This window comes from Phocoena phocoena, chromosome 12, assembly GCF_963924675.1.
Source record: "Phocoena phocoena chromosome 12, mPhoPho1.1, whole genome shotgun sequence".
NCBI lineage: Eukaryota > Metazoa > Chordata > Mammalia > Artiodactyla > Phocoenidae > Phocoena > Phocoena phocoena.
Genome location: NC_089230.1, coordinates 31,124,001 through 31,412,358, shown reverse-complemented (window position 1 = coordinate 31,412,358; position 288,358 = coordinate 31,124,001). Strand labels below are relative to the sequence as shown.

At 39.7% G+C, this 288,358-nt stretch overlaps 1 protein-coding gene and 2 pseudogenes across 5 annotated transcripts; 1 reads left to right on the top strand and 2 right to left on the bottom strand.

Annotated features, from left to right (window-relative positions):
- Nucleotides 1-84,114: 84,114 nt before the first annotated feature.
- On the bottom strand, nt 84,115-84,371 carry LOC136131846 (small ribosomal subunit protein eS27-like; annotated as a pseudogene).
- Nucleotides 84,372-101,656: 17,285 nt separating this feature from the next.
- AKAP7 (A-kinase anchoring protein 7) lies at nt 101,657-241,055 on the top strand. 5 transcript variants are annotated; one of them, XM_065888878.1, is made up of 8 exons: nt 101,657-101,660; nt 104,084-104,160; nt 110,861-110,992; nt 119,431-119,570; nt 127,711-127,847; nt 140,160-140,320; nt 166,106-166,218; nt 184,249-184,552. In XM_065888878.1, exons 2-8 carry the CDS (start codon nt 104,142-104,144, stop codon nt 184,429-184,431), a joined length of 885 nt encoding a protein of 294 aa, XP_065744950.1. In that variant the 5' UTR covers nt 101,657-101,660; nt 104,084-104,141; the 3' UTR covers nt 184,432-184,552. The 5 variants fall into 5 exon arrangements, with proteins under 5 accessions (XP_065744950.1, XP_065744951.1, XP_065744952.1 ...); XM_065888879.1 differs by lacking the exons at nt 101,657-101,660; nt 104,084-104,160 and adding exons at nt 104,427-104,442; nt 240,850-241,055 and having other exon boundaries at nt 110,864-110,992; nt 184,249-184,396; XM_065888880.1 differs by lacking the exons at nt 101,657-101,660; nt 104,084-104,160 and adding exons at nt 104,427-104,442; nt 239,972-240,168 and having other exon boundaries at nt 110,864-110,992; nt 184,249-184,396.
- On the bottom strand, nt 143,753-144,716 carry LOC136132297 (ubiquitin-like domain-containing CTD phosphatase 1 pseudogene; annotated as a pseudogene).
- Nucleotides 241,056-288,358: the final 47,303 nt, after the last annotated feature.

Below are 288,358 nucleotides of genomic sequence, written 5' to 3'. Positions count from 1 at the left end.
TAAATAAATTCTCTGGGGCAATGCTTTCTAATTTATCCTAGAGGATAATACTTCACAAATTTTCACCAGTAAAATAGGCAGCAAGGGATAGTTAAAAGTATACTGGGCTAGGTGGAACCAGTTCTAATTCCAGCTCTGAAAGTCATGGGAATTAAGAGCAAGTCATTTAACTTCATTTTACTAAATTTTCTCATCTATAAAATAAAGACAGGGAGGATTCATTACCTCTTAAAGTACCTCATAGTTCTACATTCTAAAAAAACTACTTGGCATGGCAAAACCAAACATATAGTATGAGCCCTACTTTGTGAAATGTATACAAATATGCATTTACTGAAGTATTTAAACCACTGAATGTACGGTTATAAATAATAAAAACAATATAATATTAAGTGATCATGTCTGAAAGTAGGAATGAGGCTGGCTTTTGTTATTTGTTTCTCTGTATTCCAAGTTTTATTCAACAAACACATACATTTATCATGAAAAAGATTCAATCCCTTGAATCCAAGCTTGACATTTGGAATCAGAGCTCTTCAGCCTCTACGAAATACACTGGAAATCAGAGTTCTCTTGGAAACATGACAGGTCCGTCTTGGATTAGGGGGAAAGTAGAGGGGGAAAGCCCCTCAACTTTGTTTTTCCACAACTACTTTTCTCATCTAGTCTGAATCCCCTCCTCTGTCCCCACCCTTCCCCATAAAAATCTCTTGGGAGTGACTGAACGCGAGTAACCTAAAACTGGAATTTCTGGAAGTGCGTGGTTTTCCCAAAGCACTGTATTTTCATCTCCCTACTTCCACACACACACCCAGAACTGGATTTCATACTTATTTTGCAACAAAACCTCACAGCAGTACTTAAACATCCTTTAAAAAAAAAGGCATGGGCAGCCTATATTGGAAAAAAAAAAAAAGAATGATTTGGCACCTGTGGAGGTGATGTCATTACCAGCCATGGCTCTGAACTGTCTCTGGAATGCAGCTTAGGCCACCCAATGCTATTTAACATAAAACACAGTCCTTCCTGGCCCAAGAAACCTCACAGTCACACTTGACTGTACTCTGCTTAGGAATCCAGCATTTACAACTTTTTAGCTTTAAACATTTCGTAGAGCACAGCAGATACAATCAGCACCATCCTTGAAGGTCAAACTTGAGCAGCTCTAAACAGTTATAACATCCAGCAGGCCTGAGAAGGACTGATTCTGCACGCCTGTCTATAGGCAATCCCTGACTCGTGATAGGCCAGATTTCGAGTCATTGCCTTGGGGGAAAAAAAAAAACCATACATGCACACCAACCCAAGATGAAGTGAGGACTTGGTTGGGGACAGAGTGAGCACACTGGGGGAATGAGATGAGGATGACAAAAGTGAAGCTGGAGATGAGAGCCTCAATCCTTATTCTGTAAAATGAAGCTAAGAAAATCTAATTCCTGCCTATCTGTACAGATAAGATAAAATAATATAGAATGACGGTTTCTGACATAAAGTAAACTCTAAGTAAATGTTAGCTATTATTATTTTTCCCCCAGTCATTAAAGGGAATATTAACTCCCCAAGCCTGCTTAAGAAGGTCCAATTAATCTATAACACACCTGAAAGTACTTGAAAACTTAACTGCAAATTTTAACACATCTAAGGAAAACACACATAAGGAGTTTCAACTAAAACACATTTGCTCCCCAGAAGAATGAGTGGGGGATGACCCTTTCTGCCATCCTTCATTCATACTAGACAGCCCGATGAAGAATCCTGATCCCACCACTGCTCCAGCCAGGGGCCCACCCAGAGATCGGGTACCTGACCAGGGGTTGGCATGGCAACTCTTGGAAACTGGGCATAAAGATCCGCGGGAAACTGGGCCTCTGCCCAAACCACCTAACTCCCCACTCCACAGTGCCCTGATCCCTTTTTTAAGAGCCACGGAACTGCGGCCACCTGCTTCCCACTGCCAACGCCTGACCAACATGGTCCAATACGAAGGGAAACGAAACTCTCCACCTCCCGAGTTCAGTCTAGAAAGCCACACAAGGCCTTACAATTTACTGTCAAGATTTTACTACTCACAGCAATGGGAGATGGACCAGGAACATCCAGATGTGTTTGTCTGCTTCACGTTTCTAAAGGCAAAGCCAGGATCACACTGGGATGCTAAGGCTAATCTGTTTTTTAAAAAATCATGACAGCAGAAGGAGAAAGAAGCCAGAACTTATATCTCACAATTCCCACGACTGTCTGCTTGATCTTTTACTGAGTTTTGTCCCCTCACAACCCTCTAAAAATTAATTTTCAATTTTCTACGGCTGATTACGTGTTATGTGGTCACCGTAACTCTAAGTTGCAGAAAGCTCTCTCCCTATGACCCAGAGCACATCAAAAGCCCCCTCTCCTCACCCCGCAGCTTTTACAGAATTACAGGATCTTGGCGATGACCCACACGCCGACATTTTTCCAATCTATTTCCCTCAGTCTGACAGGGAAGCTCCACAGACCCAGTGTTGAGCCAGAAGGTCAACCGATACCTGGGTCATACTTTTCTCTACCACCCGACCACATGTAGTCTCTACTAGTGGAGAGGGGGGCTGAATCCCAAACCTAGAATGCATTCCAAATCGAAATCGTTTTTATTACCCATACTCCTACCTACTCCTTTCTCTAAGGCACAGAGCAGAAGAGCAGAGGGTGTGTGTGTGTGTGTGTGTGTGCATGCGTGTGTGCACATGCATGCACGTTGGTTCCTACTTTAAAAGTGAACCCCATGATCCTGCCCTCCGCACCCTCAGTTACCCATTCCCACGCTTCCCAAACACTAGCTTTCAATTTTTTTGTGACCCAGAGTAAAACATTTACATCCCAACCCAGTTCACAAATACACAGTAAACACACCCAGTTTTAATGGAAACAGTTTTCAAATGGTCGCTCTGATCAGGCCTAAAGCCTAAGCCTAGGCAGTCTGTGCCAAATCCAGCCCCAGCCCCTCTCCGCAGTGAGCCTTCGCCCTGCCAGCGGGCTGCCTCAGCGGAAAAAGGGGCATCTCTTTCCTTCCACTCCCCTTTCTCTTTCTTCTCCCAAGGGGAAGATTCATGCAGTGGCAGAGCTCCACTCCAGCCAGGGGGGGTGGATCCAAGGTACGATAACTGCTGATGGAAAACTTTTCCCAAAGGGGAAGCCTTCTTTTTTCACTTCAGGTAAAATTCTGTGTAGGCTAGATAAGGTCCCAACTCTCATGTTGTTTATTCATTTTCTAAATGCCAGTCATGACCTTCTAAAATGATTTCTTGGAAAATCCTGCCCCAGACCTATATATGATTCTACCATTATCTCATTTTCGTTCGTCCCAACCTCTGATCCCCTTCCGCCCTGCTTCTTGAACCACCACCCCCAACTACTTTGGCCCTGAGCAGCCTGTGCCTCCACCACCTTCCCGCTGCCCTGTCTTCACTACCTTCCTTCCGCAGCTTGGATTCCACGGGCCACCACTAGACCCTCAGCTCCCAGCCCTGCTGTCCTCCAGCACGTCTGTGTGCTCTGTGGCTCCACCTAACTCTGGCCCTACTTCAGCCTTGCACCCGTGCCGCCAAACAAAAAACATGTGATGATGGTAACTTTTCTCCATTCAAATTCATGGCCACGAACTTTAACAGGACTCTTAGAGATCTCCAGATATATCCTACGAGAGTTTCCTAGTCAACCCACACCGCCACTCACCTGGACATAGATTTCACTTACACATAAAGCAAAAAAAATGACAGACAAAAAATATATGACACTGGATATTGGATCTTCCTATGATCTCAGCCACAATCTTACTACAGCTGTCCTCCAATAAGGAAAACCAGAGAGTGTTCAACAAAGTCAATGTTATAAGAAAAAAGTTACTAGCCATTCTTTTTCTTAAAAAATCTGCCCAGTACAAGGCTGACTTCCAATATTAACAAGTTCAAGGGCATTTAACCATTAGAGAAGAAAAGAAAAAGTCTTGGTTTTCTCTTATTTTACAAAAATGTTTGGTAATATTCTCTCCTCAATTCTCTTACCAAAGTAGTCCATGTACAACTCTGCCCTGCCTCTCTAATCACTGTCAGGCATAACAGTTCATTGTCCAAATATAATTTGTTCAGCCATGCAAACACCTGCGCGATCAGGCATGTTCAATTTGCAAGGGACAAGTCCAACGGCGTGGCCACAGTGATAAGCACTGGTGCCTGGCTAGTGGGCCTTTTGCTGAAAGAAACAGCTTTTCCCATAATTATCTCTATTTTGAATCAAAATGTCTAATAAATGTTTTTATGTAATTCAACAGAAAAACAAAACAGGTGCATTACAGAGTTGGCGTTTATTCTAACCCAGGCCACTAACAGTGGCACTCAGGCACATAATAACCCCAAAGTAAAATAAAGCTGTGTCTCTTGAAATTCAAGGACCAGGAGGAGTGAAAGCTAAGGAAGCAAATTTGCCCAAGGAGGCAATAAAAGGTCAAGACCAGATCTCAATGTGCTGTAAGAGAGCTGCCACAGGGAAATCACTGCAGGGTTTCCAGAGTTATTTCTATCACTTTAAAACTCAGTTCTTGCGACTTCCCTGGTGGCACAGTGGTTAAGAATCTGCCTGCCAATGCAGGGGACACAGGTTCAATCCCTGCTCCGGGAAGATCCCATGTGCCGCGGAGCAACTAAGCCCGTGTGCCACAACTACTGAGCCTGCACTCTAGAGCCCACGAGCTACAACTACTGAACCCGTGTGCCATAACTACTGAAACCCACGCACCTAGAGCCCATGATCCACGCCAAGAGAAGCCACTGCAATGAGGAAGCCCGCGCACTGTAACGAAGAGTAGCGCTTGCTCACTGCAACTAGAGAAAGCCCGCACACAGCAATGAAGACCCAACGCAGACCAATATCTATCTATCTACCTACCTACCTACCTACCTACCTATCTCAGTTCTTGCTGGGAGCCATACACGACCTGACTACTCAGTTGCGAAATCTAGACTGAAATCACATATGCCAGAAAATAGGCAGATTTGAGAACATGCAAAGGCTATATGCCCTTCAGAGCAAGAAGGTAATTTAGCTTAGAGCAACCTCAGGTCAAAGACATGAACACACTTAGACCTGCAGATATGGCCGAGGCCACAGGCTAGCCTTCCGGCCTCAGTCACCCAGGCTGCTAACGTTTTAAAAAAAAAAAAAAAAAAGTGCACAGCACAAGCAACACCAATAAGTCGTGTTAACATAACAATTCCCACCCTTCACTTACTTAAGCTCCTCTCGCGGCCTGAGTTTCCAAAGCTCTACCAACTGTCTTCTGTTACTGAGTTTTAAGATTCTTAAGGTGTTTCTTCCTCCTCCCTCCCCCCCTCCTCCATTCATCCACTCCATGTGTAGGGAATGGCCACTATATACCGAGCACTGTGCTGGGACACATAACCTAGTAAGGGCCGCAGGAGAGGAAGCCAATGATTACAATTCACTCTGAGAAATACCTACTTAAAGCAACCTGCAAAAAAGCAGACGAGCAGAGAACGATGGTAAAATCCATCTCTGAAGGATGAAGATGCAAAGAAAGGAGGTACAGCATCCCAAGTACTTGCAAAGACATCAAGATACCGGTACAGGTTGCTCCTTGCAACTTGTTACATTTAATCAAAATCACAAAGGTTAGGCCCAAGAATTCACAAGACAAAATGCAAAAGTCAGTCAATTTCCCTACCAATATGGCAGCTATACGATAGCTACTGGACCTAGAGATTTCTTCTTTTTCAGATTATCTGAAAATTCCATTCATCCATTCGTTTTCAGTTTACAAAAGCTAGTCAACAGTTGGCACTGTAGGTATGTGTGGGCCTATGAAGATCACTCACAACTGTATCCTCTGAACTCAATATAACGGTGACAGGCACACTACGACCTTCATCCCAGTCAAAACTTTGGTGGGTATTCCTTCCATTCTTTTGCTTTTCTCCCACCCCAAGCTAAGGTATTTCATGTACCATTCTTAATAGGTAGTCAACTAATCCTGGCTAAGATAATGGCAGATAATAGTTGAAAGTGTGACCTCGTCTAGGTCAGCATAGAGGATGAAGGTAAGGAGCAGCTAGAAGACAGAATCCAGCACAAGGTCAACTTGTGTCATTTGGCTTAGGGCTAGGTAAGCAGACAGATGGATAGTCTCTTCCACCACCTCTAGAAAAGAGAATAAAAACTTGCCAAATCAAGAGTTGTTTTTTTATTTAAAAATAATCTCACAGGACTTCCCTGGGTGCACAGTGGTTATTTAAGAAGCCACCTGCCAATGCAGGGAATGCGGGTTCGAGCCGTGGTCCGGGAAGATCCCACATGCCGTGGAGCAACTAAGCCCAGGCGCCACAGCTACTGAGCCTGCATTCTAGACCCCGTGAGCCACAACTACTGAAACTCGTGCTCTGCAACAAGAGAAGCTACCGCAATGAGAAGCCCGTGCACAGCAAAGAAGACCCAACACCGCCAAAAATAAATTAATTAAATAAATTTAAAAAAATAAATCTCACAGAAACAGTTTCTAATAAGATTTGGCCTGTGCCCTTATGTTAGCTAGATCAGGGTATTTCAATCTCTGCACTCTTGACATTGTGGCCAGATAATCTTTGTTGTCTGGAGAGCTGTCCTGTGCATTGTAGGATGTTTAGCAGCATTCCTGGCCTCTACAGAGATGCTAGTAGTGCATCCTCAAGTCATGGCAATCAAAAATGTCTCCAGGGCTTCCCTGGTAGCACAGCGGTTGGGAGTCCGCCTGCCAATGCAGGGGGACATGGGTTCAGGCTGGGTCCGGGAGGATCCCACATGCCGCAGAGCGGGTGGGCCCGTGAGCCATGGCCGCTGGGCCTGCGCGTCCGGAGCCTGTGCTCCGCAATGGGAGAGGCCACAACAGTGAGAGGCCAGCGTACCACACAAAAAAAAATATGTCTCCAGACATTGCCAAATGTTCCCTGCAGGACAAAAATCACCTACCCATCCCCATCCCGGTTGAGAACCACCGTGCTAGATTATGAGCACCAGCCTATTTACTAAATAAAGAACACACTGATGTTGATGAACAGGGCAAAATATTAAAAAAAAAAAAAGGGTGATGCCTTAATCAGCTATTGTCTGCAGTTTAACGAAGAGCCAATAGGTATCCCCAACAGAAGAGGGAGGTCAAAATTAAGGCTAAAAAAGTAAAGTCTGGAGCATTTAGGCAACAATAAGTATACAGATGCTCAAGTCTGGTGAAAGCTGCAACTGAAAAAGAGCTTAGTGAAAACATTAAAACTAAATCAAACCAAGTCTATCTTTATTCCACATATCCAAGCCCATTCTACCAAAAAAAAATCTTTAACAGATTTTAATTCTCCAAAATGAGTATCTGAAATAGTAACTATTCTGATACAATTAGTAACACACAGACCAGACTCCAAATCCTGGCCCCTTTCAACCATTTTCTAGTTACCTGACACTTACCCTAAGCTTTTTCCCTCTCCAGAGAAGTAAACGACATGGCCAATATAAGGACATGAGCACGGTGCCCGGCACACTGTCAGTACCGTTAAGTGGTAATTGCCAGTAGTTTCACATGTTTCATAAACATACTTCTAATACAAAATGGAACACGCCGCCCAAGTGAACTAAGAAAACACACGCCTAATAAGTTAACTTTAAAAATCCATTCCTGTAAAAAAATCCATTCCTGTAAAAACAACACACGCCTTAGATGCCAAGATTTACCTGCTTTTTTTTTTTTGCGGTACGTGGGCCTCTCACTGCCGCGGCCTCTCCCGTCACGGAGCACAGGCTCCGGACGCGCAGGCCCAGCGGCCATGGCCCCACGGGCCCAGCCGCTCCGCGGCACGTGGGATATTCCCGGACCGTGGCACGAACCCGCGCCCCCTGCATCGGCAGGCGGACTCCCAACCACTGCGCCACCAGGGAAGCCCTACCTGCACTTTTTAAGGCAGGAGAAAAACAGATTACCATCCAAGCCCATGGTTACAGTAAAAGCAGAGTATAAATGCTGCCCTTTTTTAAGTACTACGCTATGCACCACTCCAAATATACTTCCCCAGGTTTTTATCCAAGTCAACCAAAACACCACTTTAAGCAGTTGAGTTTTAAAATTCACTATATAAAATTTCTATAAAGCCCAACAATCAAGTAGGAAAGAAGAGCATTTTCTCACACATACCCAGAACCAGTTTGCAGTTGCTGTTTTCGCCTCACAGAAGTTGTTTTCCAGCCACAAGCTACTACAAATTGTTCAGACCTTTTGGCAGCAACACAGGAAACTGCCCTTTTCACCCGTTCTCCCACAAAAATGTAGTCAATTTCTAGGCAGGCCCATCTCTCAAGGCTACTTGCTTTAACGGAGCCAAATACACACCGTTTTCCATTTAGCAATATGAAATGGCCCCAAATATCTTGCATTTTTGTGAAGAAAGCTGAGAGTCACCAGAAGACCTGTGGGCAAAGCTCTGTATTAAGTCAGCTCATGAACTGCTAACCCCACACTTTACGCCGCATTTGAAATTTACAGGGCATTGGGCATCACAGCTGTTTCTGTTTTATCCAAATCGTCCGGGATGCAATCGGCAACATGTGAAGCCATTTCCTGAGCTTAATTGGCCTTGGCTTCTCACTATTCTCAACTTGTCATGTTTAAAATAAGTAGTCAAAGTAGGTACGTCTGCCTTTTCATTAAAAAAAAAAAAAAACCTCATATCTTCTCTTTGAATCTAGGATTTTTCTACAGTCTTAAGGATCACATAAAGCCACAAAGATGAAGTTTGTCTCAGCTTAATATTCAGGCATACAAAATCAATCTATATTTTTCTCCTTCAATTATTTCAGCGGAGGTGAGGGCAGGAGGTGGTAAATTACTCAACAGCTGTAACATATTTAACTTCTAAAAATAAAGGCAAAATTGCCTTTTGAATGCAAAATAAAAGAAGCTTTGAAAACCAGGAATTCTTTTGTATCCGGTTTGGCTTAAAATTTCACAGATCATTTATAAATAAACAAATCCAAAATAAACAAACAAACAAACTGACCCAAATGGCAAAAAGGCATCTGCAGTTACTCACAAAATAAAGCTGGACACTACTCTGCTCTGGGAGAGTCAAAGGCCAAAATGCAGTCTGGTGAACCGAGCTCATAATTCACAAACTGAAAAAGAAAATCAGCCCAGTATTTTCCAGGGAACATTTCCTGTCTCCCCAGAATGACTTAAAACCTCAAACAAGTTCCAATCATGACACAAAGGTAACTTCTCCAAAAGGGTACAATGTCAGAAACTGTCCAGAAACCACACAGACAAAAATGATAAGCAAAGGAAACTCAATTCAATTACACACACCCATTGCTTTGATTTAATAAAAGACAACCATATTTTTCAGAGTCCAATATTAACAGTAATTTAAAATATGTTCAAGTTCAGAACTCCTTTTCAAAGGTACACTAAATTTTTCCAGCAAAAAAACCCTACAGACTATACTGGGAAGAAAACTAGAAGGCAAACCAAGGAATCCAAACTGAAAATTCAAAGGCAAAATCTTACATGTCTAGTAGGTAAAGAGACCTGGCTTGCCTGAAGCTAATAAGTACAGGAGGCACACCCTGTAGGTTATCTTTCCAATTTAAATAGATAAATTGCAGGTATAAAACAAGCACTAATTGAGAACATGCTTTCATTCACTGCTTGCCTTAACCAGTAATAAACGAGACCATCTTTCATCTCCTTGCACAAAACAATATCAAAGAGATTTTTGCACTACTGTTTATCAGCTGAACAGCATCTTCAAAGTACATCTAATTGTTAATGTTTCTGAGGAAGTGTCTATTGAAGGAGTAGGAAGAAATGGCCTCCTTCTTAGAGATTTCTTTACCCTAGAGGGTCTGAGGTAATCAACACCAGCATGAAACAGGCTGTAAGACAATCACCAAAGAAAGAAAAAAGAATCATTCCTTGAGTTAACTGCCTACATCTTCACAAGACTTACTTTCGAATAAGTAAACAACAACAGAAGAACAGCTGCTCCAGGGTTATCCAGAGGCCTGGCATAAGAAGTCAAAGCACTCAAGTTCACTGTTCAAACACATGGGTTTTCTGGCCCATGTCAGAAAAGTTCAGCCTGCGAACCGTTTAATTCAGATTTGAGCTAAACGGGCAATTAAAGAATCTCTTTACTACTGTTACATTTTTAAATTTCTCCCACCACTAGAAAACTCATCCTAAAATATAATTGGACTCTTTTAAACAGCAAAAGAGATGAAAAATGTAGAATCAGTCACTAATTTCTGTCAGTTCTCATCCTGCTTTCACCTATATTCAATTAGTATTTATTGTGCAGTTACTACATTAAAAGGCACAGCTAACACTGAGAGGGGTAAAGACTGCATAAGACAGAGGTGTATTTACTACCAAATAGGTGATGTCTGCTTTTTTTTTGCAGTATGCGGGCCTCTCACTGTTATGGCCTCTCCCGTTGCTGAGCACAGGCTCTGGACGCGCAGGCTCAGTGGTCATGGCTCACGGGCCCAGCCGCATGTGGGATCTTCCCGGACCAGGGCACGAAACCGTGTCGCCTGCATTAGCAGGCGGACTCTCAACCACTGCGCCACCAGGGAAGCCCTGCATCTGTATTTACACATAGTAAGTTGAGGGTGTTTTGCTTGTTTTTGTTTTCTTAAGTATCTCTGTGTGGTTTACTTTCTATATGGCAAGAGCACTGAAGACCCTTCATGCGTCTAAATAAAAAACTCTATACACATTTGGTTTCAATAAAGCCAGCAGTCTCTTGAAGATAGGTTCCAGCCATGAATTGTCCACATTTGTGTGCTGGAAAGGGTGAAAAGGGCAGTTTTCTGTGTTGCTGCCAATGGGCTGAACAATTGGCAGTAGCTTGTGTTACAGAAGAAGACCTTCAAGCTGGCTTGCTATACTTGTGCAAAATAACATGCTTTTTCTCCATTTACTCTTATTTTGTTACACCTTTTCCAGTAAAACCCTTCCCTGGCATTTTATACTCATGGTTTTAAATGATCTTGCCTAGGAAAAGAGTGTTTGAAAATAACGCTTAACAGGTTAACTGAAAACCAATTTCAGCACACACCTAACATTTGAGCATTAAAAGTCTTTCTAGTCTTCTCCATCCATAATATTAATACAGTACTAACTTTGTCCAGGTATTCACTTCTGGGAAGTTCTTCCTGAATGCATCCGGCAAACATTTGGTAAGCACTCAATAAGGAAACACACACGTACACCACCAGGCTGTTTACGCACTGTGGAGAATACCAAAATGAATGAGAAAAGCTCACAGCCCTTAAGAAACTAATCTAGTAATGCAGAGAAAGAGAAAGGGCAGAACTCTGAGGCTGGAGGCGGGGCAGGTGTCAGAGAATCTGTTTTCTGTAAATTTACTGGATGGTTCTTGTGCATACTAAGGTTTAAGAACTAAGGTTTAATGTTTAAGAACTAAGATTTAAGGTTTGAGAACTGTATTCACCGCTGCCCCCAAAAGGCAATAAATTAGTAAGTCATTATTCACTTAAAAAAGGAAAAGAAAAAGACTCAACACTAGATCACTCCAATTAGACAGTCACTATAGCTGTATTTAAAATATCACTTCTTATGCTGCATAAATTAAGTACACCTAGACATTAAATTGTGTATTGGAAAAATATAAAACTATGATAAAAAGAACTAAACTAAAACTCAGGTTAAGTCCAACTAATGCCACTTAATTTGAATAAGAATTAAAATCCTGCCTATTATCTCAGAAAGCAATTAGAATAATTAAGTGAAAATATACATGAAAATGTTTTGCAAAGTACTTTAAAAGCTTAGCTTATTATTGGTCAAGGAGCAGCTCTGTTTATAATATCCACAGTAAAGAAGACCCTGTCAGGAATAAAAGAGGCAATGAACTAACACTGGTTGGATTTTAAAAATCTATTTTTGGCTTCCAGAACCTTTACTGATGAGTAAAAAAAATCTGCCCAGGTTTGCATCTCTCAGTAGCCAGGTGGTGACATTATCTGACATAGCTTCAATACTGCTTTCATACTTAACATAAATATTATCACATTCATAGCCTGCATTTTTAGTTCAAGACTGTTTTTCAGATTTATCTGTGCTCATCTATGTAACTTCATGTAGTTCATATATTTAAGTCACAACATGTCAATGACCACTTCTTCCATGTCTCCGTGCAAAGGTACAGGAATCTCTAGGGTTCCTACCTAGTGGAATGCGGGCTACTGTGATATGGTCAATTTTACTCGATATTGCCAAAATGTTCTCCCAGGATGGTTGTCCCAATTTATATTCTCACCAACAGTGAATGATAATAACAATTTCTCTACATGTTCCCCACCACTTGATATTTTTAGACTTATGGTTATGGTTAAGTCTCCGTTTTAACTTGGATTTCCTAGCTATTAGTGCTTACTGGCCATTTGGTTTCCAGTTCTGTGAATTACCTCCAGTCATCCTCAATTTTTCGATTAGGTTGTCTTTCTTATTAATTTATGGGAATTGTTCACATAAGCTAGCTTTTAATCCTTATAGGATACAGGCTAGAACAGACCATTTTTCTCATATTACTACAAGTATGGGAGTAAGTGATTCATGGCTGACATGCCTAGCCAAGAACGTCACCAAGGAACTGGCCTTTTTTTTTTTTTTTTTTTTGGTACGCGGGCCTCTCACTGCTGCGGCCTCTCCCGTTGCGGAGCCCAGGCTCCGGACACGCAGGCTCAGCGGCCATGGCTCACGGGCCCAGCTGCTCTGCGTCACGCGGGACCCTCCCGGACCGGGGCACAAACCCATGTCTCCTGCAACAGCAGGCGGACTCTCAACCACTGCGCCACCAGGGAAGCCCGGAACTGGCCTTTTATCCTCCTGCTCTGCCAATCTTTAACCAGTAACTTCAGCTTCTTCATTGTAAGACAGCTGCTGCAGCTCTAGACATTATATCCATATTCCAGGCAGAAGGAGGGGAAAAAAGGAAAGAGAAAAACCAGACCCCATATTCAGGAAGCAAAGCTTTCTCAGAAATTCTTAGCTTACATCTCATTGCTCACAGCTGATGACTTTTGAAGGACCTCAAAGAAGACAGCCATTTTTATTTTATTTTTTATTTATTTATTTATTTTGCGGTACGCGGGCCTCCCACTGCCGCGGCCCCTCCCGTTACGGAGCACAGGCTCCGGACCCGCAGGCTCAGCGGCCATGGCTCACGGGCCCAGCCGCTCCGGGGCATGAACCCGCGTCCCCTGGATTGGCAGGCAGACTCTCAACCACTGCGCCACCAGGGAAGCCCAAGACAGCCATTTTTAAATGGGCATAAAATTAGTATAGTAAAGAAAGACGAAAAAGCAAGGTAGGCTACTAGTAATGTCTTTCAAACATGCTTTACAAACATATTCGTAGCCCTGTCGTTCCACTGCAGTACATTTTCATGTATGGAAGTTTATTTTAATAGAGTAAAATTCCTCAATCTTTTCCTTTATCATTTGGGCTTTCTGCTTCCTACTCCCAAACAATGCTTACATTTTCTTCTAAGAATTTTAAAGATTGGCCTTCCGCCTTTAAGCCTATCTATAATGAATTTGGGGATATGAAGTAAGGAATTAAATTTCATCTTTTTCTTGTATAAACAAATAAGTGGACATACCAGCCCTGTTGCTTTCACCTTTCCATACTGATTTAGACCACCTCTATAATATAACAAATTTCCTTATATTAGTTTATATGAAGTTTCTAGCTTATAGCAGGTTCACTGGTCTAATTATCCTTGCCCAACAGTTTTTTGGTTTGTTTTGTTTTTTTATAAATTTATTTATTTATTTTTGGCTGTGTTGGGTCTTGGTTGCTGCGCATTGGCTTTTTCCAGTTGCAGCAAGCAGGGGCCACTCTTCGTTTTGGTGTGCAGGCCTCTCATTGCAGTGGCCTCAATCATTGTGGAGCACAGGCTCTAGGCGTGCGGGCCCCAGCAGCTGTGGCACGCGGGCTCAGTAGTTGTGGCTTGCGGGCTCTAGAGTGCAGGCTCAGTAGCTGTGGCGCACGGGCCAGCTGCTCCGCGGCATGTGGGATCCTCTCGGACCAGGGCTGGAACCCGTGTCCCCTGCACTAGCAGGCAGATTCTCAACCACTGCGCCACCAGGGAAGTCCCACCCCAACAGTTTTAATAGCTTTGATATGTGTGGTAGGGCAAGTCTTCCCAACTTGTTCTTCAAAATTACTTTGACCATTCTTGAACACTTGCTCATTTCCACATGACTTTTTTTGGGGTTTTTTTTTTTGTTTTTGTTTTTGTTTTTGCGGTACGCGGGCCTCTCACTGTTGTGGCCTCTCCCGTTGCGGAGCACAGGCTCCGGACGCACAGGCTCAGCGGCCATGGCTCACGGGCCCAGCCTCTCCGCGGCATGTGGGATCTTCCCGGACCGGGGCACAAACCCTTGTCCCCTGCATTGGCAGGTGGACTCTCAACCACTGCGCCACCAGGGAAGCCCCACATGAATTTTAAGATCAACTGTTCCATAAAAACCCTGCGTGGATTTTGAGTGGACTTTCACTGAAATTATTGATGTATTCAGGGAAAACTGGTATGCGTATAATAACAAGCATTCCCATCTATGGACAATGAACAGCTCTCCATTTACTCAGCAGCCATTGTTTTACATCCTTCAATGTTCCATAATTTATCCATAAAGGTTTTACACATCTTGTTAGATTTGTTCATAGATACTCTGCATTATTAGAACTAGAAATAAGATCTTTACATAGCATTTTTAAGTTTGGCAATCCATGATTCAACTGAGTTTTGCACACAAATATTATATAAACCATGAGAAATAATGATTCTTCCTTTCCAATACTTATGCTCATTTCTTTCTTATATTGTATTGACAAGTTTCAAGAACATAAATAAAAGTAATTTTTTACTTTCAACTTAAGAATATTATTATATTGTTAAGTATAAACTTAAATATTATTTTGAAAAATATTATTTAGCATATTAGAAAATTATACTGCATTCCAAATTTAGTTAGTATTTTCAAGAATGTTGGCATTTCATAAAATGCCTTATCTAGCAAAACAATTATGTTTCCCTTTCAGTTAGCAATATGATAAAATCTATTAAAGGAATATGAAATGGCATATTATTCTTACATTTTTGAATTCTAATTGGTTGTAACAGACTTTCTTCCTTTTTTTTTACTGGGTCCTTACATATATTTATGAGTGACATTAGCCTATAGTTTTCTTTCTTTTTTTTTTCCCCATTATTCTGGTCAGTATTTGTTATCAGAGTTATGTTGGTCTTAATATTTTAAGAACAATGCTTTGATATAGTTCTAGAACAGGGAGTTTTCTGTTCCATGGTAATATGAAAACACTTCCCTATAGTTAGGCCCAGCAATTCATATTTTTCAATCTTTTCTATGATTATTATTTTCAAAATTTTCTATATCTTCTGGAGGAAAAATTTATATTTTTCTAGGATTATTTCTATTTTGTTGGTTATTTTTAAAATTATTACCAGAAGTATATCTTCAAAATATCTTCTATTAGGTCTAAGGATGTAAAATTTTTTTCTCATTTTTTTTCCAGCTATGATAGCTAAATGTTTATCCTTTATTGGGCAACTTCCCATCTCTCCCCCACTCACAGAATTAGCTCTTAGGTACCAACTTCATTTTTTTTCCTCTTCTGACTTTTGTTCTTGTCATTAATTCCCTCTTCCTTATTTATCAGGACTTATTCTTGGTTCTCTTTCTATTGTCTTAAATGTAATGCTTAGTTCATTTCAGTTTGTTTTTTTTTTTCATTTAATATGACAGTAATTTAAAGCCATGAAAGTCTGGTTTCAGCTTTTGTGGCCTAGGTTTTGCTATGTAGTGTTTTCCTTGTTACTATGTTCTAAGTAATTTATAATTCTAGTTTTTATATTCTTCTTGACCCAAAGTGGTTTCCTCTTCCTCTATTGCTTACACGTATTCCAAGATGTTACAAACACTGGATTTATCCACAGTTGAATGAAATGACAACAAAAAGACCAGCGAATTGATTTTCCATGCATCTCTCTCCATATTTGGTGAGAGATGACAATCAACAATTTAGGCTCACTCTCTATATGGCGTCAACTAGCCCATCGCTGATGATTATAATCAAAAGTTGTTCAGTTTACTGATAGGATTTCCCATGAGCCCCTCGCCCTTCCGCTCTCACTGTGCTGCTCACACTCTTGAAACAATTCTTGAGCTCACCTTGACCCCACCCTCTCTCACCCACTTAATGTGGTTTAGTGAAGTTCACCCAGAAGAATACCATGTCATTAGTGAAGCTCACCTGGAGGAATAACATTTCAGCAAGCACCATCTCAAGACTGGAGGATTCCTATGTTATATGCTGGTGGTTCAAACTATCTGTTAGAAGCTATAGCAAGCAAGAGTAAATGAAAAACACTAAAAATCCTACATAGGCTCAAAGAACTGCATTCCAATACGCTCCTGAGCAAAACCCTGGTGAAAATCACCAAACTAATACAAAACAAAACAAACAAGCAAACAAATCAGGAAATATGGAAGGTATACACCCAAATACATAGCAACTTTTTTTTCTAAAAAAATAACAAACCAACCAACCAACCAACCCTAAGGAAAGAGGGAATCCCCTTTAAAAATGGTAATAATAAGAGCATCAGCTAATACTTCCCTAACACTTCCCATGTACCAGGCATTCTGCTGAGAGATTTTGCATATGTTAACTGATCTAACCCTTACTAAGACCCTATGAAGTCAGTTCCATTCTTGTTCCCCTTTCATAGATGATGAAACTAAAGCACACAGCTGGCTAAGTGACAAACCCAGGCATTCTGTTTCCAGTAGTGATCCTAACTACTACACTATACACCACATGCTCAATACCAGCGCCCATGGATAACTCTATCAGCTCTATAGTCAAACCTTCATGAAGTCTCTCATCCAAGGGAACAATCCCTTAATTGCTTTATTTTAAATAACAAATTACTAACATGCTTGAGTTCAAAACCTGGCTCAACCAATCAGCTGCTATACAAATGATTTACTCTCCTCAGTTTCCTCATCCGCAAAATGAATTTTTTTAACTTTTTTTTAAATAAATTTATTTATTTTATTTATTTATTTTTGGCTGTGTTGGGTCTTCGTTGCTGTGTGCGGGCTTTCTCTAATTGCAGCGAGCGGGGGCTATTCTTTGTTGCGGTGCACGGGCTTCTCATTGCGGTGGCTTCTCTCGTTGTGGAGCGTGGGGTCTAGGCGCGCAGGCTTCAGTAGTTGCGGCACGTGGGCTCAGTAGTTGTGGCTCACGGGCTTTAGAGCACAGGCTCAGTAATTGTGGCGCAAGGGCTTAGCTGCTCCGCGGCATGTGGGATCTTCCCGGACCAGGGATCGAACCCGTGTCCCCTGCATTGGCAGGAGGATTCTCAACCACTGTGCCACAGGGAAGCCCTGCAAAGTGAATATTGATAGCACCTATCTCATAAATTGAGTGTGGGCTTTAAATGACTTAAAACATTCTATTTATATTACAGAACCTGGTACACGGCAAGCAATCTGTGTCAGAACCATTATAAGAATAGTGTAATCACCATTAATCCATTGTTTCTAGGGGTATTTCCTTCCAATTATAAAAAGTCATCATATATAAGCCTTTTAAAAATCTTTTAAAAATCAAATTCTATAAGACACTGTGGATATTACATATATTAAGTAATCAAATATGTCCCTGGATAAAATTCTTGTGTTATCATCGTACCAGATTCAACTCTAGAGCATGATGTCCATGAAAACAGGAATTTGTGTCTGTTTTGTAAATCATTCTATTTCCATCACTTACAACACTGCTTGGCACCAATATGTGTTTGTAGAATAAATGAGTAAAAAAGTGCTTAATCTCAAGCAATTTAGAAGGAAATGAAGATGTCATGTCCTGGAAAACTATGTTAGATAAAAACTTTTCCACAAAAAGTTTCATGAAATGAAAGAATGGCAAAAGCAATCTTTCCATATTGATGAATGATATACTGCTATTTTAATATACATGTAATTACTAAGTAGTAAATCAAACGCTTAAAAGATTTTATTATTTCATCTATCCTAAAAGTTAATACACCCACGATAACCTAAAAATCATCTGAAGGATGTAAACAGCTTTCCTATGTATTTCTTTTCCTGTTGTCCTTCATCTTCCCTCCAAAATTCCACCTAATCCTCAGGGAGCCAAAGATTTCAGTGGATACAAATGCAAACTTCCCTTTCTTGAAAAGAACTCTATGTCCACAGGATTATTTAACTTTCTTTTCATATCAAATAAATCTTTTTAAAAACAAAATATTAGAGAAATCTTCCAGCTTATAAGTGGCAGGCGGCCATTATTATTTCACTCATTCAGGATCTATTTATTGAACACTCCCTGTGACTCAGGCACTGGGCTAAACTCTAAGAAAGGTAGAAGGTACGACACAACCCATGTTCTCCAAGCACTCCCCGTCACTGATGGAGACAGACATAAAGGCATAATTATAAAGCAATAGGAAAGGTATACAACGGGCAGGATCACAGAGGAAGGAGAAGCCATCTGATGCGGGGGCGAGGGCAGTGCAAGAAAACTTCACTAGGATGAACACCCTTTTAACTGAACTTTGAAGGTCAGGAGAAGTTTAACAGGTGATGACAAGGGAACACAGGCAGAGGGAGTAACAGATACAAAAGCCCAAGTCATGGAACAACACGGCATGTCCATGAGGAGAATGAGTAATTTGTATTTTGGTATCACTATAACATAGGGCTTACGGTTGAGATTTTTGGGAAATGAGGGAGCAGAGCTGCCGGGAAGAAGGGGTGCTCACCAAAAAGGGTCTTATATCCAGGCCGAGGAAGAGGCTAAGGCACTATTAAGTCTCCCCTGCTCAAGAGGTTCCCATTTCTGTCCTAGAATCACATGTGACACATGGCGAATAAGCAGGACCACTAGCCAAAGCATTCATGTCAACTACGAGCACATGACAACTTATTTATGCTCTAACAATCAAGTTCCCAGACTAGACTGAGAGGTCTCTGACGTCTTATTACAGTTTATACCGCAAACATCTACTGCCGCAATTCCTTTACTTAACAGATGTCAAGAGCCTGCAATCACTAGAAATTATAATTAGCACTGGACACTCATGGATCTTATACTATCTCATCCCAGCTAATCACAGGAGCTCTCTGAGGAAGTGATATTTCAGGCGATACCAGAGAATGAGAAAAGGTCAGCCTACAGGATTTTCAATTCCTATCCTCTACTTACATCCTCAGGTAACGTTTAACAACAAATAACCTCCTCCTTAATACACTTCTACTTGTACTGAAAGTCATCCTTCTCTGAATTCTCCGGTTTCTTGGTCCACTTCCTCTATATTCCTCATTCTCTGAGCATCATTCCAAAACTCAGTACAGCTCATTTCCTTCTCCACTGGAGGCCTCATTCTACTCTGCTTATTTCAAGTTTGTTTTGTTTTGTTTTTAAGGCCATTTGCTTTTTTGATTGCTTTCATATACATTACCTAATTGAGAGGTAATACAATGTAGTGGTTAAGAGTGTAAGTTCAGTATCAAACACGCCTACAAGTCCCAGATCTACCCTTGGTAAAAATGTGATCGTGGTTGCCTCTCTATGCCTGTTTCCCCTCCCCTATAAGAGGGATAAGTATATCCAATTCCTACTTGTTTTGAAGATTAAATAAGACACTGCACATAGTAATCAGCATTACACCACAGTTAGCTATTTTATTATTAATCATTCAAGCCAACATCCTAAGGAACTTAAGGAGCTTTGAAACAGATGTGTCCAAGATCAGACAGCCATTATTTCTAATGGAGACAGCCCAAATGTACATTTCTGGCCTTAATCACCAAAGTCACAGTATCAAACTACTGGCCCATATTCATCTCCACTTGGATGATCTATGGTGGCTTTGTCAAAAATCAATCATCAGGCTTCCCTGGTGGTGCAGTGGTTAAGAATCCACCTGCCAATACAGGGGACAAGAGTTCGAGCCCTGGTCCCAGAAGATCCCACATGCCGTGGAACAACTAAGCCCGTGCGCCACAACTACTAAGTCTGCGCTCTAGAGCCCATGAGCCACAGCTACTGAGCCCACATGCCACAACTACTGAAGCCCATGTGCCTAGAGCCCATGCTCCACAAGAGAAGCCACTGCACGCCACTACTAAAGAAAGCCCGCGCACAGCAACGAAGACCCAACACGGCCAAAAATAAACAAGTAAATAAATAAATTTTTTTAGAAATCAATCATTTTCCCACAAAGTCAACTTCCTCTTAGGCTTTCACTTCCGAGTTGCTTCTAACTCCATCTTCTCCTTCACTCAAGTTTGTCATCACTAGCACCTGTCACCTGTTGTTTGCAAAGGTTGGTAGACTCATCCCTTTGTCTTCATTCCCACAGCAAACCCCCTCTCCTCCAAGCCCCCTAAAGTATGGAAATACTGTACAAGCAGAAAGGCAGCTCAGAGCCAGAATATCATGTGGGTAGAAGCTGACCCCGAGCTGACTTCCTGGTTGACTTCCCTGCCAGCAGCCCTGTCCTGTTTCATACTGTATGCAGTTCATGGGGGCCAAAGGAAACCTAAATATAAGATTATCCCGGGCTTCCCTGGTGGCCCTTGGGCTTCCCTGGTGGCGCAGTGGTTGAGAGTCCGCCTGCCGATTCAGGGGACACGGGTTCGTGCCCCAGTCCGGGAGGATCCCACATGCCGTGGAGCAGCTGGGCCCGTGAGCCATGGCCGCTGAGCCTGTGCGTCCGGAGCCTGTGCTCCGCAACGGGAGAGGCCACAGCAGTGAGAGGCCCGCGTACCGCAAAAAAAAAAAAAAAAAGATTATCCCTTAATAGCACAGAAAAATCAGAAAATGAATCAAAGCAAAAGCTGTGCAAAATCACCTAAAAGATACCAAACAACCCCCAGGTCACTAAGATTTACAGCACTATGACTGAAGGTATTTAAATGACTTAAGAAAAGTTTGTCAACCTTAAGAGTGGCCAGCAATGAGAAGACAGAGAAAAGAAATTCAAAGAGAGTATGTGGTCAGACAGACCCACATACTTAGTCCCTTCTAGCAAGAACAGCTTTATTGTGAGGATGGATGAGGGCAGGGACTGGATCCATTTTGTTGATGGTGTATGAACAAGACACAGCACCTAGCCCTGGAACAGGCATGTAACAGATACAGAAAATATTAATGAATTACTCATAAGCCCTCTCTTATCATTATAACCAACCTTCCAGTTCTGATTCCACACTCACCACTCCCTACCTGGCAGTGTGCCACGTGAGCAACAAGCAGAACTCGCACTAGACAGGATGATGCGAATTTATTCCTCTTGCCCATTATTTCCCACTATAATAAACTGGTATTCTAATAATCGAGAACCTTCTATCTCTTATAAAATTTCACTGTTTGTTTGTAGTTGTTGGGTTTTGGGTTCTTGCTTTTCTTGCTTGGCAAGAGGAGGAAGGGCCTGATTCCTGTTTCCCAAGCCCCATTATTAACAAGATACTGACGGACGAGATCAAATTTGTCTCTCTAAGGTAAAGGCTCAAACTCTGAGCTAAAGTGAACTGAACACTGAACAACATAAACGTCATGCCATGAGGGAAGCCACTGGGCATCAATAAACCTGTCTCTCCTGGCATTCAACACCAGTGCAGGTCTTTCACACCAACCACCCCTGCCAAGTCTTATTTGTCTTTTCTAAATGTCATTTTCAGCTGGCCACAACTTAGCAGCTACAGCAGATCCCTACTGTCTCCTCTGGTTGCATGGAAGGCCTCTCCCCGTCCTCCGGCCATAGCCCAGACCCTCTGCGTTCATCCCAGTCTCGGCACAGATTGTACCCCTTTCACCTCCATTCTTCTGCTCCCCCATTTTCTAATCTGATGTACAAACTCTTCCCAAACCTCTTCCTGTATTATCAATTCCTTTAGGTACCTCAATAACACATAATCTGGTCTTTAAATCACTGTCTTATTTTATCTAATTAGCTCATTTTTGATGCTCATTACATAAGCTCAAGTACAAGAATTCTTACCGCTTTTATATCCATTATTCCAAGCATGTATGGGACAAAATACATAGGAAAAATACATGTTTTCCTAATGAATTAAAATACTTGATAATAACCAAATTTTAAAAAGTTAAATTTCTTGTCTATATCAGAGTTGGGTTTGACATTTTTTTCTTCCCTCTGCAAGCCAGAACCATTAGATGTAATTGAATTCTTTAAATCTAAAATACACTTGGTCTTAACAGTAAGGGCTACCATTCAGACTCCTATCTAAGTGTGTATCACTCACATTCAAGTACGTATTTTAATACAACAAAAGTTGACAATAAGGCAAATCAGCTTCCTTTCCACAGGGCCAGGCTATAACCATGATAGCTCCCTCTGGAACACGGCAGACTGCGTCTCGGTGGGCTGCTGTTGACTAGAAGTCAAACAATTATTACCCATTACCTCACAAACTTGCAGAGATGCAAATGTTTGCCAAAAAGATACAGGCCAATGGTGAATGCAGCCAATGATTAATAGTGGCTCCACAAGCCAAACGTTACAGCAGTAGAACTGGCATCACTCTGAAAAGATTTTACGGACGTTATTACATCGGCAAAAATGAAATACTGTGGTGTGCCATAAGTTCTTGTTCCAATGTTTATCTCAAGATAACACCTTCTAAAGGACAGCAGATTGTTCATATTTTTTAAATAAATGAAGTATAATCTCTGGGGACCATTAATCCTTATTAAGTTTCCATGCCCTATAGTGAGTGACCAACCATTTCTCCACCACATCAGGAAAACATGTAATGCAACCGTGATGATTTCTCATAATAACAGTTTACAAAAACTGTTGTACATACAATTTCCTGGGTAAATGTGCATTTAAAATCAGCATTGCATTTAGATAGTCCCCAAACTGGGAAAACTTCAACTTATTAAGCCCCCCAACAAAAAAAACATTCATTCAACAAAAATGTACTGAGTTCCTAAACTAGGAATTAGAGATTTAATGATGATGAACCTGAGTTCCTTAAAATTTAAAGAATTACCTAAAAAGTATGTTTCTAAGAGTCTCAAAATATTTCAAGGTAAATTCAACTTTCTGCTCAATTTTAAACAGTTTATTCAAAACTGTCAGGATTTGAAATATTTCCTAGAAAGGCAAAGTAAAACTTCTAAATCATAATTTATGTCATAAGTGCCTAAGCTAAATACAAACATCCACCATGTTGTATATTTATTTGTTGGCTGCCAAGATCATTTCAAAAGATCGGACAAAAAACTGCTAAGAATAAACAGAAAGCCAGCATTCCAACATGTTGTTATAAATTAGGTATTTGAGTTTAAAAGCTCTTATTCACAAAGTAGATTTGTCCTTCATTACTACTATGAACAGAGATGATATTAAATAACCAATTCACATAACCAGTCACTCTAGAGCAACATCAGAATTATTGACACCTTCCCAGAATTAATACCTGTTTTAAAAGAGAAGACAAAGCAATTATTAGGTCCCTTAGAAAAGTCTAAGCCTAACAAGTCCTTCATGGCATGGGCACAAAGCACTTTTCTGTTCTGTGTACAGAACTCATTTTCCCCTTCTGAGACTACCTAGTCCTGTGCTATTTGTCACTAATGGATTGGGTCATCCCTCAGTGTGACGATTTTGCTCTCTAGGGAATAAAGCAATGAAGTAAAAATGTCCCACTGTCTGATACTCAGGACATACTAGACTACACAAGAAGTTGACTCTTAACTGGTTTATGATTTTAAAAGGGAAAATGTTAACTGTAAATGATTATGGAACCATTAAAATCTGATCCAGTACATTGAACATTAAAACACTATATTGTCTAAAGTACACGTCCCTTACCAAAGTAGCCCTCGGACAACTGAATTTTCAATGTCTCCGTAATCGGAAAAAAAGAAAAGATCATGCCGTCTCTAACTCATACACCAAATTAACTAAGTCACATACTAAATTATACCAATTTCATGGAAAGGCCTTCAGGGTACATTACCTACTACAGATAAATACATACTTACATATATACTTTTCTTTTCATTATTGCTCTCCAATCGTGCTTGAGTAATCGGATGACTCAAATGTTATAAATAATAATTATTGAACGCAATGTTTCTCACTCTGAAATAATCTGAACTTGTCAGGTCCTTATTCCTCACGTCCCCACTTCTCCATACATCTGATAAAAGTCCGCATTTGTGAACGCCCAAATTACTGAGGGGACACCATAATGACTGCTCAACTCAAATGAAGAGGGCTGCAAAGTAGAAAGGGATCTACTTGTAAGGTAGAGCAATTCTCCCTACGAGTTTTGATGATCAGTGGCTTTTATCATAGAGCAAACGTTTCAACCTTCCAGTCTTCCAATCAGTATAACTCAGTGATAACACTCAAGAGAGAATACTAAAGGGAAAAAGAAAATCTAAAACATTCCATATTTACATGGGAATTTTCCTCCCTAGAAGCTCTCCTTTCCAAAATTCTGGTAAGGAAATACAAGACTTTATCTCCTGATGACTTACCTTCCCCTTTAGAGGGCTACACTTGGGAAAAGCATCAAGTGAATGCTGAGTGCTATCGTTTAGGACTGAAAAAGCTTAAAAGTTTAGTGTTTACCAAAACCTGAAAATATCACCTCACTCCATTCCTCACTTGAGCATTTGTGAAAGCATTTTTAGTAAGTTCTACCAGTCAAAATTCTAAAGAATCACCTGGGTAAATAAGTACATTCATCACTGTTCTTTCAAAAGTTAAATTTACATTCTATAATTTCATTCTATGCAAATATTTTTTAAACATGCAGAAAGGATTACATCTATTCACAGTTCTATTTTTAAATTGCAAAGTTAATTCCAAAAATTAAAAGGATATGTCCCTCCATGGAATCCTGACTATGATTCATATGCCAAAGAATGACTTAGATTTTATACATTTACTTTGGAAACTCTGAGATGCCTGTCAAATTACAAAGCAAGTGCATAAACATTCCAGTGACATTTAACTGCTACCAAACTGCTGAAAGTTGATTTTTAATCATCCACAGCTGCTGGTGGCCATACTACCTCAAACTCTGAACCAAGATTTGATTGTTCTGAGCCCTTTATCCAACATTGAAATCCTCAGGGGAGGATTTTTGCTTTGTTTTGTTTTTCCCACACAGCATCCTCAACCCAATGAGCTTAACACGTGGATTGCAGCCATCCACAAACACATGTAGACTCACAGTCACCCGCACACACACACAACTATAACAACACAGCTAGTTACACAACTATTCAGAAACCCTGTTTCCAGTTCTTCAACTACCTTAACAAAAGGTCAGGGGTCCACTAAGAAGAGTATGGACTCAATTATTAGCGGCTCCATTCTGGGACCTATGCTATGTGCTTTCAGCAACCCTATGAGAAACCAGAGGCTCAGAGAAGTGACAAGCTCCAGAGCAAAGCCAGCAAGAGGCAGAGGCAGATTCCGGTGCTGACTGATGGCACGGCCGGACCCCTTCCCTAACTGCCAGGCAGCACAGCCATTCACGCGACGGCAGCTCTCAGCCCCCCTCCCTGCTGCCTGAACCTCCTGCTCTCACCCCTGCCTCTCCTACCCGTTTGTGAAGTATTTAAAACCAACTGTTGGAACAGATGCTCCATAAACTGCCGCAACTATCAGTAACATGGGGAAACCCCGAACGAACTTTCTGGCCAAACCAATACACCAGCAGGCTTCTACTGAAACTATTTCTCCCTTGACTAAATTGTCAGCACTTAGTTGCATAACAGGCTGTTATATCTTCAGAAAGCAGAATGTTAGTGACAAGTTATTTTTACATAAGCTTTCCTTTGTACGGTAATAAGGTCAGAGTAAAATATGCAACCTTCCCCGCATATTTTAGATCCGCAGTAGTCATTTCTAAATAGGCAGTTTCTCAAGCACTTACCTCAGTGGTCAATAATTTCCTTAATCTGAACCATGTATATAATGACTCCACCAGACTCATCTTGTAAAAATGCACTTGCAGTCAAATCTAATTACATGTATATAGCAACAGCTGCTAATAAATTAAATGACATCCTTCACCTAGAGGCACCAAAGGCTCTAACTGATTCAAAAGTTTATAGAGTGACAGAGAATACTGAAATGTAGCACAGTGCTAAATACCTTCTAGACGCCTCCAAAAAAAAGGCAAAATGATTGAATTGTTGGTTTAAGTACTTAAAGAGCAGATTTATCTAAATGCCCACTTAAACTAATGGGTGGAAAAGTAAGCAAACAAGTAAGAATGAGAAAATGTACAAAGATTAAACAAAGAAGGCATAACCAAGTAAGCCACTTAACTAATAACAATGAACTAAAATAAAATAAAATAAAATAATGCCATAGAAAGGGCTGACTACGTAACCAAAATGGCTCCAAAATACAGGCAGCAAATTCAACGGGTTGTGCTAATAAGGAGGTTGAAAGAAAACAACGTTAAACTCAAAGCATTAGAATCATCTGATTTAATTCACTGGAAATTTTACTAGCTACAAATTAAATCCAACTCTTGGCCAATATTACAGTTCAAAACTTCCAGATTTCTTCATTCGATTCTTCCATGATATGAATTACAACAAAAAAAGAAAATAATTTATAAACATACTAAAAATTCAGTAGAATTATAAATATTTATAACCAAAAGAATAAGTAAATAATCCAACCCATGAGTTATTAATTACATTCACTCTAAAATGAACCATGGAAATTATGGATGTGTTTTCCAGAATTGTGACTATGAAGTTCTAACAATACATCTTCTACCTCAACCTTTCTCCAATTCTAAAGGCAGCATTTAATAAAATATACCAAAGAGAATTAGAAAAAAATTTCTATTTTAATATTCACGTTAGTAGAAGACACATTTCCCTCTTTAAATGCCATGAAATGATTTCTTGAGGAAAATGAGGGTGTAACCACAAATGACAAAGTCGTTGACTCCGAGGGAATAATGCGTAAAGGAGAAGAGGAAACAGGCATCTGTTTAAACTATACAGAAAATCTCAAAACGGCTTTGATTCTCCAAAAGATGTCCCTAAAAACACATCTGAAAAGACAACCACTCAAAGAAATGCTGACCAGATAAACCCTTGACCAAATTTATGTAACAGTTTCCTATACATGATCATATTAGGAACCACAGAAAAGGTACAGCCTGGAGACAGCACAGTGAAGTCTTGCTTAAAGAGAGTTAGCACAAGAAGTTTAGAAACCTGTGGAACAGTACAAGCGCTTTATCCTTCCCTCATTTTCTTTTACCCATAAAATACGCTAACATTCATCTCCTTTCAGCTCCTGAGAATGTCAGAGGAATAAAGGAAATAATTTTGGATCCTCTAAAGAAAGTTGCTTATCTACCTTCCTTTTTTGTCTCACAATTCAAAAAGCGGCTTACACAGGTTACAATAACTCAATGGGCCAAAAGTAAAAAATCATCGATGGCAGTATCCACTTTACAATGTACATTCAGATTCATACTTTAATCGCCAAGAACCAGTAGTGAGGCAGCGCAACCCTCAACTCAGCACATTACATGTCCTCTTGCCAGATTAACTGGCCCAAGGCAAGGACTCAGGTCCTGAACTTTAAAATCCAAGTTCCATTTACTTAATATCACTTAATATCCCAAGGTACAGAGAATTTGTATTGGTGAGAAGCTGTATGAAAGAGGACATCTTATCTACTAGCCGAGCCAAAATAATAACAGTAAGGTAACAACCTAACATATATACCCACATTGAGGTAAGTATACTTACCTCATTATGGTACCTTCCTTACTCATACTACATTTAAAAATCAAAGGCTAACAACAACAACAAAACAATTCAAAAACAGGCATAGGCATTGAAAAGACATTTCTCCAAAGAAGAAATTCGTGTGCCAGTAAGTACATGAAAAGATGCTTGACATCATTAAATCATTAGGGAAATGCAAGTTAAAACTACATTGAGATACCACTTTATTTATACCCATTAGAATGGCTATTATAAATTTTTTAATGGAAAAAACAAGTGCAGGCAAGGATGTAGAGAAACTGGACCCTTTGAGAACTGCTGGTGGGCATGTAAAACAGTATAGCCGCTGTGGAAAACATTTTGACAGTTCCTCAAAAATTTAAGAATTACCACATGACCAAGCAATTCCAGTCTGAAGTACATACCAAAACCAACTGAAAGCAGGGACTCAAATATCTGTATACCAATATTCAAAGCACTATTATTCACAATAGCTAAAAGGTAGAAACAACACTAATGTCCATGAATAAATAGATAAGCAAAATATGGCATAATTTATAGAATGGAACATTATTCAGCCTCAAAAAGAAATGAAATTCTGTCACATGCTATGACATGGATGAATTCTGAAAACATTATGCTAAGTGAAATAAGCCAGACACAAAAGGACAAATACTATATGATTCCACATATATGAAATACCCAGAATAGGCAAATTCAGGGACAAAGTAGAATAAAAGTTTCCTGGGGCTGCTGGGAGAAAGAGGAGGAGTTACTGTTTAATGGATATGGAGGCTATGTTTGGGAGATTAGAGAGTTCTGGAAATAGTAGTGATGTTGCACAACACTGTAAATACACTCAATGCTACTGAATTGTACACTAAAAAGTGGTCAAAATGGTAAATTTATGTACATTTTTATGTATTTTTATGTGTATTTTATCACAATAAAAATTAAACTCAGGGGCTAAATTTATAGTCAGCAACCATTACTTGAAGACATAAGCACAGAAAGGACTTATGACCATTAAAACATCCCCTATTGAATATAGAACCATAAAGCCAGCATTCCGGCTTCTGAATACAAGACTAATACTGTTGCAAATTGATACTACAGTTGTGTTTTCCCAAATAAAATATTACTTATGGTTTCATACCTACCAGAAACTGTGAATTTGATATCTGAGACCAACCAACATGGGGTGGGGGGAGGGCTGGCAATATACTCCAACTCATTAAAAATGAGAAGTGAAGGGGCTTCCCTGGTGGCTCAGTGGTTGAGAGTCTGCCTGCCGATGCAGGGGACACGGGTTCGTGCCCTGGTCCGGGAAGATCCCACATGTCGCAGAGCGGCTGGGCCCGTGAGCCATGGCCGCTGAGCCTGCGCGTCCGGAGCCTGTGCTCCGCAACGGGAGAGGCCACAACAGTGAGAGGCCCGCGTACCGCAAAAAAAAAAAAAAAATGGGAAGTGAAGAAAATGAAGCTCAGAGTTACTTTTCCAAAACCATACAACTTGTTAATGACAAAGACTAGAACAACTCAGGTCTCCAGTCTCCTAAACTAGTGCTCTTTCTACACGCAGTTTAGCTTGACCATTTATTTTACTTATTCTCCCTCTCAAGATATGCATAAACATTCATTTTACAAAAGGTTATTCAAATGTCCTGGGAATTATACTTCAAAGATCACCCTATAACCCTTAAGTCTACCTCCCTTAACTGGACGGGGTCGTTCCCGTACTCCTGATCGCTACAAAATTAAGCTGGCACATTATTCTGTGGGGCATTATTTCAAAAGAACAAAGAAGACTAATAACCTCAAACCCTAGAAAAATGGGAAACCAATATGCCTAAAAGCTTAAGGGTGTCACTTTGCTAACAGGAAGAAGGAACAAAAGATTCTTCACACCTAACTGCCTGACTACAAAAGGACAATCATTCGCGTTACCCACATCCATAATCAAAATGTACCTGCACAGCTTAAGGATCCACAAGTTCAGAAGCACTCAGTTAAGAAGACAAAATTCAAGAATTTATTTGAGAAAAGTGTCCAAGACCTCTCTTGGTTAAAAAGACCAATCATATATGGAAAGGTATTTGCTAATACTCTGGTTGAGAGAGAAATTCAGGACTCCTTCAAGAAGGCAACACCCAATAAAACAAACAAAGCCAGAAAAGACAATGTGCCACTGAGATGCTTTTGCAAACTCTCACAGGTAGATAAAGGTATAATATCTCATTACAACCACTAAACACGGAAAGTTATAGAACTCTCCTGCCCTCGTCATTCCATGGAAACTTCAGTCAACCCCATACCTACAACCCCTTCCTAGATCTAATGCCTAAATTTGAGAAAAGCTTCACAGGTCACCTGCTTCCTTCCTTCCCCACTGCACACTAATACCTTGACCCTCGAAGTGTGGTCACCGAGTTATGATCCTTCCAACTGAAATCAACAAGTATTTACTGAACTCTTCTATGATAGATGTTACAGGAAACACAAAGACCTGTTCCTTGTTATCAAGAGATTTATAGTCCAGTGGAAAATAAAAGATGTTTCCCAGTAAAAGACTACAAACAGCACAGATGAGCTTTCCTTTGGGATAAGACCGACCTGAGTTCAAACCTAAGCATTGATCTTTTCAGACTTTACCTCTTTATACTTCAGCTTCTTTATTTCTATAATGTGAATAACAATACCTACCCTGTCATGTGGTTGTGAGGTAAAAATGAAATAAGCAATGAGTTAACTAGTTGACTAGTGTTCGCAGTTCTTCAACTATTAAGCACTAGTAAATAAGCCGTCAAAGGTCAGTAACGTCATTGTTAATTATTATGAAGACAGAAGCACAAATGCTGGCACGAGACAATAAATAGCACCGAAGATTGGAGGCCAGAATAGACTCTCTGAGGTAATCAGAGAAAGTCTGAGAGAAATGCTAGAATGAGTTGCATCTTAAAAGAAAAAGGTTGTGTGAAAAGTGAACAAAGAGACCTGAGTGATACCTGGGTCTGAGGCTGATTTGTTGTGTGGCCTGGGCAATAGGGGTAATTTAACATTTCAGAGTCTCAGTTTCTTCATCTGTAAATTAAAAAGTCTGAATTAAATGACTGCTAAAATATTCTTTTTTTTTTGCGGTACGTGGGCCTCTCACCATTGTGGCCTCTCCCGTTGCGGAGCACAGGCTCCGGACACGCAGGCTCAGTGGCCATGGCTCACAGGCCCAGCCACTCCGCAGCATGTGCAATCTTCCCGGACCGGGACACGAACCTGTGTCCCCTGCATCAGCAGGTGGACTCTCAACCACTGCGCCACCAGGGAAGCCCCCTGCTAAAATATTCTTGAGCTAACATTCTATGATTTGGTGTAGGAACCAATGGGCAAAGTGAAAGAAAGTTAAGTCTAGGCACAGTTTATGGAATTTTCTTAACAAAACTCAGAAAGACATATGACTGTACAAAAGACAGGGAAGAATCCTCTGGCTAGAGCATAGGAACCAAAGGAGGGCAGTGGGGTGAATAAACTTCTCATTTCAACTTTCCTTACAGCAAAAGGGAGCTACTAGAGGTGACTGAGCAGGAGAGTGGCATAAGAACAGCATCTTAAGAACAGGAAAAGGACATGACAAAATAACAGCAAAGAAGACAGAATAACCTGGGAAATGGAGATTAAGGGGGTGAAAATCATTTAGAAGACTGAGTAGATAGAATTCAATGATTCTGGGGTGGAGAGATGGAAAATGGCAGCCATGAAGAAGATTTACAAATCCCTGAGTTCTTCCTCAAGTCTTTAATTAGAAGTACTGGATTAATTAATTAAAATAAAGTAAAACAAAACAAAACTTTTATTTCTTCCAACTCTACAAGTCTATGATTCTAAGATTCAAATACAATCGATCTCTATTGGAGCCCAGGGTATTTTTTCTAAAGGTCCCTAGATGACATTAATGTGTAACCAAGGTTGTCTAGAAGAAGGGGAAAAAGACACAGAACAGTTTAGCAGTTAATTAATAGAAGGACATCTCTGAGTCAGCCCAAAGTGATGAGGACAGGATTCTAGGGCATGAAGGGTAGAAGCTTACTTATCCACAGGATGAAAGGAGGCTAGCTTTTCCACTGAAGGGCAGGAAAGAGGAAAGGATGGGTGAGTCAGTGTTGGGTAGAAAAGCAGTTGTTATCAGCTGATCATCTGCATCTTCTCCATAAAAGAATCTGTTTCAAATTCTAACTATAAGTCAATTCACATTACTATTGTCACTTCAGAGGTTTCTGAACCATAAAAAGATTATCAAAACCAATAAGTATATTCACTTATTCCAAAACAAGCAAAATATTTAATAGTCTATTAAAACTTTAACCTCACTTACTGGTCTTCATTCAATCCACAAACATCTATATAATGCTTTCCTCTATGTTGATCACTGGGAATACACAAGTAATACAGGGTTGCTGCCCTGGAAAAATTTATATAGTGGAAAAAACTGACCTGTTTAGGATTTTGAAATCCAACCTGGTAACTTCCACTAGATTTCTTGCGAGACACAGAAAATAGAGATATTATTAACTGTACTTGTGGAAATTAGAAAAGACTTCACAGAAAATCTGACATACGAGCTGTACCTTGGATGAAATGACTCACTTTCACAGGGACCAGGGTTTAAAAGAACTGGTGCTTAAGAATATAAATGCCTGTCATTTTTTAAAACTGAAAAAAAAAATCAGGCTCAACTATTAATTATCACGATTTCCTTTTTTCAAAAATGTTATTCATCTTTATACTTTGAAGTGCCAAAACATTTAAGGATCATATTCATGGAAAACAATCTTCAATAATTTCCAGCAGACATTTCAGAGAAGAGTAATGAGTTTATCTGTCATTATATTCTTTAAAAATACTTCTTATAGGGACTTCCCTGGTGGCGCAGTGGTTAAGAATCCACCTGCCAATGCAGGAGACATGGGTTCGAGCCCTGGTCTAGGAAGATCCCACATGCCGTGGAGCAACTAAGCCCGTGTGCCACAACTACTGAGCCTGTGCTCTAGAGCCTGTGAGCCACAACTACTGAGCCCGTGCACCACAACTACTGAAGCCCACACATCTAGAGCCTGTGCTCTGCAACAAGAGAAGCCACTGCAATGAGAAGCCTGCACACCACAATGAAGAGTAGCCCCCGCTTGCCGCAACTAGAGGAAACCCACGTGCAGCAACAAAGACCCAATGCAGCCAAAAATAAATAAATAAATTTATTTTATAATAAATAAATAAAAATACTTCTTATGTAAAAACAAAACATATACAAATATAGACACAAAACATCAATAAAAATGTATGTTAGGCTATAGCTAGCTATAGCTTAAATATGCTCAGGAATAGAAGGTGTGTGGAGGGCAGATCTTTTGCTATTTTCTTTTTATTTCTAAATTTACCTGACTTCAATTTGTTTTTACTTAAGCAATTTTATCATATATATTCCCTATATCTCAAATCCTGCTACAATGATGGAGAAAATAACTACCTCTCTAAATACATACACTGGTATTTCTCATGCAAGAGACACGAAGTCTCTATGGTCTTAAATAGACAATCCAGTACAGACTTCAATTGCACTAATTCACAATTCATTAATATTACGAATGGGAAGAAATGAATCAAATTCTTCCAGTTGCTGTCCCCATCTGGAAAATTCACAGAACGAGCTTTATTTACTAGATACAACAATATTCACAGTATCTGCAGTTAAAGAAACTTGACACATTTTTAAAGGGTTGGCTTTCATTAAAAAAGTTAATGGGGCTTCCCTGGTGGTGCAGTGGTTTAGAGTCCGCCTGTCGATGCAGGGGACATGGGTTCGTGCCTCGGTCCGGGAAGATCCCACATGCCGTGGAGCGGCTGGGCCCGTGAGCCATGGCCGCTGAGCCTGCGCGTCCGGAGCCTGTGCTCCGCAACGGGAGAGGCCACAACAGTGAGAGGCCCGCGTACCGAAAAAAAAAAAAAAAAAAAAAAAAAGTTAATGATCTTTTCATACATATAAAAATGATCACAGAGGGTTACTTTACAAACCAACCACGCCTAACACTGAAAAGAAATACTTCTATAACTAAAATACAGTATAGTCTTTTATTTACTCAAAAACTTAACTCACTGATGAATAAATACAGAATTCCATAATAATTCTATTCTTGGAGAAGAAATCATTTTTCAAGGCAAAACATTTTGTTTTTATTAGTATGGTATGTAGCTGTATTGTTTGTACTTCTGCCCAACATTCAGTAAGTGTTCAAAGCATTCAAAAACACTGACCATTCATATCTAATTCGTAACCAAAAAGTCATCATAGTGACTCTTGGGGACATAAGGATAAAACTGAGCCACACTTACTCTGGAAAGGAAAACCTACTAAATGGAAAAGAACTATTGCTTATGGGATGACCATTATCCACATTAAACTACACTGGGAAAAGTCAAATTTCAAAACCAACACGTTTTTTTAAATGTCACATGGTAACTTCCAGAGGTTTGGAAACGTAAGCATTGTGATGTTACCCCACTACAAAAGAGGTCTGCACAAATTCAGTTATACAGTTAAACTCCTGATGAAACCTCATCTGTTTACTCAAATCAGAGGAAATAAAGCTGTCTGCAGGAAACGAGGCAGCAGCTTATTGATCGAGCATTAAAGGTTGACCTTTATGTGGAATGTTTAGCCACATTTTATTGGAATAAAAGGCAAAGGTTAGGATGCAAACCCCTTCTTATTTCCTCTGAGGATGGACTCTATAACTGTGAAAACATGCTGAAACCCTCACATTTCCCAATTTACAGTCCTTTAATCCAATCCTGGCCCAGGAAGCTGACTATCAGAAGAAGAAAGTAATAAAGACGTTGTTTAAGGCAAAACCTGACAACATTCAAACTCTTGAAATATTTTGTTCCAATAATAACAAAATAATAAAACAATTTTATATGTGGTAAAAGATAACAAAATATAAAATGAGAAGAGGCCTTAAGAGGTCATCTAACTTCACCCTGTTTCTCCTTGACAAATTAGTATCAGATTTTACTCTGCTCTTTGGCACTTTTCTACAATATGGATGCTTTTTGTGCTATGGCTGAGAGAGATTTGACCCTATTCTCCAAAGAAAATTTTACTGCCTTTAAACAAACATATTCCTTACTTTCAAAACCTGATAGGGTCATGTCAAAAGGACTTAAGAGCCAACTTGAAGGGTTTGCCCCTGGCCAAAGTTGGGACAATTTAAACATCAAAAAGAATGACTGTACTTGATTGAAATGCACTTAATATATAAAAATCTGCAAGCCAATCAAACAAACTTGAGACAACTATTATATATTAATGGCTTATTCTGAAATTTGGTAAAGGGAAAAATTAAGTTTGTAATTGTTCAATTGTTTAATCCTGTACTTGAAATTAAAAACTATTTCATGGTAATCAAATAGCCCACATTGACGAGAAAAAGCTATTTTGCACAGAAAGTTGCAAGCTTATAAAGTTGAAGGAATGAAAAAACTCTTAGGGTACAGAGTTCCAGTTTTGTGAGATGAAAAAGGCTCTGGAGATTAGTTGTGCAACAATGTCAATGTATTAATACTACTTAACTATATACACTTAAAAATGATTAAGATAGTATATTTTTGCTATGTACTTTACCGTAATTTTTTTAAAATCCCATTTTATCACCGTTTTGCCACTCCCAATGAGATAACTGACTCAGGTAAGGAGCATCAATAGATACGAACATTATTGGGTGAAAGACTGATAAAGAACTAAATATCTGTATGGTGCTCAAGTCTCACTCCCCCAAGATTACTTGCCCATCTCAAAAGGGAAACTATAACTTTAAATGAGGAGTTCAGTCATCATCTTAATCAATCTTAGTTTCACTAATAGTGGGATAGCTATATTATGTGGATCCTGATACAATAAGAAGTATACAACTTGGCTATTAAGTACTCTTACCAAAAATGTTTATTCTGAATCTAATCATACTTTTAGATTTAAATTCTACTTTGCAAAAAATTAAGAGGATAGAACACTGAGTTAAATACCACCACATGGAAACAACCAGACAAACCCAGAAAAATAAAGATTCTACCAGACTTTAGGCAGCCATCTTGAATCTCTCCAACAGGTCACTGTCATAAGAAGACAGTGAAAAGAGAAAGGAGGAGGACTATTTTAGGTCACAAGAGACTTAAGTGACATAACCATATATGTGCTCCTTCATAGGGTCCTGGTTGATAAATGAGCTATAAAGGAAGTCATGGGGATGACTGGAGAGATTTTCATATAAACTCAATACCAGATAATATTAGAGAACTACTGGCAATTGACTGTTATATATAATGGTAGTGTTCTGGTTAATAAGAAAATATTTGTGTTTTTTACAAATATATAATGAAGAAATTGGGGCAAAATGTCATGAGTTCCATAATTTAAGTAAGTCAGAGAAAAAAATATGGTTAGAAGCTAACCATACATTGCGTCTCTTGAAGCTGTGCAATAAGAAATAAACACCAACAACTGTGAAGGATTCTCCAAACCACTACCACCACCACCAAAAACCAACTTTGAATCTTATTAAGACTCAGATCTACCTACCAATTAAAAGGAAATTCAGACAAGAGAAACATATTAAACACTATCACAGAAATGCAATCAACAAACTCCAGAAGGCAGGAAATTCTAAGGAAACAACAGTTTCTTCAACAAGTAAACTGAAAAAGAGGAGAAAGAAACTACATATTAAGACATCTAATAAGAGACATATCAACCAAATGTAATGTACAACCTATTTGGGTCCTAACTTAAACAAACCAACTATACAAACATTTATGAAACAAACAAATGGAAAAATATGAACAGTCACTGAATATTTGATATTAAGGAAATATTAAATTTTTTAGATGTAACAATGGAATTGTGTTTATTTTGTTTTTTTAATGCTTACCAGACATACAAAAAAGTATTTACGGATGAAGTGATATAATGTCTGGGACCTGCTTTAAAACAATTCAGCATAAAACAGGGTGGGAACAGAGGGATTTGTGGGTACATAAATGAGACAAAGTTGACCATATGTTGATAATTACCTAGAAGATGGGCACATGAGAATTCATTATTCTACTCTCTCCATCTCTCTTCATTTACGTACGCTTCCATTATATAAAGTTTTTAAAACAGAAGGCAGAGAATGAAGCCTAATCACAGCCTATCTTCACTGAATAATGGAATAATACTCACTGAATAATATAATCTTCTTCACCTACCACCTAATATAATAAACATGGACCAAAATAAAATAAAATAAAACCTAGCAAAAGATTTACCAACACTGACAAAACAAAGAAAAAAAGATGTAAGGGCTATGCCACAAGCCTCACAAATGAAACAAATGATAAGATTCTGGTGAATAGCGGTGTGACCCCATACCCAATTTTAGAAAATATACTATACATGAGAGGGAAAAAACTAGAAAAAACTATGTGGTGGGGATATGGATATTCACTAGACTTCTCTATTTATTTGTACATTTGAAATTTTCCATAATAAAAAGTAAGAAGACGATTATAAATATCCTTCAAAAGGATCACCACAGAACACAATTATTTGATTCCCCACATATACTCCTTTCTGACTTGCCATCTTCCCATTTTTACTCTTTTACTTCCAACTGCCAAGGAAGAAGGGCATGGGGGGAGTAGTCGCTGTCAATACTTGCTTACTGGGTGGGAAATTTAACTAGCAAAACTGCAATGTTTCCATATTGTGCTAGAAAAATCAAGACTGACTTTACTGTAAAATGTCTCGCTCTAAACTGAAAACCTGGTTTGTGGTCTGAGGAAATTACTAAGGCATCTGCCTTCTCCCTTTCTTTTTTGGAAATGAAGCTAGACAAGAAACTCTTGTAATTTGTATTTGGATGTGGTGTTTGCAGAGGATTATTATCTTCCCAAACTTCTAAGTGGTTCCATCTGTTTTTATGGGGAATTTGGCTTAGGATGACTTCAGAAAATGAAGAATAAGTAAGCAATCCAATCGTCTTTACAATTAGCTTTGCTGTACTCCATGAGTGGTCTTAAGAAAGAACAGAACCGATAACATATTCATGCCAAAAAAAATATTTTAAAATTTGAACCTGAAGCTGATAAAAGCCTATGTATGTAACTGCCAATTTATGGGACAGAGTAACAAGTTAAAGTAAACCACAGGGATAGAATCGGAAAAATGAAAAATTGTGTGAATGACAGAGGACAAACAATCCAGTTTCTTCAAAAAACTAGATTACAAGGAAATATAAAAGAGACAAAACCTATAGATTAAAAAGAATCACTAATCGCAATATGTGGATCCTAATTTGGATCCTAATTCTAGCAAAAAACTACGAAAGAAAACAAAAACAAATGGAAATTTGAACACTGAATATTTGATATTAAAGATTTGCTGTTAACCTCTTAGGTGTAATAATGGTATTGTGGGTTTTTTTCAGAAGTCTTATTTTTTAGAGATACATACAGAAATATGTGCAAAGAGAACAGAAATATAGATCAAACGAGGCTGGCCATGCGTTGGTAACTGTTAAAGCTGGGTGATAAGAATGCATGAGGGGTAGGGGTGTCATTATACTATTCAGTTTACTTTGGTATATATTTAAAACTTCTCAAATGAAGCTCTTTTGTTTAAAAATATGGAATAAAGTTAGCTAATAAAATTAAAAATTTTATCAAAATGAGAATCATAAAATCTTAGGCTCGTAAGACACCTTGGTGGTCACAAAGTCCCATCCCCCACCCAATGAATCTTTCTCCCACCTTCCAAGAGGTGACTATCAGCCTCTGCCCTGGGTCTTTCAAACCGTGGAAAAGTCACTCCGTCCCGTGGTAGCCCATTCCATTCTCTGCCTGCTCCAACCGTTAAAAAGTTCTTCTCGGGCTTCCCTGGTGGCGCAGTGGTTGACAGTCCGCCTGCCGATGCAGGGGACACGGGTTCGTGCCCCGGTCCGGGAAGATCCCACATGCCGCGGAGAGGCTAGGCCCGTAAGCCATGGTCGCTGAGCCTGCGCGTCCGGAGCCTGTGCTCCGCAATGGGAGAGGCCACAGCAGTGAGAGGCCCGCGTACCGCAAAAAAAAATAATAATAATATAGGGGAAAATGTGTTCAATAGACTTGACAATAGAGCCATCTATTACCTGGAAAAGACAATTCCACTGGAGTTATGAGACCAGAAGTCAATAAAAGGAATTAAAAGGCATCTACTACTTTTTAATAAAACTTCACATTGAAAAGAAGGGCCAAGACTACCCTGTTTCAGAACTCTTTCAAAGACCTTATAATTAAATAGACTTTACTTTTATTTCCAACAACTTTCATCTTATTTCAACCCATTTTGTAGCTAACAAGACAATCTGTACAAGCCTTATTTGGTTTCCCTACAAACGTCCATGAAATCTGTAAATCTGATCAGCAGTCCTTGTCTGTCATCATAAAAATTGCTGGCAAAAATATTTTGGATAGAAGATGAGAAAGGTTAAAATTTCAGTAACAAATACCACCACAGATTCCCTCCACTACACAGTTTTTTCCCAATGCTGCCATAAAGACACCATGAAAACGTTATCAAATGTTTTGCCAAAGTTCTTTGTCTATGTTTTTCCTATAAGGAAAGGCAATTACCTTCTCCACAAACAGAGACAAATAAATGAGCCACAGACGACATCTTAAATGGATTTGGACTTATGTCAGGGCAACTGAACCACTTAAGAGAAAAACAGACACAAGAGGCAACATCACTCGCTCAATGTCACGCTTAGTAATTGGTGAACTGGGACTGAAACTTGGGGCTAAAACAATTTTCTTTCTACCCTCCACTCCTTTGAGGAAAAAAAAAGCAGGGGAGAGTATCAGGTATCTGGTTTGTTAAAATTCCAGTCACTGTAGACCGAGGACAAACTCCCACTAAAGTCTACACATTTTAGGACAGCCCAACGATGACCAATGTTCCAACAATATACCTGGTACTTCAAGGTACTCAACTGAAGATTCAGTGGTACTCTGAAGTACTGGCTTCAGAAGCTCCTTTGTGACCTGTCAACAATACAGATGGGCTCAATGTTCCTTGGAGGGTGGGCGGGAGGAAGACACTTCAGTGGTTACCGCTTTACTTTCCACTTGCTTCCACTTTTCCCCTCTTCTCCTTCACAACTAAAGCCAGTAAAGGAACATGAGTAGAATCTCATTAACACAGCTTTCAAGTTTCTCAATGAAAAATACCCACCCAGTGATCAAATTATACCCTCATACAATAGTGTAGCATTGGCTCTGGTTCAAAATGGTTCCTCTAGGGAGGGAAATGCAAGTACAAACAGGGTACGAAGAGGAATTTACATATTCTCAGGTATAATATAGGAAAGTAGTTATGCCTATAGGCTCAAATGGCCTGGGTTCAAATCCTTGCTTTGCCATTAACTACTTGAGTGACCTTGAGCAATTTACTTAATCTTGTGGTGCCTGTTTTCTTATGAGGCAAACCTAGAATAACAGTACCTACTACCCAGGGTTACTGTGAGGATTAAATGAAAATATATGTAAAAGTGCCTATAGAATAGTGTCTGACACATATTAAGTATTCAGGAAATGTTTTCTATTGTTATCAATATTTTCTAATTCAATATGTGATGTCTTTACAAAAAATATATTAAACTACGTTTTTATTAAAAATCAAATTAAAATATAAAGTAAACTATCTCTAACATAAAAAGCATGCCTGTTAATCAGGAAAAGCATTTCAACTATTAAGTGTCAGCTTTGTCTATTATGCCAACGTTCTAGTATGATTTCTCAATAGTATATGGCAAATTATTTTTTAAGTTATTCTTTTTAACTATTTTATTTATTTATTTTTGGCTGTGTTGGGTCTTCATTGCTGCATGCAGGCTTTCTTTAGTTGTGGTGAGCTGGGGCTACTCTTTGTTGCAGTGTGCGGGCTTCTCATTGCAGTGGCTTCTCTTGTTGCAGAGCACGGGCTCTAGGCGCATGGGCTTCAGTAGTTGTGGCTCATGGGCTTAGTTGCTCCGCAGCATGTGGGATCTTACCAGACCAGGGCTCGAACCCGTGTCCCCTGCATTGGCAGGTGGATTCTTTTAACCACTGCGCCACCAGGAAAGTTCAATGACGAATGTTTAAAGCATATACTTTCCCCTCTGTACAGCCACACAGAACTATACACATGGCAGGTTGCTGTGATTTCATAACTGCATAGTTCCATTAAATTTCAGTCAGCTAAAAAAAAAAAATGTTTCACTTGGTCTGGTTCCAACATATTGCCACTAAACTATGCTAAGCAAAAGAATGAAAGAGACAGAGAAGGAGAGAAGAAGTGAGAGACGGAAAGAAAAAAGAAAAATCTAAAAACATTAAAATCACTGGATCACTTTGCTGTACACCTAAAACACAACATTGTAATTCAGCTATATTGCAAGTAAATAAATAAATAAAATGTAAAAATAAAAAAAAGAACATTAAAATCTAGTATTAACATAAGCAGGAGCCATGGAAAAACAATTTATAGAACATCAACATTACCTTGAGAATATACTAGAATTTGAAAGTCAGTTCAGATTTGGTTTAGAAATTGGGTCTTTGAGAACTGGCTAAAGCATTTCCTTTATGTCCACAGTGCTGCATTTAGATGAAACTGCTTTCACGGATTAAAACTTAGATGAAATTGCTCGCACTGATCAAAACAATATTCAGATATTTATCCCAAAAACACAACTGAATATGCCATAAATGAACTAATTTCTGTAATTCTACAAAATCAGTAATGAACATGGACTTTATTTTGGTGATCACATGCCAATGCGGGGGGAGAATCTTACCTACTTACAAATGAAATTATATGAAATGAAATTATCTGGAATTTGCTTCAAAATCATGGGGGTGGGGTGTATCAATAAGATTGGCCGTGTCCTAGTAATTGGCAAAGCTGAGTGAGGCTACAGGAGGTCCATTACTCTACTTCTGAATATTTTTAATTGTTTCCATAATAAAAAGTTTAAGAAAGAAAAATACTTTTCTATAGCTGACAATGATACAGTCTTTCTACAAAAAAACACTTCAGTAGATAATCAGATACAGTAAAAACATGGCTTAAAAAACCTAACAAGAACAACAAAAAAGGTCCTTTAAAAAAGAGCCATAATGGGGAGGGGAGAAAAAAAAAAAAGAGCCATATTACCCTTCATTGCTACATGTGTGCTGCACAGAGCAAGTAACACACAGATCACAGATCTATAGAATGCTCTAGATTCCACCCTCGAGTCTTTCCATTTAAGCTGGTAGCACTGAGGATGAAAGTGAACGGGCCTCAATTAGGAGAAAAGCTGGAGCCACATATGCACTACACATGCTGCCCACAGTGACAGCCCTTCACTGAAGAACTGCACGAGTGAAGAATATCTTCCCTGCACCTTTATTTTTTGTTTGGGGTGGTGAGAGATCTCGGAAGGAAGAATGTATTCACGTTCCCTTATGTGCGTAATTTAAAACAGACAATCTTAGCATTAAGGAAATTAAGACGCAGTCTTTATTGATGTTGATTTTAATGGCCAAGATCCAAAAACAGTTCTTGTTACAATCTCGTGGATAAACTCTTGATTCCTTTGTCAGTGGACAGACCCCACTCATTACTTGTCACTCTAATCTTTCCCATATACAATTTGTATTCATTTTATTAAGAAAACAGAAGTTTGCCTTTTTCTCCGTAAGAGAAGTGAATTAAAGAAAACTTTTCAAGAAAAATGTTCATTTAGCAGCTTTTCTCCCAGAGTCTGCAATTAAACAGAGAGTACTGGGGAAAAGTAAAACATTATCATATAAAAATGGGCTCCAAAATGAAGGCTAAATATGCACCATTGTCTAGCATATGACCACAGTGCCACATTTGCTTTTCAAATACTTGTGAAAGCATTTGGCACCGTTTTCCAATAATCCCACAGGACTTTTCCACTTCCTTGTTTTTTCAATAGTATTTGAAAATGTTGGCACATTTATTGAACTATTTTTGGAAGACCTAACTCTGTCTACCTTCAGGGTTCAAGATACAAATATATAAAAGCTACAGGACAGCCCTCCCAGCTATAAAACTTGGCAGGCTTCCTAAGTTCTCCAAGAAAACTTCAATTGGCAAGTCCATTAACATCAAAAGAGGACACAGTAAAGGGAACAACTCTGGACACAGGGAGACCCTGGCCGTGCCTGAAGCTCCATTACTAAATTGCTCAATGGCTTTGAGTAAGTTTAACCCCTTCCTAACTCACTTTGCTTACCTGTCAGAATTCTGGTACAAAATTGGTTTACGAATCGAATGGTAAGATGTTCTGAGGACTTATTTTGAAAAGAATACCAAAAAATAAACTTTAAAAATAAAAAGTGTTAATTTCTAAAAAAGAAAACTTAGAAGTCTATGCCACAGTCAGCATATACAGTTTTCTGTTGTTATCTATTAGGAGAAATCTTATTTTAAACCTGCCCAAAGTTTCTCAGACTTTAGTAATCAGACCTACTTTATAATTTTGCCAAATCCAAACAGCTACTGTATTATTATTTATGTAATACTTATCCTTAAATCAAGTCACTTTAAAATACCTACTTTGGACTTCCCTGGTGGCGCAGTGGTTGAGAGTCCGCCTGCCGATGCAGGGGACACGGGTTCGTGCCCCCGTCCGGGAGGATCCCACATGCCGTGGAGCGGCTGGGCCCGTGAGCCACGCCGCTGAGCCTGCGCGTCCGGAGCCTGTGCTCCACAACGGGAGAGGCCACAGCAGTGAGAGGGCCCGCGTACCGCAAAAAACAAACAAACAAACAAAAAAACTTACCTACTTTAGCCTTATACTAAGTAATATCAATGTAATCATAGTTTTGAAGTACTTGGATATTTTTCTGATGCACACGTATTTAACCATTAAAAGAAAAAGATTCATCTGTGCACCACCTCAAATCATTTTAACATACCACCACATTTTGGGGAGATACTACTGTACTGATCTATTTGTCTATAACATCTTCTACATTAATGAATAGAGTATTTGAATTAATAAATCCCTAAAACCCACTCGGCAACTTAACTGACACTAACCACATGCCCTCAGGAGCCCTGGGACCTTCCTAGAGCTTCTCAGACCTCACAGCCACTGCCTCAATTCAGACCCTCCGTTTTTGTTTCACTTTCCCCGAAACTCATACACAAAAATTGCTAATGTGTGTATCTTTACATTAGTGTAAAATCCCACTCTCTATTTATGCTCTAGTAATGAAAATTTTCACCCTTAAAGTATTAGCAGAATCCACATGAGTTCAAAGGTTCCTCTAATAACCAAAGAATATTCAAATAGTCAAAGAATATTCAAATTTATGTATGCCAATCATAAGTCAGTCTAAAGACAGACAAACTAAGATACTCAGTAAACTCTAAAATAAGGTTGCCATTTCTGATACACATTCACCAAATTTGTTTTTATTGTGTATTTTTAAGTCTAGTTCAAGTACATAAAATTTGTAAGTGTGTATACTGAACTAATCCTTGAACTATCACAAGAAAAAAATATAATACATCTTCTGAGCTCTTCCTAAGAAGCACTTTCTTATTCAGTCACATATCAGTCAACCACTCCCATCCACCCTAGATGTTAACTCAACCGCCTGACTTTTCTGTCTCTCTATATATACTGCTAAAGTTTGACTCAGCACTTGGCATGAGAAAAAGGACAATTTTATTATGGCTGCAGTTTTCACCAAATGTGAGTACCACAATAATCTTGGAAATTTATTTTTATCAGTTTAAAACCCTAAATCCAGTGGGTTGAACATGAGTTAATATCTGCTCACTCCCAAAACCACACTAAAATGACAGAAAGAAAATTAAAGAAAAAAAGGTACTAACTCACAAAAAAAAAAAAAAAAAAAGGGAGGGGACAGGCCAGCAGATGAGATATATCAACAGAATTTTAGAAGATGGAGAACAGATGTATAAAGTAACTGACTTAGCAGAGCAGAGGAAGCCTAAACTTGCATTGCTATCTTGGTGGGGACCTACCAAAAACAATGTGATAGTTGGAGAAGGTTTGAGAGCCTTAGGAATTGGAAGTTCCAGAAACCTCTGAGGGTTGAGATGGGAGAGCAAGTTGAAGACAGGGACCTGTTGGAAATAAGGACACTTAACGTTTAAACCACACCCACAGCCTCAACTTAACGTTTAAACCACACCCACAGCCTCAACAAAACTTGGCAGCCAGAAGACAGGAAGTTCACTCTATAGCACTTGAAAAAGAAAGGCTCTGTGCTCAGAGGGCAAAGGTGAGGTTCTATACAGAAAACAGGGAGGTCCAGTCACTCAGTCAACAAATACTTACCAAGTGCCTACTCTGCACCAGGCACTGTTCTAGGTACTGGAAATACTGAACAAAATACACAAAAAGATTTGCCTTCATGCAGCTTACATTCCAGCGAGGGGAGAGTCAATAAACAAAAAGTAAAATATAAGGGTATCAGATTTCAGCAATACACAGTGCAGAAGTAAGAAGAGACAAGGAAGGGATTTAGGGCACCCTGGGGTAGGGGTGGGAGCAGGGTTGTACTTTCAAATAAATGATCAAGGAAGCAAAGCTCTGAAGGAGTTAAGGGAGTAAGCTATGTAGGTATCTGAGGGAACAGCATTCCAGACAGAGAGAAAGCAAGCGCAGGGGTACATCAAGATGGGCAGGACAGGAGAAACTATATACATGAAACAAGAAAAGGACATTATCAAAAAGAAAATTCATTAGCCTAGTAGTAGCTTCCAAAATAGGAAAGCAAAAAAGTTCAGTAGAGAGATTAGAAGAAAACTAATTGAAGAAATTTCCCGAAAAGAGGGAACAAAAGGACAAAGGGATGACATCAGAGAGAAAAAAGTAACAAATCTTAAGTCATGGCAGGAAATTCAACATCCAAATTAATAGAAGTTCCAGAAAGAACAGAGAACATAGAGGGAGTCATTATCATAGTGGAATATTTCTGAAAGACAAGAGTTTCCAAGCTAAAAGGGCCCACTGAGTGCTCAGCACATGAGTGAAAGACTCCCATACCATGGCACACCATCATGAAATTCAAAACAACAAGTTCAAAGGTAAAATCCTGAAAACCTCTAAAGAAAACAAACTAGCTACATACACAGAATCAGAAATGGGAATCGAGTCAGTCTTCTCAACAAAACAGTGGGATGTGAAAATACAGTGGAGCAATGCCTTCAAAATTCGGTGGGACAGTAACCATTAACATAGAATTCTATACCCAGCCAAACTATAAATGCAATCAAACTGAGAGTACAAAGAGGCATTTTAAGAGTGGAAAAAGTCGCTTTCAGACATGCAAGGTCTCAAGAAATTCGCCTTCCATTTGCACTTTCTTGGGAAACTACTGGAGGATGCACTCATGTAAAGTAAGAGACAAGAAAGAGACACGAAGTCCAGGCACCCGGGAGCCCAGGAAGAGAGGAAAAGGGCAATTTCCAGAATACAGCTGCACAGCAGTTCTAGGAATAACCAGTCCAGGAAGGATGTCATTAATAAAAAAAAAGAAAATGGTTTGCCATATAGTTTTCAACAAAGTTTAGAGCTAAATTAAGGGTAGGTACTAAGAAAACTATACAAATGAGGAAAAAAATAGGCAATTAACTTCAGGATAAAACAAAAAGTTGTAAAAGAAAGTGTATGCAATCAAAGCGCTATACACAGCTCAGCTGTTGCCTATATGTGCTGTGGAAGGAGAGAAGAACGTGCATCTGTGCACAGGAAAAGGGAGTCTGTAAAGGAGGCTAACCCCAACCAAGGTAGAAAGTCAACAGCTAATATTGTCTAGAATAGAAAAAGCAAAAAAGCAAGAATATCGTGGTTTTTAGCAAAACACACGGATAATAAAACTAAAAGAACTGAAAGCGGTTGCCTCTGAGGAGCAGAAATCTGTCATGAAGGGACATGAAAGGCAGGGGTCTGCCGCTTTTCCTTATAATCCCTACACTATTACCTGACTTTCTAAATCATATACTAGCACCCTGGGGAATGCTATCTGCACTGCAAATGAAGTAGCAAAAAGTATAAAACTGCTTGAAAGATAAAAACTGAAAAGGAAGGGCACACATTTTATTTTGACGTGTTTTATACCCTGGGACATTTTTGTTACATTGAAACATCAGCCTGGAAACACTACACTAATGTGAAAAACAAGATGAAGGGTACTCTTCACTCCAGCTTGATTCAAGAATCACAGAACTAACAGTAGTACTCTGCTTCACAATCACGCCTTTACAAAAGAAACTAGGAGGCAGAAACCATTTAGGAAAGCAAGCTTATCTTTTGTTAAGTTAGATACTGTAGATGCCAATAAATTCCTAAAATCTTCAAGTTCTACAGAGTAACAGCATCAAACAATTAAAAGCAATAATCCACCCTCCCCTGCAGAAGAAACAGAAGTTTTAGCAGCACACAAGCTGGGTGCCCTTGAGCAAATTATTCTGGTTTTAAGCCTCAGTTTTTCATCTGTAAAATGAGCGTACCAGCTACTTCAAGGTGTTGCTGTAAGAAGGATTGGGGATATTAACATATAATATATAAAGCACCAACTACAGTAGCTGACTTATCATCTGTGCTCCAAAAGTTATTTTTCTTCCTTTTTCACCTGTTTATTATCAATGCTTCTGGCCTTATCAGATTACATACAATGGAACCTAGAACAAAGCTGAGCCACTAGCGTAAAATCCACTTGTCCAGCACAGGTTAAAAAGAAGACAAAGAAGCTAATGGGACAGCACCTGAAGCCAGGATGAAGCCTGGCTTCATGGATGGAAAGCAAGCAAGAAGTGTCAAATAGAAGCCTAAACCATGGAGGAATGTTACAAAAGGAAAAAAAAAAAAAGAAAAAGAAAAACAGAAAGAAGATAAATTGAATTAGACCAATTTTCTAGCTCCAACTACTAATACAGAGGACAGAAGAACAGGTTAACTACACTAGAGGATTGAAATCAGCAAAATTCAGACTGTGAGAAACCAAACAGAACAACTAATCAAGTTTCTTCAACATACAAACTACTGCAAGGAAAAATAAGAGGTGAAGGGGAAACTAGAGCATATCAGTCTTTAAAGAAACACCAACCAAACAACCTAAACGGGAAAAGAATTTGAAAAAGAACAGTTACATGGGGCTTCCCTGGTGGCGCAGTGGTTGAGAGTCCACCTGCCGATGCCGGGGACACGGGTTCGTGCCCCGGTCCGGGAGGATCCCACATGCCGTGGAGCGGCTGGGCCCATGAGCCATGGCCTCTGAGCCTGCGCGTCCGGAGCCTGTGCTCCTAAACGGGAGAGGCCACAGCAGTGAGAGGCCCGCGTACCACAAAAAAAAAAAAGAAAAGAAAAAGAATAGTTACATATATATGTATAACTGAATCACTTTGCTGTACACCTGAAACTAACACAACATTGTTAACCAACTATACTCCAATATTAAATAAAAAGTCAAAAAAAAAAAGATACACCAACCAATTATAACAGGCAAATCTTAACTGGATCTGGATTCAAACAAACTTTTTCAAAAATTGATACTTGAGGTAATTGGAGATTTGAATATCAACAACTGAATATTTGATGATATTAAGGAATTTTTAGTGTGATGGTGGTATTCCAATCATGTTTACAAAAGAGTTACCTTCTAGAGATACATACTAAAATATTAAATGACGAAATGAAAAAAAAGTCCTCTAAAACATCCAAATAACATACAAATAAGGTACAGCTATGGGCTGCAGTAGTGTAACACTAGGCTTCAGAGAACCAGACAAGCTGCTTTGAGAAGGAGTCACAAAGTCTGGGAGGAAACTAGAAAGAGCATTCTTTCCACGTGTGACCGAGGGCCTACTGCCTGCTGGGCTCCAGAAACCATGACTGACAGTGACCCAGAGGTCAGCCTTCACAAAGGGAGAGGTGGGAAATGACTGCTGGCCCTAGAGGTAGAAAAGCCCCACTGCCAGGAACACCATACTGAAGGTCATATAGATTGAGTCCTTTTTGCATCTTCCAAATTGGATTTAGTAAAAGAGATGCAAACTGGATAGTCTAGAGGAGCCATGTATCTAATACAAATGAATGAAAAGGTCCAGCAGTAAGCCAAAAGGCAATGGGTGGGACTTCGGCAAAGTAGGAAGATGACCTGTGTGAGATAGGGCAGGAACTCCTCAGCACTGCAACAAAGGAGCGTGGGCCCAGTGTGGCCAAGGTCCTCCAATTTTCCCAGAGAAACCTAAAAGAAAGATATTTCTGTGAAACCTCCTGATTTCTTAATGTTGTCAACTAATTTAAAATTAAAACACTCTGTTAGGGGAAAAATATGTCCGCAGATCTATTTCAGGTACGAAAAGATGTGCTGGATGTGAAAAGGTCACATTTTAATGTCACATGCAGAGACTTAAACACTATCAATAAAAATTCCACTAACAGCCTTCTGGCAGCAAGTTCACTGAAGCTGTAGAGAGAGGAAGTTATAATATAGCATATGCATACAAGTTTTACACTCCGAATCAGCTACCTCAGGCAACATAACAAAAAAGACTACCACCTCTCTGTGATGCTGAAATTAGATCCAGACAGTTTTGCCATCTATATGCTTTTCTGAGTACTGCCAAAAGCAGTGGATAGTTAAAAAAATTCTAGAGATACCATACTGAAATTGTTAAAAAGTGGTTTTAACTTGTGATCACCATAGGAAATTACAGTTTCATATCAAAGACTCTACTTCCACACAGATAATTATTCCTGACCACTGCAAAAAAAACTGCTTACCACATTTTCACAAGCAACCCACTAAGCCTTTCTTAACCTAACAATTTTCACAGAAGCCAGGCACTGAGTGAAGCATTTTATAAGCACTAGCTCATTTAATCCTCATCTAACTTTCTGAGGTAGGTTATGATTGTTCACCCCCATAGTGAAGATAAGGAAACTGAGGCCTTGAGAAATAATTTACCCAAGGTTCCACTGGCATAAGTAGCATTCTAACCAGCACCACTATGTGGACCTGTTACTGATTCCCTTCTAATTAATATTTCCATCCAAGAAATTTGTGAGGAAATAAAGACACATTAAGTTCAAGGGAAGAAAATACGAAGCCAATATTATATCAGAATTCAGTTTAGGGCTTCCCTGGTGGTGCAGTGGTTCAGAGTCCACCTGCCGATGCAGGGGACACGGGTTCGTGCCCCGGTCTGGGAAGATCCCACATGCAGCGGAGCGGCTGGGCCCATGGGCCATGGCCGCTGAGCCTGCGCGTCCGGAGCCTGCGCTCCGCAACGGGAGAGGCCACAGCAGTGAGAGGCCCATGTACCACAAAAAAAAAAAAAAAAGAATTCAGTTTAACCTTGACAACTGCCTAAAATCGGACAACCAAAAGAATTGAAAGGAAATAAGCACAACAGTGGGGGCATGAAAGTGCAATGGGGTAACATGAAAAAAATAAAAAACAGAAAGTCTCGTAAGACTTCGATCCTCTAATCTCAAAAACTAAGAATAGAACTACATCAGCAGTTTTCAACGTTTTCTGTTTTTCAAAATTGCTCCCCCAAATCTCTCTCTCTCTCTCTCTCTCTCTCTCTCACACAGCCCACTTTACTTAACAGTCTCAGTCAGTTCATGAGCCCTTGAGGCCACCCTGGGCAACACCTTTCCCACTAACCCCATACTTCCCACCTCAAGGTCAAAAATCTAAACTAAATGATTTTCACCCTCCCTTCTGGTACCCTAGGTGGATGAATCAAGGGTGAAAAACGAGTAGACTATTTAGAAAAAAGAAAAGACCAAAGAATTATGGCAAAGTTTAAACTACATATTCATTTAGTATCTTCAGGATACTGGGATGTGTACGTATATTGATAGAATATAGGAAACTCAAAAATATGATTAAATTCAGCACTGCTGTTATGATGGTGGTAGGTCCAGCTGCAAATCTCATCAGGAGGTCTGGAAACCTGAATTCAGGGCTTGGAAAAAATGATTAGAGACTCGGTAACCAGACTTATGTGAAAAGTTTTTAAAATCACGATTTTCGTGGAAAAAGGCAATTAGAGGGTAACATAAGTCTTTTAAGTATTTGAAAATTCTTTCATGGAGATAGATAAATAGGCCATAAAAAGAGAAAAGCAAGAGGAAACTAGCTTCCTGGTAAAAGCATGAATGATTTAAAGACAATGAACTTCCTACCTGACCCAGACAACAAGGTCCTACAGATGAACAAGTGACAAAATCACTTTAGAACTCTTTCCATGCCCTCTGGTTCTTAACCTGGAAAGAAGTGAAACCATCCCCATGATGTTCAATTTAGTCACGTATGTGAAGTGTCAGCTTGGCTACCTAAAGCAAACCTTACTTATGATAGTTCTCAGAGCAAATGAAAAGATAATTCTTATTCCTCAAATAAATTCCATATTACCATAAAGATTATTTGTGAGGCAATCTATAATGAATTTAGACCTTTATGGTTCTAATACACTAAAGTAAAAAAAAAAATGTAAAGAAGTATGTGTGATATGAAAATATATTTCTACTTTAAAAGTAACTAAGAATAGGAAATTAGTCCAAATTCAATCTTTGAAAAAAAGCAGAAGCAGTATGAATGCACCCATAAGCCACCTGAGGTCTACCCTATACTAAAGGGAAAGCGACATCACTTTAAAAAATGAGAAAACCACTAAAATGCTCATTAAAATCAATGTTATCCCCAAAACTAGATATTTAGGGAATTATAGATTATCTACCCTTCTAGACATGAAAAACATGCATCTAATAAACCCATATATATCAAGCCAACCACAAAACAAGGGGAAACAATAGTCAAGAGTAAAATAAGCAAATCACCTACATGAAATATAACCTACATGACATTTCTACATGAAACAGTACCAGGTTCTACAAAGTTAACTCCAACTTTCAAAGAATCCTAATTAAAAGCGCCTCCACTACATCATATAAAGTTTCAACAAATTGATTCATCAACTTTATTAAGTACACATAATGTTATGTGTACTTCACATAACTCTACATATGTATTCCCTCTCTCATACAAAAGTCACGTACTTTATAGAAAAAAAAACATTATCACTATCTCAGTTATTTCTATCTGATATTAAAAATGATTTCTGGGACTTCCCTGGTGGTGCAGTGGTTAAGAATCTACCTGCCAATGCAGGGGACACGGGTTTGAGCTCTGGTCCAGGAAGATCCCACATGCCATGGAGCATCTAAGCCCATGCGCCACAACTACTGAGCCCACGTGCCACAACTACTGAAGCCCGCGCGCCTAGAGCCCGTGCTCCACAACGAGAGAAGCCACCGCAATGAGAAGCCCGCGCACCACAATGAAGAGTAGCCCCTGCTCGCCGCAACTAGAGGAAGCTCGTGCGCAGCAACAAAGACCCAACGCAGCCAAAAATAAAATAAATAACTTTATTTTTTTTTAATGATTTCTTTCTTTCTTTTTGGCTTACCTGTAACATCTAAATAACTGTAGTATTTACACTTGGAGGCCATTCCCCTCCAGTTAATCATAGCAGGCATTAACTCCATTTTAGATTTTAGTTTGGGGCACTGCTCAGCCAGAGTAATGATAGAAATCTTATGACTATTAGGTTGCTGGTTTGTGCCAAAAAATGGCATTCCCAAAGAATGCTCTGTCTGGAATCTGTGGGGGAATCATATACAAATCTTCTATTAACTCAGACCTTCCAAAGAGGCTGGAAATGTTTGTGTGTTGGGGGGAGGGCGAAAGGGCTGAGAGTGGATTTGCTGACTCCTAAAGGTCCAGCCCTGAGATTCCAAGATTCTATAAAAGGGCAGTAAATTAGTGTTTGGCTAGTATTTGCTGACTACTGAAGCCAGCATAAACATTTACTTGAGGCTTTTAAATGTGTAAGGGTACCCAGTGGTTAGGTACAGTAATTCTGAATCTGAAAAAAACAAACAAGGCTACTGGAAATATTTCTAAATAAAGGTGGGGTAGGGAGGTATTTCCCCCATATTTCCTTTGTTTTCCCCAAGTAAACAATACAGACTTTTAGAAATGCAAAATTTGATTCTCAGCAGTATTGATCCCTATAAACTATTTTATTGCCTTATAAAAATACTAGCAATTCATACTTTTCCAAAAAGTCTACACACAGCCTTTAAACAGGCTACTTCAGTTCAAAAAACAAAGAAAAAGGCCCATACTTCCCTGTGGAAACAGAAACAAAAGCAAATCTTCAAAAATATTTAGCTTTCTGCTATATAAAATATAAACCCCACATTCCTAAATAAAGTGGCAAAGATAGAACCTTTGTAGTTCTCTAGTCAGTTATATGAGAGTGGTTATTCAGGGCAAAACCCGACCTTAAACATAACTATACAATATTACTAAATTACAGAGTAATTTTACCAATAAATATTCTGGTTAAAGACTGCTTTGTCATCTTTGCAAGTATTTTTAGTTGAAAGCAAGTGGTTGGGAAGTCCACGTGCACACGGTTCAGATTTTTTTAAATCTATTTTTAAGATCTGGTGACTGGATAGGTTTTCTAAACTCAATCCTTTCAAACTGGTAATTTGAAAAGGGTAAACCACAAGACGGTTAGTTAAGAAGCAAAGGACCTAACAAGCTCACCAACTCAGATCAGCACAAAACTAACTCAGAAACCTCCAAATCTAATGATGAGCCCAAACGGTCACTAAAGCCTATACATACACAAACTGTACTAAAAGCTACCTCTCTAAATACAGCAAGGGCTATCTGAATTCTCTTGTTTTATATTTCCATAGTTATTTTGGGGTGAGCCCTCTTCAGATTTGTCCCCTAAATCTGCAAATCTGCTTCTTTCTACTTGGAATTAAGTTTCAGATTTTAATATACATAACCAGCTGTATATTTACCAGTTTAATATACGGACCCAGCTGAGAATATTCTACGACAATTTAGATTTTTTACTGAAGTTAGTAATAATTTTACTGAAATTCGTTAAATGATTTTTTTTATCACTTTTAACCGTTTTAGGCAATCCCCATTCAATTTAGGTATCAAGAATCTGAAGTTGGGGGCTCAACTCATCCACATATTTTCTCTGGAAGGTCTAACTACTTTGACTAGAGATAAAAGATTAAAGCACTGTTATGACTAGGTCTTTCTTAAAGAGGGATGTTTCAAAAGGAAAGAAACTGTCCCCTCCCGTTAATCTAAATGAGCAGCCTCTTGTTCTCAGCAGTCCTTCTGCACACAAGACCACTACTGACTTCAGTGGGAATTCTGCCCAAGAAGTGAGGAAGACAGGATAAGATTAAATTAGCCCTAAATCCACGCCATTGTTCCAAGCCATTACCACTTGTACAGTTCTCTAATAACCTCTATAAAGTAGATATCTGAGGTTTGATGGTGATTCTCAAATTGAATTTTAGGACTGATCCCTGGAACTCTGACAGGTGACACAGCCTAACTCTTTAAAAGTTGTGTCAGCCTGATGGATGTATTGAGTTGGCACTTATCACAATCCAAGATTGCATTGCAATGCAGCCCCATCAGTGGCTGCAACAGCAATCCAGTGATTTCTCACAGCAAAGAGCCCTCCAAACAGAAACCGAATAGGATTAAGTGCTATTCGTTTCCCAGTAAAACCTGTTCAAAGACTGGGAATTCTAAATCCCAGCTCCCGTGGCCAAGAAATTGACTCAGTTTCCCCTCTAGTCCTAAATCCAGTGGGAAATGTGATAGGACATGGGCCAAAATTCTAATTCTCAATACAGTACTACAAATAGAGGATACAGAAATAATAGGTTCCGGTGAGAAGAAAAAAACAATGGAAAAAATTAAAAGGTCTCTGAATAAAACGGAAGAATAAAGGAAAAACTGTTAAGATTCATTTTTTTAAAAAAGGTTAAATAACACTAACAAGACATCTAGCATACACGTGCCATTTCAGATGCGAGAAGTTCAAAAAACTGAGGAAAAGATGTGATTCAGAAAAGAGAAAATATATCCACAGGTCCTCTAGGTTCTACCTTCCCTCGCACCCCACCAGGGCTCTTAAAAACGGGCAGCGGTGGTGGTAATAAGGAATGCAATTTAAGGCGTCCTAGGTCAATAGGGAGGGCTCCACAGAGACACCCCCCAAAAAAAAAATAATAGACTCTAGACGAGAGCTCTTCTCACTTCACCAAAAAACCCTGACCTCAAGGGAGATGAGCGATCTCGGGAAGCACGATGACCGACGGCTTCCAGTAGACATCCCGGCTGCCGCAGGCAGCGTCTGAGGCTGGGGATTTAGACTCCGATTCCAACCCTGCTCTTTCTGTTCTGTTCTCCTGGTCCTTCCCCTGCAGCTCAACTAACAACCCTCCCAACTCTCTGCCCTCAAATCTAGAGAAGAAAAATAAGCCATGGGTGGTGAGATGGTCTGAGTGCCGGGACTGCACGGATCAGAGAGCAAAACGTGCGCTTCTCTCCGAATCGGCCAGGTCGCACCCGTCCTGCGGGACAGAGCGAGCGGCGGCGGGGGACGCGCACCGTGCTTGGGGCTGACGCAGCCCACGCCCGGCTCCACGCAGCGCCCACGCGCGCGGCCGGCCGAGGGACGCGCGGCGTCCTCGCCTGCGTTTCCTCTCCCAAAATCATCCGCCAGAAAGGCGACGCCGCCGCCGCGTACCTCAAGCCCCCGCGCTCATCTCCAAGAGTCGAAGGAGGACGGCCGCTCCGAACTGGGACAGGCTCGCGCGCCGCGGCCCGCGCCCAGGATGGAGCCGGATCCCTCCTGCAGCCGCTCCGCGGGGCCCGGGACGCGTGACCCTGAGCCCACCACACCCCCGCGGGGCCGGCGCAGTCCTCACCAGGCCCCCATCTCTCCCGGCGCCGACGAGACGCGGCCCCGACTCCCGAGAAGGGAGAAGTGGGGGACCACAGTGGAGCGGGGAAGCAGGGATCCGGCCTGGAGCAACAACAGGACCCGGTCCCCGGGGCGGGAACGAGTAGGAGAGAAGACAGGGAGTCGCAGAAAACCCCAAAGCCGGCAGCCCTCCCCCTCCTGGTGGAACCGTCCCGCCACCGCTTCCTGCCCAGGATCAGCTTCCCAGCTGCAGTCTCAGGAAAAATCCGAGACGCCCCTGCAGCTCCGCAGGGACCAGACGCTCTGCCCGGGATACCCCGCCCCGGGCCCGCCATTCCGCAGCTCCGCACACCTCCTTACCCGGACGCCGCACTCAGGAGCTCGCTCGCCAAAGGGACCCGTCCAGCTTCAGCGCCAGCCGCCGGCCGCAACACCCGCCCCCTCCCTCCCGTAGGTTTCAAATTGAAATTCCCTGGCTGAGGCCGTCAGAGGACTCCGCGCACCAGCCCCGCCCCCTCGCGGCGGAAGCCCCTCCCGCGCCCCCGCCGGACGCGCACCGGGTGCGGAAACCCCCGCGGGCTGCGACACGCCCCCTGTGCCCAGGCCACGCCCCCGCGCCAGCCCGGGCGACCCTTCCCTGGGGGTTCGCCGCGCGCCCGGGCCGGGTACCCTGCGCTGGAAGGACGCGTCTCGCCCTCGGAGCTGGCCTGGATAATGAGTGCTGATGCCTGTGTGCAAGCCTTTGTTACCCGCGAATCCCGATCTTAAATGCCCTTTTATCAACTTTCAAAAGTTATTTCTTCAAAGTGAATCCATTGACTAAACCTTTACCCCAGGCTAGGCCCTGTTGATACAGAAATAAGGAAAACTAGATTCGCCTCAGTCTAGAGTGGAAGAAGTGCTTTCACAGAGAGGGCAGTGGCAGGGAACCGTTTATTCTTCCTGTGGGAGGGACAGGAGGGATTGGGGAAGCCCACTGGAGGAGGGGCGTTTATGCTGAACCCAAAGTGTGGGTAGGATCTCCAGGCGGGGGCCTGGGAGGATTGCAGAGCAGGATGTGGCTGAAGGCTGGAAACCTAGGTTCAGGCCGATTGTGGAAAGACACACATACACACACAAACGATACCTCCCCGTTCTTTTGTATAATTAGATCGCCTTCTTTCAGATTCTACTTATTTATTCTTTTCTGAACCTTGGCATGTCAAACGGGCTGTCCAGGTCATTGCCTCTAGCATCTGGCACACATGTACCTCTTGTCCTTCGCCCCCTCGCACCTCGACGGAGGTCTTTAGAGACTGCACCTCGGCCAAAGTCTTCTTTTCTTTCCTAAACAGAGCTTTTTCTAAAATTAACAATGTCAAATCAAACCTCAGTTACAATGCCTTCCGTGCGTATGATATTTTCAGTTAACAAAGCACATTAATGTATTTTATCATTTGATCCTCACAGCAACTTTATGAAATAGGCAGGGCAAGTATTATCTTCACTACATCAAAGAGAAAAGTAAGAGTCAGGAAGATAAGTTACTTGCTAAGGTCCTGCCAGGGAATAATAAAAATAATAAAAGCTAACATTTACTATGTCCTTTATGTGCCAGGCGTTGTTCCCAGTCCCACACATGAGTTAACTTACTTAATAATGTATGTTAACTACTATAGAGGGGAAGCCTGATTAGAAAGCAGTTCTGGTAAAGAAGACCTGGGAATATTATAAGACAATTCTATTACAAAGTTAAAGGCAGATTTACAATGAAATTAGTCCTTGAAACTACACAGTCCTTGAAACTATATGCATAATTTTATTACTTTTTTTAAAGAATCCCTAAAGTTATATAAGGTTTAGGGCCTACAGAACCTTGATCTACCTGTGATGAAACCCCTTTAAAATGTTAATGCAGGGCTTCCCTGGTGGCGCAGTGGTTGAGAGTCCGCCTGCCAGTGCAGGGGACACGGGTTCGCGCCCCGGTCTGGGAAGATCCCACATGCCGCGGAGCGGCTGGGCCCGTGAGCCATGGCCACTGAGCCTGCGCGTCCGGAGCCTGTGCTCCGCAACGGGAGAGGCCACAACAGTGAGAGGCCCGCGTACCGCTAAAATAAATAAATAAATAAATTAATTAAAAAAAAAAAAAACCTTTAAAAAATAAAAAAAATGTTAATGCAATATAATAACATAAATGTAGGCATAATTTATAAAACATAATGTCCTTATCATAGGAAATTATATCCCTACTATATCCTCTGCTGAAGTCTGCAAATCACTTCTGTACACCACCTTTTAGGAGGAATATTGACAAGCTAAATTATACCCGTAGATGGGTGACCTTGATAATGTGGGAGCCAGCAAGACTTAGCCTAAAGAGATAGATGATTATAAGTGATGGAAACATTGTTATCAAATATCTAAAGGCTATCATATGGAAGAATTATACTCTGTGTTGGACACAGCCTTACTTGGCCCCAACATTTCAATGGAACGGAGCAGATTCAGTGAAGACCTAGCAGGAACTGAAGGTAGGAAAATCAAATACTAGGACCTATAAGGAAGTGAAGAAAACAGATGGAACATGGTACCATACAGATGTCAGTAAACAACAGGTGGTAGTCCAGGCAAGCAAGTCTTAACAGGGCAAGAAGAGGGGACTGGACAGACAGCAGGACAAAGTCCTGAACAGGTGACATCCAGAGACGTAGGCAGGCTGGAACACGGGCTGCCGGGACAAGGCCAGAACATTAATCCCTAGGAAAAAAAACTGATAAGAGCAAGTCTGGGTCTTCCCATTAGACAGACTGGACTAACAGGCAAGACTGACACTGAGAACAAGACAGGAATAGATACCAGACCTGAGATTCACCACATCCAAGGTTAGCATCACAGCCTTAATCCTGGGCACCATCTGCAAGCAAAGCCAGCCTGGCAATTTGGATTGTAAATTCACCCAGGACTTCCTAGTGCTGTTACTTACCAACTCACTCACACAGGCATGCTCCTAAGGAATCTTTATCTCACTATACCGGTGATTCATTCTTTTATCTTTGTGACTTCCGGGTGCCAAGGCCAACCAGGTGGAAGTATCTGGGTGGCTCTAGATTGAGAACCTGCTCACAGGTTCTTGCCTGAGAACAGGCAAGAAGACCTGGCAATGCCCTCGCATGCTGTCTGATGGAGGCAATCTCAATCTTCCCTGTGAATGCACGCATCCCAGTTCCACTGTCAGAAGCAACAAAGACACCATGCTAATACCAAGAGGAGCCACTCCATCACCTGGCCACTCACTGGAGCAGTTTCAGTTACCTGTGGCTGCATAACTCCAAAATTTAACGACAACAATTTTATTGCTTCCGATTCTGTGGGGCAGGCATTCAAGCAGGGCTCCGCAGGATGGCTCGTCTCTGTTCCATGTGGTGTCAGCTTGGGAGGCTCAACCGTGAATGAAGGATCCAACGTGGGCTCACTCCCGTGTGCTGCTTGTCACCTGGGGAGCCTGATTTCTCCTCTACATGGACTCTCATCTTCCAGGGCCTCTCTCTTTCCATGCGGCGTCTTAGCTGGATAACCCAGACTTCTTTACATGGCCTCTGGCCTCTGAGAAGGTATAAAGAAAAGCTGCAAGGCCTTTCAGGCCTAGGCCCACAAGTCCTACAGCATCACATATGCCCCATTCTGTTGGTCAAAGCAAGTCAGAGAACCAGCCCCAATTCAAGGAGAGGGATCATAGACTTCACCTCTTGATAGGAGGAGTGGAATGTGTGTGCAGTGATAGGAAGAATTGTTGGCAGCCATCTTGGTAAACAATTTACCCCAGAAGCTGGGTTTTTCTAGTCTAGTATTTGAGTCTGCCCTCAAGCAACCCTTCTCCTTTCCACCTACAGTAAAATCTTCCACTGGTTTTTCCTCGAAAGTATCACAAGGCCCCTTTTCCATCTGAGTCACATTGAGTGATGATAATCTCCTTTTGAAAGGCCACTCCCAACTATTGCTAATGATGCACGTAAGCATCTCAAGCCTGCCGAACTGAAGTAGTCCTTCAATCATAGTTGGAGCTGTGCCCCACACACCCCTGCTTCCTCCGGCTCAGTGACACAGAGAGAGGCCTGGATATGCTGAAACTGGAACAGAATCTCCTTTTTCTCTTTAATCAGAGTATAGTTGGCTTACAATGTTGTGCTAATGTCTGCTGTACAGCAAGGTGACTCAGTTATAAACGTATATACATTCTTTTTTTAATATTCTTTTCCATTATGGTTTATGCCAGGAGATTGGATATAGTTCCCTGTGCTCTACAGTAGGACCTTGTTGTTTATCCATTCTAAATGTAATAGTTTGCATCTACTCACCCCAAACTCCCAGTCCATCCCTCTCCCTCTCCCCCTCCCCCTTGGCAACCACACGTCTGTTCTCTCCGTCTGTGAGTCTTCCAGTTGCTTGCTATGGGATCTCACGGTCAATTGGTCCCTAGCACTGAAAGCAGATATAGAACAGGCCCAGTAAAAATCCCCCCCAAAAGTTACATTTGGAAAGGGTGAAACAAAGATGTATTATTTCAGTTTAACAATCTGAGTGTCATCATGTACCAGGACTCATGCCATGCTCTGAACATTCAGAAGTGAATAATACATCATCCCTGCTATGGTGGAGTTCACAGTCTGGTAGACAACAAATCTGGCAAAGGGGGTCAGGAATTCTGGTTCTTATCTCTGCCCTCAAATTGTCCTCACCACCTGATACAGACTACACTTAGTCTCTGCCTCTTTAGTTAGAGGTTATATGAACTTGGAGAATAAAACAATGTTTTGTTGTTGTTGTTTTTATAATTTTATTTATTTATTTGTTTGTTTGTTTTCGGCTGCGTCCGTTCGTTTCGGCTGCGTCCGTTCGTTGCTGCGTGCGGGCTCTCTCTAGTTGCAGCGAGCGGGGGCTACTCTTCGTTGCCATGTGAGGGCTCCTCATTGCGGTGGCTTCTCTTGTTGCGGAGCACGGGCTCTAGGCACGCGGGCTTCAGTAGTTGCAGCTCGTGGGCTCAGTAGTTGTGGTGCATAGGCTTAGTTGCTCCCCGGCATGTGGGATCTTCCCAGACCAGGGCTCGAACCCATGTCCCCTGCATTGGCAGGCAGATTCTTAACCACTGCGCCACCAGCAAAGCCCAAAACAGTGTTTTTTGCTGTCAATATACAAACATCATTGAGCCTCATTTTATACCAGTTACATTCGGACAGTAACACAGAGCAAGTTTATGAAAGTTTATATTTTACTTTGATTCTCAGTGATAAATAAAGAAAGGTTATAGAGCCTTCGTGTGTGCCTGATCTTCAGGACAGAAGGGCTTAGAGAGGTCTAAAGAGAAGGCTCCAGGCCCATTCACAGACATAAACCTAGAGTCTAAGGGAGAGAGGAGACCGTGGAAAGAGGCTTAGGGGCCTGGATCCTCATTTTGCCGGGAGCAGGCCGATGTCCTAGGATGGGAAATGACTGAGACAGAACACCAAGCTTTGATGAAAATGGATTGCCATGTGACCTCCCCTCACAGGACTGGGGGCAGCAGACCCGCAGTCACTAAGCTCTTTCCCAAACGGTGAATGGAGGGAGGGCTTGGTCAGGTGAAAGGAAACACTGCACTTCCAGTGCACACTTAATTAGATGTGGGGATTAGGGAGGCAAAATGACCTTGAAGCAGCATCACTGGACTTCACTGGACAGGCAAAACTGCCCCCCCAATACAGCAGCACGCTTCTGAAGTTCATGGCAGCGAGAGCTAAATTCTCGCTGCCATGAGGGGCACGCAGTGGGCATGCAGTGAGGGGCACCACGTGTGGAGCATAATTTCTAAGTGGCCTCAGCAAGTACTGGTGAAACCCATCAACAGCTACAACAGCAGCAGCAGAAGAGACTGTTGAATAAAAGCACCAGAAGAAAAATTAGAAGAGCAATCCCCTGGATTAGAAGGGTTTTGCTGGCGATAGTTACATAGCCCAGACCTGATTGGCTAGTTTATAAAATAGCCACTGGAAATAGTAAAGACAGTGGGATTGGAACTGGAATGTTGCAGTTTCTAACCAAATTCCTCCATTTGGAAAACTGACCATCTTAGGGAGTGGTCCTTAGTTTATGCAAAACAGATGTGAGGTAGGAGGTTGGTATGAGCAAACCTTCAGTTTGGTTTTGTGTGGTTTCCCCCGAGCTACACATCTGTGTTCTACTTATTGGAAAACACTTAGAAGGATCAGGATTTTAAGGTTATGTATATGCTAGTGTGTCCTATGACCCCACTTCCAGAGGAATATCCTCCTGGAGAGTATAGTTTCAAACCGGTAAATTCCCAGTAAAGGAAATATTGGTTACTATCTCTGCCCTCAACGTGTCCTCACTACTTGACACACACTACACTTAGAGTATACATGAACTACAAGGGTAAAACAATTTTTTGATATCAATATACAAACACCATTGAGTTCCATTTTATACCATTTAAATTCAATCTGAAACTGACTACTGTTTCAAAAATCCAACTATAATCTGAACACCTAAAATCTAAGGACAGAGAAAGATTATAGTAGGATTGAAAGAGGTAAACCAGGCAAATACTAACTAAAAGAAAGCTAATGTTGCTCTAATAATAATAGATAAAATAGATTTTAAGGTGAAAAGCACTACTAGAGATAAGATGGATCAATACTATGGAAAAATAATTTAATTCACCAGGAAGGTATAAAAATGTTAAACTTGTAACATAGCTTCTAACATAGTTTGTAACATGCATCTTATAACATAGCTTCAAAATATATAAAGCAAATATAAATGGAATTCCCGGTAAAAGTTAATGAACTACTGTCATAAAGGGAGAGTATGACAGCTCTATCGATATTTGACAGACCAAGCAGACAGAACTCAGTAAGATTATATGGTTTTGAAAATACAATGAACAATCTTGACATAATGAACATACGTAGAAATTTGCAGAAATTTCAACAAATGCAGAACATGCATTCTTCTCAAGCATACAAAGACCACTTATGAAAATTACATATCAGGCCATAAAATGAATCTCAGATTTCAAATTCAAACTCAAGTCTCAAGTTTCATACAACTGATATCATGTACCATATGTCATAATTCACAGCAATTAGGTAAGAAAAGAATAGTAATTAACTTTTAAAACTCCATATATTTGGGGGAAGGTACTTCTTAATAATTCATGGGGAAAGGAGTAAACATAATAGAAAGTATGAATGCTTAAAATAATTACAAAATCATGAGAACAAGCATGGAATTCAGCTAAAATGGTGCTCAGAAAGAATTCATGGCCTTAAATATATGTACTGAAAAAGAGGAAGGCTGAAAATTAATAAACATCCAACTTACAGAATTAATTTTTTAAAAAAGAAAATATTCCATATGAAAGTAATACATATAAAATTGGAAATTAATGATCTAAGAAATATTCAGAAGAAAGAATCATTGCAGTCAAAATTTGGTTCTATGAAAATATTTATAAAATAAGTCACCTCTGGCAAGACCAATCTAGAAAAAAGTGAGATGACACAAGTGAACAATTATAACAGTAAGAAAAGGAAAGCAGATAAAGGAATTTAAAAGATAACAGAAAAATACTATTAACTTTAAGACAAATTTAAAAGTTCAGGGGAAATGGAAAAATTCTTAGAAAAATTGTGAATTGCTAAACCCAACTCAAAAAGAAAAAGAAAAGGAAATTTCCATGGGCACCACTGAAATTGAATCAGAAGTTTTAAAACTCCAAAAAAGAAAAAAAATTATAATAAAATAATAATAAATAAAACTCACAAAAAGGAAGCACTAGAGTAAAGTGGTTTACAGATAAGAGCTACCAAATATTCAAGGAACAAGAGATTACAAATTGTCTTTGCTCTGCTGTTACAGTACTGGGTGTAAGGACTACAGATACCATGGCTTTTTTTGTTGTTGTTTGTTTTGTTTGTTTGTTTTGCGCTACGCGGGCCTCTCACCGCTGTGGCCTCTTCCGTTGCGGAGCACAGGCTCCGGACGCGCAGGCTCAGCGGCCATGGCTCACGGGCACAGCCGCTCCACGGCATGTGGGATCTTCCCGGACCGGGGCACGAACCCGTGTCCCCTGCATCGGCAGGCGAACTCTCCACTGCGCCACCAGGGAAGCCCGATACCATGGCTTTTTAGTTAATAGTTTGCTAGATTACAAGGAGCCACATTTGATACTGATGGAGAAGACTGCACATTTACCAGAGATCCTGTACATTGTGCTGGATTCCATGACAGGACGAGAATTTGCGTTGTTTCCCTTGTAGAGGGAAGGTGTATGTTCTTTGTGTGGAAAGAAGGATAAAACAGGTATTTGCTGACAGAAGAATAGATGATGGCAGAGACGAGGCTATGTGACAAGGCATATTTTCTTTTCCTCTGGGGCACAAAACTGTCCACATCTCCGAGCCTCCTTTGCAGTTAAGTGTGGCCATGTGAGTGGGTTCTGGCCAATGGAAGGTGGGTAGAGTTGACGTAAACTGTCTTCAGGCATAGTTCCTATTAAAAAATCTCCCGCATGACCCTTCACACTGTTTATCTCTCTTCCTTTATTTGCTAGATGCAGAGGACCCAGAGGAGAAGTTCAAGGCCTTAGGAGATGATAGATCCTCTAGAATGTAAAGAGCCTAGGTCCCTGAATGTCTGGAGCAGAGTCCCTCCTTATCCCCATGCAAAACCCATACTGGATTATGAGCAAGAAATAAGTGAGGAATAAACTTTTATTATGTTGCACCACTGAGATTTTTGAGGTGAGTTTTTTTCTTAATAATAGCAGTTAGCCTATTTTGAAATTATAGCAATGCTAGACTAATTCTTCCAGAAAACAAGAAGTAACATGCTCCAAGTCATTGTATAATACCAAAACTCAAGGAGACTAGTACAATAGGGAAGATCTTGAAGTAAATCTCAAAAACAGGCAGAACAGTTCAAGTCCTAATTGAAGAGACTAGTAATGTAAAGAAAAGAATGATAAATTCTGATTAAGGGTATCACGGAAATTAGAGTGGATGGGTAGCTTTTAAGAGAAAACACATGAGCAAAGGCATTAAGGCTTTAAAGAGGAGCTTGGGTTAGGATTCACTGAAGGTTTTCATAAGAGTGTTAGATTTTTAAGTGTTTTATCCATTTATTATTTTAAATATAACTTTCCCGGAAAGGCTTAGCTAAGCAAAAACCTCAAAGCATTGATAATTCAATTCACTTAAATTTAAACTCAGTAAATTGAGCAAATATTTTCATTGTGATGTACCATGTGCTAAGTAGACAGGCAAGCCACCTTCCAAAGAAGAGTAGCACTTGGCTTATAACTGTTTAACCCATTGATCAATGACACCTACATAAGTAGTGGCTTAATGAAATTATTGCATATAAAAAACAATGCACTTTTCATATGAGAGCCTCATGTGCCCTTTGTAAGACAATAATATTCACCCTAATGGGTTACACAAGTCAAGTATTTAATATTCTAAAATGTCTGCTCCCGTAAGAAAAATTGAGATGAACTAAAAATGTATGACTAAGTAAAATCCTCCAAAGGTGGATGGACATGAGACTTTGAGATAAGTAAGATCTTACTATTCATCTGAGCTCAGTGATGTCAATCAAAGCTGTCTTGCCGAGTTAAACTGGGCATTCCACTGACTGGAGTAGGAACACATGGGGAGAATTCCAGACACATGGAGGTTTTTCAGAGAACTAAAATTTAAGATGTGAGAATAGCCTGAGTGGGACACCTATCAGCTAAATTAACCACAAGCCTTGATAAATCTTATCAACCTGGTCAAGCAGCTTCCCTTGCTTCTGCACTGATACCTGTTCAGATCTCCAGAAACTCTGACCTCAGAAAACAGCTTGCCCAGTTGATTTCAGTTATAGCTTTAATATTAAAAAAAAAAAAAGTGTTTTGGTATGTCTTGGAAAAGGCTAACAGAGAAGGATAGACTTTCAAAGATAAGAGTAGTCTCTAAACTTTATGCCACAAAGAAAACTAACAAGGTTGTCCAGAAGTTAACCCTGGGGGGCAAGGGCAGGAGACAAAATCTACAGTGAAACAAATAAAACTTCCCCAAGGGAAAGAGTCATCTATAATATGCATGCAAATAAGACAGAGTAAAAGAAACCTATTAATCTGTGTCACTGTGACAGCTAGATTTTTAGGTTATGATGTATGTAACTTGTCCCTTACCAATGGACATGTATGTACTTAAAATTTTTTGCTTCTGTAAGCAATACCTACAATAAAACTAATATTCTTGTACATATGTCTATGAGTACATGTATGAGCTTTTTTGGTAAATATCCTTTATCAAATTAAAAATACTTTCTAATCTTAAATTGCCAAGACTTTACATTTTCTTTTTCTTTTTTAAAATCATGAACAGGTATTGAATCTAATCAAATGATTTTTTTTCTGAATCTGTTTATATGATCATAAATAATTTCTTTTCTTTATCTGATTATGACGTGAATTACATTAATTGATTTTCAAATGTTAAACCAATCTTTTTCTTTTTTTCCTTTCTTTCTTTATTTCTTTCTTCCTTTCTTACTGCATTGGGTCTTCGTTGCTGCGCGTGGGCTTTCTCTAGTTGTGGCGAGCAGGGGCTACTCTTTGTTGTGGTGCGCGGGCTTCTCATTGCGGTGGCTTCTCTTGTGGAGCACGGGCTCTAGGAGCACGGGCTTCAGTAGTTGTGGCACATGGGCTCAGTAGTTGTGGTTTGCGGGCTCTAGAGTGCAAGCTCAGTAGTTGTGGTGCACAGGCTTAGTTGCTTCACGGCATGTGGGATCTTCCCTGACCGGAGATCAAACCCGTGTCCCCTGCATTGGCAGGAGGATTCTTAACCACTGGGCCACCAGAGAAGTCCCTGTTAAGCCAATTTTGCATTCCTATAATAAAACATAATTGTGAAGTAGTATCCTTTGTATATACTACCATATTCAATTGGCTAGTATTGTAGCTAGGATTTTTAAATTTTCATTCATGAGAGAGATTGGACTGTAATATTTCCTTTTAAATATAATATCCTTTTCAGGCTTTGATATCAAGATTATGTTGACCTTATAAAACAAACTGGAAAGTTTACACTCATTTTTTACTTTCTGAAAGAGGCTGTGTAAGATTGGAGTTATTGGGACTTCCCTGGTGATCCGGTGGCTAAGACTCCGTGCTCCCAGTGCAGGAGGCCCAGGTTCGATCCCTGGTCACAGAACTAGATCCCGCATGCTGCAACTAAGACCCCGCGCAGCCAAATACGTAAATACTAAAAAAAAAAAGATTGGAGTTATTTTTTCCTTAAGTGTATAAATAATTCACTGATAAAGCTGTATGGGCTTAGAGTTTTCTTTGTGGAAAGGATTAATTATGGGTTCACATTTGCATTAAATAAAGTTTTGGTAAGTAACATTTTTCAAGGAATTTTAAATTTTCACCTGAATTTTCAAATTTACTGATTAATTGTTCATAATGTTTTTTTACCCTTTTCATGTAAGAAGGTAGTGATGTCCTTTACTTCATTCCTGGTCTAGGTCACTGTGCTTTCTCTCTTTTTTTCCCTTGATTCATCTTGCTAGAGGCTTATCAGTTTTATTAGTTATTTTAAGGAAAAACTTTTGATTTTATTTATTTTTTTCCAATTATTCAAGTGTTTTCTATCTAATTAGTACTTGAGATTATATTCATTATTTCTTCCGTTTGCTGTTATTTTTCTGAAATCTTGAAAAACTTACTTAGATAATTGATTTTTGGTACTTCTTTTCTAATACGACTATAAAATTCTCTTGAATTTTGCTGTCACATTTTTACTTTTATTCATTTAAAAATACTCTTTTGGGCTGCCCTGGTGGCGCAGTGGTTGAGAGTACCATGCTCCACAGCGGGAGAGGCCACAACAGTGAGAGGCCCGCGTACCACAAAAAAATAAAAAATTAAAAAATTAAAAATAAAAATACTCTTTTAATTCAAAATCCAGGGTTTTTAAAATAATATTTGATATCAAGATTTATTGTAAGGCTATAGGATGTGTGAAAACCCTAGAAGGATAGACAAATAGACCATTGAACACAGTAAAATGTCCCAAAACAGTCCCACATATATGGTCACTTATTCATGAGAAAGACGCCACTGCAGGGAAATGGAGAAAGGACGGCTCTGTCAATAAATGATATCAAGGACTTCCCTGGTGGCGCAGTGGTTAAGAATCCACCTACCAATGCAGGGGACACGGGTTCAAGCCCTGGTCCAGGAAGATCCCACATCCTGCGGAGCAACTAAGCCCGCGTGCCACAACTGTTGAGCCTGCGCTCTAGAGCCCACGAGCCACAACTACTGAGCCCATGTGCCACAACTACTGAAGCTTGTGTGCCTAGAGCCCATGCTCCACAACAAAGAGAAGCCACTGCAATGAGAAGCCCAGGCACCGCATCGAAGAGTAGCCCCCGCTCGCCACAACTAGAGAAAGCCCGTGCACAGCAACAAAGACCCAATGCAGCCAAAAATAAATAAATAAATTTATTAAATAAATAAATTAATTAAATTAAATAAATGATATCGAGTCCTTCAAATAACCACATAGGAAAAGAAATGAATCTTGACCCAAACTACCCTCCATACATAAAAACCAGTTGTAGCAGGATGGCAGACATGTGTAAATGGTAAAAACAATAAAGCTTCTATCTACAAGATAATATAAAATAATGTCTTCATCATATTGGAATAGGCAACAATGTCTCACAACTAGCACACACACCCACACGCACATGCACACACACAACACTAACCATAAAGAAGCAGATTGATCAACTACACTTCACTAATATTAAGAATTTGGGGGGACTTCCCTGGTGGTCCAGTGGTTAAGACTCCACGCTCCCCCTGCAGTGGGCACAGGTTTGATCCCTGGTTCAGGAACTGAGATCCCACCTGTGTGCTGCGCGGCCAAAAAAAAGAAATTAAGAACGTTTGCTCATCAGAAGACAACATGATGACAGCGAAAGGCAAGCTGCAAAGTGGGAGTGTTGGAATTCATATATCTCACAAAGTATCCTTATCTAGAATATAAAAAGAACACCTACAAATCAATAAAATAAGCCAGAAAACTCAGTGAAAGTGGACAAAAGGCATGGGAACTTCATAAAAGCAGGGTACTCAAACAGTCAACAAATATATGAAAAGGTGCTCAACGTTATTAGTCACATGGGGAACAATCCGCCTGCCAATGCAGGGGACGCGGGTTTGAGCCCTGGCCCGGGAAGGTCCCATGTGCCGCGGAGCAACTAAGCCCGTGCACCACAGCTACTGAGCCTGAGCTCTAGAGCCCGCAAGCCACAGCTACTGAGCCCACGTGCCACAACTACTGAAGCCTGCTCACCCAGAGCCTGCCCGTGCTCTGCAACAAGAGAAGCCACTGCAATGAGAAGCCCGCGCACCGCAACGAAGAGTAGCCCCCGCTCGCCGCAACTAGAGAAAGGCCGCGCACAGCAACGAAGTTCCAACACAGCCAAAAATAAAGTAAATAAATAAAATAAAAATTTTTTGAAAATAAAAATAAATAAATCACAGTGTTATGCCACTATATACCCATCAGAGTGGCTAAAATTAAAAAATGATAATACCGAAAGTTAAGGATGGTGAGAGTACAAATTGGTAAAACCATTTCGGAAAACTATTTGGCAGTATATAGTAAAGCTGGACATATGCATATATTATGCCTTCAAAATTTTACTCCAAGAAATATATTCTAAAGAAATATGGACATAAATATACCAAGATATGTATGCAGCTGTGCATAGCAGCGTTGTCTTGTAACAGCCCAAATAACAGAATATCCACAAACAATACAATTATGGTATATTCATATAATCAGTTATTATATAACAATTAAAACAAATGAATTATAGCAAATACAAGCAAACATGGATGTACCTCAAAAGTATAACGCTGAATGAAAAAAGCCAGACACAAAAGAATATATACAGTGCAATTCTATTTATGTAACGTTCAAAAACAAGCAATAAGTCTATGGTGATAGAAATTAAGGATGATTTAATTTTGCTGGTGGAGTAACGACAGAGAAGGGGTTCTGGGGTATACTGGCAAAGACTTATTTCCTGATCCAGATAGGGGTTACACAGGTGTGTTAACCTTGCAAAAATTCATTGAATGATAAACTTATGATTGGTGCACTTTTCTGTATGAATGTTACACTTCAATTTTAAAAGTTTAATTTTTTTTTTTTTTTTTGTCTGCACCGTGCGGCATTCAGGATCTTAGTTCCCCGACCAGGGATTCAACCCGTGTCCACTGCACTGGAAGAGTGGAGTCTTAACCACTGGACAGCCAGGGAAGTCCCTAAAAGTTTAATTTTTAAAAATTCTGAGAAAAATATGTGTATCTATATGGTCTCTAAGTGGTGGTGTCTCTCTGCTTTTATCGTAGGCCTCCACAGCAGAAAGAATCAAACAACTCCTCACTCTGTGAATGTATTTCAAATTGTCTTAAAAATATTAAAACCAGGGGATGGGGGGGAGGGATAAATTGGGGGATTGGACTGACATATACACACTACCATATATATAACATAGATAACTAATGAGAACCTGCTATATAGCATAGGGAACTCTACTCAATATTCTGTAATGGCCTATATGGGAAAAGAATCTAAAAAAAAAAAAAGTGGATATATGTGTATGTACAACTGATTCACTTTGTTGTACACCCAAAACTAACACAACATTATAAATCGACTATACTACTCCAAAAAAAATTTTTTAATATATTAAAACCAGTTTTAAAATAGCATAGATACTACCCTTAACATTTGGTTTAATAGGATTGATTTGTCTCCTTAACACCAACCTGTTACTGCTAAGTAATTACCAGCTTTTATTTTTATTTCTTAAAAAATTTTTTAAAGAAACATGGGGACTTCCCTGGTGGTGCAGTGGTTAAGAATCCGCCTGCCAATGCAGGGGACACAGGTTTGATCCCTGGTCCAGGAAGATCCCACATGCCGTGGAGCAACTAAGCCCGTGCGCCACAACTACTGAAGCTCACATGCCTAGAGCCCGTGCTCCACAACAAGAGAAGCTACCGCAATGAGGAGTTGCCCCTGCTTGCCGCAACTAGAGAAAGCCTGTGCGCAGCAACAAAGACCCAAGGCAGCTAAAATAAATAAATAAATAAAAATAAAGTAGCATGATTGTCAAAATTAAATATGCTTTTGTCCCTCAAAATTATAGATAATTTTAGGCCTCTTATTTAAATAAATATACTTAACATTTAATTCTCAACATCAGCTTTGCTTTGTATTCAGGAATATCAATTACTGACTTTAAGATAAATACATGGTAGAAATGTATTTCTACCTATATGACCTTGATTCCCAAGGTATGTATTCATTTTTTTGAACAACATAACAATGTGAATTAGATATGATTGATCTTGTTAGGAAATTAGGACAATATCATAATTATGTTTGTGTACATGTGCTCATCTGAAGAAATACATCCCTCATCACATATAGGTTCCAAAGCGAGAAGTAGTTTTTTTTTAATCACAGAATACAGGACACATAGCTTGTGGGAGAACTTACCTAGGCAAGGGAAGCCTTGCCTTACTATAATCTCCTTGTTATCCATCCAAAAAAAAACACACTAAAAACAAAAAAGGATTAGAAGACAAATCGAGACAAAAAATAATAGGCTAAAGAAAGTAAACGGTTTATTTTTTTCCAGTTTGGCAGCATGGTCCCTTTGTCGGATCACAGAACAATTTTAGTAAAGAGAATTCCCAGGGGAAGGGATGTGAAAGAAGACCCAGAAAACAATGTAATAAAAGCAACTGAAAACCACTTCTAAATAAGTATTTCACCAATTGTTTGGGATAGAATGGGGTTAATTCTAAGCAGGTGGACTTTTCCACTACAATAATATTTACAGTATGTGCCTCCTTTAAAGTTCTTTAAGCTACACTCTAAAAGCCAGTTTACTATAAGGAGTTTAGAGCTATCTTGTAAATCCTTCTGTAAAAAAACTGTGGTTTTCGTACTCACACCAATACAGATGGAAAGGATGGTGATGATCAGTAGAGAGAAAGCAAGCTGTGTGACAGAGCTCCATCCAGAAGCGTGATAATAGTGCAAGTTCACCTCACACACGAAATGACAATGGCTACAGGTGACATCTCTGCTGTGTTATCACATTTAAATTTCAAGTCTTCCTTTTTGTTGTTATTTTCTGTAGCCTTAAAGTATTATCTGTCTTATACAGATTGCCAACAAACACATGAAAGGATGTTCAACATCACTAATCATTAGAGAAATGCAAGTCAAAACTACAATGAGGTATCATCTCACACCAGTCAGAATGGCCATCATCAAAAAATCTACTAACAATAAATGCTGGAGAGGGTGTGGAGAAAAGGGAACCCTCTTGCACTGTTGGTGGGAATGTAAATTGATACAGCCACTATGGAGAACAGTATGGAGTTTCCTTAAGAAACTAAAAATAGAACTACCATACGACCCAGCAATCCCACTACTGGGCATATACCCTGAGAAAACCATAATTCAAAACGAATCATGTACCACAGTGTTCATTGCAGCTCTATTTACAATAGCCAGGAAATGGAAGCAACCTAAGTGTCCATCAACAGATGAATGGATAAAGCAGATGTGGCACATATATACAATGGTATATTACTCAGCCATAAAAAAGAAACGAAATTGAGTTATCTGTAGTGAGGTGGATGAACCTAGAGACTGTCATACACAGTGAATAAGTCAGAAAGAGAAAAACAAATACCTTATGCTAACACATATATATGGATTCTAAAAAAAAAAGGTTCTGAAGAACCAGGGGCAGGACAGGAATAAAGACGCAGACGTAGAGAATGGACTTAAGCACACAGGGAAGAAGAAGAGTAAGCTGGGATGAAGTGAGAGAGTGGCATGGACATATATACGCTACCAAATGTAAAATAGATAGCTAGTGAGAAGCAGCCGCATAGCACAGGGAGATCAGCTCCGTGCTTTGTGTCCACCTAGAGGGATGGGATAGGGAGTGTGGGAGGGAGACGCAAGAGGGAGGAGATATGGGGATATGTGTATACGTATAGCTGATTCACTTTGTTATACAGCAGAAACTAACACACCATTGTAAAGCAATTATACTCCACAAAGATGTTAAAAAAAAACCACACTGTAACAGAAAAAAATATATTAGCTGTCTTTATTTATTTATTTTTGGCTGTGTTGAGTCTTCCTTGCTGTGCACAGGCTTTCTCTAGTCGCATCGAGCGGGGGCTACTCTTCGTTGCGGTGCACGGGCTTCTCACTGCAGTGGCTTCTCTTGTTGCGGAGCATGGGCTCTAGGTGTGCAGGCTTCAGTAGTTGTGGCACATGGGCTCAGTAGTTGTGGCACATGGGCTTAGTTGCTCTGCAGCATGTGGGATCTTCCCAGACCAGGGCTCGAACCCGTGTCCCCTGCACTGGCAGGCAGACTCTTGACCACTGGGCCACCAGGGAAGTCCCAAAATATTGTCTATCTTTAAAACAAATATATCAAATTTTTAAAAATTTCTCTCTCACTGTCAGTCACAAACCTTTTTCTGTTTTTGCTTTTAAAATCAGATCCCTTTCTGTAACTTTCAGACTCCTTGAGATTTGGGGTGTAACCATAGTAGTTGAGCATCTCATTAATATTTCTCCACCCTTTTTCCCAAATGACTCTTCACCTTTCACTGACTCTTTAGGGGGAGTATTCATGTTTCCAACCTACAAATCTAGACTTTTTAATCCCCACTGTACAAATTGTCATTTGCTTTGACATTATCTCGAGTAAACTGTTTAACTCTGTTACAGAGTAGTCTGTGGGTTGACAGGCACTGTACTTGACCCTTTGTACCACAGAAAGTATCCTTTGATGTCAATAAGACTTTTCAACATATCAAGTTTGCTGGCCAATTGGTAAACATTTAAAGAAAGAGATATGAACATGGGAAGTCATTTTGTCATTATTTCTATTTCATTTTCTTTATAATCTTACAGAAATGTCTATAATCCTGTATTTATTATGAGACTATAACCACGTAAACAACTTTGGAGTTATGATTCCAAAAAGCTTTTCGACATCATGAGGTCTAACAGGGCAGAGAAGCCTTGCTTTATTATAAGTCTTATTTAATCAGCGAAGAACTTTGATAATTTACAAAGTTTCTAAACAAAGTTATCTAAACATCTGGAAGCTATTAAAGAACTGAGGAAGTTATGCCACAGCTACATTTAGGAAGGTATTTTTACTGCAAATTCCTTATAAAGTAAGTCTATCACAAACAAAACTAAATTACCATTACCATTTGACCCAAATTTCTCATATTAATTAGGCCTAGACATTTAAAAATATTGTGATTGAAATATAAAATTACCCTTTGGGAGAGCAATGACAGTGCTTATCTTATTATAGGTGTATAAATGCTGATTTTAATAATAATGTTAACATACTATTTACATACATTTTGCTGTGTATTAAACATATTGAAATATTATGGACTTAGAATTCAGACAGTTAGCTTTAAGTTCCAGCTCTACCACATGTTAGTTGCGTGAATTTAGGCAAGATTCGTCAACTCAGGAGCCCTGATGTTTTTCTCTGTATAGAACAGACATCTTTTTTTAATTGAAGTGTAATTGATTTACAATGTTGTGTTAGTTTAAGGTGTACAGCAAAGTGTTCAGTTATACATATATATCTGTATATATATATATTCTTTTTCAGATTCTTTTCCCTTATAGGTTACTACAAAATACTGAGTAGAGTTCCCTGGGCTATACAATAGGTCCTTGTTATTTTTCTATTTTACATACAGTACTGTGTATATGTGAATCCCAAACTCCTAATTTATCCCTCTCCCCTCCTCTACACTTTGGTAACCATAAGTTTGTTTTCTATGTCTGTGAATCTGTTTTGTATATACGTTCATTTGTATTTTTTTTTTTTTTTAGATTCCACATATAAGTGATATCTTACGACGCTTGCCTTTCTCTGGCTTACTTCACTTAGTATGATAATCTCTAGGTCCATCCATATTGCTGCAAAGGGCATTATTTCATTCTTTTTAAAATGCAAAATGATTAAGTAACGTAATGCCTGGAAGAGCCTAGCACAGCCCCTCACACTGAGTTCATGCTCAGTAAATGTTTCCTGCCTTTTTTTCCCGTCTCTTCCATCTTGCTTCCTCCTCTTTCACCACTGTTGCTAGTATGTTACACTGGCTTTCCACTTTAGGGCCTAAGGGGATGTTGCATAAAAGTTTTTTAAAACTTCCACATACTTCATGCTTTTCCACTGTTATCAACAGTTTAAAACACTAGAACTCCTCGGGAGGATTACGTGTTTATTTCAGGGACAGGAGTGTAAGGGGAAAGCTGTGAGTATGTATTTTGTTGGCAGTGAGTCACAAATAAAAGAAGAAAACTCGAATCTATTGAGCCCTATTCTGAGCCATATAATACATTATATTTTATAATATTTGCTCATTTTTATCCTCATACTAATCAGGTCTGCCTGCCTCTAAAGCTCATGATTTTTTGCTCAAAAATGCTGCCACCTGATTTTATAGATGTGCCTGAGGGACAAATAATCTCGTACAGTGTTAATAGAAAATGCATGTTGAGTTTTAAACCACTGACTTGCCAACAGATGTAGAGGGTCAGGACAGATCTGGGTGGGGGGCTACTTAAAATCAAAAACAAAGGGAATTCCCTGGCAGTCCAGTGGTTAGGACTCTGAGCTCTCACTGCCGAGGGCCTGGGTTCAATCGCTGGTCGGGGAACTAAGATCCCACGAGCCACACAGCATGCGCCCCCCCCCCCCCAAAAAAAAGAACACAACAGGGGACTACACAAGGCATATAAATAAATCAAGAGCAGTGTTACCTGAGAAACTGTTTGCTGATTCCCTGAACTATAGAAAAGAGACGAAAACAATAGCTGAGAATCACAGTAAGGCCTGAGGCCGGGACGTACCAAAACACAGGGCAAACTGGATCAGCTTAGGCTGAGCTGTACATGGAGACTGTCTTGAAAAGAGGTCAAAAATATATCAAAGAACAGGGTGTGGGGTGGATCAAGCCTGGTGACTCATGATTTAAACCCTCAGAATACAGTGGAAGCTCCCCAGATTGGGGACAGCTCCTTAAAGACCATCGATCAGGGACTTGGCTCGCGGCATAGTGGATAAGACTCCGTGCTCCCAATGCAGGGGGCTCGGGTTCGATCCCTGGTCAGGGAACTAGATCCCACATGCATGCTGCAACTGAAGAGTTCACATGCCACAACTAAGGAGTCGGCAAGCCACAACTAAGGAGCCTGCCTGCTGCAACTAAGACCCAGTACAACCAAATAAATAAATAAATAATTAAAAAAAAAAGACCATTGATCAGGCTGGACAAATTAAGCTAAAAGGAAGACACTCTCCTACTTAACAGTCAGCTCCCAGCCAGGTCCATTTTCTGCAAGGAGTGTTTCTGCTCTTGGAAGCTATGCCTATCAGCTGGTCAAACTTTATTATATATTGTTTGACGAATGATGATATGAAACATAGAAGGAAGAGATTTTATAATTCAGTGTGTATAGGTTTCTTTCTCTTGCATATACCTTTACAATGACACCTCCTACTTAACAAAAAATTTTAGGGTAGATAGCTGTTAAACTAAAATATTGTTCTTATGTTTATCTAAAAAGTGTGTTACTAAATAGTGATGATTAGAATTATAGATTCTGATCAGATGGATCTGAGTTTAAACCTTGGTTCTTTCCCTTACAAACTGTGCGACTTTAAGCAAATTACCTAACCTCTCTAAACTTCATTTCCTCATCTGTAAATATGGGCATTATTGATAGTATCTATTTCAATTGGAGAGGAGCAAACTGAGATGTCAGTATCTTCTAGAACAACGGTCCTCAACCTTTTTGGCACCAGGGACTAGTTTTGTGGAAGACAGTTTTTCCATGGATGTGGCGGAGGGGAGGTTCAGGCGGTAATGCGAGCGGTGGGGAGCAGCAGATGAAGCTTCCCTCGCTCCCCCGCTGCTCACCTCCTAACAGGCCACAGACTGGTACTGGTCCTTGGCCCAGGAATTGCAGACCCTTGTCATAGAACACTTCAATCAGACTGAATCATCACAACTCGTCCCTTTTTTGCTCACCCCTTATTGGATCCATAAGCATTGGTTTATCGACATTATCTTCACAATATTTCCACTAGATTTCCTTTCATCACCACTGCTCTTGTCTTGGTCTAAACTCCATCATCTTTCACTTGGATTATTGCACTAACCTCCTAACTGGTTTCGATATTTCTGCTCTTGCCCCCTTCAGACTTTTCTCAACATTGTACCCATGATCAGCCTTTTCAAATAAAAGTCAGCTCATGTCAACTATCTGCCCAAACCCCCTCCCTCCTGATAGTTTTCCATGTTACTCAGAGAAGAACCAAAGCCCTCACCATGTTCTCCAGGGACTCACAGGACTTGGTCAACTTCTCTGTCCCCATCCCCTGATGCCCTCCCATTTTCTTATTCCACTCCAGCCTCACTGGTCCTTCCACTCATCCTGGAACACATCTTCACAACTACCTCACACAGATACTTTGCATTTGTTGAACTCTCTGCCTGGAATGTTCTTCCCTCAGATATAGGCACGACTTGCTTTTTCTCTCCATTCAGATCTTTATTCAGATGCTACCTCCTCAGAGACATCTTCTCTCATTACTTTATGTAACACTGTGCAATCTCTCTCTCTCTCTCTCTGCTCTGCTTTGTTATTATTTTCTCTTGGCTTTTATCACCATCTAACACCTTATATGTTTTACTTGTTTATTTTTTACCTGATCCTACCAGGATATGAGTTCCACAAGAGCAACGATTCTTATCTAGTTTATACCTAGCCTGTAAGACAGTGCCTGTCATATAGTAGCCACTCGGTAAATAAACATATAAATACACGTTGAACCAACAAATGAATGATTGGGTCATGTGGCTACAACGTGGCTCAACCATGTATCTATACTTATACCAATAGGATACAGCTCCTTGGATGACACTGCTACCAAGTGAAAACTCATTCTGATGTTCAACTCTGACCAAGAGGAAAATACCCCCCCACCCCTCGCCAAATGTAGCCCCAGCTACTGGGGTGAAGATTCTCCAAGGTCCAAAGGAAGCAGGGAAGGAAAGGGAAGCTTCTAAAAGTCCTTACTCAAGTTAGAAGAGAGGAGGAAACACAGGGTGCAAACCCTCCCCTTTATACGCACAAACAGTGGAGCCACTAGGTAGGGAAGGGTAGTAAATTGAGGAAGGGGAGACCCCTGATTTAGACCAACCAAGCATTTTGGAGTCAGGAAATTCCTTTGGGAATAAAGACAGAATGTCACTCACAAAAGCCTCTTAGCTCTGAGACAAGTTACCTTGATGTGGGAGAGAGATGCGGAAGGGAATTTCATCACAGGAAGGCAGGATTCCAAGACATTCTATAAAAGTCTTATAAACCTGAATGTTTTAGACTATTTCTGTTTCTTCTCCCAATTCACTCATTCAACTCTAAACTCTCAACTGCAGGAGGAGTTTGGTAAACAGCTTGAAGAAGTTCTTTCCAGTGCCCTGTTTACCTGCGTTTCATAGCCGCCTACTGCTGATCTGTAACCGAAGAGTTGTTTGCAAAAGACAATGTTGAAATTATGAGTTAGTTTTTTTCTCATTACATTCATTATAATTTCTGGGAATATGTTACCATGAGAAAAGATTTCATGTGGGAGAGAGGCAGAGAAGTAAGAGAGAGAGAGAGAGATGGAGGTGTGAGAAAGAGATTAATCAAGTTAATAACAAGCAAAGAAAAAGAGGCGTTATCCGAATTTGAAAGGAGTAAAATTTGCATAAATTGTCATGGAAGAAAAAGGGAGTTGGTGACAGTTAATGTACAGGAAGGACATTTGCTCTAGAATTATATTACTACAAGCAGTTTTTTTTTCTGTGGTACGCGAGCCTCTCACTGTTGTGGCCTCTCCCGTTGCGGAGCACATGTTCCGGACGCGCAGACTCAGCGGCCATGGTTCACGGGCCCAGCCGCTCCGCGGCATGTGGGATCTTCCCAAACCGGGGCACGAACCCGTGTCCCCTGCATCGTCAGGCGGACTCTCAACCACTGCGCCACCAGGGAAGCCCCAAGCACTTCTTAATGTCACTAAAAGAACTATATATGCGATTTTCCTTGGTCTGAACAAATCCTTTTATATACTGCTCTTTATGGCAGGCTACATAGCATGAGTCAGAAATTCCAAAAGCAGGATAATCTTCATCCATCATAGCACCTGCTCCAACATTATGCTAATCATTGGTTGATAGCCTTTAAGGCTGATACTTAAAGATACTTCCTACTGTTGTATCTAAAAATGGATAGTTACGATACCAGATTAAGTTGATGAGATTGTCATTACTTTTATTTTCAAACATTAATTTTGATTTCAAATTTTTCAGAAAAATAAATTCTAAACAGAGAGAACATTATTTTTTTAAATGGCTTGAACATACATACTGATATTTAAAAAATTGAAAAATGTCATGCAAAGATATCACTTTCTAGTGACTTCCGGCTGTTGATAACATTCTAAGAACCCTTGTTAAATGTGATTTCTCTTTCACTGTTGCCGATTCATCTTTTTACTATTAGTGGTATGGTAGCCCTCATAACTATGGAGCAGCTTCAATCTTCATTCAGAAGCACCACACAAAGAGGAGGTTTCATTTTGTCTTCTTGCATTGTGATAAATATACAAAATATAAAATTTACCATTTAAATCATTTTTAAGTGACCAATTCAGTGGCATTAAGTATATTTACTATGTTGTGCAACCATCACCACAATCCATTTCCAGAACTTTTCCATCGTCCCTAACAGAAACTGTACTCATTAAATACCAACTAGCCATTCCCCATGACCACCAATTCCTAGCAACTTAATCTATTTTGTCTCTATGAATTTGCCTATTCTAGGAATCTCATATAAGTGGAATCATACAATATTTGTCCTTTTGTATCTGGCTTATTTCACTTAGCGTAATGTTTTCAAGGTTCATTCATGTTGTAGCATGTAACAGAATTTCATTCTTTTTTACGGCTCAATAATATTCCATTGTGTGTATAAACCACAGTTTGTTAATCCATTCATCTGTTGATGGACCTTTGGGTTGTTTCCACCCTTTGACCGTTGTGAAAAATGCTGCTGTGCACATTGGTGTACATTGCTTTGTTTTTAAATATGATAGTGTTTATTTTCTCTAGAGATTCAAAGAGTTTTTAAAAAATATTTATTTATTTATTTTGGCTGTGCCAGGTCTTAGCTGCAGCAGTCAGGATCTTCGCTGTGGCATGTTTAGCTACGGCATGCGGATTCAGTTATGGCATGTATGTGGGATCTAGCTCTCCGACCAGGGATCGAACCCAGGCCCCCTGCATTGGGAGCTCGGAGTCTTACCCACTGGACCACCAGGGAAGTCCCTCAAAGAGCTTTCTAAATTAACTGTTGCTTGGCCTCTTGTTAAATATAGCCCCACATTAAACCTTAAAATTCACAGCAGGTAGTGGACAATTTTGTATAGGCCAGTGTAGGATGGTTGCACTGCAGCCTGCACCTCTGAGGCGGCACATTACAATTTAAAAATACTGAAGCTTCAATCCTTGAACCAGAGCAACCAAATTAGAAGCTGGAGATGAGCTAAGGCATTGGTATTTTTCACCCTTCTCCCCCATGATTCTGTTGTGCAGACAGGGCTGAGAACACCTAATCTAGGGTAATCTGATATCAGTCATCAGAGCGGCAAGTCTAAGCTAAGCTCCCACTGGAGCCCTCAGAGAACTAAGAGGACACCATATTTTATAGCCCATGTTCTCTATAATTAACCACAATAATATCACTCAGCTCCTACAAGAAATTAATTCATTTCACTAATTATGGCTACCAACTAAGGCTTGGATCAGAGCATTAAAGAACGAGTGGTGGGGCTTCCCTGGTGGCGCAGTGGTTGAGAGTCCGCCTGCCGATGCAGGGGACACACGTTCGTGCCCCGGTTTGGGAAGATCCCACATGCCGCGGAGCGGCTGGTCCCATGAGCCATGGCTGCTGAGCCTGCGCGTCCGGAGCCTGTGCTCCGCAATGGGAGAGGCCACAACAGTGAGAGGCCCGCGTACCGCAAAAAAAAAAAAAAAAGAACGAGTGGTGGATTTCCTTGGTGGAGCAGTGGTTAAGAATCTGCCTACCAGTGCCTGGAACACAGGTTCAACCCCTGGTCCGGGAAGATCTCACATGCTGCGGAGCAACTAAGCCTGTGCACCACAACTACTGAGCCTGTGCTCTAGAGCCCGTGAGCCACAACTACTGAGCCCGCGTGCCACAACTACTGAAGCCCAGGCTCCTAGAGCCTGTGTTCCGCAACAAGAGAAGCCACCGCAGTGAGAAGCCTGCGCACCACAATGAAGAGTAGCCCCGGCTCCACGCAACTAGAGAAAGCCTGTGCGCAGAAGTGAAGACCCAACACAGCCAAAAATTAATTAATTAACTAACTAATTTTTTAAAAAAGGAATGAGTGGTGGCCTCTGAAGCCAGGATAACTGTGCCAGTAAAAATAAGACAGTGAAAAAAAAAAAAAAAGACAGTGATTCCCCAAGGGAAGAAAGGTGAATGTCTTATCCTGTGTTATGGACTGAATGTTTGTGTCCTTCCCAAATTCGTATATTGAATCTCCAACCCCTAATGTGATGGTTTTTGGAGATGGGGTCTTTGGGAGGTAACTAGGTTTAAATGAGGTCAACAGAGTCAGGCCTGGGCCAATGGGATTAGTGCCCGTACAAAAGAGGCACCAGAGAGCTTACGCTCCCTCTCTGCACACACACCGAGGAAAGGCCACGTGAGGACATAGCAAGAAGACGACTATCTACAAGCCAGGAAGAGAGTTCTCAGTAGGAACCAACCCTCCCAGACTTTGATCTGGGACTTCCAGCTTCTAGACCTATGACAAAATTAATTTCTGTTGTTTAAACCACCTAGTCGATGGTATTTTGTTATGATAACCCAAGCAGACCCTGTGGGTATCTTACACACCCTTCAAAGCAGAGCCTGAGTAAAAAAGAAGAGAAAGCCAATAAAAGATGCTGTCTTGCCAGGACCTTTCAAAGAGCCTCAGAATTGTCCATTAAGGGAAGGAAGACGAGCCTAGGACCTACTGGCTCCTGTCCCACACCAGCCAAGGGCTGTCCCCCGAAGCATAAAACTCTCACACTTCCAGTCTGCATTTCCTTGAATGCCAGATAGGTCTTTGTAGACATTTCACCCTATGCTATCAGGGAAGCCCCAAGGTAAAAATGGGAGTTAAAGTAACTGAGGGGACTTCCCTGGTGGTCCAGTGGTAAAGAAACAGCCTTCCAATGCAGGGGACACGGGTTCGATCCCTGGTCGGGGGGAGGGGGGGATTAAGATCCCACGTGCCGTGGGGCAACTAAGCCCACACGCCACAACTACTGAGCTCGTGCGCCTCAACTAGAGAGCCCACATGTCGCAAATTACAGAGCCCACTTGCCCTGGACCCTGAGTGCCACAACTAGAGAAGAGAAAACCTGCATGCCACAACTAGAGAGAAGCCCGCGAAGAGCCTGCACACCACAACGAAGATCCCGCATGCCGCAACGAAGATCCCGCATGCCACAATGAAGACCCAACGCAGCCAAATAAATAAATAAACATTTTTTAAAAAAAGAGCAACTGAGGCAAGGTGCTAACTGCAGGTGCTAACTGCATGAAGCTGTTTGCTACAGCAGTGGAGTAAAAAATGTGCAAAAACACTTGAGGCAGGGAACAAGGGATGTTCAGTGCAGGGAATTTCTGGAGACTCTATTCAGGCCTGTGGATTCCAGTGCCCACTCCAAACTCCAGTCACAGCCTTCACTTGAAGGTCCTCCCTCCATTCCAAAGCTTGGATGACTAGTGTCTGATTTTAGTAAGAGAGCTGATAGATTTTCTCACCATACACCATTTATCTACCTTCTATCATACTATCTACAAGTGTATTTCCATAATTTTGGAAATACTGGTGTAATGGTTAAGTTTGTGTCAACTTGCCTGGGCCTTGGGGTGCCAAGATCTATAGTTAAGCATTATTTCTGGGTGTCTCTGTGAGTGTGTTTCTGGAGCAGATTCCCCTCCGGAAAGGGTACCAATTCCGACGTGGTAGTGGAATGATAGCTACCTACCTAAGTAGGTAGCTATCATTCAGGAGCTCCTATACCACCTTGATGTCCTTGATGTCCTAAATTCAACTCGATTCTGACACTGTCTACTCAGAGATAGCATCCGATCCCAGCGGTTAACGGTTCAGTCTTGCAAGCTGCCCCTCCCCCTCTGGATGCCAATCACAAACCCAGATTATCACCTATGCTGCTGACCAACTGACCATAGATTGGAGGTTCCCACAACCTCTTCCTCAGGTTTGATTAATTTGTTAGAGCAGATCACAGAACTCAGAGAGACATTTTACTTACTAGATTACCAACTTGTTACAAAGGATATTAAAGGATGTGAACCAACAGCCAAATGAAGAGATTCAGAAGGCAAGGGAAATGAGGGAAATGGGGCTGAGCTTCTCTGCCCTCTCCAGGCACACCACTCTCCCTGCATCTCCAGCCTGGTGTTCACCAACCAGGAAGCTCTCTGAACCCTCTTCTTTGGGGGTTTTTATGGAGGCTTCATTACATCGACATGATTAATTAAATCATTGGCCATTGGTGACTAAAGTCAAATCTCCAGGCTCTCTCCTCTCCCAGGAGACCAGGGGGTGGGACTGAAAGTTCCAAACCTCTAATCACATGGTTGACTCCCCTGGCTACCAGCCTTACCTTCCCCACCATGTTTAGTGGATTTCCAAAAGTCACATCACTAACATAAACTCAATTGTGGTTCTGAATAACAGGACACCCATTTCACCTTCATGGCTCTGAAGCAACTTCAGGAACTGAGGACAACAGATCAAATATTAAACAAAAGATCCTTCCTTTTCTCTTATCACTCAGGAAATTCCAAGGGTTTTGGGAGCTCTGCGCCAGAAATGGGGACAAAGCTGCCCCCCTCTTCCACACACACACACACAATTTTTAAATCCAAAATGTGTTCATTGGAATGGTTTCCCACCCACCTTAGCTCAGGGTGCTTTCAGGGCTGCTCCTGTCTACAGGAGCATTTTTCCGTAAACCTTTGCTTTTTTTTCCTGTAGGCTGGCAGAGGACAGTGGAGCAGGCAACACACAAAACCACCATTTGCGCATGGCTGAAGATGGTGGTGATTTTATAGCATCCTGGTCATTCCACACCCATGAAGTAGGAACTGGGGCTCTGTACCAGGTACTTCTTCTTGTGCTTCCTGTTCTCCTCTTCTGGAGAGGAATGAAGGAGGTCCTTTGCAAGAGGCATGCTCTTGTGGGGGAGGTCATCACCACTGGAAACTATATTTCTTATTATAAATCACAATATCACACCTCCCCTAAGTAGGTAGCTATCATTCAGTCCTATTAAGAGCCTGAATAGAATGAAAAGGTGAAGGAAGAAAGAATATACTTTCCCTGCCTTACTGCTTGAGCTGGAACATTGGTCTTTTTCTGCTCTAGGACTGGGACTTCCACCACTGGCACTTCTGGATCTTAGGTTTTCAGACTCAGACTGGAACTATACCACTGGCTCTCCTGGGTCTCCAGTTTGCTGACTTCAGGGCATGGGACTTCTCAGCCTCCATAATTGCACGTACCAATTTCTTATTAAAAACTCATATATATACACACACACACACATATATATATATATATATATTTCCATTGGTTCTGTTTCTCCAGAAACCCCTGATTAATACACAGGTCAGTTATTTAAAAAACAACAACAACCACAACAAAAAATAGAATCCAAGTATAGAGAGTCGTATGGGAAGAAATTCAACTTCCAGACAACATAAGGCTAAGAACTATGAGGAATCTGAAGGGATCGTGTCTTTATTTTTCATTTTTTTGTATGCAGTCATTCAGATCCTTCCCCTACGGATTGCTGAAATTACTCATCTAAGGAGAGGTAGGTCTACTCCATCGAGATATGGAACCCACATAATACTGTCTCATCTTTCCAACTCTTGGTATGAAAATATTTTAAATATTTAACGTTGAGTTTTATACTTATTTTAATATTATATTACCCGCATCCTTCATGTCCATCTGCAACTGTATTTTCTTTCATAGATAGTAATCGCATTGATCAGGGATTGACAATTTATGGTCCATAGCCTGTTTTGCATGGTGTGCAAGCTAAGAAGGGTTTTTACATTTCAAATGGTTTTTAACAAATAAAAAGAATAGTATTTTGTGGCACATGAAAATTATCTGAAATTCAAGTTTCAGTGTCCATAAATAAAATTTTATTGGAACACAGCCACATTCATTCATTTATGTATTATCCATGGCCGCTTTTGCACTGTGATGGAGAGTTAAGTAGTTGCAACAAAAACCATAAAGGCCCTGCAGAGCCTAAAATATTTAGTCCAGCGGTTTACAGAAGAAGTCTGCTGACCCGTCCTAGATGGCAAAAGGATGCTTGTTTAGTTTCTTTTGTATATTATCTAACCTTTCTAAATAAGGTTATGTGCCACTAGCATTGGTTTTGACTAGGCCACTCAAAATCTATTATGTAGGAAAGGATTTAATAAGTTGTTTAATAGTCTTCACAAATCTAGCACATAGGGTGTATATAATAAATTAGTAACTCTGATGAATCTGGAAGCATGCAGCCTTAGCAAGAAGCTAAAGAAAGGCATACTTATTCCTGCTGCATGTTTGCACACAGCTTGATGACGGATAATTCAAAAAGCACATCCACATCTGAGATTACAACTCTTTCCCAACAGATTTATAGGATGTTAAAGTCGGGGAAACAAACACCCTGTTACTAGAGACAGTATCATAGAATAATAGAACTGTTACCCAAAAACAGTGTCTTTGCTGGTGTTGAGCCAGAGGATACAACCAAGCCAAAGAGTGGGAGAAGGAAGGATTTATTACTTGCAGCAATCAAGGAAAACACCTGGGATCTTTCTTAAAGCAGTGTCTCCCCAAACAGGAAAACTGAAGAAGCTTTAAGCTAAGAGTGCATGCATATTCATGAAGGGGCCTGAGCAGAGGAGAATTCAGCATAGAATTGGGGCAAAGGTCAACAGAGTCCAAGCCTTAGTAGATTGAAGTCTGGAAGGTCAACATCTTCATTCCATCCCCCACCTGGGTGGGGACTTTAGTTCCTGCAGAAGTCTAAGACTGTATCAAATTGTTATGCATATGCCTTGAGGAGGAACTAGGACTCTTATTGCTGAACTGTTTCTTAACTGCTTTTCCTTTGCGTTTGAATGCCCTTACTTCCCTTAAGATCACTGATTACTGAGACCTATTCAAGGGAAAGCACTGTAGCCAGGCTTAGATCACAAAATGACTTAGAGCAAAGATGGCTTCTCTTATGTCAAGAAAGCCATTCCTGGTTTTCTTTCACTGGGGACCTCCTAAGCTATCTGCTTACAGAATGGAGGAGGGAAACATTTCATACAGCTTCTGAATTTAAGCAGGACTGTATTTGAATCATTTCCAAAAGATGTTTGATCTGTAATAATCATAATAATAATCCATAGACACTTTACAACTTCCTGTGGTTAGGTATTTCAGAACGTCACAAATAAACTGTTATAAAGTACTTCCTTTTCTTCAGTTTTATTCTTCATGTAGCAATATAAACATATTATTTTGCCATAAAGTTTTATAGTTGTGTCTCCCATCTTCCTAGTCATCTTATTCTCAGTTTGGGTGCAGTGCTTGGTATATTTTTTTGTGTTTAAAAGTTATCACCACCGCTATGTAACCATCCCCAATGCTCATAATGATTGGAATTAATAAATTGTCTGCTAAGAATAATGGACTTGGAGTCTAAAAATCAAGATGTGTTCCAGCTTAAGATGGTTCCTATAATATAGTGGGTGTTTGGTGAATATTTGTTCTCTTCAGTCTTCTTCTCTGTGAAGCTGGGTGATTTACTGACTCTGAGCCTCAGTTTCCTTAACTATGAAATGTGAGAAGAAAACACTTTCTGGGATGATACGGATATTGAAGACTCTAACCCTATGAAACATTATATAATTATAAATTATTATGGGGAAATGAGAATTCAAAAATATAAGAAAAATGTCTACAAATGGCACTACAAATTAAAAGATCAGAGAGTCAACATTTGCCATTGTCTTTTCTCCACCCACATCTAGATTTTGAAGTGAGTGTGTTTACTCGACAAACAGAGAACTCTGGGTCTACACTGTAGACCAGCCTCTCTTCATTCAGGTCAATATGGCATTTCAGCAGTGACGCCCAGCGAATTGCAAATGAGGGTCCTGACTTGTGCTGAAATTTGCATTGGAGTTGTTTCAGAACAGGCAAACAAACAAACAAAGTTTTAAATGTGCATCATTAGAAGTAATAACAAATTGTCAATCAAATATGGGAAATAACTTTGTCCAATCATGTAAAGAACACACAGATTTTTGTAAACAGTTTTTAAATTTAATTTTATTATTATTTTTTTATCAGAGATTGAAAGCAGCACAGCTCTGGCTATTTTATACTATAATGTGAAGACTGGGGGAAAAGTCCACTTAAATAGTTATTATTTCAAGTCTCAGGAAAAAGTATTTGGCTTTAACGCTTATAAATACGTTTTAGTATTTACTTTTAGAAGTAAACTTAAAACTTTGTTTTATTGCTATTTATCTTTATTTAAGGGTGATATTTTGGCTGGTCAGTAAGGTCTCTGTCCCAATTTTTCAGTTTGGTGTCGTAAGGTTAAAGCAGTCATAGATGATGCATAAATGAATGGGAACCGGCTAGGATCCCATTAAACTTTGTTTACAAAACAAAAAATGGTCAGCCTACAAGCTCTAGTTTTCTCTGACTCTTATTCTTTGCTAATAAGTAAAGACCGGAAACAGCTTACTTTTACCCAGCAGTACACAAGAGTCCTGTCCCAAGGCTATATCAGATCTCCAGCTCTCTGTCATAATCTAGTCCACAGGGAATTTGATAGTCTTGTCACACCACAGGACTTCACACTGGTCCACTGTATATTAGTGATGTAATGATGATTGGAACAAGTGAGAAGAATTCACAGGAACCTTTACATTTCTTAAGACCTCTGCTAGAGGGTGGGAGATAAACTCCTAAGAAATCAGGGCGTGCTAACTTGGTAAAGTGCCTAGGAGTCCAGTGGTTCCAGGCGTGTCCAGTTACCCAAGGGAAAGATTAGATTTCTGCAACTTGCATATGCAGCCACAAAGAAACAATCTCTAATGCATACTACATTTAGTCTCAGAACATTATCTGACTACCCTTAGGGTAATGAGTCACATCTTATTTGTTGGTACTTAGCACCATTTCCAATCCCTTTGATTCTCTCCCTTTCATTCATTGCAGGGACTGGATGAATGAGAACTACATTTTCCAAGTAGTTCCTTGCCAGAAGGCTTACAAATACAGTTTAGATTCAGGAGAGATAGAAGCCATTCTCTTTCGTGGCAGTGGCCGTGGACGTGTGAATTTAAGATGGGACTTTTTGCAGCAACTTCCATATTTCCTGTCCAGCCTGTCACCCCAGGGCGGCAGGGCAACGAGGATTATTGATTTTGGTCCCTTTCATCTTCCTGACTTCCGTATGAAAGCAAGAAGTTTCAGATTCAGTTTTAGTGAATCTGAAAGCTGGTGGTATCTCCTCTGACTTTCACCCCTTAAATCCTTTCAAAAGTTTATAAATACCTATTTCTTGGTATTAAATGCCTTTAGCTTTAAATATTTAAATTGCTTTCTATTTTCTTGACTGAGCCTTGACTGTGTACAGAAACAGGATCTAATTCATTTTTGCATTTTCTATAATTCTCAACAAATATTTGTTGATGGAGTGCAGCAGGATGACTGACGAGATCTTTTGTATATATAACCACATTCCAATCATTTTATTTGTCCTGAAGCCCTTTCTGGCATTGTTATATTTCTCATAATGGTACAGATCATTATTGTTTGCGTCTAAAGCTCAAGCTAACAAGTCTTCCCAAGGGATTAGTACAGAGTATTATCACTCACTGCCATCTGGCTGTCTGATATAAAGAAATAAACAAGATCTTAGTTGAGATAAACAGTCCTTGCTGGTTTAACATGTACAATTTGATCCTATGTTCTAGGGGCACTTGGGTACCATCTCTTAGTAAATAACCTCAAGAGCATAGGTAATGTAAAATAATTAGAAAATGGTGTTTTAAATATTTATTATCTTTTTTTCAAATAAAATCTTATTGAGATATAACTCATGTACCATACAATTCATCCATTTAAAGGATAAAATTCAATGATTTTTAGTATATTTATAGAGTTGTGCAGCCATCACCACAATCTAATTTTAGAATATTTTCAACATTCCAAAAAGAAACCCTATTACCATTAGCAGTCATCAAGCCTTCCCCTGCCTCCCAGCTATAGGCAGCCACAAATCTACTTTCTGTTTCTATGGATATGCCTATTCTGAACATTCCTAATTTCTCCACATGCTCACTAGTATCTGTTATTGTTTGTATTTTGATTATAGACATCCTAGTGGGTAAGTACCTCATTGGGGTTTTGATTTGCATTTCCTCAATGATTAATGATGTTGAAGATCTTTTCATGTGCTTATTGGCCATTTGTATATCTACTTTGGTGAAGTGTCTATTCAAATCATTTATCTTTTAATTGGTTTTTTGTTTTTATTATTATCGAGTTACAAGAGTTTTAAAAAACATATTCTGGATACAAGTCCCTAACCAGATTTATGATTTGCAAATATTTTGTCCCATTGTGTGGGTTGCATTTTCACTTTCTTAGAAGTGTCCTTTGAAGCATTAAACTTTTAAATTTTGATGCAGTCTGATTTATCTACTTTCTTTCGTCATTTTTACTTTTCGTGTCATATTTAAGAAATCATTGCCTAAGGCACAAAGATTGATCCTTATATTTTTTTCCTAAGAGTTTTATACTTACCATCTTTTAAGATTTATCTAACTATAATTTTTATAATTTAATTTTTTTCTTTTATTTATTTATTTTAACATCTTTATTGGAGTATAATTGCTTTACAATGGTGTGTTAGTTTCTGCTTTATAACAAAGTGAATCAGTTATACATATACATATGTCCCCATATGTCTTCCCTCTTGCACCTCCCTCCCTCCCACCCTCCCTATCCCACCCCTCTATGTGGTCACAAAGCACTGAACTGATCTCCCTGTGCTATGCGGCTGCTTCCCACTAGCTATCTATTTTATGTTTGGTAGTGTATATATGTCCATGCCACTCTCTCACTTTGTCCCAGCTTACCCTTTCCACTCCCCATATCCTCAAGTCCATTCTCTAGTAGGTCTGCATCTTTATTCCAGTCTTGCCCCTAGGTTCTTCATGACCACTTTCTTTTTTTTTTTCTTTAGATTCCATATATATGTGTTAGCATTTGGTATTTGTTCTTCTCTTTCTGACTTCACTCTGAATGACAGTCTCTAGGTCCATCCACCTCACTACAAATAACTCAGTTTTGTTCCTTTTCATGGCTGAGTAATATTCCATTGCATATATGTGCCACATCTTCTTTATCCATTCATCTGTTGATGGACACTTAGTTTGCTTCCATGTCCTGGCTATTGTAAATAGAGCTGCAATGAACATTTTTTTTTTTTTTTTTTTTTTGTGGTACGCGGGCCTCTCACTGTTGTGGCCTCTCCCGTTGTGGAGCACAGGCTCCGGACGCGCAGGCTCAGCGGCCATGGCTCATGGGCCCAGCCGCTCCGCGGCATGTGGGATCTTCCCGGACCGGGACACGAACCTGTGTCCCCTGCATCGGCAGGCGGACTCTCAACCACCGCGCCACCAGGGAAGCCCTGCAATGAACATTTTGGTACATGACTCTTTTTGAATTATGGTTTTCTCAGGGTATATGCCCAGTAGTGGGATTGCTGGGTCATATGGTAGTTCTACTTTTAGTTTTTTAAGGAACATCCATACTGTTCTCCATAGTGGCTGTATCAATTTACATTCCCACCAACAGTGCAAGAGGGTTCCCTTTTCTCCACACCCACTCCAGCATTTATTGTTTGTAGATTTTCTGATGATGGCCATTCTGACAGGTGTGAGGTGATACCTCATTGTAGTTTTGATTTGCATTTCTCTAATGATTAATGATGTTGAGCATTCTTTCATGTGTTTGTTGGCAATCTGTATATCCTCTTTGGAGAAATGTCTATTTAGGTCTTCTGCCCATTTTTGGACTGGGTTGTTTGTTTTTTTGATATTGAGCTGCATGTGCTGCTTGTAAATTTTGGAGATTAATCCTTTGTCACTTGCTTCATTTGCAAATATTTTCTCCCATTCTGAGAGTTGTCTTTTCGTCTTGTTTATGGTTTCCTTTGCTGTGCAAAAGCTTTTAAGTTTCATTAGGTCCCATTTGTTTATTTTTATTTCCATTTCTCTAGGAGGTGGGTCAAAAAGGATCTTGCTGTGATTTATGTCAAAGATATAATTTAATTTTTAATAGTAGCTGGTCTTAATCACCAGCTTTCAAAATTCCTGAAGTTCAACAATTAGCTATTGCAATTGTAATTTGGTATGAGTCAGCTCCAGCACACCATTGGTACTAGGAATATACCTTGCTGAGTGGTCCTAGAAAAAAGACAAATTAAAACTCTGATGTCGAGACTAATAGGAGAAAGATGCTGCTGGTCATTCACCCATGAAGGCAGGGGTGCCCAGGGGAATCTAACCCTGCTCTGAAAACAGATCTTCCTAACGGCAACTAGAAAAATAATCTAAGGCTAATCCCATGAGAAGTCTTAGGTGTGGTTCCAGAAACACCAAAAAGAATAGGATTCCTTTGGACTAACTGGGAAAACAAGTTGGGGTGGTGGTGGTGGCAGCATTAGATTGACCTATATTTTATAAAATTCCTCAAGAGATTAGGGCACAGGGAAGTAGGTTCTAACCTCAGAGAAGAAGCACTGACTGGTAGCAAATAGATGTGGCAGTGAGCCCAAGTCATTAGATGGAGCTCAGAGCCAGTTTGTCACTGGACAGATCACCAGCCTTTGCAGAGTATGAAAGCAAAGTCAAATGATACTAACTATTCTGGATTACACCTACTTACTGGCAAGGAATATGAAAAATTGGAGGAGATACCAAGGATACCAGATATCAGAGCCAGCAAGTAAAAAGGACTGAAGGACATATGGTTCTGATAGAATATCATTTGAGATACTCTGGATGACTCCCCCTCACAACATCATCTCCTTAATCCCTTGCTGCCAAAAACAACTAGAAATACTGGATAAACTACCTAGAAATATTTTTTAATGTTTCATGGAGCTGGCAAGACAGTAATGAATCTACAGAAACAAAAAAAAAAAAAAAAAGAAGAAAAAGGAAAAGGAAATACTTCTAAAAGGTAAGTGATCTGTAAAGCTGATTTTCACACTAAGGGTCAACCTAAGGGACCCTGTATTTACATTTTGATAATTACATGGAGTGTAGAGGATAGCAGATAAAGCCAAGGATCTATGGGAGATCACTGCATAGATCTGAGATTCTAATGAACAATGCTATTATTATAAGAATGAGCAAGAAATAAATCCACCTTAAAGAAGAAGACACTGAAAATTAACCTGTCTCAACCTTTGCCCTGGGAGAATGGAAAAAAAAATTCCCTGAGAATTCATAAACTTAAGCAAGCCCTTACATGAGTTTGAAGCCAATTTCAAGCTACTTATGTGTATGGTTGCCAGATTTAGCAAATAAAAATAGAGGATGCCCAGTAAATTTCAGATAAAGAACAATTTTTTAGTGTATGTTCCAAATATTGCACTAAAAAGTGTTTGTTGTTTATCTGAAATCTAAATTTAACTAGGTGTCCTGTATTTTATTTGGCAACCCTACCTATGTGGTATGAAACATCAAAGAGCAAATTTAAACTGTTCCTGGTTAATAGTGCCCCCTGGTGACACAGAAACAAACCTGTATCTTTTTGGAGGAATGTAACTTCAAACCAGGTTTCTAAGAATTTCCTCAGATTAAAATCCAACATAAGCTCACAATAAAAACTCACAAAATATATAAGAAGAAAAAGGAAGTATAAGTATGAATCAGGAAGAAAATCCAGGAAGTATAGTCAAATCCACAAAGACTTCAGAAATTCGAATTATCACATTTAGAATACAAAATAATGTGATTAACATGTTTAAAAACTTAAAAGGAGAGACCTGGAAACATGAGCAACAGACTTAAAAAAAAATACAAGGAGACCTGAAAAAGAAACAAATAGAGGCCTATGAATGAATGAAAAATATAATGCCTGAAATTCAAAACTCAGTGGTTGGGTAAATAACCTATTAGACAAAGTTGTAGGAAGGATTAGTGAACTGGAGAAAACATTTGAAGAACTTATCCAAAATGAAGCTCAGAAAGACTAGGAGATGGAGAATAATATAGAGAGGTTAAAACGAATTGAAGACAAAGAGGATTTCTAACACAATTTAATTAGAATTCTAGAAGAAGGAAAGAGATTATGAGGATGAGGCAATGATACAAGAAACAATGGTTGTATATTTTCCTGAATTGTTGAGAGATACCAATTCTCAGATTCAGGAAGCCCCATGTTTCCCAGCGGGTAAGGAAAATAAATTCATGTCTAGATCCAGAAAAGTAAAACTACAGTGCTCCAAAGACAAAGAGATGGTTTTTAAAAATTGTTGGAGAGAAGAGAGACTATTAGGCAATAATAATAGCACATAATTGAGGAGTCTGAAGCTCTAAGTCCTTCCATATTGGTAAACAAAGCTGCTGGTAAATTCCTTGCTTCTGTCAAGATTAGCTCAAGGTCTTGGGGTCAATTACTTTGAGATTCAACCATGGGAATTACGGAAGTCAAATCTCTATAGTGGAAACGAGGCAAAGACTGAAAAAAAGTGTAGCCACTCAAAGGTTTTGGTGAGGAAATTGCTGCATCATCAACTCAAAAATATTGTTTAGGGACTTCCCTGGTGGCCCAGTGGTTGAGAATCCATCTTACAATGCAGGGGACGCCGGTTCCAACCCTGGTCGGGGAACTAAGATCCCACGTGCCATGGGGCAGCTGAGCCTGCACACGGCAACTACTGAGCCCACACACCACAGCTAGAGAGTCCGCGCACTGCAACTAATGAGCCCATGCTCTCTGGAGCCCATGTGCCATAACTAGAGAGAAGCTGGCATGCCACAAATAAAGGGTGGCCTGCACACTGCAACTAAGACTTGATGCAGCCAATAAATAAATAAATAAAAATTTAAAAATATATATTGTTTAAAATCACCTGGAAATTGCCTAGATTTTCCACTTCACTTTTATAGCATGGATGAGATAAGGCTTTGGTGTGTAAGTGTAGATCAATCAATTTTGATTTGTTTCAGAAAAAAAAGAAAATCAAGTCTGTCTTAAGTATTAAGCAAAGTGCTAGGCTCCCTTAAGGTGCTAACTATCCAATAAGAGGATTACCTATCATGGAAGGTAGAATATTTTAACTACTGCAAAAGAGAATAAAGCTCAGGGGATTTTTAGAGTAGAGAATATTCCCATTTGGTTGGAAAGATCAGATGAAGGAGACATATGAGATGGAGATTTAAGGAAGAACTGCAATTTTTTCTACAGGTAATGAAGAAGATATTTTAGATGAAGTTTACATCATACACTAGAATATAGTTTTTGGAGGTCTTCAAGGATGCTTAGGAAATAGCTAATTTATTAGTTTGCCTGATGTATTTGAAAGGTGTTAAAAAATAATAACAACCTCCCTCCCCCAATAAAGAAGTGTGTAGAGATGAGCCATGGCAGACCTTGAATGCAGAGCTGAAGAACTCATACTTAATTGGGTAGGCAATCCTGATTGTATGGGAGGCTTGCTTCCAAAGCTCATCACAGATAGCAATCTGGCTTTCAGAGTCTATGCTCTTAATCACTCCTATGCTGCCTATGGACAATGATGCCTATTTATAAGATCCAGTGGATTTTTGGCAAATATTAGGTACTTGATAAATATTTGACCTTTGGAAAAATTTTAGCATTGCTGATGATTTAAGAAGTGCAACTGTAGAGAATTAGGAAGTACCAAATAAATAATAAGCCCAATGTAGTGAGGGCTTTTGGGGAGCAGATGTCTTTTACACTACCTTTTTGTTTTTTTTAACCTGTAGAGCAATCTGATATACTACTAAACAAAAGTCGGAAAAGCAAAAAAGTTTCTCTTAACTTGGTAAATTTACTTTTTTTTTTGTTTTGTTTTGTTTTGTTTTGTGGTACGCGGGCCTCTCACTGTTGGGGCCTCTCCCCTTGTGGAGCACAGGCTCCAAGACGCACAGGCTCAGCGGCCATGGCTCACGGGCCCAGCCGCTCCGCGGCATGCGGGATCTTCCCGGACCGGGGCACGAACCCGTGTCCCCTGCATCGGCCGGCGGACTCTCAACCACTGCGCCACCAGGGAAGCCCGTAAATTTACTTTTGATATATGCGTCAAGAAAATAATACAAAAGAAAGGAAAAAAAATCCAAGGATATTTGTAAGTGCCTTCTACTGGAAAGCCAACTTTGTCAAAATGACCAAGTTTTAGTGACTGGTTAAACAGATGACGGTATCATACAGTAAAACATTACGATATAGTGCAAATTATGCTATAGATAAAAATACCCATTTGAAATAGCTATTAGAAAAATATTAAATAAAAGTGGTGTAAACTATTATACATTATTTGTCTACATGTACAAATTATGTCTATAAACTGTACTATGTTACTACAAAGTGATAAAGGTTGAAAGAGTCAGATCTTGGGCAGTTGATACATTATAGAGAGGGGATCTTTCCAGTTTTGTTGATTATCATTATTTTGGCTTTCTTTCATTACACAGATATGTGTCAATAGACAATGAAAGATATTCTTTGAATTGAAACCACATACTGTCTAGGCAAAAAGCTGTTAGGTAGTGAATGTATTCAAATAGGTGACTATCGGTAAGAGAATCCTTTACTGTACAAGGGAGAATAGACTCAAGTTTCCTCGAACTCTGATTCTATTTCCTTCTGGGACTTTTAAACTCTATTTTTTTTTTCTCTTTCTTATATCACCTCCTTCTTAATTATTCAAAGAAAACCTCGTAATATAATTGTCAATTATACTCTGATTGGCATGCAAATGAGATTAGTCTTGCCAGTGAAGTCTTGTGTAATGATTTAAATATCAATTACACAGGTAAAAAACGAGGAACACTTATGCCAAGTAAGCCATGAGATGACTAAATTTAGAAAGATGTGAAATCTACCAAGCCAGATATTAATATCCTATTAATATAATCCATGTTAATATCTCCCTGAAAATAACTAAAGTGAAAAATAACAAATGTAAACATAAACTGCATTAATACTTTCTAGCATGTGAAGAGGAAGATGAAACCAACAAATAATAATATACAGCCTTGATGACCCCAGAAAGTGGAATTTAACATACCTCTTAACACTTTCCTTTTAGTATTCAGGAGATCTGACTAGAGAGTGACAACAACAAATCATTAATGCAGAATGCTCTACTGCAAAGTATAATGAAGGTTTACATGATGTGTATGATATAAAAAATAGCCAAGAAAACATAGAGTTTCAAGGTAAGAAATCCTATAAACTATCAAATGAGAAACTAATCCCCAGCACTAATCAAATTCAGGAAGCATAATTAGAGCTGTTAAGTCTAATCTCCCAATTTGGCATGTGTCCAAAATGTGGTCAGGTGCACTTACTACTTTAGGGTAGAAAAACCGACATGATCTGTTTTTATAAAAACTAAACCAAATGATGATTTAGGAACGTCATTCTCTCTGAGTAATGATACAAACTAGCATATTCGTTACAATATGTAAATGTTCCCTTTTCACCTGACTGAAGAAGAATCATATTCTTGATGAATATGTTCTTACAGCGATTCTGTCTTATTCTTAGCCAGAAAGGAAGAAATGTGGTAAGCATGTAATAATCTAGGCAGCTGATGAAATTTTTTTTTTTTTTTTTAATTTCGATTGTTATCACAAAGATGGTGAAAGTGTTCCATCCATAGTCCCTTAACTCCATACACTCTCCCTGGGTGACCTCATCCAAACCCACAGTTTCAAGGACGATTTGCACATCTATAAAACTTCCAAATCGCAAGATTCTCCCTGCAGTACCGCCTTCTCCTTCCAGCAAATGTCTTCACCTATTTTCATTAGGGAAACTGACACCTTTAGAAAGCTGCTCCCTTAACCACAGTCCCATCTGATCAGAATACTTACCAAGATCCATCTAGCCCAGCTTACTTCCCACCCATCTCTCCTATCTAAGATCAATGCTTCATCTTGCTCTGACTTTATACTCCCAACATTCCTCAATTTTCCTGCTTTATTGTATCTCTGTCTTTCTGTGGGCATTTAAACGGAACCCAGCTGAATGTCACTCCTGCTCCTCAAGATCCAGTGAAACTGCCTCAAACTCTGATGGCATGTGAAAGTTCAAGTTCAAATTCTTAGGTGCTTACAACTATAGGACCCTTCCAGCCTCCAAGCCCAGCAATTCTTGTGTGCCCTATGTTCCTCAGCTTTCTTTTTGGTTTCTACAACAAACTCACTCACACTTAAGATCAGTGGATTGAATTATTGACTTTACTGAAGACCTCTGAGAGATGGAGGACAGGGTCCATCATCCAGCACACATTTTCTGCCATCTTGCTCACGCACCCACCCCTCTCTCCATCCTCTCACTCTTCATCCTTTTCATTCCTGGTTGCTCTGGGAGCACCGGTTTCACCCCACTTCTACCTCTTTGTGCCAGCCAACCAATTTTCTCTTTCTCCACATTGTTGATTGCAAAGTTTCACCAACTATTGTCTTGCAATCTCTTAAATCTATCACTTTTGATTTTATTTCTAGCACACCACCTTAGCTTGGGTTTTTGACGCTCCCATGTGGATTACTGGAGTACCACAGTGAACTGACTAGATGTGCGGTTTTGACTCAGCCCTCTCCAATAAATCCTGCACAGACCTCAAAGATGTGTCTTTCTAGAGCCATCCTTCACCAAGTCAGTCCCAAGGGAAGTTCTTTAACAAATCCTAATTCTTATGTAATAGAGTCCCAATTGCTTAGTCTGGCATTTAAGACCTCCTATAATCTGGTCCTAAACTAATTTTCTGGCCTTATCTCCCAGTCCTCTGCCACCTGAACCAGTCAAACTGGGAGAACGGCTCTCCTTTGCATCTACTTGTACTGTCTCGCCTCCCAAGTCTTCAGTGTGTGACCCACCCCACCGGTTCTCACTCTAGCTCTCTTAATCCACCCATTTTCAGAGCTGGTCTCAAATACTACCTCTTCTTTCAAGCCTTTCCTGGTTCTCTAAGCCCAGAGAAATCTTTGGACACATGATCTAATTTCTCTCCATCTGTATGAGGATCAGAATTGTATCCGTTTCACCAGAGACTGAGAGGTTTCCCGGGACATGGGACCTGCAGTGCTAAAAATGAACAGCCCTGGGCAAACTGGGACAACTGGTCACTCTCCCTGTAATATGTGTGGCAGCTGTAATATATGTGGCAAGGGTCCTGGGGCAGGAAAGGAAGGCCATGTTTTTTGTGCATGCCTACTGTGGAAATTTAGATGTCAAGGCTGGCCACAGAAAACTCCAGGGAGAGTAAAGGAAGGTGGTGAGGACACTTTTTGGAGCTAAGGATAGGCCAACTGGGGCTGAGACCTTCAGATAAATACATAGCTAAAGGGATCCCACTTTTGCATTTTCCCTCATTTTAGCTCTCTTTTTTTGCTTAAGAAATTAAGAAAAAGAAGGGAGGATAAAAAGATACATTCCAAGTAAAGGAATTTTAATAAGGATGTAGAAGGCTCTATAAATAGTCCTGTGAAAGGAAAATATTTTTAACTGTTACAGCAAAGAAATATAATCATTAAGGAAACTTAATACATAAGACTATATACAAATTTTCAAATTCTGCATGCCAAAAACTACTGCACACAACTTAAAATGCAAATAACAAATTAGGGAAACTGTTTTCAATATATAAGACAAAGGTTTTAAAATCATTAATATTGATAAATAGGGAATTCCCTGGTGGTCCACTAGTTAGGACTCAGCACTTTCACTGCTAGGGCCTGGGATCGATCCCTGGTTGGGGAATTAAGATGATGCAAGCTGTGCGGTGCGGCAAAAATAAAAGAATCGTTAATAAATAGACAGATTTTATGAAGCAGTAGAAACAGATAAACAACCTAGAAGAAAAATAAGCAGAAGTTTTTTATAGAGACATGCAAATGGCTCTTAAACACATTCAGCAATATTCAGATTCATTAACAATTAAAGAAATTCAAGGTAAAATAACAAGCATTTTTATCTTTCAAATGAAAAATGAGGAAAGAACTTAGAATTTCATAAACTGCTTATAAGCATGTAAATTGGTAGATAATTTGGCAATATATTTCAAAAGCCTTACAATGATTCATAATCTTTTACCTATCAAGCTTCTTTTGGGAATTTGTTTTAAGGAAATGATAAAAAATATATACAAAGATTTATAGAATACAGTTTTATCATAGAGATATTTTTAATAATGAAAAAACTGAGATGTATTTAAATGAGACTGAACGATAATCAATAGGCAATTGATCAAATACACTGTGATACATTTATGTAAAGATTTAATATGCAGTCATTGAAAAAATAATTTTTAATGACATGAGAAATTTGTCACAATATGTTGCAAGGAAAAAAGCAGGCTAAAAGCCATATGCAAGATGATTCTATTTTTATAAAAATATACTATAATGGTGTGTGTATGCATATGTATATCTAGAGAGATAGACTTCTGGTTGATGTATTATAGATCATTTTAATGTTATTCCATGAGTTTTTCTGAATTTAAAAATTGAATAAAACAGTACAATTTATGTACATAAATTTGAAATGTGAAGTCAGAAATATTTAAAATAACTTAAAATGTTCACCCTGATATTTAATATTATCAGGCTCTTTAACTGTGTCTGGCTACTGAAATAAATCTATTATGAAATAGGTGTAGTGATTTCTTTTTTTTTTTAATGTAATAAACATGGCCTCCCTTTGCCCCTTTATTATTATTTTTTAATGTAATAAAAATGATTTCTTAAACAAATACTATACTCAAACATTAATTGAAAAGCATGCACATTTTATTGTTAAACACATGTCCCTCTTCCAACAAAATGAAATGTCATCCTGAGTCACCTTGGGTCACCAAAGGTCTCAGTTGACTTTCTACTGGTATTTGACCATGTCCTGTAGAACTGCATGACTTCATCCTCCTGTTACTGAATGCAAATTCCTGTGCCTGATGTACAGTGAGGCCAAACAAACCAAAATGTCAGAGTTTGGAGCAGAGAAAGGTTTATTGCAGGGTCAATGTCAGCGTTTGGAGCAGAGAAAGGTTTATTGCAGGGTCAAGCAAGGAGAATGGTGGCTCGTGCCCAAAAAACCGTGAAGCCCCTGATGGTTTGTTTTGCAGAAGTTTTTATAGGCAAAATTTGGGGTGAGGGCTACAGGGTGTGTGACTTTCTTCTGATTGGTTGGTGGTGAGGTAACAGGGCAGTGCTCCAGGAATCTTGCCCTCAGTCTGAAGTTACCACCCTCCACCAGGGGGAATCTTCTGTAGAAGAACTCAAAGATACTGTTATGTAGATTCCTTGAGAGGAACCAGGACCCTGCCCCAAGGCTGCATGATGGTTTCTTGACTGTTCCTCCCTTTTTTCTGAATTCCCTCCTTCCTTGATTAGCAACTGTTTGAATCTGCCTTTGGAACTCAGGGAGGGTCAAGGAGGCTGAATGAAGCCTATTTCCTACAAACAGGAAACGGGGGACACGGAAAGGATTTGTACCAGGAGGGTCCCACAGGGTCCTGTTCCATTTCACTACTTGATGAACATTTACAGCTGTAGTTGATGGGGAGGACCGAAGAAACTCCTAGGACCAGAATGAAAACAACAACTATTTTGGTTATGGGGACAGGACCACACCACAAAAGAGAATTAGGGAACTAAAGAGAGAACTCACCACACAGAAGGAGCCTGGCAGAACAAATATGCCAATTCAGCAGCAGGCCCTGGAGGTCGGAGGTCAGAGGTGGGTGGAGGAGTAGGAAAAGTGTGGTAGCTTGAACTGGAACCCTTCCAATCCAGTTATTTTGGCAGTGTACACTGTCATCTGGGGAGAAAAAGGGCTGTATGTGTGAACTGTTTAAAGATAAACAGAGGCATATTACAAATTTTAAGAGTTTTTTGAGCAAAAACTCAATTCAAAACTGGCAACATCCAATCTAGCAGATAGAAAGGAGTTCCAAGGAGAGGTACAAAATGAAAGATTTTTATAGGCAGAAGGGAGTGGGAACAAGGAAGTTATACTAGGCAAAAGATTGGGTCCGTTATTGCAAGGTTACTTCCCTTTAGGGGATGGCAGAGGTCTATCAGGCAGATTACCTAACTAGTGCTGATCAGACGATTCCTAATTGACTGGTTTTAGATTCCATTTCTGGGAGAATAGAAACTATAAGTCTCTGGTGACGTGGGGCTTAGCATAAGCGACTCCATTTTGGGCCTGTTGTTTCGTTTTTAACAAAAGGAACATGCTATCTCCATGAATTCTATATCTCTCAGAGGTCCAAATAATTTTCCTGGCATCAGTCACTGTGCCCTATCCACTAAGCAGTGTAATAACATGTGGTGGAGGAATTGTTCTATTTATTTGCAAGAGACTGTCACCCTGAGGACTGAGAAGATCCATCATGACCAAGTGAACCACCAATCAGCTGATGTCTGGTGTGGACAGAGGACTTTCTGGAAAGGAAACTGGACCAGTGAGACAAGGACTGGGCATGGTGGCAGCCTGGAAGATTCATTAGTGATGTCAGGCACAGTATAGAACCCTAGATGTATTTTGGAGGGATTTCACTAGGGGCTGGAGTTCTGGCTGGAACAAATAGGTCAATTTAGCTATCCAGATTTAGGTATTAGTGTTAATATCAACTGATTTTTAGCCTCAAGCTGGTGAAGCTTTAGGACATTAAGATTACCCATGACATTGTTTCTTTTTTTGAAATTTATTTGGGTGTGTTGCTTTCTTTTTTTAACAAATACCAGTACAGGTCTGATGGCTATAAAACTTTTATTCATTCATTCAACAACTGTTCATTGAACAAGCTATATGCACTTGGGAAAACAAACACTTTTAAAAGAGTCTGTGCCTTCACGGGTATTCCCTAGCGGTCCAGTGGTTAGGACCCTGTACCTGCACTGCCTTTACAAGTGGAAATTTACGTCACCTTCACAAAGTAAAACTGATGCCCCGCTATTAGGCAGTAAGGGGAGGGCAGAGAGTTCTTCAGTATCTGCCGTTTCTCAGTTGCCTCCAAAAATTATCTTAATGCTAAAGTGGCATATTTTGATCCCCTTCAATGTTGACTGTGGATTCCTTTTTTTTCTTTTAGTGTATTACCTATTGCAATCTACTCATGTTTCTTTCTCTGCTATTAGGTGACCGGCTCCTTAAGGAAAAAACTTGTCTGGTTCACCTGCACACCCTCAGGACAGCGTAGATTTTAGAGGAATCTGTTGTCCCTCTCCAATCAGCCCATAATTGCTATGGGTGTGCAAACCAGATACCCAACTTGCTAGAATTATTTTAGGGTAACAAGCTTTATGACTTCTTGTGTATGGTTTTGATGTCAACTATTGTGGTTGAGTGAGTTCCTTGTTTCCATCTCCATTCTAGGATGTATTCAAGATAAGTGTTACCTGGGACTTCCCTGGTGGCGCAGTGGTTAAGAATCTGCCTGCCTAACGCAGGGGACAAGAGTTCAATCCCTGGACCGGGAAGATCCCACATGCCGCGGAGCAACTAGGCCTGTGGTTGCCGCGCCACAACTACTGAGCCTGTGCGCTAGAGCCCGCAAGCCACAACTACTGAAGCCCACGTGCCACAACTACTGAAGCCCGCGCGCCTAGAGCCCGTGCTCAACAAGAGAAGCCACCGCAGTGAGAAGCCCGCGCACTGCAATGAAGAGTAGCCCCCGCTCACCGCAACTAGAGAAAGCCCGCGCAGCAACGAAGACCCAACACAACCAAAAAAAAAAAAAAAAGTTAAGTGTTATCATTTGCAAAATAGGGTACATTAATTTGTTGAGCGATGTACCTCATTTTCTTACTGCATGGTTTCTTTGCACTTAAAAGAAAACTACAGTACAATTCTGACCCAAACTCAAGTTTTTTTATTAATTAATTTTATTAATTAACTAAATTGTTTTTACTCATATTAGTGCTTTACCCTACAAACACCAGTAGCTGCTTTCCATTTAATTTCTAGGCGTGAAACCATTGTTAAAACTTTGAGATATCGCCACAATTTGGGTTTTTTTTTCTTTAAAGCAAAGTAAATTAATTATACAGATGGACAAGGTCTCGTTCCTATACATCTCGCTCTTCCCAAACATTTTTTAATCACAACTCTGTTTTGAAAGCCCTTTTTAAAACTAAACACATGGCTCCTGAAGAGACCCAGGATCGGGGAACGCTTTCAGCCCAGGCCCAATCTCACCCCTCCAAACTTGGATGCTAAAGGCCGCGCCACTGGAAATTGCTGAGCGCCGCCAAAGGCTGCAGGGGGCCCCGGCCGGGAGCGGGGGCGGAGCGTCGCAGCGCAGGGAGGAGCCCCCGGCCCCCCCCCGCGCCGAGCCCGCGTCTCTCGCCGGAATCCGGTACCGCAGCCGCAGCGGGTCGGCCCCTTCCGCTCGTTCCGGGCTCCCGGCATGGGCATGCAGCTTCTGCGGGGATTGCGGCTCTGGGGCCTCGGCGCCTCCGCAGGCCTGGTCGCCGCGGCCCGAGCCCCCACCGCCCCCCGCTCCCCGCCCCGCCTCCGCGCCTCGCCCGCCGACCCCCGGCCCCGCCCCGGCTTCCGCCTCCGCACCCACCTCCCGGCTGGCCCCAGGTTGCAGCGCCAGGCCGCAGCCGCCTGCAGAGACCTGCCGCCAGCCAACGCCAGCGCTATGGAACGCGCCGGAGCCGGTGAGCCCGGGTAGCCGAGCGGACCGGGTGGGGTGACCGGAGCCCGGGGGCGTGGGCCCCGCTCGGCGCTCGGCCTCGGGGAGGGCCCGGCCTCGCCGCCCCCCTGCGCCCCCAGCGCTTGGAGCGCGACCCCACGCCTGCCCACCTCGGGGGCTCCTCTCCCCGCTCAGCGCGGGACTCTGTAGCCGCTGGGAGCCCAGTGCAACCGGGGTGTGATCAGTGCTGCTTGTAAGCAAGCGTTTTCGTTAGTGCACGCAGTGCTGGTGCGACCGGAGGCCGGGGGTGTGAATCCACGCTAAGTTTCACTTTGCTTTCCCGAAGGTCTTATGACCTTTTAGAAAGTTCATGCCTTCACACGCCCTCCGACGGTGTTATTGTGTGGTCGGCAAACTTAGAAAAAGCTCAGTTTTTATACTTTATCACAAACAATCAAAGACCTGAACCACTACACTTGGGGTTTCCTTCTAGGATTTTATTCTAGGTGTAGAAATGACCTCTTTAAACTGGCGCTAGATCTAAAGTAGGGCTCAGAATTGATTTCCAGTTCAGGTCGGCATTTTCTGTGGACTGAACTTTGTGGGTAGAGCGAGTTAGGGGTTGGACTTTTAGTGAAAGGGACCAACAAGCCAATTAGAGAAAAGGTGCTCTTCTGTGAGATTTTTGTAATATAAACGCATAAAAAGATATGAAAAGCATGAAAATCTTAAAATGTTATGCAATAGCCGTTAACTAGTGTAAATATGTTTACAGTTGTTGAGGGAATTAAATGATGAAGACCTTGTAGGTGGATGCTGAGGGCGGGAGTTTGCTTTTTTTTTTTTTTTTTTTGCGGTACGCGGGCCTCTCACCGCTGGGGCCTTTCCAGCTGCGGAGCACAGGCCCCGGACGCGCAGGCCCAGCGGCCATGGCTCACGGGCCCAGCCGCTCCGAGGCACGCGGGACCCTCCCGGACCGGGGCACGAACCCGCGTCTCCTGCATTGGCAGGCGGACTCTCAACCACTGCGCCACCAGGGAATCCCTAAGGGCGGGGGTTTTTGAGATGCATTTATAAAGGGGGACCTGTAGGGGATTGTCAGTGTCAAAGAGAAAGGATTCACACCCCAGCACCTTTAGTGTCTGGCCTTGCAACTGAGGATGCTGACGGCGTACTTTAAGATGTTTGTGGAGTTTACTGTCTTACATTCCTTTTCAGATATTAACTTTAATCCATTACTCTCTAGTAATTTGGGTTATACTTTAGTTTCTTTTTTAATGATGTGGAAACCAAAGCATGGAGGTCGGGTGACTTGTTGACAGCTCTCAACATTTCTCCAGCTGTAAGATGTTTCTATTTTTAGTAGCCAGGCCAGGACTGACAGGGATGATGGGATTGACCCTTTCTACTCGTTCTTGGGGAATATACCTACTATATACCCAGTAGAGTGAATAAAAGAGAATCTTGCTCAGTAAAGTTGTACTTGGTTATCCAAATAGGAAACTTACATTGTGACAAAGGGCAGACTATCCTTTTTCTCTTCTATTGGTCTCTTTGATGAAGGCATTTGCTGAAGTGCACATATATTTGAATATTAGTGTACACTTCATGTATGGTTTTATAATATATTTTAAATGTGTGCATTGTTTTCTTATAAAAGTAATATTCTGTTTAAAACATTTGAATAGCAGAAATATATTGAGTGCAGCTATGTCAGCCTTTTCATATATAATTGTAAACGTAGCGCAAGTGCGTAAGTAGTCTTATATCTGCTTTTCAAAAGGTCAGTACAGGTATCCCCTGCTTTTTCAAAAGTTCACATTATGTCACTTTGCTTTTACATTTATGAAAGACCTGCATTAGCATCTGTTTTCACTAATCAGAAGAAATCCTAAAAGGATTTTTCAACCAAAGATAATTGCTTCTTCACTTGACATCATTTTGGCTTACAAAAGTTTTCGTAGGAAGGCTCTGCTTTCAGATAGCAGGGAATCCTGCATTTGTTCCCAACTTTTTTCAGCTGTTGTAGTCTTCCTAGCCATTATTCTTAGTTGTCATTATAGTGAGTATCCTTTGTTTAACCATTTCCCTATTATTAGGCATTTAAGTTGTTAAACTTTTTCTTTTTTGTTTAAACAGAGCTGAGGTGAATCTGTTTTAGCAAGTATGATAGACTCCCAGATATCTATCTTGTATCAGTTGGGGTAAGAAGAAAATTCTCAGGGCTCCTGATTGCTTTCTGAAAGGATTGCCTCAGTTTACAGTGCTATAAACTGCGTATGTGAACTTTCCAGCAGTGCATGTTGCTGGAAAGGGTGGGTTTTGGCCATTGAGTAACTGGATTCAAATTCTAGCCCCAAGACCTACTAGCTGTAACCTGAGGCAGGTTACTTAATCGGCTAGGGTGTAAAATGAGTATAATAAGAGTACTCCCTGATAGCATGGTTAAATGAGTTACTGTCTGTAAAGTGCTTCCAACTGTGCCTGGCATAGAAACGTGCTCAAATGTTAGCTGTTGTTGTTACTACTAGTAGTAGTTAACCAGTTTCACCTGTCTTTATAGTATTAATGCACTTAGCAGTGTTACTTTTATTTGGATTTGTACAAAAGATAGAATTTTATTTTAACTATAGTTAGACCAGATTTTAAGTACTTAAAATGGTGAATTTATACTTTAAATGCTTTACTTAAAGGTTGGTTATTTTAAGGCAGTTTTCCCAAAGCAAAATATTTGTACTTCTGTAAAAGAAAGTGTAGTTATGATGGCTGTGTTTAATTCAGGTCTGCCAGCCTTTGCCCAAACACTAGAGCTTAGAGAACTGGAGGAAGGCTTCCAGATATGAGCCCTGCTGAGAAACATTGTTCTATAGAATGGCCAGCAGTTCTTTCAAGAGTTACTTGAAAGTGGTATTCTCTTTTTTCTGAGTTAATAATTCATATCTACAAAAAGGTTTTCAACTATTCTGTAATTTAATAGAACAAAATTTGTATTTCAAGTTCTAGACGCTTGTTGATTTTGACATACCATTGCACTCAAGAGTTTATTTATTTTAAAAATTAAAAATCTTTTAAAAAAGATTTTATTGGCATATAGTTGATTTACAATGTTGTGTTAGTTTCAGGTGTGCAACAAAATGATTCAGTTATACATATATTCATTCTTTTTCAGATTCTTCACCCTTATAGGTTTTTACAGAATATTGAGTAGAGTTCCTTGTGCTATACAGTAGGCCCTTGTTGCTTATCTATTTTATATATAGTAGTCTGTGTATGTTAATCCCAAGCTTCAAGAGTTTACATGTACTTTATTTAACAAGATGGGAAATGATGTTGAGCAAGTCATGTTATACTTCAATTTTTATTTTTATGTCAAATAGAATATCATTTACCCTGTGAAAATGAATCTGTGATGTGCTAAGGATGCCATTAAACACCAGGAATTATTTTTAGGAGCACTGAGATAGCTGTGTGGCCATGGAGCTTGAGTAATTATTAACCACTCCCAAATGGGTACTTACCTTTGTTGTTCCATACAAGTGTATTGAGCACCTCCTGTGAGTTGGACACTGTGCTAGGCATTGAGGAATCAAAGGAGGATAAGACATAGCACTTAAGGAACTTAGAGTAGGGTGACCATACAGACAGATACGGGTGTAATTTGAAAAGTTCCCGTTTCACTTTTCAAAGGAGCCCTGGTTTGGGCCGTAAATTATCTTGGTCATGTTAACTTAGAGTCTAATGGAGAAGACATGTAAGTGGACATCTATAACATAATGTATTCATGCTGTGATTGTATGTGGAAGGAGATTGGATTACCTCACTCAGCCCTGAGCTGGTCATCAGGAAAGATTTCCCTGCCAGTAGACGATTAATCAGAGTTTTTACTTTTAAGTTGATTGTTCTCAACTGTTAACATAATTTCTTAGTCTGGCACGGAATCAAGGTATGGAATAAGTGAAAGGGGAGCAGTGGTTTTCAAACTTCATTGCACGTTAGTCACCCTGCGAGGCTTTATAGAAGTACAGGAGGCTGGCCTCATTTCCAGAGATTCTGATTTAGGTGGCCTGGGGTGAGACCCAGATGTTGATCATTTAAAAAAGCTCTTCAGGTGATTCTAATGTACGACCAAGCTTTAGAATTTTTCAACTAGGACAACCTTGTCATCTAATAGATGAGATAACTACTAGGGCCTAGAGAATTCACACGACTTGCCCAGGATCACAGGTGAGTGGCAGGTCCAATACTAGAATATCTGTCTCCTGATTTTTTAAAAAAATACTTACTTATTTATTTGGCTGTGCTGGGTCTTACTTGCGGCGCAGGAGATCTTCGTTGCTGCGTGCGGGATCTTTAGTTGAGGCATGCAGGATCTTTAGTTGTGGCATATGGGATCTACCTCCCTGACCAGGGATTGAACCTGGGCCCCCTGCATTGGGAGCACAGAGTCTTAACCAGTAGACCACCAGGGAAGTCCCTGTCTCCTGATTTCTAGTCCCAAACCCTTTCTTTTATAGTAGCCAGCTTGCCTAGCATGTTACCCAAACACCACTATTATCACCATTGTCACTGCTCGATTGTCCTTTTGGTATAGCCAGAGTGATCCACATAGCACTTGTTCTCTAATTGTTGTTGATTAATTGGTTAAGATAAGGTAAACATTTAATTGTTTCAACAACATTTTTCATTTAAAAAATGACTAAATTTAATTCATCATGGTATTCTTCGTCTTGCCTTCAAAACGTGAGCATAGAATTCAGCCTTCCTTCCCCATTCCACATATTGCCAAGAATCCAGTATATTTCCAAGTGGCACTTTGGAGCTAGTATTGAGATGTCACTGTTAAATGGGCCAATTTAATATCACTAATTTCTCCCCTCAGCTTTATTGAGGTACAATTGGCAAATAAGACTGTATATATTTAAAGTGTACAGCGTGATGATTTGATATAAGTACACATTGTGAGATGATTGCCACAATCAAGGTAATTAACACATCCACACTTCACTTTTTTTTTTTTGTTGGTGAAAATGCTTAAGATCTCTCTTAGCAAATTTCAAGTATACAGTACAGTATTATTAACTCTAGTCACCATGCTGTACATTAGGTCCTTAGAATTTATTACTAAGTTCTTAGATTAAGAGTAAAATAGAAAAACAAAAGTTGGGTTTATTTCATTTTGTCCAGGTTTTCATTCAGCTTTGTGCACTTGTAACTGCACAAATACTCTTTGTTGCTAGCTTTTAAGTGTAAGCAACATGGTCAGTGATGATATTTTCTGCATAGCTGCATGTGCCCCAAAATATAAAGATATGTGTTGATCTATTAAAAGTTTTGTTTAAATATAAGCTGCATTTGTATTTTTCAATGCAAGTGTAAACATAGAAAGGAAACATTTACTTGTTCTCACATGTTTCAAATAGTAGTGAGTTTGATTAGATTTAGAGTAAACTAACATTTGTTGAACACCTGCATTCCAGGCACTCATACTCAATAAGGTTTGAACTGTAATATAAATAAATAGCATTATTAAGAATGTACTATTAATTTTTTTGGTTTTGGTATTGAACATGATTAGCTGATATACAAAAAGCAACAACAAAAAGGTTTCATTGTCATTTTTTGCTTTTATCTAGAAAATAGGGGTGTGTGTGTGTAAGTAATATTAGAGATTACCCAAATTGCAATAAAAATTTAGGTTTTTTTGGTTTATGTTAGCTATGACCTATCAGGACATTTATTATCTTGTATATTGAAGCCATATTCTTAATGTGAGTGTGTTTTTTTAAGGCCTGATATATGAAAGTAGAGGATTACAGCAGAATGAAATAAATGACTTCTTTAATATTGTTAGTGGTAAATTAATCTTCACTCAATATATATAGTAGAAATTATATAAGTATCCCAGGATTTTGTTCAGTTCTAGTTCAAACAACATTTGTGTCTGTCAATAAAAGCATGGAGAATAATGGTACTGGGGAGACCACCTACTAATAAATTTAGCAATTGACTCTATCAATTTGAACAGACACCCTCTTTCCCTTAACCTCCTCCCAACGAATATGATTGTTCCACCCATAAAAACAAAACAAAACAAAACAAGGACCAAATGTGAAATGTGGCTCCAATATTAATATGTATCCATGGGAGAGCTGTCGGGAAACTGTAAGATCTTTCTGCTTTTTAACCATTGAATTTCTAGAAAAGTGTATTTGGGGCTATGTATTTTTAATGTTTGAATTTCCAATGTTAATATAATAATGGAGAGAAAAAAATTTAAAAGTCTTTATGAAGAAAAAAGTAAAAGTCAGAGCTTGTACAGATGAGAACAGATAAGTGATATTGTTAAAAAATAAACATGAAAAAGACTGCCAAAACCTTGTTGGCTTGTTTTCAAAAGGTATGTGAAAAACTGTAGTTTTAGAATTAAGAAAATGCAGCTATAAAGGATCTTGAGGCTTGTTGATTAACTCAACTTCATTTAACCCTGAGTTGAGTACTGTGCTTCAGAAAATTATTAAAGCTGTTTAACATAAAAATGCATTTATAAGAGTGGAGAATATGGTATAAATATTTAGATAAATAGCGGTACAATATATTTGAATACCAGTTTTAGCATTTCTTAACAGATGTTAATTTATATTGAGTTCAGTTAGTTGAGTTATTTTAGCTTGGGATATGAGTTAAAATAAATAAAATAATATAGTTTTCTTTTTGTGATGTTAAAGGAGGATTAAATTCCAATGAGTGTGAAAATGTGGCAAGAAAAAGGGAAATGTCCGAAGAATCCGAAGCCAACACAGTGGATTCTCTGGTAGATTTGCCATTTGCTACTATCGATATTATAGATGATTGTGGAAGTAAGTACTTTATTAAATAAATATGTGTTTAGAAGCAATGAATAGTAAATTTAGTGATACGTACATTTTTTTCTTAATAATTACTTCACCTTAAGTACTTGTCATGTTTTTGAGTTTGGGTTGTTAATTAATAATTGTCTGTTGGTAGTCTATTGATAAAACTATCACAGATAATATTAAGGCATGTCTCACAGAATTTGGGGCCAGATCATTCTGGAGTTTATAAGCTACTTCAGAAAACAATGGGCCACAACATTCCATGGTTTATAACCACCTCAGTTATTCTAGACCTACTGCTAATTCAGCAGTACCCATTCATCTAACAGATGTTTACTGGCCAAAATGATATGTATTGGAATATAAATAAATACATAAAAATATAAGTAAAGGTAAGTAAAATAAATAAATATATATATGAAATAAAATATACAAATGTATGTAAAAAGAAAATCTTGCAGAAATGTTGAGGAAGCAGTACAACCTGAACCACACCTTTGGCTCTATAGGTTGAATGTTTTCTGGGAGAGAATCCAGCATTAGTGAGTTGCTGACCTGGACCTGGATGGGTCTGTTCTCTTTACAAGCGGAAGGGTCGTTGGTCAATTGGTTAGAAACCCAGTAAACCATCCAGAGGTTTGAGGTTGCTGTGAATCCTGCCTCTGAAGGTTGAGTGGGAGCGTGCATTGGAGAGTCTTTCATTCTACTGCTGATAGGAATAACTTAGTATGCTTCCCACAGAGTGTAGAAATTTGTGGAGAGCTTTAGTTTAATTGACTCTACTCTCTTACGATAATCACAGCCCTTAACTATGAAGCCACACTTAAATCAAGGTTCAAAACAGAGTAGTTCAGTGATTTTTTTTTTTTTTTTTTTGGTCGCATGTCTTTCCTAAATGTAGCATTCAGTTCTCCTCATTGAAATTACTGTAATCCTTATTTTAGCTCACAGAATTTTAGGTCTAACCTTATAATTATTGAAGATTTTAGAGATATGGGAAATTATCATTTTATTCCTTACTCATTAGCTAATACTATTAAGTAGTATATTAAAAAATACTTTGAATCTTAAGTATTTTAAAGTATCAATTGAAACCTCCCTTTACCTGGAAAAAAATTTTGTAACAGAAAAATGTGTATCAAATAAAGATTGAATCTCCGTACTTGGTATAGTAAGTGATTGTCCTGAGTCAGTTTTTAAAAAAGGGTAAATTATATCCTGTACCTTTCTGTAATGTATTGGGGAAGCCTGTAATGCATATTTCAAATTTTATTGTGAAAGGACTTAAGGCAAATATTTGTCCCAAATAATAAAAAATAATTGGTATCTGGCAAAGGGTATAAAAGATAAAACTCAGTAAACAAATGTATGGAAAATTATTCAACTTCATAAGTATCAAAGGATACACGTCAAAATACAATTGTAACTTATCAGATTGGCAATATCTCTTAAAAATAATACTCAGTGATTTTAATGTTATATCTACATGGCTTCTGACAATGTACTGTTATAGTCCTTTTAGAATGGAGTTTGTTGGGATCTTGAGCAATGTTCATACATGGGGTAGAGTCACTCATGGAATTCCTACTATAAGGACATAGTCTTTTTTTTTTTTTTTAAGGACATAGTCTTGTGGGAAGAAGTTTTATTTATAAATATGTGTGTCACAGTGTTTTTATATAGTAAAAATATTGGGGGAAAACCCAAATGTCCATTAGAGTGTGGTTGAATAAGCTATACTAGTGCCTTTAGACTACATAGTATGGAATTATATATTATGAAAATATTTCTGAAAACTATGTAATAGTGAACATTTCCTATATAAAATGCAAAATGAAAAAGTAGGGGGAAAATATATGTGCTGTTTGTTTACAATTGTGTAACTACTTTAGGTGATTTGTCACCAAAATTCACAGTGGTTGTGTTAAGATGGGAGGTTTCTGAGCAATTTCTTTTTTCCTTTTTCTAACCTTCAAATTTTATAAATGCTCTTGATTCTTTTTTTTTTTGTAAATTTATTTTTATTTATTCATTTTTGGCTGCATTGGGTCTTCGCTGCTGCACGTGGGCTTTCTCTAGTTGTGGCAAATGGGGGCTGCTCTTGGTTGTGGTGCGCGGGCTTCTCATTGCGGTGGCTTCTCTTGTTGCGGAGCACGGGCTCTAGGCGCACGGGCTTCAGTAGTTGTGGCACTTGGGCTCAGTAGTTGTGGCTCGCAGGCTCTAGAGCGCAGGCTCAGTAGTTGTGGCGCACAGGCTTAGTTGCTCTGCAGCGTGTGAGATCTTCCTGGACCAGGGCTCGAACCCGTGTCCCCTGCATTGGCAGGCGGTTCTTAACCACTGTGTCACCAGGGAAGTCCCTGAATGCTCTTGATTCTTTTCATGAAAAAATATGATTAAAGTTTTTAGTTGTGGTTAGAAACTTGCTTTTAAAGATGTAAGCTTCATCAATTCAGTAAACAGAGAACTAGAGAAACTGTTTTTTTTTTTTGATACTATCCACTAAGATATCACTAATAGTGTTAAAGTTAGGTGGTTAAAAGTGAGGGCTGTGGAGTCAGACTGTCAAGGGACAAAATTTGCTCCTATACTTTCCAATTGTGTACTTTGAACAAGTGTCTGGGCTTACTTTCATTATCTCTAAAATTGGTTTAATAATGGTAGTTAATCTCATAAGGTTGTTGGGAAGATTCAATTCATTAATGCTGTCCTTACAGCAGTGTGTGGCATGAACTTGCCTCCGTAAATTTTTATTAATTTAATCTTACCAAAATTTTTTGCCCAAGTATATTTGTTGAATTAAATATTAAAAAATTTGCCCTTTGAGAGCAGTATTTTATAATAATATCATTGAGTGCTTCTAGCACATCAGTAAATGCTTTATTATTTCTTTACTTAATCTTACCAAATTTTTAAATTTAATTTAATCTTACCAAAATTAATTTAATCTTACCAAAACTTTTTGCCCAAGTATATTTGTTGAATTAAATATTTAAAAATTTGCCCTTTGAGAGCAGTATTTTATAATAATATCATTGAGTGCTTCTAGCACATCAGTAAATGCTTTATTATTTCTTTACTTAATCCTTACAATGAATGAGAGGGGTCTTATTTTTTTAGAAAGTTTTAGTAATTTGCCAAAGATTATTCAGAGTAATTCTATGAAATATAGAAGGTAATATTCTAAGCTGTTTACTTAAGAAGTTTTAAGAATGGTTACTTCAAAGATTTTGACTGCTTAAGTAACAAGAAAAAAGGAAAAGAACATAAAAGCAAAATCGAATTCATTCTCAGCCTTTTGGCTAAGAACAAGTATGAAAACAATCAACCAACGATAACAGATGGACTACCTCATTACATTAATTTCTCCCACAATTCATTCCCTTGTAGTTTTTCGAGGGAATTAAACAAACTTTAGGAAAATTAGTTAATTTACATAAAATGACATATGTGGTGCTTTAGGTAAAAAAAGCCAACTCATGGATGAGAGAGTTACAGCCTTTGTCAACAAGACCAGATTCATTAGAGCACATTAAAAATGGCTACTGAAATCATTATGAAAATTAACAAATGTAATAAATTTATGGGATGTGTTTACAGGCTCTACTACAACTGATACTTTTTTTTTTTTTTGCTAAACAATAAAGTTACTCTAAATAATCCAGTGAAAGATCCAGGGCATATTGCCAAAAGCTTTCTACGTTTTGCTTCTATGGTCATTGATCTTTAATGTTTTTATTGTAAACTTGATATTACTTGAATACTTTGCTCATTGTATTTTCATATGCACTAAATAAAAAGTATAACAGTAAATTGTATTTTAGAACTTAGATTATGATTTAAAAGCTAGAAATAAAATGAAGTTCAGTAAGGAAAAGAGGGATTTTATACTCTGAGCGTACAAATAAACCTGCAAATGAAAACCATACAAATAAACCTGCAAATGAAAGGCAAAGAAGGTATGCAAACAAGTGTCTAGCAAGTTGACCATAAATCATCAGGACTCACTGAAATAGAAAGACAGACAAACTACTTATAATGGTATATTAAACTGTACTGTAACAGTAAATACTCACAGAATTCTTTCCCCCTTTTTTGCCCAGCTCACATCAGATAATTTTAAAACTTTACCCTGTCTGTGATGCCTAACAAAAGAGAAATGTAGATAATCCAGTTCAGAGGGAAGTTTAATAGTTATTGATAAGAGAAAGCTAAGGGAATTTAGAAAAACCCTGTACTTCTTTATTTTTACCAAGAGGTTGCATTCTGAATTGGGGCCTTTACTCTGTGTCATTCTCACGATACCAGAATTATTAGACCTATTTCACATTATAACTATTACCTTCAGAGATTATGATTTTCCTTCTCTGGATATCTGCAAAATAGACTTATGAAACATTTGAAATGGCAAAAATGAGTAGCTACAGACAGGAGGACACTTTAGTTTTAAACATGTAAGGTGTAAAACAAAATACTGAACACTCCAGTGGTCTTTTAAATACTGTTTTATTAAGTCTATTCCTCTTCTTAGTACTGTTATATTGAATAAAATACAGCAAAAATATGTCTTATGTTCAGAGTAAGAAATAGATTTTACATTGCCACCCAATATACATATATATGTAAAAAACTGAAATTTCATTAAGTAATACATGTATCGTAAGCAGTGTACTGTTTACCGTTCTGTCCTTTTGCTTTGCTTTCCTTTTCTTTCATTCCAATCCAGTCCATTCTAGTTATTAAAAAGTGCTGTTTTTAAATCTTTAAGGTGATTTCATAACCCACTAGTGGATTGATACTTGCAGTTTGAAAAAAGAAAAACTAGACTATAGGCTTAGGATTCTGTTTCTACTATGTTAATTTTGAGATAAACTAAAGGTTATAAAATCAGCTGGATTATTAGCTTGGACACCATTCTTTGTTTAATTTCACCATAAAATGTCCTAATTAGTACAGGTAGTAACAGTTGGTACCTTTATTCCAAATCACAGAAAACTAGAACCAGAAGAGACCCCTAGTTACTAGATTATGCAGCTGTTGTTCCTCCCATGCCCTTGGGTTTGTTAAAAAAAAATTTGATTATAGAAACTTTTAAGCATATTCAAAAGTAGAATAGTATAATGAGCCTCATGTATTCATTACCTCTTCTTCACTGGATTATTTTGAGGTAAATCGCAGAGAGGTCATTTTTTTCTGTAAATAATGCACATCCTTAAAAGATGAGGAATCTTATTAAGCATATAATAGTAAGCATACTTGAAATATCCTTACTACATGAGAAAAATAATGGTAATTCCTAATGTCATCAAATACCCTGTCATATTCACATTTCTCTGATTGTATTGTAATTATTTATTTATTTATCTTTGGCTGCGTTGGGTCTGCGTTGCTGCGCGCGGTCTAGTTGCAGCGAGTGGGGGCTACTCTTCGCTTTGGTGTTCGGGCTCCTCACTGCGGTGGCTTCTCTTGTTGCCAAGCAAGGCTTTAGGTGTGCGGGCTCAGTGGTTGTGGCACGCAGGCTCGGTAGTTGTGGCCCACGGGCATAGTTGCTCCATGGCATGTGGCATCTTCCCAGACTAGGGCTTGAACCCATGTCCCCTGCATTGGCAGGCGGATTCTTAACCACTGCACCACCAGGGAAGTCCCTGTATTGTAATTTTTAAAAAGTTGGTTTGGTTTAGGAACCAAAGCCTATGCATTATATTTGATACATCTCTTCAGTCTCTTTTCTAGGAGATCTCTAGATCTCCCCCTCCTTCTGTTTTCATTTGTGTGTGTGTGTGTGTGTGTGCATGCATGCGTGCACGTTTATCATTGAAGGAATCAAGTTGTGTAGAAGTTTACTGTTATGGTCATTTGATGTTCAAAATGTCCCATCTTTGGCCTGTGGGGGAACTTTCAAACTGGCTCTGGAGACCTTCTGACATGATCCCAGGAGTCTTTGAATTTCTAGCCTTCTCTTGTACATTTTATCCCCCAAACCTAGAATTAGCTATATCTCCATGGATTGGCCAGATTTTTAAGTTCTCAGATAAAGAAATGAAGTAAATTGATAGAAAGATGCTTGTTGGAAGACTAGTCTTTGGGTCAGTGCCCTTTCACTATCTCGTGCTGCCTCTGCTGCATTGCTGGTTGTCTTCCCAGCAGCCATTTCCACTCCCCCTTTTCCTTTTGTAGATTACTTTTACGCAAAGGCATAGGCTGATAACTGTCAGATACCCCTGCAGTGGAAGCACGGAGTCTTAACCACTGGACCACCAGGGAAAGTCCCTAAGTCAATGTTTAAATGTTCCTATGAGGTAGCTATTATTATTATCCTCACATTAGAGAGGAGGAAACTTAGGTCAGGAGAATTTATGTGACTTATCTAAGGTCACACAGCTAGTGTGTGGAGCCAGGATTCCAGCCCAGATTATGTTAAAAATGGTTTCCTTTTACAGAGTGCCAGTTTACTAACAGCAGATGGAGGTGGGCTAGGAATGTATTTTAGAAGTGGATTTAAAATATGTGGTACTTCATTAGCATATTTTGTGGCTTTTGTTTAAAATTAGTACATTTAATTCATGTTACTACAATCAATGGTAGGACTATTTCTTATATATCTTAAATTACAAGCAGCTCAGTGTATTGATTTGATTTTCCATATGAAAAAAGCTGCATGGGAAATAAAACCCAGTGGCATCTTATGAAGCAATTCAGATAATGCTCGTAATACAGAGAATGCTACGAACTTTTTAAAAGTTCTGACAAGCTCACAGGTACAAAAGAAGCTAATAATTTATATTTCAAATATGTGTTCTCTGTGAAGATATATCATTTTAACCATGTTAATCATGCATATTGTTGAGGAATGTAGTAGAGAAATGGTTGCACAAACAGACTGGGTAATTTTGCCTTAACTCATTATGATACAGTCAGACTACCCAGATCACCTTGCTCTTAATTTACCTGTCTTAAGTCTTTTTCTAGGGCTCACAGATATGTTAATCCTAGAAAGAAAGCATGTCTATTCCCACAAACTCTTAATTTTTAAATTTGAAACGTTTTCTACTATTTTTCTTAGAAGTTAGCATTAAAGTATTATTTGCAGCATTCATTTAAAATTTGTTTACTATTAATATTTCAAAGAACAACAGAATAAGGACAATTCCTTCCGCTCTTTGGTTTTGTGTGCAGTAGTAACTACTTATCTAGAACTGCGAGAGGGAAGCAGTTTGCTCCAGTAGAAAGTACACTAGAAGGAGACCTTTAAAAGGTCTAGACACCAGGCTTGACTCTGTGACATTGAGCTGCTTTAAAAAGGTTTTCTTCTCTTCTCTTTCATCGTATGTAAAGTAAGTTCAGTTAGATGCACATGGGCCTTGTGCTCTTAGTCACTGGTCTGTTAGAGTTGATCCCAAAGATGAAACCAACTTCATAGGACTGAATGTAAGGCAAGGTGCTTCCTCCCTCTCTCCCTCTTTCCAAAATCATACCTCAGAATATACAATTATATCTGAATTTTTCAAAGTCTCTATGAGGTACTGTATTTTGAACGGTAAGCTACTGTTCAAGAAGGCACACCTGAAAAATAAATTAATGGTAGTTTTGCACGAGTAGGGAAGCCCCCGATAGAATTTGTAAAAGAGACAATGGCATTTCACGCTGATTTGGAAATTACTTCTGGGGGTATAGCTTCATAATAAGAGTCGTTGGGTGCTGGAAATGTCTTTTGAAGATGACCTTAAAAAGCATGCTAAGTGTTTCTCAAGTTATCTATGGTCAAGGACCATTTTTTTTTCTTTAATTTCTTACATGTTGCTGACTGATACTTTTGTAAAATATAATAAAACATGAATTATTAGCAAAAAGGTGTTAAAGAAAAAGATCTATAAAATAGAAGCCAAAATTTGACAGACAAAATTACTTTGCCTAATTGCTCTGAAAGTTTATAAAGCATTCTCTCAGTTTCTGGAACAAATGGTTTGTAGTGTGACACTGGCCATGAACCAAACTTTGAATGGCACTGCTGCAAATGCTTTTGTTGTAAAAGTTACAAATATACATATACAGGATGGATGAAAAAGTGATTTTTCCTAGCATGAAAATTGTGGCAAGGGGAAGAGAATGGTTGTTAGTTATGCTTTAGATCAGAGGTTAGTGAACCCATGGCCCATGGGCCACATCCATCTGCTTTGTAAATAAATTTTTATTAGAAAACAGTTGTACCCATTCATCTGTGTTTTGTCTATAGCAGACTTGGGTAGTTTTGACTAAGACCGTATGATCTGCAAAGCCTAAAATATTTATTATGAGGTCTTTTGCAGAAGAGTTTGCCAATTCCTATTTTAGATTTGAAAATGACAGTTAAGAATGATTGCTACTTGTATAGTGCTTATTTTTTTTCTGATTATATTATCTTTGTTTAAATGCATTAGACATGTTGTTTGACTTTTTTTCTCTAGTCACTGATGTACCTCAGATAAATTTGGAGAGAAGTAAAGAAAAGGAATGGAACAATAAAGATAAAATAAAGAAGAGGAAAAAAAAGCAAAAAGATGATCAACCCAACTATTTCCTATCCGTTCCGATCACCAACAAAGAGGTGCTATTTTTTTAAAAAATTATTTTTACTAAGTTTATTCTAAATTATATTTAAGGTACACTAAATGCTCATAAGCCCATTTGCTCTCAGCTTTTAAGAGTCTTTGGTGGCATTTTTAGCTGGGCCACACAGGGAATATAGAATATGTATAAACAGTAATTTTAAAAAACACTATTTAGGGCTTCCCTGGTGGCACAATGGTTGAGAGTCCGTGTGCCGATGCAGGGGACACGGGTTCGTGCCCCGGTCCGGGAAGATCCCACATGCCACGGAGCGGCTGGACCCGTGAGCCATGGCTGCTTGAGCCTGCGTGTCCGGAGCCTGTGCTCCGCAACGGGAGAGGCCACAACAGTGAGAGGCCCGCGTACCGCAAAAAAAACCAAACAAATACTATTTAAACAATCATATTTAAACAATAATTTTGCAAAAGCCACTTGAAAAAGTGTTGCCAGGTAGCATGTTAAGCTCCTTTCTAAGTGTTTGTTCATTATAGTGGAGGAATCTTTCAGAAGCAGAGAGCTGGTAAAAAAAGATTCTGAAATCTCTGTGGGGAAAGTAAACTGGGATTTCCTGCTGCTTAGTCCAGTTCATGGTAATGATTATTGCAACGTAGTTTCTTTAAAAATTACTCATTGTTGTACCAACTTAATAGTGCATGACAAACTCGGTAGAAATCTATTAAAAGTCTGAAAAATTAATGTGGCATCAGTAATAGGAAATGGGACCAGCCAACTGGCCCACACTAAGAAACCCTTATATGTGATTGAGAGAGAAAGCTGCAGTATCTAAGACCTCTAGAGCAGTGAGTTAGGAATTAAAAATGCCTTAGGAAAGAACACCTCATTCGGATGACTGACTGTTTTTATATCTTGGCCCAATTTCATGTATCTTAAGAGCTAGATCTGAATTTCTGTTTGATTGTGGGCTCTGATCTCTTAACTGGGCATGTTTTCAGGTTGCTTTTTCCTTTATTTAACTAGAATGTTTCTACACAATGCTAGTGAATTTTTAAAGATCAAAGCAAATGAAATTGAAATCAAAGAAACAAATATCAAAGAAAAAAATAAATTCTTTTAGGACACTCTAGGAAGTATCTAGTCTGTGAGATACAGTTTAGTTGGGGAGAAAAACACATAAAAAGAGAAATGGTATTACCTAGCAATACAGGATTTTAGAATTTGATACAGTAAAGAATCAGACTTCGGCTTTACTGGTACGTAGTGGCAGGTTAACAGTAAAATAAATAGCCCTTAAAGGTGTTTAGCTGATGCAAAGTTTAATGCAATCAGAAATTATGTATTAAAATACTTGTGAGTTATTTGGACAGGTTTTCTCTGAGATTTAGGATCATGTGTACCTATGGGAATGAGAAGAGAGCAGGAAGCCAGAGGTGGTCCTATTTAAGCAAGCAGTCAGACGGAGGCCAGGTCCTGAGGAAACTGCCTGTGAAACAGGCCGTGTGATGTCCCCTAGGGCACATGATTTCTGATTGGAAGAGACGCCAGGTTCCTTCTTCTGATTTCTTGCTTAGAGATTGTTTCACTCCAGCATCTGTGAGTGTAGAAGTTGGGTGAGCCCTTCTCTAAGTTGCTTTGCTGAGGTCCTTCCTTTCCTCTTGCTCCCTGCCTGCCTCTGTTCTTGGCCCTGCTGGTCAGAGCAGCAGCTCTGCAACCCCTCTGAGCCTGCCCCAGCCGCTTCCAGCCCTGTGCCGGCTTCCCGCCTCCTCCAGTGAAGACTGGTGGGGTGATGTGCTGGGATAGGGCTGGCAGGGAAGGGGACCAAGGGGAAAGAGGGTGGAGAGATTCTTTTCTTCTGCTACTTATTTCAGGATTCAGGCTGCAAAGATGAGAGGAGGGGATGAGAGAACTGTTTGCAACCCTTAGTTTTCACCCCACAAGCTGCTTTGTTTCACCCTGTAGCCTTTGTTTCTGCTTCTCAACTTCTTGGAGGTTCTGTAGAAAGTGAGGAGAGTACAGGCTTTGGAACCTGACAGACCTTGTTTGGATACCAGCTGGATTACAAACTGCACTGTGGATGTAGGTCAGGTTACTTAATTGCTGTAGTTTCCGTGTCTTCAGTTGTAAAATGGAGGTGATAATGATTATTTTCTAAATCCAAATCTGGACACATCACCTACATGCTTATCACTTCAGTATTTTCCCATTGTTGTTAGGATGAAGACAAAGGCTTTACCATATTCTAGAAGGTTCTACATGGCTTGGCCTTTTCCACCTCAGCCCTCGTTCCTTCTGCTTGAGCCCCTCTGGCTTTGCTTGAACTTGCCAGTTTCCCTCTGCCCTCTGGAAAGCCTTCTCTGGCTGGGAGTTTACTTTCCTCTCCTTTTGATTTTGTTAATGCCAAAATCTCAGCTCAAACCTCTCCCACCCGTGACCGCCCTGACTAGGTAAACCCCCTCCCCCCACCAAAAAAACCAAAAAAACCCCAGCAAAACACAACACTTTCATGGCTTTCCTTTTGTCATTTGTCATCCTTGAAATTTGACACTTGTTAATCTTCCTCACAAAGTTTTTCAGGTCGTTCCCAGTACCTAGAACGGAGTTTGGCAAGAGTAGGTGCACACACACAAAATATTGTCATTTCGGGGTGGAAGGTGTGTTTCTGGCATACCAAATTCCAACCAGAACCTTTATAAATAATAAATACAGTGTTACAAATGCTGGTTTTATAATATAGGTTCAATGGCACTTTGTTTTCCAGGGGGTAGGGTGACTTGTAATAGTGGGGCACACAAGCTTCAAGTAACCTGGAAACCAAAGAATTTAATATTTCCCTCTCAAGAGACTTATTTGTGGGTAACAGAAAGCTTAATGCAAATATGGGGAGGAGGGCTAGGAATAGGACAAGATTAGGAGATACTTTTTTTTTTTTGCGATATGCAGGCCTCTCACTGCTGTGGCCTCTCCCATTGCGGAGCACAGGCTTTTCGGACGTGCAGGCTCAGCGGCCATGGCTCACGGGCCCAGCCGCTGTGCTGCATGTGGGATCTTCCCCGACCGACCGGGGCACGAACCTGTGTCTCCTGCATCGGCAGGCGGACTCTCAACCACTGCGCCACCAGGGAAGCCCAGGAGATACTTTTTATATGAGCACCTTTTTTGTTTGTTTGTTTGAAAGTATCTAATGTTAATTTTCTGTTGAAACTACTTACGGGCTTTTGTGCGAAGGCCTGGGAAAAGGAGCAGCATTTATAACATTATTTCAATGGGAGACTGTATTCCAAGTTCCGATTAAGTGACCTGCAAACAAGCTTTTGGAAGCCAGCACATTGACAATGAGCTGCTCTACTTTTGGCCTCTACTTGTTGGCACCTAGTTTTAAAGAAAAAAGTATTCAGACTTATAAGAGTCTTTGATTTTTAAATACGTTATTAGACATTTGGAATGCTTTAGTTTTGGAAAATCATGATTTTCATATTTTTAAGAAATAGAATTGGAAAATGAATTAGAATGACTGCATAAAAATATCCTAATTGCATGCATGTGAAAGTATGTGTTTCTCCACTACCTGCAATTACACATTAGTTTAAAAATAAAAAGATGAGAAATTTAATGGCATTCTAATAAATCCTAAATATTTCTTAACGGGCTAGAATTGCTTAATTATTAGTTCTGGGTGGATTTGCCCATATGTTGGTTTTATATGCTTTCTTACGAGAGGTAATAATTTAAGGTAAGTCAACACTGAAAAATGCAAGGGAACAATCAGAAGCTGATTGAAATTAGGAGTGTATTAATTTTTTTGGTAAGATAATTGTTTTATACTAATGGAAAAATATGATGCTCTTTAGGGGTTTTAAAAGGCATTTGCTACATTTAATTCTGTATTTCATCATTTTGTAATGTGAAAATTATTGGCCTTATGAAAAGATGAAAAATGATTTGTGCATTCTGTTCCTTTCTGGGAAATGTAGTTGTGAAAATACTTGATATCATCATGTATGTTAAAATACAGAAAATTCTCCTATTTTAGGATGTTTTTAAAATTTTTACTTATTGCTGTATCATTAAATTTTCAAGTTTTTTCCTTTGTGTAAACAAGCAAGAAAAATGACTTATATGCAGTTTTGAAGAAAAGTTAGGTAGCAGATTGTTGGGATAATTCTGTTAAATCTTAATGAGGCAGCAAATTTAGGAATAATTTATGTTAACAGCTTAGAAAAAATCCAGAAATAATGTCAAAAGATGAGGTCAAGGACATTCTCCTTCTGTGTGCTAGACTATAACTACTCTCCCTCATGAACTAACTTGAAGGCTTTTTCTTTGGGCTCATGTATGCTTTGAATCAACTAGAAAGCTTAAAAGATAGAAAAATGAGATTTCTTATTGTGTCATTTTTAGGCATGTGGAACATGGCTTAGTGGTGAGGTTTAGCAGATTCGTGTCCGTTTTTATTCTCTAAATACAAAGAAACTACTCAATGAATGAAATATTTAAGATTTTAATACGCTTTTATTTTTTAAAGTTTCTTTTGATATTCTACTTAAATATGGCTCTACAATATTAGGTATAAAAAATGTGCATTGTGCAATACTGCCAGTGGCTGGGGATTATGATGACAGATACGCATTAAAGGCTTTGTAGAATTTTAAACAGGGACTGTAAAAATTAGTTTCCTTTGGCCTTTAATGACATTGGTACTTAAAAAAAAAATTATTTATTTATATTTATTTTTGGCTGCGTTGGGTCTTTGTTGCTGTGCAGGGGCTTCTCTCTAGTTGCGGCGAGCGAGGGCTACTCGTTGTGGTGCGCGGGCTTCTATTGGGTGGCTTCTCTTGTTGCAGAGCACGGGCTCTAGGCACGTGGGCTTCAGTAGTTGTGGCAGACGGGCTTAGTTGTTCTGCGGCATGTGGGATCTTCCCCATGGCTTGAACCCATGTCTTTTGCATTGGCAGGCAGATTCTTAACCACTGTGCCACCAGGGAAGCCTGACACTGGTACCTTTTAAAATGGCATACAGAGAAGACTCTGAAGTAGTTTCATTTTTTCTTTTTATCTTTTAAGAATATAATTAGTAATAAAATGCATTAAAAAATTTTTAAAAGATGATATCAAGGAATATGTAAATTGATCTGAAGCATCAAAGCATAGTTAGAAATACATTACTTGATTAGATTATCTTTAGAATTTTCATAGATTAAGGTTATTTTGCATTATAAGTACTGTGTGACTTCAGAGAAATAGTCTTCAAAGTGTTTTACAAATTTTAATTTGCAATTTTACAAGCTACTGGATAATTCAAAGATATGAATGGTCTAAAACTATTTTTCACTAAATAGTAGGACATTGCACTAAAATGCGGAATATACAAATGGATGGAAATTTTTGAGCATTGTCCTGAATTTACATATAATTAGTATTTGAGCTTAGAATGAAGACTCAGTTTTTTTTTTTTTTTTTTTTTTTTTGGTACACGGGCCTCTCCCTTTTGTGGCCTCTCCCATTGCAGAGCACAGGCTCCGGACGCGCAGGCTCAGCGGCCATGACTCACGGGCCCAGCCGCTCCGCGGCATGTGGGATCTTCCCGGACCGGGGCACGAACCCGTGTCCCCTGCATCGGCAGGCGGACTCTCAACCACTGCGCCACCAGGGAAGCCCAAGACTCAGTTTTTATGAAAATGCAGATACTCTACCACTAAGTGCAAGTGGCAAACCCCAGGTGTGACAATGAAAATGTCTCCAGGCATTGACAAATGTCCCCTGGGGTAGAGAACCACTGATTTTAATAATAGTGGCAGTGTTGCAGACCTTATATTAGGCAAATGGTGCAGAGCTTGCAAAGTGCTTTCCTGTAGCTTGTCTGTGTGACCTTTAACACATCCCTGTGAGTTTGGCAGTGCTTTACAATTGAAGAAACCAAGACTCACTGAGACTAGGTGACCTCTATGGGGTTCCACCCGCGGCAGACCTGGGCTTAAAATCCAGGATTTCTGATACAAGTCCAGTACCTTTAATTTGCATCACTCTGTGTTGAAAAGTTATCATCCTAAACCACTTTTTCACGATCAGTTAAGCCAGAATTACCATTTGTACCAGCTAAGATTTGAAGATGTAGTTATACTGTTTTGAGGTCTGATATTCTTGAACTCGCGTGATTTACTCGGCACTGGCCAGGCCGTTCCCACGTGAACCTGGACCATCTTGAGCTGCTCCATCATTCCTGAAAGCTGATCTCAGCACTTCACTGCACCTGGAAAAATCTCTCAAAAATTCATGTGTAAAATCCTCGCAGAGTAGTGTAGACTTATACTAAAGGCTTTTATGAGAGGGCCTGTGTGCTCTATTACACAGGATCCAGTAAGACTTCCTCAGAATCTCCTTTAAATGCCCTTTTTCCCCTTGATGTTTCATGTCTTGAGTCACTACCCACATGTCTGCCCCTCTCCTTGTCTCCTCTTGCACAAACACATTACTTGTACCTCTTCCTGCACAGCTCTCTGGCCGCTTCTCCTCACTCCTGGATCTTTTCCTCCAGGTATTTCCCTCATCTTTTCTCATGTATTGTAATTTATCCTTTTCTCAAATTCCTTTGCTATTTTGGGTATATGATCTTGAAAAGATTTTTTTAATCTTTTGTGTTTCAATTTATTTTAATGGAGACAGTACCAACATCTTACCTCACAGGATCGGCGGGAGGCTTCAGGGAACTAATATATGTAAAATGCTCACTCTAGTGCCTAGAACCTAGTGACCACACAAGAAAGGGTAGTTACCATTGTGGTCTCAATGTTGTGTTTATTTTTATTACAGGGCACTGTGGCGAGATGGCTGGGTGGAAGAAATAGATGTTGCCCTCGGGGAGTTTACAATTTAGTTTTATCAATATAGAAGTAGAGGAAACGCTGACTCTGTAAGATCTTTGTGTACTGTTGCTTTAGGAGCATTTTAATTATTAGGCTGTCAGTATTCTTTTGTTGGGTGTCGTGGAAGTGACATCTTCCCTTGGGAAATCTTGTGTTAGGTGTTACTGCATAACTTCCTACCAGGAAAACACTGTTTCCCATTTTACTGTCCTCCAGGTTGCAAGGAATAGAGAAACGCTGAGGTTATTTTGGGTGATGTGGATTTATTGTAAAGATACGTGAGAAGTCAGATCCCAGGATAGTATCTCATGATTTGCCCAATTGCATTCTGCAGATAATGGGAACGTTGTTCAGGATGAAACAGCTTCTATCAGAACAGCCTGCTGTGCTCACGATTCAGTTGTTTCTTATCTCTGCTGTCTTTTTAGGGCTCTGCTTCTGTTGCCAGCCCCCTCTCTCTTCCTTTTCTCACTAATTCTGCTGCCTCTGGGCTTCTACGTGCGCTCTTTTCTCTGGGGATTGCTTGGTTTGCTAGTCCATATTCAAACTATTTTCCAGTGTACTCACATTTAGAAGTTGACTAGAGTTGTCTCCAACTGGAAATGGAGGAGGGAAAAGCCACCATTCCTCTTCTTTGTTCTCATTAGGTTGAGAGGGGAAGGCTGATGAGGGACCAGGGATTTTGCTTAGGTGTGGAATGTACAGTTTTTCTAACATACGCATTTAGACTTGTTTGCAGCTCTCTCTCCATGGTGATGCCCCTCCTCACATGTCTGGGGAAATGACAGTTGTCATTCCTGTTGAAATTATTGCTGTCCTAAAAAATCTTAAAGGCCATGAAGAATGGGTTCTCAGACACATTCACTTGGGGACAAATAAATATTACTGCCAACAGAAATGGAATGTTGTCTGCCAGTTTGACCTTTCTGTGGCAAGAATAAAACTTTTATTTTTAGGAAAGATCATAATTATAGTGAGTCATACTGTATATTCCAAGGATACATTTCTGAAAAGATACATGGCCATTGAGAATTTTTCCACTCAACCAGTGGCGCAGTCTGTAAAAGAAGGGTGTTGGGCTTGATGCTCTTAAAATGGACAAGCATTGTGTGATTTTTTTTTTTTAACTTAAACGTCCTATTAAACTTTCCAAGTCATTTCTCCAGGATATTTGAGAATAGTTAGACAATTAAGCATTGTTTGGCAGAAGGATCTTGACATCATTCTCATTTCATATGTTGCTTATTTTTCTTCTCGATTTCAGTGTTACCATAAGGAAATTTTGCTTACCTAATCTCTGTTTTGTCTGTGTGTGATTAGATTACAAAGGAAATTAAGATCCTGCAAAATGCAATAATACAACAAGATCAGCGACTGGCCAAAGCAATGAACAGTGATGGTTCCTTTCATATTACCCTGCTAGTGATGCAGTTATTAAATGAAGATGAAATAAACATGTGAGTAATACATCTTTCTGGAATATTGTTTTCCAAGTTATTACTGTAATGTGAGTAATCATAGCAGAACCAAAAGAGGCATTGAAATTCTAAAGAAGTATTCTTTTATAATTTGTTCCAGTTAATAAGCCAGTGTACAGAATTAGCCATATAAATATTCTTCCTGATCTACACTTTTTTGGGCTATGCTGCTGCATGGTGTGCAAGATCCTAGTTCCCTGACCAGGGATCGAACCCGTGCCCCCTGCATGGAAGAGCAGAGCCCTAACCACTGGACCACCAGGGAATTCCCCTTAATCTATACTTTTAAACTGTTGTTGTTATCAGATGCATTGGTTATGCCGTTATTTTATCTATGTTAATTATGTAAGCACTCTGGAGTCTGACCATTTAGGTTAGGATTCCAGGTAAAGATTCTGGAACCGTGGCCAAACCACATCTTAACAGCTGCCCAATTTTGGGCAAATCATTTACTTTTTAAATAAATGGAGAAAATAATAGTACTAATGCATGTAAGAACTCTTAGTATAGGGCCTGGCACATAGCAGGCACTTGATATTATTAGCTATTCGAGCTGTCATTTACTAGAGTAACAGACAATTTCAGTTTTACTTCCTTCATTCCTAGAGTACCTGTACACCCTGAACCTCCAAACCCAGAGCTGTCCCATAAAAGTTGAGTATTAGTCATTGATTGCTGCTTTCCAGCCTGGAGTGGAGAAACCTTACTCTTCCTCAAATTCTCTGGGATACTTTGTCTGTCGGTATGAGCACCCCTTGCCCTGTTAGCCCCTGTTTAGCCCTCTGGATTAAGCTCAAGCATAAGCTCTTTGGAAAGCCAAAACCAGAATTAACAGGTTACAGGTTACTTCTGTTTTCTCCCCTGACATAGTCTCCTGAGGGAATGAAGAGCAAGGCTTGGATTGGGAAGGGGGCGACAAAAAAGAAAAATAGAAGGGAGAAAACAATAAATTAGTAACTCAAAATATACAGTCAAATTATGATTCGGGTCGTGATGTCTTTTTAAATAGTTGAAACTGCATGTCTTTAAGGATCAGTCTTCTGATCTCTCAACATGATCTACCCAAGAGCAGGTCTGGAGCACGCTGCAGTGACAGAGAGGACCAGAAGATTTTACTTAACTCATTTTCACTGTTCACTTTGCCAATCAGAAGAAAAAAGAAATACTCTGATGCTCCTAAAAGAAAAGAAGCCAGAGAAGATGTGACACACGATGAAAGCCTGAGAGAAAATGAGTGGTCCCCTGTGTGTTAGAATGGTGGACTAGTCAGGATTCCCCAGAGAAACAGAACCAATAGGATGGATATCCATTTGGATATCTAGATATATGGATATATCTGTATCTACAGCTGTAGCTATATATAGAGAGATTTCTTTTAAGGAATTAGCTCACATGACCGTGGGGGCTAAAGTCCACACTCTGCAAGGCAGCCTGGCAAGCGGCAGACCCAGGCGAGGGTTGACAGTATAGGCTCGTGCCCAAAGGCGGCCTGGAGGAAGAATTCCTTCTTCCTTGGGGGACCTCAGTCTTTTCTCGTAAGGCCTGCAACTGACTGGATGAAGCCCATCCACATTCTGGGGGATGATCTGCTTTACTCAGTCTACTGATTTAAATGTTCATCACATCTTAAAGAATTCCTTCACAACAACATCTAGACTGGCGTTTGACCAAACACCAGGTATCATGGCCTCAGTTGACGAACAAAATTAACCAACACAAATGGCAGGAGCAGGAGCAAGTACTGAGCTGGTCTCACGGATGGCAAGTAAGAGATGCTGAACCAATGATTAATTCAGAAGCACTGCATGTGGTCAGTGAAACCACAGCCAGCTGGGAGGAGGGTTGTCATCCAGGATGGGAAGGGAATCTAGAGGCCTTCTGGTGCTGGGCGGAGTGAGCAAATCAGAGGAAGAGGCACGAAGCCAGACACATCCTGGCTCCCCTTTTGGGGTTGACTGTTCCAGCCAGTGTTGGAGCAGAGAACTGGGAGTGATAGAGACACTCACCTTGGTTTGGGGTTCTCAGGGTGTAGCTGGGAAAAGCTCAACTCTTTAGAGAAGTTCCTGTTCAGTAATGCTGAAAGAACGTGCTACCGAGTCGAGGGAGATTTCTAACACCTGCACCTGAGGTAGTTCCTTCAATTCCCCGTTGCCTATCAAGGTATATAGATGGATCCAGAAATTTCTTTGTGCCCTGGTGGGTAGACTTGGAAGGTCAGAGAGAATTGGTGGATCAGAAGGCACAGGATGGGGGACAGCGACACTGCTGAACATCCGTGTTTCTTCTTTTTTTTTTTTTTTTTTTTTTTTTTGCGTTACACGGGCCTCTCACTGTTGTGGCCTCTCCCGTTGCAGAGCACAGGCTCCGGACGCGCAGGCTCAGCAGCCATGGCTCACGGGCCCAGCTGCTCCACGGCATGTGGGATCTTCCTGGACCAGGGCAAGAACCCGTGTCCCCTGCATCGGCAGGCAGACTCTCAACCACTGCGCCACCAGGGAAGCCCTATCCGTGTTTCTTGATCAGAGACCCCAGCAGGGATCTTGTGCTTCAGCAGCACATGTCAGTGCAATACTCAGAAAGAACAGGTGGGCTTTCACGGACACGAGTGTAGGGCACCCAGGGATATGACCAGACCAGTCGCCCTGAAATAGGAATCTCTTAGGACCCAAACAACAAGCAGATCAAAGAGCTTTTTCAGTCCTCTTATAAGAGTATGCTGGATTCCCTGGGAAGGGAAAAACAGTCCTGAAAGGACGTTTGAATTAACTGAATAATTGTACCCCAAAGAGACCTTTTTAAACCAGAGAAGACTGTTACCATTGATTGATAAGTTTAGGGTTTATCTCTCTTATTGGAAATGGGTCTTGGCTATGGCATGTATATATATTTCAGTCTCTGCTCCTCAGCCACGATTCCCCAAACAAATGTTATTTTATTTTATTTCCTTAACAAGTGTTCTGAGTCGGGCAGCACAGAAATGTCACCTTTTTTATACATTGGAGGAAACTGGCAGTCCTAGGAATTAAGCGAATGCGGGTCAGTAGACAAGCCAGAACTAATCAATTTTCTATTATTATTCCATAGAGTGTGATTGTGAAAGATGCAGAGGTAGAGGGAGAGGAGTGGGATGGGGACAGGAGGGAGAAGATGAGCACGAATGCATGAAGGGCGGGAGAGATTAGTCTGCTGGAAGTACAAAAGGCCTCCTGTGTCTCAGTAGCCTCTACTGATGGACACGTAACTGACTAGAAATGCTGTTAAGTGGTGTGCAGTCGGGTTGGGGTGAGGGGGTGGGTATGTTCTCAATGTATTATAATGTTTACATTTCTCAGTGGAGGTGGGACTCCCTTCTCTAGGAGACTTTTTTTTTAACGTCTCTTTTGGAGTATAATTGCTTTACAATGTTGTGTGTGTTTCTGCTGTATAACAAAGTGAATCAGCTATATGTATACATATATCCCCATATCCCCTCCCTCATGCACCTCCCTCCCACACTCCCTATCCCACCCCTCTAGGTGGTCACAAAGCACTGAGCTGATCTCCCTGTGCGATGCAGCTGCTTCCGACTGGCTATCTATTTTACATTTGGTAGTGTATATATGTCCATGCTACTCTGTCACTTTGTCCCAGCTTCCCCTTCCCCTTCCCCGTGTCCTCAAGTTCATTCTGTATGTCTGCGTCTTTATTCCTGTCCTGCCCCTAGGTTCATCAGAACCATTTTTTTTTTAGGTTCCACATATATGTGTTAGCGTACGGTATTTGTTTTGCTCTTTCTGACTTCACTCTGTATGACAGTCTCTAGGTCCATCCACCTCACTACAAATAACTCAATTTCATTTCTTTTTATGGCTGAGTAATATTCCATTGCATATGTGTGCCACATGTTCTTTATCCATTCATCTGTTGATGGGCACGTAGATTGCTTCCATGTCCTGGCTATTGTAAATAGTGCTGCAGTGAACATTGTGGTACATGCTTCTTTTTGAATTATGGTTTTCTCAGGGTATATGCCAGTAGTGGGATTGCTGGGTTATATGGTAGCTCTATTTTTAGTTTTTTAAGGAACCTCCATACTGTTCTCTATAGTGGCTGTATCAATTTACATTCCCACCAACAGTGCAAGAGGGTTCCCTTTTCTCCACACCCTCTCCAGCATTTATTGTTAGTAGATTTTTTGATGATGGCCATTCTGACCGGTGTGAGGTGATACCTCATTGTGGTTTTGATTTGCATTTCACTAATGATTAATGATGTTGAACATCCTTTCATGTGTTTGTTGGCAATCTGTATATCTTCTTTGGAGAAATGTCTGTTTAGGTCTTCTGCCCATTTTTGGATTGGGTTGTTTGATTTTTTGATATTGAGCTGCATGAACTGCTTGCATATTTTGGAGATTAATCCTTTGTCAGTTGCTTTGTTTGCAAATATTTTCTCCCATTCTGAGGGTTGTCTTTTCATCTTGTTTATGGTTTCCTTTGCTGCACAAAAGCTTTTGTTTCATTAGGTCCCATTTGTTTATTTTTTTTTTTTATTTCCATTACTCTAGGAGGTGGGTCAGAAGGGATCTTGCTGTGATGTATGTCATAGAGTGTTCTGCCTATGTTTTCCTTTAAGAGTTTGGTAGTGTCTGGCCTTACATTTATGTCTTTAATCCATTTTGAGTTTATTTTTGTGTATTGTGTTAGGAAGTGTTCTAATTTCATTCTTTGACCTGTAGCTGTCCAGTTTTCCCAGCACTTATTGAAGAGGCTGTCTTTTCTCCATTGTATATTCTTGCCTCCTCAAAGATAAGGTGACCATATGTACATGGGTTTATCTCTGGGCTTTCTGTCCTGTTCCATTGATCTATAATTCTGTTTCTGTGCCAGTACCATACTGTCTTGATTAGTGTAGCTTTGTAGTATGGTCTGAAGTCACAGAGCCTAATTCCTCCAGCTCCATTTTATTGGCATATAGTTGCTTGTAGTAATCTCTCATGATCCTTTGTAGTTTTGCAGTGTCAGTTGTTACTTCTCCTTTTTCATTTCCTATTCTGTGATTTGAGTCTTCTCCCTTTTTCCTTGATGAGTCTGGCTGATGGTTTATCAATTTTGTTTATCCTCTCAAAGAACCAGCATTTAGTTTTATTTATTTTGCTATTGTTTCCTTCATTTCTTTTTCGTTTATAGCTGATCGGATCTTTGTGATTTCTTTCCTTCTGCTAACTTTGGGTTTCTTTTTTTGTTGTTGTTCTTCTTTCTGTAATTGTTTTAGGTGTAAGGTTAGGTTGTTTATTTGAGATTTTTCTTGTTCTTGAGGTAGGATTGTATTGCTATAAACTTCCCTCTTAGAACTGCTTTTGCTGCATCCCATAGGTTTTGGATCATTGTGTTTTCACTGTCATGTGTTTATAGGAATTTTTTGATTTCTTCTGTGATCTCTTGGTTATTTAGTAGTGTATTATTTAGCCTCCATGTGTTTGTGTTTTTTACAGACTTTTTCCTGTAATTGATATCTAGTCTCAGCCTCGTGGTCGGAAAAGGTACTTGATAACGATTTCAGTTTTCTTAAATTTACCAAGGCTTGATTTGTGACCCAAGATATGATCTATGCTGGAGAAGGTTCCATGAGCACTTAAGAATAAAGTGTATTCTGTTGTTTTGGGATGGAATGTCCTATAAATATCATTTAAGTCCATCTTGTTTAATGTGCCATTTAAAGCTTTTGTTTCCTTATTTATTTTTCATTTTGGATGATCTGTCGGTGAAGGTGGGGTGTTAAAGTCCCCTACTTTTATTTTGTTACTGTCAATTTCCCCTTTTATGGCTATTAGCATTTGCCTTATGTATTTAGGTGCTCCTGTGTTGGGTGCATAAATATTTACAGTTGTTGTATCTTCTTCTTGGATTGATTCCTTGATCATTATGTAGTGTCCTTCTCTGTCTCTTGTAATAGTGTTTATTTTAAAGTCTGTTTTGTCTGATATGCGAATTGCTACTCCAGCTTTCTTTTGATTTCCACTGGCATGGAATATCTTTTTCCATCCCCTCATTTTCACTCTGTGTCCCTAGGTCTGAAGTGGGTCTCTTGGGGACAGCATATATACAGGTCTTGTTTTTGTATCCATTCAGCCAATCTGTGTCTTTTGGTTGGAACATTTAATCCATTTACATTTAAGGTAGTTATCGGTATGTATGTTTCTATTACCATTTTCTAATTGTTTTGGGTTTGTTTTTGTAGGTCTTTCCTTCTCTTGTGTTTCGTGCCTAGAGAAGTTCCTTTACCATTTGTTGTAAAGCTGGTTTGGTGGTGCTGAATTCTCTTAGCTTTTGCTTGTCTGTAAAGCTTTTGCTTTCTCCATTGAATCTCAATGAGATCCTTGCTGAGTAGAGTAATCTTGGTTGTAGGTTTTTCCCTTTCGTCACTTTAAATATGTCCTGCCACTCCCTTCTGGCTTGCAGTGTTTCTGCTGAAAGATCAGCTGTTAAACTTATGGGGATTCCCTTGTATGTTATTTGTTGCTTTTCCCTTGCTGCTTTTAAATTTTTTTTTTTTTTTTTTTTTTTTTTTTGCGGTACGCGGGCCTCTCACTGTTGTGGCCTCTCTCGTTGTGGGGCATAGGCTCTGGATGCGCAGGTTCAGCGGCCATGGCTCACGGGTCCAGCCGCTCCGCGGCATGTGGGATCTTCCCGGACCGGGGCACGAACTCATGTCCCCTGCATCAGCAGGCAGACTCTCAACCACTGCGCCACCAGGGAAGCCCTTAATATTTCTTCTTTGTATTTAATTTTTGATAGTTTGATTATGTGTCTTGGCATGTTTCTCCTTGGATTTATGCTGTATGAGACTCTCTGTGCTTCCTGGACTTGATTGACTATTTCCTTTCCCATGTTAGGGAAGTTTGCAACTGTAATCTCTTCATATATTTTCTCAGACCCTTTCTTTTTGTCTTCTTCTTCTGAGACCCCTATAATTCAAATGTTGGTGCATTTAATATTGTCCCCGAGGTGTCTGAGATTGTCCTCAATTCTTTTCATTCATTTTTCTTTATTCTGCTCTGCAGTAGTTATTTCCACTATTTTATCTTCCAGGTCACTTATCCGTTCTTCTGCCTCAGTTATTCTGCTATTGATTCCTTTTAGAGAACTTTTAATTTCATTTATTGTGTTTTTCATCATTGTTTGTTTGCTCTTTAGTTTTCTAGATCCTTGTTAAATGTTTCCTGTATTTTCTCCATTCTATTTCCAAGATTTTGGATCATCTTTACTATCGTTATTCTGAATTCTTTTTCATGTAGACTGCCTATTTCCTCTTCATTTGTTTGGTCTGGTGGGTTTTTACCTTGTTCCTTCACCTGCTGCATATTTTTCTGTCTTCCCATTTTGCTTAACTTACTGTGTTTGGGGTCTCCTTTTCGCAGGCTGCAGGTTCGTAGTTCCTGTTGTTTTTGGTGTCTGCCCCCAGTGGGTGAGGCTTGTTTAGTGGCTTGTGTAGGCTTCCTGTTGGAGGGGACTGGTGCCTGTGTTATAGTGGGTGGGGCTGGATATTGTCTTTCTGGTGGGCATGGCCACATCTGGTGGTGTGTTTGGGGGTATCTGTAAAGTTAATATGATTGTAGCCAGCCTCTCTGCTAATGGGTGGGGTTGGGTTCCTGTCTTGCCGGTTGTTTGGCCTGGGGTGTCCGGCACTGGAGTTTGCCGGCTGTTGGGTGGAGCTGGGTCTTAGTGTTGAGATGGAGATCTCTGGGAGAGCTCTTGCTGAGTGATATTACGTGGAGCCGGGAGGTCTCTGGTGGACCAACGTCCTGAACTCAGCTCTTCCACCTCGGAGGCTTGGGCCTGACACCAGCCCGGAGTACCAAGACCCTGTCAGCCACATGGCTCAGAAGAAAAGTGAGAAAGAAAGAGAGAGAGAGAGATAGAGGGAGGGAGGGAGGGAGGGAGGGAGGAAGGATGGAAGGAAGGAAGGGAGGAAAGAAAGAAAGGTTATTAAAAAAATAATAATAGTAAAAAGAAAAAGAGAGCAACCAATCCAGTAAAGAAATCCACCAATGATAACAAGCGCTAAACACTAAGATAAACATAAAAATCAGAAACAAAACTGTCGCAGACAGCACACGCCATGTCTACAGTTGCTCCCAATATCCAACTCCTCAGTTTTGGGATGACTCATTGTCTATTCAGGTATTCCACAGATAGAGGATACATCAAGTTGATTGTGGAGATTTAATCCACTGCTCCTGAGGCTGCTGGGAGAGCTTTCCCTTTCTCTTCTTTGTTTGCACAGTTTCTGGGGTTCAGCTTTGGATTTGGACCCGCCTCTGCATGTAGGTAGCCCTCAGGTATCTGTTCCCACCCATACAGCATGGGGTTAAAGCAGTGGCTGATTGGGGCTCTAGCTCATTCAGGCCAGGGGGAGGGAGGGGTACAGTATTTATAATTGGAATGCGGGGCGAGCCTCTGGCAGTAGAGGCCATCGTGACGTTGCACCAGCCTGAGGCGCGCCATTTGTTCTCCCGGGGAAGTTGTCCCTGGTCTCCGGGACCCTGGCAGTGGTGGACTGCACAGGCTCCCAGTGGGGAGTGTGGAGAGTGACCTGTGCTTGCACACAGGATTTTTGGTGGCTGCAGCAGCAGCATTAACGTTTCATGCCCGTCTCTGGGGTCCGGCTTGTGCTTGTCTCTGGACCTCGTTTAGGTGGTGCTCTGCCTTCTGTGGGCAGATGGGGAAGGAATCCCCTCTCCTCACGCAGCCCGAAACAATGTTCTCTTGCCTCTTTGGCAGCGCCAGACTCCCTCCCGGCTAGCTGTGGCGCACTAGCCCCCCCTTCAGGCTGTGTTCATGCAGCCAAGCCCAGTCCTCTCCCTGGGATCCGACCTCCGAAGCCCGAGCCTCAGCTCGCAGCCCCGCCCGCTCCGGCGGGTGATCAGACAAGACTCTCGGGTTGGTGAGTGCTGGTCGGCACCAATCCTCTGTGCGGGAATCTCTCCGCTTTGCCCTCTGCACCCCTGTGGCTGCGCTCTCTTCTGTGGCTCTGAAGTTTCCCCCCTCTGCCACTCACAGTCTCCGCCCGTGAAGGGGCTTCCTAGTGTGTGGAAAGTTTTCCTCCTTCACGGCTCCCTCCCAGAGGTGCAGGTCCTGTCCCTATTCTTTTGTCTCTGTTTTTTCTTTTTTCTTTTGCCCTACCCAGGTACATGGGGAGTTTCTTGCCTTCTGGGAAGTCTGAGGTCTTCTGTCAGAGTTCAGTAGGTGTTCTGTAGGAGTTGTTCCACATGTAGATGTATTTTTGATGTATTTGTGGGGAGGAAGGTGATCTCCACGTCTTACTCCTCTGCCATCTTGAAAGTTCCTCTAGGAGACTTTTAGAAATATTTTGGGGGGTATTTTTGGTTGTCACAATTACTGAGGAGTGCCGTGGGCATTTATGGGCAGGTCTCAGTGTTACTAAATCACCTGCAGTACATGGGACAGTCCTGAACTAGGAAGCATTGTGTTGCCCTTAATTGTGGCATCACTTGTTAAAGAGTTACAGTACAGAGCGCAGTGACAGTCTGAGTCATTCAGCGCCATGTTTTATAATGTCTGTTTGCAAATTTCAGTTTTGTGTAAAAAATTAAATATTTAGCAAGTCTACTTTGTGTTTGAAGGATTAAAGTGACATTCTTATGCTACTTTATGATACTGGGAGTCACAGTTCTACTGGAAAATGATGACCAGATATTTGCAATTTAGCAATTATTCTTGACTAAGTTGTAACGAAAGATCTAAGTAATAGTTGAAGTTTGCTGTATAGACAAGATAGTATTTTACAGTTCGACCAACATTAATTTCCAACCATGTGTTAGGTACTGAGCTAAGTGCTTTGGCAAAAATAAAGATGAACCATGAATGGATCTTGTACTCATGGATTATACCAGGTAGTTGACTAGGTCATACGGACCCAAGTAACTGTAATAGATAAATGTAAAAAGTGGTATGTTTCAGTTGGTGTAAAGTATTAATGGAATTGCAAAGGAGAGAAGATTTGCTTCTGGTTTGGGGAACCAGGGAAGTGTTTGTGGCAGAAGTATCGACTTTTAGGTGATGATGAGATTCAAGGTGTGGCTTCATTTTGGGTAGCTGTATAGTGAGAGTGAAACTGATTGGATTTCCTGGTAAGACATTGTTTATATGAAGGATTTTCTAAGTCCCTAATTTTTAAATTTTACCTTTCATCCTATACAGTATAATATGCTAGAGACACATATTGTTGGTTTCTTCTTCTGTATTCTTACTTTACTAAGTCTAGTATCATATTTTAGGTGTATTGATTAATGGATTGGATATGGAGTGTGCAAAAACTTTAATTTTTTTTACATATATATTTTTTAATTATTTTTTTTGCCGTAATCGGGCCTCTCACTGTTGTGGCCTCTCCCATTGCGGAACACAGGCTCCAGATGCGCAGGCTCAGCGGCCATGGCTCACAGGCCCAGCCGCTCCGCGGCATGTGGGATCTTCCCGAACGGGGCACGAACCCATGTCCCCTGCATCTGCAGGCGGACTCTTAACCACTGTGCCACCAGGGAAGCCCAGAAACATTTATTTTTTAATAATGAATTTCTTCAGGTAGGTATCACCCTTTGTGTCCTCACAGTGCAGAAGAAAGAATAGAAATATGTTAGCCCAGATGCTGATTTGCAAAGACGCTGCCCTACTTTAGTTTTAAGTACAACCTTTGGGTCTGAACTCTAGTTTCAGAATTGTTTCCTACGTGCCTGTACTCTATTCATTTTACCATAAAGAAGTCTTTCCATAAACCGTTATTGAAAAGATATTCTATTTAAAAGAATTTGAAAGTTAGTGATATTTATCAATAGACAGTATGACTCCTTTCACTCTGTGACCAGTGACATCTCATTAGGACAAATTTATTGATTTATGATACTGAAGAACTGAAAAACTGGACTGAATTTAGATCGTCTATATTTCTTTAAAGAAAAATGGGGTATAGAATTCACTGTCTCTGAAAAATCCTGACCTTTAGGGTGGCCTACTTTCATATAGATTTACATTTAAAATGAGTGTATTGAATTCCCCTCATTTACGGTAGATGAGCCGGAAGTGGCTGATCTGTTTTCACATGCTTTTGACTCAGTGTGTGGTGAAGAACAGTATTATAGCAGAAGTGTGTCTTTTTGGATGAACATAAATACAGGTAGGCAAGATTGGATTTTGGATGTGGATTTAGAGGTACAACGAGAAATGCTGACATTTCTAAAGCTGTTTTTAAGTATTATGTATTGTTTTGACAGAGAAACAAGACTCAGTATGGGAGCTATGGATGAAAATCAGTTAAAAATTTTATAATACGAATACTAATTTAGAAATATGAACGATCTAGAAAAATTCCTAAATTTCTTTTCACATATTTGACATAATTACTACTGGTGAACAAATTGCTGATCAAGATAATTTAAATTAATGGTGGTTCACCAGAAGGGTGTTTTAAACCCCTCTCCATAATGTAATGATGTCCTTATTTCTTTTTTGAGTATTTGCTGCCCTCTAGTGAGATTTTATTTTTTTTCTCATAATAAAGTACCTATACCAAACTCCTCTTACTATGGAAATAATTGATCTTAATTTTCAAAATATTCCAAACTGTATAATGTCTAATTCACTAATATAGTAAACATTTATTTTTAGAAAGAAAAATAATGCATTTGAAACACAGAATAGCCCTTAGAGGCTATTTAGCCCATAGAGGCTAAACAGATACAACAAACTTACGTAGCTGTAGTTGGTAAATGTAAATTGCACTTTGGTTGAACCCAAGTATAATAAATTATCTTATTGTGGAGACGATTATATTTTAAAGAGATAACGTATTTTAAATTTTAGTAGAGTACCTCACAAATAGTAAATACTATATAAGTATTAGTACTTTTAACAAGAATCTAGAACTTTCACATAATCTAATATAATGTTTTGGAGGTATTAGGTTTTTCTGCAATATACTGTCAGTAATATTCTTTTTTAGTTGTCCATGCAGTATTTCCTTGGTTAAAAACCTTTTGGTGAACTATATCTTCTTTTGTGTCTTTAATATAAAATAAATTATAATTAGGTAAAGATTAATTCACTTCTACAGATTTTGTTAAAAATTAATATTAGTTTTATTTTGATCATATGGATTAGATTTTGAAGGTATTTTGAGCATTAAAGTAATTAGTACAAGTATAAAAATTAATTTATCTTTCTAAAACTGTTTCTCATTTGGTTTTATATATTTTATTAATATGTTACTGAAAAATATATTATTTCTTACCAGTGGTATTGATGCTCTTTTGGAATTAAAACCATTTGTGGAAGAAATCCTCCAAGGAAAAACTTTGACTTTGCCCTTTGAAGGGGTTGACACTTTTGGAAATCAGGTTGGATTTGTGAAGCTGGCAGAAGGAGATCACATAAAGCCACTTTTGGAGATAGCAGGTAAAACAAACAGTGATATACTTACATGAAATCTCATCTGTTGAAGAAGCAATTTTTTTCTCCCGAGTCTTATAATAGAGATTTGACATCTTTTAATTTTGGGGAGCCAGTGTAACCTCACTTTATAAGTGAGCTGCTTCAGCATTTGTTTGTATAGGGAAGTAGCCAAATAAAGGGTGGGAAGAGTTATCTTGATTCTTTGACCTGAGGAATATGTTGATTCTGGAAGATGATGGACTGGATCAAGTATTTGTTAGGACTGTCCTAATCATAAGTGTGAAGGATCCAACGCTTATCATGACATTTGACATGTAGTTGGCATTTAGTAAGTATTGAATGAATTAATAAGAATCACCAGTTGCCTATTTGGAGGCTTGTGGGCATTGTCAGTTCCATTCCGGAGAATCAGTAGGTGAATCAGCAGCATTTTTCTCTGTGCTACCTTTTTACCTTCCTGTTTAGGTACTGCTCTATGAGCAGAAAGTCCACTGGTGGTGGCAGACGGTCTCACATCCATTGGAGAGCACATTGCTTTGTGCAGCACAGTTGAAAATGTCAGGGAAATAGAAGCAGAAAATCATACAACCGGGATGAGTGCTTTTTAAAGATGATCCAGGGATCATAGTTTGGGTGTTAGTAAAACAACTGTTAATGAAACAATTTTTATTTTCATTTCCTCTCATCTTGTGCCAGATCGTTTCATGTCATCTCATTTCAGGTTCAATAATCCTTGATTCATAACACAGTCTCATCATTGCTCCGTGCTGGGTTTATTTTTATCTATCTGTTTATCTGTCTTAAAATAATATCATAATCATCTGGGAATCCACCACCCAAAACAAAAGCTAGGACCTTGGTAGTAAACTAACCATATTGTCCTTTTCATTAATCTATCCTTTGGCCTTCCTTCATTTTAAGCTAACCATCATCCTGAGGTCAGGGTTTATTTCCTTGTATTCTTCCCAAGTATATGTATTTTTTTTTTTTTTTTTTTTTTAGTATATGTATTTTTAATTGGTTTTAATCTTATAAAAAGGATATCATATTGTATGAGATCTTTTGAGACATACTTTTTAAAAAACTTAATATATTGTCTTTATGCAGTTTTTAGTTGCCCATTCAAAAATGCACCTCTTTAGGGGTGAGGGAGGCATGAGGATCAGATTTCATTTCATTGTTGGTTAAGTTTTTCTTTTGTGGAGCAAAGTATGTATAAACAACAAACAAGCAAGCAATTAAACAATAGTCATGAGTCAAGTAGGATTTAAAATCATTAGTTGGCCTAGGAGAAGGCAACTCTAACAGTTTTGATGGCAAAGCATTTGGGAACCCATGCCTTCAGTTAACAGACTTAATCTGTTCATCCTGAAATGCTCTGGAGAAAATGCTAGATTCAGGTCTTTCCTTTTGTAATATAAATATGTCTGAGCTCAAGAAACATTTCTAATTAGGCATTCATTCATTGTTCTTTTAAATAATTCAATGGGTGCTTGCAACATTGAGAATTCCATCCATTCTTAGCAATATTCTCACAAAGGCAGTTCCCAGTATTGATGAAAGAGCCATTGTGTGGTGAGGAATGTGAAATCTCACCAGCTTTAGCATGACTCTGAGCTCAAGGGTGTTGGTTTGTCATTTTAGAAAAGGCCACTGCCCCTGTAATTCCTTTCTGGATGCCAGAGACTGTTTCTTAAAAATATATATTCTTTTCTAAATGTTTAAACAAAACATTACAAGAAATGGAAAATAGAATGGCACTCTGTCTACTCATATAATCACTTGCTTTTAATTTTGTGTGTATATTGTTTTGGATTATGTTTTTTAGTTTTTAATTTTTTTTAGCTGCGTCCTGCAGCATGTGGGATCTTAGTTCCCCACCAGGGATCGAACCCGTGCCCCCTGCAGTGGAAGCACGGAGTCCTAACCACTGGACCGCCAGGGAATTCCCTGGATTATAGTTTTTATGCAGTTTTATAAGAAATCTAAATATTTGAATATGTATATGGAAAATTTCAGTGAAGTTTAGTTGAGCCTCAATTTGTGTAGGGTTCAGATAGTCCAGATGTGCAATACATGGAATTTTTGTTAATATTTTACTTCATTAGATTTATTTTTAAAAGAATGCCTCAGGATTAGTATTGCTTTAGTCCAACAGGATCAGTAAAATAATGTCATTTGTTTTTGTGTCATATTTTATAAACTTTTTAAATATATTACAACTTTCAGAAGAATATATTCCATTGACCAGGGTAATACATTTCTTAGATCATTGTTATAAACTATGTATATGTGTATGCTTATACAAGAATATTAAACTCTTATTTGTTCAACATAAAGGAGGCAGAGCTAGTTGACTTAATCGAAAGAAGGAAATTTTTTTTTTAAGGAAAGGAATTTATTGTTTACATCACTGAAATAGTCCCCGTAAGAACAATACGTACCGTATTTATTTGAAAGAATCAGATTCCTTTCAGATAGAAAACTGTATAAAGCAATACTGTCAACACAAAACAGTGGTCATATTACATATCTACAGGCATAAGCATTGCAAATAAATTTTTCTTTTTAATCTTATGGCTAGATATTTTCACTGCAACACAGTGTTTGCACTTAGAGAAGACAGAGCTGGAACAGGACAAAAACTTTTTGTTCATGCTTTTTAGGGCTGAACCAGTGATACGTCCCATTTCAAAATGTACTGCCTTTAACTGCTTTTAGGACAGTGGTTTTAGGCAGGAGTGCTTCTACTTGGCTAGCACAAAGAAACACACTCTTGTTCCTTAGTTTCATTCCTCATTCTCATGTTTCCTGTTTGTCACACTATGACATATCTATCAGAGCAGACATTTTCCAGTTTTGCTTAAAGAACACTGACACACATACACACCAAACTGAGACAGCTCAGAATTTAGAGATGTTAAGTAGTGAAGTAATAAGAGAAATTGTGTTTATGACAAAGGAATAAGAAAAACTCTCAGTGGTTTTAAGCATACCAAACTAGGTTTCTTACTAAAAACTTTTCTTATTTTGGTTTTAAAAATAGTATTTTCAGATTGGGTTTGGGCTTAGATAAAAACACAGTGAGACAAAAACACAAGACATACTTGTTTCCAAGGTCACAAAATGACATTGTTAAGTATACGTTTTTGTCCACTTTTTGTGTGTGTGTGTGTGTGTGTGTGTGTGTGTGTGTGTGGAAAAAAACTCAGTACTCTATGCTGGAGAAAATGTTTTTCAGGAGTTACAGTATATTCATACAGGGGGAAAAAGGTTTTCTTTTTTTTTTTTTGCATATCGCTGTGATCTTCAAAAAATATAAAATTAAATTTACAGAAAACTGGAAGACCAAGTATAAGCAGTCTGGTATTTACTGCAATGTCCAGCACTATCATAATGATCTTTAGCATAAAAGCGAAAAGAAATTCATGGATCTCAGGCATCTTCAGTAACTGCCAGTATAGCTTGTAACTGCTGTCCTTGCTTCTTTGAGAGATGCCTTTCCCAGTATTTGTGATTTAGGTCCAAAAAGTCATCTAACTTTGCTATTTCCTTGAGGTACTGGGTTAATTTTAAAAGTTCTTTGTCTTTATCGCGATTTAGGTGTGCTTTCATAAAAGTTCTTAGCTTTAGTCCATTCTGTAGGTTCATTAGAAAATTTCTTCCTATGTCATCAAACATGATGGGTTTTTTTGCTGTAAAACTCTGAAAACTTTCCCCATATAACACCAAGAGGCTTTACATCTATTAATCCTCTCCTGTTACCATAGCAGCACTGTCCAACATGAAGATAATCTTGTAATTTGCATTTGTACTCACTCCCAGCTCTTTCATTTTAGCTTCAATCCACTTCAGATCAGATAACAATGTCATAATCCTCATACGCAGATGTTAGGAATTCATGAAGATATGGCCACATTAATTCTATCCCAGTATCTGCACAAGAGACTATGGTCAAATAATATATAATCAACACCTAGTACCAAAGGTTTTTTCCCTTCCCTGGGAGGATTGAAAATTTCCACTTTGTACTCTTTTACGCTGTGGGAAATTTTCAGTAGGTTTTCCTCCCTATTTTCTGCTTCAACTACTTTATCTTCAATATCAGAGTCGTTAACAACATCATCATTGTCAGGAGGTGGACCTGAGGCATCTTCCAAGCTCTCCTCATGAGTTCCCATCATCATGATTTTAGTATTTGGTTTCAGTTTGAGAGCTCCAAGCTTAACATAATTTTCTGCAGGTTTGCCTTTAACTTTGAGTCAAAGTAACTTCTGACATTTTGGTAACACTCCCGTAAGGGTCTTGAGAAATTGAGATCTAGCACAGTATCATCTTCTGAAAGTGTGGTCACTGAATATTCCTGTCTACCCCATTTTACAATGATAGGAGGAGCCATCCTTGAAACATACGATGAGGCAGCTTGCATTCAGAAAAAGATACCTGGAGCGCGGCGGAACCGGCAGCAGCCCAGGAAAAATTTTTAAAGAACATAACTTTAATTATTAAAGTGTTGATAAAGAAGTTAAGTTTAAGTATATGTTATGAAGTGAAACTAACTTGAAAAATAGTTGAAAATTATAGTTCATGAATAGTCTGATTTACCTAATTTTCATAGAGTTTTTCAATTTTCAAGTTAAAAGAAACAAATTCTTAAAATATTTCACAGTTGTTACAAAAAAAGGACTGAATTTTAGATACTAATATTTGAACTCATTGAAAATTTACAGGGTAAAGAGTAATTTAGAATTAATGTGTAATATTGAAGAAAATTATTACGCATTTTGAACTAATAGTCTGAATTGATGAGTTAGTAACTGTTATTTTTGGTAGATGCCTGTGGACTGAAGAGACCACGCCCATCTTTTTTTTCTTTAATAATTTTTATTGGGATATAGTTGATTTACAACGTTGTGTTAGTTTTAGGTGTACAGCAAAATGAACCTGATATACATATATCCACTCTTTTTTAGGTTCGTTTCCCGTATAGGCCATTACAGAGTATTGAGTAGAGTTCCCTGTGCTATACAGTAGGTATTAGTTACCTGTTTTATATATAGTAGTGTGTATGTGTGAATCCAGTTTATCCCTCCCCCACCCCGTAACTATAAGTTTATTTTCTACATCTGTAACTCTGTTTGTTTTGTAGATAAGTTCATTTGCAGCCTTTGTAAAGATTAGTTATCTATTTTATATATAGTAGTGTGTATATGTCAATCCCAATCTCCCAATTTATCCCTCCCCACCTCTTTCCCACTTGGTAACAATAAGTTTGTTTTCTAAATCTGTGACTCCATTTCTGTTTTGTAAGTAAGTTCATTTGTACCATTTTTTTAGATTCCACATATAAGTGATATCGTATGGTATTTGTCTTTCTTTGTCTGACTTCACTCAGTATGACAATCTCTAGGTCCATGCATGTTGCTGTAAATGGAATTATTTCACCCTTTTTTATGACTGAATAATATTCCATTGTATAAATGTACCACATCTTCTTTTTTTTTTCTTGCGGTACATGGGCCTCTCACTGTTGTGGCCTCTCCTGTTGTGGAGCACAGGCTCTGGATGCACAGGCTCAGCGGCCGTGGCTCATGGGCCCAGCCGCTTCGTGGCATGTGGTATCTTCCTGGACTGGAGAACGAACCTGTGTCCCCTACATCGGCAGGCAGACTCTCAACCACTGTGCCACCAGGGAAGCCCCCACATCTTCTTTATTCCTTCCTCTGTCAGTGGACATTTAGGTTGCTTCCGTTTCCTGGCTATTATATGGAAACACAAAAGACCACGAATAGCCAAAGCAATCTTGAGAAGGGAAAAAGGAGCTGGAGGAATCAGGCTCCCTGACTTCAGACTGTGCTACAAAGCTACAGTAATCAAGACAGTATGGTACTGGCACAAAAACAGAAATATAGATCAATGGAACAGGATTGAAAGCCCAGAGCTAAACCCACACACATATGGTCACCTTATCTTTGATAAAGGAGGCAAGAATATACAATGGAGAAAAGACAGTCTCTTCAATAAGTGCTGCTGGGAAAACTGGATAGCTACATATAAAAGAATGAAATTAGAACACTCCCTAACACCATACACAAAAATAAACTCGAAATGGATTAGAGACCTAAATGTAAGACTGGACACTATGAAACTCTTAGAGGAAAACATAGGAAGAACACTCTCTGACATAAATCACAGCAAGATCTTTTTCGATCCACCTCCTAGTGTAATGAAAATAGAAACAAAAAGAGACCACGCCCATTTTTGCGCACTGTGTTCATGTAGGTTTATGGTGGTAGCCACTTGAGGGAGCTGGTATACAGCAGCCAAGACTGTGTCTCAGCCTACTACCTTGACCTTGAGTGATCCTGTTTTTCCAGAATAAAAATCACCTTCTGCTTTCCAAGCAGTACACAACAGCTCATAGAGCTAAGAAGGTATTGAAAATTAGGCATTTACATGTCATTTCTCCACATTTCACAGTGATGAAATTGCACTGGAAGCTTTTTGCATAGAAATGAATGTGATTTCATTCATTTTTTTTGTGTGAAATGTAATTTTGTTAAGAAGTGTATTAGATTGAGAGGTTGCTAAAAATTTAGCCTGCTGGGATTATAATAGTCCTTGCAAATCTTTTTTTTTGAAATGAGAATAATGTGCTTGTTTAGCATGATAAAAGATTCCAAGTGCATTTATCTCATAAAAGGAAAAATGAAAGGTTTTCAGGGTGTTCATTTGAACATTACTCTTTCTCTTATTATGACCGTCATGTTCCCCAAAAGATGGAGAGTATATGCCCTGTGTTTCTGCTCCTTGTGGGGATTCTGTTCAGTTGCTGGTATCTTCGGGCCTTTTTCTAAACTGTTCTGCTTTTGCACTTCTAACCACCACAGTCAGATGGGCATCCCAGCAGCCTGCTGACCCTTCCCCGTAATGGCTGGACTAAGCTGTCTTCAGAGACATCAGCACACCTTAGCCACACATCATTTAGAACTAAGCAAAGACAAGCTTTTCTCCCCAGCCAGAATGTCTGAATCACAGCCCCACTCCCTAGAGGGCCCTCAGAGCCTCTTGTCGCACACCCTGCCTCTGTGCAGGCCCTCAGGCACAAATCCTCATACTTCTCCCCTCTCACCTCTCTTTTTACCTTTTCCATTGTCCCGTATAGGGACAAATTGTTTTTCCTTCTACCCTCCTAGATTCTCCCCCAGGGACCCTGTAGACTTAGACTGACAACAGATTAACAAGGGAAAAGCAAAGGTTTAGTAATGTGTCCAGTACACATCACATGGGTGAAACCTCAATGAAGAGTAACTCACGGGGGTGGCTAGAATGTGGGCTCATATAGCATCTTAACAGAAGAATAATAAATTTGTAGAGAAGTGACAAGACAAAGGAAAAGGGTTTTAAGCTTTCAGGGCGGGCAGACTGGGGGGGGCCTCTAATGGAGTAAGGTTTGTGTGTATAGGTCCGCCTTGGCCATACAAATTCCCCAGGAGAGGGGGCTTTTGGCAGTCCTCGTTTTTCACAAGTGTCTGCTTTTGGTCAGACAAGGGAAGCTCTGGGAAAGTTTCTTTTTGCATCTATTGATTCTCTTTGTCTCTAGCTCAAAATATGTCTTATGCCCAAGTGGCACATTTTGGGGTGGCATATTCCCTATATCTTTTATTTTACTTGATTTTCAATCAAACACTTAAATGGATTTACTTTATGCTGGATATTATTCTAATCATCTTACAAATGTTAACCCTTTCAGTCTTAACAACTATGTGAGACAGGGATGATTGTCATCACCCCCGTTTTACAGTTGGGAATCTGAGGCACAAAGAGGCTAAATAATTTGTTAGTAAGTGGTAAAGCCAGGACGCAAATCCAGGCAGTCTGGCTCCATATTCTTTGTTCCTTTTTTTTTTTTAACATCTTTGTTGGAGTATAATTGCTTTAAAATGGTGTGCTAGTTTCTGCTGTATAAAAAAGTGAAAAAAAAAAAAAAAAAAAAAAAAGTGAATCAGCTATACATATACATATATCCCCATATCTCCACCCTCTTGCGTCTCCCTCCCACCCTCCCTATCCCACCCCTCTAGGTGGTCACAAAGCACCGAGCTGATCTCCCTGTGCTATGAGGCTGCTTCCCACTAGCTATCTATTTTACATTTGGTAGTGTATATATGTCCATGCCACTCTGTCACTTCGTCCCAGCTTACCCTTCTCCCCTTCCCGTGTCCTCAGGTCCATTCCCTATGTCTGTGTCTTTTTTCCTGTCCTGCCCCTAAGTTCTTCAGAACCCTTTTTTTTTTTTAGATTCCATATATATGTGTTAGCATACGGTATTTGTTTTTCTCTTTCTGACTTAATTCACTCTGTATGAGAGACTTGAGGTCCATCCACCTCACTACAAATAACTCAGTTTCGTTCCTTCTTATGGCTGAGCAATATTCCATTGTATATGTGTGCCACATCTTCTTTATCCATTCATCTGTCAGTGGAAACTTAGGTTGCTTCCATGTCCTGGCTGTTGTAAATAGAGCTGCAATGAACATTGTGGTAAAAGACTCTTTGAATTATGGTTTTCTCAGGGTATATGCCCAGTAGTGGGATTGCTGGGTCCTCTGGTAGTTCTATTTTTAGTGTTTTAAGGAAACTCCATACCGTTCTCCATAGTGACTGTATCAATTTACATTCCCACTAACAGCACAACAGGGTTCCCTTTTCTTCACACCCTCTCCAGCATTTATTGTTTGTAAATTTTTTGATGATGGCCATTCTGACCGGTGTGAGGTGACACCTCATTGTAGTTTTTTTAAAAAAATTAATTAATTAATTAATTTTTGGCTGCATTGGGTCTTTATTGCTGCACACGGGCTTTTTCTAGTTGCAGTGAGCGGGGGCTACTCTTTGCTGCGGTGTGTGGGCTTCGCATTGTGGCGGCTTCTCTTACTGCGGAACACGGGCTCCAGGCGTGGCGCGCGGGCTTCGGTAGTTGTGGCATGCGGGCTCAGTAGCTGTGGCTCACGGGCTCTAGAGCGCAGACTCAGTAACTGTGGCTCACGGGCTTAGTTGCTCCACGGCATGTGGGATCTTCCTGGACCAGGGCTTGAACCCACGACCCCTGCATTGGCAGGTGGATTCTTAACCACTGTGCCACCAGGAAATTCCTCATTGTAGTTTTGATTTGTATTTCTCTAATGATTAGTGACATTGAGCATCCTTTCATGTGTTTGTTGGCAATCTGTAAATCTTCTTTGGAGAAATGTCTATTTAGATCTTCTCCCCATTTTTGGATTGGGTTCTTTGTGTTTTTGATATTGAGCTGCATGAGCTGCCTGTATATTTTGGAGATTAATCCTCTGTCAGCTGCTTCACTTGCAAATATTTTTTCCCATTCTGAGGGTTGTCTTTTTATCTTGTTTATGGTTTCCTTTGCTGTGCAAAAGCTTTTAAGTTTCATTAGGTCCCATTTGTTTATTTTTGTTTTTATTTCCATTTCTCTAGGAGGTGGGTCTAAAAGGATCTTGCTGTGATTTATGTCATAGAGTGTTCTGCCTGTGTTTTCCATTACGAGTTTTATAGTGGGCTTCCCTGGTGGCGCAGTGGTTGAGAGTCTGCCTGCTGATGCAGGGGACACGGGTTCGTGCCCCGGTCCGGGAAGATACTACATGCTGCGGAGCAGCTGGGCCCATGAGCCACGGCTGCTGAGCCTGTGCATCCGGAGCCTGTGCTCCACAATGAGAGAGGCCACAACAGTGAGAGGCCTGCGTACTGCAAAAAAACAAAAACAAAAAACAACAGAAAAGAGTTTTATAGTGTCTGGCCTTGCAGTTAGGTCTTTAATCCATGTTGAGTTTATTTTTGTGTATGGTGTTAGGGAGTGTTCTAATTTCATTCTTTTATATGTAGCTGTCCAGTTTTCCCAGCACCACTTATTGAAGAGGCTGTTTTCTCCATTGTATATTCTTGCCTCCTTTAAAAACAGTAAGGTGACCGTATGTTTGTTGGTTTATCTCTGGTCTTTCTATCCTGTTGCATTGATCTATATTTCTGTTTTTGTGCCAGTACCATACTGTCTTGATTACTGTAGCTTCGTAGTATAGTCTGAAGTCAGGGAGCCTGATTCCTCCAGCTCTGTTTTTCTTTCTCAAGATTGCTTTGGCTATTTGTGGTCCTTTGTGTTTCCATACAAGTTGTGAAATGTTTTTTTCTCGTTCTGTAAAAAATGCCACTGGTAGTTTGATAGGAATTGCATTGAATCTGTAGATTGCTTTGGGTAGTATATTCATTTTCACAGTGTTGATTCTTCCAGTCCAAGAACATGGTATATCTCTCCATCTGTTTGTATCATCTTTAATTTCTTTCATCAGTGTCTTACAGTTTTCTGCATACAGGTCTTTTGTCTCCTTAGGTAGGTTTATTCCTAGGTATTTTATTCTTTTTATTGCAGAGGTAAATGGGAGTGTTTCCTTAATTTCTCTTTCAGATTTTTCATCATTAGTGTATGCAAGAGATTTCTGTGCATTAATTTTATATCCCGCTACTTTACCAAATTCATTGATTAGCTCTAGTAGTTTTCTGGTAGTATCTTTGGGATTCTCTATGTATAGTATCATGTCATCTGCAAACAGTGACAGTTTTACTTCTTTTCTGATTTGGATTCCTTTTATTTCTTTTTGTTCTCTGATTGCTGTGGCTAAAACTTCCAAAACTATGTTGAATAATAGTGGTGAGAGTGGGCAGCCTTGGCTTGTTCCTGATCTTAGTGGAAGTGGTTTCAGTTTTTCACCATTGAGAACGTTGTTGGCTGTGGGTTTGTCATATATGGCCTTTATTATGTTGAGGTAAGTTCCCTCTATGCCTACTTTCTGGAAAGTGTTTATCATAAATAGGTGTTGAATTTTGTCGAAAGCTTTTTCTGCATCTATTGAGTTTATCGTATGGTTTTTCTCCTTCAATTTGTTAATATGGTTTATCACATTTATTGATTTGCATATACTGAAGAATCCTTGCATTCCTGGGATAAACCCCACTTGATCATGGTGTATGATCCTTTTAATGAGCTGTGGATTCTGTTTGCTAGTATTTTGTTGAGGATTTTTGCATCTATGTTCATCATAGTTTTCTTTTTTTGAGGCATCTTTGTCCATTTTTGGTATCAGGGTGATGGTGGCCTTGCAGAGTGAGTTTGGGAGTGTTCCTCCCTCTGCTGTGTTTTGGAAGAGTTTGAGAAGGATAGGTGTTAGCTCTTCTCTAAATGTTTGATAGAATTCGCCTGTGAAGCCTGGGTCCTGGGCTTTTGTTTGTTGGAAGATTTTTAATCACAGTTTCAACTTCAGTGCTTGTGATTGGCCTGTTTATATTTTCTATTTCTTCCTGGTTCAGTCTTGGGAGGTTGTGCTTTACTAAGAATTTGTCCATTTCTTCCAGGTTGTCCGTTTTCTTGGCATAGAGTTGCTTGTTGTAATCTCTCATGATCCTTTGCATTTCTGCAGTGTCAGTTGTTACTTCTCTTTTTTCATTTCTAGTTCTATTGATTTGAGTCTTCTCCCTTTTTTTCTTGATGAGTCTGGCTAAAGGTTTATCAATTTTGTTTATCTTCTCAAAGAGCCAGCTTTTAGTTTTATTGATCTTTGCTATTGTTTCCTTCATTTCTTTTTTTAATTTAACTTATTTATTTTTGGCTGCATGGGGTCTTCATTGCTGTGTGCAGGATTTCTCTAGTTGCGGTAAGTGGGGTCCACTCCTTCTTGCGGTGCATGGGCTTCTCATGGCAATGGCTTCTCTTGTTGTGGAGCACCGGCTCTAGGCACGTGGGCTCTAGTAGTTGTGGCTCCCGGGCTCAGTAGTTGTTGCTCACAGGCTCGGTAATTATGGCACATGGGCTTAGTTGCTCTGCGGCATGTGGGATCTTCCTGGATCAGGGCTCGAACCCGTGTCCCTTGCATTGGCATGTGGATTCTTAACCACTGCACCGCCAGGGAAGTCCCCCCTTCATTTCTTTTTCATTTATTTCTGATCTGATCTGTATGATTTCTTTCCTTCTGCTAACTTTGGGGTTTTTTTGTTCTTCTTTCTCTAATTGCTTTAGATGTAAGGTTAGGTTGTTTATTTGAGATGTTACTTGTTTCTTGAGGTAGGATTGTATTGCTGTACAGTTCCTTCTTAGAACTGCTTTTGCTGTATCCCATAGGTTTTGGGTCATCGTGTTTTCATTGTCATTTGTTTCTAGGTATTTTTTGAATTCCTCTTTGATTTCTTCAGTGATCTGTTGGTTGTTTAGTACTGTAGATTTTAGCCTCCATGTGTTTGTATTTTTTACAGATTTTTTTCCTGTAATTGATGTCTAGTCTCATAGCCTTGTGGTCAGAAAAGGTACTTGATATGATTTCAGTTTTCTTAAATTAACCAAGGCTTGATTTGTCACCCAAGATATTATCTGTCCTGGAGAAGGTTCCATGAGCACTTGAGAAGAAAGTATATTCTGTTGCTTTTGGATGGAATGTCCTATAAATATCAGTTAAGTCCATCTTGTTTAATATGTCATTTAAAGCTTGTGTTTCCTTATTTATTTTCATTTTGGATGATCTGTCCATTGGTGAAAGTGGGGTCTTAAAGTCCCCTACTATGATTGTGTTACTGTCCATTTCCCCCTTTATGGCTGTTAGCAGTTGCCTTAAGTATTGAGGTGCTCCTGTTTTGGGTGCATAAATATTTACAATTGTTATATCTTTTTCTTGGATTGATCCCTTGATCATTATGTAGTGTCCTTCTTTGTCTCTTGTGATAGTGTTTATTTTAAAGTCTGTTTTGTCACTCCAGCTTTCTTTTGATTTCCATTGGCATGGAATATCTTTTTCCATACCCTCACTTTCAGTCTGTATGTGGCCCTAGGTTTGACGTCGGCCTCCTGTAGACAGCATATATATGGGTCTTGTTTTAGTATCCATTCAACCAGTCTATGTCTTTTGGTTGGAGCATTTAATCCATTTACATTTAAGGTAGTTATTGATATGTGTGTTCCTATTACCATTTTCTTAATTGTTTTGGGTTTGTTATTGTAGGTCTTTTCCTTCTCTTGTGTTTCCTGCCTAGAGAAGTTCCTTTAGGAGTTGTTGTAAAGTTGATTTGGTGGCGCTGAATTCTCTTAGCTTTTGCTTATCTGTAAAGGTTTTAATTTCTCCATTGAATCTGAATGAGATCCTTGCTGAGCAGAGTAATCTTGGTTGTAGGTTTTTCCCTTTCATCACTTTAAATTTGTCCTGCCAGTCCCTTCTGGCTTGCAGAGTTGCTGCTGAAAGATCAGCTGTTAACCTTATGGGGATTCCCTTGTACGTTATTTGTTGCTTTTCCTTTGCTGCTTTTAATATTTTTTCTTTGTATTTAATTTTTGATAGTTTGATTAATATGTGTCTTGGCATGTTTCTCCTTGAATTTATCCTGTATGGGACTCTCTGTGCTTCCTGGACTTGATTGACTATTTCCTTTCCCGTATTAGGGAAGTTTTCAACTACAGTCTCTTTAAATATTTTCTCAGTTCCTTTTTTTTCTCTTCTTCTGGGACCCCTATTATTTGAATGTTGGTGCGTTTAATGTTGTCCCCGAGGTCTCTGAAACTGTCGTCAATTCTTTTCATTTTTTTTTTCATTATTCTGCTGTGCAGTGGTTATTTCCAGTATTTTATCCTCCAGGTCACTTATCCATTCTTCTGCCTCAGTTATTCTGCTATTGATTCCTTCTAGAGAGTTTTAAATTTCATTTATTGTGTTGTTCATCATTGTTTGTTTGCTCTTCTTCTAGGTCCTTGTTAACGTTTCGTGTATTTCCTCCATTCTGTTTTTAAGATTTTGGATCATCTTTGCTATCATTACTCTGAATTCTTTTTCAGGTAGACTATTTCCTCTTCATTTGTTTGGTCTGGTGAGATTTACCTTGCTCCTTCATCTGCTGTGTATTTCTCTGTCTTCTCATTTTGCTTAGCTTACTGTGTTTGGTGTCTCCTTTCTGCAGGTTGCAGGTTCGTAGTTCCCTTTGTTTTTGGTGTCTGTCCCCAGTGGGTAAGTTTGTTTCAGTGGGTTGTGTAGGCTTCCTCTTGGAGGGGACTGGTGCCTGTGTTCTGGTGGATGAGGCTGGATCTTGTCTTTCTGGAGGGCAGGACCACGTCTGGTGTTGTGTTTTGGGGTGTCTGTGAACTTATTATGATTTTAGGCAGCCTCTCTGCTAATGGGTGGGGTTGTGTTCCTGTCTTGCTAGCTGTTTGGCATAGAATGTCCAGCACTGTAGCTTGCTGGTCGTTGAGTGGAGCTGGGTCTTAGCATTGAGATGGAGATCTCTGGGAGAGCTTTCGCTGTTTGATATTACATGGGGCCAGGAGGTCTCTGGTGGACCAATGTCCTGAACTCTTCTCTCCCACCTCAGAGACTCAGGCCTAACCCTCTGCTGGAGTACCAAGACTCTGTCAGCCACCCAGAAAAGCTAGAAGATGCTGAGGTTGTATAGAATATTCCTTGCAGCTCCTTTTTTTTGGAAACCTTTTGATCTGCACTCTACTTCTCCCTCCTTCTCTACTGTCTTCTCACAAATAACCTGGACTTTCCACCAGGGATGTTGAAGAGAAGACACATGGATCTACGTAGATCTCAGCGTATGATTTTCTTACTTTGCTTGGCAGAGAAATTTCATCTCTTCACTTCAGGGAAGCACTTTACGGCTTCTCTTTGGCGTATCTGAATTGCCAGTGTCACTCCTCTGGCACTTTGAGGCCATTATTAAGTAAAATTAGGGTCACTTGAACATAAGCACTGCAGTATCGTGAGGTGTGAAGTGACAAACCTGTGTTCTTTTTTTAACGGTATTATTTATTGTGACGTATGTGTGATATACAGTCTACATAAAGAAGAATATTTGATACAGAATAAATGCCCAGTTAAGAAATGTTAGCTACCATTATCATTGTCATGAAACAGTCTCCGAAAGCATTACTTTTACTGGTTGTGTAATATTTGCTTGCATTATAATTTATTTTACTATTCCCCTCTTGTTAGATTTTTTAAAATTGAGCTATAATTGATTTATAACATTATATTTGTTTCTGGGGTTCAACATAATGATTTGATATTTGTATGTACTGCAAAATGATCACCACAATAAATCTAGTTAACATCCGTCAGCACACATAGTTATAAAATTTTTTTTCTTGTGATGAGAATGTTCAAGATTTACTCTTTTAACAGCCTTCAAATATGCAAGACAGTATTATTAAGTATGGGCAGCATGGTGTACATTACATCCCCAGGACTTATTTTTTTAATAAGTGGCAGTTTGCATCTTTTGACCTCCTTCACCCATCTTGCCACTCCCACCAGATCCTGTGTTCATAATCACTATGCTGGTCTGTTACACTGTAAATGAACAACAGGACTCCTAACCAGTGTCTGGGAGCACCCCCTGTACCTTCCAGCCTAAGCTGAAGCCCGGCTCCAGTCCGAGATCATAGCTTCCTTGGTGCACCAAATGCCTCACACCACGGGACCCAGAAACGTCACCCACTTTCTCTTAGTTGTTTCTTGCTTTGTCCCTGTTTTGCCCTCACACAAAAGCCTTTTTTTTATTGGTGGTTCGTGGTGTCAGGTTTTGTTACCCTCTACCTCTCCTTTCTGCTGTTGTCTGAATATTTCCTCTTGGGCATTGAGGGCTTTGTTCGCTCTCTTGCTGCAGCCCTGTGAGCACAGCCGTCCAACCATCCTGGCTCACAGTGAGCTGTGGGGTCCGTCAGAGCTGATTGCCGGCCTGCTCCCTGACCCACAACGCAGCCTGTGACCAGCTGAGTGACTTTAAGCAATCTATCTAATTCCTTACTTAATTTCCTTATTTGTAAAACAAATGTAATAGAAACTATTCTCAAAACAAAATGAGATAATATACATGAAGTGCTTTGGTATAGTGTTTGGCACATGTACAGTGTTAGATGATAGCTATTATCATTAGTAATAATAATAATAATAATAATAACAATTACCCCCCCCCCCACTACTACCATTACAACTGTTCCTTTTCTTGAAATCCCTTGACTTCTTTGACAGTAGCCTCGTATACTCTGCTCCAGCAGTTTGTAAGCATAGTGAAATCTTTGACTCTTCATCTGCCAGAATGACTCTGAGTATAGCTGGGTATAGCTGTCTATCACAACTTTCCAGACTCCTTGCTATGGCCCACGGTATCCTTGTGTTCTGGTGTCCTGCTGAGGTCTCCTGTCTTAACCTGCTTCTCTCTTCTCCCTCAGTATGCTCCAGTTACACTTCTTCTTTTCAGGTATGGGAAGGAATTGAATAAATACAAAAAATAAAAAGTTAAAAATAGATAAAATTGTATTACTTAGGATTATAAATGTATTGTCTCTTTATTATTCATTTTGATGTTCTTTTATACAGCTAAGTCTCCTTGTGTTTAAAATATACATTAAGAAATTGTTCTTCAGACAATTTGCTTCTTTATAAATATGAGGTGAATTATATTATTTAGGGAGCATTCGTAGATGACTTTTGAAGGATATCTGATGTATTTGCTATGTGCTTTTCTATTTAGCGCTTGAAAGAATGTCTTTGGTACTAGGAGGAATTGAACAATTTATTAACATATTCATAAGTTTCTCTTCCAGAACATGAGTTAACATAGATGAAAAATGACATGTGGTTTTTACACTAGCAAGAATTTTTCTGATCTCAAGAATGATATTTCTATAACCATTACCCAGTATTCTGGCTGAGCAATAGATTATACTTATAGATTATATTAGGAATATAGAGTCAGTCCTAAGAAATAACTTTCCCAAATGAAGGTGACATTTGTTCCCCATATTTCTATGTACCTAGAGAATATACTCTGCTGGAACAACACAGTAATAAAAATGAAATGTGCTTTGTGACAAATTATTTAAACCGGTATTGTGGATAGATATCCATCATCAAAGAGTTCAGGCCCAGTGAATAATGAGAACTGTTGGATCAAAATTTGATGTAACTGAAGCCAGTAAATCAGAAAATGTTGTTTCTTTAGAATCAATTTATAATAATACTGATATAGCAAATTAAATAATATGTAAAAACAAATGTAGATAGTAATGAACATTACAAATACCTACTATTTTGATTTCTGTTAACAAAGCTCCTTTCCTTATATCTCTTGTATTTTCTGATAATTCTAAACTTTGTCTTTCTCCTTCTTGTGCTAAAATCTGTCCCATGAGACTATAAACTCCATAAAAGCAGGGACTGTTTGCTGTCTTCAGGACATATTGTACCTGGCACATAGGAGAACTGCTCAGTAAATAACTTAACAAATGAATTTTACCTTTGACACTTTCTAGCCATTTCTATTTTGGGGGTTGGTATGAACACGTTGCTAAGTTGCCATCCGAAGCTCTTCTATGTGATAATTCTTCAAATACTTGAACACTTAGAAGATAAGTCCTAATCTCTTTAGTCAAATTTTAGGGATTTAGTAAGTTAGTCCATTATGGTATATGTTAAACCATCAGACGTTGCCAATATTTGACTGTTTTTGAGCAATAAAAATGACAGTTTTATAATATTCAGCTTAATGTTTTGATATTAGATGTGTTTAAAACAGGTGAGAACATGCCGAAATAAAGAAGTTTAAAGCTGGGCTATGATAGGGTAGTTGAGAAAAGATATACCTGTTTGTGCTTATATGAACTAAAAGGTGATAAGTTCATTGTAACAGTACAGGCAGACTTCATTTTATTGCTCTTTGCTTTATTGTGTTTGACAGATAACTGCTTTTTTTTTTTTTTTTTTTAACAAATTGAAGGTAACCCTATATAGAGCAAGTCTATCAGTGACATTTTTCTAACAACATTTGCTCATTTAGTGTTTCTATGTCACATTTTGGTAATTCTTGCAATATTTCAAACTTTTCTGTGATTATTATATTTTTTATGGCGATCTGTGGTCAGTGATCTTCGGGGTGCCATGAACCGTGCACATATAAGACGGCCAACTTAATAAATGTGTGTCTTCCGACTGCTCCACTGACTGTCCGTTTCCCCATCTCTCGCCCACTCTTTGGACCTCTCTATTCCTTGAGACACAATAATACTGAAATTAGGCCAGTTAGTAACCCTACAACGGCCTCTAAGTGTTCAAGTGAAAGGAAGAGTTCATCAATGCATCAAACTTCACTGGTGTCTTATTTTAAGGCACTGCCGCAGCCTTCCCAGCCCTCAGCAGCCATCACCCTGATCAGTCAGTCGCCGTTGACATTGAGGCAAGACCCTCCACCAGCCAAAAAAATTAGTATTCACTGAAGGCTCAGATGATGGTTAGAATTTTTGAGCAATAAAGTACATTGTTTTTTAGGTGTAATGCTATTGCACATTGAATAGACTACAGTATAGTGTAAATATGACTTTTTATGTCCCCCCCCAAATTTGTGTGACTTGCTTTATTGTGATATTCTGCTTTATTGTGGTGGTCTGGAACTGAACCCTCAGAATCTCTGAGGCATGACTGTAATTGGTACGAATACAGTCTTCTTTAAACATGCATATGCTGGATTGTTGTCTTTTTGTTTAGGTTGCCTAGTATCTAAACTCTTCCGCACTCTCTCTCATGTCAGATATGTGCTTTCACAGACTTTTCTTTTTGGTGTTACGTGATCTTGCTTTGGCCCAGACTTTGAGTCAGAAGCTAGCAACCTGAGCAAAAAAGGACTGTGCAGAATCCATTGTGGGGATAGGTTGTGTCATCAGTGTCTAAAGCAGGTGACAGTTCTTGCCCTTTGTGTGTGCGCATGGCTTCAGTAGTGCCGGCTGGGAGAGGTGGTGGCATCCCCAGACCTGTTATCCACTGTTGGATCCAATGTTGGGCATCTTGGCTTCCTAGCCTTCCAGGCTGCGACTCTAGTCCTCTCAGTGTTATTATAGAAATTCCTTTCCTGCCTAACTCAACCAAAGTGCTCATCTGTTGCTTACAACTAAGAACTAGCGTTTTTTTGGTATTTTAATGGTCTACTGCTTAACCTTTTTTATTACCATAGAAGAGAGAGGAAAAATCATGGTGGCAGTGACTCACAGTGAATGGCTTTAGGACATGCCCCAAATTTACAAACCGATCAAAACATCACATTTAGCACATACTAGCACTTGGTAGATATTACAGAAGTAAAATAACAAAGGGAGATTTTTGAAAATGTGGTGGGATAATATTTTGAGATACCAAGTTTTTATCTGTGTGTCTCTTGTATTCCTACTTTAATGCCTAGCCCCCCATCCAAGCAGTGGCACCTCGTGCTCAGAAGAGAGAGAATACTGCAGAAAAAATAGAGAAAGGGCTTTGGGGTTTCAACAACAAAGGATAATGGTGTTTTTCCTGCCCTGATGCTAGGGAAGATTCCCTAGTTTGGGTGAAGGAGAGAGTCAGAGGCTAAGCTAGAGTGTGAATTCTTTTTTTTTTTTTGGCGGTACGCAGGCCTTTCACTGATGTGGCCTCTCCCGTTGTGGAGCACAGGCTCCAGATGCGCAGGCTCAGCGGCCATGGCTCATGGGCCTAGCCGCTCCGTGGCGTGTGGGATCTTCCCGGACCGGGGCACGAACCCGTGTCCCCTGCATCGGTAGGCAGAGTCTCAACCACTGCGCCACCAGGGAAGCCCTAGAGTGTGAATTCTTGCCGCTCCATCATCCCCTGAATGAAGCAACAGAAACACCCTAAGTCTGAGAGCAAGAGTGACCTGTGTTCTGTTTCTGAGACGTGTCCATAGAGGTAGCAAAGACAGAGTGGCAGTGGAAGTGAAGAGAGGATGGTCTTGTGTGATGGATGGCTGTACAGTATTCTCACCAGTTCCACCTTTGCCCTAGGGAGCTCTGCTTTTTCTGTGTGCTCAAGAGTAGTGGAAGGGGGCTTCCCTGGTGGCGCAGTGGTTAAGAACCTGCCTGCTAATGCAGAGGACACGGGTCCAAGCCCTGGTCTGGGAAGATCCCACATGCTGCAGAGCAACTAAACCCGTGTGCCACAACTACTGAGCCTGCGCGCTAGAGCCCGTGAGCCACAACTACTGAGCCCGTGTGCCGCAACTACTGAAGCCTGCACACCTAGAGCCTGTGCTCTGCAACAAGAGAAGCCACCGCAATGAGAAGCCCACACACCACAACGAAGAGTAGCCCCCGCTTGCCGCAACTAGAGAGAGCCCGCACGCAGCAAGGAAGACCAAACACAGCCAATAAATAATAAATTAAAAAAAAAAAAAAAAGGAGTAGTGGAAGGGTGGTAAGGGGCCTCAGCTCCATTGAGTTTATGAGTTTGTGAGCAATAGAATGAAATCTTGTGTACCTGCGAGGGCACAGAAATTACAGAGAGTCATTGTATAGGGGAACAAGGGAGGATGCAACTTCAAAAGCCAAGTCTGGTACATGTCTCAGGAGATGCCAGATGGTGACCCAAGACCCCAGTGCCCCCCCTCCCCCATCTTAAACACAGTGACATTCCATTTAGCTGTCTTTCCTTCAACTAATACATTTCCAGGGAAAGAGAAGAACACTTTCAATCTCCTGAGACTCAGTTGCTCTCACCAGGAAGACATGTATATTTCAGTTGAAATATAGATGAGTAAAGAAAGTTACTATCATACATAAATTTCCCTTGCTTAAAACCCCCAGAATTTCCCACCAACCTTAGAATACAATCCAAAGCTTTTGCCGTGCCTCGTAAGGGCCCCTGCCCACTTCTCTAAACCCCCTTCCTACCTCTTCCCCGATCCCCCGCTCATCCTGTTCCGGTTATCCTACCCTTTTTACTGCTTTTGGACCTACTAACCACTTTTCACCATGGAAGCTGTTCCTTCTGCCATGAGCACCCTCGCTCCAGATACACACGTGATTCTCTTCTAGACCTCATCCAGGTGGCTTCTCAAATGTCTCATCTTTGGAACAGGATTCCCAGACCACCTTCTCTGAAATAACAACCCCTTTTCTTCCACATCACTTTGTATGCCCCTACTGCTTTATTTTTCTTTGTGTCACTTGTTGATACCCCGCATTGTGTATTTATTTGTTTGTGGCACCCAGTATAGTTGGATGCTCCCTGAGGACTGGGGATTTATTTTGTCCATTGTGTCCCCGGCACCCAGAACATTACCTGGCGTATCTTTTATTTTTAAGGACACATTTCCTTGAAACATTAGGTAATCTTTCACTAGGCTCATGGTTTTAATTGTTAGAAAAATTAGGACATACTTAACATTGATGAGAATTAGCTGAACTTAAAAGGGACAGTTTCGGGCTTCCCTGGTGGCGCAGTGGTTGAGAGTCCGCCTGCCGAGGCAGGGGACACGGGTTCGTGCCCCAGTCCGGGAAGATCCCACATGCCGCGGAACGGCTGGACCCGTGAGCCATGGCCGCTGAGCCTGCGCGTCTGGAGCCTGTGCTCCACAACAGGAGAGGCCACAACAGTGAGAGGCCCGTGTACCAAAAAAAAAAAAAAAAAAAAAGGGACAGTTTCTCACTGAATCTTTATTTATTTATTTATTTTTATATCTTTATTGGAGTATAATTGCTTCACAGTGTTGTGTTAGTTTCTGTTGTACAACAAAGTGAATCAGCTATAAGTATACATTTATATATACATCCCCACATCGCCTCCCTCTTGAGCCTCCCTCCCACCCTCCCTATCCCACCCCTCTAGGTGGTCACAAAGCAGCGAGCCGATCTCCTTGTGCTATGCGGCAGCTTCCCACTAGCTATCTATTTTACATTTGGTAGTGTACATATGTCCATGTCACTGTCTCACTTTGTCCCAGCTTACCGTTCCCCATTTGTGTTCTCAAGTCCCTTCTCCACGTCTGCGTCTTTATTCCTGCCCTGCCACTAGGTTCATCAGTGCCGTTTTTTTAGATTCCATATATGTGCGTTAGCATACTGTATTTGTTTTTCTCTTTCTGACTTACTTCACTCTGTATGACAGACTCTAGGTCCATCCACCTCATTACAAATAACTCAGTTTCATTCCTTTTTATGGCTGAGTAATATTCCATTGTATATATGTGCCACCTCTTCTTTATTCATCTTTTGATGGCCATTTAGGTTGCTTCCATGTCCTGGCAATTGTAAATAGTGCTGCAGTGAACATTGTGGTACATGTCTCTTTTTGAATTATGGTTTTCTCAGGGTATATCCCCAGTAGTGGGATTGCTGGGTCATATGGTAGTTCTATTTTTAGTTTATTAAGGAACCTCCATACCGTTCTCCATAGTGGCTGTATCAATTTACATTCCCACCAACAGTGCAAGAGGGTTCCCTTTTCTCCACACTCTCTCCAGCATTTATTGTTTGTAGATTTTTTGATTATGGCCATTCTGACCAGTGTGAGGTGATACCTCATGATGGTTTTGATTTGTATTTCTCTAATGATTCGTCACTGAACATTTAGATTGAATGTAGGGACTTCCCTGGTGGTCCAGCTGTTAGAACTCTGCGCTCCCAATGCAGGGGGCCTGGGTTCGATCCCACATGCTGCAACTAAAGATCCTGAATGCCACAACTAAGACCCAGCACAGCCAAATAAATAAATAAATAAATTTAAAAAATAGATTGAATATAGTCTTATTTGAGATTCAAAGATGTATTCTGTGTCCTATATTTTACCAGTTTCTATTTTTTTTTTTTTTTGACATTATTGGTGGGATTATTGCTACTGAAGGGACCCTGTATAAGTTTTTTGATCATTGCTTTTCAAACTTTCTTTTTGGTAAGGATTGGGATCCTTTAAAAAAAATGAAATGGTACTCAGAAGTTCAGTGTGTAAAACAGGGGAACTTCTCGGACTGAAACCAATGTGTGTGGGCATGGTGGAAGGCGGCAGAACCCCCTGCCTTCCTCTTCCTCATTGAATTGTTGAGGCAGCTTCTGTGCCCTTCCTTACTCCCAGGGCTCAAGCTGGGGTTTCAGCCAGCTTGAAGATGACAAGGGTAGAAGTTAGGGCACGTGGATCACAGTTCCTTCTTAACTGCTAACAAGGAGTGTGACCTTGAACATCTTATGTTTCAGTTTTCTTATCTTTACAATTGACTTATATATTAGCCCTGATTTTAAGGGGAAAAGACCAAATGAAAAGTTGTTTACCAAAGGTCTTTGAAAGGGATGGATTCTTCACATGTGTGGCAAAGGACTCTCTCCTCTTTGTGCATTCTGCTATGATGCTTGTGCCCTCGTAGCAATGTTATATTGCCAACGTATTGTCAGTTCGTTACTGTGCTTCTTATTTTTAAACCTTTTATTCAAAAGTAATACGTGCTCATTGTAATCCTTCAAACAATATAAATATGTATAAAGAAAACATTACTGTTCTCTTCTGCCTCTATTCAATCTCAACCTCCATTCTAAGGTATTCTATACTATTTTGCTATGCTAATAAAAACATAAATATCTAGCATTTATTTTCTTTCTTTCTCTCTCTTTTAAACCATGAAATTATGTTATGGATATAGTAACCATGCAACTTGCCTGTTTTTGCTTAATAGATATCATGGATGTCTTTTCAGGCCAATATATGTAGCTCTAATTCATTCTTTTCATTATGATAGTTCTTAGTATGGCCCTATGGTAATTTAACAACCATTTCTTTATTGATGAAGGTTATTTCCAGTTTGTGATAATTCAAACAATGCTAAGTATCTTCTATATAGAATCTTATGTATTGGTACTTTTATTTATTTTTGTGTATTTTCTTAATATTGGAATTACTGGTTCAAAATGCTTGTATAGCTTAAATTTCAATAGTTAACTGCCCAGATTATTTTCCATTGTGGTTGTGGTATAGCTCTCATTCCCTAACAGCCATTAGTTCTTCAAGTATCTTCTCTTATCTCTTTCTCTCTTGCCTCTTTTTCAGGGACTCCACTTATACATGTATTTGGCAACCTAAGTTGCCTCACAGCTTACTGATGTTCTGTTCCTTTTTTTTTTTTTCTTATTTCTTTTTCTTCTCTGTTTTATTTTGGGTGGTTTTTATTGTTACGTCTTCAAGTTCACTAATTTTTTGTTCTGCAGTGTCTAATCTGTTCTTAATTCCATCCAGTTTATTTTTCTCAGACCTTACAGTTTTAATCTCTATAAATTTAATTTGGGTCTTTTTTTTTATAGTTTGCATGTCTGAACTTAACTTTCTGAACAGAAAGAATACAGTTATAATAACTACTTTGAAGCCCTTATCTGCTAATTCTAACATCTCTGTTAGTTCTGGGTCACTTTTGATGAATTAAGTTATCTTCTCATTGTGGCTCATATTTTCCTGTTTATATGCCTGGTCTTTTTTTTTTTTTTTTTTTTTTTCCCGTACGCGGGCCTCTCACTCTTGTGGCCTCTCCTGTGGCGGAGCACAGGCTGTGGACGCGCAGGCTCAGCGGCCATGGCTCACGGGCCCAGCCGCTCTGCGGCATGTGGGATCTTCCCGGACTGGGGCACGAACCCGCGTCCCCTGCATCGGCAGGTGTACTCTCAACCACTGCCCCACCAGGGAAGCCCCCTGGTCATTTTTGATTAGATATCAGGCATTATAAATTTTACCTTGTTGGGTGTTGGATAATTTGTTGTACTCTAATTATTCTTGGGCTTGGTTCTGGGACATAATTAAATTACTTGGAAATAGGTTTTTCCTTTGGCGTTTTGCTTCTAAGTTTTGTTAGGTGGGACTAGAGCAGTACCAGGCCAGAGCTAATTTTTCCTCTCCACTGAGGCAAGACCCTTAGATTACTCTGCCCAGTGTCCCATGAATCTTGAGGTTTTCCAGTCTGGCTGATGGGAAAAGAATTCCTAACCCTGGGTGACAGCTGGGCATGTTCTCTCTAATCCTTTGGAGTGTGTTTTCCAGCCTCTGGTAGTTTGCTCACACACATGTGCTGGTCAGTGGCTTAGCTGAATCCACTAGGGGGACCCTTTGCGGATCTCTGCAGTTTTCTCTCTGCAGGACTCACCTCTCTGGCACTCTGTCCCATGAGCTCCAGATGCCTTGGTCTTTTCTACTCTCTGCTCTCTTTTCTGAACCTAGTGTGATGACTGGGCTCCATCTGGGTTTCTCTTCCTTGAGCAGAGACCTAGACACCCAGGGACGTAAGCTGGACAATTGTAGGGCTTACCTTGTCTGTTTCTCATCTCTGAGGGATCACCGACCTTCACTGCCTGGTGTACAGTGTCTTGCAAACCATTGTTTCGTATACTTCGTCCTTTTTTTTGGTTGTTTTAGATGGGAGGGTAAATCCGATCCCTGTTATTCTATCTTGGTTAGAAGCAGAAGTTTTAGATATGAGGGTTTACAGATAAGCTAGTCCTTTTTTATACATATGGACTCCACTGGGATATTGTGTGAAATCTGCATCATATCAGCCAAGAGCTATTTTATTTATTAAATGTTTCCTTGTCAAATTGTGGCTTTTGTGTGCTTTACCGAAAGTTTGACATCACTGCAGGTTTAACTGTCATAATGTGTTTGTTATCATACATGTTGTGTTTTTTCCTCTCTTAAAAAAATCTCAAACCGGTTTATAATCATCCTTATAAGATAATTTGTTATCTTTTGGAATGCCATTTTTATGATTAAAGACTGCCATGTGTTATAGTTGCATTTTTAAAAAATTTTAATTTTATTGGAGAATAGTTGGTTTACAATGTTGTGTTAGTTTCAGGTGTACAGCAAAGTGATTCAGTTATACATATACATATATCCACTCTTTTTTAGATTCTTGTCTCATATGGTTATCATATGGTAACATTTTTGTGCTTTTTATTTTCTTCAGATGCTGCAAAAAGGACATTTCAAGAAAAAGGTATCTTGGCAGGAGAAAGCAGACCTTTTAAGCCTCATTTGACCTTCATGAAATTGTCCAAAGCACCATGGCTCCGGAAGAAGGTCAGTGGACATTTTTCCTATAAGCCCTGCTTTGTTAGCCACACCAGCCCTGAGCATGGTTGGGGCATGAGGGACATTTGTAGTGCTTTTCGGCACCCCTGCCACTATTGCTCCTGGAATTCCAAGTCAGTCTGGTTCCAGTTCCCAAGGATGCTGAGTTGTCTCAAGAGCCTCCATGGAGGCCATGGCAGCTGTCCCCTCCTTTGCCACCGTGGCTGTTAGCTTCACACTCTGACCATCACTTACCGTTGCTTCATCGGTTGCCACATCTGCTTCGTCCCTGGAAAAGCCTTGGGGGCGGTGCTGGAGTTGTATTTCGCTGCGTTCCTTGCTTCTGGTTGTTGGCAGCCTGCTGTGCTCAGAGCTTTCTCCACTGGCCTGCATACACTGATGCTGCTTCCTGAGGCTGGGTTCTCCAAGGTGGGACAGGCTCCGCCCTGCCCCCCTTTTACATAGCTCTTTCAAGGTTTCCAAAAAGCCACCTTGCTCTTTCATCAGTTGTCTCCATCGAGGGTGTGGAACAAGTGTTCCAGGGACTGGGTAAGAGGGTAACAGAAGGGCGCCCCACTCCCCAGCTCAGTACTTAAAAGTACTTCTCCCTGAGAATGGTCAGCAGTGCCACAGCCAGGGGACATGTCTTTTGACTTCCCCTATCTCAGGGTGACTTTCTGCCCTCCTAGGCCACTGCCTCCTCTCTCAGAGGTTGGAGTGACTTTGGACTTTTCTCTGGAGTCACGAGCAGTTCGCTTGGAATCCTAAGGGCACCCTTCCTTTTTTTTTCCCATTTCAGCCTAGGGAGGTTCTCATGCAAATTAAGACATCTGCTGACCTGCTCTGAGGTACCAGAGTTTTGGAGATGGGCATGCAGATTAGTAATCGTTCCTGCTCTCCATGACTCTTGGCTGCAGTTAAGACTGATTTGCAGCTCTATAAATGAAGGTCATGTTTATTAGTAAGTAGATCTTTTTTCTGAATTCAACAGTTTGTATTTGATGTCTCTGTGCTCAGAAAGTCTTTTTGGTCCTGCAAAAACATGTGTTTGGGTGGTTGACCATCCTGTGGTTATGAGTTTTCTACAGACTACTGTAAAAAATCCCCCCCCCCCACCAATATCTTGCATGTTTTTTTTTTTTAACAGCTATGCCCAAATTAAATAATAACTATATTAGGTACCATTCCAGAATATTTAGGTAAAATCATTTGTGTAAATCATAGATTTGGGAATCAGGAACGATAACAACTGACAAAACCTGTAGACTGACAGTTTGCTTTTTTTACTCATTATCTTCCTTGTTTTGCTTTCAAATGGATTGTCCTCTTCCCAATGGTATCAAACTTAATCACAGAATGACAAATCAGTGGTGAAGGTAATACCCACATTTCAAAATGTTTCTGTCTTGATAATATTAACTTTGAAATGAGAGCACCCAAGGACGTTTATCAAAGGGATGTTTAAATTAACTCTAGAATTTGTATTTCAACGTTTCAGACTGCATGCATTTTAAATGATTTCTTGGCAGTTGATTTCACAGAATCTGCTCCTTTACTTTATAGAAAAGGGATCTGAGACTTAGAAGTTAAGTGACTGAAATGAGATCACATCGTCCTCAGTTGCAGAGCCCCGTCCAGAATCCCTCTTACCTCATTCTCAGTCTCATCTTCTTCCCTCCCACTTGCCAAGTCCTGTCCATCCAGTTTCATTTCTCTATGTGGGGAGCTCCTTGGTCCGAATCCTACTAATTCAACAACTGTTTATCAAGTGCCTACTATGTGTCAGACACTGGGTGCTGGGCATAGAGTGATGATCAAAATAGAAACAGTCCCTGCTTGAAGACTCTATAAAATCTAAATCAGGTTGCGTTTTGTTTTGATTAGAATGTTAATCTTTGGAAAATAAACTAAGATCTTACGGTCTTTCAGAAAGCCAAATAAGAATATTTGCCTTTAATTTGTGGAATCAGTCTGTTCCTATTTACTATTATGATGGTTAGTGTTTCTGAATGCTTAAGAAAATACGTCTTAAACTTTGGCATTCATGAGTCACCTGGTGTACTTGTTGAAGCTGCAGATTTCCATTCTCTAAGTTCAGATCTGGAATTGGACCTAAGACCTTGGCTTTCATTCAGTAAGTGTGACAGGGCTTCTGATCCAGATGGTCTGAAGAGTAGTATACTTTGAGATGTACAGGCTTAAAATAGCCAGTATTTTCTCTTTTTTTGTTTTTCATCTTTTTCGGAGTATAATTGCTTTATAATGTTGTGTTAGTTTCTGATGTACAACAAAGTGAATCAGCTATATGTATACATATATCCCCATATCCCCTCCCTCTTTAGCCTCCCTCCCTCCCACCCTCCCTAGGTCGTCACAAAGCATCGAGCTGATCTCCCTATGCTATGCAGAGCCAGTATTTTCTTTATGCAGCAAATCAGTGGGTCCACTGCAGAAGTTAAAAACCAATATGAAAAGGTGGCATACACATCAGTAGATTTTTATTATGCTTTGTGGTTTGGAATGTAGATTATCTTAAAATATGTGACTCTTTAGTTTAACCTGTTTTTTACATTTCCAGCTGTCTGTTTTCCTCTCTCAGCACTAATTCTCTTCTAGGTTTTCATTCTGGGTCTACTCATTTACAAGGGTGAGACAGACCATTGATAAAGTCAATAGTGGAATGTATTACCAGCATTCAGTTTACTTAAGATTGATAATGAAATAAAAGAGGAGGGAGAGAGAGAGGGGTGTGGAATACTTTTTTTCACTCATATTAGGAAGTTTGTCTCATTTCAAGTACTTGTTATTTTAAAAGTTATTTTAATTACAGAAGTGCTAGATTAATATATGCTCACTGTAAAAAATCCAAATATTGATACATACAAACCTACAGATCGAAAGATACATTTTTTCCCTCATCACCAATCTCCCACTCCCTTCCTCCCAATATAATTTCTCTCTCTTAGGTACCACTACTAGTATATCCTCCTGACCTTTTCCTATACACTACCAACATATATAGAAACTCTTCTTCAAATTTCTCGATATGGAACTTCCTCTGCTACAGCATGGTATTCTGGTTCCCAAGCTAGAGAACTAAGTTCTCTAACATAAGACTTTTGGATAATTATATATTTTTCTAACACCAGGAGGCATTTAGTCAATGTGTTAATTTTACATCTTCTTAGTTTCATAGAATTCTAGTGGAATATATCACGTAAGAGAGTATTAAAAGTAGTTTATTTATTTTTTTGGCTGTGCCATGTGGCTTACGGGATCTTAGTTCCTTGACCAGGGATTCAACCCACGCCCTCAGCTGTGAAAGCATGGAGTCCTAACCACTGGACCACCAGGGAATTCCCTTAAAAGTAGTTTTGTGTATCGTAAAGCTATTTTGATTATCACTGTGTTTTCAAAGTTGTAGTTTTTTAAATCAAATGAATGAAGCCTCAGAAAATCTTATTAAATTGTTTTGTCTCTGAAAGAGTAGCTAAAATTTATTTATTTGTGTAATTTCTTTAGAGTATATTTGTTTCACATGGTTAGACTGCTACTTGTTTAGGTCAGTGCTTTTTTACAGTGCATTCTTTTGGATTTATTTTTCACATTGAGTGACGTATTTCTGTGATTTGAACAGTGCAGAAACTGGTTGGTTAGAAGTGTGTGCTAACACTTGGTGGCAGAAGAAGACCAGTTTCAAATCAAACATGCATCTTAATGCAGATCCAGATTCCTCAAGAAATAAGTGCAGTCTTTTCATGGATAGATCAGTTGTTTTTAAGCATGAATTCTTTTCTGGGTTTCTTAGATATCTTTCCTGAGTTATGACTCTTTCAAATTACTAATGTAACACTTAAAATCAAAGCTGTAGGTTATTAATTGGCACTTCCTTATAGAAGCTTTTCACAGAGTCAGTGAGAGAACTTTAGAATGAAAGAAATGATCTTTGAAATTGTTCGCTCCCATTGTCACTTAGACTGGTTTGTTTTGAGTGCAGAATTCGATATGCACATAGCAAGGGCAGGGGGGTGGTTATTGGACCATATGATGATGAGGTTAGGAGAATTAGGGGTGAAGATATATATGGCAGGCATCAGTGGGAGTGGAAATGGGTAGTGGAAAAGAAGAGTGTGTGCTTGAAAATTCTGTTCTGACGGTACAACTAAAAGGAAAACCCAGTCCCTGAGTTATTTGGTGATTGGATATACAGGACCAAGACTGTATTTAAAAATTGACCAAATTCCAACTTTCTTCTACATCCTTCCCCAGCTAGGACTCTCTGCTGTCATCTTTCCTTACATACAACCAATTATTATTTATTCGTTTATCTATCAGGTCGCACGTTTTCTCGGGATTTTGATAACTGGCCTGGTGTAATTTGGCTGCCACGCCTGTTCCTGGGTCTGCATGATAATGGGCCTTTATAAACCATTTGAAAACTCAGGAGTACTGACTATTCCTTCTCAAAGGAGTCTCTGTAATACATTGGAAGGAGCTTGAGTTTTCCTGTTTTATCTCTGTTGGTTAGCCCTGGACAAAATCTCATTACCTTTCTTGACTTCTGTACTCATAGTGAAAGGAGGAGCTTGGTCTTAATGACTTGACCCCTGGGCTCTTCTGACATGTCTTATGAGGTAAGCATTATGACTAAATAGGCTAATTTGGCTTGACGTGGAGAACTTTTTTTTTTTTTTTTTTTCGGTACGTGGGCCTCTCACTGCTGTGGCCTCTCCCGCCACAGAGCACAGGCTCCGGACGGCAGGCCCAGCGGCCATGGCTCACGGGCCCAGCCACTCCACGGCATGCGGGATCCTCCCGGACCGGGGCACGAACCCGTGTCCCCGAGAATTTTTTTTAGATTGTAGATTAGCTTTCTTGTATGCATGGAATGAAAATGACAAACAGGGGAAAGGTCTTTAAGTAGTGGTAGGAGTATGGTGGCAATCTTGCTACCTCTCCTCCTGGAAAACCTACAGAACAGTAAAGACAATTGGGAACATATCACAGACTACATTTTTAGTGAAACCGGGAGATAGAGAAATCTATAAATGCCACATCACGTGCAGGTGTGGCCAGCAAGCAGCTGGGACCAGCAGGACTTGCGCAAGAAGCTGCTTCCGGGTGGGGAAGGCTGTGCAGGGAGGAGCAGGCCTGTTGGTGAGGGAGCTCAGAAATCACCCACAGATTTTCACTCCCAGTGGGTGAGCGCTCCACTGTAAGGAGGCACGGAAAACGTCAAAAGGGGACCAGGGGGGTTGAGTCTTGGCAGGTACCACCTTCAGAAAGGGAGGGGAGTGTCTTCAGGGCGGGTATTAGAGAGGCTGAGCAGGTTACTTTCACAGGGACCCTTATTGTGAAGAATAGCCCATCGCTGTAGCAGAAGAGGCCCTGCCAGACTGCACTGCCACTGTCTTCTCTCCTTCCCTGAAAGAAGGCACTCTAGGTGCCCTTAGTATCAGCGAACCTTTATTATTCCAGACAAAAGCTGGCCTTAGAAATACGCTTGGTACAATATAAAGCAGATTGTTTCAGTAACCTATTCCCGAATCTCCCAATGCCAAATGACTTAATCACAATTTTTAGTTGTTTTTGAGTCTCTTTTCATACTATCAGGTGCACTTAGATTTAAGGCCATAGTATGGAATTCTCTTTGGATTTTTCTTAGTTAAAAATCACACATTTTGTTTTAATGTGTTTTTTTTTTAAACTAAAAATTCAATGAAATCTGCTGTGAGATGGAATTGTAATTTCTTCCGAGATTCTAGGTGCTATTAGTCAACTGTGTCATCTGTTGTGTGTCCGAGCACTATCTATAGCAACTGACTTGTTTTTTTTTTTTTTTTTTTTTGCGGTACGCGGGCCTCTCACTGTTGTGGCCTCTCCCGTTGCGGAGCGCAGGCTCCGATCGCGCAGGCTCAGCGGCCATGGTTTACGGGCCCAGCCGCTCCGCGGCATGTGGGATCTTCCCGGACCGGGGCACGAACCCGTGTCCTCTGCATCGGCGGGCGGACTCTCAACCACTGCGGCACCAGGGAAGCCCTTCAGTTTTGTTTTGAATGCATTTTTCAACTTCATGCTGTTCTGTTGTCTGTTTCCATATATTGAAAAAAACTAAGTATGCTTATAATTGTTTAAAAATTGGAATGATATCTACAAAGGTAGACTAAATGTTCATTTGTAACCTTTCAGTAATTTATACGTGTTTGAATAGTGAAAAATATAGAAAATAATAAGCAGAAAGTGAAATTAGTTTTAAGGAAGAATTCTGGGAATTGATTAATGTCAGCATACCAAAATGGCTCCCGATTGACCCTTATTCTGTTAGAGATTTTGAAAAATTTGAAAACCCTAGAAGAAATGACACAGTCAACCTAATAGTAAGTCTGTGCAAAGTGGAATGGAGATTTGAAGTAAGTATCTTCATTGACATTTCCTGAAAATGTTCTCTCAGAACATTTCTCAGGATTTTATGTGAGGTAACGATTCTGTGATCAAATGCGTGCTAGCAGTGATGGGTTAAATAAAGTTAATCTGGGTCTTTATTTCAGGACTTCTTAGGATCTCCGAAATGTGAATGTTTAGTATGAATCTTAAGAGCTTACAGCAACAAAGGTTTAGTTTTTGCCTCTGGACACGGGTCATCTGTGGCTCTGGTCTTTGTTGTCTTTATTCAGGGTTTCGGCCAAGCAGCTTCCGTTTAGGACTTTGCTGGTTTTTGGCAGAAGGAAAAGAGTTGGTGATTCACAAACTGAAAGCTTCTACTAAGTGACACACGTCATTCCTGTTCACATCTTATTGGCCAAAGCAGGTCATGTGGTCCCTTCTGAGTTCAGCAGAGCAGGAGGTGTAACCCGTGTGCAGAAAAGGACCCACCAGAAGGGCAGTGAATATTTTGAACAGTTATACATTCTACTTCAGCATCGTTTTCCAGACGTAGTTGATCAGCGTGGCCTTTTTTCATCCATCGTGTTGTAGCACTGGTGTTCGGCAGCACATGGTTTAGGAAATGCTGATTGTGATAACTCAGGCTTAAATGTTACTTTTGCTTCAAACATACAGATTCTGTGGACATTTTTACTTATTTCTAGCACTTGTATCCACAGGCAAAATTCTGATTTAAGTGTAATTTAAGAAACAGTTTTAGAGCTTGCATTAAAAGATGCAATAATGAAGTATTCAGGGTAATTAGAATTGCATGGGTTTGCCTTAACTGTATTCAAATATGAATGTTCTCTCTGTCTCAACCATTACCATTAGTGATGGCAACATTTTTTTCTCAAGTCATTTTTAGACATTTTGAGATCTCTCTAGATTTCATTTTTCTAGTCAAGGACAGAATGGAGCATAATGATCTTGTACGAGACTGGCAAGCCCCGTAGTGGGTTGATTATGGATAAAGGCAAAAGGGAACATATGATCAAGAAAATGTAAACTTTATTCCAAAATGGTGTTGCTGTAAAATTAGCTTGTTTAATAGGTAACAGCTAATTTCCAACCCACGTGAATAGTCACATAGAAGCAAACCAGCTAAAATTATTTGAATGGCAATGAGATTTTCTCTACCACTGCAAAGAGTGCCCAAGCTCGCTGGCCAGTCACCTCTTGTTAGCTATAATTAACTGCAAAATAAAAGAAGGTAAAGCTGTATTTTTCTTGCGAGCCCCATTTAGATTTGAGGGGAGGGTAAGGTTGCAATCCAAAACTATAACTAGTTTACATTGGAATTATATTTCCATTCCTAAGTATGAGCTGATTTATTTTGACCATTCAGTCGAATCTTATTCTCCTGAGGAGAGGTACCTTAAAAATAGAATATACTAAATTGCTCAATTCTTCTAATTGATTATTCCTGTAAATTAAAGAAAAAAATGTTATTGGTCTCTTTGCCAGGGCAAAACTTCACATTAACTGCAGTTAAGACCTAACAAATCTAGCTCGTATTGCCTGAGGGATTAGCCACCCTTGACTAGAGGAACTCCAGCTTGGTTCCTGCAGTAAGTGTTCTTTCTCTATAACCTACCTGATAGCAACATTTTTAATTGTTAGTAAACATTGTGACACCATTTTGGAGACCCGTCTTTAAGGCCTTCTAAGTACAACTGTGTCTTTACACTGCCCTCAAGCTGATGGCCAGAGTGTGAAAGTACTTTTCTTCCTTCCTTGGCTACGGCCTTCCCCACAGCTGACTTTGACTACAACAATTTGTTACATAACATTATTTAGACCAGAACATTTCTTTCAGAGTGGTTTCACATTTGTCTTCAGCACTACTGTGGGATCTTTTTTTTCTTTTCTAATTAATTGATTTATTTATTTTTGACTGAGTTGGGTCTTCGTTGCTGCGTGCGGGCCCTCTCTAGTTGCGGCGAGCAGGGGGCTACTCTTCGTTGTGGTGTGCGGGCTTCTCATTGCAGTGGCCTCTCCCATTGCGGAGCACAGGCTCCAGGCGTGCGGGCCTCAGTAGATGTGGCACCTGGGCTCAGTAGTTGTGGCACATGGGCTCAGCAGTTCTGGCTCACGGGCTCAGCAGTTGTGGCACGCAGGCTCCAGAGCGCAGGCTCAGTAGTTGTGGCGCACGGGCTTAGTCGCTCCGTGGCATGCGGGATCTTCCCGGACCAGGGCTCGAACCCGTGTCCCCTGCATTGGCAGGTGGATTCCCAACCACTGCGCCACCAGGGAAGCCCACTACTGTGGGATCTTAATCAGCCATTACCTGGGAGAATGTTCTGTGACTTCCTCTAGTGGCCCTACACCTTTAGCAGCGTCCTCTTCCTATTCGTACCCATTCTGTTTTTCATGACTTGGTCCCTTTGGGTTCCATCTTGCTCCTCACCCTCCCTGGCCTGTCCCGATAATCAGTAAACAGAGGACTTAGTGCTCTTGAACTTCCAGTGCAAATATTTCTAGAACTTAATTCAAAGGAATCAAGTGGGGGCAGTAATCACCTGGGAATTAGCTGAATGGATAGGGAAATCATGTCAAAAATACCTCCCAACAGATTGTAGCTTTTTACCACATGTATCCCTACTGGCATGTGCCTAAATTGTACAAAGTAGGGATGAGGTAGACGTGCAGGGGATGGTGTCAGGTTTGGCTGGTCTAGCTTTCCTGGGTGATGAATGTACTGGGTAGAGTAGAAGAGCAAATGGAGTATGCCAGTGTATATGATCTTTGGCATACTATCATCCTAAGATTCCTTGCTTCTTGTTAACTCTTCTATTTTTATTTATTTTTTGCCTACTAAACCCGCTGCTTATTTTATTAGTCTGGAAGTGCTTCTGAAAGTTTGAAGAGATTCTTAATTTTTAAAATCTCTAAAAATTACTGGCTGGTGTGTTATCTTTTTTTTTCTTTTACTGTACTTTTTGGGAAGCAGTATGTAATTAAATACTCATATATTATGCTATGAGTCTGGTAGAGAAACTATGTAATCCTTTTAATTTTGTATTTCAAGAGTACACCGAAGGGTGATTTCACAATTGAATGTTAGATTAAGTTTGAAATGTGGTCAAAAGAAAGATTCCTATTGAATATTATATATAAAATTATTTTACATAGCAATCTGTGTCACATTGAAAAAGAAAATCTATGAATACATTTCTTGCTCTACCTGGAGAGAAATATTCATTTTGAAATTGGATTAAGGGCTACACGTGATTCCCAGGATATATGTTTAAAGACTGTTCTGTATCCAATTATTGTGGGTTTTTTCCCGCTAAATCTCCTTTTATCTAATATGATATCCAGGGAACGTTTCCAACCAAGTAAGTGGAAAGGCTTGTATTGGTGAGCACCTTTCTTGCTTGCCCTATTTCCTACCCTATAGCACACTCAGCGTGAACCTTGGTGTCATTATTTCTTTCCCATTCCTTAGCTTAGTTCTTGTTGGGATGCCTTTCTGTTAGGAAGGAGCTTTGTCCTAAGTGGTGTGCAGGGAATATGCCCAGGCAATTGAAAGAGGATGAGTTAGGGGAAGTAAGATGTCCTCTGAGAATGAAGGGAGGGAGGAAGGAAGAATGTTGATGGGAGGGGAGTCAAGGAAATTGATTAATTCATAAGAAAGTGGGAAAAGAAGAAAGTACTAGATGCATAGGAGCCGAATGAGCTACAAAAACGCTCTAGGTGTTTCTTGCTTAACGTTAAGTGCTGTACTTAGTGATGTCTATGGATACATTTAAAATATTTTGTCAATGTACAGTCCCTGCTACACTGTCTAGGTACTCAGTTCTCATTTAGCTTGAATCTGAGGCTATAGTTTGGTCTGAAATTCTGTCTGTGGATAATCCAGCCAGTTGACAGGAATGGTTCCATGCTTCTGACCTCTAGGCTATAAAAGCAGAACGGATTCAACCACAATATATGTTGCGGTATATAGGCCAATGTTATAGGCCGAGTTGAAATTGTTCGTTAGGATTTTTCTATGAACTGATCTCTGAGTGTGCTTCTGCAGAACGCTTCACTGTCCTCTTCCGTTGTTGAGATCCTGAGAGTTTTTTGCATCAGTGGCTTGCTGGCATTACTTAATGTGGAGAGAACTGTTGATTAGAAGGGAAAGCTGTTGCAACGAAGGAGGGAAACAGATTAAGTTATGTGTATAGCTCGTATTTGGGGAGGTGGGGGATATTTCATGTTTTATCTTTAGTTGGTAGAAATAAATGGTTAAGCGGGTGAATTCAGGAGAACATGTCCTTATTTGCTCCAAAAAGCAAAATATTAAGAAAACAGAGGTGGTGGGAGGAGCAGGCTGTAGTTTGTTTACACCTGAGTGACCACAGGCTGTGCCGAGCCAAGAACTCAGCTGGAGTTTGATCAAGGGGAGCTGAGGGTCCAGCTGAGATTGGGCTATCAAGGAAGCATCCTTGGATGCCTGAGTTACGAGGCTCTTTGTTTCACTGGAATGAGAAAAGCCACACACAAATATCATAAACAGTTATATGTCCAAACAGCATCTGATTTCTTACGCTATACTTGGAGAAAGCTTGAGGAGGAATTGCGGTTTGCTAAGTAGACAAAGAATGAGCTTATATGGGAACAGTCTGTGTTGTAAATAAATGTGCTTGTTGCAGAGTCTGTGGCCTTGAGAACTTCCTGGTTGCCATCAACCTGTTCTTTCCCAGTTAACATGTCGTTAGTCAGTATAAATGAGCTCCATGTTTGTGGACCAAATTCATGTTTCTTCCTCTGTTCTGTTTGAGGCCAGCACCTCATGGAAGGAAACTCCAGGCCCAGGAAACAACACAGCATATTCTCTTGGTGCATTTTGTGAAGCGGCTTCTGCTACCAGGAGTTGTCTTATCACCTGCCCTCTGTGACAGCTTTCCTTGTCACTTGATAACCCCAAGAAGCATCCAGCTCTTCTCAGTGTTAGGACAGGGAGAAGGGGGTGTCAACAATAGATTAAAAACTTAGCTCTAGCAGCTTTGTTTCTACTTATTATTTGCTGAAAGGTGCAATATTGTAAATGTTAGATGCAGTGCTAGGGTAAAGAGTTTCTACTTTTTCTTTCTCTGAAGCCTCAAGATTAAACAAAACAGCAGCGCTAAAAGCAAGTATATAAATAGAGGGATTAAGAGGATGACCTCTTTCAAAAGCCTTATGAGGCTTTTGAAAAGCCTCATGAAATGAGATGCATAGATGCTCCAGCGTAAGGTAAAATGAAGAATTGAGGAATACTGGATACTCAAATAAACAGTTGGTTTAAAAAATGCAGATAATCTCTGCCAGTATTTTAGTTGATTATTTGCATATTTGCAGTATAAGAAGAGTTCTTTTTATAGGCTGGATTATTTGGGTGATTTTTACTATGTGGAAGTAGCATCTATGAATTCTTTCTCATCTCCCTTTATGAAATTCATTTACTATGGACATATAATTATCACTTTATTAATACTAATGCACATATTAAATGCAGGTATTTTAGATGCTCGAGATTCTCAAAGTAATTTTCACATTGGTTTTAGAAATATGATAGTATATATGATTATATCTTAAGAATGATTAATATCCTTAGAATTTTAGTATTTTAAATAGTGAAAGAGCTTGAATATTATCATTCTGTTCTTTTCCATTTATCTGTGTTCTCCACTTATCCTGAATCTGAATCCAAGCTCTACTTCTTACTAGCTTTGTGTCCTTTGATAAGTGACCTGATTTCTCTGTGACTGTTTCCTTGTCTGGGGATAATAATGGTACTAATCTTACAGGGTTATTGCAATTATTAAACAAGTTAATAAGTTCTTAGAGCAGTGCTTGAACATAGTAAATACTATGTAAGTATTTTCTATTATTGTTAAACTGATGGTAGGAAGCATCATTTTTTTCAGATTGGTACAAAACAATGAGCAAAGTACAACTGTTTTTTCTGTTTTCCATCACTTGTTACTTTTTCATCTCTGAAGTTACTGACAGGCACGAGGGAGGGTGTCGGGGCCCCAGGCAGGTAGGAAATGGGTATTGCTGGACAGAGGGTCGAGGCAGAGCCCAGGCCCACAGGCTGGCCGAGAGCTGCAGGAGGAGATGGGAAGGCTTCAAGGCAGTTCTCACTCGGGGGTGCTGGGCATTGGCTCTCAAACCACCATGCTGTTCTAGAGAACATTAGCTGTGTGGTAAAAACTCCTAGTCTCTTTCCATCCCTGTCAAGAACAGGCTTGGGTAGAATTGAGCCTGAATGGGAAGTGTCTCCATTTTCCCCACTGAGAGGGGCTGAGGGAGGACTGCAGCCAACAAGGAGGTCATCAAGTGTCTGTATCAGGAGAAAGATGGAAATAAAACAGTACAAGTAAGAGTGAAAAATGTAGTTTTGCTGAGAGATGGAGTCATTAAGAATCGTAGAGTAAGATTTGCTTCAGGGAAGCCCCTTGTCAATATATAATCTTTTTATAACTTTGAATCACCAGTATGTAACTTTTCACTAGGATGACTATTCATCATTAAGGATAATTTTAGTCTTTTAACCAATATCGTATCACTAAAGATATGTACCTGTTTTCCACTTATTAAAATTAGTGTGAAAGATTACCCTTCCTCTTTAATCAGCTGATGCCCCAAATGGCAGGCCAATTTGCTTTGGCTCTTAGTTTGCATCCTGAATTTTGGTTTCATGCCATTATCACAGGAAACATACTTTTCTTTCATAGCTGTTGGGTGACAGGAATAAACTATTGGAAAACAACAGAGCTCCAGGAATATCAAGTTTAACCTCAGAAGGACACAATTTTTTCGATTGATATGCAGGCTGTTTATTTTTTCATCATGGAAGTTGCGATTATTATAATAAGATAACAAGTGGGCTTCCCTGGTGGCGCAGTGGTTGAGAGTCCGCCTGCCGATGCAGAGGACACGGGTTCGTGCCCCGGTCCGGGAAGATCCCACATGCCACGGAGCGGCTGGGCCCGTGAGCCATGGCTGCTGAGCATGTGCGTCCGGAGCCTGTGCTCCGCAACGGGAGAGGCCACAGCAGTGAGAGGCCCGCGTACCGAAAAAAAAAAAAAAAAAAAAAAAGATAAGTAACAATATGAAATTATCTTCTATTACAAAAAAAGTTAACCTTCTTAACAAAACTCTCATTCTATTGTTTTTCTGATCTCAATAACTTTGTTGTAGAAACTAAAGATGAATAATAAGTATTTCATCTTTCAGAACCTTAACTGAATGATTTTCACACATTAATGTGATTTTTCATATTTTGTGGCTCTGTTTCCTTCCTATATTGAAAATAGAGTTGGATGCATAGTAATATAAGATTGAGCCCTCTTTGGTGCCTATTAAATTATATACATCATTTAACTAAATATAAATGATATGGTGAGTGCTTCGCGAGTAAATAATTTCCATTACCAGATGCAGCCATGAGACGATTCTAAAACTACACATCACACTCTCAGTGGCATTTTTCCTGTATTGCCTCTTTGCATGCCAAGTTACAATCAAGAATGAAGTTCCTCAGGATTTCATGGTCCATTGTATCAGAAGTTACCAAGTGGCTTTGAACAGCACTGATAATTCTCCCTAAACAATACTTGAAACTAGGCCAAAGGGAAGTAAAACTTCAGTCATTTCTGATGATTAATTAGGATAGTCTTGAAAAGTTTTTCTGTTTGATGTTTCTTGCCACTAATTTATTGTTTCAAAGTGTGCTGTTCTGTCTTTAACTTCCTATTTTTTTCTTCAATGTTATGATGCATAATTGATATGTCAGTTATATTGGGTACAATTATCAATATGAAGCCTTAAAAAATATACCCTGTTTCTGTTAGGTCCAAGGCAAACGTAATTTTCAAACATAGTACTAGACAATCACAAGGCGTATTCAGAATTCCAGAAATGCAACACCCTTAGCGTGGTTTTGTTGAAGATACCCTACATATTGTTGGAAATAATCCCAACTCTCTCAGCCTTTACAGGTCAAATTTTCCTGGCTTTAACCATTTTTCTGTGGTTTTTCTTTGAGCTTTCCTAACATATTATACCTCCATCTTTCTTTAAATGACAAGGTACCTTGGAAAGGGTCTGGGCTGTGAAAAAGGGAAGCAAAGAGAAATTTGTGGTCCAAAGCTTGAAAACCAGCCTTGTAAGCTTTAAAATATAACCTTGCCAGGATGATGTCTCTGGGACTAGTTTCGCAACCCAGTGGATCCATTCAGAAAATAGGAGGCTGCCTAGTCTTACTCTAAAGACATGCGATTTTGATGTACTTGTTTATTTTCTTTGAATGATAGTCATTTCTTTATTATGAAGGAAGAACACCACCTGCTGCAGCTGGATGGCGAGACTAATTCACATAGATTTTACTAGAAAAGAGATATATTGCCATGGGACAAAAGAGCCTAAAAAAAATCCTGCAAAATTTATTGTCAAACAAAAAATTCCCCAGAGAACAAAGATCGTGCTAATATTATATATCAGACAAAGCAGATTCTTATAGAATCTTAAAGATCTTCTAGATCTTTATTATTGAAGATGTTTTCTGATCAGGGCATATAACTTCAGTGCCTTCTAAGGCCTCATGCCTCTTTGAACCACAGCTCTCTCTATAAATTATGAGTTAAAGAATTAATTCCATTTCACTCTTTGGTAAAAAATAACTCCTTAAGATTCATGTCGGAAGTCATCTATGGAGAATTCTTGCAAAATAGTTGGTGCTTACTTTTTGCTAAAATTAAATTAATTAGCCTAACAGATTAGAGTAGCTCTTATGTTTCCCTTATTTCTTATTTTTTAAACAATGACATCTTATAGAACTGAAATGGAGATTATAGTGGCTAGACAATGCTGGCAATGGTATCTTGAAAACTGAAGGTCCTGATTTTTCTGCTGACTTATCACTGATCTTCTGTCTGGTCAAAGGGAATGACACCCTTACTCCACCCCACCCCCACTCAATAAACACACACAAATGAAAAAGCATTTGAAAGAGAAATAAGAATGGTCAGTTTCCATTTACTCGGAACCTTTTCCCCCTGAAATCTTACCTATTATTTTCACTAATGGTAATTATATATATCAATATATTACAGCATTTACCATATTTCACTGTTTTAAGCGCTTCTATAAATTTACTTGTTTAGTGCATGTAACACTTACAGGTAGGTAGTATTGTTAATCTCATTTTACAGATGAGGAAACTGAGGTCACATGGCTGAAAAGCGGCTGAGCCAGGACTTGAACTCATGCACTGACTGACCCTCAGTATTAGGCTCTGCTGTCTCTCAAGGCATTCAACCCACCAAATCAAAAGGAATCCATTCAGTTTCATTCTTGTTGAACTCTGAATGAACAGCATTTGATATTGTCAACTATCCTCTTCTTGAAACTTTATCCTCCTTTGCATTTGTGACAATTATTTATCAAGCACTGCTCCATGTCAAGCACTGTTCTAGGCACTGGGGATATTTCAGAGAATAACAGTCAGATGAAAATCCTTGTGTGGAGCTCACATTCTAATGGAGAGAGACAGCTAATGACAGACAATGAAAATAAACATAAATTACAGAGTATGTTAGAAGACGGTAAGTGCTATTAAAAATATACATAAGTGTGTATAAAGGGAGAAGGATAGAGAGGATTTGGGAGTACCTCCTGGGTGGGGGGAGTACAAATTAAATGGCATGGTTAAGTGAGGCCCTATTAAGAAAGTAATATTTGAGCAAGGAGTTAAAGGAGATGGGGATGGGCAATGAGGAGGATATCTGGGGGAAGAGCATTCCAGGAAGAGGGAACAGGCAGCACAGGGGCTGTGAGGTGGATATGCCTGGCATGTTCACGGAAGAGCAAGGAGGTCGGGGAGGCTGGAGGGGGTCAAAGGGGAGAGTGGTGGGCATGAGGCCCAGGAAGTAGGGGGAGAGCAGAACAGGAGCCTGCAGGCCGGTCTGGTAATTTGACTCCTCCTTTGAGAGAAATGGAGACCTTTTGGAGAATTTTGACCAGAGGATGACCTGATCTGGATGTATGTTTTTATAAAATCACTCTGGCTTTAGAAGAGGCAACGGTGGGAAAACAGGAGGCTGTTGGGATAATCCAGGTGAAAGACAAAAACAGAGGTGGCTCAGACAAAGGTAGCAGGAGAGTGGTGAGAGTTGGGTGTGTTTTGAAGGTAGAGCCAACAGGATTTGATTGGAAGTAGCATTGAGGGAAAGAGGAGAATCAAGGATGACCCCAAGGCTTCCAGTCTGATCAACTCGAACTGAGGTGGGAAAGAAAGTCTGTGAGTGAAGGGGTTAGGAAAGATGGGGAGCTCAGTTCGGACATAGAACAAAAACATGTATCAACAAAACATGTTAAATATAATATTAAAAGTTAAGACCAACCTAAATGTTCAACAATAAAGAATTGAATGAATAAATTATATCTCCATACAATGGAGTACTATGGAGATGTAAAAATATTTTGCACATCAATATATTATTTATTGATAGGACATTAACTGGAAAAAAGCACTGGTGTCAGTTAGTACTCATGGTATAACTCGTGCATAGGAAAAATAAAATACATAGTAAAATTTTAGTAGTAGTAATTTGGAGTGATTTAATATTTTTGTTTTTATATCTCTTTAAAATTTTTTTGTAACTTTTGTGAGTAAAAAGGGAGAGTTATTCTAATTGCACTTGAGTATAAATATAATTTGATAATAATACACATGCATAAAAAGGATACTTGAAGGATATGCACCACAGGGTTAATGTATTTTATATAAATAACAGGGTCATGAGTGATTTTTCTTTTCTTTTTTTCTAGATTCTTTATATTTTCTAAGTTTTAACAAATAACAGGTATTTCCAGGGCAATGTAAAAATACATATAAATTTAAAGAAAAAGTTTGCGCACGGTCAGCCGGTAAACTTGCCCCGTAAAGTACTGTATCTTCATCTTATGGACCGTTTTTGGACTTTGAGATGGGTATAAGACCATGTATAGTAAGGGGAGGGGAAGACATTCTTTCCCATATTTGGGGGAACTACCAAGTTACCAAGGGCATCCCGCTGTAATTTTTCAACAACCAGCCCTATTCCTGCTGTGAAAGTACACTGAGAATCAGGAGGGGCGGGTAAAGAAGAACTTGGAAGATCCATTGACCGCTCTACTCTAATTCAAATAACCTTTGTCTTTCAGATGATTTTTTACATAAGTTTAAAAATTGCATCCATTTATTAAAACATTTTACACACTGTAAAGTGTTAAGATCCATATTACTTTAAAAAATTCACCCATTGCTCCATTGTTGTTGGAGATGATTACTCTTCCCATGGTATATCAAATTTCAACTTGATATACTTTATTATTTCTGAAGCTTAAAGTATAAAGATTTGAATGCTTCCACGTTCAAACTCAATGCTCTTTAATGACTTTTAAAAAAAAAATACAACTCATTCTAGGCAGAGGGACTTTAAAAACAACTTTACAACAATTTTGTGGTATCCATTTTAAGATGCCAGTAGGCAGTCAAAATGTAATATCAGGTTCTAAGAAAGTGGTATAGATGTGAACTGGTTGCGTGCTTAGGTGAAATGATTGATTGATGTGATTTTGCTTTGTTATTTCAAGGGAGTGAAAAAAATAGACCCCAAATTCTATGAAAAATTTATCAGTCACAGATTTGGAGAAGAAATGGTACATCGCATAGATCTTTGCTCCATGCTGAAGAAAAAGCAAAGTAATGGTTATTATCATTGTGAGTCTTCAATTGTGATTGGTGAGTGCCATTTAAAAATTACTCATTATCTTTGATTTTGATTTCTTTAGCATAATTTTGTTTTGGCAAATGTTTATGTTGTATGTTTTTCTCAACGACGTATTTTCCTAAATATTATGTTTTGACAGTAATACATTAACCATTTTGTGGAACATATTTAGTATTCATGTTTATTAATCAAGATTTTAGTACCTATGGTTTTTATACTTTTGTGCTTTAAACACAATCATCATGAAGTCTTCAAATGTTGATTCATAATTCATTTCAGTTTAATTTTATTTCGTGAATATGAAGAAAGCATTTTCTTCAGTGAAGGCCTACGTGACCACAGCATTCTATACCAGGCATTTTTGTGTTCACTGCTTCTAATTAGGAAGAGAATGTGCCAGGTCAGAAAGTTTCACTCTGGGAAGGGAAAGCATAGGTGGCCTGCAAAGATTGAAAACTTGTCCTTTAATTTCTTCCCTAAGAAAAACATGTTTTAAGGGGAAACAAAGATTCATACATAAGTGCTCTGTCATCATATCAGGGAGATGGCATGTGATGAGACAGGTTCATACACAATTATGTTTCCGAGTGCAAAGTGTGTACACCAAATGAAGAATCTGAAAAACCAGAACAGGGGTATTTCTCATTGTTTGCAATGTGAATGTCTTTTAAAGGAGCCTGATCTGTCGTGATTAAAATATACAATTTCAAACTGGGCAGTCTTCTTACAAAATTGTGAACTTCAAGACAACCTGATTTGTATACTTTTGAAGTAACATGAAAATACTCAGAGAAGATAAATACCAGTATCTAAATATTTCAAGGTCTTCCACCAAGGTATTTCTCTCCACGTCAGCTTGAAGAAAACCTATGGAAATATACATCCTGAAAGAATCTTTATACTGAAGTTTAAAGTATTTTAAAAATGTTCAAGAGACACAATTTTGTTTCTAAATTCTCACTAGAGATCTTCAGAGAAGTCATTATTTTACCTTCCAAAGATCTTAGCTATCTTAAACAGAAGATAATATGTCATTTGAATTTTATGTTCTGGAACATTTCAGGTGTGCTTTAAGGAAGATTTTTGTGTTTTCAGAATCTCTGTAAGAGAGCTGCCTTCCATCAAAGTTTTGATGAAGACCAAACATTGCTGTTTAGGTTCATTGTAAAAGGCAAATTTAAATGCTTCTTGCGTAATATAGATTTTGGCTGGCTTTCCATATCTTCTCTGTAATTACTTCAGACCAACCTTGAAGGAGAACTCAGTGCTTCATTGCCTTTCCCACTCCCATTTTTTAAAAAAAGAGCAGTATGTAGATTTTACTGAAGGTATTGTGGGGCTGCATTATATAGCTCACAGCATGGATCTCCTATATTGCCATTACACAGCTCTGTTCAGGTCATCCCAGATTACTGTGTTCCATTCACTGAGTTTTCTTTTATTGCTCTTTACCAGCTTGGTTTCTAAAATTCCCCTTATTATGACAATTTCTCTAGATTTTTCTCTCAGGCTTCTTTCTCTCTCACGCTTTTCTACTTCAGAGCAATTTAGTTTCTTTCAAACTTCACCCATCTTATATCCCCATATCAATCATTTAACATTATTTAAAAAATGGTTTTTGCCTGTTACACATACTCTATATTCTCCTGCCTTTATGAACATTAAAGCAATATCTGCATCTAAAATGATAATTATTATTTAATAATTAGTCAATTTTAATACACACTAGAGTCTTGTATTTGCTATGGATAATTACTGATTTTCTTGATCTTACCTGAGTTTTGCAACAGAGAATACTGGGCAGGACTCTATCTTTGTGAGTTTCATTTCTTGTTCAGATTTTTTTTTTTGTATTATCTTTTTTAAAAAAAATTTTTATTGGAGTATAGTTGATTTGCAGTGTTGTGCTAGTTTCAGTTGTACAGCAAAGTGAATCAGTTATACATGTACATATATCCACTCTTTTTTAGATTCTTTTCCCATATAGGCCATTACAGAGTACTGAGTAGAGTTCCCTGTGCTATACAGCAGGTTCTTATTAGTTATCTATTTTATATATAGTAATGTGTATATGTCAATCCCAATGTCCCAATTTATCCCTCCCCTCCCTTACCCCCTGGTAACCATAAGTTTGTTTTCTATATCTGTAACTATTTCTGTTTGTAGATAAGTTCATTTGTACCCTTTTTTTAGATTCCACATATAAATGATATCATATGATATTTGTCTTTCTCTGTCTGACTTACTTCACTAAGTATGACAAACTCTAGGTCTATCCATGTAGCTGCAAGTGACATTATTTTGTCCTTTTTTATGGCTGAGTAACATTCCATTGTATATATGTACCACATCTTCTTTTTCCATTCATCTGTTGATGGACATTTAGGTTGCTTCCATGTCCTGGCTATTGTAAATAGTGCTGCAATGAACATTGGGGTGCATGTATCCTTTCGAATTATGGTTTTCTCCAGATATATGTCTAGGAGTGGGATTGCTGGATCATATGGTAGCTCTATTTTTAGTTTTTTAAGGAACCTCCATACTGTTCTCCAAAGTGGCTGTACCAGTTTACATTCCCACCAACAGTGCATGAGCATTCCCTTTCTTTACACCCTCTCCAGAATTTACTGTTTGTAGATTTTTTGACGATGGCTATTCTGACCGGTGTGAGGTGATACCTCATTATAGTTTTGATTTGCATTTCTCTAATAATTAGTGATGTTGAGCATCTTTCCACGTGCTTTTTAGCTATCTGTATGCCTTCTTTGGAGAAATGTCTATTTAGATCTTCCGCCCTCTTGTTCAGATTTAACTGGCTTCCATTGATATGACTTCTCTTTAATTTGATACTAACTCAAATTTAATGTCTCTTTCCTGAACTTTGAATCAGTATTGTATGCATTAAAGAGTGAGACAGATTTCAGATCTTAAGATATTTTGTATTCAGAATTCTAGAGTGGAAGTTAGGCTTCAGGGACTCTGGGAACCTTCTGAAATTGTTTATAAAACTTTGTATGTAGGTGCATATGTGGATTTTTCTGGGGAGAGAATTTGTTAGATTTACATATTTCCTATCTCTTAATTTGTTAATGGTGCATTCTTGGAGAGCACTGGATTCCAAATCACTGATTTTCTTTTCAGCTGTCTCAATTATATCATTTAGGACATTAAAAAGAAAACAGGGGCTTCCCTGGCGGCGCAGTGGTTGAGAGTCCGCCTGCTGATGCAGGGGACACGGGTTCGTTCCCCGGTCTGGGAAGATCCCACGTGCCGCGGAGCGGCTGGGCCCGTGAGCCATGGCCAGTGAGCCTGTGCGTCCGGAGCCTGTGCTCCGCAACGGGAGAGGCCACAACAGTGAGAGGCCCACGTACCGCAAAAAAACAAAAAACAAAAAAAAAACTAATGACTATGCTTCATTTCCAAGATCTCCAGTTGATTCTTTTTCATCCTTTCCTGTTCTGATCTTTGCTTTATAGATGCTATTCCTTCATTTATTTCTTTGATGGTGTCAATATAATTAATTTTGAAAATCTGATTCCTTGGGTGTGAATTCTACTATTTGTTGGGTCTTTTGTGGCACTTGATTTCCTCTGGTGCTTTTAGAGTTTTTTTTGAGAGCTCATTTAATTGTGCATGTTTCCCCCTCATAACCTCATGTGTGGTTTTGCAGATGTCTCGGTCCTAGTCCCACAGGGTACACTACTTTGTATGAGGTTAGGAACTGGCAACAGCAACCATCTTTGTCCATAAGGAGTTGGAGTGCATTCTTGTGTCTCTTACCAACTTGTGAGGTTTTCTTAAGAGTAAAGATAATTAGCCCTTTGCCATATTGACTTCAAATATTTTTCCAGGTTTTACTTTGCATTTAGTTTTGGTCACAAGGTGTTTTGCATATTAAATGTTTTTAATTTTTGTAAAACTATAGATAAAAAAATTGTGTGATTTCTTTAATTATTATGATAGAGTCATCTCCAAACCAAAGATTTGATACATTTTCGTTTATATTTTCTTCTGATTTTTTTGTTATTATTTTTGTATTTGAGCTTTTCATCTATCTGTTGGGATCATTAATTAAGTAGTCAGACATAGAGGATTAACATAGAAATCCAGTTACTAAAAGTGGTTGTGAAATAGTTTTAGGAAATTCTTTTAGAATGTTTTTTTTTACACCCCACCAACCTTACTTTGTGTTCCAAAGATCACAAATGAGCAGCCTTTCATGTTGTACTCAACTAACACAGAGTTTTTAAATTTGTTTTTATAATTTTAATTACTTGCCAGTCTGGGGGTGATTTTTTTTTTTTTTTTTTAATTTATTTTGTTTATTTATTTTTGGTTGCCTTGGGTCTTCGTTGCTGTGCACGGGCTTTTCTCTAGTTGCAGTGAGTGGGGGGGGCGCTACTCTTCACTGCAGTGTGCAGGCTTCTCACTGCGGTGGCTTCTCTTGTAGTGGAGCATGGGCTCTAGGCGCGCGGGCTTCAGTAGTTGTGGCTCGCGGGCTCTAGAGCGCAGGCTCAGTAGTTGTGGCGCACAGGCCCAGTTGCTCTGTGGCATGTGGGATCTTCCCGGACCAGGGCTCAAACCCACGTCCCCTGCATTGGCAGGCGGATTCTTAACCACTGCGCCACCAGGGAAGCCCTGGGGGTGATTTTATGTAAAAAATCTGGGTTTCTGATGCCTTTGAATAATCCAGAAATGTGGCCACACGTGCTCTACGTTCTTGCATGCAGTGATTTCCTGGGTGGGGTAGTAGGCACACCTTGAAAGTAGCTGCCTTTCATCATCCCCTGACTCTTGTTCTTCTACAGTTTGCCTAACTCACTTGCATTGGTTCCTGAAGGCATCTGAGTTTGGATCCCCCGGCAGCTGCGGCTGTTCCCTGGGTCTACTTTTCATTTCCATGCTGAGCATTTTCCTCTCCAGCTTGTGCCATCATGCATCTTTATATGGAGTGTTAGGGGAGTTTGGTAGGATATGGAGGCAACAGTCACAGGTTCAGATGCAAGAGAAAGGTACTACATTTTAATTCTCTCATAATAAGAAATGTGGTTGATATTATGCTTACCTAATATTGACATATAACTCCTTCAAACCTAACTGCATTAATCAGCTAAAATTCAAAAAAAAAAAAAGAGTGAAAAACCAGTTTTTCCTGGTGAATCCAGGAATGAACTATAGCTCACATATCCTAGGGTGGTGAAAGCTCTTCTCTGTGAGCTACTTACTGGAGTTGGGTGAATTAAATTTTCTCTTGCAGCTCTGTTCCATTTATATTTCCTTAGGGAAGGTAATTGACTAAATGACACCCTTTGTAAGATTGATGAGCAGTTTAGTGCTTGCAAAGACTAGTTTACTTTCAGCTGTCAGACACCTCTTAGAGGAGGCAGTGGGGAATTTGGAAAGGTCTAGAAGATATATATATATATTTATATATATATATATATTTTTTGCTGGCCAATGTACTTCTTTATAGCTTCTGCAAGCAGAGGTACAAACATGATTTTCTGACAACCCCAGCTGTTTTTTGGTTTAATAATAATTATTCACCATTAATTTAATGAATGTTATTGAAAGTGTACAGTGTGTGCACTTCTCTCAGGTATAATGAGATACAGAGAAGTATAAGACATAGCCCTTAAGAGTGATATAGCGTTGGGGGCGGGGAGGGAGATGCAAGAGGGAAGAGATATGGGAACATATGTATATGTATAACTGATTCACTTTGTTGTGAAGCAGAAACTGGCACACCATTGTAAAGCAATTATACTCCAATAAAGATGAAAAAAAAAGTGATACAGTGTCACTGGGGAGCTAAGACTATATCTGAGAAATGAAGAGGGAGGAGGAGTAGAGAAATAGGGCTTCATCCCTGACAATAATGGGCTTTGATAGGACACAGTGGAAGAAGCTTATAACTTTAGCTTCTAGGAAAGTGGGGATGGGGCGCGGCAGAGCTTGGATAAATAGGATGAGGTGGATAGTAGAGAAAGGACACTGTCCAGGAACAATAGGTACAGTTTACAGGAGGGAGAGAAGCAATAGATTGGGAGGCAGGGTGGGGGTAATATTAGTGATAATATTAAGTGACAGGAATAATAGTAATATTAGAGATAGGAGGCACCATGACTGAGTCTACAGTCTAGTTAGCTGAGGAAGCTACAGAGGGGAGGTTTGTGTGTTTGAGGAGTTAGTGAGGGAGGTGGGAAAGGAGATGGGCAAAGTTGAATATACTAAGTCAGTGAGTAAGTGATAAAGGAAACTGAGTAGATAGATGTGAGATAAAAAGAGGGTGAAGTTTAATACTCAAGAATGACTTAGGATTGGATCCTAAAGATAAGACCTTCAATTAGTTCTAACTAGAACAGAGGCAGTGAGAGGGTTAGGGTTGGGCTGACCATCAACTGAAATAGAAACAAACAGGCCTATGCAGATATGGTGATAGAAGAGGACAGGGGTCATAGGCAGTAAGTTAGCATCGTCAGAGCTGTAGTCAGCAGTCTGTAGCCAATGTCAGATAGGTCAGACCAACAAGACACCAGACTCAGACTTTATGGGCTGAAATAACTATGGAGAATTCCAAGTGAGTTGAGTCAATGACTTTATTCTATCCAGGTGTCCCCGTTTTTTTAGAATCACTCTTCTTAGACCTGGACAGCTTAGACCAGTCCTGTCAGTCTTAAAAGCCTTGTCATGGTCCATCCAGTGATTCCCGGTGGTCCTGTGTAGGTAGTGGTTCAGCCAAAAGGAAAGTACTTTCTGGGGTTACTTCTAAGGAGACCCTGAGATTTGACTGTGGTGTTCTAACCTTCAATGCTTCTTTACCATTAGGGGTCAGGGCAGAGCTCCAAAAGCTCTGAATCTTGCCCAGTTTGGTATGTAAGCATGGGGGTCTTCTTTATGGAAGATAATGATGTCAATGTAATTGACCCATTGGTTGATAGGGTAGGAAGGGGTGCAGGGAAAAGGAAGTCAACAGTTTTTCTTCCTTGGGTGAAAGGCGTAGCTAGTACAAATATCTTTCAGCTTTCTAGAATCCATAAATCTGAGCCTTTGTCGTATCAGTGGTAAGTAATAAATTTCTAAAATGTTTAATTTGAAAATGTTTATGTTGCTAAAATGTCATACATTCACTTAAAAGTTTACTTAGTAGGTAGGGGTATTGGCATTAGATATGTGCTTAAATGTCTGTTTTTTCTGACGTGAATCATTTACTTTTTTTTGTTTTACATCTTTATTGGAGTATAATTGCTTTACAATGTTGTGTTTGTATCTGCTGTATAACAAAGTGAATCAGCTATACATATATCCCCATATCTCCTCCCTCTTGCATCTCTTCCCAGCCTCCCTATCCCACCCCTCTAGGTGGTCACAAAGCACCGAGCTGATCTCCCTGTGCTATGCATCTGTTTCCCACTAGCTATCTCTTTTACATTTGGTAGTGTATATATGTCAATGCTACTCTCTCACTTCGTCCCAGTTTCCCCTCCCCCGACCCTGCGTCCTCAAGTCCATTCTCTACGTCTGCATCTTTATTCCTGTCCTGTCACTAGGTTCATCAGAACCATTTTTTTTAAAGATTCCATATATATGCGTTAGCATACGGTATTTGTTTTTCTCTTTCTGCCTTACTTCACTCTGTATGACCAGTAAAAATGTGCTTCATTGTGCTTATCTTATGAGTGATTTAATAGTCTAAGGCTACACTTTTGTTGGGCTTTAAACTCTTACGGCTTTAATCACTATTTCTCAAAGTTTGGTCCACGGATCCCTGGCAGTCCCTGAGATACTTCTAGGGTCTGTGAGGGCAAAACTATTTTTATAATAATACTAAGATATTGTTTGCTTTTTCCTCTGGGTTATCATTTGCACTGATGATGCAAAAGCAGTGGTGGGTAAAACTGTGGGTTACCAGTGTGAATCAAGGCAGTTGCAAAAAAAAAAAGCCAGTTTCACCTAAGAATGGTCTTGCTGAGTAGTAAGAATTATTAATTGTATTTAATCTCAACCTTTGAGAAGGTGTCTTTTTAGTATTTGTGTGACAAAAATGGGAGGTGTTCATAAAGCGCCTCTGCATGTTGAAGCGGGAGGTTAGCTCAGGGAAGAGCACTGTGTGGTTGTTTAAGTTGCGAGCTAAAATAGCTACTTTCCTTCGTGGAACACCATTTTTTCTTGAAAATTGACCCATGGACATTTTTCATTTTCACACTTGGGTGTTCGGCAGACATCTTGAAAATAAATAAACTTGTCACATCAAGGACAACTGGCATGATTTACTGCTAATGATAAAACTCAAGCTTTCAGGCAATAATAAGAACTTCAGAAAACTGTAATCTATTACCATGAGTTGACAGATTCTTAAATTTAAAGACTTTCCCCCACTTTTTAAAAAAATTTTATTTATTTATTTTTGGCTGCGTTGGGTCTTTGTTGCTGTGCGCGGGCTTTCTCCAGTTGCGGCGAGCGGGGTTACTCTTCGTTGCGGTGCATGGGCTTCTCATTGCGGTGACTTCTTTTGTTGTGGAGCACGGGCTCTAGGCACGTGGGCTTCAGTAGCTGTGGCATGTGGGCTCAGTCGTTGTGGCTCGCGGGTTCTAGAGCACAGGCTCAGTAGTTGTGGCACGTGGGCTTAGTTGCTCCGCAGCATGTGGGATCTTCCCAGACCAGGGCTCAAACCTGTGTCCCCTGCATTGGCAGGCGGATTCTTAACCACTGCGCCACCAGGGAAGCCCCCCACCCCCACCCCCACATTTTTTTAATGGAAAATTTTATTCACAAAAGTAGAGAACACAGAGTAGAATAAGGAACTCCATTTTTCCAGTTTATCTATCACACTATCTGTCTTTACTTTATTGAGGTATAACTTATCCACGAGACTTGTACCTGTTTGAAGTGTATAACTTGATGAGTTTTTAACATATGTATGCACTTGTGAAACCGTTATCATCATCAAGATACTGAAAATTTCCTTCACCCCCAAACATTTACTTGCTCCCCTTGGTAATCCATAAAGACTTACCTAATGAGGTGGTGTGATATTAATGAATTTTTTGATGTTATATAATGAAAAAGTCAAATATGGAGAATCTGCATAACTCAGTGAATCAGTATTTTTAAAATGACTGATGTGTGTTGTTACAAAGACATGCATGGATAAAAGGCCCATTAAAAGGTCAATATAGACCACAAGATTTGACTGTAAAGAGTATGAAAAGTTCATTGTTATGCTTTTAAGATTCCACATTGCAACTAAACTTTAAGAAACTACAACTTGTCAAGTTTTGATGTAATATCAAAGAAGAATATCTGCAGTTATCTGAAAAGGCTATTATTCTCTTCCTTCTTCTAAACATACTTCTATGTGAGGCTGGATTTTTCTTATACTTCAGATGAAACAACATATTACAACAGATTGAATGCAGAATCAGATATGAGGATAAAACTGTCTGATTAAGCCAGATATTAAAGAAAATTATGAGAATGAAAAATAATGCCATTCATTTTACTAGAAAAATTTAAAAAATATAGGTATTTTCACAAAACATTATTATATAGTAGATTTATTACTGATATTTTGAAAGGAATGAATAAATAAAATTTTAAAAATTCTGTTTTAATTTCTAATGTAGTAAATATTGACAACATAATCCAAATAAACAAAAGCTCTTGGTAGGGAGAGATTGTAGATAAGTTTTAAGAGTGTTAAGGGGTCCTGAGGCCAAAACATTTAAGAACTTCTGATTTAGTTCATGTGTCCAAGAAAACTATGAAAAAATTTAAAACTCAGACAACATTCCAAACTTAATTTTGATCAATATTTCCTACTCTTCCTTTGAACAAATTAATTTTGATGGCTACTCAGTTATCTCTCTATAAAATATAAACTAGGTTGATTCCTCTCTCCTTAATTTTTTTGTTCATCCCTTTTAAGTTTCCATTTAAGTATTCTGTGGTAAGAATGTGACAAGTAGAAAAATACCCAAGACTGATAATAGCATATCTATATGAAACGATGCATTAAAAAATCATTATTATGTGAAATTTATATTCTATAGTATAGGAATGCCTCTTTTGTGGTAGGCAGGACCAAAACATTTTGTCTTGTTTTCTTTTGCACAGGCTGACAGGGAGATGATTAAGAAAATTTCATCTCTAGTTAGACTGAGTAAGATGAATTTACCTCAAGCATGTTAGAAGAGGGAAAAGTGAAAAAACAATTTATCACCTAAGGGAACTGTACATTTTTTTTTTTTTTACTTGAAAACTTAATTATCAAGTAATTTAATAAGAGCTGAGTGCAAGGTATTTAATTATTTACTCTATGACACACAAATTGAATGGCCATGTAATTTATTACCCAGATGGATACTTGTAAGTGTACTATGCTGGGTTTAAAAGAAAACCAAGAGTATCCTGCTTTAAATGGGACTCACATCATCCTACCTAGAAAGCATAGCGTTCTTGAAAAGTGGAACCTTTGACGTGGTAAAATATTATATTTCAAATGCCAGTCTTGTTCCTTTTTGTAATCTGATTGTCCTCTTCTTACAATGTTTCCTTGATGAAACCTGTCTTCTAAAAAGAAAGTGAAGTTTCATTATTTATGCCCCTAATAAAATTGAAAAGCAACTGATAGTTGGAACTCTCAGCTTGTTTCTTTCCATCTGCTTGAGTTAGAGGAAGTTGCAGGGTAAGTAACTGAGCAAATTAATCGTAAGATGGCTCACTGTATTTTAACTGGTATATCAGCTATTATCTGATGCTAACACAGAGTGACAGCTGTGGCTCAGGCTATTTTGAAAATCCAACCGTCTGTTGGGCTGGTTTCAAACCTTATGATTTATATTAGAGGCCTTGAGAACCTTACCTATTAAAGGGGTAGTGCTATGTGGTAAATTTAACTATGTGACAAATTAAGCATCACTGCTAGAATGATGCAATGATAATTTGTGTTATTTTATGATTTATGTGTACAGCCTCTGATTTTAAGTGTATTTTAGAAAACGTGAAAGAAAGTATTGAATTCCAAATAGAAAGAAAAATAAATGAATGAAATGATTGGAGGGCAGATTCTGCAGTCAAAAGAAGCCATTAAGATTTAGGGAATTAGTCTTAGGAGAGCCTGCCTAAGTTGCCAAAAGTTATGGCTGACTGGCCCATCACATTGCCTAATTGCCTCTGAACGTGTTTTTTCACCAAACTAATTAATGCTTATTAATGTTTTAAAAGTACTTAACACAGTGCCTGACATATAAAGTTATAAAAATGTTAGTTATTAAGATTAATGGCACTACTAGTTATACTAGAATACTTATTGCAACAGTATTCTTACTTTCCTAACATCAGAACACCCAGTCAGATTTTTATAAATTTGCCTCATTCCTAATGCTGTCCTTAAATTGGCATGGATTAATTGGTGCATTTCAAAAATAAAAATGCACATATACACAAATATGATATATCTATCAAGTGCCTTTTGTGTATTTATGTAATATTTTATATTGCATGCACATATTTATATATAATTTATGTATAAAAATACAATGGTGAAGATGGAAAACTGACTTTTTTGGGGAGCTATGGGAAAAACACAATAAAGTGTTACCTATGTTTTGTATAAAATACCTAAAGCACTAACTGTAGCTAACAGGAAGAACAACATTTTGTCTATTCAAGAATTGTGGCTCTATTTGATCTTCTATTGACTAGGGTATTCAGGGGAATATTCTGTTTTGATTCTGGCTATGAGTACAGGAAACTACATTTGATTATCATGTTTTATATTTCATACCAGGGAACCATAGCTGCCAAATATATTTTCATTGCTAACAGCTCTGATCAAAGCAAAAGCTTTTACTTAAGAAGTCAATCTTAGCCTAATATGGCTTAGAGAAAGGGAGTTCACAGTCTTGCTCCAACTATGCATTTTTAGCAAGAATTTAGTTGATAAGTGCAGCATACATTTATCTATATATGATAGATTTTTAAAAAAATCTGGGCTTCCCTGGTGCCACAGTGGTTGAGAGTCCACCTGCCAATGCAGGGGACATGGGTTCGTGCCCCGGTCGGGGAAGATGCCACATGCCGCGGAGTGGCTGGGCCCGTGAGCCATGGCCGCCGAGCCTGCGCGTCCGGAGCCTGTGCTCCGCAACGGGAGAGGCCACAACAGGGAGAGGCCCGCGTACCTCAAAAATAAATAAAAATTACTATGCCACCCTTTATCGATTCACTTTTTAGGGCTTTTATCATTTTTTGCTATACAAAATTATTTATAGACCTTTTCAAGAACTTTTCTAAGTTTAATTGACTAAACAGTAGATACCACATTTTTATTAAAAGTTAAATATAAAACTCTTCTGAGTTTTGCCTCTTCTGAGTCCATTCTTTTCCTGCCCTGATTGCTGATTGGCAGAGCTGTCCCTTCCCTGTGAGGCGGTGGGCTTTAGAGCACGTGGGCTCCACTTTTGCCCTGATTGGTTCCATTCTTCTTGCCAGTGATTAGTTGAGGAAGTGGCACGTGACCCAGTTCTGATAAGTGAGGGGAAGTCTGCTTGGGACCTCAGAGAACAGTTTTCTTGATGATGCATAATTTATTGGGAAGAGAACGTCATTTTTTAGCTGGAAATTGTTGAGTATACATGCGATCCCTGGACTTAGCAGCTTCTTAACGACAGGGACACTAGGTGACTTCAAGCCCATGTGCTGAGTATGGGAGACTAGAAGGTGAATCTTGATGATCTTAAGCCACAGAAATAACCAACCCAAATGTCATAGGAGGTAATGACATTTTGAAAAATTTGTAACCTCTTGAATCAGGAGTTTTTTGTTACTTGCAGCTGAATGCATCCTAACAGATACACATTTTGGATGTAAATTGCAAAATGTATTAACAGAAAATAGACTCAGTGTTTTGGGTTTTTAAGCACAGTTCTGATAGTTACTAAAACTTGTTAGATGAATCCATAAACAGAGTGAATACTGACATAGTGTATCCGATGAGTGTCAGCCTAGACCATGGTGGATCATAACAGATCCTGAGACCTGCTGAAACCAATCTTGATTTAACTGCATTTCATCTAGTGTAAGAGAATTTTCTTTTCATTATCTTGGGGATTCCCTTTCATTCTTCTGTATCACTTTAAATGTTATTAGAGGAAAAAAAACTTTAATAATTATATACTGAGTTATTAGAGCACCTTTTATTTGAAGTCTTCAAATGCTTTACATAGCAGGAAATGTGACTGTTGTCTTGCCCAAGACAAACAGTGAACCACTTTCAGAACTACACATATTGAGGATATTCTACATAAAGAATTAGGACCTGTGAAAACCCCCCAATAAGCTGGGAACTGTAGAACCCAATTTTGTGTTGTTTACATTGTTAAACTACAAATAGAATTTACTTATTGGGTCCTTTTTGGCTTTTTGAAATACATGTTTTCTTCCTATGAAGGATGTTTCTTTCTCTCTGAAAGGTTCAGGGCATTAAAGGATTAAAGACACTTGAATAAGAAAGCAGCCATATCGGATAATACAAATACTGGCCAGCAGATTAAGTGTATTCTCTGCTTTTCTTTCTTTCTTTCTTTAAGTAGATTTTAACATGCAAACATTTCACTTGTCCATGAGTAAGTAACTCATGTCAGTTTTTGTGAATTCATGGTTAATGCCTGTAAAGAAGGACAGACCGTAAAAAAGCAGGCCTGAACAGTATCTGTCCAGTGTAGATGACTGTCACTGGCCTTTGTCCTCCGGTACTGCACTGCCTTCCTAAAACTGTCAAATGGAATTTACCACAATGCAAATGCTGGGCTTCCTTCTGCTCCTTTCACGCGTGCCTGCAAATGTGGGCCCCCCACCTTCCTTTGACCCAGCCTTTCTCTCTCACCTCCTCTGGCAGCACCCCTCGACTCAAGAGTTAACTTCACCCCAAGAGCTGACGTGCTTATCACATTAGCACATACTCAGTGTGCACCTGGAATCAAATTGAATTGATAAAATGGTATAATACAAATTCAGGGTGTCCAGGTACACACTGTAACTTCTCAGCCCTTCTCCCAGCCCTGCTGCTGTCTGTTCTCTGAGCAGGGAAATAGATTCTCTGCCCTAATTGATTTCTCACCATTAAGGAAAGGGCTTCAACTACGTACATTGTTTAAGGTTTGGCCACATACATAGAAAAGAACTGACTGAATAATAAGCAGGGTGGAGGCATTTGAAGCTTGGCACTAAGCTGGCATGTAGAGATTGGGAAGGACATTATGGATTGGTAAGGAAGGACTTCCTTTGTACCTCTGGTTATCTGCTTGTTTCCTCTCCTTTCCTAAATGCACATGGTATGTTATGTTTTTCTCCTCGTGTTTCATATATAGGAAAAAACACATTGTCTTTGCAATTACATACTGAAATTGTATAGCATATGGCAGTTTCAAATACAGATAACTATAACTTACAGTTTTTGAGAAAAACGGCTAAAGCACTGCAGAGAGAAGTTAAAAAGTCTTTGTTGAAAATATGACTAAAGTAGGAATAATGTTAAAAAATAATTCTTGGCTCCCAAATTTCTGGTTGGTCAAGATTCTTTTAGCTGGTAATTAAAAAGGACCTTACTGGTGAGATTTACAGATTATCCTTAAAGTTTTTCAGTTATAATTTTTCAGTCTCTTTCCTTTGCAGACAGACACTCATAAGAACAGCTTTCAAATATCAATATTTAATGATGTAGTTTCAGAACCTTGCCCTTTGGGTACAAAATGGCTAGGTAGATGTAGCATGACTCAGAATGGAGTAGCATCTATGTGATAGGTATATGCTTACTGTGGATTGATTATTGAGAATTAAAATTTGGTTTTACAGGAACATAGAGAAACAATACAATATTGAGTAAGTCCATCTAAACTTCTTCAAGCCCAGAGTAACTGCTTGGTTTTTGGTACTCTGATGCCAACATAAAAAAATTGGGATATATTCCAGAAATCCCAATTTTCATGAATTGTGTTTCCATAAATTGTCAAGCATTTCTTTTTTTAAAATTTATTTATTTCATTCATTTATTTTTGGCTGCGTTGGGTCTTTGTTGCTGCGTGTGGGCTTTTCTCTAGTTGCGGCGAGCAGGGGCTACTCTTCGTTGTGGTGTGCGGGCTTCTCATTGCGGTGGCTTCTCTTGTAGTGGAGCACAGGCTCTAGGCACGCTGGCTTCAGTAGTTGTGGCACGTGGGCTCAGTAGTTGTGGCTTGCGGGCTCTAGAGTACAGGCTCAGTAGTTGTGGCTCACGGGCTTAGTTGCTCCGTGGCATGTGGGATCTTCCCAGACCAGGGCTTGAACCCGTGTCCCCTGCATTGGCAGGCGGATTCTTAACCACTGCGCCACCAGGGAAGCCCCAAGCATTTCTTGAAGTTATGTAACTTTTCACTGAAACTGTGACATTTCTTGGTGTAACAGTTTCTGTAAGAGTGCTACCTGCTTTATAAGGAAATCTTTCTGAAGTGTGCCTTCTGTGCTTAAAGGCATGTCTCCTAAGGCTTGGTTCCAGAATTTGGAGGGGTAAAGCGTTTTCCCCCTCTTCTTAAACTTCATGATTTGATGTCCTCTTTCTCTCCGCTCTTTTGAATATAGGAACATTTACTTTTTCTTTTCTTTCTTATTTGCTTCTGTAAGTTGTCAAACTCAGATTTCCTTTCTTAATGAACGAGAGATCTCAGAAGAATTGGTAATCTGTACAGTTTTACAGAGTCAGACTTTTATAGCAAGGTTGGCCAGAAATCCAAATATACATGTTTTCAGTTATAGATAGAAAATAAAGCCAAACAATGACAAAGAGAATAGAGTCTTTGGTCATAGTTAAGAATTATATTTTCCCATTGGAGATAGTAATCAGAGCTGATATTTCAGAGTACATGAAGAAGAGGCAGCTGCTGCCCCCTCATACTTTTTAGTTTTATTCCTGCCATTTCAACCATTATGATAAAAATTCAAACAGCTATAGCAGATATGGGCAACTGTTTTAACCATGATTTGTTTGTAGCAAGGCCTGTGAGAAAAGAAAACATGAAAAGGTTATGGTTTTAAATTTATGAACATGATATCAGATATTTTTTCTCATTGATGTTAACCTTACTTCTTTTTCTAATCTGCTAGTTATGGTAGATGTCTATATATTACTGAAAGGAGTCTGTTAACCCCCTAATAAAACCCTACTAATATTTTCTAGGATTACTTGTGAATGGTCCAAGTTGCTCTTTTTCCTGGAAGGTGAATGCTTCCCAGGGTTGTTCCGGTGCCCGTGTTCTCCCTTGAGTAATTTCCCCAAGGCATAGCAGCAGCAGGGCCAGGCTCCAGCTCCAATAAAGGACCTGTCTTTAGGTCTTTGTTTTAAAATAGGATTTTAAATACTCTAGCACCATTAATAAAAGGATCTGGTGACAAAACATGAGAAACCAAGGCATTTACAACATATTACCATAGAGCTTGATTAAATAACTATTGTTCTGGACATTATTCTGAAATTGGAAGAGGTTTCATAAAGTATATACCTGATACCACACACAAATTGTGTTTAATAATACGGAACTCAGCAATGAGATGCTCAGGGCTTATGCAGCCAGACAGATTGAATTCAAATCCCATTATTGTCACAGTTCTCTGAGAGATTTTGGCCAAGTTACTTCCCTGAGGTTAAGTTTTTCACCTGTGCAATGGGGATAGTAATTGTACCTACCTCAGAGCTGTGGTAGGGATTAAATGAATGATTAAATGTAAAGCCCTTAGCAAGTGCCTGGTATATAGTAGGTGTCCAGGAAATGTTAGCGATTATTTTTAATTTTAACTTACCACTTGATTGTTTTGTGAGATAGGGATGGGAGAGGAGGGGCTTACATCTAAACTATTCAAGTTAGTTACATACTGACATACTGTTGTATTTCCAAATAATTGGGTAAAAGATGGCTACTTTCTAGGTCCTTCTGAATGATAGCTACTCAGATTTGCGGGGGGAGGGCGCATGGAATGGCAGGGAAACGGATCTATTTTTTTCACCAGAATTCCATATATATAGCTTGTTTCCTAAATGAAAACATACAGACACATGAATTTCTTAGTTATTTTTGAGTTGAAAATTTGTGTATATGAAAACTTATGAAATCTGTAGAAGGAAAATCACATTTAATTATATGTTGAAGGAATCATCTTTATTGAAAAAATCCAAAACTATGCAGTGTGAAAACCATTCTTGGAAATCCTGAGCTAGGAGTAGTCATAAGCCTACAGGGTGAAATTACAGCCTTTCAGAACTGAGAAAAACCTTAGTGACCTTGAACTCAGACTCCATCCCCTCTTTGAGGTTAAACGGTGTGCTAATTATTTGCACAATTAAAAGCAGTTTTAAAACTCCTGTCTTCAATTTCTCAGTTGTTTTCTAATCTTTTATTATGGTTAACTCACTTTTAACGCTTATGAAAAAAAAAAAGCCTCTAACATAGCCACGCCACCTGCCCACTCCACCTTGGATTGCAGGATATCCTGAGATACACACTGTTACTTAGCTAATGGTACAATTTATATCTTTCATTCTTAATTGTATGTTTTCAGTAGTAGTGCCAACAGGGTCTAATTAATAAAGTGAAGTTGGTAGGGTTCATCACAGAATGTTATCCCCTGGATGCTGCACTGGAGTGAGGGGTCTTCTTGTTTGGAGTTTCCATGGATAAGCAGTAAATCAAGATGGCAGCTAGGGGGGCCAGAAATTTGTAGAGGAGGAGGTGAGATTGCTAGCTGGTGCTGGAAAGACTGAGGTGCATATAGATACACTGCTTCCACAGTCTGTTCTCTTCTTCTTTCCCTCCTCCCAAACACGACCTACTTTGCAACGACAAATTAAAACTTTATATTGGGGCTTCCCTGGTGGCGCAGTGGTTGAGAGTCCGCCTGCCGATGCAGGGGACACGGGTTCATGCCCCGGTCCAGAAGGATCCCACATGCCATGGAGTGGCTGGGCCCCTGAGCCATGGCCGCTGAGCCTGCGTGTCCAGAGCCTGTGCTCTGCAACGGGAGAGGCCACAGCAGTGAGAGGCCCGCCTACCAGCAAAAAAAACAAACTTTATATTGAACTTACCAGATTTACAGATGAAGAAATCAAAACTCAGACAAAGAGGTCAGTGTTTCAGAACTGTTAATACCTGCTGTCAGGTATTAGGGTTAGGGTTAGGGTTATATCTGAGATTCAAACCTCTGGCTTTTTATTTCTAAAGGTTCTATCACTACACCAATGCCGGGATTGGGGGATGCCAGGAGTTGCTCATTTTCCTCAATGAAGAGTGTTCACTGCAAATATTTCTTGCTTTGACACAAAAAGTAATGCTTAGGATTTTAAAAATTGACAGGTTTTATTCTTCCAGACTGCACACTCTTTTTGTTCAGATGAATAGGGAGGTAGACACACTGCCTCCAGAATTGCGGGCAGTTTTCATTATCATCCACTGCCCTCTCCTTTCACTGCCTGGTGAATGGGTGTGAGTGCTTAGCTGGGAAGTCGAGGAGTAAAGTTAAGAATTTGGGTGGTAACCTTGATGCTGTGAGCAGTCTTTCCTTCTCATGGTGTCATACAATAAGGCTCTTCCCTAGATAAGATAACAGATTTGGAACGATTACATGAAATCTTACATCATGAAGTTCAAAATATATCATCATGTCTGGAAATCAATTGCTTTGTTGTCCCTAAATCTGCCTAACCACCTTGTGTTTTCATTAAGAAAGATGCTATTATCGCTGATCTTTTTCTCAGCGATGCTTCTAGATTTGGGGCATTTTCTGGGCTACTGACATACTTGATGCTCTAATTTTAAAATTCATAGTATTGGTTTAATGCTTTAATAGAGGAAGAAAGCAGTGTTTCAGAAAGCAGGTATTTAACTGTAAAAGATAAGATGTAAAGTGCAGACGACAACTGATGTTCTTTTACCCCCCTACACCCCACCCCCACCCCCCAACCGCCCCCGCATTTCTACCCTTATTGCAGCTTGAAGTTCGTGGTACTTCATTCAAGTTGTGTTTTCTGTGTTCTGCAAAGTCAGGTTCCCTATTCCTAAAACAAAGAAAGAAAAATCTCCTGGGGATGAAAGAAAGCTCTTCCTCTTTAAATGCAGACAGAAAATCTGGGTTTTTTTTTCCCCTTTGAATTTCCTTGTGCAATTACCGCATTTGTCTGCAGGAGAAAGGACCGGTTGTGGTTTGTTCTCGATTACCTTTCTTAAAGACACATCCGCAGAGCCACGCAGCGCACGTGGCACTCACCTCAGGGCGAGAGAGCTCCCAGTTTTGCGAGAATTAGGCGAGCGGAGGGCCACTTCTTTCCCCGAGAGCCAGTCCCAGAGCAGTTGCGTGGGTCTGGAGCCCGGGGAGGCGGAGCCTTTTTGCTCCCGGCGGCGAGTGCCCCCTCCTCTGCCTGCCTCCCTGCCTGCCTGCCTGCCGGCTGGCCGGGTATTCTGTGCAGCCACTCGTCGTGCTCCTGTGCTGCTCCGCGGACCGTGGGATAAACCGCAGTCGCTCTTTGGGGAGCCCTGGGAGAACACCAGGAAGGAGAGAGAGCGCTAGTGCCATGGGCCAGCTCTGCTGCTTTCCTTTCTCAAGAGATGAGGAAAAAATCAGTAAGTGTGATTTGTTCTGTGCCACATCCTAAGTGGCTGGCTATTTTATGTGGCTGTCTTCTAGGGATAGTTTTGGTTTTTTCTTATGGGAAACATAGCAGACTAATGAGCTGTGATTTTTCTTGTGCATTTACTGAAAGGATTGGTAGATGTGTAGTTAATTAACTGTCGAAGTACAGCAACTCAATGAATAGAGCTATGTTAAAGATACAGAATACCGAAGTCATTTTTCATTTTCTTCTGTTGGTATTTTACAGCTCGTTTTTATCACACTATCTAGAGTCAGAATTTAGTTTTGAGTTTCTTTATATCACTGCATACAATTTGATAAATTGTACATGCCAGACTTCATTTTTCTTATCTGAAATTGGGATGTTTTCAGAGCAATGCTCAATAATAACATATAGAGAAGTAAAGCTGGCTCGAAAATGACATATATATACATTTGCAGATATTTTCATGTGTCCTCTGCTTTGTTCTCCATGGAGGGAATTCGGGTGTAACTGTAAGATCCCTCCAAACAAGTGATGCCACTTTAATTTCTGCAAAACTTCACTGAATATTTTTAAACTAATGTCAGGCAGGTTCCACATCTGCTTATGGCTGAAAACAGAACTTAAATTGATGACCTTGCACTGAAATTTCTTACTCACTGGCTTATGTGTGTGCACTTACATTTCAACTTTGTTAAAAACAGTACTGGCATTGTAGTTAGTTTGCTGAATAGAATTTGCCTTAATGGCAGTTGCCCCCAAATATTGAATTTTTACTTCTTTTTCAGTAAAATGTTTACAGACATACTAATGAAAATTTGCAGCCACATTTATGTCATATCAGTGCTTTATTTAAATAAATTTAAATAGGTCGACAGAATCTCTTGATATCTGATTCAGATACTCAAAGATACACATCTGGCTTGTATTTCCTGCTGCTCATTCCTCAGGAAGTTAGCCAGGGACAGGCTTAAAAATAATTAATACATATCTTATACATATTCACTTGGGAAAATAAGCCAGGTTTTTTTTTTTTTACAAGAAATCTTCTGAGAATGCTGTGGAATAAATGTTGCGAGGCTTTGGAGCGTTTGCTTATTAACAAGAGCCCATAGCTGTGCTCTAAATTTTACTTGTGAAAATGATACTGTACAGTAGGCGATGGTCCTGCGCTTAAAACCTGAGGTGACTTCACAACAGAATTGTTCATTTTCTAACAATGAGCATTGGTATTCATTTGGCAGCGTGAAACTTTTCAGATATTTGTCAGAATGATCCATTTGTAGTTTCTGAGGGTTTTGGTTGATTGATTCCTTGAGGAAGATCTCGATCTGAAAAACCTTGGTCTGGACAGATGTAGGGAGAGTGGATTCTTTCCTTACCTTTTTCCACTTCCTATTCCACTGCTCCAGGTTTTCTTGGAGTTCCTGCTTTCCTTGTGTTCTCTTTCTCTTTGTCCCCTGTCTGTAACTGAAGAAATCAAGTTTCACCTCAATGAGGAATTTGCTCTTTTCTGTCTTTCTCATCTGGGATCCTTGGAGTGCAAAGTCTTCTGTTTTACATACAGCCCTTCTCAGTATTGATCGACAGGAAGTGCTCTTGGGGGTTTACCTTCTCAAGTTACAAAATTTTAAAAAGAAAATGAAGATAAGACACTGTGTCTGAAGCGAAGTTCAAATCTGAAAGTGCAAATTATGGTTAGAATCAATGCATTTGTGCCCCGTTTCCTCTTCTTCACCCCTACTGGCCCCACATCTTCCCCGTTCTCTCCTCATTATTCTTTCATCTGTCTTTGATTTTGTTGTTACTTCACTGTTTTTCTCCTCCTAATCTGCCCCATGCTCTGTTCACATACCATATCAGCTGTTTTCTGGTGCTGTGTTTAATTTCTCTGCTGCAGGATGGTCTAAAGAGAAGGTTCTCCTCCAGGCACTGCTATGCTGCTGGTAATACATGTCTACCAGTACTTACAAAGGGAACTTGAAAAAAAAGGCAGAGAATTCCTTAGCCAGCATGCTTCAAGAAACATGTAAATTAGCACTAACTGTAAATATCCGGTTCATAAGCTGTGTTGATTGCATGTAAAAGAACCCAGAGTAGACACTTGGGAGGGCCCGATCTTGCTAGTGGATTGTACAGTAACCTTCTGGGTCTTACGCATCTTCGTGACCCCACCTCGCAGCCTTGTTAGCCTGCTCTGGGCCATATGCTCAGTGAGGACCTCCTAGCCGCAGAGCACAAAAGTGCTTATGCCCACACCCTTCTAATTCTGCTGTAAACGGTGATGGCCGTAGAATGTATCTTCTGAGAGCAGCTCAAGTGGAGAATTAAACAAGTTTTTGGTGAAAGTTGAAATTTATGGTTGTCATTCTCAAAACACAGGTGAGTTGGGAAGCCCATCCTCTATAGCCCTGCAGAGATACAGAAAGGAGGTACCCAGCTGGCCAAGTGGTAAGAGTCAAGTGGTCCCTCTCCCCTCCTGCTGTTGTTTTATCCTGCTTTTGTCCTTGGTGGTGGTGGTAGATAGAAAGTATTCTCGTTTCACTGATTTATTAGTGCTACCATTTTAATCTATTAAGAGCAAACAAAGTGATTTTTAAAAAATCAACTAGCTGTGTAAGGGCTATGTTTGTGTGGGAAGTTAACTGTATGCACAGCCGGAAATCTTGGTAATGGGGTGAATAGTCCAATACAGTAGGACTCGTCATGGTTTAGTTTTCAGTTAATGCAGCACAAAGCAGCTAGACCCTTTTTGTTTAAACCCCAGCAGTTGAACATTTTCTCAAACTGTATACTTTTTGGCCACAAAAGGTAGAATAGACTGACAATAAATGCATATTTCTTGGTAGATTAAGTACTTTCTGTTGCTACACAGGACCATATTTAACCTGAAACATTCCCGTAGATATTGTAGGATTAACAGATGTTGTAGATAGTCTCCAATATAGTTTTTGCTGAATTCTTCTATAGCGCTCGTGTCCTTTGAATTACCGCATGTCTCATAGTGAGCTTCCTGAAGGGAATGTTCATGAATAAGAATGTTGTTGCACAGGCTTACTGGCCCCTGCAGTTTATCAGACTCACTAAATAAACCTGAAAAGGAAACTTAATCACTAAAGAGGTATCCCTATAACTAATTTAGAAGACATTTTACTTGCTCCTTTCCTAGTGCAAATTTTCTTTCTTTCTTTTTTTTTTTTGTGGTACGCGGGCCTCTCATTGTTGCAGCCTCTCCCGTTGCGGAGCGCAGGCTCCGGATGCGCGGGCTCAGCGGCCATGGCTCACGGGCCCAGCCGCTCCACGGCATGTGGGATCTTCGCGGACCAGGGCACGAACCCGTGTCCCCTGCATCGGCAGGTGGACTCCCAACCACTGCGCCACCAGGGAAGCCCCAGATTTTCCCATTTTGAAGTACATTTGTTTTATGTAGAATGAAACAGGTGAACGTCCAGAGATGAACCAAGCCTCCTCCCATGGTAGTTTGTCAAAGGGATATGTCATAGGGGAGAATGGGACAGCTAATGAATGGATGCACTGACAACTCAGTTACTTTCTAGCCCTGATCTTCTGTGATGCTGAAAATGAAAGAGTATTAGTATGTATTTTAACAAGAAACATATCTTAATTTTATAAGTATGTGTTTAAACAATACACAGACATTTTACTTTTATATATGAAATATGTTTCAATAGTCTTTTTATTTTTTATTTAAAAAAATATTTATTGGAGTATAGTTGATTTACAGTGTTGTGTTAGTTTCAGGTGTACAGCAAAGTGACTCAGTTATGCATATACATATACCCACTCTTTTCTCTTTTTTTTAGACTTTTTTCCATATAAGCCATTACAGAGTATTAAGTAGAGTTCCCTGTGCTATTCAGCAGGTTCTTATTCATTATCTATTTTATATATAGTGGTGCGTATATGACAATCTCAATCTCCCGATTTATCCCCCCACCCCTCCTGTAACCATAAGTTTGTTTTCTACATCCATGACTCTACTTCTGTTTTGTAAATAAGTTCAGTTGTATCCTTTTTTTTAAAGATTCCACATAGAAGTGATATCATATGATATTTGTCAGTCTGACTTATTTCACTCAGTATGACAATCTCTAGGTCCATCTATGTAGCTGCAAATGGCATTGTTTCGTTCTTTTTTATGGCTGAGTAATATTCCATTGTATATATGTACCACATCTTCTTTATCCATTTCTCTGTTGATGGACATTTAGGTTGCTTCCATGTCTTAGCTATTGTAAGTAGTGCTGCAGTGAACATTGGGGTGCATGTATCTTTTTGAATTATGGTTTTCTCTGGGTATATGCCCAGTAGTGGGATTACTGGGTCATATGGCAGTTCTACTTTTAGTTTCTTAAGGAACCTCCATACTGTTCTCCATAGTAGCTGTACCAATTTACTTTCCCACCAACAGTGCAAGAGGGTTCCCTTTTCTCCACACCCTCTCCAGCATTTGTTGTTTGTAGATTTTCTGATGATGCCCATTCTAACTGGTGTGAGGTGATACCTCATTGTAGTTTTGATTTGCATTTCTCTAATAATTAGTGATGTTGAGCATCTTTTCATGTGCTTCTTGGCCATCTGTATGTCTTCTTTGGAGAAATGTCTGTTTAGATTTTGCACCCATTTTTGATTGGGTTATTTGTGTTTTTGATACTGAGCTGCATGAGCTCTTTGTATATTTTGGAGATTAATCCCTTATCGGTTGCTTCATTTGCAAATATTTTCTCCCATTCTGAAGGTTGTCTTTTTGTTTTGTTTATGGTTTCCTTTGCTGTGCAAAACTTTTAAGTTTATTTAGATCCCATTTGTTTATTTTTGTTTTCATTACTCTAGGAGGTTCAGTATAGTCTTTTTGTGTGGGATGAGTTAAATGGATCATTTGTAGTATTTCATAAATATGAGTCAAATCTCAAGGTCGTTTGTTTCTGATGATTTGGAATTTGATGATATAACATTAATATATAAATTGAGGTAAGCAGTTTGTTAACTTCATGCCTGATGAATGCTTTCATTTTTTGAACTGGTGGTTATTGTTCAGTTATACTCAGAGAAGCATTTAGATTTTCCAGTTTTCCAGAAGGCTTCCTATAAATCCTATAGCCATATACTGTGCTCTTCTCACTTGCACTTAGATACACTGACTTTAGTGTTATGTTTCATACATGTGCTCTGTTTCATCTCATAGATTTCAGGCAGGACCCAGGTCGTATACCTCTCTTCATAGCATCAGATCCCAGCAGGTTCTCCCTTAGACACTGCAGCATGGGCCCCAGGAAATGTGTGATAGGGAACCCCACATCAGTGGACAACAACATTCATTTTCCTTCCTTAGAAATGTGTTTCTGCAGGGGATACAGCATGACTCCAGTCTCTTGCTGCCTATTGAATACAGATGGCCCACCCCTTGGCATGCAGCTTTTACTATAGAAGGAGTACAGGACTAGGAGAAAGGAGACTTGGGTGATAAACCCAGCTCTTTTCCTAACATCCAGTCTGACACTGGGCAAGTTGCTAATATCTCTGGGCCTCAATTCCTCATATTTAAGAAGTGGGGGTTGAACTACCATGATCTTGAAAGTTTCTTCATTGTCCCTTAGAGCTAAGAGTCTAGGAAATAAATATTATAGATGCAGTTCTTCTTCTTCCTGGTCTTTCTCTCCACCTCATCCTCATTCTCTTCTTTTTAATTTATAGAATGCTTACTGTGTGCTAGGTACTCTGCCAGGGCCACTTGGAAAACTGCTTATGAAGTGAAACTATTAGAAAAAAATGCCTCCCATCTGTCCCATTTAAGAGGGGAAGTGGCTGAAAACTAGTAGTTTGAGGGACTTCTCAGTTATGGTCCTCCAGGGGTGCTGTGGGGCCAAGAGCTGGTAGGAGGCTGGGACGCCAGGCAGCCCATTATCTGCTACCTCCTTTCTGAAGCGGTGAAGCACAGCAAAGCCAGTGGTGCTCCGTGTAACCTGAGACTACGTTGTGCCTATGGTTTCTGTGGGTAACATTGTGGGAGCAACAGGAATGTGCAATATCAAACATTTAACCCTAGTCACTAAAAATTAGATTTTTCCTTTATTAAGTAATGTATACCCAAGAGGTTTATGTTTCAAAAATTAAGTATTGGAACATTAGAGCAAATGCTAATAGTTACTACGTCTGGTTCCCTTTGTTAATTCATAGGCTATATGGTAACTGAATATTTTGTTGCTGATTCTATGATCAAATGCTGAGTAATTTTCATTGGGAGTACAAAGGTTGTGGAATTTTTCCCAGCCCCTAGTGCAGTCCTTGGCTGTTGTGAGCTCTGCCTAGATGCCTGTCAAACAATGTGATGCTACCTGTCCCTGTATCTTCTTTCTTGGGGGCCATGTGAAAAAAGGACTGGGGAATCTGATGTACATAAAGGTTTCGGTAAATAGAAGAAAGCCTCGAATGTTACCCCTTCCTGGGACATATGCATTTAACAAGACTGAATTATTCCAAGTGATCTTGGGAAGTATTTGTAGTAAAATAATAAATTAAGCTTCCATATTGACTTAGCCCAAAATAACCTCTAATGAAGGAATTTCAGGCAACTAGTAAACTCTTTCAGGGCATCTGATAAGTCGCTTCCTATAGATAGTTGCCTTCTGTTTAACTAAGTTGACCCTGCCTAATATGTAGATCTTTGAGCTTTCATCCACCAACTTCTGATGCCCACAGTAGAGAAACTCAAAAGAGCCCCTGAACTCTCAGTGCTGAAAGCAGAGGATTTTGGAGGCAAATGGACTCGGTTTGCATCCTTGGCTCTAGTATTTATTATTCTAAGTAACTTCTCAAAGCCTCTGTACCCTCATTTTAAATGTCTACTTATCATAAGCAAATGTCTATAAAATGCCTGACACAGTGATTGGCTAATAATAGACCCAGTAAATATAATTTCTCTGTAATGAATGAGAATGTACTGTACAACCAAAGTCACCTTAGAAGGCAACCTGGCAAACTATGGTTTTATTTCCATCATTCCCAGGAGGGGAAAAAAGGGACTTAGAATTTCAGACCTTGAATTGTTTAGCAGCCTTACAACATTTATCTTTGTAGCTTCCCTCCTCTTCTCCTTGGGGTTCTGTCCATCATGATGCCATGCTTCCCTGCCCTGGGAGAGACATGTGGTCCATGTGGAGTTAACCATAGCCTTCCCTAAGATTTGATGGAGGATCTGTCTTCCTTTCGGGTTGTGAGTGGAAAGGATGTAAGCGTAAGATTGCTAGCTGGTAGGGAGTGAGGGGGAGTCTTCCTGAGAATGAAGCACAGAAGGAGGCCAGAGGAGAGAGAAAGAGATAGTCCTGTTGATATTGTTTGAGCCTCTGAGTTCAGCTTTGACTGAGGCCTTATCTTATGAAGCAATAAATCCTCCTTTTCTTTGTTTAACTTGCTTGGGTTAAATTTTTGTCACCTGCAACCAAAAGTCTTCAGATATATTCTAGAAGACCCTCAGTGTGTCTAAGGGTACATCCATTCTGGAGCAAATATTTCTAAACCTAGTGAAGAGGTAAAAAGTCTTTGATTTCTTCTCAACTTTCATGTTTCATTTTAGGCAATGAAATTTAGCCTTAAGTGAGAGCTGTTATGAAGAGTAATTCACTTCACTTCAACTAATAAATATTGTTGAGCATGTCACATTTGGAAAGCCCTGAGCCAAGTGTTAGGAAGATACAGTGATGATACATGGTCCCTATTGTTGGAGGATTTCTTTTTAATTTACATGAATTTTTAAAAAGAGATGTTTTGGGTCCCAGTATTTATCATGCTCTGAAGGGAGAAAGCCGGGATGAAAGATCTTGATGCTCTCAGTCTAACAAGCAGAGCCACACCCCTTCATTCCAGGAAAGTTACAGAGCTGAGTCAGCCAAGTCCAGTGAAAGTGAGTTAATTACCACTCAGAGTGGAAGTTACCTCAAGCTCCTATCACAGGCAGCGGTTACAGCCTGAAGCAGGCAAACACAGTTTCTACAACAAACATTTTAGCCAATAAAGTTTCCCTTAACAAACATTTATAATGTCAAAGGTACAAGTTAACAGAACTTAGAACTATTAACACCAACCTTTCTGTTGTACAGTAACGTTCTTTGCCCTTAACAAATAGTCGTAGGCAAAAACTGAACTATATGATGAAAATATAAAGAATGAGTATAGTTTTAACTATATAATGAAAATATAAAGAGTAAGTATAGTCTATGCTAACTAGGATATAAGTGATGTTAATTTTACTAAAGGCTGAGTCAAAGATATTTGAGGCTTATAATTTTCTGTTTTTACACACACACACCCCAAAAACTTAGGTCTTTAGTCAAGGTCATTTGTAAACCTCAGATATATATACAGAAAAATTATAGTGCCGGGAGAAAGTGATGTAAAAACAGGTTGCTTGGAGTACATGGAGAGAACTCACCCAGTTGGTAAGAATCTGATGGAAAAGGGTGATTCACTTTTTTTTTTTTAACATGTCTCTGCTCCCCCATCCCCCCAACTTTGTGGTTAGATAGTTGGTGTTGGCATTTGCCATGTGAATTACACCAAGTTTCAGTTTGATACCTCACATCTGACTGTTAGAGCAAAAATAAAATTCACACTTTCTAAGCATTTAAAATATCCAGCTAAAGTTAGCTGTGAAACTCAGCTTTTTGAGTTTTGATTGATGTTTATGATAACTAATAAACTGGCAAGCAGTTGATCTGTTAATCTAAAACTTTCTATCTAGGTCTATAGCAGTCAGACCTTATTTAGAATTCTGGCAATCAGGAGTATGTCCTGAGGAGGGAGGCCAGGATGGTGAAGAGGCTGGAAACCACATCGTAAGGAGAAGGCTGAAGGACTGCAGCGGCTTAGCTAGGATGATAAATTAATTGTCTTAAAATATTTGTAGGATTCTTTAATGTGGAAGGGAAAGAAATTATGCTCTATGGCTCCAGGGTGGTAGAATTAGGACAGTGAGCGTTCATTTTAACACATTTCTTTTGGTGATTTTAGGAGCCAAATGGTAAAGATATATTTATCCAGTAGTATTCTAATTATGTTTGCATAACTCCCGTTTTAAATAATGAAAATACTGAAATGGAGCCCCAAAAGAGAAAGAAGTTATCACAGTCAGATTTTACCTTAATACTTCTTAATACATTGCCTGAAAGAAGATATTTTAAGGTAGCGTTTTCAACTGTTGTAAGCCATCAAACTCTTTCTTTAAGTGGAAAAGCAAAATTTTTATGAAAAAAATGTATGCCTCATTATTATTTCATATTTTATAATGACTGTTAATGCCTATTTTAAATGAGTACCTTTAGGATCAACAAACTTTGTTTAAAATAGAAATGTAACATACAACTTTGGGTTCGGGTCTAGGTACACTGTTGTATCACCTAAGCAGCACATAAAATGTTGATTACTGAACTCTGTAGTAACAGTAGGCAGTTGGTATCAATAAGTCCTAGAGATAACAGGCTAAGGTATATTGCCTGTTGTATGATTGTCTTTGTGAATGAAAATTTTATGAAAACATTTTGTCCAAATTTATATCTATTTTAAATTAATTTCCATAATATGGGTATAGTAAATTTAAGATAAAAATTCATTGTGATGCTATTGTATACCCACTACTGTATAATATACACTATGGTTTACTTAATCTTCAATGTAAAGTTAGGTATACAGATTTTTAGATTTTATAAGACCTAAAAAGTATATGTAAAACTGTATGGAATTTGAATATTAAATTAAAAGATAGTAAACAAATTATTTTTTAAAATCTTTTTTTTTTTTTAATCTCACATTTGTTTATTTATTTTTTGGGCTGTCTTGGGTCTTCGTTTCTGTGTGAGGGCTTTCTCTAGTTGTTGCAAGCGGGGGCCACTCTTCATCGCGGTGCGCGGGCCTCTCACTATCGCGGTTTCTAGTTGCGGAGCACAGGCTCCAGACGCGCAGGCTCAGTAGTTGTGGCTCATGGGCCTAGTTGCTCCATGGCATGTGGGATCTTCCCAGACCACGGCTCGAATCCGTGTCCCCTGCATTAGCAGGCAGGTTCTCAACCACTGCGCCACCAGGGAAGCCCAACAAATTGTTTTGTAGGGAAGCAAGTTCATGAAGTATGCAATTTTTAGCAATATTTTTTAAAAAATTAGCCTCATAACTGCTCTTAACTTTGTACCCTTTGCCTTTGTCATTTATATCTTAGTCCTCTGTAAATGCAGCATTGTGAGGGGAAAAATACAGAAATAGTTTGTGTCAGTTAGGATCCAGTCAAGAAAGTCGGAGTGACACCAGTTATTTTAACAGAGAGAATTTAACACAGGGAATTCATTAAGTTTTGGAGAAACTTTTTTTAAATTACATGCTACAGTAATTCAAATTAATTGTTGATGTTTCTAGGGAAACCCCTCACCCAGATCAGTTTAACACACGAGGCTTTGCTTGCTGTTGGTGGCTGTGGCTTCCGGCATCCTCTGTGTCCTCACCTTCTCAGGTTTTACTCAGTGGTAGGGATATAACTTCCAGCAGCTCTGGGGAGTATTTTTACTGTTCAACGTTCAAGTAGAATGAGTTCTTCTCTTCTAATTCCCATATGTAAAATCTGAGGGAAGGTACAGGTTGTAAACTACACAACCCTGGAGGGCACTATACATATCAGAGACATTGTAATTTATATATTATGGCATAAAGTACTTTTGTATACGAACAAAAGTATATTATGAAAAGTTTCCAAGAGATAGAAATGAAGTATCTTGAGGAAGAGGCACTTAAAAAAAATTATACATGTATCATGTGAACCAGTGTAGCTCTGGCAGATCAGCAGCCCCACTGGAGCCATACAGAATATGAGATGGGCAGTTACCTGAAGGGGAGAAGTGAAGTGGTTGTTTTTACCAGAAAGGCTGGAGGGTACGTGAGGAAGGGGTTTGGGGCAGTGGATGTGGCCTGGAGCCCTGTGGGAGTGTCAGCAATGGAGCAGTCACTCTGATCCTAAAGGAACCATGATTTGCTCTTCCTACTTTTTTTTTTTTTTTTTTAAATTATTTATTTATTTAAGCTGCACCGGGTCTTAGTTGCGGCATGTGGGATCTTTAGTTGCAGCATGTAGGATCTAGTTCCCGAGCAGGGAACGAACCCAGGCCCCCTGCATTGGGAGCGTGGAGTCTCACCCACTGGACCACCAGGGAAGTCCCTGCTCTTTCTACTCTTGACAAGAGGAACCACCATGTTTCCCTTTTCACTCCGAATATCAGGAAGCTCAACTGCATTTCATGGCTCTCATGACCTGCACTTCTGTGATCCATATTTCCCTCTGTTCTTTACTTGTTACTGTAAATTATGTTTTTTCTTCATCCTGATTTTTACTTTTCATTTGTAGTGTACCTTTTACTGTATTTTTTTTCTTGCCATTAATTATCTCAAGTCTTGTGAGTATTTGACGACGAATGGATGGAAAGAAGCACTGTGACTGAAAGTATGTAATGGCTCTACTAGAAAGACAAGAGCAAACCTGAGGCTACGAAGGTTTGTGACATTTACCACATGTGCATAACACACGTTCTAAAGTTGATATGTTCCTGGGAGGTTGCATATATACTAAACTTGATATGATTGTTTTTATCTATTGTGATTTTCAAGTACAGAAAAATCACTATTTTCAATGCTTCACCTTTCAGTTTGGTGCATCTAGAAACCTAAAACCATCTGTATCTCACTGTTTTGAGTACTGTCTGTTCATATGTCTGCTTGGAGGCCTTTTACAAGATTAATTAGCAGTAGCTCTTCTCTTTACCTAAGAAGGAACATCATTTAGTTGCAGAAGAATGTAAATGTAAACTGTATAGAACAATGCATACATTTCTTGTTTGCAGTTATTCCAATTGTATAATGTGAATAGGTTGCCCATATCATGTTTGCTTACAGAGCCCTATAGCAGGGACCTCATAAACAAATAGCCTTGTAGCCTTATAAATTAAAAGAGGGTCATAGTATCCCTTTCATTTAAATCAAAACAGTAGTAATAGTAGCTAATTTTGTTGAATATTTACTGTAAGGGGAGCTAAGTGCTTTGTGTTATTATCTTACTTAATTTTCACAACAGCCCTTTAGTATAGCACTACTGTTATCCCTGGTTTACAAATAAAAAAAGTGACCCTTAGAAGTGGTTAAGCACATTTCATAGAGATACAGGGCTAGTGAATGGGGGAGCTAGGATTCTAGTCCAGGTATTCTGACTCTATAACTAAACAGGAAGCATTATAAATATTTTCTCGTTGGAAGTCTCATTTTAGAGCTAAAAATATCATAGAACATAAAAATAATTTCCAGTTGCTAGACATAAAGAAGCATGGTGGTATAATGGCAGAAGTGTGTTTTGAGTCTCAACTGGGCCATTCTTCAGTTGTGTAGACGCGGGCAAGTCTCATGGCATTTCTAACTGTTGGTTGTCTCGTAGGTAAAATAGCAATAATAATAGTAAGCTTTTGATTTAAATGTGTAAAGAAAAAAAGGCACATAATAGGCAGTTAATCGTAGGTTTATTATTATTAAAAGGATCCATAAATATAACTATTACAACTAAAGTTATGTGCTACGTGTCATGGAAACATAAGTATTACAGAGTCTTGGGACTTGATATGCAGGACTTAACTGGGTCTTAGAAGAAGTTGGTGATGAAGGAACGTGGCTATTCAGCCTCTAAGGCTCCTGGGAAGAGTCTCTAAGCAACGGTGATGGGGGCAGCTCTGGTTTCATCCTCAGAGAGGAACAGTGGACACCGTGGAGATCATCTCTCATCTCCTTCTAACCATCTTTTTGGTGCCCTGCTTTCCCCAGGGACATCAATCTTGCCTTCAGGGGACCTGGAGAGGAAGCCCAGTGCAGTAGTGATTGTCGTTTGTCCACCCCGTACCACATGTGTGTGTTTCTACCCGATTCCTGAAATTCCTTTGACTGGGAGCAATTCTTCCCTATTTAGACATCAAGAGCTTAAGAAGCAAACACCCACTGCTGGAAGAAATGAATTTACACTTACAGACCACCAGCAGTTAATTACTCAACAAGTTCAAATGCTCGTTCAATCTCCTCTAGGAGGAATTCACATATTCAGAGAACTTGAATGAACAGGGGATACCACCAAAGAGAACTTAAAACATCATTTGAGTTTTGTCTGAATGCTTTGTGGAAGCCTCTAGTAAGTTGATAGTCTTAGGTCGAGAAAAGGAAAGTATATCCTAAACAATTACTTTTCTCAGTCATTCTTCCTGAGGGGAAAGCAATAAATTTAGGAGTTCACCAAGCTTCATTTTTTTTTTTTTTAATATAACGGGACCGTGTGTACTGAACACAGTGGACAGCACAGGCAAAGGGCCGTGGGGGCTCAGGCGACGGGGTGTTTATGAGGACTGTAGTGGCCAGGGTGGTGGAGCAGCGCCTCTCCCCTCTCTGCGGACTCACACCATCCCCCTCAGAGCCTCTCAAAAGTTCTGTGGGGACAGCAGAGCAGATGACTTGCCGCATTTTACAGTTGGGGAAACAGTTCCAGTGCTCGGAACTCAGTGCTTGAACGCGTGCTCGGTTTCTTTATGCGTTTTTATTACATGCCCGGAAGAATAGCCAAGGATGACTGTAAATGATCAGGTTTCTCCTGATTTTATTTTAACTCTTAATCATCTCATCTTCAAGTTTTCTTTAGCACAGAACACTCTTTATTTGACCCACCATCATTGCTGATGTGATACCCATTTCACGGGGTCCACAGTTTTCTCAGTACTCACAAGCCAAATACATTGGCCAAATCGTCCTGTGCACCTGGATTTTCATGGCCAGACTTAAAAAATTAGGTCTTGGAAGCCATGAAAGGAAATGAAGAGAGGCAGTTTAACCTACTTTATGTGTTCGCTAGTTGAAAAACTAGATGGTAAATTTTATAGCATAAAACGTACTCTGCACGCTCATCCCCAAAGCGTTTGCCCTTGGACTGGGCAGCTAGCTGCGTTAAAGTGAGCTACGTTTTGAATACTTTAAAAAAAATGGGATTTCTTTCAGCCGTTGTGTGATATTTCAGGTATTTGTGATGTTCTTGATCACATTGTAGTTATGCTTAGATTTCGTCCCTGTCACTAAGTTTGATGACTGGAAGCATTAGCAGGGTTGTGAAAATCTAATTTTCTTTAACATTATACCTCATGAGTCGAAATAAGCAATTGCTTGAAGACAAGCCTTAGTAATTTGTGTATATCTCAGAATCTAGAAGTGTAATTTGATGATACTAGATGCTCTAGAAACAAGACATGTACAAACTCCACAGCGTGTCCTACAGGAGCCTTCGTGGTCTCTCCTGTGTACATTCCCAGCCTCATCATTCTCCCTCCCTGCCACCTCCTCAGTCACCTTATACTAGACCGAGTTCTGCAGTTTCCCAGACAGGCCAGCCTGGTCTTCCTTCCCTGTCATGCCTGAGAAACACCCATTTCACAAGATCCAGCTCAAGCATCACCTCCAGCATGAAACTTTCTTTTGATATTTTCTCCTCAATAGAACTGATCACTCTTTTCTTTATGGATCCACCCTGTATTGTACGTCTTTCCTTCAGAGCATTCATGAGCCCTTATTTATGAACACACACTTGTACCTCTACTCAGTTGCAGGTTCCCTGAAGGCAGGGCCCATTTCTGTATTCACAGCAACAATGCTTATCACAAATAGAGGGTGCTCAGGGACTGTGTGGATGGAAAGATGGAAGGAAGGAAGGAAGGAGGAGAGCAAGGAAGAAGGAAGACGGAAGGAAGGAAGGGATTGTACTACATTAATCAACATCCATTATTTAGTCTAAAATTTTCAAAAAAAATAAAAATTTCAATCTGCTAGCGAAAGCTTCTGAATCTTTCTCTTTTCCAGCCAACCAATCATTAAATGATGTGGTGTTTCTCACACGTATACCTTCATTTCCCCGGGATGAGGGTGCACCAGGGAGCTGTGAAGTATCTGCTGGGGTGTGGGTGCCCTGGATGAATTCATCTTCCTGATTTCGAGTGGGAGCTATGGATTCCCATCACTTTTGTGTGGTATTGTTAGGCAATTTATGTAGCCTTTTGTATCGCATTGTTCTTACTTGTAGTATGGAAGGATAATACTTATTTTACCTCGTAAGATTTCTTTGAGGACCGAGTGAGAGAATGTTTCTGAAAGCACTTTGGAAAGTATGAAGTGTTACCTAAGCAGATGGAGGGATGCATTCCTGCTGTTGCTGTGTAGTGACCTGGTACTGTGGGGTGTTTCTCAGCCTTTGGAACCCTCTGATCAGGGTGTGTCCTTATTGCTTATAAAAGAGGTAAAGTGATATCTACAATTATGATTTATTTCACCAGTTAGATTAATGGCAGCATTTATGCTCTACGTTGGTGAACATTGCCTTCAAAACAGGAGAGTGACCTTTATTTCTGCTTGAATCAACTCCCAACCTGGAACGTCAGCCTAGAAACCAAAGTATATATTATGAGAAGGTGTGTTCGTCAAACAAGTGAAAATTAATTCTAGTTAGTCGTACTTTTAAGTTTTATGTAAAACTCTCTTAAATAGAAGATAATAAATTACATGACCTTAATAATTTTAAGATTCAAGGCTCATTTTAAGGCTCATTTCCTAACCTCCTTGTTTTTCTGCCAGGCAAGAGCATGATTATTTGAAAATCTATGCTTTTGACATGTTTGAAACTTATGTATTTCTTCTTTGTCATAAGAATAATTTTCCAATGATAGCTGTACTTCTGTTGATACTTCTTCGCACCAGGACTTGTGTTTGGAACATCTGCTGCTTTCATCACTGCTCAAATTGCACTCCTCAATCATCTTTGCATAAAATGACATAGAGTGGTCCTGAGCAGTCAGGGATATTGAGAACTCCTTATATTCCTACCTGAACAAATACAGGAGTCAAAATTTAGGGAGGAAACAACCACAGTTTCCATTGAATAGAGAGCAATTTATGCTATAGAAGAGCAGATGGACAACTACAAACAATACAAGGCAAAACAAGTGAGCAAAACAAACCACAGTGAGCACAGTGCCCCTTGGAAATAGATTTCAGCAACAGAGCGACGGCAATCACTTGTCAGTCAAGTGCTGGGTACCAATTTAGTTTGCAGTCTTTGAGCAGATTGGAGCAAGTGATACGTGTCTGATACGCTGAGGAGGAGAATTAAAATGATTTGGCTTTATTCATGCTCAGAAACTACCCCAGTCTCTTTCACTGGAAATTACTTTCAAATTTTGATGTTGAGCACAAGAGAAAAAATATGATTCAGAAGGAAAGCCCCTGAGAATCTGAGGCCTGCAGCTGGGAGAGATTGCAGATATCACAGTTGAGATGTGTATCTTAGAACAGAGAGAGGAGCTGAGAAAGTCATCCTTATTACTAGCTACCATGCTAATTGCAAAGAGTGATAGGGTGCCAGTCCATTCAGCGAGTCCACATGTTGAATAAACCTCTCCGTAGCTCCTCATCACGGGGAAGAAATTGTTCTCATTAGTATTTTTTTAATTGAGGTATAATTTACATAAAGGAAAATTCACTCTTTTTGTGTGTGTACAGTTCTATGAGTTTCAGCCAACACACAGAGTCATATAACCACCACCACAGTCAAAATTGGGAACAGTTCATCATCCTTCATATGCTCTCATGCCCCTTTATGACTCCTGTTCTCATCCTCAGCCCCTGGTAACCACTGGTCTGTTTCAGTACTGATGGTTTTGCCTTTCCCAGAATGTCAGAAAGATGAGATCCTGCAGTGTGCAGCCTTTGGACTCTGGCTGCTTTGACTTAGCATAACACACCTTAGATTCGTCTGTGTTGTTGCACGTATCAGTATTCATTCCTCTGTACTGCTGAGTACCATTCCATTGGGTGGGTCTACCACAGCTTATTGAGCCATTCACCAGTTGAAGGTATTTCAGTTGTTTCTAGTTTGGGGCATTTATGAATAAAGCAGCTACAAACATTCATGTGTGGGTTTTCGTGTGAGCATGTGCTTTCATTTCACTTGTTTTCAATTCTAGCTAGGAATGAGATTGCAGGGTTGCATGGTAAGAATATAGCCAACTTTCATAAGAAAAACTTTGGTAGAGATGTCCAAACTTTTTACAAACCAGCTATGCCATTTTTGCATCCCACCAGCAACGGGAGTTCCACTTGCTTCACATCCTCACCAGCACTTGATACTGTTTATCTTTTAAATTTTAATTTTAGTGGATGAGTAGTAGTATCTCATTGTGACTTAATTTGCATTTCCCTGATGGATAATAATATTGAGTATCTTTTCACATGTTTATTGGCCATCTGTATATCATTTGTGAAGTAATGCTTCAATTCTTTTTGGCTGTTTTTTATTTTATTTTATTTTGTCTCACTAAATTGTTGGAGTTATTTTTGAATTCTGGATACACTTTCTTTATATGTATTATGTATATATTTTTGCAAATATTTTCTCCCAGACTGTAGTTTGCTTTTTTTGCCTTAACAGTATCTTAAGAGCAAAAGTTTTACATTTTGATGAAGTCAGTTTATCCTTTTTAGGGAATATATTGTGCTTTTCATGTCCTATTTAAGAATCTTTGCTTAATCCAAGGTTACTGAGAAGTTCTATATTTTCTTCTTAAAGACTTTATAATTTTAGCTCTTATAACAGGTCTGTGATCCACTTTGAGTTCATTTTTATATATGGTATGAGATAAGGGTTGAGGTTCTTTTTTATACATACCATTGTCCTAAGCACCATTTCTTGAAAAGATTATTCTCTCTGTTGAATTGTCTTGGTACCTGTGTTGAAAATCAGTTGGCCATATGTTTGTAAGTCTGTTTCTGGATTTTGTTTTGTTTCATTGATCTATGTCTGTCTTTATACGTATACCACACCGTCTCTATTTCTGTGGCTTTATATGAGTCTTAAAAATAAGGTAGTATAAGTTTTCCAACTTTGTTCTTTTTTAAAAAATTGTTTCAGCTGTCTTAATTCCTTCACATGTTCATATGCCTTTTAGAATTAACTTGACAATTTCTATGAAAAGGCCTGGTGAGTTTTGTTTTTGTTTTTGTTTTTTTTTTTTTGCGGTACGTGGGCCTCTCACTGTTGTGGCCTCTCCCGTTGCGGAGCACAGGTTCCGGACGCGCAAGCTCAGCGGCCATGGCTCACGGGCCCAGCCGCTCCGCGGCACGTGGGATCTTCCCGGACCGGGGCACGAACCCGTGTCCCCTGCATCGGCAGGCGGACTCTCAACCACTGCGCCACCAGGGAAGCCCCCTGGTGAGTTTTGGATTGCAAAACTCTGTAGTTTTGCGTTTATAGAGCAATTGATGGAGAATTGACGTCTGAACAATATTGAGTCTCTCGATCAATGAGTGTAGCTTATTATCTCTATTCAGGTCTTATTTAATTTCTTTTAGGAAATTTTGCAGTTATTAGTGTTTAGGTGTTGCATACATTTTGTTGAATTGTACCTAACTGTTTCACATGTTATGCTGTTAAAATGATTATCTTTGAAAGATATCTTTCTGTTATTGATTTCTTATTTGACTCCATTGTGCTTCAGTCAATGCACTGGATGAATGTAATAATTTAAACTTTACCGAGACTTGTTTTATGGCTCAGAATATGATCTCTTTTTGTAAAGGTTTTCTGTACACTAAAAAGAATGTGTGTGTTTCTGTTGCTGGGTGGAGCGTTCTATAATTATCAGTTAGGTGGTTTTGGTTACTAGTGTTCACATCTTACGTGTTCTTATTGAATTTTTCTCTCCTTATTCTGTCAACTGTAAAAGTGGCCTTGAAATCTCAAACTGTAATTGCGGATTATCTGTTATACTTTCAGTTTTATTGGTTTTTGCTTCAGGTACTTTGAAGCTCTTATTATTACGTGCATACACATTTAAGATTTTTATATCTTTCCTCTTGATGAACTGACTCACGTATAATAGTAAAATATCCCTCTTTATGGCGGGTAATATTTTTTTCCCTGAAACCTGGTTTGTCTGGTATTGATTCTCTAGTTTTCTTTTGATTAGTGTTAGCATGATACATCCTCTTCCATCCTTTTACCTTTAACCTTTCTGTGTCTTTATATTTGAAGGATTTTTTTGTTGACATCACTGTTGATTCATGTTTTTTATCCAAATTAACAATCTCTGACTTTTTATTGGAGTATTTAGAGCATCTTATGTTTTATATGATGATAAATATGGGTGAGTTTTTTTCTTTATTTATTTTTTAAACAGCAGGTTCTTATTAGTTATCTATTTTATACATATTAGTGTATATATGTCAGTCCTAATTTCCCAATTCATCCCACCACCATCAACACCCCCTCACCCCCCCAGTTTCCACCTTTGGTGTCCATACGTTTGTTCTCTAAATCTGTGTCTCTGTTTCTGCCTTGCAAAATGGTTCGTCTGTACCATTTTTCTGGATTCCACGTATGTGCATTAACATACGATATTTGTTTTTCTCTTTCTGACTTGCTTCACTCTGTATGACAGTCTCTAGGTCTGTCCACGTCTCTACAAATGACCCAATTTTGTTCCTTTCTATGGCTGAGTAATATTCCATTGTACATATGTACCACAACTTCTTTATCCATTCGTCTGTCGATGGGCATTTAGGTTGCTTCCGTGACCTGGCTATTGTAAATAGTGCTGCAATGAACATTGGGGTGCATGTGTCTTTTTGAACTATGGTTTTCTCTGGGTATATACCCAGTAATGGGATTGCTGGGTCATATGGTAATTCTATTTTTAGTTTTTTAAGGAACCTCCATACTGTTCTCTATAGTAGCTGTATCAATTTACATTCCCACCAACAGTGCAAGAGGGTTCCCTTTCCTCCACACTCCTTCCAGCATTTATTGTTTGTAGATTTTCTGATGATGCCCATTCTAATCGGTGTGAGGTGATACCTCATTGTAGTTTTGATTTACATTTCTCTAATAATTAGTGATGTTGAGCATCCTTTCATGTGCTTCTTGGCCATCTGTATGTCTTCTTTGGAGAAATGTCTATTTAGGTCTGATGCCCATTTTTAAATTGGGTTGTTTGTTTTTTTAATATTGAGCTGCATGAGCTGTTTATATATTTTGGAGATTAATCCTTTGTCTGTTGATTCATTTGCAAATATTTTCTCCCATTCTGAGGGCTGTCTTTCCATCTTGTTTATGGTTTTATTTGCTGTGTAAAAGCTTTTAAGTTTCATTAGGTCTGATTTGTTTATTTTTGTTTTTATTTCCATTACTCTAGGAGGTGGGTCAAAAAAGATCGTGCTGTGATTTATGTCAGAGTGTCCTTCCTATGTTTTCCTCTAAGAGTTTTATAGTGTCCAGTCTTACGTTTAGGCCTCTAATCCATTTTGAGATTATTTTCGTGTATGGTGTTAGGGAGTGTCCTAATATCATTCTTTTACATGTAGCTGTCCAGTTTTGCTAGCACCACTTATTGAAGAGACTGTCTTTTCTCCATTGTATATCCTTGCCTCCTTTGTCATAGATTAGTTGACCGTAGGTGTGTGCGTTTATCTCTGGGCTTTCTATCCTGTTCCATTGATCTGTATTTCTGTTTTTGTGCCAGTACCATATTGTCTTGATTACTGTAGCTTTGTAGTATAGTGTGAAATCAGGGAGTCTGATTCCTCCAGCTCCGTTTTTTTCCCTCAAGACTGCTTTGGCTATTTGGGGTCTTTTGTTTCTCCATACAAATTTTAAGATTTTTTCTTCTAGTTCTGTAAAGAGTGCCATTGGTAATTTGATAGGGATTGCACTGAATCTGTAGATTGCTTTGGGTAGTATGGTCATTTTCACAATATTGATTCTTCTAATCCAAGGACATAGTATATCTCTCCATCTGTTTGTATTATCTTTAATTTCTTTCATCAGTGTCTTATAGTTTTCTGAGTACAGGTCTTTTACCTCCTTAGCTAGGTTTATTCCTAGTTATTTTATTCATTTTGTTGCAGTGGTGAATGGGATTGTTTCCTTAATTTCTCTTTCTGATCTTTCATTGTTAGTGTATAGGAATGCAAGAGATTTCTGTGCATTAATTTTGTACCCTGCAGCGTTACCAAATTCATTGATTAGCTCTAGTAGTTTTCTGGTAGCATCTTTAGGATTCTCTATGTATAGTATCATGTCATCTGCAAACAGTGACAGTTTTACTTCTTTTCCAATTTGTATTCCTTTTATTTTATTTTCTTCTCTGATTGCCATGGCTAGGACTTCCAAAACTATGTTGAATGGTAGTGGCGAGAGTGGACATCCTTGTCTTGTTCCTGATCTTAGAGGAAATGCTTTCAGTTTTTCACCATTGTGAATGATGTTTGCTGTGGGTTTGTCATATATGGCCTTTAGGATGTTGATGTAGGTTCCCTCTATGCCCACTTTCTGGAGAATTTTTATCATAAATGGGTGTCGAATTTTGTCAGAAGCTTTTTCTGCATCTATTGAGATGATCATTCGGTTTTTATTCTTCAGTTTGTTAATGTGTATCACATTGATTGATTTGCGTATGTTGAAGAATCCTTGCATTCCTGGGATAAATCCCACTTCATCATAGTGTATGATCCTTTTAATGTGTTGTTGGATTCTGTTTGCTAGTATTTTGTTGAGGATTTTTGCATCTATGTTCATCACTGATGTTGGTCTGTAATTTTCGTGTTTTGTAGTGTCTTTGTCTGGTTTTGCTATCACGGTGATAGTGGCCTCATAGAATGAGTTTGGGAGTGTTCCTTTGCAATTTTTTGGAAGAGTTTGAGAAGGATTGGTGTTAGTTCTTCTCTAAATGTGTGATAGAATTCACCTGTGAAACCATCAAGTCCTGGACTTTTGTTTGTTGGAACATTTTTAGTCACAGTTTCAATTTCATTACTTGTAATTGGTCTATTCATATTTTCTGTTTCTTCCTGGTTCAGTCTTGGAAGGTTATATCTTTTTAAGAATTTGTCCATTTCTTCCAGATTGTCCATTTGATTGGATAGAGTTACTTGTAGTAGTCTCTTAGGATGCTTTGTATTTCTGTGGTGTCTGTTGTAACTTCTCCTTTTTTTAAAAAATTTTATTGATTTGATTCCTTGCCCTCTTTTTCTTGATGAGTCTGGCTAAAGGTTTCTCAATTTTGTTGACCTTCTCAAAGAACCAGCTTTTAGTTTTATTGCTCTTTGCTATTGTTTTCTTTGTTTCTATTTCATTTATTTCTGCTCTGATCTTTATGATTTCTTTCCTTCTACTAACTTTGGGTTTTGCTTTTTCTCCTTTCTCTGGTTCCTTTCTCTGGTTCTCTGGTGTAAGGTTAGGTTGTTTATTTGAGATTTTTCTTGTTTCTTGAGGTAGGATTGTATTGCTATAAAATTCCCTCTTAGAACTGCTTTTGCTGCATCCCACAGGTTTTGGATCATTGTGTTTTCATTGTCATTTGTTTCTAGGTTTTTTTTTTTTCTTGCGGTATGCGGGCCTCTCACTGTTGTGGCCTGTCCTGTTGCGGAGCACAGGCTCTGGACGCGCAGGCTCAGCAGCCATGGCTCACGGGCCCAGCCGCTCTGCGGCATGTGGGATCCTCCCGGACCAGGGCACGAACCTGTGTCCCCTGCATTGGCAGGCGGACTCTCAACCACTGCGCCACCAGGGAAGCCCCTCTAGGTATTTTTTGATTTCCTCTTTGATTTCTTCAGTGGTTTCTTGGTTATTTAGTAACTTATGGTTTAGCTTCCATATGTTTGTGTTTTTTACATTTTTTTCCCTGTAATTTATTTCTAATCTCATAGCCCTGTGGTTGGAAAAGATGCTTGATATGGTTTCAGTTTTCTTAAATTTACTGAAGCTTGATTTGTGACCTAAGATGTGATCTGTCCTGGAGAATGTTCCATGTGCATTTGAGAAGAAAGTGTAATCTGCTGTTTTTGGATGTAATGTCCTATAAATATCAATTTAATCTGTCTGGTCTGTTGTTTCATTTAAAGCTTGTGTTTCCTTAGTAATTTTCTGTCTGGATGATCTGTCCATTGGTGTATGTGAGATGTTAAAGTCCCCCACTATTATTGTGTTACTGTTGATTTCCTCTTTTATAGATGTTAGCATTTGCCTTGTGTATTGAGGTGCTCCTATGTGGGCTGCGTATATATTTATAATTGTTATATCTTCCTCTTAGATTGATCCCTTTATCATTATGTAGTGTCCTTCCTTGTCTCTTGTAATGTTATTTTAAAGTCTGTTTTATCTGATCTGAGTATTGCCACTCCAGCTTTCTTTTGATTTCCATTTGAATGGAATATCTTTTTCCATCCCCTCACTTTCAGTCTGTATGTGTGCCTAGGTGTGAAGTGGGTCTCTTGTAGACAGCATATATATGGGTCTTTTTTTTGTGTCCATTCAGCAAGCCTGTGTCTTTTGGTTGGAGCATTTAATCCATTCACATTTAAGGTAATTGTCTATATGTATGCTCCTATTACCATTTTCTTAATTGTTTTGGGTTTGTTTTTTTAGGTCCTTTTCTTCTCTTGTGTTTCCCACTTAGAGAAGTACCTTTAGCATTTGTTGTAGAGCTGGTTTGGTGGTGCTGAATTCTCTTAGCTTTTGCTTGTCCGTAAAGCTTTTGATTTCTCCACTGAATCTGAATGAGATCCTTGCAGGGTAGAGTAACCTTGGCTGTAGGTTCTTTCCTTTCATCACTTTAAATATATTGTGCCACTCCCTTGTGGCTCGTGGAGTTTCTGCTGAGAAATCAGCTCTTGACCTTATGGGAGTTCCCTTGTATGTTATTTGTCATTTTTCCCTTTAATAATTTTTCTTTGTCTTTAATTTTTGCCAATTTGATTACTGTGTGTCTTGGCATGTTTCTCCTTGGGTTTATCCTGTATGGGACTCTGTGCTTCCTGAACTTGGCTGGCTGTTTCCTTTCCTGTGTTAGGGAAGTTTTCAACTATCATCTCTTCAAATATTTTCTTGGGTCCTTTCTCTTTCTCTTCTCCTTCTGGGACTCCTATAATGTGAATGTTAGTGTGTTTAATGTTGTCCCAGAGGTCTCTTAGGCTGTCTTCATTTCTTTTCGTTCTTTTTTCTTTATTCTGTTCTGTGGCAGTGAATTCTACCATTCTGTTTTCCAGGTGACTTATCCATTCTTCTGCCTCAGTTATTCTGCTATTCCTTCTAGTGTATTTTTCATTTCAGTTATTGTATTGTTCATCTCTGTTGGTTTGTTCTTCAATTCTTCTAGGTGTTTGTTCTTTAATTCTTCTGTATCTTTGTTAAACATTTTCTGCATCTTCTTTCTTTTTCTTTTTTTTTTTTGTGGCCTCTCCCGTTGCGGAGCACAGGCTCCGGACGCGCAGGCTCAGCGGCCATGGCTCACAGGCCCAGCCGCTCCGCAGCATGTGGGATCTTCCTGGACCGGGGCACGAACCCACGTCCCCTGCATTGGCAGGCGGACTCTCAACCACTGCGCCACCAGGGAAGCCCATTTTTTTGCATCTTCTTGATCTTTGCCTCCATTCTTTTTCCAAGGTCCTGGATTGTCTTCACTATCATTATTCTGAATTCTTTTCCTGGAAGGTTGCCTGTCAACACTTCATGTAGTTGTTTTCTGGGGGTTTTATCTTGTTCCTTCATCTGGTACATAGTCCTCGGCCTTTTCCTTTTGTCTATCTTTCTGTGAATGTGGTTTTCATTCCACAGGCTGCAGGATTGTAGTTCTTCTTGCTTCTGCTGTCTGCCCTCTGGTGGATGAGGCTGTCTAAGAGGCTTGTGCAAGCTTCCTGATGGGAGGGACTGGTGGTGGGTAGAGCTGGGCGTTGCTCTGGTGGGCAGAGCTCAGTAAAATTTTAATCTGCTTACCTGCTGAGGGGTGGTGTTGAGTTCCCTCCCTGTTCATTTTTTGGCCTGAGGTGACCCAGCACTGGAGCCCACAGGGTCCTTGGTGGGGCTAATGGTGGACTACGGGAGGGCTCACGGCAGGGAGTACTTCCCAGAACTTCTGCTGCCAGTGTCTTTGTCCCCACAGTGAACCACAGCCGCCCCCCGCCTCTGCAGGAGACCCTCCAATACTAGCAGGTAGATCTGGTTCAATCTCCTATGGGGTTACTGCTCCTTCCCCCGGGTCCTGATGCGCACACTACTTTGTGTGTGCCCTCCAAGAGTGGAGTCTCTGTTTCCCCCATTTCTGTCGAAGTCCTGCAGTCAAATCCCACTAGCCTTCAAAGTCTGATTCTCTGGGAATTCCTCCTCCTATTGCTGGACCCCCAGGTTGGGAAGCCTGATGTGGGACTCAGAACCTTCCCTCCAGTGGGTGGACTTCTGTGGTATAATTATTCTCTAGTTTGTGAGTCACCCACCCAGCTGTTATGGGATTTGATTTTACTGTGATTGTGCCCCTCCTACCGTCTCACTGTGGCTTTTCCTTTGTCTTTGGATGTGGGGTATTTTTTTTGGTACGTTCCAGTGTCTTCCTGTCTGATTGTTCAGCAGTTAGCTGTGGTTCTGGTGCTTTTGCAAGAGGGAGTTAGCGTACGTCCTTCTACTCTGCCATCTTGAACCAATCTCCCAATATGGGTGAGTTTAAATCACCCAGTTTGCTTGTTGTTTTCTAGTTGTCTCATCTGCTCTTTTTTCCCTTTTCTCTTTTTTATTGCATTATTTTATATTAAGAAGTTTTAGGATTTCATCTTAGGTTCATTATTAGTTATGCCTCTTTTTTATTTTTACTTCAGTGCTTGCTCTAGGTTTTCAAAATATACATCCTTAACTTACAATTGTGTGCCTTCAAATAATATTATGCCACTTCACATTTAACATAAGAAGCTTATGAGAATTATTTCCATTTTCCCTTAGTCTTTGTGCTGTTGCTACCATATACTTTATTTCTACGAATTTTATAAACCCCATTAAAAACAGTTATTTGTCTTTTAAGGAGGTTAAGGATGAGAGAAATTCTTTTTTTTTTTTTTTTTTTTTATAATTTTTTTTTTTATTTTGCGGTACGCGGGCCTCTCACCGCTGTGACCCCCCCCGTCCCGGAGCACAGGCTCCGGACGCGCAGGCTCAGTGGGCCCAGCCACTCCGCGGCATGCGGGATCCCCGCGGATCGGGGCACGAACCCGTGTCCCCTGCCTCGGCAGGCGGACTCTCAACCATCTGCGCCACCAGGGAAGCCCGAGAGAAATTCTTTTATTTTCATCTATATGTGTACAGTTTTTAGTTCTCTTCTCATCTTTGAATAGATCCAAATTTCCATCTAGTCTCATTTTTCTGCTGCCTTAACTTTTTCCTTTAACATATCTTCTAGTGCTCGTTGACTGATGATGGATTAATTCAGCATTTATATGTCTGAAAAAAATATTTTTGTCATCCTCACTTTTTTTTTTTTTTTTGCGGTACGCAGGCCTCTCACTGTCGTGGCCTCTCCCGTTGCAGAGCACAGGCTCCGGACGCGCAGGCTCAGCAGCCACGGCTCACGGGCCCAGCCGCTCCACGGCACGCGGGATCCTCCCGGACTGGGGTACGAACCCGTGTCCCTTGCATTGGCAGGAGGACTCTCAACCACTGCGCCACCAGGGAAGCCCCAAGGATTCCCTTTTATTCACTTCCTTTCCAACACTTGTTATCTCTTGGTATTTTTGATAATAGCCATTCTGTCAGGTGTGAGGTGATATCTTATTGTTGTGTTGATTTGTAGTTCCCTGGTGATTAGTGATGTTGAGCATGTGTTCATGTACCTTTTTGGCCCATTTTTAACCAGATTGCCTGTCTTCTTGCTGTTGAGCTTTTAGAGTTCTTTGTACATTTTGGATAACAGTCCTTTATCAGATGTGTCTTTTGCAAATGTTTTCTCCCAGACTCTGGCTTGTCTTCTTATTCTCTTGACACTGTCTTTCACAGAGGAGAAGGTTTTAATTTTAGTGAAGTTCAAATTATCAATTATTTCTTTCATGGATCATGCCTTTGGTGTTGTATCTAAAAAGTCACTGCCATCCCCAAGGTCATCTAGCTTTTCTCTTGTGTTTTATTCTAGAGGTTTTATAATTTTGCTTTTTACATTTAGATCTATGATCCATTGTGAGTTAATTTTTGTGAGGAGTTTCAGGTCTGTGTCTAGATTTATTTTTTTGCATGTGGATGTCCAGTTGTTCCAGCACCATTTGTTGAAGAGATTGTCTTTGCTCCATTGTATTGCTTCTGCTCATTTTTCAAAGATCACATTGATTACACTTGTCTGGGTCTATTTCTGGGCTCTCTCTTCTCTTTCACTGATGTTTTTGTCTGTTCTTTTGCCAATACCACATTGTCTTGATTACTGTAGCTTTATAGTTAGTCTTGAAGTTGGGTAGTGTGAGTCCTCTGCCTTTGTTGTTCTCCTGCAATATTGTGTTGGTTATAATGTTTATTTTTGCCTTTCCATGTAAGCTTCAGAATCAGTTTGTTGATATTCACAAAATAATTTGCTGGGATTTTGATTGGGACAAATGAGAACTTTTAATGTGTTTGCACTCTTTTTCTCAGAGCTTACATGGCATTGTTATGAAGATTTTTTTGGTTCTCTTTTAAAAACTATTAATATGGTTTATTCTTGTCAGGACAAATAGGCATCTAGATATTGGCTTTGGAGGGAGGGTGGTAATGGTTTCTGGAGCCCTTCATGTGATATCAGTTAGGCAATTATTGGGTCAGCTCACACATGAAAACAGCTGACCCACATTAATATTGACCTTAAATTATCACAGTAGGTAGCACATATTCTTGCTACCACAAAGAAGGTCACTTATTTTCTTTTTTATAATCACAGATATAAATTTTCTCTATGTGCTGGCTTGGTATCAGCGATCTCAGGTAATATAAATAAAAGCTGAATCTTGGGTACATACCGTGGATTAATTATGTTACAGCTCTTACAGAGAGTGGAATTGCTTCCTTTAAATTTGTTGAAAAGTTTCTTAAGTCTGTTCTTTTAAGGACACTACTACGTTTGGTGGACTTGATAGCATTTCTCATTCCCTTTCTTTTATATTTTTAGTATTCTCCTAAGAAATTGATTAAAAATTTTCTGGGGGGGGGATTCTAAAAAAACAGTGTCAAAGAGAAAGATTAATCTGTCGTTTCAAATAGGTATGATAGTAAGTAACCTTGGTAGACCAAGAAAGAATATTTTTGTCGAGAGGGTGCTGCATACACTGGGAATATTTTTTAACATAAAAAATGCAGACATTTTATTTTTTTTTAACTTTTTATTTTGTACTGGGGTATAGCCGATTATCAATGTTGTGATAGTTTCAAGCGCACAGCAAAGCAACTCAGCCATACATATACATGTATCCATTCTCCCCCAAACTCCCCTCCCATCTAGGCTGCCACATAACATTGAGTTCCCTGTGCTGTGCAGTAGGTCCTTGCTGGTTATCCATCTTAAATATAGCAGTGTGTACTTGTCAATCCCAAACTCCCTAACTATCCCTTCCCCCAACCCTTCCTCCGTGGTAACCCCAAGTTCCTTCTCTAGGTGTCTGAGTCTGTTTCTGTTTTGTAAATGAGTTCGTTTGTATCATTTCGATTTATATTCCGCCCACTGGGAATATTTTTTGTGTGTACTTTTGTTGGAATGTCGAATGATAAATCATGTACCTTGCGGTGACACGTTGAACTGCCATTGTTAACTAGGCTTCAGGTAAAATGAATGCAGTCGTTTATCTTAGAGGTCACTGTGGGAGACAGATGCCTTTATTCAAGTAGTGGTCAAAAGAAAAATACTTTAATCTTAAAATGCCTCTTTCAAGTAAGCTGAATTAAGTCTACTGAAAGTGGGAACACAAAAAATCTCATTGGAACAAAGATATGCATTTCTTGAATTGCTGCGTTCTCGCAGGCCTCTGTGACGAGCCTTCCAATAGGCTTTTCCCTGGGCCAACGTTGATAGTCTGAGGATGCCTTTGTGGAAATCATAGGTGGGGCAAGAATACAGGACAGATCTGGAAGATTCATTTATAAATTTATTTTTTGGTGATTGGTTAATTAGTTTGTTATTGTAGATAGTTAATATTTGACCCATAGGCTGGATAGAGTCAAAGATGGTAATAATCTTGTTTTGAGCTTGGTTGTCTTGGTTAATAGTAAAAGCATAAACAGAAATATGAAAGTCAGAAGGGAAAATTAACTTTTTGTGGGAAGATTTTTGTGTTTTAAATTTCTTAATGTTTGAAGTAATGGGACACTTTATTGTGTACTGAGAGAAATCACTGAAGCACATACTTTTTGACCTGAGATGCTTCTTGGAGACTGAGTAATGTTTAGACTCAAATCCAACCCTATTATCTTACTGGTGATGTATCAGTAATGTGACAAGTGATGTTATCTTAAAGCTGACTGGGGTCAGGAAGAGTTGCAAGAATGCAATCTCTGGCCTAGATGCAGAGCACAAATTAGGGTGGCAGATGTAGAGAGTCGTTTACAGTGTACTGAAGGGTACTTGAGAAGTATTTTTTCATATGAAGTTTGATTTTCCCTCTTAAATTTGAAGAGCCACTAAAAAATAGTTCCAGGTAACACATCTGGAGGTACATCTATACAGTATAAACACTGTGTTGTAAGATTAATAGAATTCTTTAAATATTAGGCAATATACTCATTCATTCTTACTAATAAAAATAGTCGGGCTTCCCTGGTGGCGCAGTGGTTGGGAGTCCGCCTGCCGATGCAGGTGACACGGGTTCGTGCCCCAGTCCGGGAAGATCCCACGTGCCGCGGAGTGGCTGGGCCCGCGCGTCTGGAGCCTGTGCTCCGCGACGGGAGAGGCCACAACGGTGAGAGGCCCGCGTACCGCAAAAAAAAAAAAAAAAATAGTCTTAACTTGCTCCCAAGTATGGTATTAGTAATGAATTTCTTTATCTTTCTTTTAACAATATCTTGACATATTTAGTTTAGTAAATTCTATATAGAGATCAGAGTTGAAGCTTACTATCCAGGACTTTTGATCATGGATCTGGAGTACCATACTGTCACTTTTGAGGGGAGAGCAGTTGCTAAGGCCTCCCACTGTAGCGTGTCCAGATGGGCCTTTAACCCATCCCTCTTCTGCTTGGATGTTGCTAGGAATGATGGTTATAAGCATAATTGGCCTCGGACATGTGTTAAGGAGAAGTGGTGGGACTCAGAAGGAGGGTTAGGAGCCAGTTCTCACCCTTGGCATATATGCTTTTGTATTCCAATCCCTGTTACGTGTGACGTTAGAAAGTAATGTCCATCTTCCTGTTCACACCCTTTGTGTCTGCCTGTCCCAGACCTGAGGTCGTAAGTGCGGCATTGGGCTTTTGGCTTCTGGAGGTCATGGGTGATATTCCAAAACTGAGCTGAGGTTTAATGTGTGAGCGTTCTAATTACTTCTTTTTTTTCAGCTTTACTGAGATATAATTGACATATAACATTATATAAATTTAAGGTGTACAGTGGTGATGATCTGATACATTTATATGTTGTGAACTGTTTGCTACTTTAAGATTAGTTAACATATCCTTCACTTCACATAATTATAATTTTGTTGTTATGCTGAGAACATTAAAGCTTCACTCTTACAGCAACTTTCAAGTATAGGATCCAGTATTGTTAACTGTAGTCACCATGCTGTACATTAGAGCCCCAGAACTTATTCATCTTATTTCTGAAAGTGTGTTCCCTTTGACCAACATATTTTCCAAGCCTATCCCCCAGTTCTTAGCAACCTCCATTCTCCTGTTTCTATAAGTTCAGTGTTTTTAGATTCCATATGTAAGTGATATCATACAGTACTTGTCTTTTTCTGACTTATTTCACTTAGCATAATGCCCACAAGGTTTATCCATGTCACAAATGGCAGGATTTCTTTCTAATGGCTGAATAATATTTCATTGTATATATATACACCACATTTTCTTTATCCGTTCAACCATTGATGGACACTTAGGTTGTTTCCATGTTTTGGCTATTGTGAAATATGTTGTAGTGAACATGGGAGCACAGATATCTCTTTGAGATAGTGATTTCATCTTCTTCAGATATATGCCCAGAAGTGGGATTGCTGGATCGCATGGTAATTGTATTTTTAAATTTTTTTGAGGAATCGTCATGCTGTTTTCCATAGTGACTGCACCAATTTACATTCCTACCAATAGTGCACAAGGGTTCCCTTTTCTCTACATCCTCACCAGCCTTTGTTATGTCTTGTTTTTTTCATAATAGCCATTCTAACATGCGTGAAGTGATACCTCATTGTGGTTTTGATTTGCATTCCCTGGTGATGAGTGATTTGAACACCTTTCCATGTACTTGTTGGCCATTTGCATGTCTTCTTTGGAAAATGTTTATTCAAGTTCTCTGCCCATTTTTAAATAGGATTTTTTGTGTTTTTGCTATTGAGTTGTATGAGTTCCTTATATATTTTGAATATGAACCCTTTATCGGATATGTGATTTGCAAATATTTTTTCCTATTCTGTAGGTTGCCTTTTCATTTCGTTGATTGCTTCTTTTGCTGTGCAGAAGCTTTTTAGTTTGATGTAGTCCCACTTATTGATTTTTTTTTTTTTTTTTTTTTTTTTTTTTTTTTGCGGTACGCGGACCTCTCACTGTTGTGGCCTCTCCCATTGCGGAGCACAGGCTCCGGACGTGCAGGCTCAGCGGCCATGGCTCACGGGCCCAGCCGCTCCGCGGCATGTGGAATCTTCCCAGACCGGGGCACGAACCCGTATCCCCTGCATCGGCAGGCGGACTCTCAACCACTGCGCCACCAGGGAAGCCCCCACTTGTTGATTTTTACTTCTTTTGCTTGTTGTTTTGGTGTCATATCCAAAAAAGGCATTGCCAAGACCAAAGTCAAGGAGCTTTTCTCCTCTCCTCTGTTTTCTTCTAGGAATGTTATAGTTTCAGGCTTTAAGTCCTTAAATTCATTTCAAGGTAACATTTGTGAGTGGTGTAAGATAAGGGTCAAATTTCATCCTTTTGAATGTGGATATGCAGTTTTCCCAGCACTACTTATTGAAAAGACTGTCCTTTCCCCATATGTATTCTTGGCTCCACTGCCAAATATTAGTTGACCGTACGTGTGTGAGTTTATTTCTGTGCTCGTGATTCAGCTCCATGGCCTATTATATGTCTTTTTTTTATACCAGTACCATATTGTTTTGAAATCAGGAAGTGTGATGCTTCCAGCTTTGTTCTTTCTCATCATTGCTTTGGCTTTTGGGGGTCTTTTGTGGTTCCATATGAATTTTAGGGTTTTTTTTCTATTTCTGTGAATAAATGCCATTGTAATTTTGATAGGGATTGCATTGAATCTATAGATGGCTTTCAATAGTATGGACATTGTAATGATATTAACTCTTCCAATCCATGAACATGGGGTATTTTTCCATTTATTTGTGTCTTCAGTTTCTTTCATCAGAATCTTATAGTTTTCAGTATATAGATATTTCACTTCCTTGGTTAAATTTATTCCTAAGTATTTTATTGTTTCTGATACTATTTTAAATGGAATTATTTTTAAAATTTCTTTTTCAGATGGTTCATTGTTACTGTATAGAAATGCAACTGAGTTTTGTATGTTGATTTTGTATCTTGAAACTTTACTGAATTCATTTATTAGGTCTTAACAGTTTTTTTGGGTGGAGTCTTTAGGATTTTCTGTACACAAGATCATGTTATCAGCAAACAGAGACAATCGTACTTCTTCCTTTCTGATTTGGGTGCCTCTTTTTTTTTTCTTATTCTTGCCTGATTGCTCTTGCCGGGGCTTCCATTACTATGTGGAATAGGAGTGGTGAGGGTGGGCACCCTTGCCTTGTTTCTGATTTTAGAGGGAAAGCTTTCAGCCTTTCACCTTTGAGTGTGTTAGCTGTGGGTGTGTCATATATGGCCTTTATTATGTTGAGATATGTTCCTTCCGTACCCAATTTGTTGAGAGTTTTTATTACGAAGGGATGTTGAATTGTGTCAAATGTCTTTTCTACATATATTGAAATGATCATATGATTTTTATCCTTTATTTTGTTAATATGGTGTATCACATTGATTTATTTGCATATGTTGTACCATTTTTATATCCCAGGGATAAATATCCCTTGATTGTGGTGTATGATCCTTTTAATGTGCTGTTGAATTTGGTTTGCTAGTATTCTGTTGAGGTTTTTGCATCTAAATTTATGAGGGTATTGGCCTGGGGTTTTTTTTGTTTTTTTTTTCTTATAGTATCCTTACCTGGCTTTGATATCAGGGTAATTCTGACCTCATAAAATGAGTGTGGGAGTGTTACGTCCTCTTCAGGTTTTTGTTGTTGTTTTGTTTTTCTTTTTTTTTTTTGGCAGAGCTTGAGAAGAATTGGCATTAATTCTTCTTTATTTATTATTATTTTTTGCCATTTTACGGTTTTATTAACACAAACAAAACGTGCACACGAGCTGTCTATTCGTTTTCTTCGCTGTGCAGCCTGGCGTTGGGCTTGGTGACTGGCCAGCTGGGCTGCTCTCTCCGCAATGGCTTTGCGGTTCTTGGAGGAGACGTTGTGAGCAGTCTCAGCACAGTAAGATTTGTTGCACATCAGCAGTTGGTAAAGTTCACCCATAAAGCCACACTGTCCTGAGCTTTTATTTGTTGGAGGGTTTTGATTACTGATTTACTCTTAAATTTGTTGTTGGTCTGTTCAGATTGTCTGTTTCTTCATGATTCATACGTGAAGGTTGTACGTTTCTAGGAATTTATCCATTTCTTCTGGGTTGTCTGATTAGTGACCTGTAATTGTTCACAGTAGTCTCTTATGATATTTATTTCTGTGGTATCAGTTGTAATGTCTCCTCTTTCTTTATAATTTTGTTTGAGTTCTCTCTTTATCTTGGAAGTCTAGCTAAACGTCTGTTGTTTTTGTTTTATCTTTTCAAAAACACGACCCTTATTTTCATTGATCTTTTCTACTGTTTTCCTATTTCATTTATTTCTGCTCTGATTTTTATGTCCTTCCTTCTGCTAACTTTGGGCTTAGTTCTTATATTTTAGTTTCTTGAGATGTCAAGTTAGGTTTTTTTTTTAAGAGTTATTTATTTATTTTGGGCTGTGTTGGGTCTTAGTTGTGGCACGCGGGATCTTCGTTGAGGCATGCAGGATCTTTCGTTGTGGCACATGGGCTCTTTGCTGTGGCCCGTGGCCTTCTCTTTAGTTGTGGTGTGCAGGTTTTCTCTTCTCTAGTTGTGGCACACAGGCTCCAGGGTGCGTGGGCTCTGTCGTTGTGGCGTGTGGGTTCCAGAATGCTTGGGCTCTGTAGTTTGCAGCACACAGGCTCTCTAGTTGAGGCACGCAAGCTCAGCAGTGTGGCGCGTGGGCTAGTTGCCCCGTGGCATGTGGGATCTTAGTTCCCTGACCAGGGATCTAACCCACGTCCCCTGCATTGAAGGGCAGATTCTTTACCACTGGACCACCAGGGAAGTCCCAAGTCCGGGTTGTTTACTTGAGCTCATCCTTTTCTCTTAGTGCAGGCATTTATTGCTATAAACTTCCCTTTTAACACTACTTTTGCTGGATCATAAGCTTTGGTATGTTGTGTTCCCATTTTTGTTCGTTTTGAGATATATGTTTTTAATTTCATCTTTGACTCATTGGTCGTTCATGAGTGTTTGTTTAATTTCTATATGTTTGTGAATTTTCCAGTTTTACTCTTGTTATTGATGTCTGGTTTCATACCATTGTGGTCAGAAAAAGATACTTGATATGATTTCAATTTTTAAAAATTTGCTAAGACTTGTTTTGTGACCTAATATATAATCTATCCTGGAAAATGTTCCATATGTGCTTGAGAAGAATGTGTATTCTGGTGCTGTTGGATGGAATGTTCTTTATATGTCTCTTAGGTCCATTTGGCCTCAAGTATAGTTCAAATCCAATGTTTTCTTATTGATCTTCTGTCTGAATGATCTATCCATTGTTGAAAGTAGAGTATTAAAATCCCCTACTATTACTGTAATGCTGTCACTCCCTTGAGATCTGTTAGCATTTACTCAATATATTTAGGTGCTCAGATGTCTTTGCTTCCAGTCATCTGCCTTCCTGGATCCATAGCTCAGTGGAAGGAGATGAAGGACTGACTGGGCATGAGAGATGAGCCCCTTAGTTTTTTTTCCTCGGTTAAGGGAGACAAGAAAGAGAATGAGTGGGAAATGTGCAGCATTTGAACAGATGACAACCACCCCTTTTGCAGAAAAATGAAAGGATAATTTAACCTTGATCATCACTAGCAGGGAAGCAAAATGGCCGTAAAATACTAACATCTAGGAATTTACTGTCATAATCCTAACTCTTCCTCGAACAGTTTCCTATTTCTTAAATTGCAGTGATAGCTCTGAAATTAAAAAGAATATTAGTTTTACAAGCTTATTTTAACCATTTCCTAGCAGTAGTAATTGCTTTTGTCTTCATGGGAGGGCTGAGACTTTAACAACCATCCAGGCCAAGGGTTATAAAATTGCTGATCCTATGTGGCTAGTTGATTAGGAAATCTCAATTACCTGACCTTTGGTAGTGGTGAAGTAGAAGCAAATACATCTTGTTGGTGATTTCACATGTCTGAGGCTCCAGGCGGTGGGTATGTGGACTTTAGTAGTAGTAATCACTTTTGGACGAGAGAAAAACAAAAATCTCATGTAGAAATGGGGAACTTCCAGCATTGCTAGGTAGAATATTTTAAGATTGGGGCTAATGAACTGCTTTTCAACCTGAAGTCTTCAGGAACAGGCAGTCTCCTGCTTCTGCAAATACCAAATGAAAAGCCAAACCAGTATTCTTGGATTTATAGATCCAGTTTACCAGACTGAAGGACACTTGCTCTTTGTAACTAACTGAACTAGCCGGCCCCTGCATGCTGAGTTTCTATGGCAGTATGATCTCAGTGACCTATCTTCTCTATTGTGGAATGTAGGTGATAAGAATGGAGGTGAGCCCGATGATGCTGAACTGGTAAGGCTCAGTAAGAGGCTGGTGGAGAGTGCGGTGCTCAAGGCTGTCCAGCAGTATCTGGAAGAAACACAGAACAAAAGCAAGCCAGGGGATGGGAGCTCTGTGAAAACTGAAGAGGCTGATAGGAATGGCACTGACAGTGACAACAACAGGAAATGAGACCCGAAGGCAGGCAGGCCCCCGCCGCTCCGTGAGAAGCATCCCTGCCTCCCCTCTGCCGAGTCAATGGACTAATTTGCATTGTGCTATTTAAGTGTCTCTTGTCCAATCTGTGGAGATTGCCTAATACTTTCATGATCGATGTGTTTGCATTCCTGAAACACAACGGAAGAGAAATGGAGTGCTGGGACTATCAGAGGAAATTAATTTATGAAGGAAGAATGGCCCAGGTTTTACTTGCCCTCAGCCGAGGCTCTGGGAGAGAGTATTTTGCGTGATGCCTCGCGGACTCAAAGGCCATGGAAGGGGCCTTGCCGTAAATGGAATACTACCATTTATATTGCTTAGGGCATTTGACTACTTTATCTGAGGCCAAAACACACACAGAGCTAGCAAGTGCTATGATTAAAATGATCACTGTTGAAATTATTATCCATATAGCTAGTCCATAATGTTTCATGTTTGTCCTACGTGTGCTGTCGCTATGCAGTGATCTTTATTTACAGTAAGTTTGTTTCACGTAAATGATATATTTTTGGTGAAATGCAACCTTTTCTATAAAATGTGGGCAGCATTTTAAAGGTTTCTTTTTAACTCTCTTTTGATAAGTCAGTGTACCATATTTAATGTTTTTCATTGGCATTTGTATGTAAAATGTATCATATAATTTTTTTTCCATAGGCCAGAAACCTATTGGAATCCGGGACTTAATTAATGAAGCTTTGCGTCGAGAGAGGATGGGTCTGCAGTCCAAAGTGAAACAGATAAAGGAACTTTTATTAAAGCCTGAGACTCAGGCCAAAATTAGGAGGGAGCTTTTTGAAGGAAGATTCATTAACAACAGTAATGAAGGAAATGATGTTGATTTCAGCGCAATTTTGACGTAAGCTCTACTTTGCTATCATGGTACCAGAGTTTATGAAATCTTTTCAGCTCATTAAATAGCTCTTTGGTAAATACCACAGAAGTGTTCTGATAGAGTCTGCACAACAGCAAACCAACATTGGTAAGGAGTTAACAATTTCTTACCAAAGAAAACTGATTCTGCACTGTTATTTTTAAGCTAGACTTGTGTTTTAGAATGTTTATCTCTATAATACCGAGATTCATTTTATAGAAAGGACTTCTTAATTAGCCATTGTGAGATGTTCGTTGGGTCCTCACAAATAAAATATACAGACTGTGGAAAATCATTTACAGACAAAAAGAAAAAACAGTATTTTAAGGGTAACTTGTCTCCTGTTGACATGATTTTTGTTGTTAAATCAAAAGAAGCATTGTTCACATGTATCTATGCCTATTGTTACTTTTAATGAGACTTTGAATGTTTATTGATCACTAGTACTTGAATGAACATTTATAAATGTAATTATTGCAGTCACTGGTTAAGAATGTTTTATAATGTCCGTATGTATTACTTTTCAGTGATCAAAATGTAATTTGCTTTTTTTTTTTTTTTTTTTTTTTTTTTTTGCGGTACGTGGGCCTCTCCCTGTTGTGGCCTCTCCCGTTGCGGAGCACAGGCTCCAGACGCGCAGGCTCAGCGGCCATGGCTCACGAGCCTAGCTGCTCCGCGGCATGTGGGATCTTCCCAGACCGGGGCACAAACCCATGTCCCCTGCATCGGCAGGCGGGCTCTCAACCACTGCACCACCAGGGAAGCCCTGCTTTTTCATTTCTTAATGAATGTTTGGGATTTTTATTTTCTACTTTTCTGAAGATAAGCCCCCGGTCTTACTGTATCCCTCATAATCTGAATTTGTTTGCACTGGTTCATTTTTAAAGAAAATTCTTGAAAAGTTTCCCTCCCATACGATAATCACTAGTAACAGCTTTTTATGTAGTCAGTGTAAAATTGCTGCTACTAAGAGATTATGATGGAGGGGGAAATTATTAGAGATCAAATATGTAATCATTTTAAAGATAAAATCCAGTTTACTCATGGATTTTAACTATTTTTTCACTGGGTAAATTATACTACATTTATTTATAAGTGAGTTTATGCATTTTCATGCCCGTTAATAAATGTATTGTTTTCCCTTGTTGCCTTTCTTCATTTTTTTTTTCTCACTCTTAGAAGCTGTTGGATCTTTGTGAATATAGTGAAGTCAGAAACAGGCGCTCTGATAGTTTAGTGTTTCTTAACTTTTACGTTTTTGTCCTTCATGCTAAGATAGCACAGCCGGGAGAGCACCTTTAACCTGAGACCTTTAAAGCTCTTCAAATCAGTCAGCTTCACAGAGAATTAACAACAGAACATTGAAGGCAAAGAAAATCTCAGTAGCATCTTATAAACTGCTAACAGTGGGTCACTGAAGTGATATCAGTAGCAGAGATGAAGAGAGGGTCCATCCAGATGCAAAGACCTGGGAGCTGCTTACCAGGAGTCCCTCCTGGGGGCGGAGGGCTTTACTGTTTGTAGCCGGCTTCCTTAAGTCAACCCTCGAAGTGGGAAGCAAAGATATTTGGGGGCTTGCCTTGTCTTTTAAGTGAGGAAACAGTCGTAAGGAGATCAAGTGCCATATCCAAGGCCATTCTGCTGCTAGGGCACAGGACCTGAACTACAACCCAGGGCTCCTCCCAGAACCTAAGTTAATATTTCAGGAAAAATAGCACTTCTTAACATACACCTATAAACCTCTTTATCGTCAAGGAGCTACTCCAACCCTTCCCAACAATTTGAAAGGCTTAAAAAAGTATCCTTTTTGCAATCTGAGGTTACATGCCTCCTGTTCTTTTATTTAGGAATCATGCCTCCCATTTGTGAAGTACCTGGCTGTGAGCGAGGTGATTTGGGCACATTATTACATTTCTTCCCTTCAGTGAACTTGTTAGGAAGTTACTGGTTCTGTTTTACAGATTAGGAAATGGGCTCTAAATGGTTAAATGGCTATTTATAAAGCTAATAAAAGGTAGGGCTAAATTTAAACTTGGGTCTATTCTAGTTCAAAGTCATGCTCTCTTTCCACAATGCAGCAGTTCCTCTCTCCACCGAGTACAAATCATTACACAAGTTAAGGATGTGGAACAAAGGGAAAGTCACTTTCTTTTGACCAGACCAGCTCCCTTGCAGCCCTGAAGTTCTATGAACATAGGAGAGTGGTCAGCTGATATGATGGAACTGGAAAAAAAAAAACCCAGATATTTAATTTAGGGATTAAAGATTCCAGTTTTGATCAGTGAAATCTTCATTTAAGCAGGTTTACAAAGACAATGGAAAGTGTACAGTAAGATAATTCTTCCTCTTGTTTCCATTTAAAAAATCTAATTAAGACATTAATTTGCAAAGATCAAAGTTTGCAATCGGAAATATATGAAATGACTTTTTCCCCATTAGTCAGAGTCATAGAAGAATTGCTTGTTGGGTCACATAGATATACTGTGTTGTCCTAAATTGGTATATTATGTTATGTAGGCTAGTCTCTGACAGGGAGGCTACGTGGTTGGTGAAAGAGCATTGGTTTGGTCCAGTGGGTGGACCTGGGCCCACCACTGACAATGATTCTGAACAAACCAATTCACTTTTTTGTATTGAAACAGTGTGGTGCCAGGTGATTTGACCAGGTGATTTCCAAGGACCCTAGACTCTGTTTTGTGTGTGTGGTATGCGGGCCCCTCACTGTTGTGGCCTCTCCCATTGCGGAGCACAGGCTCCGGACGTGCAGGCTCAGCGGCCATGGCTCACGGTCCCAGCCGCTCCGCGGCATGCGGGATCCTCCCAGACCGGGGCACGAACCCGCGTCCCCTGCATCGGCAGGCAGACTCTCAACCACTGCGCCACCAGGGAAGCCCGACCCCAGACTCTTTGTGACTATACTTCGATGCTAGTCCTGCTGATTCCACGTCTGGGACAGCTACCCATGGGGCCTTCTTGACTGGGCTGCTCTAGTGCATCTGTTGTCTACAAGAGACTTAGAATTCTAGAAGGCTCTGTCGACGTCACATAGGGAAACCTAGTGGCACAGATTTACATTTATAACCAGATTCCCACATTTTCAGTCACTGGTAAAATAGTAGATCCTATATGAATAGTTTAAGGGATGTCAAAAAAGTAATATTTTCAACAGCAGGGCAAGATTCTGCCAGCTTTGAACTTGGTCCCATTTATACTAGATCGTTATTGTATTAACCTACTTTTCAGTCTAAACTAACTATAAGCCTTTGAGATATTCTAGATTTATAGCTAGAGCATACTTAAGATTCAAACTATTCACTCCAAAACCCCAAATGTGCTTCTACCTGGTCATCCCAGCAACCAGATGTTCCCGTAGGGAGGTAATTACAGTAGTTTTGACTTCACACTCTAGATGTCATTTCAGACATAAGACTAATAAGGTATGTTGGCACCTCTATACTTGATCATCAATTCATAAACTAGCTATCAGATTATATAACAAATTAAGAATTTATTTCATTATATAATCAAAGAAAACAAACCTATAGTATCTCCAAACCTAAATTGATGAATGGATAATCTATCATCATCCATTATTTTACCTAAATTGATGAATGGATAATCTATCATCATCCATTATTTTCATCACTTTCAAATAACAGTTTTATCATTGAACATTCCTGAATGTGCATTCCTGAATAACAGGTTTTCCAGGTAGTCGTATAAAAAATAAGTAAACCCAGTGTAACTAAAGTTTCCAAGCCCCTACATGAGTTTGGTGGCAGTACACATTCTTAACAAGACAAACCCCTGGAGTATTCATTCACAGTAAAAATGGATATTAGTGCAACCCACTCTGAGTCAGTGAGTTTAAAATTCTGATACTAGCTGGAGCATTTCTTTCCTGGATCACTATTTTGGGGATAAGAAAGCTTGTTTATAAGGTAATTTGAGAGCAGATGGAAGGTGCTATTATCAGCTCTAGTATAATATCCTCAAAACTACTTATTTGCATTCATTAAATGTAACTGATAAATTCAGGCAATTTGGGATTATTTTAAAATGTAAACTGCAATACTTATTCCCCTGTGTAGTCCACAATTAGTTACTCATTGGAAGGCCATGAAGTTCTGTTATAGCATCAAAGATAGGAATAATAAAACTGAGAAATCGATTCATTGTTTCTGGGAAACTTATGTTGCTTTCCCTTTAGTGGTTCAAGTGACTTCTGAAAAGCCACTGTTCTATGGCACTGCCCTATATATTTATGTGTAAAATTCTTTGACCCATTTGCTTACAGCCCTGTCCACTTAAGCTGCTATATGGTATATGGAGCTCTTGTTCTTAGGTAACCATACAGCAAATGGGTACAACACTTTTGATTACTCCCCACACTTCCTGCCAAAAACCACATGGACACAAAGTCACTATGATTATGCCTTTGAACCAAAGTGCACTGTGCTTTTTTTTTGCTTTTTTTAAAACCACATACATGTTATCTTACCCCATAATTAAAAGAATTTTTTTTTTTTTTGGTAAATGCTCACGTGAGATATGTAAAGGTGTAGGAGGTGAGAGGACAAAGAAATAAAGAGGTGTAGAGCTGGACAGGAATTACCATGCTGGGACTTCGCTGGTGGTCCAGTGGGTAAGACTCCCCGCTCCCAATGCAGGGGGCCCGGGTTTGATACCAGCTTGGGGAACTAGATCCCATGTGCGGCAGCTAAGAAGTCTGCATGCCGCAACTAAGAGATCCTGCGTGCCACAGTGAAGATCCTGAGTGCTGCAACTAAGACCCAGTGCAGCCAAAATCAATCAATCAATTTTTTAAAAAAGGAATTACAGTGCTGAGGAAAGAAACAGCAGTGATAGGTAAGCATCAATCCAGAAAATATCTGATATGCTAACTGAGGTACGGAAGATAGAATGAAAATGCAACGGTGGGAGAGACTAAATGTATCTTCTTAAGATGCTATAAGACAATTTTGGAGGCTATTTTTATCAGATCCATGCTTGGGAAGTATCTTTATGGAGGGAAATGAGATGAGGGCTTTTGATGATTTTGTGGACATTTGTCACAGTGACTCCTCAGCATCTTTTGAACACCCTTCCTGTGTTTGGGGAACCTGCTACCCTGTGAGCCCTGCTTCCCTGGGTAGAGACCCACAGTAGAGGCCAGGAACTCACCTTCTCAGCCTCCTTTGTCACTGGGGTTCAGATGTGATCTGGGCTCCACCGAGCAAGAGGGAGACCTTGCATGAAATCAATCCATTCTGGTGAAGATGGTGGAGGGAGACCCAGGTCTCAGAAACTACAGTGGCAAAGGTGCTATCTGGGGGACCCCATGACCTGCATAGGTGGTACATGCTGGCAGAGGCTGGTGGCAACAGCATTTCCCTGGAGCATCTGGCAGTGAAGTGAGGCATTTTTCCTGCTACCTGGCCACCCAACCTGATTCTCTGGACCTGCTGGGGTTTCTGTGAGCTACCAAATATCCTTTAATGTAAAGTTCCTTTTCCACTTAAACTAGCTAAGTTATTCTGTTGTTTGCAACTAAAAGTCCTAATACGGGACATACTCCACTAAGTCAGTATATCAACACAAGGCACAACTGGCATTTTGAATCGGACACCTCTCTGTAGTGTGAGACGGTTACCATTCCTGACCCCTAGGCGCTAAATGCCAGTAGCAGTCTCCAGTTACTGTGACAACTAAACATGCCCCACACACTAACCAAATCCCCTCCAGATGAGGGTACCATAACGCCCAGCTGGGGAGCACACTGTGCTCTCCTAAGAGCATAAAAGAGTTAACATTGCTTCCTCTCCTGCCCATTCTATCAAGAAGTAATTTAGGCCTTAAAAGGGACGTATTCACTGGGGCTTTCTTTGTATACATTTTATCACATCTCTGGGTAGAAACAAGAAAATGAAACCACCTGCGTATTTTAAGTGATATGGGTCAAAACACCTAGTAATTGCACGAGGAAAATGGCAGAAAGCATCAATTGTGATGGTAATGACACCATTGTTGAAAGAGTTTTATTGGTTTATGTAATTTGGGGGGGCAGACTTAGAGATTGAAAACAGTTGACCTCCAAATTCTAAAACAACATGAGGTGATTGACATTATGATAGGGCTATTTCTTATCCATTTTATTAAAAAATAAGTATTTTACATATGCTTAAGGACAGAAGTTTATAATGAATAGATGTAGGGATATTTTAATGTAAGAAATGTTAGAGATATTTTAGAAATATAAAAATGTTTTAATATACCCAAAATATTAATATTCCCTGAGAGAATATGGTAGAAAGACTTCAGCTATAGAACGGGAAAGCACTATTCCTGTAGGGCTCTACTGAAACCTGGAGAAAGGTGGATTCCTGAGTTAAGTGACACACATGGAAATACAGACAAAAGTTCAATGGAGCATTCAAATCAAAGGAATGTAGTAAATAGACTAAAAATGAGTACATTACTATATATTGTGGAGAATTCAAACTTCCTGTTTTAAGAGAAATTACCAGTCTTCAGTGCATTCAGAATGTGTCTTTCATGTTTATACTAAATAAATGTTTGTTGTTTAACATAATGAAACATTACAGAAGATCTATGAATGTCCTAGACCTAACTACAAGGAAATGATACAAAGAAGGATGTTTAGGCCTGGGGTAGACTGGATTATTGTTTCCAGTTCTCCTTTCCCCGTATCCTTCCCATGTGACTGCCCGTTTCGTGTAACTTTACAGTGAATCCCACCAAAGGCATCATACATTTCTTTGCCCTGCTGATGTTGGGCTTGGCCAGGTGACTTGCTTTGGCCCATGGGATGTATGCGGATATGAATCAAGCAAAGGCTTGAAATTTAGAGACACGTGAAGCCAACCTGAACCGGACCTGTGGCCTGGAGCCAAGCCCAGCCAAGTGCAGTTGTGACTAGCAGACCCGCTTCTGCAGGCATGTGAGTGAGAATCCCATGCTCACTGTTCTTTGCCACCTGTTTTTAATTTATTTTTATACTTTGGCTGCACAGCTTGGAGGATGTTAGTTCCCCCACCAAGGATTGAACCCGTGCCCCCTGCAGTGGAAGCATGGAGCCTTAACTGCTGGAACGCCAAGGAAGTCCCACCTGTTTTTGTTTTCTGTCGTTGTTCTTAGGCAGCCTTATTGTGGCAAAAGCTGACTAGTGTAGGACCTATGAGTCAAACTGAAACAACAGCAAACTTGAGCAAAGTTGTGCTTAAAAAAAAAGGCAGTAGCATCCAGGGAGGATGTACCATTTTGGGGGCTGTATGGATTTCATATCGTATAATTTAGTTTATTTTTGTTTTTAAATAATATACATAATATATGTTTATATATGCATATAAAATGTTAACAGTGATGAGTTCTGAGATTACAAGTGACTTTACTTCCTAATTTGTACATTTTCGTATTTTCAAAATGTTATATGTTAAACATTTATTCTTTTTTTTTCGGTACGCGGGCCTCTCACTGTTGTGGCCTCTCCCGTTGCGGAGCACAGGCTCCGGGCGCGCAGGCTCAGCGGCCATGGCTCATGGGCCCAGCCGCTCCGCGTCATGTGGGATCTTCCTGGACCGGGGCACGAACCCACGTCCCCTGCATCGGCAGACAGACTCTCAACCACTGCGCCACCAGGGAAGCCCTAGACATTTATTCTTATAAATCAAATCTTAAATGCTATTTTAAAATAAAACTAACCTATTGAGATATCAGACAATTCATTGCATTGCAGCCATAAGGAAATACTACATAATGATTGCCTTACTCAGAAATAGGGCCCATTCATTCATGCATCCGTTCATTCACTCACTTTTTGAACATTTCCTCTGGGCCAGATTCTGGGCTGGGTGCTTGGTATGCAAAAAACCCATGTTGAAATGATACATGGTGTATTGATATAGGTATATTTATTCCTTTCTCTGTAAACTTTGTTTCCCCCATTTCAAATAAGACCCTGTCTTTGGTGGGAGGCTACCACCAAAATAGAGAAACAAAGGAGGCTGATTTTTATAGCTTTGGCTTTTGGGCTCCCGATGCCCCAATTCTTGGTATAAACCACAGGTTTGGCTAACAGGATGTTGGAGTTGGTCTCTGTCTGCTGTCATTTCCACTGAGGCACTAGTAAGCTGATACAGAAGAAGGATGTGTGTGTGAGAGAGACCCTTCCCCTTATCATATGTACAAAGGGAGTGACACCCAGACCCGTCAGTGGGGTCAAGGACACAAGAAAGGGATAAAAAAGCATCCTGTGTGGAGGAGGTATTTGGAGCAAGCTGTGCTTTATACCTTATGCTCTTCCTGGTGGGGACGGCCTGCTGAGAACTGCAGAAACTTTTAGTATAGACAACTTCATCTAAACTTCATCCAAACACCTGCACTACGAGACGTGACCAAACTCCGCCATGACTTCTAGTGGCCTAAGGTTATGTCCCTGCGATGACCTAGTCCCCCTTGCAGTTCCTGTCTGGAAAAGGTCAAGGCTGCCAAAAGAATTTTACCATTTGTTCTACCCAACACCTGATGTAGGCCCCTGACCTCCCGTTCTTAGAACACTGACTAAAATGCTACTAAACTTATAGCTGTAAATATTTCCTCAGTCCCTTTGAGGAATATTTGTATCTCTTACAACCCAGGAGAAATTTCTCGAAGACCTGAAAGCCATTCCTTTGAAATGTGCTCATCAGGACGTAGAGGGCTTGTTCCCCATCTGTTGGGAGGGTAGAAACCTGTCTTCCGTAAGCGCTAGTGAGCAGACACAGCTGGCCTGATACCTTCATACTGACCCACCCTCTGCTCACTTTGTGTAAAGGTTCACTTCCCCAACTCTGCTCAAGTCCCCGCTTTGCTTCCCCTTCCCCACTCCCTCAGCCTCCCTTTAAAATGCCAGTGACCTCTGTGCAAATAGGGCTGGAGCTCAGCTCTCTCCCCTGCTGCAGTAGTTACCAAATAAAATCGTTATTACCGCTTTAATTTCTGTCCAGCTTTGTTTATCCTTGAAGCTGCCCCCTCGCCTCATTCTCCCTGGGGGTTAGAGGCACAGAGGACCCTGCCTCAGGCATCTGAGACAACGAAGCTCACTGTGGCTGCATTCGCTCCCCCTGGGGAGTGTAGAGGATGAGAAAACGTTGACTCACCGCCTTGGGCCTGGCCTGGCCACCCAGGGTGCTGGAGAGGGTGAGAAGGCCTCAGCCAAGGAGGCCTGGGGAGGGACCGCTGGGCCCACTCAGACGGAGCTGTATCCTCTGGGCTGCGGGGAGGGGCTCGGGCAGGAGCCCGAAGAGGCCCCCAAAGAGGACACTTGCATCACCTGTTTTCTCGCTCGGGAATGCCAGCTTGAAACAGGTCTTGAGGGCATGAAGCCACCCAGGCCAGGACGTACCCCTCGTGTCTCCTCCTGCCTGACCTGCTACTGGTATAGGGAGCGAGGAAGTCAGAGGAGTGAGTGGGGGGCACAGGGGGAGGACCGTGCCTCCTTCCCCGCTCCTGGCTTTCAGCCCCCAGCAGCCCAGGCACGGGCTGGGTGTGGAGTTTGACTCTCACCAGGACTGGACATGCTGATGACTGAAAAGAGACGGCGTGTGTTCCTCAAAGTGACTATGGGAATATATATATTCCTATATATATAAATAAATAAAGAGAAAACACAAAATCCCCAAGGGATTTGCAAATATTTTTCCTGGAGAAGAAGAAGCAGCATGGGCTGAAGTTTAAAGGGATGAGAAAAGAAAAACAACTGGATAATGTCACCAGTTCTATTTGTTCAACAAACTGCTCGCAGCAGGATGACTGACCGAATCCGGCTCTCATCTTCTCTGCCCAGGCCAGATAAGGGCCTCAAAACTGGGGGTGGGCCGGGGAGGGCAGGGGAGCAAGTGGGCAGCAACTGTGTCCTCCACGCCTCTGCTGTCTTGCTCTGCTTGGGGTGATGCTAAGACCCTTCCCCTTTTTTTTTTGGCCGTACCACTAGGCTTCCGGGATCTTAGTTCCCCAACCAGGGATTAAACCCAGGCCATGGCAGTGAAAGTGCCGACTCCTAACCACTGGACCGGCAGAGAACTCCCCCGACCCTTCCCCACTTTAAGTTTGGGGTCTGAGAGTAGAGGCACCTTTGGCCCCGTATCTGGTGGAAGTGCCAGAGGTGGCCAGCCTGACATAGAAGTGACCCTTTGCTGCGGTCCTGGACGCCATCTGTAGGAGTAGAAATGGTGATGGGGTTTGTTTGGACTTGAGGCAGGAAAGAGCCCGTGGCCCACTGTGGGATGAATTTTCTGAGGACTCACAGCACTATGAGAAAAGATCTGAATCGATCCCAGAATGGGCAAAAATATACATCGGCCAAAATCAAATATTGTATACAAAGATGCGGACCTCACTAATAATTAGGTCAAACAAGTTAAAACAATAATGAGGTATCTTTCTTTAACCTATTGAAGAATAAAGATTTAAGTAAAGATTTAAAAGTTTGGTAACATATTAGCTTGGTGAAGTGTGAATCAGGAGCTCTGGCATCCTTTTGGTAGGAATATAAATTGATACTCTATTTTGGGAGGATGGTTGGTGAAATTTATGAAAATGAATAAACTGAAAGTGTTGACCCAGCAACTAATTCCACTTCAAAAAGTTTTCTATAATTACACTTGCATGTCTTTGCAAAAATACGAGTACAAGGATGTTGACTGCACCACTGCTTATGATGGTGGCAGCAACAAAAATGAATAACTGAGAATCAATAAAGGTGTGATGAATAAGTATGGTACATACCAATTATGCTGCTGTGAAAAAGAATGAAGTGAGTATATTTATTTTGAAATACAGAGATCAGGAAGCATATTAAGCAAAATGCAAAGCACAAGACAATATGAATAATATGCTTCTATTCGTGTGTGTTTTTCAAAAGGGTGTGTCTGTGTAAAGCATGTATATACAGGGAAAGTTCTGGAAAGATACCCAAGAAATCATTGAAGATGCTTCCTTTGGAGAGATGACCGAGTGTCAGGAAGCACACTGAGATTCGCGTTCCATCTGTGCACACTGGGTAAGATAAGCAACTCTCAGACCAACAGACTAGGAAACCAGGAGACAGAAGTCTGAACAGGGACGCCTTCGAGAAAAGTTCAGAGTCCCTGTTGTAGGGAATAAACGGGGTCGCTGTGATGGACAAAAACAAGATAGCAAGGGATGGAGGGCAACTGGGAAGAGGTAGAGATGCAAATATTAAGCTCTAAGAGCCAGTGATGGAAGGTGTCCAGAGATCCACAGTGAGAGACCTTGCGAACCACGATGAAATGAGTTTCTCTCCTAAGGTTTACCTTAGGGATCTGCTATTTGTACAGGATTTATAGGACATGGCTTGTAAATGGAATAGGGTGTGGATACTCCTATTCCAGAAACACAGCAAAACAGAAAATGCTCAGCCAGGAAAGGGTTTTCAGGTGGAGGTGATAGAGTGTGGACACCTAGACCCACGGTACACTGAAGTGGGAAGTCTTCCCTCTGAGGACTCTAGGTTTGAAGACAGTACTCTCTATGGCAATTGTGTGTGTTCAAACATACAATACCATACCAGGTTCCATTAACAGCTTGACCATGGCAAAGGGGTCAGGAAACCAAGGAGAATGAGGAAAGGAACTACTAGTATACGAAAGTCTTTTTCAGATGTTTTATTCATGGCATCAATTTTGAACTTAAAAGTTGGTTTTATTTTTTCCAACTTTATTGAGAAATAATTGACAAATATAATTGTATTTAAAGTGTACCATGTGGTGATTTGAATACATATACATTGTGGAATGATGACCGAGATCAAGATAGCACATCTGTCACCTCACATGGTTAACTTTTTTTGTGTGAGAATACTTGAGATCTACTCTGAGCAAATGTCAAGTATACAATACAGTATTAACTATAGTCACCATGCTGCAAATTAGATCCTCAGATCTTATAACTGAAAGTATGTATCCTTTGACCTACCTCTCCTTATTTCCTCCTTCCTCAGCCCCTGGCTACCATCATTCTATTGTCCATTTCTATAAAATCAGCTTTTCTTAAAAAAAAAAAACAGACTCCACCTGTAAGTGATACCATACAGTATTTGTCTTTATCTGGCTCATCTCACTCAGCAGAATGTCATCCAGGTTCATAGGTCCTGGCATTATTGATACCCCAGTTACAGGATAAACCGCTTCTCAAAAATGTGTGAATAGTAATTGTTTTATTACAATTTCTGGTTATTCTTTTAAAGAAGGAAGAGGGAAGGAAAAAATTAAGGGAATTTGTGGTGAGGCATACATTTTTGGTATAAGATAACAAAAATATCCTGTTATTTATGTATCTTGCTAGTTGTGTATTTTAAGATAGTGGCCTCAAAGTGAGAGAAAATTAGTGAAAGCAGGAACATGGGAAGAGTGCTTCACACCAACCATTACTTTAGTTTGATTTCTATTACTTAGGTAAGAGGCGTAAGAAGCTTAAGTGACACTGAAATAACAATGCTCTAATGATACAGAAAATAATGCTGTAATAACGTTCTAGTGATGGTGAAACAATAATACGCTATAATGGTGCTGATTAAGACTGTAGGTGAGATGCTGAAAATTCAGCATTATAGCAAGGAGAATCTCGTTGTATTGCTACAAAATAGACACTAAAATTATTTCTAAACCAATTAAAAATTTTGCAAAATCCATTTTTTGGTGTACAGTTTTATAAGTTTTTACACATACACGGATGCTTATAATGACCACCATAGACAAGATACAAAATAATTTTAATACCCCGAAGAATACCTTCCAGCTGCCCCTTTCTATTCAGACCCTCCCTTCACTCCAAACCCCTGGCAATCACTCATCTATTTTCTGTTCCTGTATTTTTGACTTTCCAAAATGTCACAGAAATGGAATCATAGAGTGTGAGTTCGAGACTCATACCCATTCGAGACTGAGTTTTTCACTTAACATAATACAGAAAGTTTTTTTTTTTTTTTACTATTTTTGAAAGAATGTTTATCTTTGCTGAACACAAGATAAGGAAGACAAAAAAGATTCAGTTACTGCAGAACTCACATGGATAACATCTTGACATTCTAAAAGAAATGGAGAAGTAATTAAGATACTGCCAAAACACTGTTTTCCTTCGTATATAACGAGAGCTTCGTCTATTTAAAGCGTATGGATTCAGATTTGCCTTTTCTATTTTGGGCACGTTCAAATATATGTCCTCTAGAGGCACCTTGGAAGAAAATTCACCTCCCTACAGGCTTCCCTTAGTCTCTGCATATGGAAACATCATTATTCAGAGCTTAATTAAGTTTTTTATTTAGTTGGGCACTTGAGCTTATTCTATTGCTAGTGAGATGATCCTTAGCAGCCTATTTTCTTGTTCCCTGGAAAACCATTGACCTTCCAGACCATCATAGGTTTATTCAGCCCAGGCCGTGCGGCATAGCACAATTACATGCAACGCAAAATTGAGCTGGATCTGTAAGAGTTGAGAAGAGCCATATTTTACTGCCTGAGGGGTATTGCCAGCTTCCATCAGTGTGCTCCCACTGCGGTTATAAGCAATGCATTCTCATTGCTACTGAGCTCTGCTCTTTCATACGATGGAAACCATTATTTAGGGAGGGAAGTAATATTGTGTTTTGGAATCTCATGGAGATGAACTTATTTAGCAGATGGTTCATACATATTGAGTAAATAAAAGCAACAACCTCCATTTCCAGCTGCACACACACACACACACACACACACACAGACACACACACACATTCATATGTGCTGTCGGAGTCGGGGAGAGGTGACTTTCAGGGAACAACCTACATTGCAAACAGGTTCACTACTGCGTTTTTATTAGTATGCTCCCATAAAGAAGCAGATGTGTGTGAGATGTATAAGACGGGCTAGAGCCTAGAGAATGGCTATATGAAAGCTTGATGGCTTTCTTCAAATGGTTAATATCAGACCATTTGAATTGATCAAGTTTTGCAGTGGGCTCAATTCTGTACTTCCTAGGGCTTTCTTTAAAATGTGTTATAATTACCCATGAATTTGTTTTCAGTTTTAATTTTCGATTGCATTTCCTCTGAGGTTGATTGTATTCTCTATTTGCTTATTAAAAACTTCAGTTTGAAATTATGAAAAGTTTGTGATCAAGAGGCAGAGTCGTTGAATAACCAAGCAGAGCATTGAAATACAGTTTCTATTTTTATCCCCATTGTTGTGCCGAGCAGACTGGGAAACCCTTGCCTGCTTTGTCTTTCACACAGGAGAAAGATAAGTTACTGCATCAAAAACTAAAGCATGACTAGATCATTGTCTATGTTTCGTTGGGCAAATCAGATTGACTGATTTCTTCTGGCTGGGCTATCCTGTTTTGAAATCAGGAATGTTGTCATGAAAGATCTGTTTTGAATTGTATAGGTTTGGCTTTTACCCAAACAGCAAAAAAAAATGCTTCATCTTTGTGCTCTGATTACACCTTGAACATACTCTTATAAGCATTGGCTTAATGTAGCTGTTTCTCCCTCGGTTGTCTAGGAGGCCTTCAGTGACAGGAACTTTTCTTTGTACACGTAGACATTCAATACATATTTTTGAATAAATATTTACATATTGAGAATTATAGCTTTTCCATTGTTCCTAGTCTTAAAAGTCAATATACTATGGCTATGAAAATGGAAGTTTGGGGGCTTCCCTGGTGGCGCAGTGGTTGAGAATCTGCCTGCCAATGCAGGGGACACGGGCTCGAGCCCTGGTCGGGGAAGATCCCATGTGCCGCGGAGCAACTGGGCCCGTGAGCCACAACTACTGAGCCTGCGCGTCTGGAGCTTGTGCTCCGCAACAAGAGAGGCCGCAACAGGGGGAGACCCGCGCACCGCGATGAAGAGTGGCACCCGCTCGCCGCAACTAGAGAAAGCCCATGCACAGAAGCAGAAACGAAGACCCAACACAGCCAAAAATAAATAAATAAATAAAAAATGTAAAGTGACATGTCATTTGAAAAAAAAAAAATGAAAGTTTGGAAATCTAGTCTGCTATAAAAATGAGTCAGCCATTTTCCAGGTCATCGCTTCCTATATTGCAAGAATTTCTGAGAGGGCTTATCCAGTATTTTCTGCCCTAGCTTCTGTTTATTGCCATTCTTCTGCCAGGAAGATGCCCAAACGCCAGCGTCTAAGGCTCTATCATTCACTCCTGTGCTCTGCCATGCATGCCTCTGTTGCCCCTTTGGAAGAATGTTGCCCTGAGCAGGGTGGTGTTTCTTCCATTCCCATGGTGGAAACCATTGAGGTGACAAAATGGTACTGCCTTCCCTTCAGTCCTCACTGGGTGGAGCCATGATTGTTCCTCAAGAAATAGAGAACATGCCCCTTACCTCAACAATGTGGCATACTTTATCATCTAGACTTTTAAACACATTGCCTAGTCTCACAATGTCATCCACGAAAAACTACTCCAAACTTCCACTTTTGGCCATGATGAAATAGCAATGAACAGACATAACTTTCCCCCCAAAACAACTTGAAAACTGGACACAATGTATTACACAACTGTTTTCAGACATTAGACAATAGGCAGCATAAGGTTGAAACCCTGAGGAAGAGAAACAAATCCTAAATGTCTCAGCTTTCACTCAAAGGCAAATTCCAGACTGGGAAGGGAGCCCCTGCAAAACACTGGTGGCCTGACTGAGTTGAAGATGGCAATCAAAGTTCAGGGAAGCTGGCTGGACAAGTCTCAATAAATTTAAAAGGACTGATATATTGTAGAGTATACTCTCTGACCACTGAAGAATTGAGGTAGAAAGAAAGAAGAGAAAGCTATCTGGAAAATGCCTAAATATTTGGAAACAAAAAACCAAATTTACAAATAATTCATGGGTCAAAAGATATATTACAAGGGCATTTATAAATTATTTGGAACTGAATGAAAATAAAAATGAAGCATATTAAATTTTGTGGGTACATCTCAAGTAGTGATTAGAGGGAATTTTATAGCTTTAAATGTTATAGTAGAAAAAAGAAAGGTCTCAAATCAATGATCTAAGCTTATACCTGAAGCTAGAAAAAGAGAAAGAAATTAAACTCAAAGTAAGTAGCAGAGATAAGAAAACAAGAGCAGAAATGAAATAGAAAATGGAGAAACAATTGAGAACATTTTGAAAAACAACAAATCCTCATTCTATGTTTAAAAACCCAGTTAATTGGTAAGGCTGTTGTCAGACTCACCCAGAAAATAGAAAGAAGGTGCAAAAATGACCAACACCATGGGTGAAATAGGAAACATCTCTACAGATTTTATAGATATTAAAAAGATAATAAAAGAAAATTGAAAAATATATACCAATAAATGTAAAAACTTAGATGAAATGGACAGATTCCTTGAAAGATTTACATTACCAGAACCAACTTAAGGAAAAATAGAAAACTGAATAGTGCCATATCTATTAATGAAATTAAATCCATAATTCAAACTTTCCCACAAAGAAGACTCCAGGCTCAGATTGCTTCACTATTGAATTCAAGCAAATATTTAAGGAAAAATTCGTACCAAGATTACTCAAACTCTTCCAAATAATGGAAGAGAGGGATTTTTTTTCAATTCATATTATGAAGCCAGCATAACTTTGATTCCAAAACCACTGAAAATACAAGGAAAAAAACCACTACAGGCCAATATCTCTCATGAACAGACACAAAAATAACAAAAACTTAGCAAATAAAAGCTAGCTGTGTGTGTGTGTGTGTATTAAGTATGAACAAGTGTGGTTTACATTAAAATTGAAAGGTTGATTTAATATTCGAAAATCAATGTAACTTACCATGTTAACAAAATAAGGGAGAAAACTATATGATCATTTCAAGAAATGCAGAAAAAGCACTTGACAAAATTCAGTACCCTTTCATTATTAAAAAAAAAAAACCTCTCAGTAAACTAGGAAAAGAAGAGAACTTTCTTTTTTTTAAAAAAACATTTATTAATTTATTTGGCTGCGCCGGGTCTTAGTTGCAGCACATGGGATCGTTGTTGTGGCATACGGGATCTAGTTCCCTGACCTGGTATCAAACCCGGGCCCCTTGCATTGGGAGCCCAGAGTCTTAACCACTGGACCACCAGGGAAGCCCTGAGAACTTTCAGATAAAGGACATTTATTAAAAAGCTATCACTAATGTCATACTTAATGATGAAAGACTGAATGCTTTCCCCATAGGACCAGAAATAAGGATGCCCTTTCTCATGATGATTTCTGTTCATTATTGTACTAGAGGTTCTAGCATGTACAATAGTCAAGGAAAAAATAAAAGGAATACAGATGGGAAAGGAATAATTAAAATGATTTTAATTCACAGAAGATATGATTAAATACTTAGAAATTCATTTGGAATCTATTAAAAAGCTGGAAGAACTAATAAGTGAGTTTGGCAAGGTCCTAGGATACAAGGTCAATACACAAAATTCAATTGTATCTTTGATATATTAGCAATGACAGATACTAAAGTTTAAGATGTCATTTAGAATAGCATTCAAAAACACGAAATACGGGGCTTCCCTGGTGGCGCAGTGGTTGGGAGTCCACCTGCCGATGCAGGGGACGCGGGTTCGTGCCCTGGTCCGGGAGGGTCCCATGTGCCGCGGAGCGGCTGGGCCCGTGAGCCGTGGCCGCTGGGCCTGCGCGTCCGGAGCCTGTGCTCCGCAACGGGAGAGGCCACAGCGGTAAGAGGCCCGCGTACCGCAAAAAAAAAAAAAAAAGAAATACTTAGGAATAAATTTTATGTATAAGATTGGTACAGTGAAAACCGCAAAACTTTGCTGAGAGAAATTAAAGAAGACTTAAATAAATGGAGAGATATACCATGTTTATGAATTAGAAGACTCAATACTGTTCAGGGGTTAGTTTTCCCCCAATTGATTTATGGATTCAATACAATCTTTTTAGGTAGCGTTTGCTTTCACTTTAGGCAGGGGGGATTTTCCCTCTGAGTTGGTTCATCTGTATGTTCTGCTGAGCTGGAATGCCAATGTTGAGCTCATGGTCTCTGGAGTTTGTGCTGCATGTAGAACATGATATGTTTTTACTTGGCTTCTATTAAATTTGATATCTTGGAATTATGCTTGTCTGGGTGGAATATTTCCTTGGGTAGCAAAGGTGAGGCTGTTGCAAAATTAAGTTTTGTAAGATTTTCTGGTTTTAAATTAGCTCTCCACAGAAACCATTCAAGAAGTAAAAAGGGTGAGCGAACTAGTAATAAGTATCTGAGCTCAGTTATTTCAAGGTCATTTGTTACACTAATTGCCAAAACATACCTTTATTCCTCCTTTTCATAAAACAAGTCCAATAACTGGGGTCTGAATTGGCAGTGGTTAAGTTCATAGTGATTTAAGATTCAGGATATTGTCATTGGAAATGGAGTTGACAGCAATGACCCCTTCTTATTCTTTATTGCCTTACTTCTCAAAGGGCAGTCCATAGACAAGAAAAATGGACAACCCCAGGACACATGTAGAACCTCAGACCCCAACCCAGGTCAGTTCAAATAGAATCTGCATTTTAACATGATTCACAGGTGATTCCCATGTATGTTAAAATTTTAGAAGCATTGAGCACTTATTTTCCATTACAAAGCCTCCAGCGAATCTGGGCTGGCCCATTTTGTCCTGGAGAGGAATAAATAGCAGGGATATCACCAATAAGTATTATAATCTCACTGGGACAACTTCTCAAACTTAACACATGAAATCTCTAATGACTCTGGTTCACTATCTTCCCTGACAAGATTTAGAACCATAAGGAATTGCTTTCAGTTAATATGTTATCGAGGTTTCCCAAGCCTTACATTTTGGATTTGACTATATATATATAATTTAAAATTATATATGCTTTAACAAATTCACTACATATGATTGGGACATAGATAATGAAAATAATTTTATGACTTGCCTTCTACTTTAGAAAGGAACAATTTAAAAATTTGTGTACATCCTAGGTAGCAGTTCACTCATTCATTCATTCATTCATCTATTTGTTACCTTGTTCATTCCTTGATTATCTATTCATTATCTACAGTGTATCAGGTACTGTATTAAATGCCAGGGATATGAAATGGGGTTAAAACATGGTCCCTGCCTTTAAGAAGGTAACAGCTAAGAAGGAAGGAATTGCCATAAAGTATTGGGTACTATGATGGAGGCATCAACAGGGTCCTGGGGCTAAGGAGAAATTCTACCTTGTGAAGGCAGTGTTTAGGAGGGGCTCAATAGAGGAGATACAGCTTGAGTGGACTATTGAAAGGTACATTGAGGAGGGGTCAATTACATAGAAAAGGTGACCATGTTTTTTTTTTTTTTAAGATTTGTTTGATGTGGACCATTTTTAAAGTCTTTATTGAATTTGTTACAATATTGCTTCTGTTCTATGTTTTAGTTTTTTGGCCACTAGGCATGTGGGATCTTAGCTCCCCGACCAGGGATTGAACCCACACCCCCTGCATTGAAAGGCAAAGTCTTAGCCACTGGACCGCCAGGGAAGTCCCCAGCCATGTTTTTTAAGAGCCATATATTGTTAAAGTCCATTCATTTGAAATAACATTGTGTGTGGGGAGTGGGTATGTGAGTGGGTGAGGGGCTTTATAGACATAAAGAGAGTAATGAAAGGATGGCCATCAAAATGTTAATGGTACTATCTCAGGGTGTTGGCATTTTAGGGGAAAATGAGTAGACCTAGAAGTAAAACATTTCTCATTTTAAGAACAGGCCAATTTCTTTCCACTCTTTAATACTTAACAGTTATATACCCTTTTAAGACATTCCAAACAGATTACTTTTCTTGATTCTCATGTCAACTCTATCAATCTGGTAGCATAAGTGTTGTTACTTTTATTTTACAGATGAGGAGACAGAGGCTCATAGACTCTAGTGCCTTATATAGGGCCACATAGATAGTAAATAAAAAACTATTTACACTCTCCTGAATCTCAGCCTAGATAATCTTGTAAGAGTGGTCCCTGACTTGTAGTTAGCAGACTGGAAGCTGGTTCTAACAATATCCTATGAGAAAGCAGGGTATGCTGTGAAATAATACATCTAAGCGCTTGTTAGAATTTAAAGACCATTTTACATACATTACAACAAACTTGTAAAATAGTTTTCTATTAACCATGTTTTACAGAAGAAGAAACTGAAGCTGTATGAGGCTGACTGGCCTAAAGGATGCAAAATAAGTGTGCGGCAGCCCTGAAATTCCATCTTGGTCTCCTGCTCTTTCTGTTACATCATAGTTGTAGAACCTCACTGATCACTCTTAGGTCACAGCACCGACAGGACCCAATCTTTGGAAATAACCATCATCCAGGATGAGTAAATTTCAGTGAGTAGCTTTTTCTTCTTTCTTAGGATTTCTTCTCTTCCGTCTCACTCTTTTCCTGCAGATCTTTAGATTACGTGCTTATTTACATCCTGATATATGCAAATTGCATTTTCCTTTCTCATTTGTTTTCCAAGTTTGTCGAAGACTAGACAGCATCTCACACATCTTCATATCATGCATAGCAACCAACTCAATGTCCTGCAAATATGAAGTGCTCAAGAGAGGGCTGTTAAGTGAGCAAACAAGTGAAAGAATGAATGGGTGAAGGAACACTGTGGTGATATGTCTAAGGTCACACAGAGACCAGTGTGAAGCAAAAGCAGAATGAAAGCTCTTGGCTGCAAATCTGGAGATAAAATGATGCTGCTCAGCTTCGTAGCAAAATCTTGAGATGAAACAATTGCAACAACTGGTACCAAAAAGCCAAATTTAGACCTCTTGTCTGGTTCTTGTTTTGTGGGTGACACCTGGCAGATTCCATATTTGGGATTCCATTTCCATACAGAATTGAAATTTGATCAAGTTTTTAACCAAAGTAGTCAAAGGAAATGCAAAATGACTGCAAATGCAATGCCTGTGCCAGTATCCAGCCTCAGTGGTCCATCCGTTTTCAACTCTGCCACCCAATATCTACTAGATATTACAGAATCCAGTTAACATTTTCAGACTTCAGTATTCTTCACAGCTGACCAATAACGTTTGTGTGGGGTGAGTGTTATATTCCTAGATAACCTCTAAGAATTTTTCAGCTCTAGGGTTTTGACCTTATACTGCCATGTATAACTGCCATTCTCTTTTCAATTGCTCAAAGCCCATTTTTCTCAGATTTCATGTGTAATTATGGTGGTGGGTGTGCTGAAATTGAAGAGCTGTGGACGGAGAGGGTGCTCAAAGAAAGACTGCTAGAATAACGACTCCTGCTAGAAGTGCTCTAACTTAAAATATTTGTTTGACAAATATATATTGAATGCCTCTGGTGTTCTAGGCCCTGGGGTTATGAGATGAACAAAATAGTTATGCATGAAACATCATAAGTTAGTGAGAAACCTCCTAAGGAGGGGGCTTAGTTCAAGGAAGGACAGCAAGTATGAAATCTAGACTTGGAGGAACGAAGGAAGCCAGTGTGATTGGAATGTGGAGAGTTAGGAGAGGGTCATGTAGGATGTGGCTGAGAGACTGGTCACAGCTGAAATGACATGAAAGGTGCAGTCTGAAAATGTCCTTGGGGTTTAGCAACATGGTTGAGCTTGAATGAGCTCCTGTCTTTGGAGGACTGGTGGGGCAGCAGCCACAGCAGAGCAGGTGGAGGATCGCCCAGGAGATGAGACCACAGATGTGATGAAAATGGGCACCATTTTGAGAAATTTGGTTGTGCAAAGGAGGAGGGAAAGAGGGAAATAGATGGGGATGAAATTTTTTGATTTTCTTCTTTGTTTTTAGTGAGAAAACACAGAGTAGAGAGGTAGAGGTGGAAGACATAGGAGAGAGAAGTGATGGGATTCTCATTAGTTGAGATACTAGTTGAGGAATGGGTTATGGGGCACATGTAGAAGATTTGGCCTTAGGTGAAGGGACATACTCTTTTATTGTAAACCCTGGACAGATCATGGGGAGGGGGTGGGGTTCTGAGGTTTTCCTAGTGGATCCCTGAAGAAATGGGTCCTCTAGATGCCAAAGTGATCAACTTGCATGAATGGTCTACATGACTCACCAAACCAATGGAGAACTATGAGATTATGACAGAGCCCCTCTGAGTGTGTAGTACGGAAAGGAATGTTGAGAAATATCCATGTGATACTCTGAGTAGCTGGAATCCTTGTTAATGTAGCTTGTCTTCTGCAGAACATATAATGCTTTGTTAGTTATTAGTCTCCACTAGTTTGGAGACCAAACCACTATAAACATAGAGTTTGCAGTAAGATCTAAAGTAAGATACAGATATTGATTATCCAGTCTCAAACCCAGGGATTATAGGTCTGTATCCTGTGATAGTTGAAGGTGTACTGAGTATCAAAGATAATCATTCTCCAGTTTTCCCCATTTCTACCAGATGCTCCTTTTCTATCCCACCCCGGCCTCTCCCATTGAGGAGCACAGGCTCCGGACGCGCAGGCTCAGCGGCCATGGCTCACGGGCCCAGCCACTCCGCGGCACGTGGGATCTTCCCAGACCGGGGCACGAACCCGTGTCCCCTGCATCGGCAGGCGGACTCTCAACCACTGCGCCACCAGGGAAGCCCCCTGCTACTTTTGGATACAGATCTCTGGTGGGCCCTGTTTGCCCATATCCTTGGGCCAGTAAGTTTGATCTCAATTCATCTTATTCTCAGATCTAGCCGAGTCTGTACTAAGGTATAAAAAGACACTTCGGTGAACTAGGTAATCTTGTTTGTTATTACTCAGTTATAAAATATTAGGTAGGCAGTAGAGAACCTTCCAGAAGACATCACAAAGCTTTGGCAACCTCTACATCTGTTACAAAATATATGTTTTTTAAACAAATTTTATTGGAGTATAGTCGATTCACAGTGTTGTGTTAGTTTCTGCAGTAGAGCAAAGTGAATCAGTTATACATATATCCACTCTTTTTAAGATTCTTTTCCCATATCCGTCATTACAGAGTACTGAGTAGAGTTCCTAATGACTCAGTTACCAAGAATGAATCGGCAGCAAGAGTTCCTCAGTGACTGGGTGATGCTGAAGATCATCTCTGACCAGTCCTCAGAAGGCTTCAAAGGTCTTCCAAATGTTTTCTTAACTCTCTCCAGTGACTCCTTAAGTCATGGCTGAGGCCTGAGTTCTATTAGATTGAGCAGGGACTGGATAAGAAATCCTGCACCAGGCACACAGTTAATGTAATTTCTTTTACTCAGAATTCTGCTATCTGTCTAATCTGGTCGTCAATTCTCTTTTTTCAGATTTGGCATCGACAATAGAAAGAACAAGTCAGGATACCCCTCTTTTCTGAGTGATTCACACCGTGTTTACCAAAGAGAGCAATTGGTTTTTCCATTGCCTTTGACAATCTTCTGAATATTTTGACAATAGAACACCAAAATTATGTGAATAAATGAATAGAATCCACAATCACAGAATACATACCACGTACCATAGATTTTAATGTAACACACCATAGCACGGACTCAACAGGACTCGCGCTAGGACCTGGCACCAAATTTAGGATTTCTTCCACACTACTGTAATTAACAAATAACAGTGAGAGTCTGGCCACCCATATATCCCAGTCTCTATGTTGCTTTCATTATCATAGCACAAGACAGCATTGGATTTTTACAGAAACATTTCTTATAACTACTTTAAACAACAATCTTCCCAGTTGTTTCTTCTTATAATCATAGAAGAAAAATAAAATATCTGTAAACACCACCAGACTGCATTTAAATGTAAAGGCTTAAATTGTTTTTTCTTTTAACATCTTTATTGGAGTATAATTGCTTTACAATGTTGTGTTAGCTTCTGTTGTATAGCAAAGTGAATCAGCTATATGTATACATATATCCCCATATCCCCTTCCTCTTGGGCCTCCCTCCCACTCTCCCTATCCCACCACTCTAGTTGGATGCAAAACACAGAGCTTATCTCCCTGTGCTATGTGGCTGCTTCCCACTGGCTATCTATTTTACATTTGGTAGTGTATATATGTCAATGCTGCTCTCTTACTTCGTCCCAGCTTACCCTTCCCCCTGCCTTGTCCTCAAGTCCATTCTCTACGTCTGCGTCTTTATTCCTGTCCTGCCCCTAGGTTCTTCAGAACCATTTTTTTTAGATTCCATAATATGTGTTAGCATATGGTATTTGTTTTTCCCCTTCTGACTCACTTCACTCTGTATGACAGACTCTAGGTCCCTCCACCTCACTACAAATAACTCAATTTTGTTTCTTTTTATGGCTGAGTAATATTCCATTGTATATATGTGCCACATCTTCTTCATCCATTCATCTGTCGATGGACACTTAGGTTGCTTCCATGTCCTGGCTATTGTAAATAGAGCTGCAATGAACATTGTGGTATACGACTCTTTTTGAATTATGGTTTTCTCAGGGTATATGCCCCGTAGTGGGATTGCTGGGTCATATGGTAGTTCTATTTGTAGTTTTTTAAGGTACCTCCATACTGTTCTCCATAGTGGCTGTATCAGTTTATATTCCCACCAAGAGTGCAAGAGGGTTCCTTTTTCTCCACACCCTCTCCAGCATTAATTGTTTGTAGATTTTTTGGTGATGGCCATTCTGACTGGTGTGAGGTGATACCTCATTGTAGTGTTTTTTGTTTTCTTTCTTTTTTTTTTTTTGTGGTACACGGGCCTCTCACTGTTGTGGCCTCTCCCGCTGCGGAGCACAGGCTCCGGACGCGCAGGCTCAGCGGCCATGGCTCACGGGCCCAGCCACTCCGTGGCATGTGGGATCTTCCCGGACCGGGACACGAACCTGTGTCCCCTGCGTCGGCAGGCGAACTCTCAACCACTGCGCCACCAGGGAAGCCCGGAAGACATATTTTTTAATGTGACAAAGCATATCAATGTAAAATCAACAAACTAGAGCCTAATTTAATAGTGAAATTCAAAAACATTCTCTTTAAAATAAAAAAAAAAACCCATAGATGATCCTTTACCAAAATTATTATTTAATTAATACTCTGGAATTTCAGGTCAATGTTATGAGATCTGAGACTGGATTAATAATTAGAAAGGAAGTCTCAACATTATTATTTCTGGATGACCTTATCACACACTTATACAATTTTGTACATAGACAACTCAAAGGCTTGACAGAAAAATTCTAGGAATTAATTTTAAAGTCCAATGAAATGGCGGGATACAGGATAATACACCAAAAATCAACTTTTAAATGAATTTTAAAGGTTGCCAGAAATGAATTTTAATATAATGAAAAAAGAAGTGGCACTCACAATTGCAACCGATACTTAAATTGCCTACCAAAAAGCTTTACAGATTTCATAGTATTCATAAAATAATCCCAAAGAAGTAGCTTAAAAAAAGTGCAGATTGTCCTCGTAATGATCTCTGGGGAGGGGTGGGGTGGTATGGCATGGATAACTTCCTCAGAATGAATTTGAAAGAAGTACAAAAGCAAATTTTTTTCTCGAGGTCACTTTGAATATTCATCAGGGTATTCTAAGTTATAATCATGCCTAATGGTCGTATGGTGAAAACAGTGAAGGGGCCAATAGTATATCTTGAGTGTATGGTTATCTGATGGCTTAGATTGATTTAAAGACAGATTAAGAGAGAAGGACCACAGAATCGGCTTGGGAGGAATAGCTGTTGGGATTGTGTGACGTGTATAAGGAGGTTCATTATACTACTCTGTCTATTATTTTCTACTCTTGTGAATGTTTGAAATTTTCTATAATAAAAGATTAAACGAACAAAATTAAAACAGCAGGTCTTTATATAGGCTCAACTGATCCATAGAGGGATTTCAGTGGCTCAATAACCCTCCTGGAATCATATACAAAATGTTGTATGGGTGGGCATACTTGCATTTTTTTCTAGGGAGGAGGTCCAAAACTCTGATCAGATTCTTAGGAGTCTATTTTGCTAACATCAGAGCAATTGGAGTAAATAGCTTTTCTAACCTTTAGCCAACCCTCCATGAGGATTATTTTTTGCAACTAATGTTTATAACTGCAACTGGGAAATAGAGTCTTTAAGGGTATGATCTCTTGCACAGACCCTGAAGTACAAATGAGACTTGCCAAACCATGAAGATCCTTGAAATTGTGTGATGAAGAATTCATGACTGAGGAACCTAAGACCTTATAGGAAAACAGAGCTGGGGAAATTGAGGATGCAAGTGAAACCACGAAAGCTGTTATAATATGCTGTAAAGTTGTTAAAACAACACAACTGGGGTGACATTAAATAAAGCAAGTGAAAGTAACATTTTATAAATCTTAAAAGAGTAATTATGGGCGTTATAAAATAAATTTCTATTTACTGTTTCTAACTGGAGAAACTTATTCATCATCCCCCACTGAGCTGCTTTCAAATTCATTTGCTTTGCTGCCGATAATATGCATTCTAAAAAGCTCTCCCCCATCCTACCTCCCACTGCCTGGTTTGTCTCACTCTTGGTCCAAATGTTCAGACCTTTAAATATTGTCACTAGAAGTCGTTGATTCCCACCTCCCAAGCCCACGATGTTCTAAAGACAAATAGAGTGAAATAGCACTTAAGAATGTTTTAATACCCTTTCTTAGAAAAGACTGGATTCTAGGATGATTTTTTTTTTCTCAACTTCCAATGAATCACAAATGGTTTCATTAGAAAACTTCTATTCTGTCATTTACTTTGTCTCTTTTCCTTTTATAAGTAAATTGTTTTAATGAATAAGCAAAAGTCCAAAATTGCGTCTGTGATAATGATGATCGCTAATGATTACTCTGTGCCAGGCACTTTTCTATGCGCTTTGCGTGTATTAACACATGCAGTTCTCGTGTCAACCCTAGGAGGTAGTATCAGAAAAATTATCTGAAACTTAGAAATAGATAAAAGGGATAAGTGGGTGTCTTTCCAGGGTATTGCTGGACTTGCAAGTTTGATTTTCTGTAGCCTAGATAGACTATTTTACACTTTGTACAGGCAGAGGTTGACTTGGAGATTTGTGTTGAGACGTAAATAATTTCTATTGTGTTGGTGGACTCGGGGCGGGGCGGGGGGTGGAGCGTAGTGATAATCCCAAAGGTTATGGTTTATTGTCCTCTTGGACATTAATCAATTTTGTTTCTAATCTGTCTCTTATCTGAAACTTTGTTTATTAAATTGCCCATAAATACCTACCTTCTCAAATGCCCTTTGGTCCAGTTTTAACGTTTTACTCTTCATTAAGTAATGAGTTAAATAAAACCATTGACAGATTCATTTTTTTTTAACCTTTTGAAAATCATTCTCTAACACTAAGCATTTGCTCTATAATTTCTCATGATTGCATATTATCCTGTTTTGTGCACTGCAGTCAATTTCCTCAATGTATTCCCCAGTTGTAGGATAATGAGATGGCTGCCAATATTTTTATTTTTAGGAAAAAATGCTATATTAAATATTTTGTGGCTAAACCTTTGTATTTTGTTGAATCATAGCAGTACAAATGAAATTTCTGGGTCAAAATTGTTAACATTTTAAAGACTTTTGGTAGACACTGCTCAGTTGCCCTCCAGAAATTTTGTACCAGTTTATACTTCAGCAGAATATGAGAATACCCACTTTCATTCGTCAGAGCTCTTCTTCCCTTAATGATTCCCAACAGGAGTGACTCATACATGTATTAAAAGAACTGATGAAAATGTATAATAAAAATTTTGAGAGAAAGGAACTTAGACTTGGGAATAATTTTCTGCATTACGAATTAAGGGCAGATTGTATGATTTGAGAATCAATTGAGTAGGGCTGACAATATTTATTTCCTAACTGATCTAACTAATATGCCTGGATAACTGTCTAATTCTGCTTTGTGTAAAGATAGGGCAATGCATTACTTGCAGACAGAAGCAAATTCTTTTCTATCTTCTCTCCCTTCCACCTTCCTTCACTTCTTCCCTTCCTTACTTCCTTTTTTTTTTTTTTTCCTGGAAAACATACCTGGATGCTCTACAAACCATAAATGGCCAATTAAAGCCCACAAATTTTTATCTCATAAAGCACAACAACCCTAATTTCAGCGTGGAAAACACAATCTTTATTAGGAACATCTAATTATGGCCTTGCACAAATAAAAAAACTCTGAGAACACCTAAATTTTAGTAATATCACTTCCTTCATATAATCATAATCTATTATTTATTTATTTTCGGCTGCGTTGGGTCTTTGTTGCTGGGTGCGTGTTTTCTCTAGCTGCAGCCAGCAGGGGCTACTCTTCATTGCGGTGTGCGGGCTTCTCATTGCAGTGGCTTCTCCTGTTGCAGAGCACAGGCTCTAGGCGCTCAGGTATCAGTAGTTGTGGCTCGCGGGCCCTAGGGCACAGGCTCAGTAGTTGTGGTGCACAGGCTTAGTTGCTCCACGGCACGTGGGATCTTCCCAGACCAGGGCTTGAACCCGTGTCCCCTGCGTTGACAGGCAGATTCTTAACCACTATACCACCAGGGAAGTCCCCATAATCTATTTTTATAATGAAAGTTAAAACTTATTTCCTGGGGCTTCCCTGGTGGCGCAGTGGTTGCGAGTCCGCCTATCGGTGCAGGGGACACGGGTTCGTGCCCCGGTCTGGGAAGATCCCACATGCCGTGGAGCGGCTGGGCCCGTGAGCCATGGCCGCTGAGCCTGCGTGTCCAGAGCCTGTGCTCCGCAACGGGAGAAGCCACAACAGTGAGAGGCCCGCGTACTGCAAAAAAACCAACTTATTTCCCGAAGTTAAAGAAAAAAAGAGAAAAAAACTAAGTGATTTTAACAAGTTTTTTTAGTAAATGTTTTGAAGTGCATATGACACGACAATTTTGTTTATCATATCCATTGAAAGAAAACTTAATCCTATTTTCTAGGCATGAAAAATATAAATTCTCTAGATTTGTGATTTCTTAAAGTTCACTGCTAGAACGAGTCCCATAACACTGCTGTTACTACTCCTAGTTTTACAAACTTTCAGTGCTTTATGAATGTTTGTTTTATTATTTAATGAGAGATGTCACAAGGTCCAGACAAAGAGTGGGTTGCTGGAAACTTACTTAGGGCTCAAAGAGCTAGAGGATGGGGAGGGGCAGATGCAGGTATGAGAATCCAGTGCTTCCAGAAAGAACTTAAATGCATTTTCCTCTTATTGGCAAAGACTTTCTAATAGAGTGAAAACATTGACACTTTGTCTTGAACACTTCATAGCTTTCCATTCAGGCCCAAGTGATCTCAAGTTTAGAGGGAACTATGTATACTAACTAGTGTAAACTCATTAATATACTCAGAACAATTAATATACATGAACAAACATGTTCATTAATATACATGAACAAACCTCAGAGTCTGATGGTAGATTAGGCAGCCTTTGCCTCTGTCTCTGGGATTCCCCAGGGAGGTAGGAACCAGGCAGAGAGAAGAGGAGGAGGTAAGCAGGGGATGGCTGAAGAATCAGAGAATCCCAGGAGCTGTGCTCCCATTCTCACCAAATGGCTAACCTGATATCAGACCCGTGTTGGGAAAAAAATACCCCTGTTATGCTGTTCCAGGAACTGTGTGTTATTCTTTTTTGTGTTTACTGAATTTCCGGTAAAAGCCCTTATCTCTTTCTAATTCTTAATGTTCCAGGCTTTCATAACCATTAAGGTGAACAACAGCCAAAGAGTCACCAAAGTCATTAACCTCTGTGCTCGAATATCCAGATGTTGGGAGATGTTTACCAGAAATGTTCCCTAACAAGTCAGGCCACTTTGGCACGGGGTTTTGGGTGTTGTTAGAAAGGCTTTCTTACAAATATGTTCAAGAATATCCTCTTTGGCTAAAGGGCCAGACCTCAGGTCTGAGATGCTAAAGGTTTATTTCTAAACTGAGACATTTTCAAGACAGGTCTGGTCGGAAATTAAAACTGAGTCTAGAGAAAGGCTTAAATGGCAAAGAGAGTTTGAAGGGTTGAGATTTCTGCCTACTATATAGTTTTAGGACACCTGAATGTAGCTTTAATGCAATGAACAGTTTGGGTCAGTGAATAAAACATGCCGTGAGCTATAGAATTCATACTCTCCCCAACTCCAATTGCAAGTACTCTGCATACCTAAATTCCCATGAAAAACATTTTAACTGAAGAAAGCAGGGCACTGTATAATGATTTCCCCAAGCTTCTCTGTCTGATTTCCTTGAGGAAATCTGTTTTCCTTGAAGTTCAGCGTTCGCAGGAATCTGCCTGATGTGTTACTCCTTGCTTCTTCACTTACTAAGACCAGCCCAGTGTTCTAGCCCAGCACTTGAGTAGAGGTGGCATCTCAGGTGTGACAGGCCCTGGGGGACCCAGAGAAATCCTGGAGCTGCTACAGTTTGGGGTCTCCAGGATGTAGCTGTTGTAGTACCAGCCTGAAGCAGAATAGTAGGATAGCCACACGAAGAGACGCTTTAGAGGAGATATTGGGCCAGCCCAGACTCTTGAAGACCTTCTCTGAATGGGATTATGTATAATGGGTTTATAGCCTGAGGGTATTAGAAATATAATTATTTGTCCTAGGATTAGGTAAGAACAGGATTTGTGTCTGTGAAAGAGGAGAAAGAAGTCGAGATGGCTTGTTTCTCAAAACATGTGTTTGAGTATGTTTTATCCTACGTCAGACGTCAGATTTAGCTTAACCATAGAGAGTTGGACAATTACTTAATTTCATGGTTGCCTTACACTGTACTGCCTTTCAGGTCACAGAGAAAACATGTGTGAAGGATGGAAAATAAAAGGTAAATGGCCCTTTTCAAGGTGGGGTGGTAGAGAAGAAAACTGTGGCTGAGAGGGTGTGGTCAAGAGTCCTTGGGCACTTGGGCACGTCAAAGAGGCACTCCAGGTCAGTGCCTGGTGATCCATGGAGGCAGTGAAGCATCTTGGGTAACAAGAACTGGAGACAGACCATCATCTGCAGGCTCTTCCCTGAATATCTTCTCTTCAATCTTTCAAGATCTGATGTGACAAATCAGAAGAAAATGCCAAAGATGTTTTCTTATGAGTGGAGGGTTTGATCCAGACAACCTTCAGGAACTCTTTAGAAAATTGTAGTATTTAATAGGTCTAAGAGACTTCCCTGGTGGTGCAGTGGTTAAGAATCCATCTGCCAATGCAGGCAACATGGGTTCGAGCCCTGGTCCAGGAAGATCCCACATGCCACAGAGCAACTAAGCCTGTGTGCCACAACTACTGAGCCCACGCACCGCAACTACTGAAGCCCACACGTTCTAGGGCCTGAGTGCCACAACTACTGAGCCCACATGTGCAACTCCTGAAGCCCACGTGCCTAGAGCCCGTGATCTGCAACAAGAGAAGCCACCGTCCCGAGAAGCCCGTGCACTGCAACGAAGAGTAGCCCCTGATCTCCACAACTAGAGAAAGACTGTGCACAGCAATGAAGACTCAACGCAGCTAAAAAATAAATAAATAAATAAATAAATAAATAAATAAAAGGTCTGAGATCCATTGTTTCCAAATCATTTTGTTACCAAACTGAACTTGGGTCCATTCCCCTGCCGAGCAGCAAAGCCAATTTATTGACACTGGGTTGTGGTGAAGGAAAGTACAGTGTTTATTGCAGGGCCCAGCAAGGAGAACAAGCAGCTCATGCACAAAAAGCCCAAACTCCGCAGTGGCTTTGAGGGAAGGGTTTTTATTTTTTATTTTTTTAAAAAAAATTTGTATATTTATTTATTTATTTTTGGCTGTGTCGGGTCTTAGTTGTGGCACGCAGGGTATTTCATTGTGGCATGTGGTCTTCTCTCTAGTTGTGGTGCACAGGCTCCAGAGCACGTGGGCTCTGTAGTTGTGGCATGTGGACTCACTATTTGCGGTGCGTGAGCTTAGTTGCTCCGGGGCATGTGGTATCTTAGTTCCCCCACCAGGGATGGAACCCACACCCCCGGCACTGTCAACCACTGGACCACAAGGGAAGTCCCCCAGGGAAGGGTTTTTAAAGGCAACATCTAAGGTGAGAGCTGCAGCATGCACAGCTTTCTTCTGGTTAGCTGGTAGTGAGGTAACAGGGTGGTGTTTCCGGAATATTAATCATCAACCTTCTGGTTCCAACCAGTCTGGGGTCATGTAGTCATCATCCTCCACCTGGGTGGGGGTCTTAGTTCCTGCAGAAGCACTCAAAGACAAGTGTCAGATTGTTAATATATCCCTTGTGAAGGAACTAGGATTCTGTTTTATTGCCGAACTATTGTCATTACTTTTCTTGCTTAACTGCTTTTCCTTTGTTTCTGCATTCCCTCACTTCCCTAATTAGTAACTGTTTGAGTCTGCTCTTTGGAACTCAGGGAACACCTAGGAGACTAAAGCTTTTTTCTACAAACAAGAAATGAGGGAAAAAAAAAAAAAAAGAAATGGAAACAGAGGGGTTTTGTTACTCAGGACATCCCGCAGGGTCCTGCTTGGTTTCCGTGGTACTTCAGATACTGCAAATTGTGGTTCTGAAATAATTAGCCTCAGGATAGAAGTACCTGAACTTTATGAATGAAAGTACCCTGCGTTTTGAAAAGCTCTTAACCACAGCTAATTTGATTTTTCTACATGGTCCCTGTGTTCTTTTCATTTCTCAGAAACCAATTTCAGAGGTAAACAGTTATCTGTCAATTTCACTAGATTAAACAAATGTAATATAATTGTATAATTCTTCACTATTTCCCAATTACTTTTCCTTTGCTTCAGATTGATGAAGGAGCATTTACGGATGACATTAACTTGTTGATCTAAATCCTATGCAACTTAGTTTCCAAACAAATTGACATTTATTTTCTTTCAATGTGATACTGCAAATGTAGGGCCAATATTTATCATGTAAATAAGTATTTTATGCACATGGGTGTATTTCCAATTTCGTTTCTTCTCATTACTTCTTCAGCTATTTTATTCTGATACCTCTCAAATTACTGCAGACTCTCTATGGAAACTCTTTTCAGATTTAACTTAAGTGTTTTCTACAATTTCTAATCCTGGCCAGAAATATCAGATGATGAAATATATAGATTTCAGGCCTTGTTTGGCATCAATATGAAGTGCAATGGATATATTTTTTATACTGGTTCAGAACAAACACTAATAATGTTAGGTTTAAAATGTATATTGCTTATAATCTAGAAACTCCTGAGATTTGAAAAAAGCTGTTAAAATTGTTGAGTGCGTTGCACAGCTGGATGCCGACAATAGCAATAATAATAGTTCTGTGTCCCAGGAGTGGAAATAAGCTTTTTTCATGCATTCTCCCACTTAATCCTCATAACACATTTGAGGCGGATATTACAGATAAAAACTGAAGTCTAGAGGTTAAGGAATTTATCTGAATCACATAGCTAGTAAGAAGCAGATTCAAGACTTGAACCCAGGTTTTTGGTACTAGTGCCTTATATTCCCAGAAAGCCTCCTCAGTCAGATTTGGAATCATAAATACATAAATGTAGTCATGCTTTTTCCTCAAAGTTCATTAAATCTCAGTCTTTCGTTTTCACAATTTTTTAATTTCCTACTTTAAAATTGTGTCTCTATGAATGACCATATATGATGATATTTGGCATCAAGGAAATAGGCTGCCGGTTGGTATGAGTACTCAACTTGCTATCCATAATATTTTAAGAAGTTCATAAGTTTGTCTTTGCAATATACCTAAATTCTAATTTGTGGTTGAAACAACGTGACTGGATACAGAAACTACACTTGTGTTTACTCTACCATCGAATCATTTTATTCTAATTCCTAGGGTTTCCAGATGGCATAAACTTCTTTGTCTTATGCCTGACTCCTTCCTGGGTAATTTCATGCAAAAGGGCAGGAATTTTTCACGTCTTATAAATCAAATCGACTTCAAAGTCCCTCTGACCTTGACGGCTTATTCAGTGAATAACACACCTCAGCCACTTGCAGAAACAGGCTCTCTAGGTAACATGCCTCCTGAATTCACTGTTGGCACAAGCCGGCAACGATAACGTGAATTTCTTACTCCTGTCTTTTCATCCTATTGTACTATTCTATCCTGGATATGTATGTATCTTTGGGGGGATTAAAAGCTAATTGTACCATTATTTAGTTTGACTTATCAGCGGGCATTTGGATTCTGAATGGTCTCATTTATGATGAATCAGGGCTCTAATTAGAGTTGTCAGATTCCAAAGTATGTGTTTTCATTTCTAATTTTGGTCCAGAAATAGAATTTAATGTTCAGAAAAATAAAATCACCTCAGCCAGCGTTCATTACACAACACATTAACCATTATGGTTTCTTTGGCTGCTCTGAAGTTCTTTGGATTTGCACAGATTTGATTTTGCTTTCAAGGCTCCCACCAAGACCTGTTCTTATACCATTGGAATTGAGTAACCATTGAAGGAATTCAAAAGATGACCCTTGAAGGAATTCAGAAGATGACCCTTTGACTTTTTATTTTATATTATTGTCTTGCAATAAAGTATATTTCAAAGAAAAGCTAATATAGAAAAGAAAATCCACAAGATAATATATCAGAATTGAATCTCATATTTTTTGCAACTTCCCCAAGGCCGGTTTTCAACTTACGCTGTTTTCACAATAAAGCAGCTGATTTCACATAACATCTGTCACTATGGTGACAACAGGACAATGATAGCTGGAAAACTAATAGTGTTTTTCCAACTTGCTTTCTGGAATGTTTAGCGGACGCGGAAGCAGCAGCAATGCAATTACTGAAGGGAGAGGTTAGCAGGCGCTGACCCATCCAGTGACGCGCTGTCTCTGCTCCAAATCAAGGACAAGGGCCTTTTCCAACCATTCCTCTCGAGTTCTTGCACGTGTCCAACCTTACCTGTTTGACTGCCTGAATTCCTTGAGAAGAACGGAAGGAAAGAAAGAGGGATGGAGAGATGGAAACATAAGTAGCAATGTCCTGGCTCCAAATGATGTGAATTGAAGCAAGCTCTGTGGGAAGGGAGAGAAAAGCCGTGGGAATGGGATCTGGGTGTAAATGGGGGGAAAGAAAAGAAGGCATGGAGGTGCAGCTGGCTCTCAGCTGTGTGGCAGTTAACACAGCTTATGTGGTTAACAGGTCTACAAGCATTAGCTTTCTATATGGTAATGTACGTGTATGCCCCTGTGTCTGTGTAGCATTAATTGAGCACAGATAAAAATATGGCAGGATACCTGGGTTCATGTAAGTGGCTAACATGCGTTACCTTGGAGATGGGGTTATGTGGAGGAAGGAGGGGAGAGAGGCAAGTGGGAACCAAGAAATAAAAACTAAGATGAAGCATGGATGCAATCACTGTTTTGAATGTCTCTAAGATCATAAAAAGATGTATGAAGATATTAACTCTCCTTCATACTTTTGAGGGCGCTTACATAGCACAGACAATCACCAGGCTCTTGCTGAAGGGATTTTCGCCTGGGCACATGGAGTGAGGGGCTGATATGAACCAGAAGACTGTAGGCTGTTCCATGCTGCCCCAGTACTCAGTTCTAGATCCTTACCCTATAGTTTTCTTATGCTTTTTTTTTTTTTTTTTTGGTGGAGGAGGAAGCATGGTGGTAAGGTAGCGAATACTTTTCTGGAATGGGAGCAGAGCCAGCGTTATACCTAAGAGTTAAAAAAATCACCGAGTGATTTAAGGAACATATAAAACCTCTCTGTTTAAAAATATCTTGCTTATAGATGCCTAAAATTTCACCTATAATTAGGCAAGGGGGTGGTTAATAGATTTCAAATTATGGACTTCTCCATTCCATGGGTTGTCACTATCTAGTGTGCCATTCTAATTATTTATGGCTGTGTATCAAACCATCCCAACATCTAGTGACTTAAGACAACAGTAAACATTTTATTATGACTCTTGGTGTCTGTAGGGCAGGCATTCAGGAAGGGCTCAGCTGGGTGATTCTGGCTCATGGTCTCCCACGTGGGTCAGTCAGGCAGTGGCTGAGGCAGTGGAGGTCTGGAGCAGCTGGGGACGGACAGAGCATCTCTCTCTTTTTATATATATATGGTCTCTCTGCAAGCCTTCCTCACTGCATGGTGGCCTCAGGGTAATTGAATGATTGAAGATGTCAAGGAAGTGTATTCCACCTTCAAGAGGGAGTATTTCAGCTAAGAAGGCAGAAGCTGCATCACCTTTTATGACTCAGCATTGGAAGGCCAGCAGAGTTGTATCTGCTACGTCCTGTTGGTTACGAGTGAGTCACAAATCTGCCCAGGCTCAGGAGGAGGGGAATTAGATTCCCCCTCTGGTGGGGGAGCAGCAAGATCCTGGAAAGCATGTGGGATGGGAGATATAGTTGTAGTCATCTGTGAGAAATGCCATCTGTGGCCGGTGCTTAATTGGAAAGGCTTTAGGGGCCACACGCAGGGTGTATGGGAATGCTGTAAAGTTTTGATGTGTGGGAGTAGGTGTGTATGTCAGAAGGGGCACGTGCTGGGGCCCTGGGTCATGTATTTACCTACCCTGCGCTATGCGCTTTCTTTCTCCAGCCCTTTTATAAAATGAAAGTGTCCTGCCAGGAATATTCCTATATCGTTTTCTTCTTTGACAGAACACATCGTCTGCAAACGAAAGACAAAACGAAAACACAGGGAAAAGAAACAACCCCTTCTCCACACAAAATCCAGAGTGACTTAGAGAACGGAACATATCAAGGGAGTATATACAGTATGTAGAAAAGATTTTGGGGGGAAAACCCCCAAACCAGAGCCTGGTTCCAAAAGATGTCATAGGAACCCACAGCTGTAAAGACTACAAAATGCAGAGAATATCTGTGTATTTTTGGGGTGGAGGTTGTCTTGGGGGTAAACTTCTTAGAAAAAAATTATAAAATTTGACAGAATGTTTTACATGGAAATTAAAAGCTTCAGTATGGCAAAAGAAAACATTAAAAAAGTTAATAGTCAAACAATCAGATAGGCTGGGAAAAAAATGTTTGCAATAAACATAGCAGAGGATTATATTTCAAAGAGCTTCTAGCAAATGTACAAGCAAGTTATAAACAATCCAGTAGAAAAATGGCCTAAGGATATCAACAGACAGTCCACAGAAAAGAAAGGGAAAAGGTCCAATAAATAGATGAAGCTTTGTCATCTGGGAAATGCAAATTAAAACAAAAATTAGCTACCATATTTAACCATTAGATTCCAAAATTAAAAATGATAATATCAAATGCTGGCTAGGGTATGAGGAACTCATATGCATTGTTGGTGAGATTGTAAATTGCCATAATTTGTACAAAAATTATCTGGGGGGCTTCCCTGGTGGCGCAGTGGTTGAGAGTCTGCCTGCCGATGCAGGGGACACGAGTTCGTGCCCCGATCCGGGAGGATCCCACATGCAGCGGAGTGGCTGGGCCCGCGAACCATGGCCGCTGAGCCTGCGCGTCCGGAGCCTGTGCTCTGTGGCGGGAGAGGCCACAGCAGTGAGAGGCCCGCGTACCGCAAAAAAAAAGAAAAAAGAAAAAAATTATCTGGTATTTTTATTAAAGTTGAAAATGCCTATATTTTTAACATAGCAATGTATGTCTTTGAGAATATATTTAACAGAAAAAAACTTATGTATCAATGTTTACATTAAAGAATGTTTATTATGACAATTTTCTTATTTACAAAAGCTAGAAAAAACTGAAGGTCTGTGAATATGGTAATGACTGAATTTTTAAAAGGTGGAATTTTAGTCTATAGAATACTATGTAGTAAAGTAAAATAAAAAGGTATATCACTGTTTCTTGTCTTAGACATAATTCAGTATATAATAAAGTGAAAAAAGTTACAGAATAGTATTTTTGTGTATATACCTATTATAACTTATAATATGCAAGTATAAATAAAATGATAAATATACACACATATGATTATTTAAATAAAGAAAGTGTAGAAGGAATCATTTGACATTGTTGGTGGGATTAACAAAGTGTTATTAATACCCATTTGGGATGAGATAGAAGGGAAACCTAATTTTACTTTACAAACATCTTCATCTTTGGAAATGTTTCTCCAAGCTTGTATGGGTGTTTGATCCAAAAGACTAAAGAAAAGGGATATCCATTACATGTTGGCTAGCCCAGCTCCTGGTCAAATAAATAGCCACTGAATGAATAAGTGAATATCTTGGATCCATTGTCTCACTGATGTATGTCTCTGTTTCCTGCTTAGAGGGAGCCAGAGATTTCTGCAGTTAAATCCATTAAAAACAAAAAATCACAGGGATAATACTTTTGTTCTTCCCATGAGGAAGGTTATTCCAGTAAATCAAGTTTCTATTTTGATAATTCAGGTCTATGTAGTATCATCAAAATAATTCTAGGAAAAATCAAGAAACAGAAAAAATGTAAATGTCTCTACTGCTGCTTTATTTAGTTGGAGGATCAAAGATTTGCAGCACAGATTTTCCAACTTGATTCAGTTTTTCTGCCCAAATCGACTAGAAAATTTTCATTTCATGCAATTACAGCTCTTTATCACCCTTCATTATAAAATGTTTCACTTTAGGAATAGACCATTTTTGAGAACGACAAGCTTTCTGGAGTGATTAAAAAATTCTAGCTAGCACCTCATCCTTTTGAAAATGGAATTTGAACAAAATCCAATTTTGAAATCCAGTTTCAAAATGCAACTTCCTGTTTGGAGGACTTCACTGTAAAACCCATCAATACTAACAATGTACCCAGTAAGAGTCCATGTTTCTATTCATTACATTATTTTTATCACCTGATTACAACCATGGCTTAATTTCTGATGAAAATTCAGAGGTGGTCACTTACTGTCCTCATTCTCGAGAGAGGAGGGGAGAGGCGCCTCCTTCTACATTTTTGCTTCTTCCTTAGGCATCCAACACTTCTATTACTTATACCCCAGATGGTGAGTTCTTTATCATGTACACAGGATAAAGGAGCAGGACCTCCTCTGGATGTAACGCGAGACCCTGTGCCTTACCTCCTGGGCTATTCCGTGAAGGCAGAACCCCCACTAGACAAAGAAGCTTCCCATATACTCCTGCTTCTCCCAGTTCCCTCGTACCTGTCTAGTCTGGGAGCTCTACAGAAAGCCTGTGCCCTTGGGAAAGGAGCGTTCGCTTTCTCTCTCACCTGCAGACAGGTTGGGAGGCTTACGTGGGCCTCGGTTAGTGTAGCCCACATGATAGAGGCAGGAACACCTCAGGTGCCTTTGAGAGTGTTTGGGCACAGGAAATACGGTACAATGCAAGGGTTTTTGTGTAGATAGGGAATTTTTCCAGGGGAGGGGACAGAAGCTCAATTTAGAAGGTCTTCTCACCTGCCAGACTGAGGGGACACGCAGCCGTCTTGAGCCAGGGACAGGCAACCCCTAGGAGGCTCACAGCCAAGAGGCACACTGGGAATTATGCATTTTCCTCTGGGGACAGACATTTTTCAGAGAGATCGGGACCCTGAGGGAACCACTTTAATTCTGTATTATTAGGGAGTGAGAGCACAGAAATCCAACTGAGCAGTTGCCATATATAAGAGCCAGACTTTGAGCTATTGTAGGAAGCCTGGAAATGTTGGGATGCTGGCATTAAATGTCATCTAATGAGGAAATGACCATTCCAACAAGACCAGCCTAAAATAGAAGAGGATCGGGGCACCATGCAGGTGCCTGGCAAAGGAAAAAACTCAGACCAGACCAGGAAAAAGATAATTCCTTTAACCCTCTCTAATGATCTCACTGATTCCCAATGAGGAGGGATTGAAAGTTAATAGAAAAACCACAGGGTATTCAATTTGTAGTTTCAATGAATTAGCATATATATATATATATATATATATATATATATATATTCACGGTTAAGTTACTTTTTAAAATAAGTTTTCTGTAATTCTTGTTGTTTGTGTGTGGAATTATGCATTTGTGTCTCCCTCCTCAGGTGTAAAGCAAATGGAGTCTGTCTCAGTCAGAGGGTCCCACAGGTACTGAACCCATTATAGAGAAGCCACAAAATCACACACATTGGTGCTATGACAGACAGACAGTCTTACCCAGCCTGGGTCCTAAGTGCTGCCCAGTGTTCCTCTCAGACGTGGTCACTATTTGGCTCCCTGGACCCAGGTGCGTGGGCCAGAGGATGCGGGGAAGTGATGGAGTCACAGGCTGTTAGTTACACCATATCAGCCAATCAATTGAGGAAATTGATACACTTTAGTTTGGATCACATTTGTACATACCCTAAGGGAAGGTTTTAAAGACTCATTGATGTCAGTTGCAGATTCTGATTCAGTAAGGGGTCTGCAGGGGGGCCCAGAAATGGGCCTTTTCTATAAGAACCTCAGGTGGGTCCGATGCAAGTGGTCCATGGCCCACAGTTTGAGAAATACTGCTTTAAGGAAGCTCTGGTTGTTGAGCTAAGTAAGCAATTGGCAGATTTATTGCAGGGTAAACAATTGAAATTTCACCGTGGCTATTTCCAGTCTAGGTGTGTAGACATGAGCTAACAGGTGTTGTCAACAAGCAGAATTTTTTTGGCCCAGTTCAGTTGGCTTGGCACTCTTAAGGCTGCCGTAAGCATCTTCCACACTGTATAGTGATTTCCTTCTCGGAGATGCCAAGTCAGACTCTCATAAATATGGAAAGGGGAAAAGGAATTTTTCATGCAGATTAAAAATCATACCCCAAGTTCAGCCTCTCTACCACTCCAAGTAAATTGATGAAAATAAAAGGTAAAATAGACAGAAAAGAGTAAAAAGAGGCAATGAATTGTTGTGAAAAGGTCAGCAAAATGCACTCCAGAGAAAGAAGTGTCAGCCTCCTGGGCACATTGGTAATTTGAAGGCCCACAGGACTCTGTTCTCTCTATGGGTGAGTTCCTGTTTCAGCCACTCAAATCAACACTATACATAAGTGATAGTGTGTTAAATTTTTTCTGAGTATATACTTACAATAGAAAAAAGTCTTTGGTGTGCTGGCAGAAATAAGAAATCAAAGTTCATCTCAAGAGACCTTAGAAAATCTAGGGCAGGATACTTTATGGAGATCACACTACTTCTGGAGCTTCCCTACCATGGGAATCAAGAGATTTATCCCTCTTGACCTCTACATCTGTGGTGGACGTTTTTAAATCGGTGTGCCCTCAAAAGAAGGTAATTCAAAGCTGATTTTAAAGTTCTTCTCCTACCTCCTCTAATACCGTAATTGATAAGGTCAACTCTTGATGGTTATTGTAACTCTGACCTGGCTTAGCAAAATCTCACAGACTACCTAAACCTCAGCTGGAATGATGTGCTAGCCTTCAGTACTTAGTCTGAACTTTATCTCCTTCAGTCACTCTTTGTTGAAGATGCTGATAAGCTACGGGGAACAAGACACAGCTAAAGTGAAGCAGGTGGAGGATATACATTGATAAGATACAAAAAATCCTGGTTCCTGACCTTGTGGATCTTAATGGGGTGCCTATGGTATCTTCCTGTCCCTGAATTCACATCTACACTGAGCGAGCTCACTGCTTGGTAAACACAGTAGGCCCTTACTAGGTATTGCCTGAAAATCACCATGTACTGTGTTAATATTAAGTAATAATAGAATTAAAATCTATCTTTCTTTTTAATCCACCTCGTCTCAACCCTTGTGTTTACAGGCAGTTCTCCTGTTTGGAGTGTACTTCAGGATAACACAGCAATCCCATGCCACCCCTTATTCTCTGTTTACGTAAACAGCCCATGCCTGGAGCATCTATGTAGCTGTGGTAAGCACTTTGCAGGTGAGATGAGGGTAAAGAGAGAGGAAAGTAATAAACACAAAAGAGCATCCTTTTTTGAGAAAAAACAAGCAAACAGACCCCAAACCTCTGTTAAAAACAAAATAGAACAGGTTCTACTACTTAATATGTTTATGATGGTCTCACATCACTTATTTTTTTTTGAGTGTGCTTCCTTACCTGTAAAATGTGAATAATATCTACTTCAATGGTTGTCTTAAAAATCAAATGAAATAATTAAGGTTGTCAGATTTAGCAAATAAAAATAAAGTTAATATAAGTACACCCCATGTAATATACTAAAATACACATAAAAATTATTTGTTATTTATCTGAAATTGAAGTTTGCCTGTTGTCATATTTTTTCTGGTATCCCTAGAAATAATATGTGGTAATAATAGCGATTTGTCGAGTGTTTTTCATGTGCCAGGGACCACTAGGTACTTCAATTACATTGGCTGTCATTCCAACAGCAACTGAAAACAGTTATTACCTACCCCATTTTGCATATAGGGTAAGGAAGTTTTCCAAAATCAAATAGCCGGTAAATAGCATAGTCAATATTCAAATCCATTACATCATGCTGCTTCTTTAGTTGATAGAAACACTTTGAAATTGGAGAGTACCCAAGTGTTTTATTAGTACAAGTGGTCTCTCTGTTCATGAGTCCTATCCTGGGTATAGGAAAAGGGACTGTGTAAAGAGTAATGGGAATATGGGGATTAAGAAGTGTCATCCAGTGTAGGAAAAAGCCTGTATTTGCCTCTCACCTTCTGGGATGATGGTCTGTTCCCAGGAAATCTGTGTTTCTACGGATACCATGGCAAGGGCGTAGGGGCTCTGTAAAAACATCACGGTGTGTGCTGCAACACATGGGGTTATCTACTGCCAAGCCCATGCCAGAGGAGGGATTTGTTGACTAGCTGGGCCTTGAAATAAATTAGTTATGTAAGCAACCATATTCACATTTTTATTGATACTTTCTCAGGCACCTTTCAAATAACCAGAATATCCTAGATAATGGGTACCATTGCCTATTACAAATGACAACTAAACAAAATTGCTATCAGGGATTTTCTCTAACTCCTCTCTTTCCACCCTCCCACCCACCAATAACTTCCAATTTTGCCGGTAGGTAACAACATTCAGCTATATCACCTATACTTCCAATCTTTCAAGTACAGTCAGAACTTCATTCATTCATTCATTTATTCAACAAGCACTTATATAGCACTTTCCAGACACTGTTTTAAGCACTTTCCAAATATTAACTCATTTAATTCTCATGATCAACCTATAAAAGTAGGTATTGTTATTACTCCCATTGAAATTTGGAATGGTACCCCAGGTTCCTACGAGGATCTTTTGGTGAACAATAACAACTCCCTCCCCCAAAGATGTCCATGCTTTGATCCCTGGAACCTATGAATACGTTATATGACAGAGCAAAGGGACTTTGTAAATGTAATTAAAGTTATAGATCTTAAAATTGGGAGTTTATGCTGGATTTTTGAGGTAGGCCCAATCCAACCATACCAGCCCTTAAAAGCAGAGAACTTTCTCTGACTGGAGGCAGAAGGGATGCAGCAGAAGGAGAAGTCAGAGATGAGAAGCATGAAGGGGACTTGATACATTGTTGCTGGTCTGAAGATGGAGGTCATGGCATGATGGGTTATGCAGGTGGCCTTAAGTTGCTCAGGGGGACTCCCGGCTGACAGCCAGTGAGTGAATGGGAAATTCAGCCCTGCTGCCATGAGGAACAGAATTGTGCCAACAACAGGAATGAGTGTGGAGGCAAACTCTCCTTCCAGATAGGGAGCTGCAGATGCGTGCTTGGGTCAGCCTTCTGAGACCCAGAGCAGAGGAAGAAGTTGAGCTCATGGGAACTGGCTGAAGAAAGGGTGGGCTAATACATTCGTATGCTATGAGCTGTTAACTTTGTGGTAATGTTTACAGCAGCGAAAGAAACCTAGTATAGATCTTAACATTTTAGGGTACCACTTTTTATTAATGTGTCTTAGTATGGTAGCCATATACTCCTCAGTTGACTAGAGTATTTAATTAAGTAGAATATTTCACTTTGTAATGACTGTGCTAACCGAGTATTCTTTGTATTGTACCACTGAAGAGGCTCAGTTTACAGTGTCCCAAGTAATGGACTCCCCACCCAATTCTAGGACTCAATCCCTACATTATTCATTTGCTTGGAAGGGGAAGCAGGCTCAAAGGAAACTCTGTAGAACAGAAGAGGGAAAGGTTCTTAAAGTGTTGAATCAGGGAAGGCAGCAGAGTAAGAGAGTTAAGGGCACAGCATCTTAGCCTGAGTCTGGTGGGTTTTAACTCAGGCTCCATGACTTACTAGCTATATGACCTTGGGAAAGTTACTTAATTGGGTTTTGGTTTATCTTCAAAATGCGAATGGTGATAAGAGTAAAACCTAGGATTGGCACCAGGATTTAATGAGTTAATATACATATAGAGCTGCTGGAATATGGCCTCTAGGGATATACGTGAACGATCTAGTGTTAGCTGTTACCATTAATCTTTGTTGCAGAAAGTGAAGATGGAAACAGACAAATAAGGAAAAGTTCACAATGATTTAAAATCAGAGAAAAACTTATTTCTGGCTGTGCCGTGCAACCTTGTGGGATCTTAGTTCCCCGACCAGGGATCAAACCCGGGCCCCCGGCAGTGGATGCGCGGAGTCCTAACCACTGGACCGCCAGGGAATTCCCTGAAAACAGAGAAATGGAAATTAAAATAACAATGAGATATCACTTAAGCCAATTCAATGGGCACAATTGAGAAGGCTGGATAGCGCCAGTGTCGGGGAGGATGTGGAATGTGGGTACCGCCCTTACCACTGCTGTTGGGAGTGAGATTTGTAGAGTCATTCTGTTGGTAAGGTAAATAAACACACCCCTGTGTTTTGAGTTCTCCTCAAAACATACCCCAAAATAAGGACTGGAAGGGAAGTGGTTTATTTGGGAGGTGACACGAAACCCTTATAGGGGTGCAGAGAAGTGAGGTAGAGAAGGAAAGGCACTCAATAAAGGACCTGTTTTCAAGCAAGTTACTACTGTGTGTTAATGGAGTTTATCTGGGGGAGTCTAGGAGCCAATGTAGAGTAAGACCCTCACAGTTTGCCCCCCCGCCCCCCCCCAAGGGGTAAAAGAGCTGGAGTATTTTTTTTTTTTTTTTTTTTTGCGGTACGCGGGCCTCTCACTGTTGTGGCCTCTCCCGTTGCGGAGCACAGGCTCCGGATGCGCAGGCTCAGCGGCCATGGCTCACGGGCCCAGCCGCTCTGCGGCATGTGGGATCTTCCCGGACCAGGGCACGAACCCGCGTCCGCTGCATCGGCAGGAGGACTCTCAACCACTGCACCACCAGGGAAGCCCTGGAGTATTTTAATATAACTGTCATTAGGCATTGATTGAGGTCTGCTGAGAAAGCCCACAGGCAAAGATATGCAGATGCTGGCACTGGGCAGCTGGGGAGGCTTGTCTGTGTGAGTGCTGGGGAGGTCGAGGGGATACAGGTATGGTGCTGATAGTCTCTGTGCAGGGTGGCCAAGGGCTTCCACTCTTGGGCATGAGCCTAAAGGAATGATACGAGGATGTTCTTTGCAGCATTATTTGTGGTGTCAGGGAATTCTAGGCAAGCTGAGTGACCATCACTGGGAGAGTAAATATATACAACGTGAAGAATGGGCATATTATACAGTAGTTAAAAGCAACATAGCTACATAATGTATCTGAAAAATAATCCTGAGTGAGATTTGAAACAGAATGAAACCTATAACACACACACACACACACACACACACACACACACACACACACACCAAGGAATATTTTGTAGCAACACATTTAATGAAAAAAAAGCCAAACACATCAGAAAATGTTTCTTTTCTTTGAAAAGTAGTTAATTTACATTGTGTTAGTTTCTGATGTATAGCAAAGTTATACAGTTTTATATGTGTATACATTTTCAGATTCTTTTCCATTATAGTTTATTACAAGATATTGAATACAGTTCCCTGTGCTATACAGTAAGACCTTGTTTATCTATTTAATATACAGTAGTTTGTATCTGCTAATCTCAAACTCCTAATTTATCCCTCCTCCCCCACTTCCCCTTTGGTAACCATAAGTTTGTTTTCTATGTCTGTGAGTTTGTTTCTGTTTTGTAAATCAGCTCATTTATATCATTTTTTTTTAAGATTCCACATACAAACAATATTATATAGTATTTGGCTTTCTCTGTTTGTCTTACTTCAGTTAGTATGATAATCTCTAGATCCATCCATGTTGCTGCAAATGGCAATATTTCATTCTCTTTTTATGGCTGAATAATATTTATATGTATATATATATATATATATATATATATATATATATATATATATACCACAATTTCTTTATCCATTCTTCTCTTGATAGACATTTAGGTTGCTTCCATGTCTTGACTATTGTAAATAGTGCTGCTATGAATATTAGGGTGCATGTATCTTTTTGAATTAGAGTTTTCTCCAGATATATGCCCAGGAGTAGGATTGCTAGATCATATGTTAACTCTATTTTTAGTTTTTTAAGGAACCTCTATACTGTTCTCCACAGTGGCTGCACCAGTTTACACTCCCACCAACAGTGTAGGAGGGTTCCTGAAAAGTTTTGTATAAGGGAGTGGAGGAAAGGGAATTTGCTATGAGAACAAGACAATAAATGAACAAAAAAATATATAAATAATATAATTTTTAACATCACGAAAGGGGATCTTCTATAGATCGTTGATGAAAATGTGCTATGAACTAAGGAGTTATTTCTCATGTGTTGGTTTCCTGGACTTCTATCTCCTCAATGGTAAGTCTGTTACATGAAGAGGGTGTCTGCAGGGAGAGGGCAGTGGAGGTCAGAGCACTGAGACCTGCTCTGAGGAAAAAGGGGAGGGACTGAGGTCACGTTGGGGTGTAGGGGTTACCTGGACATCCCTACCTGGGGGCTCGAGTGTGAGCCAGGCTCAGCCTAAAACAAGCAGAAGTGCAGTGGGGGTAATGCCAAGCCAAGCAGAGAGCCAGGAAGGAGAAACAGGACAAGGCAGCCCCCGGCAGAGGCTGGGGCGTAGGGTTCATGCAGCAGGTTCTAAGGCAAAGTTAAGTGGATGACCCCTCAAAAGCAACTTTTACATGCTTTTATCTGCCACTATCAGATAAGAGGAAAGATTTCTTTCTTGCCCCAATGAAACTGTTAGGAGCATTAAAATTTATGTAAAATACTAAATACAATTTGAAGGTGCTTATACTAGTTAGCGATGACTCAGATTTTTAGTTTAATATAGTCTTTATACAAACAATGGGCTTGAGTTCCAAATGGGGTATAATTATTTTTTTCCCGTTTGGTCTCTTTAAACCCTAATTTTTCACTTAAAAAAATCTGTTTGTACTAGTCAAGAACAACAACCTAGCCTTTTGTGATTTCCAGCAAGCACAGTGCAAATATTTAACAAATGTGCATTATGGAGTGGATCGTTTTGCACAGCATGCATAAGAAATTTGTGGATT

Excerpts from the sequence above, each read along its gene's own strand:
- AKAP7 (XM_065888879.1), top strand. The coding sequence starts at position 110,908 with ATGTCCGAAGAATCCGAAGCCAACACAGTGGATTCTCTGGTAGATTTG. Across the intron at positions 119,571-127,710 it reads TTCCGATCACCAACAAAGAG|ATTACAAAGGAAATTAAGAT; the intron begins GTGCTATTTTTT and ends GTGTGTGATTAG. Across the intron at positions 127,848-140,159 it reads AATGAAGATGAAATAAACAT|TGGTATTGATGCTCTTTTGG; the intron begins GTGAGTAATACA and ends ATTTCTTACCAG.